This window comes from Martes martes (genome assembly GCF_963455335.1).
Source record: "Martes martes genome assembly, chromosome: 6".
Classification (NCBI taxonomy): Eukaryota; Metazoa; Chordata; class Mammalia; order Carnivora; family Mustelidae; genus Martes; species Martes martes.
In genome coordinates, this window is record NC_137893.1 from 100,062,452 (window position 1) to 100,350,809 (window position 288,358).

At 35.6% G+C, this 288,358-nt stretch overlaps 2 protein-coding genes across 2 annotated transcripts; both read left to right on the plus strand.

Annotated features, from left to right (window-relative positions):
* Positions 1 to 68,860: 68,860 nt before the first annotated feature.
* Positions 68,861 to 177,898, plus strand: HCRTR2 (hypocretin receptor 2; the record flags this gene model as incomplete). The annotated part of the gene is made up of 8 exons (XM_080807046.1): positions 68,861 to 69,083; positions 138,885 to 139,063; positions 146,830 to 147,073; positions 154,451 to 154,566; positions 169,776 to 169,996; positions 173,089 to 173,210; positions 175,309 to 175,534; positions 177,844 to 177,898. The coding sequence occupies 8 exons, from the start codon at positions 68,861 to 68,863 to the stop codon at positions 177,896 to 177,898; spliced, it is 1,386 nt and encodes a 461-aa protein (XP_080663172.1).
* A 19,584-nt stretch (positions 177,899 to 197,482) lies between these two features.
* GFRAL (GDNF family receptor alpha like) lies at positions 197,483 to 254,676 on the plus strand (the record flags this gene model as incomplete). The annotated part of the gene is made up of 10 exons (XM_080805922.1): positions 197,483 to 197,495; positions 198,966 to 199,178; positions 203,716 to 203,850; positions 205,958 to 206,110; positions 217,470 to 217,526; positions 218,334 to 218,664; positions 221,512 to 221,762; positions 251,591 to 251,686; positions 251,771 to 251,843; positions 254,607 to 254,676. The coding sequence occupies 10 exons, from the start codon at positions 197,483 to 197,485 to the stop codon at positions 254,674 to 254,676; spliced, it is 1,392 nt and encodes a 463-aa protein (XP_080662048.1).
* Between the last annotated feature and the right edge of the window lie 33,682 nt (positions 254,677 to 288,358).

The window sequence follows — 288,358 nt, forward strand, 5'->3', positions numbered from 1 at the left end:
AGTTGATCATTCAAATGTATTAAAGCCTGAGATAGTACTTTAGTCCACCTAGCCAAGGTAGTTTTATCTGTTAATAACTTATTCTAGTGTCTTCATCCTCCATTTTTCCTTTCTACCAGCCCTGCTGTTTGCCTGCTGTAGGGGAGATGAGACCTAGCTTCAATGTCATGTTCTTTTGGCCAGTCTTGCACATCATGACCTTTGAGATGTGACCTCTGTTCACTGTCTATTCAACAAGGGTATCTGTCATGGTATTTAGTTTCTCTAAATCCCAGAGGGTGGCAGCCTGGTTTACATGATGACAGGGCAAAGCTTGGGTTAGGCCAAATGCAATGTCCATATAAAACAAGGCATTTTTAGAAGCTTCCCTCAAAGGGAGGAGGCCAACAAAATCAACTTTTCAATCCCTCACTGGCTGGAAACTCTTGTGGATAACCCCAGGTTCTTTTTGCCTTGCCTTGGGCATTATTTAGAGCAAATAGGACATGCTATTATTGCATTATCTGTGTCACCGTACTTTAAGGGCAATCATGCTTCTTTGACAATATGTCATCCTATTTGGGCAGAGTGGTGGCCATTATTTTTTTTTCAAGAATTTATTTATTAATTTGACAGAGAGCACAAGCCAGGGAATCATCAGGCTTCCCACTGAGCAAAAAGCCCTACATTGAGCTAGATCCCAGGACCCTGGCATCATGATTGAGCTGAAGTCAGATGCCCAACTGACTGAACCACCCAGATGCCCCAGTGGTCGCCATTCTTTCTATGTGCCCTGTCTTCTGTATCTATTGAAGGGTCTACTAAAACTTGTACCTGAACTAAGGCATCAGTTGTCTGATTGTCAGGGCATGTCAGTGTCTTATGAGCCAATACATGAAAAACAGTTAGATTTGCCTCAGGTTCTTTCCAACAAACTCAAATGTCTTTCTTTCCATATGTATGCTGTCCTCACAAGGGCTTATTCATCATCCAGCCCTCAGCTTCCCATCGTCTGAGACATAGGGTGAATCCCTTTAGAATAGCTCAACTGGTAGTGCAAAGGGTTAATGGCCAGGGCTCCTGAGTAACCATCACCCAGACTACTCTGAGCTCAGCTCCACTGGCTGTTGCACTGGCTCTTATGTGATGTTTTACCTGAAAGACTGCTGTATACACTATTAGGAGCTATCGCTCCATGGAAATGTATCAGATTTCTGCTCTCTTCCAGAGCAAGGGCCGAAATCCTAGGGACACTCTGCCCTTTCATTAACTTTGCCACAGTGCCTAACTCATAACCTTCCAAAGTCACAACACATCTAGCTCAGATGGTAGCCTGCTTAGAAAATGCCCAGTGCTTTAATCTACTTCACTAGTACTTTTCTTTCCCAGAGATGGCTTGTGGCTCTGATTTGCAGTGTCACATGTGTCTTTTTTTTGTCGGGCAGTATAAGGGATTGGGTAGGGCGCTGAACCAGGTGAGCATTAAAGGTCATCCAAAACCCCCAAATCCCTACAAAGGCTTGCACTTCCTTCACAGTCTTAGGGGTTGGAGAGATTGCACCTTATCAATTATGGCATTTGAGACAACATGAGTCTTACCTAACCAGACAACTCCCATAGCTTTGCAACAATGCCAAGGCCTCAAATTTCTGTGGGTTCACTGCCTATCCTCCACATCACAGATGTTCCTGTGGCAGAGGCAAATCTTCACATGTTAACATTATATCATCAGTACAATGGGCCTATTTTACTGACATGAAGAAAAGAAAAGAGGGACAGGTCTCAGGCTACTACTTCATGACATATTGTGGGGCTATGCAGGTAGCCTTGGGAAAGTACTTGGAAGATTTATTAGTATCCCTCCCACATGAAGGCAAATTGATCTTAATGATCAGAAACCTGTACTTGTCAGCCTTCCATTAACTCCTTGAAGATGCAAATTTTTGTAGAAACTTTTTGCCTAAGCATCAGAGTAAAACAGTAGCTCTCTGCAAATGACCTAAAAACGGCCATGGTGAAGGATCTGATGAGACTTTATTGCAGCAATTGCCAAGAGAATTTGGTTATTTCCTTGACATACATTTTCAAATGATGACTGACACCAGGATACCGGGGCATATCAGGTTTAGGAATTTCATAGAAATATACTCTAGAGAAAATTTAGCATCTTTTCTTATTTGACAATGCTTCCCCATGAAATTTAACATAAATGAAAAGTCACACAGTTGTAAAACACCTGGCTTTTTTAATAGCAAAGAGTCAGTTCCTTAAGTAATCAAAGATCTGATAAAAACACAGAATCTTTGTTTCATAGGCAGCTTATATTAAAGGTAAAGAAAAGCCTTTGTTTACACTTCCTTATAAGAACAGATCAATGATCTAAGAAAACAGAAAACTAAATTTTAACAGAGAGAAAACTAAATTCTAATTGTGCACCACTGTGTGCTTGATAATAAAACTCTTCTTTTCTTTTTAATTTACAAAAATCCATTCCAATCTTAGCTTGATGACACACAAAATTCCTTCCTTGATATTCCTTTTCTACACACCTTCTGCAGCCTCGGCTCTTCTAACGTTCTAATTTGAGCTTCAGCCTCTACTTGGGCATCAGTGTCCAGGTGAACGGCCCATAGTAAAGGCCAGCCTGCCGCAGCCTGTGCTTCTCTTCTCTGCTGAAGTGCACTGTGGGCAGTTCCCCCAACAAGTGCATTAGACTGGCTGGCATTTTCAGCTGTCCTCATATCCTCAAGATGGTCCACAATATCTCACACAGGGGCCACCTCTCCCTACAGAGAAGGTAGTGGCCAATTTGGGATTTCCTCTGTAAATGCCTCTTTCCCAAGGCCAAATTTTATAGTCTCCTGGCTGGCTCACCAATTATTGGTTTAGAATCCTCCCAGAAGCTTGCTGGGTATAGGGTCCTCTATACTTAGTGGACCGGGAGAGATGGAAGAAAAAGGCCACTCCGGGTTGGTAGATGGCAGTTTTAATAAGCAAAGGAAACTTATATACAAGATTTAGGGTGGCTGCAAGATGAATGCGTTCTTGTCTCGCCTGCCAAATCTTTAAAGTTTATAAAGAGGTCTTCACTGGATTCAGTCACATATACTGTGCAGGTGTTGTCAACACCACCTCATTGTCTCCCTGGGAAAGCCTCTGGGAGCAGGAATGGCAGCAGGCACCCACATTTTGAGGACAGTGGAGGGAAGGAAGAGCCCTTGAGTGCCTGGGTCCAGCTCATAGGTCAACCAGCAGTCATGTCTTTTCAGTAATCTTCCCTGACCCTCACCCTAAATCCAGAATAATTTCATTCCATTATCCTTAACTTAATTAGATCTCCAAAGGCCTATTTCCAAATAAGGTCTCATTCACAGATATCAAGGTAAGGATTTGTGCATATATTTTGGGGGAACACTGTGCAATTCACTACACACATGTAAATCATTATTATTATTACTATTATTATTATTAAATTATTTTATCCCCATAGGTCAGTACTAATTCAAAACATGTCTCAGTCATTAGTCTATATTGGATTTTCTTGGTACATAATGCAATATCAGACTGCATATGCAGATTCTGCCTTTAATTCAGAAAAACATTGCTCTATTATGTCCTTAATATTTTTCTCTTATATCTGACTTATTTTTCATAAAAAGTGACAGTTATGTATTTGTTATGTATCTTCTCTTTTTTCTACTGTTTTTGCTCCTGTCCTCCCTTGTATTGACTTTATCATCAGCTGTGTATTTTATGTGTTTAGCTACTCCTAATGATGTTTTGTTTTTCATTTAAATTTACTGACACATCATTGCATACATTAAAATGAACACATTTTATATTTTGTTTCACAAATATATACACCTATATAACCACCACAATCAAGATACAGGATTTCCAACAACAAAAGTTTCCCTTTTGCTCCTTGCTAATCCATCCCCATCCTTCAAGACCCATTCTTTCCCCCCAGATAAATACTGGTTTACTTTCTATTGCTCTAAATTAGATTTATCTCTTCTAGAATTTCATGTAAGTTGAATCATATAAAATCATAATGTTTTGACTCAGCATTATGTTATTGTGTTCATCTGTGTTGTCCATCAGAAGTTTATTCTTTGATACTGGTGAATATATCCCATCACATTGTTATGCTAAATTAAAAAAATCCAGTCCAGTTTTTGGCTATTATGAATAAAGCTTTTATAAACATTTTTGTTCACGTTTTTGGGTGAACATTGTTTCACATTTCTTTTGAGTAAAAATCTAGAAGTGAAATTGCTGGGTCATGTGTGAAGTAAAATTTTCATTTTATAAGGTTTTGCCTACAATGAAGTTGCAAAGATATCTATGTTTCCTTTAAAAAATATTTTTTTCAGTTATAGCATATAAGTTTATAATTCATTTGTTATAATTTGGGCATATAGCATGAGGTAAGTGTTATGGTTCCATATTTTTCATTTGGAAATCCAGTTATTCCAGCATCATTTGTTGAAGGCTATCATTTTACATAGAATTGCCTTTGCATCTTTGTTGAAAATTAATTGACCATATATGTGTGGGTGCATTTCTGAACTCTTGTCTTTTCATTGTTTTCTTATGTCTATTCCTATGCTAATTTATATTGTCTTGATTACTGTAGCATTGTAATAAATCTTGAAATCAAGTAGTTCAAGTCTTCCAAATTGATTCTTTTTTTAAAGTGTTTTGGCTCTTCTAGTTCCCTTCCATTTCTATATGCATTTTATAATCAGCTTATCCACCAGGGGGAAAAAACTCCTAGCATTTGGATGGGCTTACCTTGAAGCTACAGAGATTTAACATCTTAGCTGTTTGAATCTTCTGACCCATGATCATTCATTTAGGTCTTCTTAATTTTTCTCAGCAGTGTTCTCTCACTTTCCGTGGGTAATAATTGCATCAATCTTATTAAAATTTTCCTAAATTTAAATTCAATTTTAAACAGCTATTACTAGTATGTATATGATGTTGCACATTTCCTTTGGATTGTGTGACATTTTAAACCTATGTTAATTGTAACACCTTTTTAAAAGATTACTTAGGATTTTCTACACACATAGTCATGTCTTCTTTGAACAAAGAAGTTCTGTCTTTTCAAGTTATATGTTTCATGTCTTTTTCTTGCCTTACTTTACTGGCAAGATCCTCTAACACAATTTTGGATCAAAATAAGGAGAGTTTACATCTCTATGCTTTGTCCACAGTCTTAAGGGAAAACAAATTCAGTGTTTCATTAATGTTTTTTCTTGTAATGTCTTTGCCTGATTTTGTTGTCAGGATAATACTGGCGTAGTAAAAGGTGTTGAGAAGTGTTTCTTTCCCTTTGTTACTGAAAGAGCTTTAGAAGGTCAGCATGATTTATTTCTTAAATATTCGAAAGAATTCTCCAATGGAGCATTTCATTGTAGAAAGATGTAGAAAGATGTTTCATTATGAATTGAATTACTTTTATTGATGTAGAGATATATAGATTTTCTTTTTTCTTGAACTGATTCTGATAGTTTGCATCTTTCATATAATTCATCCATTTCATATTAGTAGTAAAATTTATTGGCATAAAGTTCAATGTATTCTTTATTAGCCTTTCAATATCTTTAAAATGTGTGGCAATACATTGGTAATTTCTTTCTTTCATTATTTTTGTCATTTGTGCGTCTGTTTTTCTTTTTTAATAGGCAGTCTAGCTAAGAGCTCATCAATTTTATCAATCTTTTCTAAAGATTAGTTTTTAGTTTCATTTGTTTTCTCCAGTATTTTTTGTTTTCCATTTCATTGATTTCTACTCTTTATTATTTACTTCCTTATGTGTATTTTGTGTTTAGTTTGCTCTTCATTTTCTAGCTTTTTAACACTGAAGTTGAAGGCATTGATGTTCTTTTTAAATATAATTATTTAAAACTGTAAATTTCCCTTTAAACACTGCTTTAGCTGTATACCACAATTTTTGATATAGATTTCCTTTATAAAGTATTTTCTGATTTTCCTTATGATTCCTTTTTAACCCAGTTGCTATTTTATAGTGTACTTTTTAATGTCTACATATTTTGGGTTTTTTCCATAGATATTTTATGCTATTCATTTCTAATTTAGTTTCATTTTAGTGGCAAACATATTCAGTATGATTGCAATTGTTATTAAATTTACTAAGACCTGAGTTATGGCCTTGGATATGGTATTTCTTGGTGAATGTTAGTATGAACTAGAGCACAGTGTGCAGTCTGCTGCTTTCCTGGACTTGCCTATAAATATCCTCACGGTTGAGTTGGATGGAGGAGAGTACTAAGGTCTTTTATATCCTTGCTGAATTTCTGTCTACTTGTTTACTAAATTACTGAGAGGGGAGGAATGTGTCCAAATAACTTTGTGTGTTTATATATTTTTCTTTCAGCTCTGTCGGTTCTTGCTTTATGTATACTGAAGCTCTATTTTTTGAATGCATACACACTCAGTTTAGTTCTTTTTAATAAATTGACATTCAATGATTGTGAAATCTTTCTTATTTTTGGTAATATTTTTGATTTTGAAATCTATTTTGTTGATATCATAAAGTCATTCTATCCTTCTTAGTATTAGTGTTTGCATGTTGCATGTTTTTTCTTTCACTCAACTTCTGTCATTATGATTAGAGAACTTATAGACAGCATACAGTTTTGTATCTGTGAGTTTATGAATTGTATCAAATTTGAAAAGTATTTGACTTGCTTTTTCAAATATTTTTTCTACTCAAATCCTACTTTTTAAAAAATATTTTATCTATTTATTTGACAGAGAGATCACAAGTAGAGAGGCAGGCAGAGGGGTGGGGGGGAAGCAGGATCCCCGCTGAGCAGAGAGCCTGATGAGGGGCTCGATCCCAGGATCCTGGGATCAGGACCTGAGCTGAAGGCAGAGGCTTTAACCCACTGAGCCACCTAGGCGTCCCTCAAATCCTACTTTTTGATCTCCAATTCTAAACATGTTAGGTCACTTGAGACTGTTTCATAAGTCACTATTATTATTTTTTTAAATCATTTTTTTCTCGTGTTTTATTTTTAATAGTTTATATTGCTGTTTTCAAGTTCACTGACCTTTCCCCCATTGATGTCCTATCTGTTGTTAATCTTAGTGAATTTTTATTTCATAATTTGATGACAAATTATATTTGTCATCCTAGAAGTGATGCTTTTTATCTTTTGTATCTCATGTTTGTCTTCCCTACGTTCATGCTCTCTTTTCCATACTTAAATACAGTTAAAATAGCTGTCCTAACATCCCTTTAAGTTAATTTCATCACTTTTATTATTTCCAAGTCTGTTTTTATTAGATAAGTTTTCTCATGTGTATGGATCACATTTTCATGCTTGTTGATATGCACATTAGTTTTGATTGGATGCTTGGCATTACCAATTTTATGCTATTGAATATCTGGCTTTGTGGTCTTATTTCCAGAGAGTTGGCCTATTATCTGGTTGATTACCTGCTCTTCAGTTTGAACTTTTTAGATCCTATTTTTAAATTTTGTTTAGAGTACGTCTGGACTAGATTTTTGCATTACGGGTAGATTAGGTGCTCTAAGAGGTATTCTCTGAGTGATCCAGAGAATCTTTTTAATTTAGCTGATGGGAATGCAAATGAATTCTGGTTCTGTGTGAGCTGTAAGGATTATTCACCTTAAAGATCACTAGTAGTCCATTGTCCAACCTTATAGAGTTGAACCCACAGATGTATATCTTTTGATACAACAAGAATTCTATGTGACTTCATGAAGATTTCTGGAGTTCATTTTTTTGTCTAACTCCCTCCAGTCTGGAAGTTAGTTCTACAACTTCCAGCTGCCTCAGGCTTCCTGAAATCTGATCTGTGTCCTCTCTATTCATTGAGATCAACATTCTCTGCAGTGTGAAATTTGCTTTCAGGCAGAGAATTGGAGTGCGTATAGGTTTTTCTTTATTTTCCTTCTTTTAGAGATTACATTTCTGCATTGGTTTTCATCCAACAAATAAAAACTGTGACTTTATTAATTTTGTCTAGTTTTCTGACAAAGATGAGACAGAAAATTAATTTCTTGTTATCTCATAATGACTGGAGGTAGAAGACCCTAGTGTCTCATTGCTTATTACCAACTTTTATCTCTTTTTTAAATTTTTACTGTATATTTTTCAAATCCTATAGCTATTTAATTGTATCTTCTTTTACCTTTGAGTTTGTTTTCAACTTCGTTGAACTTCTGTTTTCTTTAGAAAATCTTTCACTAAAATACATTTTTCTGTCTATTTTCTTGTTATTTCTTCCTATTTTTTTGTAAGAAAGAAGGCAGATGGAGTAGTATTTAAGCTTTTATTTTGTATCAGATATGTCTGCTTATAATTAATGGAAGATAAAAGAGATTCTATTTGGAACTTCTATTTTTTTTTAATCCAGAATTGTATAATGATGATCAGAGGTACAACTTGGGATAGCAGTGAACTTGGTCATTTACTCTTGAAACAGCTTTCTTATTAACTTTGTGATGTTCTCTGGTTTGGGGTTTACTTTTTGCTTCATGTTGCCACATTTCACTTTATGTGTCCAGCAGATCTTGCAAATGGTAGGTTTACAGTGAAACTTGTGTTTTGCAAGTTATGGGTATTCAGTTTGTATTTTATTCATTTCTGTTCAGTTCATGTTGGCCATCGGTTGCAAAGCTAATTTCCTCTCATTTTGGTTCCCCACACAATTCACAGCCATCCAGTATATCTGATTTACATGTCCAGGTTGAAAAACATATTCAATGAAATGATAAGCTAAATACTTCACCTCTTTTTCCTGTCTTCCTTTATTCCTACCTGCTACAGATTCTTCAGTCAGGCAACTTATGTATTTTTCCCATGGATTACTTGTTATATATCCTTTCATTCTGTATTAAGAGATTATTGACTGAATTTCTCAATAATTCCTTCTTCAATAAAAGCTAAATCTTACTGAGATTTGAGAGGTAAATACAAATTTTTTGTCTTTTCTTATTTTATTCACAGTTGGAAGATTTTCATTTTTGTGACCTGTGATGATAGATAGATAGATGGATGCTAGATAAATAGGGAAGATACATATCTTGATATAATTCTGAAGGATGTGTGTGTGTATGATTGTGTATATACATATAATCTATAGATATATAATTATATGTTTATAATTATTACAGTTATAGATAAAGTTATATATTTATAGATAAATAATTTTTGAATTTTTGTCTGCTTGCTTCTTTGGATTATATCTCCTAATCTCTGACATGTCCAACTGTTCCATGTTAGGACAAATGTGAGGTCATATTTTTGCACCACAAACTAGGGTGTATATAACAGATGAGAAAAATCAAGCTAAACATAGAGTATCTTTAAATGTGATTTATTTGGGGCACCTGGGTGGCTCAGTGAGTTAAGCCTCTGCCTTCGGCTCAGGTCATGATCTCAGGGTCTTGGGATCGAGTCCCGCATCGGGCTCTTTGCTCAGCAGGGAGCCTGCTTCCGCCCTCTCTCTCTCTGCCTGCCTCTCTGCCTACTTGTGATCTCTGCCTGTCAAATAAATAAACAAAATCTTAAAAAAAAAAAGAATGGATATATATTTCTAAAAAAATTTTTTTTAAATATGATTTATTTTACTTTTACACATAAAATTGGTAGACACTGACAGAAAGTGAAGTTAATTGCTTTTCTTGATTTTGAGATGCTATCATAACAAGATTAAAGCCATATTTTTAAATGAATACTCTCTTTGTGTGTGCACATATAAGAAATGTGGGATAGAAATCGCATCAGTTACATTAGGAAAGATGTCAGTAGAGCTGCCTTTAAGGCCTGTGGTTCTTATTTATAGTATTATCACAGGGTGTGAATCCACTCTTATATGTTCTTTTGAGACATGGTAGAGACATGGTAGAGTCACAGCTGTTGATTACTGCAACTTTAACCTCTTCAGCATTTATTAATCATGCTGCCTCTGGCTAGGAGGACTGAATTCCTTGCACCCTCAACTGTTGGAATCTCTCTTTTTTTAAATTAATTATTTATTTGACAGAGAGAGAGATCACAAGTAGGTAGGCAGAGAGGCAGGCAGAGAGAGAGGAGGAAGCAGGCTCTCCGCTGAGCAGAGAGTCCGATGCGGGGCTCGATCTCAGGACCCTGAGATCATGACCTGAGCTGAAGGCAGAGGCTTAACCCACTGAGCCACCCAGGCACCCCAACTGTTGGACTCTCTTGAAAGAGTACCATGTGAGTCACAGGGTATTTATCTATTAGAATCTTAGGACTATTCCTTATCCAACAGAATATGCCCTCATTGTGGGGATATGTCCCGATCTAGCCTTACTCACTTCCAAGGACCTTTCTCTTTGTTACTTCTGAAAGGCCATGGTCAGCCTCCTTGGTGACCCTATATCATATATCTCAAATCATAAATTACCCAGATTTTTAGAGGAAGTAAGAGAAGCGTCTATTCTTCTATTCCATTTATATCTTTGTTCCCAAGAGAAGCTAGATGGTCCCTAATTGAGGTATCTTCAAATGGAAGTTTTATAATACAAGTTTTTGGGTGAACAAACAGAACCCAGAGAATATCCACTATGCTATGCCTCGCGGTGCACAGCCAGCCTACATTAAGGATCCTGAGCAATGGCTGGGGAAAGCAAATTAGAATGAGTTTTTGCTAGTGTTTGAGCTGCCTCCCAATTTTGCCTCAGCTTTCAGTATATTTATATTTACTATCAAGCCTAGGTTTTGAGTGAACAAAATTTAAATGATCTTTTATTAGTTTTCCACAGTTAGACGCAAGTGATAGATTAACAATTGATGATTTATGTTTGGATGAATAATAGAGTATACATTTTTGCAAATTTGATGATGTAAAGTAGAATATAGAAAGGTTCAAGGGATAAAAGAAGAACAAGAAAGGGAAATGTAGAGACAAGAGTCTCATCTTCTACGGGCAGGTGGAGAAATTATTGATTAAAACTGATGTAACAAAAATAGAGCTATAAGGGGAGCCTGGGTGGCTCAGTCAATTAAGTGTCAGACTCTTAATCTCAGCTCCGGTCTTGATCTCAGGGTTGTGAGATCAAGCCCTGCATTAGGCTTCATGCTGGATGTGGAGCCTACTTAAAAAATAAAAAATGATAAAACATTAAAAAGAGCTTTTTGGAATATAGCTTAAATGTACTTGTAAGAACAGATACATATATATACATATATATATATATGTATTTTTTTAAGATTTTATTTATTCATATGATAGACAGAGATCACAAGTAGGCAGAGAGGCAGACAGAGAGAGAGGGAAGCAGGCTCCCTGCTGAGCAGAAAGCCCGATGCAGGACTTGATCCCAGGACCCCAAGACCATGACCTGAGCCAAAGGCAGAGGCTTAACCCACTGAGCCACCCAGGTGCCCCAATTTTATAAATAGATAATCTCTGTATATCTGGAGAATGATAGATTAGGAATATAGTAAGAGAAATTGCCCATCTTTTCTAACAGAGAATCAATGACCTTTTTTAAAACTGGTGACTCAAGACACAACACACACACACATATTTAAATGATGGGACCAACTATTGAAAGAGCTAAACCAAAAGAAGGGCATGATTTTTGCCTTCAAGAGTGGGATTTTCATAAATTCTGTGATATTTTATTTTTTTACCTTGTTAATATATTATTTTAGTAAAACTTAGAAATTGTGATTTTACATTTTTCAACATTAGTGTGGGCTATTTATAAAGCTGGCATTTTAACTCATATATGAAGATGGAAAAAGATATAATCCCTACTTCTAGGTTAAGTAAGAATACATATTTTACAATATTTGCATCAAAATATTTACCATCAAAGCCATTAAATGTAAAGTGAGAATTGAGGTGATTTTGTCAACATAATTTCACTAGGTACAGGAAACAAATATTTTGAAAAGTTGAAAACAAAGGTAAAAAATTAATTATTGCTGTTGGTATGTTAGATTGCCATTCTGTAAATCCATGCTAAAGGAGTAAGTTAAGTCATTAAGAACTGTTCCCAAGTCTCCAGTGTTTGCTTTATTTTGGAATCTTAAATAGCTCTCTTGTGCTTTTATGAGTGCATTTATTTAAGCACAGGTTAAAGTGCTTAACTTTGGTCTCATAGCTTTTGATGTAAAAGTTAGAAACTATGAGATTAGAATAGATCAACAAAATACATTTGCAGAATTTTATAAACCCAATGGCCACATTAAAAGAGAAAGCATACCATGTAGCACATTGCCTGGAATATGTTTTATTTATTAGGATGTAAGCTTGGTGTTGTAGAAATAGTGTAGACATTGGATTAAACTGATCTGAGTTCAAACGCTAGCTGAAATACTTGGTATAGCTACCTCATGGTGTCATCATCAGGATTAAAGGAGATGTTTCATTTAAATGTCTAGCTCAGTGTCACAAAGAAGCTAGCAATTAATATTACATCTACTCACCCAAATATACAGTAGTACATAGTAAAGGAATCCAGTTGGATGAGAATCTCTCATTTAAATGCAGATAAAAATAAATTGTATAGGCTGCTGGAGATGAACTTTTGCAAAATAGTAGGTGTGTTAATATTTTTGCTGTGATGCAAAAGCAGCTATGAAAAAAGCAAAAACTTAAGTCAAAACGTGGGAGGAAAAAGAGGTGCCCCTTTTTCTCTCTAAAATACAATTCAATATGAATGAGGATAGAATGTCTTTTTGAATATATTTTATAGCTTTTTACGAGAAATTTTATTTAACCACATTTAAGAAAATAAAATATTCAAATATGTTCCTTTTGTTTTTAGTACTCAAAATAAATGATGTTTTGTTTGTGCCTCACTTTACTTGAAGAAACATTATCTAAAGGTACAGTTAGAAAGAAATTTGATTGTTTTACTTTGAGTATGTTGAGTTTAACATGATGGATGGATATATATATTTGCAAGATTTCTTTTTGATAGAAATAGGGAGTTGAACTTACGTCAGGGAGAACGAGAGGTGGGGAGTGAGGTATACACAGCTTTGAATAGAATCTTGGCTCACAGAATCAGAAGGCAAAAAGAAATTGAAAAATGAAGCGTCAACAGCTCAGGAGAATCAGAAAAGCATAGGGTCGTAGAAACTGCAGGAAGGAAATGTTTCTTCAAGTTGTTAGATAAGAGTGAATGTGTGGTTCACGAGTCCAATAGCAAAGAAAAGTCTGCAGTTGCAGGTAATCACAAATCCCTTAGTAAAGTTCTTTCAGAGCTTGGGTAAGTGACAGTGCAGGCAGTGGGACTTAAACCAGTAAACCACACTCTACTAATATGTTGTCTTTCTTAGAAATATCAAACCCTAAAATAAAAGAAAATGTAGGTAGCTTCTACTGGCATGCTTAGGTACAATTTGGTCCATTTCCCATGTTTAGTGGAAATGCGTTAAGCAAATACAGGGTTATTATTGTTGATGAAACTGCCCTAACTTAGGTCCTGGTTATTCAGTCTATTTTGAAATCATTCTGTGTTAAGCAAGACTTCGTGGCAAAGTATCGCAGATATGATGTAGTTTGGACACTGCTAAATAATATAACTTGTTACTACATGAACTCACTGAGTTCATGGTTTTAGAACCAGCAGAGTGATTGCCAAACCCAACAAAAACCAGAGCCATGTAGCAGCCTGCCTCGTGAATGACTATATATAGAATGAATCCAGAAGTGCCACTGGGTTCTGCCACCTGGGTAGCATACTACTTCAGGGCTGTGCTGAGAGACAGAAAAATAGAAAATAAAATTGTGAACGCCATCTGTGCTTTGGAAAGCTAGGGCTAGACATTTTTATATCATGTTTATGATAGAATTTGGTGACAAAATAAATGGATACAAATATTCTACTTTTAATTTCTCATTCTTCATCAGATGAAACTCAACAAACATTGAGTATCTTGCATGTGTAAGTGTTCTTCCATATAGCTAATACATTAAATTCGAGTCTAGCTATTTTTTAGCTAAATGCTAAGAATGACTTTATATTCTTTTTCAATTCAGTTTTATATAGTATATTGTTCTGTCTTTTTCTTTTTTTAATCCCCTCCACCACCATGCTGGTTTCAGGATTTTGTAGTTTTCAGTGACAGAAATCCAAATTACAACTTAGCTCTGCTTTCCACTGGGTTAGCTTTTTAAGCTTGCTCTTTTTGGGCTACAGGAAAGATACCCCAACTCAGATTTATATGATCTTTAGCATCGGCTTTCCCACAAGAAGAAAGATTATCTTTACCTCAGCACCCCTATCAGTTCCTCAAAGAAATCTGATTTGTCATCTTTATTTAATTATATATTGGTATCTAGTTCACTCCAGGGCCAATACAGTGATGAGAAAGGGGGCCAGTTTAGTATTGCACCCCAGGAAAGGAAGAATGGTGTTAGCTTCAAGAACACCATTTAGATTAGCAATGGGAATGGGATATCCCCTAAAGAGATGAAGGATGAAATTAAAAATATACTCACTATACTTGAGTCACCACGGTAGCCTTTATTGTTATTTTTTTCATTACTATGTTCAATTAGCCTTTATACCTATCTCTTCATATCCAGTTTTCCTCCTCTCCAATCATTTTCCAAGAAAAACTATTTTTCAAAGTCATGGTGACTATTATCTCAAAATAAAAACATTGGAAAAAACCCAAAGGCAACAAGAAAAATTAGTATGGCCACATTATTCCCATATTTGAAGTCCTTCAATGGAATCCTGTTATCCTTAACAGTCATATCCCAAATCCTGAATATATTTGTAAGACTTTGATGGTATAGACTTTGCCTCTACCTCTTTAGCTTTTCTGTGTGCAGATCCTCCAGTCCAGGCTTCCATTCAGCCATGCTGGTCTTATTTCTTTGGTCTCATATTCAGCCAAGCATCTTAGTATTCACTTTCAGATACATTCTCCTAAATCCATCTCATTTTTCCACTCCCATGTCTGTTCTTTTCCCTCCACTCCTCTCCCCACTTTGTCCCTTAGCCTGGTCAACACGCATTGATTTTCAGGTCTTAGAATAAAAGTCACTTTCTCAGGGAAGCGATATTAGTCAACATTATCCAAAGAAACAGAACCAATAGACTATGTATGAATATACAAAAAGAAATTTATTATGCGAAGTTGACTCATCACCATTAAGGAGGCTGAACAGTTCCAGCAATATCCATCTGCAAACTAGAAGCCCAGGACAGCTGGTGGTATAGCTCCATTACAAACCTGAAGCCATGAACAGTTTGGGGTACGATTAGTCCCAGGCCCCATCTGAAGTCTTAAAAACCAGGAGCACTGATGTCTGAGGGTAGCAGGAGATGGGTGTCCTGGCTCAAGCAGAGAGAGTCTTCACCCTTCCTCCTCCTTTTTGTTCTATTCAGGCCCTCAGTAGATTGATTGGATGACATCCATCAGCACTGGGGAGAGCAGTCTGTTTTACTGTTTTACTGATTCAAATACTAATCTCTTCTGGAAACACCTTCATAGATATACCCAGAACTAATGTTATATGAGCTATATATATACCTCATATAACTAATGTTATATGAGCATCCCTTAGCTTGATCAAGTTGACCCATAAAATTAACTGTCACAGAAGCCCTTTCCTTCTGTGTTAAATTCTCTGGATATATGCTGTACCGTGGTACTGTGTATTTCTTTTTTATAACACAAATGACATTTGTTATTTTTTCTTCTAAATGTCTGTCTCTATTTCCTTTACCAGATTATTAATCCCATAAGGTTAGGAACTGTGTCTAGTTTTTCTCATTACAGTATCTTCACTGTCTAGCATGGTGCTGGCTGCGGACCAGGACATACAGAACTATTTATTTCATAAATGAGTATGTGAATAAATTGTAATTTATTCTCCTTATGGAAGTTAGTCCACTCTTTCTTGAAGATGTTTTACTTCTTTGCATGTAGAACACAGCTCTGTGATGAGTTCTATTTGAATGACCTTATTTTTATTTTCCTTTCTAAAATACAATTTTAATATTACAAAGTACTTGATGAGTGTCCAATACTATCTATCCCTAGGCGGTGTAAATGGCATGTTAAATGGATAAGTCCGTTTCATTCCTGAGACACTTTTGAGAGGTTGATATGATAGCCTGAATTGTTATTTTCTGCTTATAACTAAGGACTATGGAACGCTGTGCTTGAAGAATTTGATTCTGATCTCACAACAGTTAGGTTGTGGTAGGAATCCAATGTTAGTCTGTCTGAATACCATCAAAACCTAAGTGAATTTCAACACACTCTCTCAACCAGTGTGTTGGTGGTTCCTTCCCCTGTTCCTTACCCTGTTCAAAGATTCTTTATCTTGGCTAAAAATTAGATGATATGAGGTTGGTATTTTGCTTTATAAAATTCAGCTCACTTCATTTAAAAACTATGTTTAATAAAATATCATATACTGCCCACCACATTGCTGAATATGCAGAAGAAAACCTAGTTTGTACCTTGGAAGTGTCTATGTCCTACTAGGACATAGAGAATTAAGGATGGAAAACAGAAGCTAAGAGGAAATAATTAGCATTGTGTCATTATATAATGATAAGATGATAGATAAGATATCATTATCATTAGATAATCAGCACTAAAGGATCTTGGAAAAGAGAGGTCATTGGTCATAGAGGGCAAAGGAAATCCCTAGGTATTCTAAAAGAAATCACTTGGGGGGAGGGGACAAAAATGGTTATCGTTCTAAGGATGAGCTCCAGAATATCCTGACAAGACCAATAAGTATGTATATGTAAGTAGAAAGGTAAACGAATTTAAGAAAATTACTCTGGCTAGTTAAATTTGGGGTTCAGTTTTAGAAGAAAGGATCAGACACTAAGCTAGTAGTCTTCTCAAAGTAATGTAGGCATGAAATCTTCTTTCCTGGATGAGGTCAGTGATAGTATGTCTTTTGGACATGTGGACTCTGTGACTGATTGGAGATGGATAAAGGATAAACACAGAATGGGGGGGGGAGACTGAAAAGTTGTTTGAGCTTATACTATGTAAATGAGTGTGCCATGAACAGAAATGTGGAAATTGGAGATGAAACTTAGGGAAAGGCAAGAGTTGTAAACTCAGATGCTTGTAGGAATCTGACAAAAAGTAGGCAGAAGTAAAGCAGGGTAGGGGAAAGGAGTGAAGAGAGGCAGCTGCTATTCAACGGCAGCCACCAAATGGGGGATCAGAGTTACTCGAAAGAAAATCTGAAATATCAGAAATATCCTCATTTTAAATGTTGATTAATAATTCCATTTTTTTTTAAGGCCGACTCTCTATGGTCTAAATAAGATATTTCCATAGGCTTCATGTGAGCTTTAGGAAACAGTTCATGACATCTGGCATAGAGAATAAATTCTTCTCCTTAAGATTCCATGGTGCTTCTATTAGCTCACTGGTTCTTAGGCATGGCTCCTGATGGGGTTCAGTGTGTTCCTCTTTCACAATTCAAGAAAAGGAGAACAAAGGAAAACAAAAACAAAACCATTTACATGCTTTTTTCTTGTCCTTTGAAGTTCTACAATATGTTGCCGTTTTGAGTATTTTCCAAGCCTTTGTATATAATCTCAAATGGAATATATTATACAACCAAACTTCTGAGATATCTTTTTTTTTCTATTTTTGACACAATTTCAGTAGTGGCTTTGATATGTATGGTTTGTGTTGATCTGCCATATACATTTAGTGTGCTCTAATTATCTCAAAATAATAATCCACAGTGTGAGGAATTTTCCTGTGTTGATGTTTAAGTAGAAACAAATTAGAGCATGTGCTCAGGAAAACGAACTTCTTAACTGAGTAAACATTTCTTTTATAAAGGAGGCTGAAAAGGACATGTGATTTTTGTGTTAAAAGAAATGGCTTATTTTTCTGTAATAATGGTGCATCTGAAAGACACGCATTTGAGGGAAGGTTGGCTTAGTTTCTTCTCATTTTAAGACCATAGTTAGGCATAATAGTATCACTGTATGTGTTTAGTAAATGCTCTTACATATTTAGAAAAAGTTAGGGAGTGAGAGAGCATGAGTGGGGTTGAGGAGGTAGGAGTAGGGGCAGAAGCAGAGGAAGAGAGAGAATTTAAAGCAGACCCCACACACAGCACAGAGCCTGATGTGGGGCTTGATCTCAGGACCTTGAGATCATGACCTGAGCCAAAATCAAGAGTCAGACACCTAACTAACTGAGCCACCTAGGTGCCCTGAAGCACTTACATATTTAGACTACCTTTTTTTTCTTTTTTTTTTTTTTTAAATACTACCTTTTTTGGGAACCTGGGTGGCTCAGTGGGTTAAAGCCTCTGCTTTCAGCTCAGGTCATGATCCCAGCGTCCTTGGATCGAGTCCCGCATCGGGGGGTCTCTGCTCAGCAGGGAGCCTGCTTCCTCCTCTCTCTCTGCCTGCCTCTCTGCCTACTTGTGATCTCTGTCTGTCAAATAAATAAATAAAATCTTTTAAAAAAAAAAGAAAATACTACCTTTTTTTAAAAAAAGGTTTTATTTATTTATTTATTTGAGAGAGGGAGAGAGAGAGACAGAGCACAATCAGAGGGAGCTGCAGGCAAAAGCAGGCTCCCACTGAGCAAGGAGCCCAATATGGGACTTGATCCCAGGATCCTGAGATCATGACCTGAGCCAAAGGCAGATGCTTAACTGACTGAACCACCCAGGCACCCCTAATTCTACCTTAAATGTAGCTGAAACTCTAGGTTCATATGGTAAACTCACTATGACATTATTTTCATATACACCATGAAATTTTATCCATGTTTTGATACCCTCTTCGAAATTTGGGATTGGTCAGAGATAAAGATGCCACACCAGGGGTGTTGATCCAGGTAGAGCAGGAGGTTTTTGCTGTAGCACAGAGTCTTTCTGTTAAGCTAATATGTAATCTTAAACAACCCTATGACCCTGCAATTGCACTACTGGGTATTTACCCCAAAGATACAGATGTAGTGAAAAGAAGGGCCATTTGTACCCCAATGTTTATAGCAGCAATGGCCACGGTCACCAAACTGTGGAAAGAACCAAGATGCCCTTCAATGGACGAATGGATAAGGAAGATGTGGTCCATATACATTATGGAGTATTATGCTTCCATCAGAAAGGATGAATACCCAACTTTTGTAGCAACATGGACGGGACTGGAAGAGATTATGCTGAGTGAAATAACTCAAGCAAAGAGAGTCAATTATCATATGGTTTCACTTATTTGTGGAGCATAACAAATAACATGGAGGACATGGGAAGATGGAGAGGAGAAGGGAGTTGAGGGAAATTGCAAGGGGAGGTGAACTATGAGAGACTATGGACTCTGAAAAACAACCTGAGGGTTTTGAAGGGGCGGGGGGTGGGAGGTTGGGGGAACCAGATGGTGGGTATTAGGGAGGGCACAGATTGCATGGAGCACTGGGTGTGGTGCAGAAACAATGAATACTGTTATGCTGAAAAGAAATTTAAAAATAAATAAATAAATATATAAATAAATAAAACAAAAATAAAAACAAAAAACCACAACTCTATTATTGAAAACCACTCTAGCCAGAAAGCCTAGGGAATTTGTTGTATAGCTATGGCCCTAGCAGTAGATTCAGTGATAGTTGCCAAAGTTAAGGGGCATCATCTTGCCATGCACTGAGAGAAGAACCAAGTAGTAAAAAGGTGAAAGAAATAAAGGCTTAATGTTGGAGATGAAGATCTTGATCCGTGAGATTGAAAGAGCTTCCACCTCAAGATGCCATCTGCTTTTGGGGAGAAACCTTTTTGGTTGCTTGTAATTTTAAATCTCCAGCTGGTAAACCATCCCCAGGGTCTGGATAAGCCATATTTAACTGGGGGATGTGGATCCATGAGTCAACGTCCTGAAGTTTGGCTGCATCTAAGCAGCGAGGAAGACCTGGTGTGGTCCTTTCTAAAGAGGCTCAAGGGCAGCGTTTGTTCTTAGTCATTTAAATCAGGAGAGTGGGAGAAAACTGGCAACATGAGTCTGGAGAGTTGTAGCCAGATATTTGAAGGAAGTAGAATTCAGGATCCAGTTCAGCTTATGGATATTTTATAAAACCACAAAGACAATGAACAGGACTAGAATTAGATAGCCATAAGGTTATATTATAATTTTCTACTGAAACACCCTCATTTCTACCAAAGATAATCACAGTAAGGCTCATTGGTTTGCAAAATAAGTCTAACTTCATTAAACTTGGCCCGAGGACTTATGAAATGTGGTGTGTTCTGACTGGAAAGGGGCTGGTGTTGAGTGAGGGGAATACACTGCAAGGGAGCGGCAGACAGGGCCACCAAGGAGGGACTGTCTGCCTCAAGGTGGTGAAGAGGGGCCTGTAGTTGTAGGGTTGAATGAGGAAGTATGGGGACATATGGAATTTTCTCTTTTTTGGAGATGTTTCTGGTTGTAAGTAGCCCATTGAGCCATTAGAGCCTGTGGCTATTTTGAGGTGAGTCGATTAGTGGACCTGTTGTGTCAGCTCGGTAGTCCCTGTGGGCCCTTTGGCTTTGCTCAGGTTTCCATTGCTCATGCCTGTTGTATAAAAGCAGCCTCTACATAGAAGTGTACCAACAACAGTGACCATATCAATTCCTTTCAGTCTGCTTTGCTACAACCTTTCATAAGAAACCTTAGCTTGAAAACAAACCAAGAACTCACCATCAGACTTCACCTGCCAGTCCATATAGATTTGGGTGAATTTCTCTTTTCTTGAGAGTCACAAGATAACCTGAGGCTTCTGGGCCTGCCAGGAAGTAACCTTCCTACCTTACCTGGTGAGGCTGCTGGGAACGTCTAAAGCAAGGTTCCAGACTGTTTTCTTCCAAAGGGATTTGATTAGCTCTGTGAAATCAATCTTCATTCCTTGAAACTGTCTGGCCATATCTGATTGTACTCAAATTCTCAGATATGGCCAGTCAAAGCCTTGGGAATATAACTAATGTTCCCATTTATGTGCTGTTATAAGGGAATAGATTCTTATTGAACTGATGCAATAACTGTATTGCCATGAAAATAAGAATACTCGATAAGTTTCTGAATTCCAGAGAGATCGGGTGAGGAGAAAAAGTAAGAGACATACTTTATAAAATTATTGGAAGTCACAATAGCTTAACAAAAAAGAGAGGAAAAAGGGTTTCCTTAAATCTGGAGAAATAAAACATTAAGGAACTAGCAATGTTTCAAAGGAAAGGGTAAAAAAATGTTAATCACCTTTGTTAGTTCATTGGATCCATGTTATTAATCCTTGTTCTACTTGAATCTAGTTTTTCCATTAGTTCTGGATATTCCTATCCAGTTCACTTTTATGTTCTTAAAGTTATCAGAAATCCTATGTATTGGTAAGACACAAAATTTTTGCTTTCCAGATAGATTGCCCAAAAGGTAAAACAACCAAACAAACACTTTTCACGATATCTCATCAAAAGAAAACCAGTAGTTCAAGAAATGGTACTTTTAACAGAGAGAAAATGAAATTCTAATTCTGTACCACTGTACTTTAATGAGTCCATTCTTTAAAAACTTATATCCATTCAAATTTTAGACAGCTCAACCATGCATAAAATTTCTTTTCCAAGATTCCATTTCCACACATCTTGTACAACTTTTTTTTTTTTTTAAATATCAGTTCAGGTTTATCCCATGAGAATCACCTCCCTGAAGTTTGCATTTTAAGACATGGCCTTGAGGCCCTAGAGAAGACCAGGTAGAATATCTACATCTCACAAACAGAGAGAAAGAATTTAAGTTTCTCTAGAAGGGCTGTGTTTCCCAAATCCAGATCCTGTACAGTATCTGCATACCTTTTGAGAGGAATAGGGCAGGGTAGGGATTGGCAAAAAGGAAAGGTGGGCTTTGAATTTTTTCTAGAGCCACGCTTCTGTTCTTTCAAAGACTTCATTTGTAAGACATATACAGTTGTTTTAATTTCTCAAAGAACTGAGCTGCAACCTGAATGATAAGGAGATTGACCAAACCATTCAGCTACAGGATTCGTAGTTTGCTTCTTTATATTAGGGATATGGATTTAAGCTAAAATGGAAATCAAAAGATCCCTGTGTTCTAGATTTAGAGCTGTGTATCTTTGACATATTTTAGTACATTCTTCCACAATGGCTTCAGAATGTTTTTTCTTTCCATCTGGGTATACAGTTTTATTTTAGTTTAGAGGAGAAGACCTAAAAAAAAGTTTCTGTCGGGCTCTGAACATCAGCCTCTAAGTTAGCCAACTTCTAACCATAGAGCTGCTCAAGAAAAATCCTTTTACCTATCTTTTTAGGTTTTAGCTAGGCCAAATAGTAAATATTCCTCGTAACACTAAACAACCCCGTGGACATAAGGGGAGTCCTAAAGAGGACGCAAAAGGTGCCACACTTCCAAGATCCAGAGCAAATCCCAAAGATAACCAAAAGAAAGACCTAGACGATTCCCCCGAGAACTGGAAACTGTCAGTAGGACCCTAGCTATAAAAACTGTCAGTAGGACCACCACCCTATCTAGCCATATCTGGCCATAGATGAGAGGCAACCCACAGTTCTGTTGAAGGGGCCGGACATTTTTTTTCCCTTCTTCCCTTCTAAGTTTTTTGGCTAGACTAATAGCTAAATTCATATAGAAAGATTAATAGGAGTTAAATTTTGGGGCACCTGGGTGATTCAGTTGGTTAAGTGACTGCCTTTGGCTCAGGTCATGATCCTGGAGTCCCAGGATCAAGTCCTGCATCTGGCTCCCTCCTTAGCGGGGAGTCTGCTTCTCCCTCTGACCTTCCCCTTCTCATGCTCTCTCTCTCTCTCTCTCTCTCAGATAAATAAATAAATAAATAAATAAATAAAATCTTTTAAAAAAATGTGTAGTACAGGAGTCCCATACAAATATGAGGACCTAGAAGGTAGCCAGGTAACAGGGCTTATATAATATCCAGAGCTAAGGAAAGGTATAGGAGTCTGGGGATACAAAGGGAAGAAAGGCGATTCACTGGAGGGCAAGAGATGTTTAGAAAATCTTTAAGGCAGACAACATTTTAGATAAAAAGATATCCCTGGTAATGGCTTCCTTTCTGCTTAGGTCCCCTTTCCAGTGTAAACTTAGGCAGTTGAAGGTGAGGGAAAGCACTTCTGAATCTGCTGGGTTTTGACTGTTTTTAGCTCCAAGTAATCCTTATGCTAAGGAGACCTATCTTGGGGTGGCAAAGTCTGCTCCCCTTCACTGTCTGGCCATATTTTGAGGGCCTCCAACCTGACAGTTGCCATGCCAAATCTTCAAGACACAAATGAGACAAACAAGAAGGTGATGGCTATTCCTAGGAGAGAGAAAAAAAAAAAATCAATAACCAATGTTTTTTCTTGTCAGTCTGAATTTGCAAAGGGGTGTTGTAAAATTCTGCCTTCCTCTATCAACTAGGCATGGTGGGTAGAAATTTGGATCAGTTGATTTTGTTAAGAATTCTTACCCTTTGCTGGCTTTTCCCAGGGTACTGTCTGCAGGCTCCGCAGTGTGTGGGGTATCCCAGAGGGTCTCACCCTGGTCATGGAAACTGTAGAGGAGGAAAAATAATGTTCCCTTTACCCTTTGTTGTGAGTGCCTAGCTGAGAGGCTTTTTCCCCAGGGCACATTGTAAATGTATAAGCTTATCTAAGATGGTTAAAAGTTCTCTACTGTGGCCACAGAAATTTGAGATTATCTTCGGTAAGGTTAAGGTTAACCTACTTGTTTAGCCTTAAAACAAAATTTTGTTTACCTGATGCCTCACACTAGCCCCTGTCCAGTGTCTATGTTGGACCCTGTCTGACACAGACATGGTTTGGTTTGTAAGTTAGACCCAGGACCTACTAGACACTGGCTAGTTTCTGAATGCAGTCTGGAAAAAGAAATGCTCAAATTAAATCTGAAAGTTCATAACACAAAAGCTGGGGAGCTAAGATCCAGGATCCCACAGCGACTTACATACTACCTCCAGAGGCAGCAAGAGAGCAAGGACCCTAAAGGGACCTTTAATGATGTCTGACTGCTTTGCTGCTCCTGGGGGTTGCTGGGGGCAGGGGCAAAGGGTGGGAGGGTCTCCTTTGGTTCTCTCTTCTGACACCAGAGCTGTTAACAATTAAACCAAGGCATATTTAAAATTTTCCAATTTTTTGGCGGGGGGGGGGGCAAAAATCAATTCCAGTTGGACAGCACCAAGCCCAAAGGGGTCAGGAATGCCCCCAAGGACTTCTTTATTAACAAATTATGGTCTTAAATTATTTACCATCAGAACAAGAGTTTCCTATCCATCTCAAGGTTTACAGAGTTGCAGGGTTTAAAGCGCTTTAGAATATATAGTGAAATTTCCTGGGTTCCAATTTGGCTTTATCACTTACCATTTTGGGCAAGTCACTTACACAATTGGGGATTAAATTCTAGGTCTTGCATGGGGTTGCTTTTACTTATATAACTGGGAGGGAAAGAGCATTTATTGTATAGTAGGGGTTGCTCTGAAGTTTTAATGGAATGCCATATGCAGAATACCGAGTACACTGCCAGCACATTGTTGAACCCCCTTAGGGTCAGGTAATATTTTCATATGCAAATCACTGAGCCTTCATCACAGGTTATATGCTGACTCTTGCAAATTCCTGGTATTGTCTTGTTGACATAGTATTTTAAGAATTCTGATGCATACGTATGGGTTCAAATTCTATTTTCTGCTAACTTATGAGTATATCATAGTAATTACAGCAGAGAAGCGCTCAGAATGGTATGTACCAAAGAATGGGGCAAAGCAATGTTTTTAGTCCACTGTTGAAAATGTCATTAAAAACACACTCCTGAAAAAAAAAAAAAAGAAACACACACACACTCCTGTTGAGAATAGAATCGCATGTATGTCGCAAAATGGTGGAGCAGCCAGTCTTTTCTACTGGCATAGAGAACTCTCAGTCCAAGTATTTTTCTCAGCTAAGTCACATTACTAATTATGCTGTTTTTTAGTGTGGGAACGAAAGCAAATTGCTTATAACACCACAAACAGCACTCCAGATCTGAATCTAAAGTTTCATTTTCATTAGTGTGATCTTGTTAAGTGTAGATTAAAAAGAAGAAAAAAAGAAAAAGAAAATGATTATAGTGCCTTGTAGTGTTGATGGAAATTTAGTACTAAAAACAAATCTGCTGAGTTTGTCAACCGTGGGCCACTCTTCATTCTTAAAATGCATGGAATTCCTAACCCCATATAGCTCTCATCCCCTTTTCACTGGTTTTTTTCCTCCAGGGAGACAGATAATTCAACCTTGAGTTGAAAACTCTTACCGCCACCTTCCCCCAGGAAGGCACAGCAAAGTGAGATTTCAAGGTTACTGTTCATATAATTACAAAAGAGGTCATTAAATATAACAAAGTTACTGTCTAACCATTTCTTTTGACTTACTGAAAAATAGTTAAAAAAAAAAAAACGAGAGGGACACACATTGAAGCAAAATATTCTTAGGAAATGGTACACTATGAACATTCAGGGAATAGATTTATTTTAATTTATTTACTGTAAGTTTGTTAAAAAGTCATTTTACCAAATAATTATTGAACAACTGTTATGTTCTAGAAATTGTTCGAAGAGATATTCTGCTTTCTGAAAGATAACTTATGAACTATTTTTATTTAATATTAATTGTAATTACTTGAATTGTTATTAACTGCCACACATTTTACAAGTTTTTTCTCAGATATCATCAAAGTAGATCAAGTGAGGTCCAACATGACACTAGGTTAAAGTTAATCTACTGTTGCTGCACATGTATCTCTTGCACGTGGCCAGGGGCCCCTTCTGCGAGCAGCACTCATTAAGGCCAGAAGAGTGCCCATGTTCAGGGTGGCTATTAAAAAGACAACCAATTTTTTTTTTTTTCCAATCCTAAACAGATTTGATCCTGTTCACAGGGCAAAGAGTCATGGAAGCCCCTTTTATAGAGCTCATTTTTCCTTCCAAGGTGATTCTGCAAGTGAAAAAAGGCACTTAAAATTATTGATCGTTGGCTTACTTATGTTTGTCATTATCTTGCTTTCAGTACAGATGCTGTGATTGTAGATACCAAAATATTTCTAGTGATTTTTCTTTACAATTTTATGATTTTTTTGTTTATGTGTGTGGTTTTATTTATTATCATTACTGAAATGGATATTAGCATGCTTGCTAGAATGTTTGAACAAGATAGAAGGATATAAGTATGATCGATGCAGGGTCTCCTATCCACCTGACTTGCCTGACAGTTTTCTCTCTAAAGCAACTAGCTTCTTGATTTGTGTTTCAGATAATCTATACATCTATGAACATATAAATATCTTTTTGTTTTGTTACTCTCTTTCCATACCCAAGAGGGATAGATATAAGTAGATAGATACATATGTAAATACATACATATACATATAAAGGCTGCAATGAATATATTTATTACTTCTTTTCTTTTTCAAGGGGTTCCATAGCGTATGTAAAGTATGTTATTTCCCCTTACATTTTTTCACTAGAAATATATCTTAAAAGGCCTAATTTTTAAAATAAATTTATATATTAGTGTTGAAGAGGGATAGTTTTACTTTTTTTTTTTTTTTGCTTTGTTTCAGGTTTCTCTTTTAAGATATTGCATTTTATGTTAATTTGAACTTCACAACAATGAAACCAATATTTCGGATATTCATTTTGGTATGTCCTTGACTTGCTAAATTTACTGTTGATTTTTAACAACCACCTACTCATTGTGGTTAGAAGAATACTTCCATCTTTTTATTATGCACATGGTCAGCCTCTGGAAAAATATGATGGCTGTCGCAACACTTCATGGGTTTCTCTGACTATCCCTCGTGATTTTTGTGCATTTCCATTTATTTTAAATCTGTGCTAAAAATTTCCTTTTTTAAACCATCTATCCATATTTTCAGTTGAAAATATAATTTTAAATAATTTTGCCTACAACATAAATGCTAAGTAACACAAAAACCAAAAAAGAAAAAAATATGAAAAAAAGATTGATGTTTGCATTTGTATTATTATCGAGAAATCCATGATGATGAGAAGTGAAACTAAATGTAGTTGCATTTTTAAAACTAAGATTTGAGCAAAATTGCTATATGAAATCAAACTGCTTTATAGCAGTCAGTAGTTTTATTCTGAGGGCAGCATTTTTTTAATGATTTCAGAAATTGATAAACTTATTTCCTTAAGTTTTTTTTTTTTAATTGTATTTATTTATTTGAGAGAGAAAGTGAGAGAGAGCATGAGAGGGGAAAAGGTCAGAGGGAGAAGCAGACTCCCCATGGAGCTGGGAGCTTAATGCGGGACTCGATCCCGGGACTCCAGGATCATGACCTGAGCCGAAGGCAGATACTTAACCAACTGAGCCACCCAGGTGCTCATATTTCCTTAAGTTTTTTTAAAAGATTTATCTATTAGAGAGAGAGGGAGAGAACGTGAGCATGAGTCAGGGGAGGGGCAGAAGGATAGGATAGAGTGAATCCATAGGCAGACTCTTTGCTGGGTGTGGAGCTGACACAAAATTCGATCCCAGGACCCTGAGATGATGAATTGAGCTGAAGTCAAGAGTCAGACACTTAATGGACTGAACCATCCAGGTTCCCCTTTAAGTTTTTAAACTTTAATTCCAATATAATTAACACACAGTGTTCTACTAGTTTCAGGCAGAGAATATGGTGATTCAACAATTCTGTGCATTACTCAGTGCTCATCATGAGGAGTGCACACTCTAATCTCCATCACCTATTTCACCCATCTCCTCCACCCATGTCCCCTCTGGTAACCATCAGTTCTCTATAGTTAAGAGTCTGTTTCTTGGTTTCTCTCTCTCCTCTCTCTCTTTCTCTCATTTTTCTTCATTCGTTTTGTTTCTTAAATCCCACAGATGAGGGAAATGATACGGTATTTGTCTTTCTCTGACTTATTTCATTTAGCATTATACACTTCGGCTCCTTCCATATTGTTGTAAGTGCTAAGATTTCATTTATTTTTGTGGCTGAATAATATTCCATTGTTTATATGCACCACATCTTTTTTATCCATTCATCTCTCCATGGACACTTGGGCCACGTCTATAATTTGGCTATTGTAAAATAATGCTGCTGTAAACATAGCAGTGCCTATATCCTTTGAGTTTTTGTATTTTGGGGGTGAATACCCAGGAGTGTGATTACTGGATCATAGGGTGGTGCTATTTCTAAATTTTTGAGGAATCCTCATACTGTTCATCACAGTGGCTGCAGCAGTTTACATTCCTACCAACAGTACAAGAGGGTTCCTTCTTCTCCACATCCTTGTCAACACTTGCTGTTTCTTGTATTTTAATTTGAGCCACTTTGACAGGTGTGAGGTAATGTCTCATTGTAGTTTTGACTTGCATTTCCCTGATGATGACTGATACTGAACATATTTTCATGTGTCTCTTGGCCATCTGTTTGTCTTCTTTGGAGAAATATCTGTTCATGTTTTCTGCCTATTGTTTAATTATTTGTTTTTTGGATGTTGAGTTGTATCAGTTCTTCATATGTACTTTCTATACTAACCCTTCGTCGGATATATTCAACTGGAAATATTTCCTCCCATTCCATAGTTGCCCTTTAGTCTTGTGGATTGTTTCCTTCACTGTGTAGAAACTTTTTTATTTTGATGTAGAATAAACTGATTTTTTAATGCAAATCATACCAAAATAGCCATCTATGTGCATTGCAAGGAGTCCCTCACACACTTATAAACCCTTCTTTCCCTCAGGGACTTCATGTTAGTTATGCCTTTTGACACATTAGCAAAGCACTCCCTCCTCAGTTGTGTTCCTGTTCCTTGTGACTTGACTACTGCTCAGCTAACAATGCTTCCACCAAATTCCAAGTTATCCAAACTCTCAGAACCAACCTAATTTTCTTACTTTCTTTATTCACAACATCCCATGCACAGACAAAAAATTGATATGGAAAAGGAAAGTGCTACTGATTTTATTGTGTACAAAATAAAATCTTTAAAATAATTTAAAATTTATTTTCCTAAATCTGTAAATGATGATGGCAAAGTGGCGATGTTATGAGGAACACTCTACATCCTGATAAGGGAGAATTGTTCCCTTCACACTTTGACACATAGGATATGTGTCATATGGGCTGGTAGTTTAATACAGAAACACAGGACCTGCTCTTCAGAGAGTAGAAGATACCTGTCCTACTCAGAGTACAGAGTGTGGGGTCAACTCCAAGCTGATTATCAGTGAGTGGGTGGGTGGGGAACACTAAGCCTTTTGCAACCAAACGGTCCATCCTTTTCAATGACAGTGCTACATTTTCAGAAACCATGCCTTACAAATTAGAAATGTGCATGTCATAGTCTTTGAGCTGTAGCCAAGTGGCAGACGGCAGAACAATGGGTGAGAATTCTCCACTGGTGTCTGCAGAAGTAAGGTTTACTCTATCAGCGTACTGCCTCTTCCCTTCTAGCTCTAACCTTATCATGTAAATATTTCTATGTTGCATTTATCTATATATACTTTATTGTTTTAGTGGCTTATGAATCTGTCACCTACCTGCTCAATTTTTTTTTAATATATTTATTTGACAGAGAGAGCTAGATCACAAGTAGGCAGAGCAGTAGGCAGAGAGAGAGGGGGAAGCAGGCTCCCCGCTGAGCAGAGAGCCTTATGAGGGGCTCAATCCCAGGACCCTGAGATCATGACCTGAGCCAAAGGCAGAGGCTTAACCCACTGAGCCACCCAGGTACCCGCTTACCTGCTCAATTTTGACTGTGAATGGCTTGAGCACATGATCTAGTTGTTCATCATTTCTATATTCTTATCTCCTAGTACAAAGTAGGCACTATTTTTTTGTTTAAAAGAATAACCAGGCCAGTGTTCAAATCCCACTACTGCTGCAGTAGTTATTTAAAATGGAGTGATATAATTAATTTTCTGACCTCAGAGTGGTTACCTGTAGCATAAAGATCATTGTATTGATGAAATTTATGGATGTATATGTGTGTGGGAGGGGGAGGTGCTGGTGAATTGCTTGGCATCATGCTAGATATATTCTCTAAAATGGTAGCTGCCATCTCTGTTAGTATTATTATTATTCAGTAATCTTTAAAATTAGATGGAAAGTAATTGACATGTCAGCCTAGTTTATATGTAAATTTTAGTAGATTTATAGATACTTAAGCTGTTTCTTAATCTGAGATAATAGCTGAACCAAGAGAGCATAAGACATAAATAATAAATAGATATTGATTGCAAATATAACTCTTACTTTGAACTCAAATATTTATATTTTCAATTTCATTTTAGGCCAATATTGATTATTTCTATGAGGGGGGTGTGTGTGTGTGTGTAATGTATTAAATTACCTAAGTGTGTGTTTCCACAGAGCTTCAAAATGTCACAGATACTCAAAAAAATTTTTTAACGTAAGATAATATTTCTTTTTAAAGTGGCATGTATTTTTGTCTCAAGACATATTTCTATTTTTTAACTTTTAAAAAATATTGGCAATATGTTTGTTTTGTGGTAATAAAAATAAACTGATTTTGAAGAGAAATGGAGTACTAGGTAAAGCTTGAGACTTTTTCCTCTTCCAGCATCTATTGTTCAAATGCAGAGGTTTTTTATTTATGTGAAATGGTCAGTGAAACAGATAGAATAGAATATGTAGTTCATTGATACATACGGGACTTAAATTATTTTGTTAATGTAAATTATTTTCCTTTGAAATCTGACTAATTTTAAGTCTGCATAATCTTGAAAGTGCTTTGATGTGTTTAAATTTAATTACAGAGAATAAATATTTTTAATGGTTTATCCTTTATTTAAAAAAGATAAAATAAAAGGGGCTAATGAACTGAAAAAAAAAAGGTGGGGGCTAATGTACCTCTAAAGGGAGAGAGAAAAGAGAAGAAAGAGTTTGGGGGGGGGGGAAGAGGAAAAAAGAGAGTGAGATGAATAAAAAGAAGCATGAGGAACAGAAGAGAAAAAGACAAAGAGAAAGGAAACAGGAGAGGAGAGAGGGGGAAGGGAGAATCTGTGGTTACAATCAAAGTTATTTCTTTTTGAAATACCCAGAATACAACTGATTCAAAAGGAATTCATAGGGCTGTATTCAGTTAGATCTGGACATCTGCTTCCAAATGATTATATCCAAAACAGTAATTATTCCAAATACCACTATAAAGAGGAAAAAAAAAAAAAAAACAAAAAGTCAAGCCCTTCTTTCAGGGGCACTGGTTCAGAAATTCAAAGGTCACAATTACAGAAGGTACTGACAGTCTAAATGATATGAGTTCCAAGTGATTAAGTTGGTTCACAAACCTCTTAGAACCACAATTATGTGGAGAAAAGAGAAGTGTGAAGAAGTCACAGGCCATAAAGAGCAGATTCCCATCATTGCTAAATGGGTTTTCCTTTCTCATGAGATATGGAGCTTTAGATAAAACATCTGACAGACAAAAACTAGGATACTTTATCTACAATTGCCTATAAAGGATCAAGAGAAAGAAAAAAAAACAGCATTTACAGTATGATGTCAGCTGATCAAATAATAATTGCATTAAATATACTGAGATAAGCTAAGTCATGATAATTATTTGAACTTTAACTCTGGATGATGTCTGGAATATGGACCCATATTATAAAAATGCCACAGATGCTAAACTAACAGAAATATAAATCTGCTCAGTAACATATTTAAATATAAATTTATGATCTTTTAAAGCACTTTTGAGTACATTGCTATATTTGATATTTATCACAGTTATGAGACATTAAACAGGAAAGTGTCATGTTAGTCATTTTTTTTTTCACAGAATAACATAATTGCTTAAAGGAGTTGAATCAAACAAAACTTAACTAGTCAAACACAGATGAGAAGTGGGTCTCCTGAATCCCAGATAAAGGCTCTTTTCAATGATCGAACAATTGAACCTGTCATAATCGTTCCCTGCACAGTCATTTCCTGGTTCCTCTTGTAGAAGCTGGAGTTTCTGTTGGGGTTTTAGCCGCCATACTGCTGTGCCACTCTATGACTAGTACCTGCCCAGTGGGATAAAGCCTGAAAAGAAAATGGAAAAGTCACTCCCTTGTCATTTGCTTCTTCAAATATTGACTCCCCCTCACAATCTGCCTGCTTTTATTGTTAAAGTACCTAGGTAGTAGGTGTTTTGACTTTTTAAACAGGTTTTTTAGTTGTAATCTGAAGGCGGGGTAGAATGTGGTGGGTTTACACCAGGATAGCACACTAGAACTCCCTATCATTGATTTAACAGAATAACATCACCATGAAGACATTTGGAAACATTCAAAAAAGACAGGATAAATGCAGGTGTCCCACACACATGCTTTCAAGTCCAATGCTTCTCTTCTGCATCTGACACTCTTGACCTCACATTCCTGAAAACTTTTTTTTTTTTTAATGGTTCTCAACAGCTCTGATTTTTGTTTCATTTTGTTTTTATTTTGTCATCCCTTTGTCAGCCTAAGCCTTAAAATCCATGTTCCCTAATAAATTATCTTTGACTCATGCTTTGTTGATACTGGTTATGCAATTCTGGCTGCAAATTTCTTGCTTTTGAAAACTGCTCATATGCTAATGACTCATAAATATTTCCCTCCAGCCCACATCATGTCCTGAGTTTTCTCACTCAGGTATCATGATGTTGGCTAATTGTTACCCCTCGATCATCCCCTACTCATCTCAAAATCACCATGTCCAAAATGGAAACACCTCTCCACATGGGCCAAGCTCTGTAAATGGTGCTATAACCTGCTTATTGTCAAAACTAGAAGCCTACGAGTCATGCCACGGTGTCTTCCTTTCACTCTCCATACCCTGGCATGCAGTATCATGTTTTATAAATGTTTTTTTTTCAGTCTGTTTTCTCTCTGTTCCAACTGTCCCTTCTTTTAGTACTTTGACTAGATAAATTCAGTAAACACTTCTCAGGTTTTCCTCATACCACTCCCTTTTGCTCTTAAACTCATCCTCTAGGTTCCAGTCAGTGCCCTGCATCTTTCTCAGCCTGTATTCTTCGGCTGTTCCCCTTCTTCTGCAAGATGGCATTCAGACTCCCCTGCAAGTTGTCTTTGTAAGCAAGTTCTCTTTAACTCATTAATCTACTTACCCACATCTAGTTTTACTTTTTTTCCCTCACCTTGTATTTTCATTACACCAACTCACATATATTTTCCTGGATCCATCATGGGGTTCATGCCCAGTGTCTTCATTTGATTAACTCTTACTAATTTTGCAAAACCATTTTAAGTGTCAAACAGAGTTAGACTTAAGTAGGGCTTAATCGTAACCATCAGGATTTAACAAAGTCTAGGTCTTGAAGGAGGAGAGGGAAAAGACTAGTGCTAGGTCAATTGTAAAATGCAAACTAGAATTCCAAGTGGTGAATTTAAGCTGAGGATTCAGAAGGCATGGGGTTACTTGAAGAACCTAGCACCATGCCATTAATCAAAAAGGTTTAAAGGATAGTTTCAAATATATCTAATGGTATGTCAGCATTTTCTGTGCTTAAAAATCTCTACTTTGATTTGGTTAAGAAATTTATACCTTTGGGTGGTCTGTGAGTTATTTTACATATATTATCATTATTGAAAATAAATACATAGTAATTCACCTATTCTAAGGGTCTGAATTTTCAGATATTTTCTGTTATGGGAATTTATTTGGGTAAAGAGAAGAATGGATGTAATTTATTTTTTAAAGAATGTTTATTTTAAAAATTCAGGTTTTGAATACTTCTCAGAAGACCCAAAATGATTCAATTTACTTAAAATTTGTTTTTAACTCTTTCAAAGATACTTCCAAGTTCACATTCTTGTGTGAATATTAAACCTTTATAGCCTCCTACATGAGTATAATTACTTATACAGTTTTAAGTATCGTAACTATTAAATAATAATTTCACAATTTAAACTAATTAGTAACATTAAATCAACTGATTAAAAGAACAAACCCAGGTCAGTTTATGTTATATTTTAACAACCAAAAAAAAGGGGGGGGGATTATTTTAAGGCAAAATATAAATTTGAAAATAGTCATTGCACAGCATTTCCCTGGGATTAGAAAGTTAAAATGTTTTGGAATTGCTAAGAATAGAATTAATCTCATGACCACAGAGTAATATAAGACTATTGGTTATAAAATATCTTATTCATTCAATCAGTTATTTATTCTATAAACATTTGCCACAGCAACACCCTGTGGAAATACTATACAGTGTGCTAACAATACAGAGAGAAGGGAAGCTCTCCTGCTTCCAAGGACCTAGTCAGTGAAACAGGAAAGGAAACAATTACAAAACAATGTGGCAAGTGTTATAATCAAGCTGAGTATAGTGCATTTGGGGATAACATAAAGAAAGTTGCCTTAAATCCATACTCTGATAGTTTCTTTCTGTAGACTAAAAAAGTAGCTTTTTTAGTCATAAAACATAGTCATAAAACATAGCTATATGTGGTTATTTTAAAAATATAGAGATATCTCTTTAATAAAATTAATAATCATAGCATTTTCATTTTTGAGTAAACATGTACACAAGTCAATGCCTATCCATGAGGTTAAGTTTATATAAAATAATTATATATTATTATATATATACACAGATATGTATACATATGTAGTTAATTTAACTTAAAAATACAATAAATTTGAGACCCATCATTATTTTTGTGAATTCTTTTACAATGCATGTATTTTAAATGAGAATGAGTAACCTAGGAGTGGCAAATAGGTTTTAGCCATAATTGACTGCTGAAACTATGTGAAATGCAATGGGGATAGGAATTCTAGAGATGTCTAGACTCAGCAGGAAAGAATGTGGTTATTGATTATATGTGCTGTGGGCACAGAAAAGGGGAACACTGATACATTGTGCATGCCATCCTTACAGTAGGTTAACAACAGAGATCTTAAATGGTTGGCATCAAGAACAAGGAAGAAGAAGGAGTGCAGCATATTCAAATTAAATGTTTTTGGGAAAATTACATGTGAACAGTCATTCGAAGATGAAGTACTCCAGTAGGACACCTATTACAGGCTGGGGCCAGCTGTCAGGTCTGAAGGAAGGAGAAAATGATTGAGGGGCATTGGAAGGGGGCAATGGAGCTCTGATGCAGACCAACTCCATTTTTCTCTCATTTGTGCTCAAACTGCAAATCATGAGGGGAAACAAAAGTGTTTGGAATATATCATTTTATATTTGCTTGAGGTTGATTTTTCAAGAGTCATCCTTTAGGGGGGAGAAAGTTTTTTACCTGGAAACACCCATCTATTGTGATTATAACTTTGAAGGTACAGGAGCCTTTGGGCAACAATAGGGGACAAAATAGTGTGTTGTTCAGTTACATTCATGCAATTCTTTAAAAACTGTCCTGAACAACAATCAGAAATTAAGAGCCTTGAAATGCTAAACTCCACTGAAAAACAAAAGACTTAGCTTGGTAGAATAACAAGCTAGAATTAATCACTCATAGACACAACATATTCCTGTTGAATATAAAATCAAATTAACACCAGTAGGTTAAGTGGTAGGACTTATTTTTAGAGTAAATCTTTTCCCTTGGCATAACCTATCAAGCTTGACATTTCCTGTCTCTTTGCTCCTATATTTTCAGTCCCTTCTCTCATACATTTTTATGTATACAAAATTGAAGCTGACAAGCATATTCCTCCCACTTGTTTGCTTTCCATAAGTGTATGTGTGTGTACTATGGAGGCCCTTATGATATTCAGAAAGGGTATGCATCAAGTCAACTAGCAAATGTCCAAAGTAAAAATATGATATCCATTTCAAAGTTTTCTTAAATTATTGCAAAGTAATCTGAAAGTTTTAATTTCTTATTGGACCTGAACTCATGACCAAATCTGTTTTCATGCTAGCATGGATATCTACTGGTGAAGAATCATTGTACCTTCTAAGAAGGAAGACATTAAAGCATGTATATATGGTTTATATACACACACACACACACACACACACACACGCATATAAATATATATATAAAGTATACATATATATGAAACAATGCCACATTTTATATATATACACATGTGTATGCATGTATATATGTGTGTATGCATGTATATATGTGTGTATGCATGTATGCCCATTCCATTTGTATGTATCATACATAAAGTTGGCCATTACTATTCTAAATTTATATGTGGCTTACCATATTAGGAAAAAAAAAACTACCACTTGGTTATTTTAATGACTTATTCCTTAAATAATTAGTGGTAGAAGTGAACACAAATGGCTATTTTCTTAAGTCTATATCCTTGGAAAGAAATAAAAAAAAAAACAGCTCTTCTATTGACTCTATCAAGGGGGAGGTGAAGCCTACTAGTAGCGGAAGGAACACTGAGGTAGTAGAAGATAAGGGTCTGGATTTGTGAAATGGCAATAGAAAATGAATGGGAAAGACCCTTTGGTGACAATATTTGACAGTTTTGGCCACTGTTTGCATTGATAAGAGAGAGATACAGGTGTAGGATCAAAGGAAAAAACAAAAACCAACCAACCAACCAACCAACCAAACAAACAAAAACAACCAAACAAACCAAAACCCCAAATCACATTGAATTCTCATGTTTGAGTAACCAGAAAAAAGGCCTTTATCAGAAATAAGAAGGGGTAATTTTGTGGCGGATTACACTTCAGTTTAGATACAAACCATAATTAGTTCACTTAAATGTGATGTTCCATAGAAAGAAACACAAACTGGGACCCCAAAAGTTGAAGAGTTCTATAAACCTCTAGTCAATCATGAGGTCATAAAATGTTCATAACAGCATCTTTACTCACCTTCTGTTGCTTGAGCATGGTCATGAAAGTTGCTAAAAAACTCAGTTTTCTCTCTTCCCACCAACTACCGCATCTTTTAGAGCATCTAATTCCTTCACATTGTGTTAGAATAGCTTGGAGTTTGATTACAAGGCAACTGTATTAAGTAAGCCATGCAGTATTCACTAGGTTATGGGCCTTTTTCTAAACACTGCGTATATTAGCTCATTAACTTTTAAAACTACTGTGTAAATTACGTGCTATTACTATATACCCTTTATGGATTAGAAAACTGAGGTATAAAGAAGTTACATGCTCAAAGTAACTTAGTGAGCAGTGAAGCTGGGATTCAATCGGGTTTCAGAGAGCCCACTTTCGGTCACTACCTCAAGGGTCTCTCTAATGACTGCATTGTTTTGTTTACTCAGGGGAGAGATTAGGTGATAACTTGAAGAGTCACACTATGTCCCCATCATCTTTTCTGTGGAGAGGACACAAAACATGGTCAAATTCCATAGCTCAAAATGTATAAAGTTAATTGTATGTTGGTTTCTCTCCTCTGTTGTGTCCATTCAATCAATAAAAGATGTCCAATGAATGCTTACTGGCTTCAATGGTCTTTTTGTTTTGTTGGACTGGGCAATCAGATTAACTTTAGCAGCACATATACTAAAATTGGAATGATACAGAGAAGATGAGCACAGCCCCACGATGACACACAAATTCGTGAAATGTTCCGTATTTTTTCTGCTCAAAAAATATTTTAAAGCATAAAAAAATCTAAGAAATAGTAGAAACTGGTTTGATGCTCTCTGAACACATAGTTTACTTATACTCTACATTGTGCTGAAAGAATTGGAAGAAGGTGTCTTAGTTTTCTGATGCTCAAAGCTAAAGAGGAAACGTATATAGGCAAATTTGATACTGCTGGATGTCATGGAAGTGAACTTGAATCTGAAATACCTGCTTCTAAGAAATCTTGAGTTTAGTTATTAGAGCTATAGTATGCCTATAATAATAGATTAAAACAAACAAAGAGTGGCTCCTCTTCACTCCTACACCCTAACTTTCGTCTTCTTGTCTGCTTTTTCTATGGAGTTGGAAAGTAGGAGATGAAGGAAAGAAATTCCCTTAATCAGAAAATCACAATCTCAAACAAATAAAAAAAATGTCACCACACTTATGAATATAAATTATAGAGTGACTCAACCTACACTATGCAATTTGATCTTTATAGTCACTCTTTCAAGTACATAGAGAATATTTTTATCATCTCTATCTTAGAAAGGAAGCATTTGAAACTCAACAAATTTAAGTGGCTTACCCAAGTTGACAAAGTTATTAAATTGGATGTCATCAAGAACTTCTAAATTCAACTCTTTGCTCTTTTGACGTTTAGGGTATTTAATCAGGATAGGCAGTAACAAAACAGCCTCAAATCTCAGGATCTTACTCCCAAAACTCTCTCTTTCTTGCTTACATGGCTCACATGGTTTGGCAGGGTGTCCTCCACATGGGGACCCTGGCTCTAAAGCTTCCCCGTCTTGCAGCTACACCATCTGGAACTTCATGTCTCCTTAGTTGCTGAGGCAATGGAAAGAGCACTGAAGGGTCTCAGACCAGCAATTAAATACTTCATCATTTCTTCTCACAAACCGTTATCCAAAAAGTCATATGGCAGTAAGTCTCAGGCTTGTGTGAGACCAGAAGGGGAAGAGAATTGGATGTGACTAAGTACTAGAAGTCTTCTGATATGATGATTTTGGATAAGTAATATTCACAGGTAGGAAAATGAGTATTAAAACAATTATGAGGGATGCCTGGGTGGCTTAGTCAGTTAAGCATCTGCCTTCTGCTCAGGTCCTGGAATCGGGTCCCACATCAGGCTCCCTGCACTGAGGGGATCCTGCTTCTCCCTCTGCCTGCTTCCCCCTACTTGTGTGCGCTCGCTCTCTCTCTCTCTCTCTCACACACACACAAATAAATTTTTAAAAAATTATGAAACAATTTCCCATACCAGGGTTCTCTGTAATTTCTCTTTCTATAAATGACAAAGTCAAAAGATAATATCCTTTAAAATTAAACCCAAACACATCATGTATGCTAGCCACGTTTAAAGTGCCAACAGTCTGAAAGGCAGCCAGCGAAAACATTCCTTACACTCTGTGAAAACAACAGCCTGTATTGTCCTGAGATTACTGTCAGTCCTTGTTTAGGAACTGAGATTTTAGGTGGATCCAACTTCATATCAAACAGAGAGAAGGAATAGGTATAGCAACAGATTTGCTTATTAATTAATTTTTTCCTGGTATCACGACATTAAAAACTCCCAAGATCAACTTACTTCAGAGAGGTAGAGCTGTGATTTTTTTTTTTTTTTAAATAGCTAGAAGTCTCTGACAATTATGGGGAAGGATTATCATTCAATATTGCTCTGAACTCAGAAAGCTTGAGAGAATAGCTAGGTAAATGACCAGAGCAATTTTATACCTTAGAAGTCAAAGAAACAGTATGATTTAATGGAAAAAGAATGAGCTGCAGAGTCAAATGTCCTTGCTTTGGTTTTTGATTATACCATTCATTGAGCCTCAAGTTTATTGAGTATAAAAAAGGTATAAATATTAACACCTGCCTTACTGGGTAATTGTGAAGAACCAATGGGACAGTTTGTGTGTGTGTGCGTGTGTGTGAGCAGTCCCTAGACTGTAAAGCACTAAAACCAAACTTAGTTGCTATTGAAAATTTGTTGGGTTGATATGGTGAAAGACCAAATTGTGTGACATGTAAGATCCAGGGTTGGACAATTAAAAATGTGGTGAGGAACTTTTTGTTCTATAGTTTCTTCCTTTCCCAATTCTTTTGGCTGATGATCTAAGCATAGTATACTCTGTTCTTCCTTCCTTTGTGCGGGTACAAGAAACTCAGAGCTCATTTTAGGGTCAGAAACAATGGTCATTTTTAGAACTTTTTTTTCTAAATCCATTTTACATGATCAGTGAAATAGCATGTGTGTAGGAAAAAAAGGAAAACCTTTAAGTATTCATGCATGCTAAAAAGATGAGATTTTTTTTTCCTAAAACATTTGCCTAGAAAGATATTCCATGTGTTCAATAGAATGAGACTTAATCCACTTTAAGGAGGATTACGTATTTGTCTCCAGCAAGTAAGATGTGCTCCTTTAAACAAAATGTATGTGGTGAAATGCTGCAATTTAAACTATAGAGGTGAACTTGATCAAATGAATACTTTCAATAAATGAAGAAACTAATAATTAAAATTGAATTTCTACTGGATAAAATATGTGGCCAGTGTGGCAAAGCAATATGTCTCTGCTACCATGGTGTTAGTATTTTAGTTCAAGCTGGTGGGTTGAGGAACAGATGTTGAAGAACTGTGCTTTTTGGTTATAAACACTACTTCATATGAACTAATTTCTTCTGAACTATAATTTTCATCTTTAAATTTTTTTCAGAACCAGAATTTTAATATGTGCCATTTTATTTATTTTTATTTATTTATTTTTAATATGTGCCATTTTAAATGGCTTAAATAAGCAGAGGGTTAGAAATCTCCTGGAAAGAAAGTGCTTCCAAAGCAGGTAGTTACTCACATCTCCAGTACACTTATATGTATTTCCATATGAACAACCAACCATGGACAAAACCTCAACCTTGCCATATCTCTTCCCTTGCAACTGGATTCATCCACTTATTTATTTATTTTTTCTAACATATATTTGTTGATATTTAGTATTAGTAGGCACTCTTCCAGGTTCTAGGACTATAGATGGCAAGGACATAGATGATGACTGTGGGTGTGGGGTGCTTCTTAGAGATACAGGGTTTCTATCTCTGTCTTGAGAGTAAGCAGAGACCTAAGTCAACCATACAGAATTGGAGGGGCAAATTTAGAAGCATGAATTGTATTTGTGTCTGGAAGGAGAGTATTGCATACAAAAGCCCAAGGTTAAAGTGCCATTGGTGTCTTGGGAAAGAAGCAAATGTGGCTGCGTTGGCATGAGAAATTAAAAGAAACGTCCCTGAAGCTAGATCCTGGGGCACTTCAAAAAGTCAAAATGAAAATTATAGATTCACTTTTAGATATCATGGCAGCTATTGGAGGTTCTGGGGTAGGAGAGAGAGAGACATGATTAAATTTGTATTTTAAGGACTTCCCTGGTCACAGTGTGGAGACTAGGCTACAAAGGATTAGTGTGCAAGCAGGGAGACCCCTTAGGGCATCCGCAGCAATTCAGAAACCCATCTTCAAGTACCAAACACATGTTGTTTAGGGCTCAAGTTCATATACAAAGTTAAAGACTGGAAGTCCAATTCAGATACAACTAAATTTTGTGACTGTTTGGTTACTGGTTTAATACTCCTTGACGAAGCTGACAATTCTGAAATCTTTAAAGTCTCGGTCCCACTTATCAGTAAAATAGAATGATACCTGCCTTCCCCTTCACATGTAATGGGGGCAGGATCAAAGGAGATAATGTATATTAAAAGCACTGAGAAAACCTTAAACTTCAAAGCATGGCACTCTACGAATGCTGGGTATTGTTATGCATAATAATCTATCCTGATTTGACTTCAGCAAAGGACTGTTTGTTTTCTCAAAATTGGTCCAAGAGGAACTGAGCGTCATTCTGAACTGCAACTAAATCTAGTTGTACCCCAGGTAAATTAAGTGGAATCTAAAGGTGATCATTTAGGGTTTTATTATTATTATTATTATTATTATTATTTTATTTTTATTTTTTTTTTTAGAAAGAGAGCTTTTCTTTGAAATTCAGGTGGCATAAAATTGACCAACTTGAAATAGTTAAAGCTGGCAGGGCTACTTTTCAAAAATATCTCTGAGAAATGTCATTGTTATCATGAAACAAAGCCATGGTGGTTTAATTGACTATATTGAAGATTATAGCTGATTCTCAGGACAGTTCAACATCTGCCTGTGCCCAGGGAACCTGGCCTCCTGTTCAGGTAAACCACAAAGCATAATGGAGTGGTGCTTCTGATTTTTATTGAATTTAGTCTCTCTCTGTCTGAGTGGCAGGAGAAGCAACACGACGTTTCCCCCAAAGTCTCCATCCTCTCATCCACATCGCTTGTCTATTCCTCTTTTTCTTTCTCATTATATTGAAAATATTGAGGTCTATAAACAAGTTGACATGCTTGGTTAAGGAGTTCAGGCTTGTTTTTGAAGAGTTTTTATCGATTAGAGTGCCCCCTTGCTCTGTATTCGCCTAATTCCTCCCTCATAATCTGATTCTGTCCTTCCTCAAAACTCCATGCTCAAATCTTCATGGCATGGTTTCCTGCGCCATGACTTCATAATCAAAAACCTTTCTTTTCAGGAAGAAGCAGAGGATAAAGGTGAGGAAGGGACAACAAAGGAAGTCATTTTAAAAAATGTTGCCTTCCTTCTCATCAGGTCTTTTTTGAATAACCACAACACATTATTTGTGATCACAACTCGTATTTATAGAGATCTATATTTGACAGAATGCTTTTTATATATTATGTGTTAAAAAAAAAAAACAAAACATGGACACACACAGATGCACACACTGTGAGAGAACTAGCACCATTTTATGGAGCAGAGACTGAAGCACTAATGCAAAAGCCGTTGTGGAACCAGAGACTTGACCTATGTCTTTTTTAATCTCATTTTTCTTCTATGGACTCAGAGTTGTCTAGAAAAAGAATGTTAATATGGTCTTGCAGATGTATACTCGCAAGGAATGTGCTATTTTATTTATTTATTTTTTTAAGATTTTATTTGTCAGAAAAAGAGAGAAAGAGCTAACAAGTAGGGGGAGAGGTAGGCAGAGGGAGAAGCAGGCTCCCTGCTCAGCAAGGAGATGTGGGATCTACCCCAGGCCCCTGGGATCATGACCTGAGCCGAAGGCAGACACTTAACTGACTGAGCCACCCAGGCATCCTGGAATGTGCTATTTTAAATCAGATACCAGTGGATCTGTCCTGACAGAGATTAGAAGCATAGAGGAAAGGACGGTTCTAGGAGATGGACCCATCTCCTAGGTTGCAATTCTGCCCCTTGCATCACTAGCTGTTTAGTAAGTGCCCATTTATTCAGCAAGTGTTTATTGGTCACTTGTCAAGTGATGGACACGGTGACAGAAATATGAGAAAGCTAGGAAAGAGAAGCAAATGACCTACATTTACAAGGTGAAGGCAAGAGAAGGAAATACTCTCAAACTCAAGTTTAACTCTCTACACATTATATCATACTGTGCTCCAATTGCTAACAAATATACTGATTTTGTTTAAGGCATATGACTTTTGCAAAAACTATCTCTGTAGAACAGATTATTATTTTTTTAAAAGAAGATAAAATTCAAATGGATAAAATAGTTTATGAGATGTTTGGATCAAGCTGTTGGATGTCTTAAAATCTGTAACAACTATTCCTAAACAACCACTAGTAGAAATTAGAGCAATAAGTCAGGAAATAAATAATAATTGTTCTAAGAGATACAAATTAGTGATAACTATTATACATACCTCTTTAGAATGTCACAAATATGAGATGTGTACAAAGAAACTTACAAAAAACAAGAGTAAAAGCTATCAAAAACCATATAAAATATGCAAAAGAATTTTCTTCGTAACTTAAAGGGAACCAAATAAAAAGAAAATATTGTAAACATATTATAAATTATGTCAGTGAAATGTTTCATATTATAATCATCAAAGAAAAGATAGAAAAGTTCAATGTGGTTAATAAAAGAGTAAATTAATATAAAATACATCAAATAAAATTGTGAGATTTATTTTCATTAAATATTAAATAATTTAACAAAGAATTAAAGAATTTTTAAGAGAAATGATGGCATGTTTTAGAGTACATTTCAGTTCACTGAATTTTTTTTTCACTGACATTAATGGCAAATTTATTTTCTTAAACAAAACCTGTGTGTCAAGGACTTGACTTTTCTTTTTTTTTTCTTTTTTTAAAGGACTTTTGAAAACCAGAATATATAAATAGTTGATGGATGGTAAATGTGTCCTTTTTCTTGTTTTTTTTTTTGCAGCAAAGTTATCCAGGTATTTGATTCTGCATTTTTTAAATTAAAGAAGTAACAATGAGCTAAAATGGACACAAGATTTAATAATTATATTTTTCCAGCTGTGTGTATTACCAGACCCATAATTCTGAGTCATCCACATTACTCCTATCCCTGGAAATACCTATGATTCAAGCCCATTAAAAGTGGTCAACAGAGAGAATATTTTGAGGTAAGGAGATGACATTTTGAAATGCATATCTATTCCTACAACATCTTAGAACCTGGGCATAATTTATAAATAAGTAGAGACAGGTGATAGATAGGTAGCCAGGTAGGTAGGTAGGGAGATGAATAAAGAGGTCCTTGCATTAAAACATTTTGTATAAAGACTATTATTTCTAAATAATCTGAAGGAGTTTTATAAAACAAAATGTGCAACTTTAAAATTGCTTGTCAGTAAATAGCAGTTTCCAGTATTTATTAATTACCATCATTTAAAGGATGAGCTAAGTAGTTTGAAAGTTCATCTCTCAAATTCCCTCTTTAAAGAAGAGCTTTATTGAGGTCCTGATATACAAAAACTGTACATACGTATTTAATATGCACAACTTGATGAGTATGGGTTTCTTGACTTCTTGTAGTATGTTGTAGACAATTGATTTTTTTAGTTTAGATTCTCTACCATTTTTATCTACCAAGTCTCCTTTGGCATTTTTCCTTAGAAGGCAGAATAAAATTATCCAATTTCTGTGATTATCTCTGAAGTCACAGACCCAGCATTTGGGCCCTACTATTGACACTGTCATCCCAAATATTTCTGCTTTTCCCAATGCAAGTTAAAAAAAAAATTAGTTCAAAAGGAGGATTTGCCAGAAACTTATTGACTTGCTTAACAAATGCTTTCTATTTCTGTTTCTTCTTCTTCTTCTTCTTTTTTTTTTTTTTTTTTTTTTTTTGTCTTATTTGGAATTGTATGTTTGACTGATATCACCTTGGGAGAGCTTAGCCAAGCTAAAGAACATTTTGTTTATAATAATAGCTAACATTTATTCAATGCATATACTTTGTGCCAGCTCTTTTTAATGTTTGGCGCTTAGCATCTCATTTAATCCACACAATAACTTTATGAGGATGGGAAACAATGACATCCATTTAACATGGGAGAAGGAGACCTACACACAGGGAAGTACCACACCCAGGATCACTTCTGCATACAGGGCGGAGCCAGGCTATGAACCCAGGGAGCCTGGTGCCAGTCATCCTGCCTCACCGCTTCGCTCTAACTGTCCTGTGACATGGTTTAAAGCCAGTACTTAAGCAGTACTGAGTCAGACAGTGACACCTTTTGTTACATCTAGGCACTTTAATTGGTTTTATGTCATTATCAGCCCCTTTGGAAAGGAATAAAACAGTCATGTATCAAGTCTGGGAAAACCGAACAGTAGCAGATCTTGACTGGAACACATTTACTCTCAATTCTCTTATAAAAATTCACTTGTAGGGCACCTAGATGGCTCATTCAGTTAAGCATCTGCCTTGGCTCAGGTCTTGATCTCAGGGGCCTGGGATTGAGTCCTGCATTGGGCTCCCTGCTCAGTGGAGAGTCTACTTCTCCCTTCTCCTCTGCTGCTCCCCTGCTTGCACTCACTCTCTATCTCTGTGTGTGCCAAGTAAGTGAATAAAATCTTTAAAAATAAATAAATAATTTTTTAAAAATTCACTTGTGACATTACTCTGTCCCATTTCTCTCACTTTATCACAGCTTTCTCACAATGTGGTCTGCAGAATCATTTTCTTCCACATGTTCTCCATATATTGATGGTCTATAGGATTTTTGACTCAGGTCTTCTTTCTATCAATTTCTGAGTGATGTGAGGCATTCAGCATCGGTGACCACTTGTGTGTTAATGAGTTCTGAATCCTCTTGACTAGACCATGTTTTTCTGCAGGCTCTGAATTAGTATATACTGTTGTCTCCTTAGTGAGATGGGGGAAATCGGACTGGGAGAAAAACCATGAGAGACTGTGGACTCTGAGAAACAAACTGAAGGTTTTGGAGGGGGTGGGGGTGGCGGGATGGGTGAGCCTGATGGTGGGTATTATGGAGGGCAAGCATTGCATGGAGCACTGGGTGTGGTGCATAAACAATGATTTTTGGAACACTGAAAAGAAATAAAATAAAATGGAAATAATAATAATAATGATAAAAGGATCTATGCCAAGATCTTCCAAAGGGATAAAATGCCAGAATTAAGCTCACCAATGTCTTTCTTCCCCAAATGCCTTTTCCTCCCTATTTTTATCTATTGTAAGCCTCATCATTAGCATATAACTGTAAGGAGAAGTTATTAGTGTACTTTGGTTCATTTCTCATTTCCTCTCCATTTCATATTCTTCTAGTCACTGAGTCTTATAGATTTTACTTCCCAAATGCTGTTTAAATGTACTTCCTCCTTCCCATTCCTTTTATTATTGATGTACTTTAAATTTTTTTATTCATTTATAATCTGGTATAATAACGCCCTTCTTGGTCTTTGTTGATTTTTTCCATATGTTCTATTTTCCACTTTAAAATCCAGTATTCTCCCCAAAACACACTTTCTTGAGGTTGCTTACATGTTACAATCTCTGAATATTCTACACACCTGTGGAAAATTACCTTTTTCATGTGGCATATAAGATCTCATAACAATTTTTCCCACTGTCCCTCCCTACCTCCTCTTCCCTCTCCTTTCACACTATGCTGTAGCTACACCAAACTTCTTTCTTTCCCCAGAACATATCTTTTTCTCATTAAAAAATAAACAAACAACCGGTATTCATTCTCTCTGAGCTCTCTCCCTTGTTTACATAGACCAGAATAATCCTAAACCTTTAATTCATGTTATAAATTACAACCCCTTCATAAAAGAACAGCCATTGGTAGGGAATTCATTCCCTCTTCTTTGTTTGATAATACTCTATTCTAACATCTATTGCAGTTCGCATACTGAATTTTATTTTTCTTAACTTACTGGTTTTCCAACCTAAGTTTCTTTTTTTTCCCTGTATTTATCCGGGATATTAGCCTATAATTTTCTTTTCTTATGGTGTTCTTTTTTTTTTTTTAAGATTTTATTTATTTATTTGGCAGAGAGAGACACAGTGAGAGAGGGAACACAAGCACGGGGAGTGGGAGAGGGAGAAGTAGGGTTCCTGCTCAGTGGGAACCCTGACGCAGGACTCAATCCCAGGACCCTGAGATCATGACCTGAGCCGAAGGCAGAGGCTTAACCCACTGAGCCACCCAGGCATGGTGTTCTTGTCTGGTTTTGGTATCAGGGTAATGCTAGCTTCATGAAATGAATTTAAAGATTTTATTTATTTATTTATTATTTGTCAGAGAGAGAGAGAGAGAGAGAGAATACACAAGCAGGCAGAGTGGCAGGCAGAGGTGGAGAGAGAAGCAGGCTCCCTACTGAGGAAGGAGCCTGATGCCGGACTCGATCCCAGGACGCTGGGATCATGACCTGAGCCAAAGGCAGTGGCTTAACTGACTGAGCCACCCAGGCATTCCTAGCTTCATGAAATGAATTTAGAAGTGCTCCCTCCTCTTTGATATTTTGGGGAAAATTTGGAAGGAATTGGTACTATTTCTTCTTTGAGTGTTTGTTAGAACTTACCAGTGACGCCATCTAGTACTTGTCTTTTGTTTCTTGGGAGGTATTTGATTACTAATTCAATCTTCTTACAAATAATTGGTCTGTTATTGGTCTTGGTAGGTTGCATGTTTCTAGGAATTTATCTATTTCTTCTTAGGTTGTCCGATTTGTTGGCCTATAATTGTTCATAAGATTGTATTTCTTATGATCCTTTGTATTAGTGTACTATCAGTTGGAACATCTCTTCCTTCATTTCTGATTTTATTCATTTCAGTTCTCTGCTTTTTTGGTGTCTTTCTAAAGATTCCTTTGTTTTGATTCTTTTTTTTTTTTAATAGATCTTAGTTTCATTGATCTTTTCTATTCTCTTTATGTCTCTATTTTTATATATTTTTATTCTCATCTTTATTTCTTTCCTTCTACTAACTTTGGGGTTACTTTGTTTTTTCTTGTTCCTTGAGGGGTAAAATTAGGTTGTTCATTTGAGATCTTTCTTGTTTCTTAATGTAGGCATTTATCACTATGAAATTCCCTCTTAAAACTGCTTTTTCTGTATCCCATAAATTTCAGTATATTGTATTTCCATTTTCATTTGTCTCAAGATACTGTTAAACTTATTTTTTAATTTCTTCTTTGACTCATTAGTTGTTCAGTGGTTGTTCAGGGGTATTTAATCTCCATAATTTGTAAAATTTCCAGTTTTCTTATAATTGATTTTTAGTTTCATATTGTGACTAGAAAAGATGCTTGTTATGATTTTAATCTTCTCAAGTTTTTAAGATTTGTTTGTGACCTAACATATAATCTGTCTTGGAGACAGTTCCATGTGTGTTTGAGAATGATGTGTATTTTCCTGCTTTTGGATGGCTTGTCTATAAATGTCTGCCAGGTCCATCTGGTCTAACATGTCATTTAAGTCCAATGCTTCCTTATTGATTTTCTGTCTGGACAATCTATCCATTGATGAAAGTGGAGAGTATTAAAATTCCCTATTATTATTGTATTGCTATCTATTTCTCCTTTTTAGGTCAGTTCATATTTGCTTTATATACACCTAATTTCAAGATGAATAGCATATAGTATTAGTTGTATAGACTTCATAAAAAAACTTTCTGTGAAATGTTTTGGTACATGTAGACAAACAGCAAACATTTCCAAGTTAATAAATGACTGAAGAATAGAGAATAATCACGAAATTTGTTTGGAATTGACATATATTCAACATTTTTTAAAGATTTTATTTATTTATTTGATAGACAAAGATTACAAGTAGGCAGAGAGGCAGGCAGAGAGAGAGGAAGAAGCAGATTCCCTGCTGAGCAGAGAGCCCGATGCAGGGCTCGATCCCAGGATCCTGAGACCATGACCTGAGCCGAAGGCAGAGGCTTTAACCCACTGAGCCACCCAGTGCCCCATATATTCAACATTTATCTCAGAAAGCAACAACACACAACATAAAATATCTAGTGTGAATGTCATAAAAGCTGAAAAAAGGATACTCGCATTAACGTAAAGCAATAATTCATTCACATAATAGCAAAAAGTATCACATTGTTATAAAATTCTTACTACTACACTGAAAAAGACTTGCAGATATTAATTTTTGCAATACATATCTATAACAAAACTGACATTTCAAGGTCAAAAATGCTAATTGAGTCTTGGGCAAATGTAAGATGCCTTATTGGAAAGAAGTTGGAATAATTAATCTTGCAGATAAAGCACCTGACATTTGATTAATAAAATCAGAATACCAAGTTAGGGTAAAGGTTAGTGGGAAAAAAAAATGAAGGCTTTTCTTTTCTCCTGAACATTAATTTACAGACAATTTTGATACCAATATTTTTGCCTAAACTGTTTTCTGCACATATTATTTGCAAAATTTGGAATTTTGTTTAATTTATCTTCTAAATTTCAATCAGTATTTTTCTAACTTCAGCATGCATATGAATCACCTATAGATATTACTAATAATATAGACTCAGATTAAGTAGGTCTGGGGTAAGGCCCATGGTTCTGCATTTCTAGCGAGCTCTTAGGTGATTTTGGTTTACTGGTCTGAGAACTATACTTTGAGTAGGCAGTATATGGGACAGTGTCTCAAAATTTTGTTGCAATTTTGTATTATCAGAGGACCACAAATCATCAGGAAAATGAAAATCAAAACTACAATGAGATCACCTCATATCTGTCAGAATGGCTCAACTCAACAACACAGGAAACCACAGGTAATGGTGAGGATGTGGAGAATGGAGAACTCTTTTGCACTGTTGGTGGGAATGCAAACTGGTACAGCCACTGTGGAAAACAGTATGGAGATTCCTCAAAAAGGTAAAACTAGAACTACCCTATGATCCAGTATTGCACTAAGTATCTACTAAAAGAATACAAAAACACTAATTTAACAGGATACATGCACTCTGATGTTTATAGCAACATTATCTACCATAGATAAATTATGGAAATAGTACAGTCTCTGTTAAATGATAAGTAGATAAAGAAGATGTGGTATATTTATATAATGGAATACTATTCAGCCATAAAAAAGAATGAAATCTTGCCATCTGCAAGAATATGGATGGAGCTAGATAGTATTATGCTAAGTGAAATACATCAGAGAAAGACAAATACCATAAGATTTCACTCATGTGGAATTTAAGAAACAAAACAAATGAGCAAAGAAAAAACAGAAAGACAGGGACACAACTGGATAAACAGACTCTTACTATAGAGAACAAAGTGATGGTTACCAGAGTGGGTGGGAGGATGCATTAAATAGGTGATAAGGATTCATCATAAATATTGAATGATGTTTGGAATTGTTGAATCACTATATTGTATACATGAAGCTAATATTACACTGTTAACAAACTGAAATTTAAATAAAAACCTAAAAAAATTATTGATAGCTAAAACACAAAAGCAAAAATTAATAGGACTATATGAAAACTCAAAAACCGCACAGTATGAGAAAAGATTAATAAAATAATAATAGAGTCCCTGGGTGGCTCAATAAGTTAAGCCTCTGCTTTTAGCTCAGATGGTCCTGGGATCTAGCCCTGCTTTGGGATCCCTGCTCAGCCAGGAGCGTGTTTCTCCCTCTCCCTCTCTTGTTTCTCCTGCTTATGCCCTCTTACTTGCTCTCTCTCTCTCAAATAAATAAATAAATTCTTAAGTAATTAAATAAATATAAGACAATCTACAGATTGGACGAAAGACTATGAAACAATGTATCAGGTAAGGGGTTCATATTCAAAATAAAGGAAGAAATCTTATAACTTAAAAACAACAACAAAAAAAGCAATCTGATTAAAAAGTAGTCAAAAGGACTAAATTGCCACTTTTTCCAGGGGCGCCTGGGTGGCTCAGTGGGTTAAAGCCTCTGCCTTCAGCTCAGGTCATGATCCCAGGGTCCTGGGATCAAGCCCCGCATCGGGCTCTCTGCTCAGCGGGGAGCCTGCTTCCTCCTCTCTCTCTCTCTCTGCCTGCCTCTCTGCCTACTTGTGATCTCTGTCTGTCAAATAAATAAATAAATAATCTTAAAAAAAAAAAAAAAAAAAAAAAAAGTAGTCAAAAGGACTAAATTGCCACTTTTTCCAGGGGCGCCTGGGTGGCTCAGTGGGTTAAAGCCTCTGCCTTCGGCTCAGGTCATGATCTCAGGGTCCTGGGATCGAGCCCCGCATCGGGCTCTCTGCTCAGCGGGGAGCCTGCTTCTCCCTCTCTCTCTGCCTGCCTCTCTGCCTACTTGTGATCTCTGTCTGTCAAATAAATAAATAAAATCTTTAAAAATAAATAAATAAATAAATTGCCACTTTTTCCAAAGGGAACATGAACATGACCAATAGGCATATGAAGGGATACTCAATATCACTTATTATCAGGGAAATGCAAACGATAACTTTAATGAGATATCACCTCATACCTATTAGAATGGTTATCACCAAGAGGATAAGAGATGGTGGTAACTGGTGATGACATGGTGAAAAGGAAATATCGATATGTAGTTGGTGGACATGTGAATTGGTCCAAGCAGTATGGAAAATAATATGGAGTTTCCTTAGAAAATTAAAAATAGATCCACATACAAACCAGCAATTCACCGCCAGCCACAAGCATACATTGTTTTATTGGGCTTCACTTTACTGTGCATTACAAATAATGTGGTTTTATGAATTGAAGGTTTGTGGTGACCTGGAATCAGGCACATCTACCATCACCATTTTCCCAAAAAGCATTTGCTCACTTTGTATCTTTGTGTCACATTTTGGTAATTTTTGCAATATTTCAAACTTTCTCAGCATTGTCATATGTTATGGTGATCTGTGATCAGTGATCTTTGAAGTTACTATCGTAATCATTTTGGGGTGCCACAAACCATACCCATATAAGATAGTAAACTTAATCCATAAGTGTTATGTGTGTTCTGACTACTCTACCAAAGGCCATTCCCTCATCTCTCTCCACTTCCTCAGGCCTCCCTATTATCTGAGAGAGATAATTAGTCCAATTAATAATTCTATAGTGGCTTGTAAGTGTTCAAGTGAAAAGAAAAGTTGCGCGTCTCTCACTTTAAATGAAAACCTAGAAATGATTAAGCTTTGTGAGGAAGACATGTTAAAGCTGAAATAGACTGAAAACTAGGCCTCTTGTGCCAAATAGATAGCCGAGTTGTGAATGGATCCAAAGGAAAAGTTCTTGAAGGAAATTAAAAGTGTTTCTCCAGTGAACACATGAATGATAAGAAAGCAAATAGTCTTATTGCTGATACAAAGAAAGTTTTTGCGGTCTGGCCAGGAGCTCAGACCAGCCACAACATTCTTTAAAACTAAAGCCTAATCCAGAGCAAGGTCCTAACTCTCTTCAGTTCTATGAAGACTGAGTGAGGAAGCTGCAGAAGTTTGAAGCTGGCAGAGGTTGGTCTGTGAGGTTTAAAGAAAGAAGCCATCTCCATGACATAAAAGCACAAGGTGAAACAGCAAATGCTGATGTAGAAGCTGCAGTAGGTTACCCAGAAGATCTAGCGAAGAGGATTATTGAAACTCTAGACTAAATAGCAGATTTTCAATGTAGAGAAAACGTCCATTATTGGAAGGAGATGCCATCTAGGACTTTCATAGCTAGAGAGGAGAAGTCAATGCCTGGCCTCAGCACTTCTAAGAATAGGCTGACTCTCTTGTTAGGAGCTAATGCAGCTGGTGAGTTTAAATTGAAGCCAATGTTCATGTACCGTTTCAAAATTCCTAGGGCCCTTAAGAATTACACTAAATCAATTTTGCTTACGCTCTATAAATAAAACAACAAAACATGGATGACAATATATCTGTTTATAAAATGGTTTACTGCATATATTAAGCCCACTGTTGAGACCTACTGCTAAAAAAAAAAAAAAATCCTTCAAAATATTACCTTTTATTGACAGTGCATGGTCTCCCAAGAACTCTGTTGGAGATGGACAAAGTTAATGTTCTCATGTCTGCTAATACAACATCCATTCTGCGGCCCTTGGATCAAGGAGTAATTTTGACTTCTGAGTCTTATTATGTAAGAAATACATTTCCTTAGGCTATGACTGCCATAAATAGTATTCCTTTGATGGATCTGGATAAAGTAAGTTGAAAAGCTCCTGGACAATATTCACTGTTCTAGGTACCATTCAGAATATCAATGATTCATGGGAAGGAGTCAAAATATCAGCAATAACAAAAGTTAGAGGAAGTTGAATCCAACCCCCCATGGATAATGTTGAGAGGTTCAAGACTTCATAGAGGAAAGACCTGGTGGAAAGAGTGAGAAAACAAGAATTAGAAGTGGAGTCTAAAGATATGACTGAAATGCAACCTTGTCATCAAACTTAAATGAATGAGGAGTTGCTTCTTATGGATGAGCACAGAAAGTGGTTTCTTTTTTTTTTTTTAATATTTTATTTATTTGACAGACAGAGATCACAAGCAGGCAGAGAGGCAGGCAGAGAGAGAGGAGGAAGCAGGCTCCCTGCTGAGCGGAGATCCCGAGGCGGGGCTTGATCCCAGGACCCTGAGATCATGACCTGAGCTGAAAGCAGAGGCTTTAACCCACTGAGCCACCCAGGCACCCCCAGAAAGTGGTTTCTTGAGATGCAGTCTATGCCTGGTGAAGATGCTGGGAAGTTGTTGAAATGACAATGAAAGATTTGGAATATCACATAGCTTAGTTGGGAAAGCAGTGGCAGGGTTTGAGAGCTTTGACTTTATTTTTGAAAGAAGCTCTACTGTGGGTAAAGTGCTACCAAACAGCATTACATGCTTCAAGTTGCTCATGAAAGATAGAATCAATTGGCATAGCAAACCTCAGTGTTGTCTCATTTTAAGAAATTGCCACAGCTACCTCAGCCTTCAGCAGCCACCACCTTGAACAGTCAGCAGCCATCAGCTTCAAGGCAAGACCCTTCACTGGAAAGAAGATGATGCCTCGCTAGAAACTCAGATGGTATTTAGCATTTTTAGCAAATACAGCATTTTTAATTAAAGTATGTGCATTGTTCTTTTTAAGACTTAATGCTTGAGTTTGAGTATACTGTTACCAAACACCTGGTCTTTTAATTACCTACCCATTAAGTTTATATTGTGTCAAGCATCTATTTCACTGATTAAGATTGTTAGAACCTCAAGTAGTGGCTGATGTCTATCTGTGAAAAATATTTTGTTTTTTATTTGATATAGATTGTCTAAAATATGCATCTTCGGCTGTAGTATCCAGAGCCTCGCTCACTGTTATGTGCAACACAAGTTGCAATTTGGAAAACTTGCTGTACTGGAATTCTATCAATACATAGTTCTCTTTTTTTTAATTTATTTTATTTTATTTTATTTCTTTTCAGTGTTCCAGCATTCACTGTTTATACACCACACCCAGTACTCTATACAATATGTGCCCTCCATAATACCCACCACCAGGCTCTCCCAAACCCCCACCTCCCTCCCCTCCAAAACCCTCGGGTTGTTTCTCAGTGTTCGCAGTCTCTCACAGTTTGTCTCCCCCTCCAGTTTCTCCTAGGAAATATACACTTGTAATTTTGTATATTTTGCATATTTAATAAAGAACTAAAATAAATAATCCTCCCTCCAAAATCCCCTAGGAGCATTAGCTCCTAACAAGAGAGTCAGCCTGTTCTTAGAAGTGCTGAGGCCAGGTATTGATTTCTCCTCTCTAGCTATGAAAGTCCTAGATGGCATCTCCTTCCAATAATGGACGTTTTCTCTACATTGAATATCTGCTATTTAGTCTAGAGTTTCAATAATCCTCTTCGCTAGATCTTCTGGGTAACCTACTGCAGCTTCTACATCAGCATTTGCTGCTTCACCTTGTTCTTTTATGTTATGGAGATGGCTTTCTTCTTTAAACCTCCAACTCACTTCTCCTCTTCATCTCCCAATGTCCTCCGTGTTATTCCTTATGCTCCACAATTAAGTTCTTTGAATACTGATGTTCTCTCCCAAACGCTGGTTACTGCAGCAGCATTTTTCATGCACAAAAGAAGAAAGGCCACTAAGGCCAAAGATGTTTAAAAATCACTGTACAGATTCTTATGTTAAACTAAGCTTTGCTGTAATACTCTTTTCTCTTCAATATATGATGGTACAAAACTGTTGCTAAATGAAGGGGGTAGTATTGCAGGCCAGCATTTTAAATTGCAGAAGTAAAAAAAGTTTTAATATTTATAATTTTGATGAGTTTATTTTTATAGGGACAATTTTTCTTCCCTCTAACTATTTCTGGAATGGCAAATTGCTCCCATTATTAAAAGGCAAATTTAGTTTAAAAAAAGAAAGACAATGTTCTTGCACACTTAGGAGACTATAGTATGTAGTGTACTACATATGTACCGGAAATTACATATGTACTGGAAATTACATATGTACTGGAAAACTGAGAAATGCACTTGGCTTGCTTTATTGCAGTAAGTGCTATATTGCAATGGTCTGGAGCCAAATGGACAATATCTCTGAGGTATTCCTGTACCATACTCATTTAGAAAATGAGGGAAAATAATGACATCTTCATTGTGAGGTTATGAGAATTAAAAAAGTTAATAAATGTGGACAGTATGCACTCAATATGTACAGTGTTAGTAATATATTATTTTATCATTATAGTTATATTATTGTTGTTAATGTGGTTATTGAAACACAAACAAATGAATATAACTTATTTTATGGATGCTGTAATGAAAACCAATAGAAATAACCTGTATATAATCCTGGTGAAGGTACATATGTTTCTAATTCTACCCTTCCACTCCTTGCTGTTATTCTTAACTCCTACATCAACACTTCTTGCAATTTGATATAGAGACTATGATTGGCAGTTTACAAGCCACACATAGTAAGATCATTTAACCCTTACAATAATCTGTGTGTAGTTATTTTTCATCCAGAGACGAGGATTCTAAAGCTTTAAGTTGTTGAGTGACTTCCTCAGTTTCAAACAACTAGTAAATAGCAAAAATGAAGACAAAACCAGAATATCTCAGTGAGGCTGGAGCTACTCTGATATCATAGCCAGACAAAAATATTGCAAGAAAGAAAATTACAGACTAATATCTATTATCAATAGAGATACAAGAATCCTCAAGAAAATGTTAGCAAATTGAATTCAGCAATTTATTAAGAGTATAATATACATGGACAATTGAGGTTTATGCCAGGAACACAACACTAGTTAAACTTGATCATCCAGTGCAGTACACCATAGTAATAACATAAGGAAAAACAAAACAAAACAAAACAAAAACACCATACAAGATCATACAAATACATATAGAAAAAAGTTGACAAAATCTAACACATTTTCATGACAAAAAATACTCAGTGATCTAGGAATAGAAGGGAACTTCCACAATTGACAAAGAACATCTTTGAAAACCCACAGCTAACATCATACTTAATGGTGAAAGACTAAAAGCTTTCCCCCTAAGGTCAGGAAAAATACCAGGAGGTACACTGTCACTTATTCTATTCAGCATTGTACAGGGAAGTTCTAGCCAATTAAGCAAAAGAAAAGGCATCTAGATTTGAAGGGAAGAGGCAAAACTATTTTTGTCAGATGAAATGATCTTACATATAGAAAAATGCAAAGATTCCACACATGCAAAACTACCAGAGTTAATAATGAGTTCTCAAAAGTTTGAGGACATAAGTCAATATGCAAAAATCAGTTGTATTTCTATACACTAGCAATGAAATATCTAAAAATGTAATTAAGTGAATTGGGGGAAATCGGAGGGAAAGACAAATTATGAGAGACTGTGGACTCTGGGAAACAAATAGGGTTTTGGAGGGGAAGGAGGTGGGGTGCGAGGTGAGCCTGGTGGTGGTGGGTGGAGGGCATGTATTGCATGGAGCACTGGGTGTGGTGCATAAACAATGAATCTTGGAACACTGAAAAAAATAAAATAAAAAAATAAAAATGTCAACAATTCCACTTATAATAATATCAGAAGGAATAAAATGCTTAGGAATTAACCAATAATTGCAAATTTTATAGGCTCGAAATAAAATATTGTTGAAAGTAACTAAATCTAATTAAATTGAAAAACATCCCATGCTTATAGATTGGAAGACAGTATTGAAATAGCAATACTCTGCCAATTGATCTACAAATTCAGTGCAGTGTCTATTAAAATTACAAAACTGCCTTTTTCTCCTTTTTCTCCCCAAAATGTACAAGTTGATCCCCAGATTAACATGGAACTTCAAGAGCTTCCAAATAGTCAAAATAATCTTACAAAAGAACAGAATTGGTGGACTTAGCCATCTCAATTTCAAAACATACATCAAACCTACAGTAATTGATTACCTACAGTAATCAAAACACTGCTATACTGGTCTAAGTATAGATATAGATCAATGGAAGAGAATTCAGAGTCCAAAAATGAACCCACTAATCTATGTCTAATTGATTTTCAAGAGTACCTAGACCATTCAACGGGGGAAAAAAGAGAGCTTTTTCAACAAATGGTGCTGGGACAATTCAATATCCACATAAAAACGAATGATTTTGGACCTCTTTCTTACATTGCATATGAAAATTAACTCAAAATAGATCAGAGCCTTAAATGTAAATGCTAAAACAATAAAAATATTAAAAGGAAACATGGGTGTAAATCTTTGTGACCTTGGATTAGACAAAAGCTTCTTAAATGTAATACCAAGCAAGAATAATGAAACATAGATAAATTGAACATTAAAATAAAAATCTTTTTTGCATCAAAGAATATATTAAGCATAAAGAGTTATAAATCATGTCTGATAAGTCTCGTAACCACAATATATTTTTTAAAATGCTTACAAGTCAACAAAAAAATACCAAGAAATAATAGGTAAACAATTTGAATAGCTATTTCTCTAAAGAGAATGAACAGTGGCCAAGAAGAATATGAAAGAATGTTCAGCATCATTAGTCATTAGGGGTATAGAAATTAAATATACAGTGAGATACCACTGAATATCCATGAGGACACCTACAATAATAATAAAAAATAGAAATAACAAATATTTGTAAGAATGTGGAGAAGTTGGAAAAATTATACATTGCTAGTGGTAATGTACAAGAGTATAGCCACTGTGGAAAACAGTCTAACAATTCCTTAAAAAATAGAGTTACCAAAAAAAAAAAAAAAAAAAAAAAAAAAAAAAAAAAAAAAATAAAAAAAAAAAAATAGAGTTACCATAATACTACTAGGTATTTAGTTTCTAGAACTGAAGCCATAAGTTCGCACCAAAACTTTTACGTGGGTTTTTAGAACAGCAATATTTATACCGGCCCAAAAGTGCAAACAACCCCCAAATCCATCAACTTCTGAATGGATAAATAAAAGTGATATATCCGTACCATAGAATATTATTCAGCCGTAAGAAAAAAAAAAATACTGGTATGTGCTATAACATGGATAAACCTTGAAAATATTATGCTAAATAAAAGAAGCCAGAAACAAAAGCTCACATATCTTGTGATTCAATTTATAGGAAATTTCCAGAAGAATTAAACCCACATTCCAACATATGGGAGGATAGATGAATGGAGGATATGGGTTTTCTTTGGGGTGATGGAAATATTCCAGAATTAGGTAGTGGTGATGGTTGCCCCTTATAAATATATTTAAAACCACTGGTTTATGTAATGTAAAATTATTAAAAAGGTGACCTTTATGTTACATGAATTTTATCTCTATTAGAAAATAAACAATAACAACAAAAGGAGATTCTCACTCAACGTAAGTTTTCACAGTGGCACTATGCCATACAGTGACTGCATTTTTAGCTGAGTAAAAGCTTGAAGAGTTGCTTTTATCATTAGAATTCAATACTTGGATATCTTTCACCATAATATAGATTATGTACCATGTATATTTGCTGAAATAGAATTTTCTAAAATCTCTTTCAGAGAATAAAAGCAGAAAGAATACTTCCTAACTTATTTTATGAGGCCAGCATTACCCAAATTACAAAACCAGACAAACACATTGCTAGAAAACCAAATGACAGACTAATATTTCTCATGAACTTAGATGCAAAAATACTCAAAAAAATTTAGCAAATTAAATCCCAAAAATATAAAAAAGAATTATATGCTCCAAGTAAGTATGATTTGTCCCAGGTACGCAAGGCTAGTTCAACATTCAAATTGCATGTAATGTAATCCATCACATCAAAAGACTAAAAACAAATCACATGATCATATCAATAGATGCAGAAAAAGCATTTGATAAAATCCAATACCCATTCATGATAAAAACATTCAGTAAACCAGGAATAAAGAGTACTTCAACTTAAAGATTGTCTACCAAAAAACATAACAAGTAAGTAAACAAGAAAAGGGAAAGGAAAGAGAATGTATACAGATTGGGAAGAAATAAAACTGGTATTGTTCACTAATGTTTATAGGTGACTTTGTCTATGGAAAATGCAAAAGAATCAACAAAAACTCCTGGAATTGATAAGCAATTATAGCACAGCTGCAGTGTATGAGTTTAATGTACAAAAGTAATTGCTTTTTTTTTTTCATTCCAGCAATGAACAAATGGAATTTGAAGTTAAAGATATGAGAACATTGGGGTGCCTGAGTGGCTCAGTGGGTTGAGCCTCTGCCTTCGGCTCAGGTCATGATCCCAGGGTCCTGGGATCAGGCCCCACATTGGGCTCTCTGCTCAGCAGGGAACTTGCTTCCACCCCCACTCCCCCACCTGCCTCTCTGCCTACTTGTGATCTCTCTCTGTCAGATAAATAAAATCTTAAAAAAAAAAAAAGATAAAAGAACATTTACTTAAAAATTTAAAATAAAAATTTTAAAAATTTTAAAAATTAAAAAAAAATTATTTAAAAATTTAAATATAAGCCTAACAAAATATATACAAGATATATATATATATATATATATATATATATATATATGGAAAACTACTAAACTCTGATAAATGGCATCAAAGAACTAAATAAATAGACATTCCATGTTCATGGATAGGAAAACCCAATATTACCAGGATGTCAGTTCTACCTGACTTGATCTATAGATTCACTGAAATTCCGATTAAAATCATAGAAAATTATTTTGTGGCTATCAAAATATTATTCTAAAGTTTATATGGAGAGGCATAGGGGAAGTATAGCCAACACAATATTGAATAAAGAACAAAGTTGGAGGGCAGACACTATCTGAGTTCAAGAATTACTCTGAAGTTATTGTAATCAAGACTGTGATTATTGGGGCACCTGGGGTGGCTCAGCTGGTTAGGCGACTGCCTTTGTCTCAGGTCATAATCCTGGAGTCCCAGGATCAAGTCCCACAACTGGCTCCCTGCTCGGCAAGGAGTCTGCTTTTCCCGCTGACCTCTCTCCTCTCATGCTCTCTCTCTCTCTCATTCTCTCTCTCTCTCTCAAATAAATAAAAAATTTTTTAAAAGACTGATTATTACTGAAGTAATGAACAGATAGAGACATGGAAAAAAATAGCCCAGAAACACCCTTGTAAATATAGTCAACTGATTTTGACAAAGGAGCAAAGGTGAAACAAGCAAAGACAGTCTCTTCAACAAATTATGCTGGAACAATTGGACATTCACACATAAAACAAAACAAAAAAATGTATCTAGACATAGGCCTTATACCCTTCACTAAAATTAACTCAGAACTCTATCACAAACTTAAATATAAAATTTAGAACCATAAAACTTCTAGAAGATAACAGCAGGAAATCTAGATGACCTTGGACACGTCTATGATTTTTTGGATGCAGTACCAAAGGCATGAAAGAAATAATTGATAAACTGGATTTTGTTAAAATCAATTACTTCTACTCTGTGAAAGACAGTAACAAAAGAAAGAGAAGAAAAGCCATATACTGGGAAAATATTTGCAAAGGACACATCTGATAAAGGACTATTATCTAAAATATACAAAAAATTCCTAAAACTCAACAAGATATAATAACATTGTATGATGACAGATGATGACTACATTTATTGTAGTGAGCATTGAGTAATGTATAGGATTGTCAAATTACTATGTTGTACACCTGAAACTAATATAACATTAGTCTACCAACTATACTTCAGTAATACAATTTTTAAAAATGAATACCTAAACCTGGGGGATTTGCAAGAAAGAAAAACAAAACAAAATTTAACAAAACAATACAAAACCTGATTAAAAAATAGGCCAAACACATTAGGAAACACCACACCAAAGAAAATATACAGGTGACAAAAAATTCATATGAAAGGATGGTCCACAGCAAATGTTATCAGTGATATGCATATTAAAATAACGAAATACCGCTATATATCCATTAGAATGGCCAAATCCTAGGACACTGATGACACCTAATGCTGGTGAGAGTATGGAATATGAGGAACTCTCATTCTTGTTGGTGGGAATACAAAATGGTACAGTCACTCTGGAACACAGTTTAGTGAGTTCTTATAAAACTAAATATAGCCCTACCATATGATCCATCAATTTTCTTCTTGGTTCTTTCCCAAAGAAGTTGAAAACTTATGTTCAGGTTTTGAGTGATTATGATGTATCAGTGTAGGTCTCTCAATTGTAACTAATGTACCAATCTGTTGGGGGATGTTGATGATGGGACAGGATGTGCATGTGTGAGGGCAGGGAGTATATGGGAAAATCTGTACTTTCCTTTGAATTTTGCTGTGAGGTTGAAACTACCCTCAAAAAAATGAAGTCTTTAAAAATATCTAATAAGATTAACTTTTGTGACATAGAAAAATGAATGATGTATTTTATAATAAAAATCAGATCATGTGCCTTAATGGTTACATGCCAAGTCCACTGCTTACTTAAGAGTAAATTTCCACTATCTCAGCCAAGTATTGTTATTTTCAAGGCAGGGAAGCCCAGTCAAATGAGCCCAAGAAAAGAGTAATATTTGCTGAAAGAACATAGTGGTATCTCAATGAACCCAAGCCCAAGAGCATAGCAGGATCTCGTGCAGTCCAGGGACTGATGTTTGGAAAGGCAGGTCTTGCACTAGTACTCTCCTTCCTGGGAGGCCATCTTTCAGAGTGGCTGAGAGTAATGAGTAGTTCTCAGTGAAGGATACCTAGAATGGGTAAGCACCCCAAAAGTTATAGCCTGCACTTTACTATAGGATTGCTTTGAAACTTATATCTTTCTCTACTCCCTATTTTTCTCCCATTTTAACCATTTGCCATTGTAAAAGGGAAAAAGGACCTTTAGGCTACGGAAAGAGGTGAATTAATAGAGTAGGACAATGGACAAACAGATTAAGTCCTTTCTAAGCTAAATATTTCATAGTAATAGGCAATAATATATTTACATTTTCAGGAATTTCCATGGTTTCCTACGAACCAACATGACAGGTACATACAATTTTTCACAAAAATCACTTTTTGTAAATGAATCTCTTTCTCAATTCAGTTCAGTCCTGATCAACATGTAGTGATTAATGAGTAGCTACATTCAAAGTGTTGTGCTAGGTTCTGGGTGCAAAAAGATGAAATAGACAACATTTATGCCCTTAAGTGTATAGTATGAACAAAACCATTTATACCTAAGAGCACATAGAAGGACATTGATCTTCTCTGGAGAGACCTTACCTTGAAGGGCATAATAATGTCCCCTGAAATCCTGTTCTTCAATGTTACTTAAAATATAACTGGAAATTTTAAAATATATGAAATGTATATAATTTTACAAATGTGTTCTTTAAGAATCAAAATTTTATAGTATTATTACTACTAATAACAGAAACAGCTCACCATACTGCAAAGTTTTTGGTTCTTTACTATAGGAACAGAACAGAGTAATGGCAAAAAAATACACATTTCCTGAATTGGATCATGACCACTCTGGTCGAGGACCCTGCCACTTTCTAGCTGTGTGACCTTGGGAAAGTTACTTCTCCATGTCTCACTTTCTTCATGTATAAAATTAGTGTGATAACTAACAAGACCTACCTCGTAGAGTTGTGAAGATCAATTTAGTTAATAAACGCAATGTGCTTGGCACAGGGCTTAGCTCATGTAAACACTCATCGGAATGCTGACTATTCATGATGTCTCACAAAAGAGTTACTGGCTTCCATTCTGTTACCAACTGTCTCTCCAATCCCTCCCACTGGAGGTTACCACTCTCCATTCTTCAGTTATGAGATTAGGTAACATCTCCAATAGTCATCTTGGCCCCACTCTGACAGAGTAAATGTCTTTTCCTTCACTTTCAGATCTCCTTAGATGTACACATAAGGGCATTTGTTTTACTAAATTAAATTACTGGCTTACTCCTCTATGCTTTTCATGAGACAAAACCTGAATAAAAGCAGAACAGTGTTTATCTGTGCTCAACATAGGATAGGAATAGAGCATGACTTTCATAGATTGTTGAATCAAAGAACCATGAAGGGAACATGTCAGATCTGATCATGCAAGAAGGAACAGAGAGAACCTAGTCTGAAATAAGACACAAGTAAATAAGGGGGGGGGGGAGTAAAAGAAGGATGAGAAGAAAAAGAGACAGAAATGTTTTATGGTACTTTGCAACATGTAATTTTGATTATTAATGTCTCAGTCTTTTTTTTATGTTAGTCACCATACAATATATCATTAGTTTTTGATGTAGTGTTCCAGAATTCATTGTTTGTGTGTAACACCCAGTGTTTCATGCAATACATGCCCTCCTTAATACCCATCACCAGGCTAACCTGCCCCCCCCAATCTTCTCCCTTCTAAAACCCTGTTTGTTTCTTGGAGTCCATAGTCTCTCATGGTTCATCGCTGCCCTGGTTTATCCCCCTTCATTTTCCCCTTCCTTCCTTCTCCTAATATCCTCCATGTTATTCCTAATGTTCCACAAATAAGTGAAATCATATAATAATAAACTTTCTCTGCTTGACTTATTTCACTCAGCATAAGCTCCTCCAGTTCCATCCGTGTTGAAGCAAATGTTGGGTATTCATCCTTTCTGATGGCTGAGTAACATTCCATTGTATATATGGACTACATCATCTTTATCCATTCGTCTGTTGAAGGGCATCTTGTCTCCTTCTACAGTTTGGTTTTTGTGGACATTGCTGCTATGAGCCTTGTCATAGCTAATATAATTTTAAGTTGTAAAAATAACATATATATACATATAAAAATAAAAAATAAAATAATATCTTGTTTTAAATAAATTCATTTTACCTGGAAAAAAAAAAAAGTCTCAGTCTTCTAGGGCATGAAGTTGTTTCATCCTCAGTAACCCACTCAAGAGTTTCTCCTAAGAGGAATAAGTTATCAGAGGTCCCTTTCCCTTATTTTTCTTGAAAAACAGATTGTTAGGCCCTCCCATGGACCAGGGACTTTTCCAGAAAGATTTAGCAAGGCCATATTATAAGAAAATGTGGTGTTTGGAGTCTAGAGATGTCAGATAACTTCCTGCAAAACTAATGCATTTATTTGGGGTATAATATGCAAGCTCAGTACAGTCATTATGGAGAGTGCTCAGACTTGATTTTATTTTCTTTCCAACAGAAAAGAAGGAAGGAAAACATCTTCTTTTCAATCAGGGGACATTTCTCTGTTTCTTTCTTCAATTTATTATTCAAAATACACAGCAAAACAGAGAAATAAACTTCAAACATCCTATTACCATGTAATCAGCCTTCTTCAAGAAAGTAAAACAAGATTGCTGTATTCTGGATGATATCTATTCAAACCATTTTTTTTTTAAATAACACCCATCTCTTCTCAATCTTTAGAACCACTATCTCCCTTGTGACAGGATTATTAAACTACTCTCCTACCTAGTACCCTGTCTTCAGTCTTACCGTCTGTAATCCATTTTCTACATCATTGCCAGAGATGTGGAGAAAGCCTGACCTTGTTCACTTTACCTTGCTTTTGTCTATATGCTCCATGTTTTCTCCTGCTTCTAAGTCTTCAGGAAATCCTGCCCTCCCTGCCTGAACACTTCCCATCCCTAACCAACTAGTAAGCTCTTTCTCTTAAAGGAATCAGCTCAAGAGTGACTTTCCCTGTGGGGGAGCCATCCATTTTGGTTTTCTCCAGGCTGAATTAGGTGTTCTTTTATGTTCTCATGACACTCTCTGCGTCCTTCTACCCTAGAAACTCCCAGAGTGATTCTATAATCATAATATTTCCAATTCTCTGGTGCACTGTAAGATCATTGAGGCTAGACTCTGTCTTACTGATCTTTATGCCTCCAGCTCTTAACTAAACTCCTGGGCACATAGGGAATACTCAGAAATATTTCATGAAATGGGTTCATAAAGTTATAGGCTGTGAAAAGTATAGTCTGGCATCAGGAGTAAGAATATAAAATCTGGGACAATCCTAGTAATCTGAGATCTCTGAACAACCTAACCACTACCACTGAGGGGAAAAAAATCTGACTTTGAGTTTTATTTTCTTTTTCTTTCTCATTTTTAATATATTCAGTTTAGTCAAAGAACTAAAAGCAACAGAAAAAGATATAAGATGGGTAGTTAAACTCAGGCTATTGTGAGCTACATTTCTCTCTCTTTTTTTTTAAATACAAACACTTAGAGGAATTGACATGTAAAGCACATAATATTTACACCTTTTGATTACATAGTTTTAAATTTTATTCAACAAACATTTTCAGATTCCTTCTATATACCAGACACTGTTCTAAAAATAACAATCTTAAGAAGTCATCACAACACAAATTTGGACTTTTTTTTTAATTGTCATGCCATATTGGACTGACTCCTTTTCCATACATCCAAAAGAAATATTTTGAAGTGAAGAAAACAATACCTATAGAATTAATAATTATTTTCAAATGCCTTAAAAGATATCAAGAGATCTAAAGTAGGACATCACATCAAAATGAGTACCGTAATATTTATCTCTCTAACATGTTTACAAAACATAAAATAATAATTTGAAGATTTGGGTGAATTTTTGTATGATAATAGAGTACCATGTATTTAAAATAAAACGCCCAATATATGGACAGAAAGAAATGGAATACTTTTCAAGATCAATCCAGGCTTGTCACAACAAAAAGCAGATATCAGAACAAAATCTTGAGACTATTCTCCTTTCTCCTTATTTATACTTTTAGTAAAGAGTGCTGATTAATTGCAGGTAGAGGACTTAAAAAGAACAGACTTAGTTATAAACAAGTTGAAGGGCCACACACATGATAACCCTAAATGCACTGAGTACAGAAAACAGCATATTGGGTCCATATTTGTGAATTGTCTAGGATAAGAAATTTGAAGATGTTAATGAATATAGATTGCAACTAGAGTAGCCACAACCTTTCCCATTTTTAAACGAATTATACATGGAAGAGGAAAAAAAGACATTAATAAATTAGAGGGACACATTATACCACAGGTTAAAGTTAGCAGATTTGTACCAGTGAACCTGAATGAAGCCACAGAAGGCCTGCTTGTTAAATTTACTGATGACAGGAGGTCTGGTGAAATGGCTAATGCTTTGGATAATAGCAGCAGTATTTAAGATCTCGTTAAACCCCAAATTAACAAAATTAATATATGCATACATCATGTGGGTATCCAATTTAACTGTCACCTCTTCACACAGGCCTTTTTGACCATCTGTTTCTAACATGGCCTTTGGGATGCTCCACTCACCATCACTTCACCCTATTTTGTTTTCATCATAATGTTTATCCCTTTCTATTATTTTCTTATGCATTCATTAGTTGATTTGTTCCCTTTCTAACTTCCCTAGAAAGTAAAGTACATGAGAGTGGTAACCTTGTTTAACTTGTATCACTGAGAGTAGAATAGAAACACTAAGTAAATATTTGTCAAAGAAATCAAATGCCTATTTATTTTCTTCTCTTAAAAAATAACTAATGCTTGGGGTACCTGGGTGGCTCAGTGGGTTAACAGTCTGCCTTTGGCTCGGGTCATGATCTCAGGGTCCTGGGATGGAGCCCCTGCTCAGTGGGGAGCCTGCCTCTCCCCTTTCCTCTGCCCCTCCCCCCATTCAGGTTCTGTTTTTCTTTCTCTCAAACAAATCTTTAATAAAAATGACTAGTGCAGATGGGAAAAATGTAACAATAGTCTTTCTTGTGAAATATGACATCTGTAGAATAATAGAAACACCAACCAGGATCAGAAGAACTGGATGGATGGTCTTGTCACAGATTAGTCACTTGACCTTTGGTAAATCATTTAATTTCTCCAAAACAGTTTCCTCATCTGTAAAACAGGCTAGTCAGGTCAGCCCCTCAGTGGTTTTAAAATAATGTGTATGAAAAAATTTTTCAACTATAAAGTACAAAATAACTGTGAAGAATTACGACTACGGTAGGGCTAGGAGGATTGACTTAACACTCAATATAAACCAGCCGTGTCTTGTGACATTTGAAAAAGATAATTAGATACAGATATTTGTTGCATCAGGGGAAAAGTGGAGGAAAGGGAAGGGGACTGTGATAGTTATTTTAAATATGTGAAGGATTGTCATGTGGAAGACTTAATCCGTGTAGCACCAAGAAGCAAATTAGGTATTGAGGGTAGAAGACTAAGAAAATTAGATGTTGGTTTAAGACATTATTTTAATGGAAGGAAAAGTTTTCTCACCTTCAGAGCAGTCCCATAATGGTGGAAGTCTTATAAATTGAGGTGGTCCATCCAAACTAGTTGGGAAAACGTCAGGAATGTATTAGAAGGCTTCTAATATTAACCAGAGTTCAGGCTTGGTGATGTTAGAGGCCCTTCCCATGTCTAGAATATAATCAAATGCTATATTCCTATTGTGGATATTGAGAATGAAAGGATCCTGGACTCACACTGTGATGAATCCCAAAATATTCTTCTTAGAAACTAAATCAATTACATTAGAGAGTGGCAGGTGACATCAGCCCTGAGTCAGTAAGAAGAAAGACCAGTGGGGTGTGGTATTCACCAGAGAGCATCTCTGCTTACACTACTACAGCATCCTAAGAATCTGTTTAACATGTGGATGTCCCCTTTGCTTGACAACATTAACTATTAGCACATTTATGACCCTTGTGTCCTTCACACATTTATGACCCTTGTGTCCTTCAGTTTTGCTGCTGTGTTTCTTACGACACTTGGTGTTGCAAGTACAAATTCCAGCTAAATATATCCTTCAATTCAAAAAATGGTCTCATTCCCCAGTTTGGACAAGGGAGAGTAGAGGTGATATCTTCAAGATTCAGGAAGTGCTAAGTTGGCAAAGCCAAACAAATGTGAAAATGTTTGCCTGAAATGACTTTTGCACAGTCCTGCTTGAGGGACACAGGGGCTCCTCTTCATTACTTTTATGTTGACATTAAAAAGGCAAATGCATCAACAAATCTATATTAACCATAAGTGAACATGCTTGTTATTTCCATAGACCTACTCATGTCTGTGTATGGGTTATGGAAATTGCACGTGAGAAATGGAAGAGAGAAGTAGAAAAGCGGGAGATTTAACCCACGGAGAAATAGGTTAAAACAATTTTTATGACTCTCGCACCACCCCCCAACCCCCTTCGGATTCCGCTCTCCCTCAGCGCGGGTGGAGGCTGTGAGCTGCGGACTCAGTGCTGGAATGAGCAGTAATTGAGCCTGAGCCGAGCCCGAGGTAGCTTTCTCCTCCCGGTGTCATTGCTGCAGCCTCCAGTGCCCGGTCCCTAGTTCCTCGGCCACCTCTCTTCGCGGTGCAAAATCGTCTGGAAGACAGAGAAGCCGCCGCAGAAGTTGCCCGGCACAAGACTCCGGAGGCATTGGCTCAGTAACTTTTCACGTCATTTTCTGCTCTGGAGCCCCTTCTCGCGTCTCCGCGCCGCCTTTCGCACCGCAAATCACAGTGCTCATGGGGCAGGCGAAGAGCGGCTTGCGGCACTGAGCGGAACCGGACTCGAGCCCGTGATGTCCGGTACCAAATTGGAGGACTCCCCCCCTTGTCGCAACTGGTCATCTGCTTCGGAGCTGAATGAAACTCAAGAGCCCTTTTTGAACCCCACCGACTATGACGACGAGGAATTCCTGCGGTACCTGTGGAGGGAATACCTACACCCGAAAGAATATGAGTGGGTCCTGATTGCCGGGTACATCATCGTGTTCGTGGTGGCTCTTATTGGGAACGTCCTGGGTGAGTCTGGTCCCGGGCAGCCCTCCAGAGGGCTGTCACGTCCCCTCCGCCCCAGGCTGCAAAGGCTCTGAAGACCCCTCCCTCCCCCTGGGATGCAAACAAAGCAGTCGCTGCTCTCCGGGTGGGGTTTTCTATTAAAAAAAAAAAAAAAAAAAGTTTTCTGATTTTCGGAACCAGGACCAAGCCCTGGAATGGTAATTTCTTTTTCTTCAGGGAGAAGAGGGGAAGCGCGTTTCTTTTGCGATCATCTCGGTTATAGGTGGCGAGAGCGGGGTAAGGACAGTGTCTCCAGGTGGATTTTGTTGAGTATAGGGAAATTCGTCATCCTTTTGTGTAACGTACGTAGTCGGGGATTTCGGGGGCTTTCTGGAGAGGTAAAGCTGGCAGAGGGCAAAGCCGTGCTCCTAAGGAGCAAGCTCTCAGTGGCCATTGGAGTCACAAAGGATTTGTGAGCTAGGTAGAGTGCCCTTTGGCGAGGAGGTTAGGCTCTGTCTGGAGGTGGTAATGAAAAGGCAGGGAGCGGAGACAGAGGCGAAGCACGGAGGTGCACTCACGCACTGAAGCTAAATTAAACAGGAACCATGCCAGGAGCCAGCAAGAAGGAGGGGCATCTGAGAAAAGTACCAAAGAGATCTCAATCATTCATCCGCCTATCCATCCATTCATCATTCATCCACTCAGCCACTCCCCCCCACCCCCAAGCATGCTTGTTGCCAGGCTTGGGGAAATTTCGTAATTTATTTATTTTTTATTTATTTATTTATTTATTTATTTATTGTCCAAAGACAAGACCAAGCTAAACGCTAGAATCCCTATTTGTCTCTGAGTTTGTATGCAAAGACAGATTTCCCCATGGGCTTCCGAGCTTGGCACAATTTGAGTGTTGGGGAGGGGGTACAGTGCGGTATGGGGCTGGGATGATGTAGTTTTATTAGGGCAGCTGGGGAATCCACTTAAAAGGAGCTTTGGAAGGGAGGGACGAGTTAACATGAATTGTGAATGGAAGGAGAGTGTACCTTGATGAATGGAGAGTGGGAGGCGTTTCAAATACAGAGGGCAGTGTGGAGGCAATCTGTTAAAAATGACAGGAGGAGACTGGGTTTGGGGGGGAAGCTAGGATAAGATGCTCTTGATTTTCAGTTACAAAAAGGGAAGATGAGTGAGGTGAGATAGGCTGAGTGGCTTTGAAGTCCAAAGCAAAGAATCTGTAGCTGCAATGGAGGATGATAAGGAACTTACCGTTTTCAGCACTAATCTGATTTTTACCTTCTCTCCCCAAATGTGTCAGTCTGGTAGGAAGCATTCAAAGTACTCTCTCACCAATTCAGCAGACAGAGTAGTTGGTAGTATGTGACTGAGAAGCATTCTGGAGAGTTGGTAGAATATTATTTTTTAAAGAGAGATACCAATCCTCTGAAAACTTTTTGCTTCTTTAAATAATACTGTATTATTTTCAGGCTACTTTTATTTTGTTGATGTTTTAAAGGTAAACATAAAGGGAATCTTTGGGTGATGCAAACAAGGTGGAAGAAGGTGAAAATACGCACGCTTAGGGTCGCTTATAACACAAGCTTATAACACGCTTGTTATAAGGGTAATTCTGTTAATAATAATGGTTTCTTGTTTCCCTTCCTGGAATCCATTCTTAGAGTTACAACTATTAAAACACATAGCCGCCAGCATAACGCCAGTGTTATGCCAACACTTAGTGATAAGTAAGTAGTCTAAATTGAGCATTCATTGAGTACCTACCATGTGCCAGACTCCTTTACATATACCTTCATTTAAACCTCAAAATAACCCACAATTGACAGAAGAAGAAACAAGACTTGGAGAAATGAAATGGTTTATTAAAGAACATAATTCAGATTCAACTGCATTTCTTCAGAGCTCAGATCCAGAATTCTCCATTGGTATTCCACTCTAGAGCTAGAAAGCATAGAGAGAATGAATTCTTTGCTCCTTGTTTTCTGCAAGCCTATTAAATGTACTTCCTGTTCTCTCTTGCATCTATGTCCACTGTTAATAAATTACCATGAAGGGTTAATGGCTCTGTCATTGTCTCCAACAAAATTCTATCCAGAGAGGAATGTTATTGCATTGCAGTAAAAATTTGACCTGTTTTGCAGGAATAGCTGCAAATCACAACTATTCCCCTTCCCTAATTTTTATTTCAGGCTTAATCTCTGTGGTGAAATTTGTTTCCCTTTGCTGTTACTTTATTCTGGCCTTATACAGAATATTGATGCCTAGTCTTTATATTCCAACTGCATAGTTTAGAGGTACGTGTTTGCAAGCCTGAGGAGTGTTTTAGTCTCAAGAAGAGAACACCTCTATGTATTTTGTAATGTCAAGGAAAAGAGCACTGTCCACAGCCCCAAGTGCTGAAATGGCCAGTTCCATTCAGCTTAAAAAGAAAAATTTACTCAAAGCACTGGGCTCTCAAGATACTGACAGCTATTTTCTTCAGGACTAAATGACACAGAAATCCTCTCTGGTTGAACTGAAACCCATTCTTTACTGACATATTCCCTGAAAGTTGATGAAGTTTAAGTTTGACATTTAAACAAATGATCAGTGTCTCATTACTCACAGACAACTTCCTGCTCTTTGATATCACTGTCAAATTTGCAAAACGGATTAGATTGAGAATTGCTTTTTTGCCCCTTTGGTAAAAGTAATTTTATGCATAGAGTGGTAGGACAAGGAATCATATTATTCATGCAAGATAAAGAGGCAACTATTAGGTATGAAGGTGAAAGACCACAGTGTAGGCAGCAGATGTAATCCCTGACCCTTCAGGTCTACTCACCATTTGCACTTTCATGTAACTGACTACTTGGAAAATTTCAACCTTGTTGAACTTTCAGATATAATGCGATCAGTTAGAAAGTCATTTCCCCTACAATGTCCTTTTGTAAAATGATGTAACAGGATATGCCCTGAGCAGAATGACAAAGCCTTGATCATCTCCACCTCTTTTTCTTCTTTCCACAGTTCTTTTCTCTCATTATGTCCCTTCTCCCATCTGTATCATGTGTTTCTTCCCAGTGATGAAAAGCATTTTTCTGGAAAAAAAAATGCAACACAAGTCATTCAAAATAAGACAAAAGTTACCCTATATTAAATTTCATGAATATATGCATTCTAATAAAAGACAAATGCATGTCTACTTATAGAATTTTAGGTCACAGGAAAGATGATAGGACAGAGTTCTTTTTGGACACAGTGTTTTTCCAGTATCTTCAAAATTATGCCACATATAACCTGTTCCTAAGTATGTCTTGTACTATAGCCAAATAGATGCATTCAATTATTTGACCAGTACATTTTGAACAATATTATGTTTTTAAAATTAATATGTGTTGGGGGGGAGGGCTCTTGGGGACACTCAGAGGGATGTATTTGATGTTATTCCTACTTATTTTTCCTTGAGTTGAAACTGGATGGAGTGGTGGGTTCTAGTCAATTCAAGCATTAAACAGCTGGAGGAAATGAGCAAGTCTCTACCTATCTTACTTCTGCATTCAAAGATATCATGATTTCTTTTTAACCTGGAATGCTTCTATCTTCTCTGTTGTTGTCTCCATATGAAAAATGAGGAGAACATTCAACGGTCCAGGTGTGCTTCTTGCTTCTTGTATGACCATTTGCATGTTATTGAACTCTCTAAGTCTGTTTTTTCTATTTGAAAATTAAGTTGATATTACGGGCCTTATAGAAATCTTATGTATAATATTACATATACAGAAGTACACAGACGTGTGTGTCTGTATTTTTCTTACACATAGTAGGCACTGAATGCTAATTTCTTTTTTTTTTTTAAGATTTTATTTATTTATTTGACAGACAGAGATCACAAGTAGGCAGAGAGGAGGCAGAGAGAGAGAGAGGAGGAAACAGACTCCGCGCTAAGCAGAGAGCCCAACGCGGGGCTCCATCCCAAGACCCCGGGATCATGACCTGAGCCGAAGGCAGAGGCTTTAACCCACTGAGCCATCCAGGTGCCCCACTGAATGCTAATTTCTATCCCTTCATTCCCACTATTGAAATCTCTCCCTGATGTAATTTGCAGCTGTCTTCTGCCTCTATGATCACTCTGCAGCTCTGTAGGTCTTTATAACCTCTGTTCTGCCTTTTTCTCAATTGAGATGTTTCCTAAAAGCTATTAGTAAAGTGGAGTTGGCACATGTTGCTCTCCTTTTCCATACCAGCTCCACCCACTCATCACCTAATAGGTGTTTAGTGCCTTCATACTAACTGTTAACATTGCCTTCTCAGCTCTCAGTGAAAGTCAGTGCTAAGTATTAGGATAATATTCTCTTTCAGCTTAAATTTGCTTGCACTGGGTCCTATCTACTCAGAGTTATGGGTCGCTGTTGGGCTGTTGTTTGGTCTGTCACTATTAATGTTTTAAATATCATGTGTGCACACACACATACACAGGTAATATGTTGATTTAACTCAGTTGAAGTCCACTGTCTATTAAGGAATTTACCAGATAACATTTAAACTAAATTGGGAGGATGAGATGGGAGGAATATCTGTAATGGGCAGCCTATTACAGAGTTAATCATATGTCCCAGATATGCAACTGACAAGGGTTAAAAGTTTGTACTACTTCTAAGCCTAAGAAACATTTATTTCCTACTTCTTCTAATGACCAGTTCACATCTGTGGGTGTTTTTAAACCCACCCTTTCCTACACAAGAGACAGAAGGAGGTTAGAGATAATACATTACTAATTTCTGCCAAGACCTGATAGAAGTCATGAATGATGGGGGTAAAAGGTAATAGTGGCCATGGAGTTTTAACTTTTGTATTTTTAGTTACATAATGTAAAATATGCTTATCTGAATAAGAATTAAACTGATGCCACCACACTTTGACTAAAAGCATAGCCACTTAGTTTTACTGGGTAAAATAAATCATGTTTTTGATTTATTTTATAACAGAGTGTTATTTTATAACAGAATCTCAGTGATAACTTTTTAAATGGTTACCTCATAGATAACAGCAACATGTATCATTTACAGGCAATAATGACATAATATATGCTACTGAGGTAAATGTAATGGATTCTTCCTATATTTAGAAAAAATGAGGAAAATGAAATAATGAAAATAATACCAATTTTCAAAAAAGGCCAAATCCAACTCTCAAATGCAAATACAGTATTCCAGTGTTCAAAATTTCTTATTGTTTTCATTAGGACATACATATATGTTTTATATTACATACATATATATTATATATATATATACATACATTAATTTTCATCATTTTATATTCAAAATATATTTGCAAATCCATATGTATTGCAGCTATGTTAGCTGGATTCTCAATCAGCTCCCCATATTCAGGAGTATCCACTGCTGAAAAAGACAGAAAAAATAATTTTCTGTCTTTCTTCCTACAGCATTATGACATAACCCAAAGTTATAGGCATGCATGTTCTATTAAGTACTGGCTCACTAAATAGGAGTCAGTCAGTGACCTTTGATAGGGAAACTGAGATTCATCTCTAGTTCCCCTTCTCACTGCAAAGGAAAATGAAGAATATTTATTGAGCACCAAATGCTAAGTCCTGAATGCTAAGCTCCACAATGCATATATGTATTTTATTGATGCCTCATAGCAAACTAAAAGGAGATGAATAGCTTTATTTTACAAATGAGGAAAATGATGTTCAAAAACTATTATAACTTGTTCCAAAGTTTAGTCAGATAGTAAGAAGCAAAACTAAGTTTCAAATATGGATTGATCAGGTCCCATGGCCCAGCTGTGTTCCATTACTTCATCCTGTCTCCCTTGTTTCTCATCTTGACTCAGACAGAAACACAGAAGAAAGAGTGGAAATGATGCTTAGATGTGCCCTCTAGACTATTTACAGAGTTGTTCTGGCATGTTGCCATGCTCTATCTCTGATAGACTACAGTTCTTCAGCTATGAGGATGAGCTCATTTGATAAGCTAATCAAGGTCAGGCTAGGGTTACTTTACAAGAGAAAATCTCAAGGTAAAATAGTTGCTGCCAAAAATGCTTTTGCCTGTTTGGGATGGGGGTGGGTTGACTCATTGGGTAAATGTTAGATAATTGTGGCCAAGGATTATTTTGCTATTGAATGTGCTGTCTTTAAACACAACTTAAGACTGAGAACCTAAACATTTAATATATCAAATAATCCAAAGATATTTCTTTCCTTTATTAGTTTTCAAACCTACTCCTGTATTTTTTTAAATAATTAAAAAATATAACAAGTTCCTATTGATTTGATTGAATAAGTCAATCTTTATGTCACATAATGATACGTTCCTAGAGCATAATTGTGTTATATATGTCCAAAGAGCATTGCCCATCACACCAGACATGAAATGACCTTTAAATGCAGACATTGGAACACTTTGCAACAGTAATGGATGAAATACCTAACATATATGATTTTTGAATTGTCTTTTGAATTGCTGACTCTTTGGGCTGAATTTATTCATTTTACTTTTGTTCCCAATGAGGGATTATCTTTTAACCAAGTAAATAGATATAGGATATATATTTTAAATATACATATTCTTTTTTTTTTCTTATTTTTTTTTAATTTTCAGCGTAACAGTATTCATTGTTTTTGCACCACACCCAGTGCTCCATGCAATACGTGCCCTCCCTAATACCCACCACCTTGTTCCCCCAACCTCCCACCTCCCGCCCCTTCAAAACCCTCAGGTTGTTTTTCGGAGGCCATAGTCTCTCATGGTTCACCTCCCCTTCCAACTTCCCTCAACTCCCTTCTCCTCTCCATCTCCCCATGTCCTCCATGCTATTTGTTATGCTCCACAAATAAGTGAAACCATATGATAATTGACTCTCTCTGCTTGATTTATTTCACTCAGCATAATCTCTTCCAGTCCCGTCCATGTTGCTACAAAAGTTGGGTATTCATCCTTTCTGATGGAGGCATAATACTCCATAGTGTATATGGACCACATCTTCCTTATCCATTCATCCATTGAAGGGCATTAAATATATATATTCTGTTTCCAACAGAATAATTTTCTTATAAACAAAAAACAAATTTTCAGAATAAATATATACTTTATTCTTAAAAAATATTTTGGGATTATCATCATTGACTCTTTTCCAGTAATTTTGTTTCAATATTAAATAGATATGAAGAATGTTTAATAATTATGTAGTATTTTACTCTTCAGAAGACATTGTTACATATATATTGTCTCACATATTCTTCACAATATTATGAGATAGGTCTTATTTAATGAATCAAGTACTTGAAGTAATTTAAAATTACTTAAAAAGTTTGAATAACTGGAGATATCAAAGGGTTATATGTCAGCTTGGGGAAAGCTTGCCAGTTTCTTGTATTCCAAGAGACCAGGTTAAGGGATGCTAACCCCCTTTGGCCTTTAGCTATGATGTCTTTGATACATGATTTTGTCAATGTTCTGAATACAGACACACATTAGCCAAATTCACAAACCTGGCAAAAAAGAAAAGAAGGAAAGAATTCTACTGTTTTGATTTAAAATAATGATTTTATTATTTAAAATTAATTAAATTAATGATTTAAAATGATTCACTTTTATGAATCTTAAAATATTGAAGTCCACCCAATCATCATAGTCTCTTCTGATAGTCATATCTACATGAAGAGCTTCACTGGTTTGAATAGCTAGGTAATGCCATAGTAGCAAGTAAACCCTAAATTTTCATTGGTTTTATATCACAGAAGTTTATTTCTTGTCCGTTTAACATTTAATGTGGGTTGGAGAGTCTGTTTCATAAAATGACAGAAGGTTGAGGAGTCCCTCATGTTTTATGTACCACCTTAACATGTGGCCTCCGTTATAACCAAACTGGTTCTCAATGTTCCTGCATCAACGGATAGTCACACCCTGTGTAGCTCTTTTCACACTGTGCCAGAATCGGCTTGGATGACCAATAATGTACAGCAGAAATGACAGTATGTCACCTTCAAGATAACATTATAAAAGTTATAGCTTTTTAAAAAAATACTATTTTATTTTTCTTTTTTTAACGATTTTATTTATTTGACAGAGAGAGAGGGATCACAAGTAGGCAGAGAGGCAGGCAGATAGAGGGGGGGAAGCAGGGAGCCCCATGCGGGGCTCAATCCCAGGATCCTGAAATCATGACTTGAGCCAAAGGCAGAGGCCAAACCCACTAAGCCACCCAGGCACCCCAAGGTTACAGCTTCTGCCTTGAGTTCCCACTCCCTCTCTCTTGCTCTTGGATATCTTGCTATGGAGAATGTAAGGTGCCTTGTGAGCAACCCACATGGTAAAGAATTGAAATATCCAGGCAACCACCATATAGGAAATGTGGCCTGCTAACAACCGCATGTATGATCATGGAAACAAATCCTTCATCCAGTCTGAGATAACATAACATCATCCTCCCCTCAGCCCCTAGCTTGACTGAAACTTAATGACACACTCTGAGACAGAACTCTTACCAAATTTCTCATAGATACTTTAGAAGTTGTGAGATAATAAATGTATCTTGTTTAAAATTTTTAAGTTCAGGGATAAGTTGCTAGGCAGCCTATAAAGTATCGAACAGCCTCAGGGTAGAAGAGTAAACTGGGAAAAAATACTGCCTCTAAACTACCTTTGCCAAATGTCAACACATGTCAGTCATGCCCATAATCATTTGGCCAAAGCCAGTCATATTTTATCAACCTAACTGCAAACAGGACAGGAAAGTATAAGGGAGCACTGTCTTTGTTACAGAAAGTGTAAGAGAACACTGTCTTTGTTTATGCAATAGGTAAAAGTATTTTGTAACATGCGTGGGTTCAGAACAAGGGGAGTTAGTGGAGTTAAGTACCTAATGGCATAAGCCTAAGAGAAACTGATAAGATACGTCTGCTTCACATTTTGGATCTTTGCCAATGTAAATAACGTAAATATTGGGAGACTTTGTGCCAGTTACTGTGCTAAGAATCTAGGATACAGAGATCATAGAAACCAAGGAGCATACACTTTGGTTGAAGAGGCAGACATATTAAGAGATAATCTCAGTATAATGTGACAAGTGCTCTTGATAGATGGGTTACAGGATGCAGTATAAGCATATAAGAAGGATACTTAGTTCCATTTGGGGGATTAGAGAAAGATTCAGGAGGAGATGATACCCATGCTGAGTATTAATGCACGGATTCAAGTTACACAGGTGAAAAAAACTGGGTAAGGATGTTCTAAGCAGAGGAAACAACATGAGCAAAATCAAAGAGGCGTGAAATAGCGTGGACTATGAAGAGAATGCTAAGCAATTGGGTAATTCCAGTGTAAGTAAGTGCAGATGAGGAGAGTCGAGGGAAGAAGCTGGAGTAGTAGATGAGGATTGGGTTCCGAAAGGCCTTGTGTACCATACCGGAGATCTCGGCTAGCTTTGACGCTGCAGTTTAGAGGGGGGCCTTTGAAGATTAAAGGAGAGTGCCATCATTAGTTTGCATTTCTCATGAGAGCATTGTAGGGATAATGTAAAGAATAAATCTAAAGGGATAAGTGTCTGTGAAGGTTTTCACACCAGGATTTGTGTCCTGTTTGGGGCTTATTTAATCAAGCCCGCTTTAATGAAAACAAAATTTGATAATAAAAGATATAATCAATATTTTCTAAATAATTAACTCTAGGAGGCTAGAAATATCACTTTCGAGATCCATTATAAAACATTACAGCTTCTGCCTTGAGTGACACTCTCCCTCTTACTCTTGGACTACTTGCTATTATGTTGCATTAGGAAGAAAAGAAAAAAACAGAAAGTGAGAAATGGAGAGGAAACAAGTAAAAGGAGGGAAGAGGAAAATGACTAAAATATAGAAAAACTGTTGCTATGTCTGCTTTGTAGACTATTTCAATGTGAGAAGTAATTTCTCATTTTTAAAGCTTTAAAAAAAGATTTATTTATTTTATGAGGGAAGGGGCAGAGGGAGAAGGAGGATCTTAAGCAGACTCCACACTGAGAGTGGAGCCCAACGTGGGCCTTGATCTCACAACACTGAGATCATGACCTAAACAAAAACCAAGAGTTGAACACTCAACCAACTGCACCACCCAGGTACCCCAAGAAGTAATTTCTTCTTAAAGTAATTTTTCATATGTATGTGTGTGTATACATGCAGGATTAAGAATCCTGAAAGAGGTACTTAGAACTCTTACATGCCATGGCTCTATTAACATTTTCTAGTATTCTGTATAATTTTTCACTAAAACGATTTTTGTAATGAATTATTTTTAAGGTTTTGATGGGTTACTATGCTCCTACTTATCCATCTTTTTTGGCTTTTAAGTCATTTTTTACCTCATACTGAAATGCAAAAGATAAAAATTTGAGACCTGATGAAAATTTTTCGTATTTCCAACTAAAGCCCCAAATTTTTACTCCAAATTATTTGTAACTTTCTTAATATGTTCATTTGAAATTTTATCTTAAATGGGAATTTCATCATTCAAATAATTAAAATGATATTATATTGACCCCAGGATGGCCCTTAGGGAATTACAGGGAACATTTCCCCACAAGCTGACATGGTAACACCAGAATTTCTAAAACTGTGGTTAGTTTAAAACACTTAATGTGCTATTTTTTCCTCACAATGAGAATACAGAGGTGATTAAAAATTGCAACATTCTTTTCTAGATTTTCAGAGAGTTTTATTGCTTCTCTGCCTTTTGGCTAAGATCAAGTATAAATTTTCAGAGAGTTTTTATTCCTACTCAGTGACTATAAAATGAATATATAAAACACATGGTTTACAACCATGTAGGACTTTGATTTTATCACTACACTGCTGGAAATGGGGTCAGAAAGCCATTGTCTATAATAATTTATTTTATCAATTTAGAATGAATTTGATGAGTCATCCACTTTGGTAGAGAACCATATGTCTTATAAATATCATTTTGAAGCCAATTTGTCTTTCTTAAAATATGCAGGTTGTGGTGGTCTTTCAGAGACAGAAGTAGAGAGGTATGGTTAAGTGCTTATCAAACAGTTTTGCATTGGGTAAAACTGAGTCAATTTTTGGTTATAAAAGAATGGCTAAAAACTTAATCGCTCCAATGAAAATACTTACTATAAAATTTCCCCCATCTTAGAAATCTCAAAAAGAAATACATTAACAAATTTCACCAGCTGGTGCAGGAAAAAAAGCTTCATAATTATTGGGACATTTATGTGCTTGGACTTGATTTATATTTTAGACACAGGAAAGCCTAGAAAGACCTTGTTCTTTGAAGTCATCAGAGATGGTGATGGTGACTCATAGATTCCTGAAAGTCAATAAGATTACCTAGTTTATAAATCTATGTGTTTTTCCCCCAGGCATGGTGAATTTTGCAACTGGTCAGATGGGAAACAGAACTGTCTCAGTGTTGAAAAGGGGAAAATAAAAATTTAAGAACTTAAAAACACATGCAAATAAAAACACCTGTATACACACAGGTATTTGCATTATATGACTAATATGATTTTAATGCACCCTCGTGTTTTTTGTTTTGGGGTTTTTTGTTGTTGTTGTTGTTGTTTTTCCATCCAGGATTAAGAATCTACCTTCCATACTTGAAAAATTCTAAAAACTCTATATAATCCCTTGACTTTGACAAACTCAAGAGATACTTTCAACTATCCCCTGAGTCAATGAACTGACTTTAAGGATACAAAAGGAATATAGACACTGGAGATGAATAAGTCCCTGAATGAACATGGACGTAAGAAGGAGTATCCACTGGGCGACCCATCCTTGCAGCATCATTTCTTTTTCTTGAACTGACTCCGTGTATTCTTGCTTTAGAGTCTTCACAATTCATAACCCCTTCTGACCCTCTCACAGCTGGCTTCTGCTCAGCTCACCTGTCACACTTTCAGAAAAGGCCTCTAAGAAGGCCTATGCTGGATCCCTCTGAATCCCTTTCCATGTATTAGGATGCCATCCTTTTTTATTCTTGTCATAGAACTTATTACTACGTGAAATTATAATTATTGGTTTGTCAGTTTTTCTGTTGTCTCCCTTGAGTCACGTGTTAAGTTCTATGAGAGCAGTTTCCTTTTTTTTTTCTTTTTTCTTTTTTTCAGATATATCCTCAATGTCTAGGACAGTGTTGGGCATACAACAATTTTTATGTACCAAATGAAATACTGGACTTCTACCAGGAGGAATTCCTTAGGAATAATATTTATTTATTAAACATTGCAGGCTTTAAATTCCTTTTACATAAAAATTAAAAATAAAACCTCAGTAATTTGAGTTTACAAATATCTTAAGGAATATGCACATTAAAATAAATATATAATTATGAGAGTGATGATTATGAGAGACCAATTGTAAAATTTCTCCCAGTACTGAGATGCCCTTGATATTACCATGAAACTATTCTGTTCTTCCCGTGAAAAGAAATGGGATTTATAAACTATGGCAGGTTTCTCCATTTTTTTCTCATGGAATTTGAACCACAATCCTCCCAAATAGCATGACATATTTCTTCAATAGCTGAGAGGAACATGTAATATACAAAATCCTTACTTAAGCTGTGTTTGTTTCAAAGCAAATTTCAGTAGTCTTTTATGTTTTATAAAAGTCTAAGGAAACATTCAACCATTGGTATCTCCAATGAAATAAAAGAGATGAGACTGTATGTTATGGTGATTCTGCACTCCCTGCAATTTAAAGGACCAAAAGTATCCCCCCCTGAGCCCAGGATATTTCAGAAATGCCCACAAAGTCTCAGGTTTAGGAATTCTTTGTCATTCTTCCTCATCATGTGACTTACGTCAATTTTGATACACTACACTGTTCAGACAATTGAAAAAAAAATTCTGCTTTCAGGTAGAGGGCAAGAGCAATGTTGGTAATTACTGGATACTTCTAGACATTTCATTTAATGAGGGGTAAGGGGACAATAAACCCTTTTAACTAACTTCAGTCTTCTAATTCCTGAAATATCCACCAAATTAAAAAATTTTTAAAATTGAAGTACAGTTGTGGGACACTCAGGTGTCTCTGCCCGTTAGGCATCCAACTCTTGATTTTGGCTCAGTTCATGATCTCAGGGTCATGAGATGTAGCCCCACATGGGGCTTAATGCTCAGTGGGCAGTCTGATTGAGATTCTCTCTCTCCCTTTCCCTCTGCCCCTCACCCCACTCATACACATGCTTTCCCTCTCTCTTGAGGAAGAAAAAACTGATGTGCAGTCTTGTACGGGCATCGGAGGTATTGCTAGTTCTAGCAGATCCTTGACCTACTGACCAATTTTATTAATATTTCTTATATTATGAATCATGTGAATTACAGACATGTTAGTTTTTTTGAATTGTTATATTGCTCTAATTACCTAAGTCTTCTACAGAAATGTTTGCCATCCATTGTCTTAGTTAATCCTCCAACAACCTGTGTGATAGGGCTATTATTTGCTCCTTTTTCCCAGGTAGTGAAATTTAGTATTAGAGAGCTGCTATCATGTTAGTTGTTTGAATAACTTTACATATTATCACTTGGCTTCCCCATTTCTGAACAGTAGGTAAATACAGATCTCTGTTCTCCATTTCCATTCTTCCATGGATAGCATAGTTATGCTAGTACGCATAGCAAATTGGAAAATATGATATGCATAATATAAGGAAAATACAAATTCTCATGCACATTTTTTTGGTAAATTCAACTGAAGTTCCAATGTCTAATCACCACTGCCTTGGTGATCTGTAAGTCATCGTCAGTACCCAGCCACAGAAACTAGAAAGGAAGAAGAGCAGTAGCTAGTCAAGCCTAACATAGATTTTCTCTCCTGGTAAACAGGAATTCATTAAGCCTCTCTGAGTTCTGAGTCACCATCAACAACAATGGCAGTATTTACAGATTGTTAGTTTGAGGTCATGCAAATATGTCTTTATGATCTAAATGGAGGTAAAAGCAACAGAGAGAATCAGCAGTCTCAGTCCAAATGTAGCAACAAAAGGCACATACACCAAAAAATAAAGCAGCCTGCACCAATACACTGACTTTCTAGGGCTTATCTAATTTGAAGCTATTTCCTTTTCTTATTTCATTCAGCAAATATTTATTGAACACCCACAACGCGTAACCTATTCTATTACATTCTGTGGAGGAAATAGAGAAGTGAATGAGGCATGGTCCTTACCTACAAGGAATTTCTAATCTTGTAAGAAAGACTAACATGTAAACAATAAGCTATAGTATGAGGGTTACTGAAATGGCATATGTTAAATGTTAGAAACATAAAAGTAGGATCTGATTTGAGGTAGGAGATACTTCACTGCGGAGGTACCATTTGAGGTGTTTTTGATATAAGAGCATGAGACTTTTGAAAAGTTCCAAAGGTTGGAAAGAAATGACACCTATATTGATGAAGTAATAAGAGTAAATGTATGATTGCTTGTAGATGTATAAATAGCTTTGCTGAAACATCATCCAAGGAATTCCATTAAAACTCAGGGTTTCATGAACTTTTCTGGGTGGTTTCAAAAAAATAGGGACTTTAACTCATCTCCCTTAATGCTTTGCTTTACTTCCACGGTCTTCTTTATTTGATGGGTATCTGCTCCAGTCTTACCTGTGGTATTATGTCATGGTGGGCTGGATTTTAAAAGTTTGACATCTCTGGAGTTATTTGGAAATGAGTTTTAATATATCTGAGCTTCCCAAAGAAAAATTAATCTAGGGCAATGGTAAGAGTAGGTTGAAATTATGAGAGGCCAGATACTGGGAAGATAGTTAAAAGTCTGTTGAGACTCTTCAAGAAAGTGATTATGAGAGTAAAACCAAAGCAATAGAATTGAATACAGAAAAAAGGGAAAAAAGTATGAAAGACATTCTGGAGGGAGAAACTAGCAACTCATCAGATATAGGGATTGATAGGAATGGAAAAGAATCTTCTGCATAACAGAAGTTTTTTGTTAAAATACAGTGATTATCTTATTTGTCTTTCTCTTAATGTACAACATAGAGAAAGAACATCAAGTGTCATTAGTAGAGAAGTCATGATGAATTTGGCCAAGACAGGTTTAAGTTTCAATTGCTAGAGGAGTATACATGTAGATCTGTCCAGTAGTAAGGAGGGCTTGCTCCCCCACATGCTATTCATAATTAGTTTGCTACTCAGAGTGATGTTTTTCTTTGTGGCTATGCAAGCAATGTATACAGTTCATGTGAGAATTACTTAGTGTCTTCTAGAATAATTGAAAGCATACACAGGACATACATTTCTTGATGGGTATATCAAGTGGAAAAACATTTTTTGCAATGCCTATTGAAATCACTGGAAAAAATAAATAAAATATGTATTGACAATAGAACCAACAGCATATGCAATATATATGTAATATACATATATATAATATATATTGACAACAAAATCAACAGCATATGCAATTGCTGAGAAATTGTATATGGGTGTGAGAGAAAGAGAGGAGTCAAAATTTTCATATCAGTATTGGTGGTGGTACTGTTTGTTGAGATATGAGACCCTGCAGAAAGGGGCAGATTGGAAGAAGAGAGGAAGAATAAAAAATTTGGTGCCATACTTTTTAAACTTGAGAAAGTAAAGCTAAGTGTATAATGAGCATTTGAATGTGAAGTCAGGAGGTTAAGTAAAAAGTCAAGCCAGGGCATAAAGGAGGGCACTTGATGTAATGAGCACTGGATGTTATGTGCAACTGATGAATCACTAAATTCTATCCCTGAAACTAATAATACATGATATGTTAACTAAATTGAATTTAAATAATTTTTAAATAAAATAAATAAATAAATAGGATTATAGTACATTGAATATGACAATCCTCGCCATAGGAAAAAATGAAGGTAAATCTTCTATTATTTGAGACCTCCTATTTTTGGAAGCCAACTTTCAAAGTCAGGTGGTTGTACATTTGACACAAATTCAACTGTGTCAATAAAGACATATCAGAAGATAGAAGATTAAAAGACCTGATTTGAAATGGGATTAGGCAGAAAAACAAGAAAATGTAGGATGATGGCCAATAGGAGGAGTTAGAGGAGAAAAAGCAAGGGCTAAAAATGTGCCAGTGCTCCCAGTTCTTTCAGTGATAACTTTGAAGTTGTAGGGGTTGAAAAAATTTCCCTTATTCCTAAATTCTTCAACTGGTCTAATAATTAAATTCACATAAAGCAGATTAACAAGAGGAAAAAAAAATTCATAGGTATGAGAGCCCCAAAGATATGTGACCCAAGGCCAAGTTGGTCAACTGAGTTTTGTATGCTATCTTGAACTAAGGAATGGGATAGGAGCCCAGAGCTTCAAAGGGGAAGAGGGTGACTCACAGGACAATAAGAAGACCAGTTGTTTGGTAATTAGATGCTTGTGCGGCATATAGATAGGCCTTTCAAATAAAAATTCATCTCTGGTGATAGATCTCTTTTTGGACCAGGCCCCTTAAAAGAATCCAAGTTCTTTTAAGTAGTTAAGGAAGAGATAAAAATTTTTTTCTTGGTGCATCTAGGTAGCTCAGTTGGTTAAGTGACTGCCTTTAGGATTGAGACCTGCATCAGGCTCCCTGCTCTGTGTTCCCTCTGCCTGCTATTCCCCCTGCTTGTGTCCTCTCTCTGTCAAATAAGTAAATAAAATCTTCTTAAAAGAATTTTTTTTTCTTGAGTCTTCTGCATGTTGACTGTCTTCAGCTCAAAGAAAGCCTCATGATAAGTGGTATATTTTGGGGTCACGTGTTCTGCTCTCTCTCAAAGTAGTATTTAGTTATGTAACATTTTAAGCAGAGATATCCATGGACAGATTGGCTCGATTTATTATTATAGTAGTCAGTACACAATTTTTATCATATGTCTTTTCCAAAAGAGAACATTTCAGAAGTCTGGCATAATAAGCAGAATTTACTGTATGTAGAATTAATAATAAAAAGTTTTAGAAAAAATATAGAAATGAATAGAATTAGTAATGCAAAGATTTTTTTCTATACTTTCCAATTTATGGTTTTCTCTATGAACTCATTGCTTCAGGATTAAAATGAAATTTATTTTCTTTTATTGTGTGTGTCCTTGGATCATTAGACAAAATCTATACAAATATTGCTAAATATAATCAATGTAGTTAATTAATTATGTCATGGAAATGACTGGAGGGTTGTTATGAGAATAAAAGGTGTTTTGCCACACAAAGTCATGTGAAGAACTGTCTCTGATTTAGATCTAGTGGTGCTGATTTATTAAATAATAAATATCAGGAATTGCTGGTCACAAAAGAGATAGTAGGATTATGTGAAATTCTAAAAACATCAAAAAGTTTTTGGCAATAATATTGAAGATATGGAAATATTGGGTAGATGTGGATTAAGACAAGGAATAAAAACTCTCCTCCAAGGACTTGTGTACACTATGATTTTAGAAATGTAATTTTTCACTGAGATATCCTTAATACCCCTGTATGGAGACAAGGAGGAAACAGAAGACTCTAGCAAATTCTATGTAATCCACTGCAGACAGATGATTACCTACCTTTTTCTTCAATATATTCAAGTTTACAAATATTCTACCTCTGAAGAGTAGGTGTTACAAGAATATTGTAAAAAATTTATAAAGCTTGAGACATATTTAGCTATAGTAGGTTAAGGAAGAGACATTTTTATTTTGGATTACATTAACTAATATTTGGATTATGTAAATCTAATTTTTTCATATATATATTGCCTACATACATAAGAACTTATATATACTAACATGTACCTTAAGGTCTTATTAGAGTAATTAGTTACAGATAATTTGATTTTTCCTTTATATTCGGCTCAAGCAACTCAAATGTAAACCTTCTATTTTCATTTCTAGAAAAATATTTAGGTTTTTTTTGTTTTGTTTTGTTTTTACTATCTTGGCCTTTATGAAGAACGATATTTAAAAACAAATAAAGAACAACAACAACAACAAAAACCAAAAAGGAAATAAAGCCATTATCTTCAACTTCCCTGCAACTGGATTCCAAATTGTCATTTTGTGCTTACTTAGAGTATTGATAAATAAAATAAGTATAGATAAAAGAGTTTAAATTCATTCTTTATAAAATTCAGATGCCTTCCTCTTTTGCAGGTAATGCCTAAGTATTATATATTAATCTATATATCCTGAATATAACACAAGAATAGGATATATGTTGTAGTTTTTGTGCCCATTTTTCTATTCAACATTATAATTAAGTGATTAAAGTTCTATTTTTAGCATCGTGTGAGTATAAGAAAACATGATCTGTGATCATGTTTAAGAAGTGAAAAAAATTCACTGAAAGTTTCTGGATAATAATTGCAAGTTCATAGGGACTGATGCCTTTGGAAGGTCATAGGATACCATTTTCTCAAGAGAAAACATCAGTATCCTGCAGCCTAGATACTGATTTTCTCTAGAGATCTAGTCTGGGTGGTATGCTACTGTTGAGTGGTTATAATTAAAGAGGAATAATGAGAAAACCATCATTCATTCATTCATGAAGTAATTATTGAACATGTTTTTATTGCCAGTCATTCTCCTTGATACTAGAATGAACAAAGATAAAAGACATATCATTGTTTTCTTCAAAGAGTTAATGATCTCATGGAAAGGACAGAAATGCAATATATTACACAAAAACACTATGGGAGGGAAACAAAAACACAAAAGATGGGGCAACAGGAAGAAAATGACAGGAGGGACAAAAGATGAAGCAAAAAGTGCTGCAGAGACACAGCACAAACAAGGTAAACTTTAAAAACTTCCAGCTTTTAATTTCCTCAAAAACGTCTTTGTCCTTGAGACTTTTTTCCTCCCTTCCACTCCAAATGGTACATGTTGGGATTTAATCACCTCTCTGGCAAACCACAGTTTATGAAGGAATTCCCACTGCTCCTATCCTATCTTCCTGTTTACCTGTGAGACTTGATTGAAATATTATTATCTTCAAATTTCTCATCGAATGTAGTAGTTCAGTTGTTTTATTATTACCTTTTTTTAAAATCGGTTTTTAAAGAGAAGTCATTCAGAGCTAGCATTGCCAGTTTTATCAATGTAAGACTACAATACTACAAACTTAATTCCTTTAATGGATATGTTAATACCATTTGCTTTCTGACCTCTGCATGTCCTTTCCTTCTCTGCAGCTGTTTTACTGCTGGTTCTCAGCTTGTTATCACCTTAGCAATGGAATAGAAATGAATAAATCTCAAATTCATTGTCTGCCTCTGTAATGCTGGGTAAAGTTTTACTTCGTTCATAACATTTTAAGATAGTGTCCTAAATAAGGTTTTTGTTCATGTGTCTAAATTCCCTTTATTTTTAATGGTCATAGAGAGTTGAGATAAAAGGACCATATCTTCTACATTTGTATTAGTAACTTAATATTATGAAAGGGAAGTAAAATCTCACATATATTAAAATGAGAGTCTCTATAACTAGCTTAAATGCTTGTTTTTCCTTATTTGCAGTAAGTTTAGGAATCATATGATAATATTGGAGACCTTGATCATTTGCAAGTTCATTTAATTAAAGTTCTAATAGGACAAAATATTTTATGTTGATGTTTTAAGTCATTATATGACTTTTCTTTGTAAGAAATTAATGCTTTATTTTTGAACAATGTAATAAAGAAGTAGAATTTATTTTAAACATTATACTTTTATATTCTAACCCATTCTGTTTAAAAAATAACAAGTAGTTATATGGAGACCTGACTCACATAGTGGAATTTTGAAAATAATTCAGTATATAATTAAAAATAGATATTCATTTTCATGCTTCAAATTAGAAAATATATTTAAGATGCTAACTCTAATTATGTGTTATTCTTACTTCACTATCAGTACAATGAATCTTAAAATATTAATATTAGAACCTAATTTTATAATAAGCATGATGAACAAAGTCATAGAAATAAACTTGAGATTTACTTTGGGAGATTCTATTCTGTTCAATGCCCTAATATTCAGTTTCTGCAAGTTTGATATTTAGTTATATGCCTTTGTCACTGAGTAGGCTGGAAATATGACAATTGGGACACCAAAACAATGAGATATTAATGACAGTTCTTTATCATTGAATCTGGGGCTTTTTTTTTTTTTAACAAAAGAGATGTTGGCCTCTTGAATTTCTATAAAACTAAAAATTGTATTGTTTTTAATGAAAATATAATCATTCGGGAAGACAAGATTAGATTAAAAACAAACACGGAGTGATTCATATAAATATTTAAAAATTTAATAATGTAGACAGAGACACATTGTTTCTACCAGTTTTGTTTTCAAGTAAAATTATCACCAGAAGCACTCTGAAAATGATGATTTTGGAAGTCACTAACTTTCAGAATAAAGGACAGGAAGAGAAAAGAATGAATGAAGAAGATACCCAGTAATAGTACAGAACACAAAGGGTAAATGAATAAAAAAAAAATCAATAGGAGGTTGACTTTTTTTTTTTTTTAAAGATAGAAGCATCACAATATAAAACACCTCAGGGAGGAAAACATTAGACACACACACACACACACACACACACACACACACACACCACACAATAGTAAAATGAAAGGGAAAATGTACCAAAAATAATTTGAAGACTAGCTTAGAACTTTTTAAGTGTATTTAGGTAAAGGTATCTTGAGAAAAATATTGTATCACGTTGTTCTAGGTACCCAGTGAAGATGGGTACCAGAGGATATGGCTTAAATTAAAATCAGAGAGATTGGGAGTAGTGGAAACAGACATAGAAAAGAGTATAGAAGTTAAAAAGGAAAGCAATCCTATGCATCTCAACTATGCCTAAAATGGCAACAATTTTAAAGGTCACTATAGCGTAGAGATCTGTATGCCTGCTTTTTGTCTTTCCAATAACCACATTTGTCCTTTTTGGCATAGCATTTTTACCCCTTCCTTCAGAAACTGTCATTTTCATGTAAATGTGGTGAAAGAGAGAAGAAACTGTCAAAATACTAACCCAGGGGCGCCTGGGTGGCTCAGTGGGTTAAGCCTCTACGTTTGGCTCAGGTCATAGTCTCAGGGTCCTGGGATCAAGCCCCGCATCAGGGTCTCTGCTCAGTGGGGAGCCTGCTTCCCCCTTTCCTTCCACCTGCCTCTCTGCCTACTTGTGATCTCTCCCTCTCTCTCAAATAAATTTTAAAAAATCTTAAAAAAAAAAAAAAAAGCATTACCCCACCCTCAAAATCAGAGATAGAAAGGACTAATCACTTCTCATCTCCCACTATAGTGCTTGGCAAAGAGATGATAATTTGATCTAAATGGAAATAATCAGAGTTTGTCTGTTGGATTTTACATGTGATTTATGGGAGATAAATGAACTTTTTTTTTTTTTAACCTAAGATTTTGCTACCTAGTATGATTAGACCTAGAGATGTTAGATCTTTCGTTTTGCCACATAGAAGAAAATCATTTATAGTGGGAAAGTTAGGCCCACTTCCAGACATACAGACCAAGAAATGAAGGGAACCCTAAATGATGTCGGAATTCCTAGGTCTAGTGAGAATACTTCTTCCCAGGTGCGTGATCTTCATTTTATTTATATTCATTAGATTTGGATAATTAGTACTGAAAAGTACTGATTAAAACAAAAACCAAAGGGTACTTGGGTGCTTCAGTCAGTTGGGTGTCTGCCTTCATCCTGGGTGGTGATCCCAGGGTCCTGGGATTGAGCCCTACATCTGGCTCCCTGCTCAGGGGGCAGTCTCCCCCGCCGCCACCTCTCTCCCTCAGCTCATGCTCTCTATCAAGTAAATAAACAAAATATCTAAAAATAAATAAATAAAATAAAACAGGAACCAACCTGCATTATACAGGTAAGTGACAAGATAAAAAATAAAGGATAAAATGAAGAAGTTAAATAAGAAGCTGTGATAACCTTTATTCGCTGACATAGTTATACTCCTCAGAGATTGTCCTCTAAGTTTCTGTGGAAAGACAAAGATGATACATGTACTTGCAGCCTGGGTGGTCCTCCAAGGATCCCTGATTGAATGTGTCAAGGAGTATGTTGTTTCCACAGAAAACTCAAATCTAGCTTTAAGCTAACCATATTATAACACTAACAATTAATCTGATCCTTCCTATATACCTACCTATATCCTAACATTAACAATCCTGCCTCTAAGCATAACCCCAAAACTAACTCTCATTTTTGCCTATAGCCATAACCCCATCCTAACTATAACCCAAAATCCACTTGTAAAACTAAACCCAACCTTACCTCAAAACCTAAACCTAACAATTCTCTCTCTGTACCCAAGCATAAAACTTGTCCCATCATATCATTCAACCAAACCCTAAAAATAACCCCTAATCCTACACCTAATCGTAACCTTAATATTAACCCCAAACCTAACAAAAGCACTAACCCTAACCACAATCCTAACCTCAAGCTTACCTTTAATTCTGATTACAACCCCAACTCCAACCTTACTTATTGGCTCAAGGAACTGTAAAATCCAGGACTGTATTTACAGACAGCTGGATTCAGAGGTCCTGATACTACCATTGGGATCTGGTCTGTCTCCAACTCCAGACTCTTCTCACTTCTCTTTTGGTTTCATTTTTACGTTCCCAATGACAAGATGGCTGCCAACAACTCCAGACCTATAATGTACTAAGTTCAACTACAGTGGGAAAAATGTTTTCCTCTTCTTTTGGTTGCTCAAGCCTAAATTCCAAGTTTGGTTTAGATTGAACCCAGTTGACTTTGCTTGGGTCAGAGTACTATCCTTAACTAATGAGGACTGAATTGAAATGATGCTCTGATTGGCCAGCTCTAAATCACATGTCCACTCCCAGAGAGAGGAACAGAGAGGAGCAAGGCCACTGGATGCACTTATATAAAGAGTGAGAAGCTTGAGGGGTTCCCCCAAAAGAAAAATCAGGTCACAGGAGAACGGGAAATGCATGCTGGATGACAGAAAGCATAAATATCCACTTCAAATTATAAAAAAAAAATTTCCCTTCATTATCATCCAGCCTAACTTTCTAATTTGGGGAATGAGGATATTGTGTGTTTTATCATTTTTTATTGCAACATGTCACAAAGTTAGGGATGGGCCAGCATCCAGAAAACGTAAAGACTACTAACTAAAGACGTTTAAAAAAGGAGGCACTGAATACTTTTAGGAATGTGAACAGTGACCTTCTTTCTTGGGCAGTGTAGGTACTTGCTATGAGAAACTGAGTCGTAACTGTTTTCTTTCTAACTCTTTGATATTAGTTAGTTTCTTTAAGTCTGTAAAGTTATCTCCTCCTAATATATCTACCTCAGGTACACCTATCCAAATTAGTGTATTAGATTTATTTTTCTAGTAATATAGCCATTTAAAAAAAGCCAATAGGAAGAATGCTACAAAATACAGTTAAGCATTTAAGGATAATGGTGTTAAATGTCTCTTATGTGCACTTTAAAATAATTACATTTGTTTTATTTTGAAAAAAATTACCAAGAACATGTAATTTGGGTATAATTTAAAGCTAGGGGAAAAACATTCACTATAATTGATGATGTGAGAAAAATATTATATTAAAATTCCAGGTTTCTTCCATTTGTATGAATGAAATGAAAAATTCATAAGGGAAGGATTTAATCAGTCAGTCAAAAATCTAAAACCATCAAAACATTATTTACTGCATACTCTCAATGTGCTCAGGACTTGAATGAGTACATTTAAAAAATCTACGTCCTGTGTCATGAATGTGAATGAGCACAGCATAGTGGTTAAGGTTGGTCTTTGGTGCCTGACAAACCTGGGCTCTACCACTTACTGCTCCATCTGTCTGATTCTTCCATCTGGAAGATCCACTTTTATTGCAGCAATCAAGATGAAAATGCACATAATTTAAGATACTTTTATAAAGAATTTTAACTTAATCTAGGTGTTTTTTAAAACAGCTTTTAGAGATTTAGTTATTAGAGAGAGAAAGAGAGAGAGAGAAGTACAGGTGTGCATGGAGGAAGCAGCAAGAGAGGAAGAGAATCTAAGCAGACTCCCTGCTGAGCACAGACCGCCCCCCCCCCACCCGCCCTGGACCCATCTCACAACCCTCAGATCATGACCTGAGCCAAAACCTGAGTTAACCAACTGAGCCACCCACCCTAGCACTCGTAGGTGGTTTTTACTATATAGTTTCTCTATACTTAAAAATGTCCTTTCCACCACACCCCAAATTTTACTATATATACTTTCATGCTTATTTATTTTCTTATTTGTTGTTTTTTTTTTAATTTTAGTGATTTTGGGGTGCCTGGGTGGCTCAGTGGGTTAAAGCCTTTCCCTTCGGCTCAGGTCATGATCCCAGAGTCATGGGATCGAGCCCCACATTGGGCTCTCTGCTCAGCAGGGAGCCTGCTTCCTCCTCTCTCTCTCTGCCTGCCTCTCTGCCTACTTGTGATCTCTGTCTGTCAAATAAATAAATAAAATCTTAAAAAAAATAAAAAATAAAAAATAAATTTTAGTGATTTTGAAGTGGGTCTCACAAGCTTTATTCTACAATGGTTGTTTTTAAGTCTATTAATTGTTTCATTAGTAAAAGCATTAACTGCTTTTTTTCCCCTCTTCCCTGATTTTAGTTTTCATGAGTCCATATACTTCTTTATAATTTCCTTGATCCTGTTCTCAAAATTAAAATCCACAGAGTAATTTCTTATTTTTGCCATTTGTGGTAACACATTATGTACAATTTTGACTTTCTTTTTTTTTTTTTAAGATTTTATTTATTTGACAGACAGAGATCACAGTAGGCAGAGAGGCAGGCAGAGAGAGAGAGGAGGAAGCAGGCTGCAGGAACCCTGCAGGAAGCAGGGTTGGTGGGAAGCAGGCTCCCTGCTGAGCAGAGAGCCTGATGCAGGGCTAGATCCCAGGACCCTGAGATCATGACCTGAGTGGAAGGCAGAAGCTTAACCGACTGAGCCACCCACCCCAATTTTGACTTTTCTTATTTGCAATATATTGACTCTTCATGTCTGCTCACTATATTTTATACAATATTAATATATATTCCATATTTCTTATTTTGTACAGTAGTTTTCAGTTTCCTTTGAATTTTGTATACATTTTTTCAAATTATTTGTTATTCTATGACATAATTGGTTTCAATATTCAGCTATAGTTATTCATACTTTGTTTTTTCAGTGTTGATGTCTTGATTTTTATACATGTATCAGTTTTGTGAATACAAATTCTTCTTTCCCTACAGAGTATAATTTCACTAACTTTGCAAATGAACATAGATTGACTGGACATAAAATTCTTCAGCAATAAAATTTTAAAGTCTAATTATGTATACATTTTTTCAAAAGTCTTTGCACATTAGTGTTGTGAAGAAATAATTTTAGTCAAAGCTAATCATTTTGCTTTTTGAGATGTAATATGTTTTCTTCCCTCCCTGGTAATCACTTATACCTGATATTGTATGAATATATTTCATCTGCTTTGAATTTTATATTTAGAAAACATTTGTATTATTTCATATATTCTATATGCTTATTCCTGAATTTTCTTCAATAATACATTTAATTCTTAAACTGTATGTCTATTCTATTTGTTATCTGCTCTTACTAGTATTTCTTTTTCTTCTGAGTTTTGGGATGTTTCTTTGCACAGTATTGGTTCTAGCTTCCAGAACCTCTAGCTTTTAAATTCTTCCATTGAATTTCATGTCTCATTGTACTGTTTTATTTTTAATTCATCTACTTTTTGTTCAGCCCCACTTCATTCATGGGTCCTTACCCTTCTTACAAAGAGGCCACTATACTCTTCCATTTTTGGAAAAACTCAAGCAAAATATTTCTCAAGATTTTCACCTGCTTTTTACATTAATTTTTAACTATACCTTGTTTTGAGTCTTCAGTTCAAATTCTTTTTTTCTTTACTCATATATTTTTCATCCCCCTACCATTATCATTCATTTTTAAATTTAAGGAGTAATACCCAGTTCCCCTAGTGGTAAGCTCCAGAGGAGTGCCACCTCCCCTTCCTGTCCACTTGAGTGCTGGCAGCTTTTCTTTCCCAGATTCAATCTATAGTGTCAAGTTTATGAGCACAGTACCTATCTAAATTTATGAAATAGGTAAGACAGATTGGGGGGGCAAGTATTGAAGTCTTTTCTCTACAATCTATGACATAGTGTAACTCAACTAGAATTAGCTATGTTTTTTTAATTCTTGAGATAAATTTGAGCCTAAAAGATAAAAGATATTAAATCACCAAGCAAACATTGATTCTACCTCACTCTTTTTTGCTCTATACATATTTGCAATTTTTTTTTTTTTGCTTGCATAAATAAGACTCTTACCTGTTTTCTGCTTACTTCCATGTTGTGTGCTTGCATGGGTATAGAAAGAGTTGAGTTGATGAGAATATCAATTAAGATAGATGTGTAATGGGATGCCTATGTGGTTCAGTCAGTTAAGCCTCTGTCTTTGGCTCAGGTCATGATTCCAGGGTCCTGGGATAAAGCCCCATGTTGGCCTCTCTGATGAGCAGAGAGCTTGCTTCTCCCTTTCCCTCTGCCTGCCATTCTGTCTACTTGTGCTCTTTCTCTATCTCTCTGTCAAATAAATAAACAAAATCTTAAAAAAAAAGAGAGAGAGAAAGAAAGATAGATGTGTGGTAAGTTTTCCCAAATTTTAGAGGATGACCATCTTCTTTTTCTTCTTGGTCCTTGAAGAACCTTGTATCTTGGAATTAGGTACAGGCAGAACAGATGTATCAGACTTCTCTGTCTTCCTTGGTGCCATTTGTCCTATTCTGCTTTAGGGAGAGAAGGACAAGCCCAAGAATTTCCATCCAAATGCATCAGTGATGCAATTAGTAAAATTCCATTCAGACTTTTGCTGTTCATTTTACTTTGTTTCTGTTTAGGTCATGCTAATTGTTCTGGAAATCCTGAACAGAAAACTTAGAGAAACTGCATTAAAATACACTTATGTTCATTTCCAAAACACATGTGTGTGAAACTCTGAAAGTAAATTTCAATGATATAATTTTAATTTACAATGGAAAAAAAGCGAGATGATTTTTTGTGAATTTATGAATATATTATTAAATAATAGATATAATGCATAAATTATCCTTTTTCTTTTTTAGCTACACCGATTTATTAGTAGCAAAAAAAAAAGCCATGCAAAACTAATTTTTCAAGAGAATAAGTGAACCCATATATGACACACACAATGCTTAGGAAGAATTTACATAAACTTAAGAGCTACATTCCACCTTATACCTAACTAAAGGTTGAATAGTCTACACTTCAGGAAAATTTGGGGTAGACCTAGTTTTTTCTGGACTATTTAGATCCTCATACCACATGCAAATTTATAACAAGTATTAGAAAATTAAGTCAAAAACATCTACTAACATCTACTTATATTTGTTCAAATTTATGATATGATTACCGTTTTTATTGGTTTCAAATGTCTCTTGACCATAGACCTAAATAATAAATTTATTCAAGAAGCAATTTTAAGAATCAGTATTAGAAAAGAACTTGAGGTAAAGCAATATTAAAAAATTTTTAAAATGTCCCCATACTCACATTAGGTTATATGAAAGTCCATAGGCTCTCAAATTTGGGAAGAAGAATAGAGAAAATTTTTCAAACCAAATTATAAGTAAATTTTAAAGAAAAGTTTTGATAATCTGGATAATTTTATTTCATTTCTATCTTTGCTTTTCAGACAAGAAATGATACCTACTAGATATAAGATATGTTCTTTTCCTTTCTACCACTTATTCTTGTTCATTCCCTTTTGCCCATTCACAAAACTTAATACCATTGGAAATATGTATTAAACACTCATAAACAAGATATCTCCTTTTTGTGGAGGTGATAGACCTCATTAAAGGAACAGTCAAACTGAATCCTAGACTTGATGATCTTTGTCTTATAAATACCTAAATTCAGGAGCTGATCTATTTTCATAAAATGACTTTTTTCTGGATTTGGCCCTGTCAAAAGCATAGCAGGGATAAGTAGTATGGGGGGAGGGGGCAACACTCTCTCTCTCACACACAAACATACATACACACATACACCACTTCAGCCTTAGCAGTTCTCATTTTATCTATGTAGTATTTGGTTCAACATCAAAATTGTTGAAAATATATTTGAATTGCTTTAAAATGTGAAAACAACTGGTTTAGAAGGAACCATTACCTTTTATCATTCAGAGTTCTCCAGATTTTATCAAATGTAAAAATCAGAATTGAGAACAACAGCATAATTAAATCCCACTCTAAAATTGCCTCTATAAAGAGATAAACTGTGTACCCTAAGCTTTATAAAAAGAATATTTATATATGACGATATAAAAAAAAATTTTCTCAAGGATGGATTTTTTCATTTGTCCTATATATAAAAACTTATTTGACAAATAACCTGCAAACCGTGAGCTTGAGAAATATTTTGTTTTTCTTGATTTTTTACTATCTCTCTTATTAAACAGTGATATTTAGTGGCATTCAGTATTGTAACCATTGTTTAGGGTTTTATTGTTTTTGTTTTTGTTTATTTCCCAGTGGGCCTATCATGTGCCCAGTTGTGTTAAAAGTATGGGGAGTAGAAAAATAAACTAGACAGAAATAATGGAACTCATTTCTACTGAGAGTTGAGACGATCAACAAAAATGATAAGTAAAATACGTACATAAAAATTTTTAGATGAGGCTAGGTGCTATGGAAAAAAATAAAATGGGAGAGGGGTTAGGGAATGTCTAGGGAGGTACGAACTTAACTTAATATTGGATGGCCAGAAAAGTTCTCCATGAAAAGTAACATTTGAGCAAAATTTTTTGGAAAGAAGTGAGAACCTGTGAAGATATCCTAGGAAAGAATATTCCCAACAAAGGGAACAGGTGGTATAAAAGCATTGATGTAGAATCATATCTAGATTATATGAGGAAGAGTAAGGAATTAATGGCAGGGAAAGGAGATGTAGTTGAGGAGCAAATGGAATATCTGATAAGAACTTGTAAGTCATTGTAAAGACCTACGATTTTTTTTTCCTCCAGGTGAAATGGGAATCCATTAGGAAGTTTTGAGCAGAAAAGTGAATGTAAATACATTTCACAGAATCACTCTGTGACTGGGTTGAAAATATACTGTGAGGACATATTAGATGCTGTATCAACTCTGCTTTTATCAGCTCAATGCTTAACTCCACAACCTGACTTTCATTTCCTATGACATTTTGCATAAAGCCTTTTTCTATGTTCTCTTATAAGTGCTGTAGGAGCCTAATCTGCCCACATATCCAGCTGATTGAAAGTACCATAGAGCACAGACCAGAAGCACTCTTAACCACTGAGTCAGGGTAGTTAGTAGACAAATACCACTGGTCTCTCTCACTCCTTCGGTGGAATAACTCTAAGTAGTATGTTCTATAATATTACCATGAGGGACTCCTTCTTAAGTAAGCTCAGGTTACTGGGATCTTGCTCCATGACATAATTTTTATTAGTTTTCCTCCTGATCTCACTTCTCTATTTCTCAACAGTGTTTCTGGGGGAACACTTCCCAAATAAACTACATTTGCTTGAATTCTTTTCTTAGAATCTTCTTCTAGGGGAACCTGAGCTATGACTGGGACCAAGAGAAGCAGAGAGTTACCTCATAGACTATTGCAATGATTTGGGAAAGAACATACTAGCTTAGATGAAAGTGGGAGCAATGGAGGTGGAGATAGTGAGCACTATCATACTTTGAACATACTTTGAAAGTATAGCCAACAATATTTATTGACAAATGAATTGTGAAAAGCTATTTAAAAAGAAAAAAAAGAGAGAGAAAGAACTTAAGGATGTTATCAAAGTTGTTGTTCTAAGGAAGCAAAAGCTTGGATTTGGAAGAGTTCAAATAAAAAATACCAAAATTTTATTTTCAGGAATATGAGTTGGAGATGTCTAATAGCTATCCAAGTGGGGAAGCCAAGTAGGCACTTAAATACATGGGAATGGAGTTTGGTAGAGAAGCTGAAGTTGTAGATATTTTTAGGGAAATATCAGCAGGTATTTGGTGGTATTTAAAGTGGTGAACCTAGATGAGATCACTAAGTAGGTGAATATATAGAAAAGAAAATACCTGAAGACTGAGATGTGATATGCTCCAAAAAATGTTAGAAAAACAATGAAACATGAGAAGAGACTGAGAAGAATGATTAGTGAGGAAGAACTCTAAGGGAGCCAAGATATTTAACTGTTTTAAGGAGAGAGTAATCAGCTGTGTCAAGTGCTACTGATAAATCAAGTGAAATGGGAGAAGAGAATGGGCATGAGAGTTAGGACTGTGAGTGTCATTAATGACCTTTGTGAGAATGTTTTTGGTGCATTATGGGGTAGGAAGAGGACAAATAGAGGGGATCTAAGAGGGAATGGAAGAGAAATTCAGAGACACTGATGTAGCAAATTCCTTCAATGAGTTTTACTATTAAAATAAAATAAGAAATAGAAAGTGCTTGGAGGGCAGAATGTGCTCAAGGGTGATTTCTTGAGTTTTTTTGTTTGTTGGTTGGCTCGTATGTTTGATTTTTAGGTAAGAGAAATATCATCATTTATATATTTTTTTTCAAGATTTTATTTACTTATTTGGCAGAGAGAGAGAGAGCAAGCACAAGCAGGGGAAGCCTCAGGCAGAGGGAGAAGCAGGCTCCTCCCAGTGAGCAGGGAGCCTTACGTGAGGCTCAATCCCAGGATGCTGAGATCATGACCAGAGCCCAAGGAAAACACTTAACTGACTAAGCCACCTGGGCACCCTTATCATTTGTACTCTTATCTATGTTTTTAATCCTTATTCTGACAACCTGGTATAAGACATCGCTATGGTTAATCTATTATAATTTACTTAGTCTGAATTTTCTCATATATTTATTATTATATTTGCATTCTCATTTTTTAAAAATATGACTTTTTATTTTTTTAAATAATGTTTCCAAACATTTTCACTTTTTGAAAGCATTTTCTTTTTTTTAAGTCTGAGGCTTAAAAAAATGTTTATTAAAGCTCTGAGAAGCATTTAATAAGACTAAGTGAAGGCCAAGTATTGGTTGAAGCAAATTTCAGATATTTGATAGTAGAATGGAAGAACTAAATTATGGTTCAAACAGTTTTAATATAAGTGTGGGTGTATTTATACAAATTAACAATTTTTATAAGAATTAAAAATTTTATTTGAATTCATAATATTTGAAGCAATTTGAAAATTAGAGAATCACTATGAATGATTATAAAAATGTGAAGTTGCAAGACAACTATACAAAAGAAATGATCTTATGACTAAGATTACACCTGGAAATTTTATTCATCTTCTTTGAAAGAAAAATATTTAATTTCCTATTTATATTTATTTTATGAAACTAGTTATGTATTCAAAAGATGAGCTAAGGTAAAGTGCAAGAAAACATACAGATTTTCTTTCTTTCTTCCATTTTTTTTTTTTTTGAAAAGATAGATTTTCAAACAGAAACTAGAGGTAGTGGAAACTGTGAGGCTATTAAGAATTTAATAAGCATTTGGTTTATTTTAAAGGGAAAATGAATGCAAGGAATATGGTGAAAAAATAACATCTACCTATCAGGATTTGCAAAAGCCACAGATGCTTTTAAAAATAGCAACAAACTGAGAATTAAGTTTCATGTCCTTGGCTCATCCTAATTATATCAAAAATAATAACTGCAAAAATAAGATATGTGACATTTATTGAAAACATGGAAGGTTTTATATGCATTATTATACATCAGAAAGATTTTATCATTTAATTAATTTCAGAAACTTTTAACATGACCTTAAAAAGATCACATCAGAAAAGGCAAAAATAATTGATGATGATTGTAGAATAAATTTTGTACGTGTGAGAATTATCATTGACTTAAAGTAATTCTTCAAATTCAGGATTATCATGCAGTAAGAAAAAAAAATCTGTTGAAAAGACAGGAGACTTCATTATATTCCTGTCTTTACATCTAATGAATGTGTGATCATATGAAATATGCTTAACCTTCTTGGCCGTGATTTGCTTTTCTATAAAATGGGAGAACTGGAAATAACTTCCAAAATATCTCACTAGTCGAAGAACTCTGGCATTTAAATACAGAAATTTGTAGTTCATTGAGATTAAGTCCTTTTACTGTACTTCACAGTAGGATTAAAAATTAATTCTGAATTACTGCCAATTTATAGTCATCAGTAAATAAATGCATTTCACTAACAAGGTAAGAACAGCTTATTTTACAGGTGTCTGTTCTTAGCTTGTAAAATAAAAACACTCAATTATCAAAGCATTTGTTGGCATTCTAAATGAATATGTAATATACAAAACAAAATATTTTCTTTGCATTGTACTCTTTTAAATGCAGAAATTAAGTTAAAGATTTGGATAGTTGACAAATTCAATGATTATTTCTCTTCAAAGTTGTTTGAAATAAACCTAATAGTCCTATTAGATAATGAGATGTAGGAAACAAGGACCAAATTCATACTTTGTTGGTGTTGTATTAGGACAAAAGGGTAGAAACAACAGGGAGAAAACTGTAGCTTACAATAGAGAAGAATGCATAAGAATTAAGTGATAGAATAGGCTGGAATAATGACATCAGCTCCTTAACACTTTAAATGTTTAAACAATTCACTGTAATAGGGCTATTGTACTAAAGATTTTTGCCTTGAGTGGGAGGTCAGACCAGATGACCAGGAAGGTTTCTTCTAAAAGTAAACCAGTACAACTCTCTTTTTTCTATCCTTTAAGCGTATCTAGTTTCAAGAGAAGGCATGCAATAAACTGTTGCTGAATGTCTATCTGTATTCATTTAAAAACTATGCTACAACTCCGGATATTAAAAGAAATGATTTGTAATCTGTGTGATCCTAGAACAAATTTGCCTTTTAAAATCATGCCAACCTTTCTTGTTTTAATGTATCCTTCCTTGTATCCAACTGAGCTTTAATGGCATCATCATGGGGTTTGGCTTGAGATTTATATATGGAAAACCTATGAATGACTATGGATTGCTCCCTTAGTGAGGTGACATTTAATCTTTTTAACAAGAGCTATTTTTTGTTTAACAAAAGAAGCAGAATTCTAAATTTTACCTGGAAACCCCCATTTAAGAATGCATTACTCATAAATTTGCCTCATTGCTGATTAGATCTCATCCTGCAGAGATGTATATTCTGATGGGAACAGGAAGGTTAGTCCAGGGTGTTATCCATGTCATCTATTGATTTCTACTCTGATTCATATGGATGAAGTTGCACCTCACATTTTAAGCCGGTTTCATTCTTGCCATTTTCTGTTGTGATGTGCAGTTCAGAACCTCCAGATTAAATCTCTAATGAAATTCAGCCATGATAAATATGTATAGGTATATTTAGATGGACTCAATGATGAGCTGTGTTTTAATCAACATCAGGCTTAGACGAACTATGTAAATGAAAGAATCATGCATTAAATTGTCATTTGTGCAAAAGCATTACTTACTAGGATTCTCAATGAGCTAAACTGAGTACTTAGAATACAAGGACTAGGTTGAATTATATTGTCATTTTAATCAAGTCTTTTGGGCCTCAACTCGAGGCCCAAATATCGGTACTGCTACTGAAGCATCTTTCAGAAAGATGTGAAGTACTCAAAGATGTTTGAAGTAATTCAAAAATTATTTTGATTTTACTTGTGGTGATTATTTTATCATAGATGTATTTTTGAAGCTAACTCTTTGCATATTAAGTTTTGTGCTATGTTAACACTGTAGTAATGGATATTAGACTATTTTCTAAATCCATTAAAGTAGAAGCCCCTAAGGAAATTCTAAACAATTATATTTTTCCATATGTTATTAGCATGCTTCGTGAGATAACGATTTAATCTCTAGGCTACCTGAATTCATGTATTAATGAGTCAGATAATAAAGGGGGCTTAATCATGTTATTCAAGTGTCAGTGAAAAAGATTTATCAATCAAGAAATTTGGCTTAGAGAAAGCTTGTAGAATACCTCATTGAATGGAACAGTTTTCCCAAAAATGTCCTCTAGTTTATTTTTCAGCATAGCACCATTCAAAATTCACTAACTCAGCATAGCTTCTCTCTCTTTTTTTTTTTTTAGACTTTATTTATTTATTTGAGAGTGACACAGTGCATGAGCAGGAGGGAGGGGTAGAGAAAGAGGGAGAAGCAGACTCCCCACTGAGTAGGGAGTCCAATGCAGGGCTTGATTCCAGGGCTTGATCATGACCTGAGCCAAAGACAGCTGCTTAACCAACTGAGCCATCCAGTCGCCCCAGCATAGCTTCTCTTATTTTAACAAATAAATACATAGATACAGAGGATTATTAGAAATGTGTTATTTCTTAGGCTGGTAAGGTCATAGATATAGTATGCCTATATAATTTGAATTATTAATATCATTACTAAGACAATTATTAGAATAAGAAAAGTCTTTAGTTTGTTAGTGCTGTGATAGAATTTTGGGGTTTTCTCCTAGCTCAAAATGACATCTTTTAGAGGGACCTGTTTTCCAAAACTGTACAACTGGATGTCCAGAGAAACCAACTCTGTAGCCCTGTAGTTCTGATCTTTACTGAGTAGACCACAGGTGGACATCTGTCCTGGGTTCACTCAGATGTTTTCTTCTTAAAATTTATATATGAACTAAGAAGGTGTAGCTCATCTCTGATAGCACTTATATCAGAATGACACAGGTACTCATATTCTACCGTTGCAGGGGGATCTGAGAAACCCAGTCCACAAAGAGAACAAAGAGAAGATTCAAATAGTTAAGCAAGGATAGGACAGAGAACAAGACACAGAAATATATCCCTGATGATTTTCCACTTCCTGACCATAGTCCCTTTCAATGGCCAGCTCTGAACATCTTTGGGCTCTGTAAGGCATGCTTGCATCCTTACAACACATTTCTATTTCTTTTCATATGCTAGAGTTGGTTTCCTTAGCTTGCAACAGAAAGATCTTGACTGGTACAACTTGACTTTGCCACATTCTTCTGGATTTAGAAGCCCTTTTGGACTCAATTGACATTGTTTTTATTTCTTAAGACTATTATCAAGTCTATTATATAGAATTTGACTGCTTCTCTGCCTTTTGGCTGAGATCAAGTGTATTTTATAGAATTTGATCATGAGGTCATAAAAATAAAAATTATAAAGGTATGGTAAATTTCACACTGTGAATGTCCTTCAATTTTACAAGTATTTTGCAAAGGATTTTAAATCATCTCGCTAGGGGCGCCTGGGTGTTTCAGTTGGTTAAGCATCTGTCTTCAGCTTTGGTCATGATCCCAGGGTCCTGGGATCGAGACCTTGTTCTCCTTCTCCCTTTGCCTGCCATTCCTCCTGTTTATGTTTTCATGCCCTCTCTGCCAAATAAATAATAAAATCTTAAAAAAAAAATTCACTGCCAAAATGCTGGCAAGTAATACTGTGGTTCGTTCTGGAAAAGATGTATTGCCTAAATATTGGTAGGAAAAGATAGACCCTTTTTTTCCTATTCCTACAATCTCCATTTTGCTCAGTATTTCATTTAATTCAGACTCAGTGTGTTGTCTGTCCCTTTCTGTTGTAGGTGGGGACAAGTTACAAATGCCTTCGTATTTTCAAAAGCCCTTCCTGACCTAGTCCCATCTTTTATAAGTTTCCTTCCAAACGCTGCCATCCAGCCTTATTAAATTTCCCTGAGATCCTTGAATGCATCATTTTTCCCTGACTTTGAGCTTTTGCACATACAGTGACCTTTTTGTGGAGCTGCTTGGCCAACTCTTACTTCTCCTTTAGGTCTAAAATTGAATATCACTTACTCTGTGAACCTTTTAATAATTCCCAGGATACTGGGATATAGAGTCTCACAGGATGCTGGACCGTTCACAACAACTACCTTATTGTTATTACTTGTTCAATGATACCTCATCAACTGGTCCATGAATACTGTGAGAGTAGAAATCATGGCTATCTTATACCCTGTTTTGCACAAGCTCTCTCTGTAAGTGCTTAATAGTTACTAATGTTAAATTAATCCCCCAGACAGAGAAATGCCTGTGTTTACAGATATCTGTATGCTGAATGTCCAGCGCTTGTTCATATATTCCTATGCCAGTAGTGAGGTTGCAAATGAATATGACGTGTCCTAAGAAGTCCTCCATGATTGTAGTTTTCTATCCTAAGTATGAGGTTTGTTTCTAGTGTGAGTGGAGGAATTTTGATCCCTCAAGGCTATATATCTTTGGAAATGACACTAAGGTGGCATGGGTATATACCTACTCATGACATTCTCATTTTTCCTTACTATAGGCATCCCAACTTTGTTCAAGTAGCAATACGCTAAGCTTCAGTGATGAATCATGATATTTCTAAAGCAACCATATCAATCCTGTTTCCCTTCCCCCAATAATTGATATGGAGGTGGACATGCCAATTAACTTTTAGCAAATTGGATTTAAATTTTGGAGATTCTAATAAAAGTTTTGCTATCTAACAGAAAACAAAAGCAGCACCAGAAGAGCCATTCTTAATACCAATCTATACTGGATATCTTATTCTTCTTTAAAAATAAATAACACCAATCTATATTGGAATATCTTATTTTCCAGAGCCTATTATTAGGCTCTGACTTGGATGCAATTATGAGAAAGTATGATAGCTAGACTTGAGGTAGATATTTTATAATTATCTGATGACTGAGTTTAGGGTAAAAGCCATATGCTAAAATGGCATAGTGGAAGAATAGAAAGAGATTGGGTCTTCTCTGTTTCACAAAGTGTTGACCTACACTTGAAACAGAATTTGTATGGATTGTTGTTAAATGATAAGTGTCCTTATAGTTTAAGCTATTCTCTACTACATCATAACTGATGAAAATATTTCCTTGATCTAATAAAAAATCAATTTACCTGGCAAGGGGTTGCCTAGTTTAAAAGTCCAACTGTTTAGGCATTCTAAATAATGTCAGCGCCTCAAAGAGATACTAGAAAAGAAGAGTGCTCATCTGTTTAATGGGGATAACTTGCTATGCTCTTTCATTGGCATTATAGCTGTGAATCTTAGTTTTCATTCTGGTGTAGATCAGATTATGACTAGCTGACTCTCAGGGAAAAGAAGAGAATTAAAGTACATGCAAGGAAAGAGAGGTAGGAGGGGAGAGGGCAGACAAAAAAAAAAACGAACAAAAGAAAGAAAGAATGAATGAAAGAAAAGGAAAAGAAAGAGAAAAAGAAAAAGAAAAAGAAAAAACAAAACAGTAGAACAAGGTCAAAACTTTGGTAGGAAAAATAAGGTACCAGTACACAGCATAAAGGCCTGAGATATGGAAGAATTTGGGAAGGTAGAATAAAATAAAGGAGAAAGAACATAAAATGGCAACATGCACAGCCTTAGTGGGTACAGAAGGTGCTGGCTGTTTATTAAAGGTCAAGTTTCAATAAGGTGACGATCTTAAGACATCTTAAGATTTTTAACATATAAAGCAAGCAACAGTTACTTAAATTATTTGCCAAGGGTTTTGCCACTTATTAGAAATGTGGGAAGAATTTAAAATGATTGAGTAACAGCATGGTGACATCAGCAAGATATAAAATAGAAAGCCCCAGACCCCCTTCTTCACCCATCAGACATACCAGCTCAACAATGCACGGACCAGTTTCCTTTGTGACAAATTCAGAAATCTGTTAAGAGCCTTCTACATCCCAGACAAACATGCAATGAGCCACATCAAAACTGGTGGGAAAATTTGTGGCACTCACTAACCATAGCCTATCTTCACAGCATGCCACAAACTAATTGGAAAGAAATTTCTCCCCGGAGGAAAAAGAAGACTTAAATGTATGTCTAACATTCAGGCTTCAGGGGCCTGCAAAGGGACTGCCTTGCCTAAATCTCAGCACTGACAGGGAATGGCACCAGGTTGGGGGTCACTGAGAACTGAGGCAATGTTTGGACTAGCACACATTTGCTCATTAGAGTCCCTCTCCCTGATTTAGTGGGGAATGAGCAGGAGAAAATTCCAAACACCCACTTTCTCCCTTCCAGAAGGAAGGAGTTGAAACATATATCTAAAGTTCCAGCTTCTTTGTTGAATGCTAGAGGCACTAGCATTCACCTAGTGCCTCACCTGTCCCAGAGCACTGATGGAATCCCACATATTCTAGATGCCTGGTGAGCCACAGTGAACAAAAGAGAACTTGGCAGCTTGCCACTTCTCCAAAAGACCCACAGTACAATAGACAGTCACCAGATGGAATAAGAGATTACAGTCTCCTGGGGAAAAAAAGGAGGGGATATCTCTAATTGGGAATTTACACACACATCCTGAAGACTCATCCATAGACAAGGTTTGAGAGGTTCCCAGAATCTCTAAATAGGATGACTGATAAAGGCCATTTCCTGTATAGAGCATGTCCAAAAAGATTGAATGAGATTGGTTTTTGTTTGTTTTTGTATTTTGTTTTAACATGTGGATGCCAACACAAAGTTATAAGACACAAGAAGGAACAGGGAGACTTGGCCCAATCAAGGACATTAAATAAATCCTCGTAATTGACCCTAAATAAGCAGAGGTATATGATTTATCAGAGAAAGAATTCAAAATAAACATTACAAAAAATGTTCAATGAGCTCAGGAAAACAAAGCATGAAAAAAAAAGAATATTAAAAAAATAAAATTTTAAAAAGAACAAAACAAATTCTGGAAATGAAGAATACAATAATTTAATTAAAAAGTCATTAGAGGTGTTCAGTAATGAACTTGATCAAGCTGAAAAAAAGTCAGTAAACTTGAAGGCAGGTCATTTGAAGTTATCCAATCAGACAAGCAAAAGGAATGAATGATGAAAAAGAGTAAAGAAAGCTTAAGGGATTTATAGGGCACCATGAAACAGACCAATATATGAAAATGGATGTCCCAGAGGGAGGAGAGAGTGAGAAAGGGGCAGAAAGCTAATTTAAAGAAATTATGGCCCCAAATTTTCCAAATCTGGGGAAGAAAATGAACATCCATATTCTTGATGCCTTAAAGATTCTAAATAGGAGAAATTAAAGAAGACAACAATGAGAAACATTAAATTGCCAAAAGCCAAGGACAAAGAATTTCAAAAGGATCAAGAGAAGAGTAGCTCCTCATGTGCAGGAAAGCCCCCATAAGACTATCAGTGGATTTCTCAGGACCAGAAGAGTGAGCAAAGTATACAAAGAAGGAAACTACCAAGGAAGAATACTACACATGGCAAAATTGTCCTTCAAAGATGAAGATTATAAAAAGACTTTCCCAGAAAAACAAACACTGAAGGAGATCATCACCACTAGACCTGCTTTGCAAGAAATGTTAAGAGAAGTTCTTCAATGAATCTTGGAACTGAAAAAAATTAAATTAAAAAAAAAAAAAAAAGAAGTTCTTCAAGCTGAAACAAAAGCACACTAAACAACACAAAAGTATGTGAAAATATAAAACTCACTAGTAAAGGTAAATAGACAAAAAATGAATAATACAATACTCTAATGGTAGTTTGTAAATCATTTTTAATTCTAAGTTAAAAGCAAAAAAGTATGAAGAATAAATATAACTATAAAATATGTTAATGGATACATAATATAAAAAGATAGAAATTTTAACATCAACAACATATAGTTTCTGTTAAAGAGGAGAAGTAAAAGTGTACAGTTTTTGCATGCAACTGAAGTTAAGTGGTGATTAGCTTCAGATGGACTTTTATAACCATAAACTGTTTTATATAAGCCTCATGGTAATTACAAAGAAAATAAAAGAAGATAAATAAAAGAAGAACAAAAAGGAATCAAAGTATATCACTACAAAATAAAAAATCAACAAATCAAAGAAGAAGTCAGCAAGAGAGAAAAAGAGGGGCAAAACAAACCCTATAAGACAGAAAAATAATCATATTACAAAATAGCAATTATAAGTCCTTCCTTATAGCAATTACTTTAAATATAAGTGGATTAAACTCCCAATAAAAAGACTAGTTAGTAGGATTAAGTAAAAACAAAACAAGATCCACCTGTAAAATGTGTACAAAAGACTCACTTTAGATTCTCAGACACACATAGACTGAAAGTGAAAGTAGAGGAAAAGACATTACATACAAATATTAACCAAGAGAGTCTTACTTACATCAGACGAAAGACTTTAAGTCAAAACTATCACAAGAGACAAAGGACAATTTATAATGATATAAAGGTGAACTCACCAGGAATATATAACAATTATAAATCTATACAGACCCAATATAAGAAACAAACATAGATGAAGCAAACACTAACAGAAATAAAAGGAGAAATAGCAACGTCACAATCAGCTCTTTTACTACCTCACTTTCTTTTTTTTTTTTTTAAGATTTTATTTGTTTATTTGAAAGAGAGAAAGCTCACACAAGAGGGAGAGGGAGAGAGAATGTCAGGCACATTCCTCACTGAGTGCAGAGCCTCATGCAGGGCTCAATTCCACAACCATGAGATCACAACCTGAGCTGAAACCAAGAGTTGGATGTTTAACCAACTGAACCACCCACGGGCCCCAGTATGTGACTTTCAATAATGAATAGAAAATCCATACAGAACATCAAATAATGAAACAGAAGACTTGAATGACACTATAGACCAAATGCACCTGACAGACATATGCAAAACATTTCACTCACCATAGCAGAACACATATTCCTCTCAAGCACAACTTGGAACATTCTCTAGGAGAGAGCACATGTTAGATCACAAAACATGTCTTAATAAATTTGAGCTTAAAATCATACTAAGTATATTTTCTGACCATGGTAGAATAAAGCACAAGATCTAGAGGAGACATTTGCACTCCCATGTTTACTGCAGGATTATTCTCAATATTCTCAGCATTATTCTCAATAGCCAAGAGGTGGGAAACCACCTAGGTGTCCATCGATGGACATATGGATAAGGAAAATGTAAATTATGCATACATTCATTCATTCAACGATGTTCAAGTATCTGGTAATTTCAACACAGTATAATTCCATGTGCGCATACTTATATTTTTCATATGAATGAAGAAAGATCTTATAATTAATAAACTGTAAGTGTATTTAAACATTTTATTATAATTAAATTAAAATTATAACTATTTTCTTAACAGAAACTAAAACATAATTTCTATTAAATATAATAACTTCTTTTTAAGTATTAATACTATTAAATGCTTTTGGCATTCTTTGCCTTACATAAGGGTCTTTGTACTTAAAATACTTGGTAAGCCCTTCTTCATATGCTTATCATTGACAAAACATTTGCATTCCATGCTTATGACACTGAGAGGCAGGCCAGGCTGTTTTGTCCTTACTTCACTGGGCATCAATGTGTAATGAGAGGGGTAAATAAGATGAGTTTAAGTTCAGGGACATTGGGTTATGGAATCCATGGGATATTTAAAAGAGCAGTAGTTATCAAATATCACCATACATATTATCTTTAGAGAGTGTGCTGATCCTTATGCCTCCTCCATTGTACTCAGTTTTCTCCTTTCTCATCCTCCTCCTTTTTCTTTTTTCCTCTGTGGTTTCATAAGCTTCATTAAACCCATATTACAATATAAGGTGAATTATTATTTTTTAATATAATATGAATTAAAGTGCTCTAAAGTGCTTTCTACTTGTTCAGGATGGAGTCAGAAAGAAAAAAATATCAATATGCATAAGGGAAGTTCAAGGACACCGAAATCCATTGTACTTATGTTCAATCTCTGAGCTCCATGAGCTTGTGGAGTGATGTCAAATCCCAGAAGATTGTTTACAGTATCAAAGATCTGATGAAAACAGGACATAGATATTACGGAAGCATTTTTTCATTAAAAGAGCTGTTCTCATTTCAAATATAATGCATCTACTTTATGAAAGTGATAGAATTTAAATTTTAAATATGGGTGAAGTGAAACAAAGAAAGATTATCATAATCTAATATTAATCATAATTGATGTTTATTGAGTATTTCTTTTACATGCCAGGCATTGTTCTGTTACTTGGATTTCTTCACTTAGCCCTAAGACATTCTATGAGGTCAGTACTATTTTTATCCCAGGGCTGCCTTTATGGCTTAAGAGATTTAAGTGACTTAGCTAAGGTTATACACTAGTAGTGACACCCATTATAACTGACAGCCACCCAGTAGGCAAATATTCATTGGATGTTTACCGGGAGTCAGACATAGAGATGTCAGTTTGTGTTCTTTCTGTTCATTTTTAAATTAATTACATGTGGCTCTGATTAGTGTCCCCATTAGTTTTAGGTCACTGAAATACATTGACCAAAGTCATAGAACTATTATGTGTTAGAACCTGAATTGGATATCAGTTCTGTCTGATACCAGTTTCTCTCCAGTTTCTTGAATGTGTGTGTGTGTTTATGTGCTCATATAAAACCCATCCTAATTTTCTGTAACATAAAAATTATTAATGTTCTAAGATGTGTATTTGGAGGGGGAATTTGGTACAGCATGAAAAGCTATTCTTGTACAAGATATCTAGCCAGTCACACGGAATTGAGTATTTGAATATCAGTTGTCTTTGGATGTCCTTAAAATTGTTTTCTATTCCTATGGAAACTGGATTATTCTGAGTACAGGCACTACATCATATGCCTCTCAAGTTTCCCCGGGATGCAAAGTACCTGATTCAAAGTAGATGCTCTTAGTTATACTTGGTGACAGAAATGGAAGGAATTAAAAATGAAGAGTCTATTTCTATTGTGAACAAGGAAAGGACAAAAAGGAAAGATAATCCTGATTAAAACGCTTCAAAGTATAGGGATAGAGGGAACATTCCTGAACTTCATAAAATCTATCTATGAAAAACCCACAGCAAATATCATCCTCAATGGGAAAAAGCTTGCAGCCTTCCCATTGAGATCAGGAACACGACAAGGATGCCCACTCTTGCCACTCTTGTTCAACATAGTATTTAAAGTCCTAGCAACAGCAATCAGACAACAAAGAGAAATAAAAGGTATTCAAATTGGCAAAGAAGAAGTCAAACTCTCTCTTTGCAGATGACATGATACTTTATATGGAAAACCCAAAAGACTCCACCCCCAAACTACTAGAACTCATACAGCAATTCAGTAATGTTGCAGGATACAAAATCAATGTACAGAGATCAGTTGCTTTCTTATACACTAACAATGAAAATACAGAAAGGAAAATGAGAGAATTGATTCCATTTACTATAGCACCAAGAACCATAAGATACCTGGGAATAAACCTAACCAAAGAGGTAAAGGATCTGTACTCGAGGAACTACAGAACACTCATGAAAGAAATTGAAGACACAAAAAGATGGAAGACCATCCCATGCTCTTGGATCGGAAGAATAAACATTGTCAAAATGTCTATACTGCCTAGAGCAATCTATACTTTTAATGCCATTCCGATCAAAATTCCACCAGCATTTTTCAAAGAGCTGGGGCAAATAATCCTAAAATTTGAATGGAATCAGAAGAGACCCCAAATCACTAAGGAAATGTTGAAAAACAAAAATAAAACTGGTGACATCATGTTACCTGATTTCAAGCTTTACTACAAAGCTGTGATCACCAAGACAGCATGGTACTTGCATAAAAACAGAATTAAACTTAAAATGAAATTGAGTTTTAGGAGTATAGATAAATCTATATAATGAAGATATCAATGTCATGGTACAAAGAGTTCAGAGAAAACATATAAAGGTGGACATAAAAATTATTATTTATCCAAACAAGTAATAATTTGATGGTTGGAAAACAAGACATTATTTAGGCACTGGTTGGAGTCTGAAAGATGTTTTAGTAGGTTAGTTTGTTTGGGCCTGAGGCACTGTGGTACAAGCAGACAGTGAGGGAGGAGTCAGTTAAGATTCAGAACAAATGCAGAAGTCATGGTTGAAGTAGTGAGAGGATTACCCAGACAGTGATGAATAACAGAATCATAGCAGAAAGAGCATGTGGACATATAGCATAACGTGAATGATAGAGCAGGGCAAGATCAGACAAGCAGAATGTGGGCAAATCCAAGGGTTGAAATTTGTGTATATGAGTTCAAGGAAGTTAAAACCTGGTGAACAAGATTTTTTTGTTTCCAATTTGGAAAAAAATAGAGAGTTTAATTATAAAAATCAAAATGTGAAAGTTAGACATGCTATTGTAGGGTTTGGCCACCCTTAGCTTATGAATTCAGTTTGTGATGCATCACTAGCTTGACATGTAGACTGAAAAGTAGGGCTTCCCACAATGTATGGTCTGTGACTATTGAGGAGTCAAGACATAACATTGATTACATCCATTATTTTTCATTAAACCCACAAAGATTTCTCCAGTAAACTACTAGTTGCAATGTTGATAGACATTATAAGTAAACCAAACATTTTTCTAATAACATGTCAAAATATTTTTCAGCAAACAAATAGCCCCTGATATTTCATCTACATTCCACTTATCTGCTGAGGTCTCATTCAACTTACTGTATCAAGTGAAAACTTCTTACACACAAAGTTCACTCGTATTCTTAAATCTTTTTAAACAATTGGATTTCTTTATCTTTATTCTAAAATGACACCTTTAACAACAAAATAGCTGAGTCTTTTTCATGATCTCTGCATCCCATTTTAAATTCTCTATCAATCTAGATATAACAATGACTCAGATTTGACCAATGACCATAGAATTCATAAAGTTTTTTTTTTTATGGGTACTATTTGCACTGGTATCTCTAGTAATAATAACAGCAGCAACAACTAGAAAGAGTTTGAGAAGACAGGAACTTAGAGTTTCATTACTCAAATTGTAATTCATAGACCAGTAGCAGTCATGACTTAATTCAGAAAGTTCAAGAATTTTTTCAGGGGCACCTGGGTGGCTCAGTGGGTTAAAGAATTTTTTCAAAATGTATAAAATGGATTAAAGAAGAGTTTATGCATTAATTGAAAGGGAATCCATTTAAATGAACTAAAATGAATTTAACACATACATTGTGATTTACAGAGATGAGTTAGGGAAATTATTTCTCCTGAATTGTTCTATCCCAGCATGTGCAGGGAGAAGTATTGAGGGAATGACATCAGAACATTTTTCACCATCACCCAACATAATGACTGGTATATATTAGTTACTATATAAATTTCCACTTAATATGAATGGATACACAAATACTTGAAAATGGATTAAAATAATTCAAGCCACAGTACATGGTTTTGTATTTTGCACAAAATGATCATATGGGAAAACATGTGTAAGTTATTTTTGCAAACTAAAATATTATCTTTAATAAATACGTGTTGAAATAATGAATTAATGAATAATAATCCATGCAAAAACTCAAGTGTGGCTCAGTCTTCTGAATGTTACTACCCAGGTAAACAGTTCAAAGGCTTCCTTTCTAGTTCATTTCTAGTCAACAAGACCAAGGCCCATACTGCATATTGGCTTCTGTATCATTCCCTGATTCAGAGCCAGTTCCCCTTCACCACCCCCCACACACACCCCAACCAATCTCTGGAATGGCAGAGAATTTTCTGCAGTTCTATACAAATCCTGTATTGGGGGCTGTGAGTTAGTGAGAAAGATCAGATAATTTATTCTTTTCATGATTAGTGCAGGTAATTGCTACTTCCCATAACAATCATGCCCCTGGGTTCTTTCCCATGCCACTTCCAGACTACAGTGTCCTTCTGAGATGTGGTATGGGTAAGCACTGAGAAAAAGACACAATTTTGTTGAAAAATATAGTCCCATCAATATTCTACTTACACTAGCATTATACACATTTCAGTAAGCAAAAGTCTATGAAAATTGTAAATAGCACTCACTTATAATAATAGGCATAGACTTAGTTCTGTTCTTGTAAGAGTACTTTTTAATCTTTGACCATCAACGATTTTCATTTTTTCATTTTTTAAAGTTATGGTAACAAAATTAAACATATGGAGAGAATAATACTCTTTTAGAAAGAAGCAAGAACAAAATATCCATATGAAATTATAGTGGATCATTCTCTCTGTTTTAATGGAGAACAGAATTGAAAGGAACACCCACTTTAACAAATAAAAGTGTTGAGGTTGTTGATTTGTCATTCAAACCAAGGCATATTTTTTTAAGTAAAGGAAGCAGGAATTTGTACCAACAAATGTCTGTGTCATGTCTTTTCAAATTAGAAATGTATGAACCTAATACACAGGTTCTTCAGTTATTATAAAGTATTATTTGGCCAAAAAAAAAAAAAAAAGAAGAAGAAGAAGAAGAAAGGAAAAGAAGAAAATGCAATAAACTCATCCATTAAAGGAAAGAGATTGCCAAGACTTGCAAAATTCTGAGATAAGACATCGTGGGCTTATTTTGACAAGGCTACCTTTAATCAATGCTGTATCATCCTAGGTGAGTCTTTCTTCAGTCATACATCTTTTTGTTTGTTGTTGCTCTAAATTTAACTACACCACAGCATATTTCTTGATGGAGATGCCTTAAGCACATCAAATTTAACATTTTCAAAATGAAATTCATAAGCTTCTTACCTCCACCCTGCTTCTCCTACTGTGATTACTTTCTCGATCTTTGTTAATTGTCCACCATCTTATATAGAACAGATGTGTCCTAACCTGTTTTCCTAAACATATTTTTTATGTATCAAATTATTTCCTTTTTTTAATTTCAAAGATCTATTCTGACAGAAACATTTAGTTTCAGCATATAATTAAAAACTTAACAATACTAATAGTTGTTCCAAAGAGCATTCTCTCTTTGTCAATGTGCAACTATTTACATTAATTTGCATGTAATTCACTTTCATATCCATTCACTGGGGTATGAATATTACTTAGTCAAATGGACAATTAATTAATACAATCTTTACATATTCATTCATTAAAATGCACCACACAATTCCTATTTTCTTGGGAGTTCTCACTGAATCCATTGGATGTGAGTTTTGAACAGCTGCAGCCTTTTATGCCATTGCTCTTGTCTAGAGGAGCCAGGTGGACAGTCTTTTTTTTTTTCTCTTGCATCGAGTTAAAATAAAAAATCACTTTCTCTGACATGCTATCTGAAAGGATATCATCTTACCTTACCCAGTGCGAGCTCTAAAATTAGGAGATGTTTATTGATCACTGATTATTGGTCAAGTGACCTATAATTTTATAATTCTAATTCTAATTCTAATTCTATAATTAGAATCTCCAGTGAAATTTTAATTTATTTTTTAAAGATTTTATTTGAGAAAGAGAGAGCACAAGCTGGGGTGAGGGGAGGTAGAAGGAGAGGGAGAATCAGACTACCTGCTGAGTAGGGAGCCCAACAGGGACTTGATCCCAGGACCCCAACATCATTTCCTGAGCCCAAGACAGATGCTTCACTGACTAAGCCACCCAGGCAACACTCCAGTGAAATTTAAAATATATATATATATATATATATATATATATATCTCCAGTGCTAGAAGTCTTTGTTTTTGGATGACAGCGATAACTGGGGGACAATTTTATTAAGCTTCACTCTGTTGAAAACCATATAATTTTTAGTGGATATCTATTGTGCATTTATGTTGTAAGCTTTGTGCCTAGTATCTTAATGTTCATTAAAACAATCCAATGAGACAGATACAAGTATCTCAATCTTATACATGTTAAAACTGAAGCAGAGTAATGTTAAGTAACTTCACAAGGGTAAAAAGACACTGAAACTGGCATTTGAATTTGGTTTTTTTAAATACTAAAATGTGTGACCTTTACCTCCATAGCATCTATTATTTTTGAAGAGAAAAATTTCAATACAAGTAGATTGATGATTTAAAAACTAGACTTTCTTTCAGAAAACAATATTTTTATTTTGCACCAGACTCTTAGCAGTGATTTGGAGAAATAAATGTTTTAAGATCTGAGAAAAGTAAGATACATTTTGCATAGCCAAGTGGGAGACAAAGATATTGAATATTAATGAATCTGTTTTTAAAGGGTTGTTATACAATATTATCAAACTTCGTATGAATGTCAGAATCCAGGAAAAACCTGAAATTAGTAATGCGTGGGAAAGATGCAAATAGTCCCTCTTTCCACTTCTTTACTCAGTTATTGTGAATATATTCAGTGGTGGCAAGTGAAATATGGTTTTAAATTATTTAGTAAGTTAAGCATGTAGTAATAAGTAGCAGATCTACTCATGTCCATTAAACAAAAATCACTATAAATTACAAATCAGTATGTTTTATAGAAGAGACTGGACTTTTTATAATTTTAATGTACTTACACCCCAACAGAAAAGTTTTCCTGCAGTCTCTGGGTCAGGCGAAAACACATTTAAAGTGGTCTGCCTTATTATCCAAAAGGCCATTCTATAGTTTTCAGTCTTCATCAAAGACACCTTCAGATGCAAACTCTTCCAGGGATTTATATGAGCAAAGTGATATAAATAGTGCCAAGGTCTAAGTAGGTACTATGATTTTGAATTCTTTTTCTTAGTTTTCTCTTCCATTTTCAAATAGCCACTATACCAAAAATTTTTTTAAAAGTGTTAAATTTGACCAAGTAGAATACCTAACATGAGAAAAAACTGATAGTACCAGGTGTTGGCAGAAATATAAAGCAACTGAGACACTCACACCTGCTGGTATGAGTAAAAACAGGTAATGCAACAAACATTTTGGAAAACTCTTTGACAGTTATGTGGTAATGACACTCATATGCATACTCTGTGATAGCAATTAGATATGTAACTGACAGAAACTGATACATATGTCTGTCAAAAGGCAAACACAAGAATGTTAATAGAAGCCTTGTTTACAGTAGTCCTGAATTAGAACCAATCAAAATGTCCATTGATAGTAGAGCAAATAAATAATAATCTAATTTATCATTGGAATACCATGCAGTAATAAAAATTATGTAACTTTAACTACCCATATAACGTGAATGAACTTGCAAACATAAAATGAGTGAAAGTCAGACCAAATATAACACATGTATCTTGATTCCATCTAAATAAAGTTAAAAACAGGTAAAAATTAGTTGTGGTGTTGCAAATAAGATTCTTTTGGTTGCAGGGGCATACTGGTGTAGAGGAAATGTGAATAGAGTTGGGATTTTGGCCATATTTTTTTTCTTGGTGTGGGTTGTAGTTACAGGGGCGAGTACACTTTGTCTAGTGACATATTTATGGTTTTGTTCATTTGTACATATTTCTCCATTGTGATACTTAGATAAAACATATATTAAAAGCAACAGCAAAAACAGAAGCAAAAACAAAACCCATTAACATCAAAAGATAATTATACAAATTGACCTGTACAAATAAGTGCATTGGAAACATCTGCTCTCACTTTGTGGCATGCATTTTTATGCATTTTTTTTAAAGATTTTATTTATTTATTTGACAGAGAGAGAGGGAACACAAGCAGGGAAGGGGGGGGGGAGAAGCAGGCTTCCCGTGGAGCAGGGAGCCTGATGTGGGTCTCCATCCCAGGACCCTGGGATCATGACCTGAGCCGAAGGCAGCCTCTTAATGACTGAGCCACCCAGGCACCCATTTTTATGCACTTTTGATGCAGCTTAACTTTAGGGCTGGTTAGTTGATCAAAGTTTTCCTTTGTTTAATATCTTTAAGGAAATCTTTTCAAGAAATGCTTAAGGGAAATCTTCTCAAGAAATGCTTGTCTATCCCAAGGTCACAATGATGGGAGATTTGTCACTCTTCACTGAAAAAAGTGCTGAGATTTTGATTAGGATTACATTGAATCTCTTTAAGTTTAGAGAAAATTGATACTCTTACAATAGTTCTATGAATATGGCTTTATTCCTCCATTTATTTAAGTTGTTTTTCAGTGCTCATGATATTTTTTTCTTTTTTTTTCAAGATTTTTATTAAATTATTTGTCAGTGAGAGAGAAAGAAAGAGAGAAAGAGAGAGAGAGAGAGAAGCAGGCAGAGGGAAGGGCAAGCTCCCTGCTGAGTAATGAACCCGATGTGCGATGGGCAATGTGCGATTCAGTCCCAGGACCCTGGTATCATGACCTGAGCTAAAGGCAGACACTTAACCAACTGAGCCACTGAGGCATCCCTATTTTATAATTTTCTGTGTAGAAGTTGGATGCATCTCTCACTAAATCTTTCCTAGATATTCAATATTTTTATGACATTATGAATGTCATCTTTTTAAATTGCATTTTCTAGCTGTGGGTAGTTTATAGAAACAAAATTAATTTCCTCTATATTATACCTTTTATATATTGATTTAGTGTATTTTATATATTACTTCATATCCAAGTGTGATAAATTCATTTAGTAAAATTAATAGGTTATCTGCTGATTCTTCTATACTTATACTTGCAAAATTATTCCCTCTGTGGATAATGGGTTTTATTGCATCCTTTCTAAATGTTATGTCTTTTATTTCTTTTTGTTACTTTATTGTACAAGCTCCAGCACAATGCTGAATTGATATGGCCATTGGGAAGAATCATTTACTTATTCCTGATCTTTGGGGGAAAGCTGATGAGAATTAGCAAATTTTGTCATTGTTGTTGACAGTGTTTTTCAGATTGAGGAAAAGCCTTTCTATTCCTACAGTGCTAAGAATTTATTAGTGGATGCTGAGTTACAACAAATTGTCTTCCTGCATTTATTGAAAGATCTTATAAATCTTATACATTTTTTCTATTGATATTATGAATTACATTGAGTGACTTTCTCACATTAAGCAAATTTACATTCCTAAAGAAATCTCCTAACTGGTAGTAATGGAATATTCTTATTACACATATCACTAGATTTGTTTTGCTATTTCATTCACAATTTTAAAATTTATTTTCAGAAGAGTTCATGAGTTCATGACTTTCTGCCCTTGAAATATCTTTTCCAAGTCTTTAATACCAAGATTTTTATTGGCCTCATAAAAGATTGGGAAATGTTCTCTCTGCTTCAATTTTGAAAAATGTAATTTATACCTTTAATGTTTAGAAAACTTCATCAGTAAAGTTATAGGGATTTGGAGTTTTCTTTATGGAAAGTTTCTTTTTTCCAATTATAGATTCAATTTTTCAAATTGATATGTCACCTCAGATTTCCTATTTCTTCTTCTGTCAATTGTGATGAACTATATTTTTAGGGAAATTGTCTAATTCATCTAAACTTTGAAATTTAATAACATATTTTCTTATATTTTTCTATGCTTTAATGTACATAAGATTTATAATAGTGTCGCATTTTAAAAATTCTGATTTTAATATTTCTGACTTCTTCCTTTGTTTTTTATTCACCTCGTTATGAAGTTAATCATCTTGACAGTTTTCAACTTTTGGCTTTTGATTCTAGTTCTTGTATATTTATTCCATAATTGATTATTTCAATTCTTTTTTTTCTACTGTCTTTGGTTTTAGTTTTCTGTTATCCTTTTACCATTTTGAAATGAATATCTACATCATTGACTTTCAGCTATTATTTTCTAATAGATTCACTTACAGCTATTAATATATTTTCGAGCATAGCTTATTCATGTCATGAATTTTGGTAGTTTGTACTTTATTATCAGTTCAAAATATTTTAATTTTTATTTTGTTTTAGCTTATGTCTCATGAGTTATATAGAAGTGCGTTATCTAAAATTCAAACATCTATAAATTTTTTCAATTTTTTTATTGTTGAATGTTAGCTTACTTTTACTAAGTTCAAATAAGATATCTATTATGATTTTCATTCTTTGAATTGTGTTGAGACTTACTTTATAGCCCCAAATATGGCAAATTTTGGTTCAAATACAATGCATACTCTAAAATGATGTACATTCTTCAGTTTTGGGATACAGTGTTCCCGACAGATTGAGGTTGAGATTGAAATTTATAGAAATAATAAGTCAAGTTTGCTATTTAAATCCATCTGAAATGGATTTTGTTGTGTTTATTCTACCAGTTACTTAGAAAGATATTTTATAATGTCCCTCCATGAGTCCCACTTTGGCTGTATTATCATTAGCTTTGTAGATATCTTTGAGGCTATGATATTGGACTTGTTCTATCTTCCTGGGGGATTGATACTTTCATCATTAAAAAATTTCCCTACTTATCTTGAGTAATTCTTCTTCCCTTAAAATCTAGTTTGTTCAAAATTGATTAAGCTACATCATCATTCTTTAAATTAATATTTGATTAGGCAAATCTCCCTACTATTGCATTTTTAATTTCATTGTTTCTCTTTATTAAAAGTGTGCTCCTTATAAGCAGCATATGGTTCAGTTTTGTTTTTTTTTTTATTCCATCTAATAATCCTTGGCTTTTAATTAGAGTTTCAGATACCTTTATACTTAGCATAATTACTGGTATTTTGGGGTTTAAATCTACCATCCTACTCTCTCTTTTCTCTTTGTCCCTTTTGTTTAATTTGTTTTCTTGACTTTAACACTTGAAAAAATATTTTTCTCCTCTTTAGCTTGTTAGTTATATATTCACTTATTATTTATATATTTATGTATTTATTTATTTATGGAGGGAGAAAGAGGTGGAAGAGGGTTCAAGGGAGAGGGAGAGAGAGACTCTTAAGCAGGCTCCATGCCAACACAGGGCTCAGTCTCACAATTCTGAGATCATGATCTGAGCCAAAATAAAAAGTCAGAAGCTTAACCGACTAAATCACTCAGGCACCCTTTATTATTCTTTTAGATATTTCCCTGAATATGACAACTCTGTCATGAGAATACATTTCAATATAAATTTGTGTGTTTAACATTTATTAAACACTGCAATAAATTTGGGACACTCATCTAACTTCACTTAACCCTGTTTCCTTTTTCCCTGTTGTTATTAAAACATCACAAAACATGATGATAATGAGATGATGATGATATGATGTTTATCATTATTTTATATAGTCAATGATAATTTATTTTTATCCACATACTTATCATTTCCATTAGTTTAATTACTTTTTATGCTTTGTACTACACCTGAGATGATTTTCTTTCTGTCTAACTACCTTTAGTTTTTCCTTTGGTTCAGGAATGTAGTTGATGAATTCTTTTAGCTTTTGTTTGTCTGAAAACAACTTTCTTTCACCTTCATTTATCAATGAACACTGTACACTGTACACTGACTGTACAATTTTAGATGTTTGCTATTTTCAACATGCTGATGAGAACATTTTATTGTCCTTTAGTTTCTTATTTATTTTCTTTTCAGAATTTAGCTGTCAGTGTCATTATAATGCACTGATAATGATGCATTTTTCCCTTGAATTGAGATTTTTCCCTTTGTAACTGGTTTTCAGCGGTTTTGCTATAATATAACTTTGTGTAGTTTTATATTTCCCCTGGGTTGAGCTTTGTAGCTCTTCTGATACCTGTTGATAGATGTCTTTGGTCTTTTTTTTTTTCTTTTATGGTAAAATATAGTGTACCTAAAATGGATTTTTGAACTTAAGTGCAGGACTACATTTATTTCCATAATAGCTCATATTAAGTTTCCCCCATTGCTCTACCCTAACAAGAACTTTTGAATGATGTGGAATCCAAAATATTGTCTCTCCCAGCTTTGTGCCATCTTCAAGTTTAACAAACATGCCCTTTTATTATATCTTTTAATAATTGCTAAAAATTTTGAAGAATAAGATAATATATTGATTAATTACTAATTTAATCTGAAATGAGATTTCCAAAGATGTGTCCCAGAACTCTACCTTTGGCTTTTAGTTTTTCTTTCTTTTTCTTTAAAGATTTATTTATTTATTTTTAGAGAGTAATAGAGAGTAGAGGCAGAGGGAGAGGAAGAGATAGAGTCCCAAGCAGACTCCCTGCAGAGTGGAGAGCCCAATGTGGAGCTCTCATGACCCTGAGATGATGACTTGAGATGAAATCAAGAGCTGGAAACTTAACCGACTGAGCCACCTAGGCACCCCAGCTATTAATTAGTTTTTGAAGTTTAAAAAAGAATTATTAGATAATAGTTTTCCTGGCTACTACCTTTTTAAATGCTTTACTCTGTTGCTTCTCACATATTGAGAACCCAATTACATGTATTTTAGAATTTGCACCATGAATTACTCATATTCTTTCCTGCATTTTCATTTTTCTCTATTTTTTAGTTTAGATATTTTAATATAAGATTTAGTTTGGGTAGTCCTATTAGATAGTTCTATATAATCTACTAAAACCATTATCATGTTTCCACTTAACACATTTTTAAGTTCTGCAGGTTCCCTTTGAATATTTTCCCAATTCTTTATTAACATTCTACATAATACATAATTTATTATTTATACATAATTATTACATATTTATACATAATTATTATTTATTACTTATTTAAATTCTTTTAAAGTTTCTGAAAACTTTATTCTTTTTTATTATTTTGCTATGGACTTTGGTCACATGGTACTGACTTTTTGTATCCCTGATGATTTTTTTGTTGACTGGGTAACATTTCATATGAAAAGTGTAAAAATTATTTGATGTTATAGGTGATCTTATCTTCTTATATAGAAAATTTGCTGTTGTTTTGGCAAGCTGTTAGTGTTGGAACAGAAAACTTCTATCCAATCAGTAAATGGAGACATTAGGAGCTAAGTGTCATTCTTTAGGAGAGCTTCTTTCCTTCAGGTTCATCCTTACTAGAGTTTGCTCTTTGGTGTTGTGGCTGAAAGCCAGAGTTGTGTACCTAGTTGGCAGACTTTGAGCTCCAATGTGGCCCTCTGTTCAGTAAAACTACTCAATTTCCTGCTCAGATTCTCATATTATTGGCTACCGCTTTTTCCTCTGTGCTTAACTAGTGCTTGCAAATCTCCAAAAGCTTTGAGAAGAAAAGTGTTAAATTTCAGGTGAACATCTTCCCTCTTTTCCTTTCTTCAGAATACTGTCCCTTCAACTCATTGCAAAGGTGGTGTTCCAAGGTTTTAACCAGATGCTGGTTTATATGTGAGGTTTGGTCTGCAGCATGGTTATCTGCCACTACTAGAAACGGAAACTATTTTGTAATAGTAAAACCAATGTTTCCTTCAGTAATATAATTAGTACTTCAGGGGAAAATTGACACTACTTGGATATTTGCCGTCCAAGAATATGTGGCTAAAATCGCGAAGTTCTCTAGGTATGGTGTGGGTCCTTCCCTTTTTACTCTAGTTCTATCCTTGGTTGATCTTATTTACTCAGTTGGCTTTAATTGCTATCTCTATCCTGATTAATCTCAAATATTTACCTATAACTAAAATAGATCTCATGAAATATAGACCCATATATCCAAATGCAAAATGAATATTGACAGTGAGATGGTTCACAGATGTTTCCAACTCACATATGAAAAAGGGAATTCTTCATCTTTTACCTCTATTTCCAGATGAATCCACCTTATTTTCCTTTATTTCATAGTCCAGTGAGCAACATGATTTTGTCCCTACATCCAAGCAAAATACTGCTTATCTTCCTGTTTTTTGAACTCCCTTATCCTCATATCTAATCCCTCACCAAGGCCTTATATTTCAACCTCATTATTATTTTTTGACTTTATTAATTTTCCTCCATTCTTTCATTGCCAACTTATTTCCTTAGAATTCTAAAACAGTCTCAAATTTGGTCCCCCTGTTTCTAGTTTAAGGGCATGTATAATTTCTACATTCTCGCTAAGTCTTTTGAGAAAGGTGGGATCTGGTTACCACCTTCCTTAAAATCCTTCAGTAATTCTCCATAATCTGCAGGATAATGCACAAATGCTTTAACATGATTTATATACATTTTTATAATCCATGAGTCGAATGTGAAGTAAAGATGGAAAAACTAGAAGATAAAAACATTATAGTTAGAAACTCTAATATGAAAAGCAAAAGAGAGCCAAGAACTAGAGTTATAACTTTGGGAACTGGTCTCCTAGAAATGAGAATGAAACTTGTGAAAGTAAGTAATGACAAAGTCTAAAGAATATGGGAGAAAAAGACAAAAGCATTTAAGATATATACATGATGTACAAGGAAAATATTTCTACAAACAAGACCCAAAAGGTAAGCTCACTGTAGGCATTAAGATAAACAGAAGTCAAATATCCAGGAAAGGAAAAGTCGCTTGTGTGTTAAGTAGTACGAAGGGACTGAAGACAAGGTCTGACTCTATGTCTCTGAACTGCTCTGATGATGAGGTAGAGATCCAGATGCCTGCACTGGGGAGAGGAACTTATGGTGATTTATCTGTAAAAAATAATAAGACCTGGATAACCATAAAGTTGATATATCCCCCCAAAGAAATTCCACTAAAGTCAAGTTACAGCTACCAAATATAGTCATTAATAAAACTGCAGATGCTAAGATCATGTTGTCTTCCACCCTCCTAACCTACCTATAGGTCAGCCGTAAAGGCTTAGCAATACCTATTAGTAGCACCATGGTTTTGGTCTCTGGAAGCTCCCATACAAAGTATTGGTGTCAGTTTGTGGTTCACCTGAAAGAAAACATGCCATTCGCAGACAGCCGGAAAGTCAAATCTAGCTTCCCACTTTTCTCACTGTATTTTTAACTCTCTGAAGAATTTCCTTTGGACTTAATTCCTGTAAATTATTATCTCCTTTGTCTTTCTGTTTTATAACATTCTTCTGTGTACAGTTCCTCCCTGCACATTTGTGTTTGTGATGATACTGTCTAAATCTCTTCCCAATTTATAAACTGTGGTTTCTTAATTATTCCCCTACACTACCTCTCTGGTATCAACACCACAGTGACATCATTAGTCTCCATGAGAATTCCCCTGCCTGCATTAGCATAATAAACAGGTACCAGTGAGAATGTATTTGTCAAATTATAGACTTCTATATTTTCTTGAGGAAACAAAAACAGAGATGTATTTTAAATATATTGTTATATTTGCATTTATAGTCATGTTTTTTGTTTGTTTGTTTGTTTGTTTGCTCTCTGTTAATATTAAATATCCTTTTGGGTGGCACATTTCACAAATAATGCCTCTTGGCAGTGTCCCCTCTGTCAGACTTGCAGAAAAAGAAGTGGCACATTTGCTTACTGTTCTTTTGAGCACAGACAGAGAGATTTATAGACAACATTGCCAAGGTGTGGAGTTGGAGAATGGGAGATTGAGCCAGGTATATTGGCCTACTGGCCCAGGAAGAGAAAAAGGCAAAACTAACAGTAGGAAGAGGGGCCAATACCAGAGTTGTGAAGTGCACTAAAGGTGAAAAAAAGGAAAACGCCTCAGGATTTCATGCAATTTGTTTTACCCTTTTAGGGCTAGACCAGAAATGAACTTTCTTGCTTCTTAAATTTATACTCTTTAATGATTCTAGATGCCCCATTCCATGACCTGCTTTCACGATAGATTTCTTGCAGAAGTTAAATATAGACTATCTTCCATGTGTATTCAATTCCTTTTATTGTTGTTGTTTCCATTTAGAAAAATGGTTTTATTTCAGCTAATTCATTTATTTATATGTAGTTTAAAAGATGTGGGCCATTGTATCCTGTCTTAGAAATTGTTTTTGGTCTAGAAAATCCTAATTGAAACAAATATATTTATACCTACATTATAATGAATTTTGCAGATCAGGAGCAGAGCATTTGACTGCATGAAGAATTTTGTAGACAATTTAATGTTTAAAATAACCTTAAAGAACAGGGTAAGCAGTTTCTAAGGCTTTCACTGACACTTTGTGGCAAAGGGTGGAACTACACTTTTTTTTTTAAAGTTTTCTGACATGTTTAACCATCTTAATATGTAATATAATCAAAGAATTACCATCTTATATACCCGTATACATATGTGTAAATAAACAACCAATAAATTAACAATATTTCATTAAGATATATCTAAATTATAATATTACAACATACTAATAAATAATACCTTGGTTTTACAAATAATAAAAAATGTATATAGAATCATGTTATTGTCATCTTAAAACTGCCATTAATACATTAGAAGTATAATATTTGTGAATAATTGCATTTCTCTATTCAGCTATTCATTTAAAAAACTTATGAAATGTGTAATTAAGATCGTCCCCTGGCATTTTCAATCTGTGTTTAAGATTTTTGAGGCACGTAGGTGGCTCAGTTGGTTAAGTGTCTGACTTTTGATCAGCTCTGGTCTTGATCACAGGATCTCAGGTCATGAGTTCAAGACCCACATTTAAAAAAAAAAGATTTTTGAGGGACATCATTATGGTTCAAAAATTTATTTTCCATTTTACGGTCCTTTTATCATGGGAATTTTTTAAATTATGGTAAAATATACATGACTTAAAATTTACCATTTTAACCATTTTATCGTTGAGTGGCGCTGAGTATATTCACATTGGGCAACCATCACCATCATCTCCAGAACTTTTCTGTCCTACAAAACTGAAACTCTCTTCCCCTTAAAAATAACACCTTATTTTCCCCTCTTCCCAGCTTCTGGCAACTACCATTCTACTCTGTCTCAATGAATTTGATTACTCTAAATACTTCACATTAAGTGGAATCATGCAATTACTAGCCTTTGTGTATGACTTAATTCTGTTAGCATAATGTTTATACCTTATTTTAACATTACAAAAATTAAATAGATTTGAAAATGCTTAAAATGAAATTGGTATATGTAACACAGATCTTTTCAAGGTGCTCAGTGACACGCTAATTACTATCACACCTGGTCATCTCTTAATACCAATACTTTTAGTATCCAGAGTTAGGAAATAGCCAGTTTATGTTGGGTTAAGACCCCTAATTTGTAGTACTTTGTTACAGGAGCCCTAGAAACAAATACAGGTAAAATGTAAGAAAAAATGGATACGGTTTATTCCTTGAGTTCCAGAAAAGAATTAAGAAGCCATGGAAATTACACAAAAGCTGATATCAACTTAACATGAACAAGAACTTCCTATAGCTAAAACCACCACAAAAAGAACTCAAGGGCTCTAGCAAGTTGTGATTTCCTCAATATTAAAAATATTCAAATGGAATGGATCAGGAATGTTGCAGAGATGATTTATACATCAGATGTCGATTTAGACTGAATGATCTCCAACTCCCAAGTTCTATGGACCTATATTAAAGGGCTGTCAAACAGTGATATGACAGCTTCCTTTTCAACTTCTATTTCAGAGATGTATTAAGATGGTTGATTCCATAGTTTGGGTATGGTGAATAATGCTATAATAAACACAGGGGTGTATATATCTTTTTGAGTTAGTATTTTCATTTTATGTGAGTAAATACCCAATAGTGGAATTTCATCAGATCATATGGTATTTCTATTTTTAGTTTTTTGAGGAACCTCCATACTTTTTAAAATTTTTTAAATTTTTAAAATTGTGGCTTTTAATATTGTACCAAATTATATTTCACCAATAGTGCATGAGAGTTCCTTTTTCTCTGCATCCTTGCCAATACTGGTTTAATACTTGTTTCTTGTTTTCTTGTTTTTTTTTTTCCTGGCCTTTTTATTTTTTCTTTAATTCCACTTAGTTAATTTATAGTGTTATATTAGTTTCAAGTGTGCAATATAGTGATTTAACATTTCCATACATCACCCAGTGCTCATCACAAGTTCATTCCTAGTCTCCATCACCTATTTCACCTGTGCCTCCAACCACTCCCCTCCGTTCTCTATAATTAAGAGTCTGCTTCTTGATTTGTCTCTGTCCTTTTTTGCCCCGTTGCTCATTTGTTTTGTTTCTTGAATTCCACAGGTGAGTGAAATCACATGGTATTTTTCTTACTCTGACTGATTTATTTCACTTAGCATTACATACTCTAGGTCCAGCCACGTCATTGCAAATGGCACGATTTCATTCTTTTCATGGCTGAATAATATTTCATTGTATATATGTACCACATCTCCTTTATTCATTTGTCAATTAGTGTACACTTGGGCTGCTGCTGTAGTTTGGCTATTGTAAAAAATGATGATCCTATAAACATAGGGTGCATGTATTCCTTTGAATTAGTGTTTTTGTATTCTTGGGGAAATACCCAGTAGTGTGATTGCTGGATAATAGGGTGTTTTTATTTTTAACTTTTTATGGAGCACTAGGGTGGCTTAGTCAGTTAAGTGTCTGCCTTTGGCTCAGGTCATGATTTCAGGGTCTTGGGATCGAACCCCACATCACGCTTTCTGCTTCACAGAGCATCTGCTTCTTCTTCTGTCTGCCACTCCCCTGCTTATGTGCTGTCTCCTCCTTTCTCTCTCACTCTCTCTCTGTCAAATAAATAAATAAATATTAAACAAAACTTTTTGAGGAAAATCTATATGATTTTCCACAGTGGCTACACCAGTTTGCATTCACAGCAACAGTGGGAATGTGTGAGTAATCCTTTTCTCCACATTCTCACCAATACCTGTTTCTTTTGTTGATTTTAGCCATTCTGACAGATGTGAAGTAACATCTCATTGTGGTTTTGATTTGCATTCCCTGAAGGTAATTGATGATGAACATCTTTTCATGTGTCTGTTTGCCATTTGTATGTCTTCTTTGGAGAAATGTCTGTTCATGTCCATTTATTATTTGGATTATTTGGTTTTGAGTTTTATAAGTTCTTTACAAATTTGGGATACTAACCTTTTGTTAGACATTCATTTGCATATATCTACTCCTATTCTGTAAGTTGCCTTTTAGTTTTGTTGATTGTTTCCTTCACTTTGCATAAGCTTTTGATTTTGATATAGTCCCAATAGTTTATTTTTGCTTTTGTTTCCCTTGCTTCAGGAGACATACCTAGAAAAAAGTTGCTACAGTCGATGTCAAAGAAGTTACAGCCTATGTTCCCTTTGAGGACTTTTATGTTGGAATTTTGATAAGGATTGCATTAAATGTATAGATTGCTTTGTGTAGACATTTTAACAATATTTGCTCTTCCAGTCCGTGAAAGGTCTTTCCATTTCTTTGTGTTGTCTTACAGTTTTTTCATCAGTGTTTTATAGTTTTCAGAGTACAGATCTTTTACCTCTTTGGTTAGGTTTATTCCTCAGTATCTTGTTATTTTGTGTGCAATTTCAAATGAAATTATCTTCTTAATTTTTCTTTCAGCTGTTTCATTATGAGTGTATAGAAATGCAACAGATTTCTGTACATTGATTTTGTATCCTGCAACTTACTGAGTTCGTTTATTAGTTCTTACAGTTTTTTAGTGGTGTCTTTGTTTTCTATATATAGCATCATGTCATCTGCAAGTAGTGAAAGTTTTACCTCTTCCTTGCTGATCTGGATACCTTTTATTTATTTTTATTGTGTGACTACTGAGGCTAGGATTTTCAGTACTATGCTGAATAAGATTTATGAGAGTGAACATCCTTGTCTTGTTGTGGCCGTACAGGAAAGGCTCTCAGGTTTTCCCCATTGAGGATGATGTTAACTGTGGGTTTTTCATATATGGCCTTTATTATGTTGAGGTATGTTACCTCTAAACCTATTTTGTGGAGGGTTCTTATCATGGGTGGATGTTGTACTCTGTCAAAAGGTCTTTCCAAATCTACTGAAATGATAATATGGTTCTTATCCTTTCTCTTATTGATGTGGTATATCATGTTGATTGATTTGCGAATATTGAACCACCCTTGCATCCCAGGAACAAATCCCATTTGATCATGGTGAATGATTTTTTTTTAATGTATTGCTGATTCAGTTTGCTAGTGTTTTATTAATGATACTTGCATCTATGTTTATCAGGGATACTGGCTGGTAGTTCTCTTTATTAGTGGTCTTTATCTGGTTTTGGTATCAGAATAATGCTGACCTCATAGAATGAATTTGGAAGTTTTCCTTTCTTTTCTATTTTTTGGGATAACTTGAGAAGAATAGGTATTGACTCTTCTATAAATGCTTGATAGAATTCGCCTGTAAAACCGTCTGGTCCTGTACTTTTGTTTGTTGGAAATTTTTTTGGTTACTGATTTAATTTCTTTGCTAGTAATTGATCTGTTCAAATTTTCTACTTCTTCCTGTTTTGGTTTTGGTAGTTTATATGTTTCTAGGAATTTATCCATTTCTTTTCCTTGTCCAATTTGTCAGTATATAGTTTTTCATAGTATTCTCTTATAATTGTGTTTCAGTGGTGTGGATTGCTATTTCTCTTCTCTCATTTGTGATTTTATTTATTTGAGTTCTTTCCCTTTTTTTTTCCTCATTAGGTCTGGGTAGAGGTTTATTAGTTTTATTGTTTTTTTTTTTTTTTCAAAGAACCAGCTCCTGATTTCATTAATCGGTTCTATTTTTTTTTAAGTTTATATATATCATTTATTTCTGCTCTAATCTTTATTATTTTTGTTTTCCTTCTGAAGGTTTTATGTTTTTTGTTGTTCTTTTTCTCGCTCCTTTAGATGTAAGGTTATGTTGTTTAGTTGAGATTTTTCTTGCTTCTTGAAGTAGGGCTGTATTGCTATAAACTTCCCATTTAGAAACAATTTTGCTGCATCCCAAAGGTTTTGGACCATTGTCTTTTTATTTTCATTTGTTTCCATGTACTTTTTTATTTCTTTTATTTCCTGGTTGACTCATTCATTGTTTAATAGCATGTTTTTTAACCTCCATCTATTTGTGGTCTTTTCAGATTTTTTTCTTGTGATTGATTTTTAGTTTTATAGCATTGTGGTCAGAAAAGATAAATTGTATTACTTCAGTCTTTTTGAATTTATTGAGGCTTGTTTTGTGGACTACTATGTGATCATTTTGGAGAATGTTACGTGTGCTCTTGAAGAGAATGTGTATTCTGCTGTTTAGGATGGAATGTTCTGAATATATCTGTTGCATCCATTTAGCCTAGTCACTCAAAGCCATTGTTTTCTTGTTGATCCTCTGTTTAGATGACTTGTTTTTTTGATGTAACTGGGGTGTTAAAGTCCCTTACTATTACTGTATTATTACTGGTTAGATCCTTTGTGTTTATTATTAACTGTTTAATGTATTTGGGTGCTCTTATGTTGGGTACGTGAATATTCCCAATTGTTATAGCTTCTTATTGTATTATCCCCTTTATTATTACCTAGTGTCCTTTGTCTCTTATTACAATGTTTATTTTAAAGTCTATTTTGTCTGATATAAGTATTGCTAGTCTGACTTTTTTTATAACCATTTGCATGATAGGTATTTCTCCATCCTCTCACTTTCTCTTTTTAAGATTTTATTGACTTATTTGAGAGAAATGATAGCAATAGAGAGAGCACAAGTGGGGAGGAGAGGGAGAAGCAGGTCCCCCACTGAAGAGGAAGCCCAACAAGGGGCTCAGTCCCAGGATCCTGGGATCATGACCTGAGCCGAAGGCAGATGCTTAACCATCTGAACTACCCAGGCATCCCCATCTATCCTTTCACTTTCAACCTGCAAGTGTCTTTATGTCTGAAATGAGTCTCTTATAGGTAGCATATAGATGAGCCTTGTTTTTTTTATCCATTTTGTCACCTCAATCCTTTTTGATTGAAGCTTTAGTCCATTTATAGTTAAAGTAATTATTGATAGCTATGTATTGTCTTTTTATTACTTGTTTTGTAGTTATTTTTGAAGATTTTCTCTGATTCTTTTTTATCTTTCTCTCTTTCATGGTTTGTTGATTTTCTTCAGTGATACACTTGGATTTCTTTCTCTCTATTCTCTGTATGTTTATTAGTGTTTTTGATATGGATTATCATTAAGTTTGTAAAAAACCTCTTCTGCATATAGCAGTCTATATTAAGTTGATGGTCTTTTAAGTTTGAACACATTCTTACTCCTGTCCTCTTCACATTTTAGGTATATATTGTTATGTTTTACATTCTTTTATTTTGTGAGTTCTTTGATTTTTTATAGAAATATTCATTTTACTGATTTTGTGTTCGTGTTTCCTACCTTTATACTACCATTCTTGTTCTCTTCTTTACTCTCAAAGAGTACCCTTTAATATTTATTACAGGGCTGGTTTGTTGTCATGAATTCCTTTAATTTTTGTTTGTCTGGAAAACTCTTTATTTTTCCTTCTATTCTGGATGATAACCTTGGTGGATAGACTATTCTTGGCTGCATACTTTTTCCCATTCAGTACTTATAATACATCATGCTATTCCCCTCTGGCTTAGATAGTTTCTGCTGAAAATTCTTTGCTAGCTTTATGAGTTTTCTATTATAAGTTACCTCTTTTAAGTTTTTTTCTTTGTTACTCTATTTTGCCAGTTTAGTTACAGTATATCTTGGATGGATCAGCTTTTATTGATTTTGATGGAAGTTCTCTGTGCCTTCTGGATCTGGATATCTGTTCCTTTCCCAGGTTTGGGGAGTTTTCAGCTATTATTTCTTCAAATAAATTATCTGCCCCCTTTTCTCTCTCCTTCTTCTTCTGGAACTCCTGTAATCTGAATGTTATTATATTTGATGGAGTCAACAAGTTCTCAAAGTCTATTCTCATTTTGCAAAAATCTTTTTTTTTTCTCCCTTTTGTTCAGCTTGAGTACTTTCCATTACTCTATCTTCTAGGTCATTAAATCATTCTTCTACCTCTTCCAGCCTAGTGTTCATTCCATCAAGCATGTTTCTCATTTTGTTTATTGAGCCTTTTCTCTCTGCTATGTTATTTCTTTTCTGTGTTAAAGATCTCATTCATGTTTTTTACTCTTTTCTCAAGTCCATGGAGTATCCTTGTGATCATTACTTTAAATTCTCTATTGGATATGTTACTTACATCTGTTTTTGCTTAGATCTCCTCCTGTGGCCTTGTTCTATTCTTTCTTTTGGAATAACTTTCGCCATCTTCCTCATTTTGTCTAAATCACTGTGACTTTTTCTATGTGTTAAGAAAGTTAGTTACATCTCCTATTCTTGAAGGTAATGGCCTTATGAAAAAGAGGTTGTATAGTGCCTTGCTGTATAGTGTCCCATGTTCTCCAGGGCCTGGTGCTTCCAGGAGTGTCTCCATGTGTGCTGTGTATGCTCTGCTATTTTGTCCTTGTTGCTTTGTCCTTCAGGTCAGTCATCTCCAGAGGCTTTCATTGCCCATTGTGGGCAGTGTTTGGTCCCTGGCTAGAATGTAACATATTTTAACCAGGTGTGCTCTGGTCTGTTTATGAAATAAGTTCTGTCACTGTGGCTTCAAGAAGTGAGATTCTCCAAAACTCCTGCATTGGGAAACACAGTGTGAGCAAGGGATTGGGCCACTTTTTCTGGGGATGGGGGAGGCATTGTGCTGAGACTGAGAAGAGCAAGATTGGGAGGAGCAGCTCCACTGGAGTTTGATGTGGGTCTTGATGTAAGCAAGTTAGGTAGCCAGTGTGGACATTGTGCTATTTCCCACAGGTAGCCATGTACTTATGCTAAGGGATGGGGGAGGGAAATGGTGTTGCCCAATTCCTTTGTTCCTGGAAGTGTCTCCCCTTGAATGCTGCCTCTTTGGAACATGCTTTGAGATGAATGAATAATCTCCCCACTGTGTGCCCCAAGTACACTTCAGATTTCTGTTTCCATGCTTTATGGCTTCAGACTATTTGCCCTTCCTTTTCTCTAAGAGCAGCCCCAGTGTTCTTCAGGCTCTGTTCCAGCAAAGCCCACTGAATATAAAATTCCAGGCTTTAAGCCCTGCTGTTTGGAAGAACTCACAAAATCCAGCCCCTCTTGCTTTCCAACATAATTGCTATGGAGATTTGTTTTCCCTGTGTACTCCCTTGTGTGCTAGTCTATCTCTAGCTCTTCTTTCTTATGTGATAGGTTTGCAACTGTGGCTACCTCCCCACCACATTGACCATGATCTCTTTCTCTCACAAATTCCATCTCTGCATTTCCTACTCTCTTTTTGTGGCCTCTTCTCTACCTTTAATTGTGGAGTTAGTTCTCCAGTCTTCAAGTCAATTTCTGGGGTACCTAGGATGATTTGATAGTTACCTAATTGTCTTTGTGGGATGAGATGAGCCTAGGTTCCTCCTATTCCACTGCCATCTTCCAACCTCTTTCTCTCTCTTTTTTTTTTTTTATTTTAGCCATTCTAACAGGTATGAGATGATATCTCATTATGTCATTTATTTGTATTTCCCTTTTTCTTAATTTTATGTGTGTGTGTGTGTGTGTGTGTGTTCCAAAATTTATTGTTTATGCACCACATCCAGTACTCCATGCAATACATATCCTCCTTAACACCCAACACCAGGCTCACCTTTCCACCTATCCCCCTACCCCCCAAAACCCTCAGTTTGTTTCTCAGAGTCCACAGTCTCTCATGGTTTGTCTCACCTTCTGATTTTCCCCAACTCACTTCTCCTCCCCATCTCCCAATGTCCTCCATGTTATTCCTTATGCTCCATAAGTAAGTGAAACCATATGATACTTGACTCTCTGTGCTTGACTTATTTCACTCAGCATAATCTCTTCCAGTCCCATCTGTAATGATATGAAAGTTGGGTATTCATCCTTTCTGATGGAAGCATAATACTCCATTGTATATATGGACCATATCTTCTTTATCCATTAGTTTGTTGAAGGGCATCCTGGTTCTTTCCACAGTTTGGTGACTGTGGCCATTGCTGCTATGAATATTGGGGTACAGATGGCCCTTCTTTTCACTACATTTGTATCTTTGGGGTAAATAACCAGTAGTGCAGTTGCAATAGGGTAGCTCTATTTTTAATTTCTTAAGGAATCTCCATACTGTTTTCCAAAGTGGCTGTACCAACTTGCATTCCCACCAACAGTGTAAGAGGGCTTCCCTTTCTCCACATCCTCTCTAACACTTGTTGTTTACTGTTTTGTTGATTTTGGCCATTCTAACTGGTGTGAGGTGGTATCTCAATGTGGTTTTGATTTGAATCTCCCTGATGGCTAATGATGAACATTTTTTCATGTGTCTGTTAGCCATTTGTATGTCTTCTTTGGAGAACTGTTTGTTCATGCCTCCTGCCCATTTTTTGACATGATTATCTGTTTTGTGTGTGTTGAATTTGAGGAATTCTTCATAGATCTTGGATATCAGCCTGTATTTCCTTGACAATTAGTGATGTTGAGCATATTTTCACATGTCAGTTGGCCATCTGTATACCTTCTTTGGAAAAATGACTATTCAGGGCCTCTGCCTATTTTTAAATCAGATTGTTTGTTGTTTTGGGGTTGAGTTGTATAAGTTCTTTATATATTTTGGATATTAACCCCTCGTCAGATGTAACAGGCCTCCAGCTATGGAAGGAGTGAATCATTGAAATAAAAGGCAGAGCCTAACAAATTCACTCAATGATACTGTAATAATAATATAGCAAGATAGATGGTATAGCCATATTTGTGGTGAACGTAGCATGATATATAAACTTGACAAATCACTAAGTGGTATACCTGAAAATAATGTAACATTGTGTGTCAACTATAAAAAAAATATATATTAGGATGGCATAGCACAGTAGATAAGATTTAAATCTAAGCTCTAGCACTTATAAACTATTTGTCCTTAGGTAGTTTCCTTAATCTCTCTAGCCTCAGTTTCACAACTGTTAAGCAGGGATAGTAATAGTAATCACTTAAAATGTAATGAGAATTTAACTATTTAATAATTCATACTGTTTAGAACAGGGCATGACACATAGTAAATAGTAAATAGTATAATAGTATAATAAATAGTAAATAGTATAGAAATATTTCCTAAAAATATACTTTTCTCATATTGGCTAGTCATAATGCATTAACACTGTCTTTCCATCATTGTCTCATTTCCAAAATATGGGGGATTGAGAGTCAATCTAGAACTGCTTGTATTTTTTAAGTCTTATTTTCTTTCCTAAATCCAAAATTGTATCATTTGGACCATTTGTTGACTAAATATCAGTGGTACAATGCATATATTAATTTTCTCATAATAAGCCATGGTAATGTGTTAGTCAACTGCTAGTATGCCTGTGTATGTGTTTGTGTGTGTCTGTGTCTTCAAGTGCTTCTAGGACGTAAATCATTCAGCAGTATCACTTTCAAATAATAAAGACTATGGTTTACCCTAACAAAGTTCATCTGAGTTTTTGGGTATTAATGTTCTGGAATTAGAGAAAGATGTGAAGTTTTCAAAATTAAATCCTCAGGAATTCAGAGATTTTATTAAGTTAGCATCTGTTGGTGATGAAGATAATTTCAGTTTCTTCAGCATATGAAACTTTTATAAAGTGGACATAATTGTCAAAAACAAATCTACTTAGTGACATAAATTTAACAAAATGTGCTTTTATTTCTCCGCTCTGTAAGGTTGCTAATCACTGCATCATTTGGGTGCGTAGGTGACAGCTCTGACAGGTTGATGGTACCCAAGGCAAATTCACAGTTATTGCCATTGAAGCAACCCATCAACAGATGTGGGTAGCAGTGTTTACACCTATATAATTCTTGAGGCAGTGATTATGTAACCTTTGGATACACCAGGCAGAGGAAGACAGAGAATTGAGGAACTGGATGTTCTTTCCATAAAGAGCAACTGAATAAGATAGAACAGCTTTTAAAAATGAGGATAAACTGAGAGGCAACGAGGAAGACTTGACTCTGAAAGTATTTAAAAATGTGTTTGTTTTGAGGTGATGTTTAGAGGTCAAGAGAAACAGAGAGGAAAGAGGATTGAGTCTCTAGAGTTTATATGTGCTTTGTTCTAACTAGTTCACACACACCCCCCCCAACAAAAATATAACCCATTACTTGGTGTTTAATCCCAGTTGTAGCTGTAGTTCTGTGCTTTATGAGCCATTTGTCCCTAGCCAAGCTCCACAAATTCCCTGTGTCTCAATTACTGCATGTATGAAATGATGGTAACAATGTCTTCCCTTGGGATTATCAAGATTAAATGACCTAAGAATATGAACCATATAGATCAGTGTTTGCCAATAATAGGAGCTGAAAAATTGTTGGCTTTTATCTTTTAAACCTCTTCATCAGTTAAAAGTTCCAAATGCAGAGTTTGGGACAGATGGGGTAAACATCATGGTTGAGGCAAACATTGCAGTTCATTGAAAATAGCTAGCTCCTAATTCATCTCACTTCAGTAAATATTTCTTATGTGTCTACTACATGCTGAGCACTGAGGGAATAGAAAAAAGGATCAAAGATCATTCTTAAACTTCTGGGAATTGCAATTCCCAGAATGAATGCAGTATTATGATCCATTGAGAAATGTCTTGTAAGGTAAATGAACTGATGTCAAGCATGGATTTGACATTCACACAGACTGATTCAATGAAAACAGTTTTACATCATCTTCCTTTTTCAACAGTTATTTGTGCTCTTTACAGGATCAGTAACTATTTTCTTTGTATAGTTACTGTCTTGGTCTATTTGGGCTGCTATATCAGAATACCATATACTAGGTGGCTTATAAGCCCCATGAATTTAATTCTTATAATTCTGGAATCTGAGAAGTCCAAGATCAAGGATGTAGCAGATTCAGTGTCTGGTGAGGGTCAATTTCCTGGTTCATAGCCAACAGTTTTTTCACTTTGTCCTCAAGTGGTGGGAGAGTCAGAGGATCTCTCTGGAGTCCCTTTTATAAGGACATTAATCCCATTCTTTTTTTTTTTTAAGATTTTATTTTTTATTTTATTTTATTTATTTGACAGAGAGAGAGAGATCACAAGTAGGCAGAGAGGCAGGCAGAGAGAGAGGGGGAAGCAGGCTCCCTGCTGAGCAAAGAGCCTGATGTAGGGCTTGATCCCAGGCCCCTGAGATAATGACCTGAGCTGAAGGCAGAGGCTTAACTCACTGAGCCACTCAGGCGCCCCACTAATCCCATTCTTGAGGGCTCTACCACCATGATCTATTCACCTCCTAAAACCCACCTCTTAATACCATCATACTGGGTGTTAGGATTTCAACATATGAATTTTGTGAGGATATGAATATTTAGTCCTTAATAGTAACTATTCTTTTTTCCCCCCAAATTAGTTTGTGTGGCAGTGTGGAAGAACCACCACATGAGGACGGTAACCAACTACTTCATAGTCAACCTTTCTCTGGCTGATGTGCTCGTGACAATTACCTGCCTCCCAGCCACATTGGTGGTAGACATCACTGAGACCTGGTTCTTTGGACAGTCCCTCTGTAAAGTTATTCCATATTTACAGGTAATTGTTTTTCACACTTCTTTTTATCCAAACACAGAAGTTACTGAAAAAAGTATTTTCTGTTAAATATTGAAAAGTATTTTCACTTGTAATCATCTTTTAGGTTAACTAGTGAGCTAAGAGACAAATATACTTGCTTACAGAATTAGCAAAGTTGAGAAAAGTAATACTTGATATTTTGGGGTAAATAAGTTAAGTTCTGGGTAAAGAAAAGATAAAGCAACAGAATCCTCAAGTCATTAGATGCTGAACAACCCTTTTAATTCTTTGATGTCTAATTTTTCCATTGTAAAAAGAGGAAATTGAACAAATGAATGATTGAGGCTCTTCTCTTTCAAATAAGCAAGTTCTGTCTATTTTTATAAGTGGTTTTGTTTCACACTGAGAAATTAAAGCTATGTGATCAAAGCAAATACACTAAACAGATTTTACTGTTGGGTCTGAATCATACTATCAGGTTTGGAATCTCTGTTCTGCTTTATTGAATGTATGCCATCGAGACAAATACGTAAGTTTTTTGTGATTCAATTATTAGAGAAGGATAATAATGAATCGTACCATAAAAAATTTGAGAACAAATACTTTCAGAGAATAATTTTGTGATGGATATTCTGATAGTTCTAAACATTTTTGAAAGTGAAATGTTTTCAAACTAGTGAACATGGTCACATCCCTCAACGAGCTGGATTCTCTTTAGCAACCAGACAGTGAATGAGATTATGCCATTCTCTGCTAGTCTTCTTGTAACCATCCTCCACCCCTCATTCCCTATTCCATCCAGTCCCCAGATGGTGATCACAGTATTTGGAAGGGATGAAAATATGCTGCCAATAATGAAAAATTGGCAGGTAGAACAATTGGACATGCAAAAAAAAAAAAAAATCAGATACAGACCTTACATTCTTCACAAAAATTAACTCAGAATGGATTGTAGACCTGAGTACAAGCTGTAAAACTATAAAACTCCTATAAGATAACAAAGAAGAAAACCTAGATGATTTTTGTTATATTGATGACTTTTTAGATACGATACCAAAGGCATGTTCCTTGAAAGAAATAATTGATAAGCCAACTTCACTAAAATTAAAAACTACTCTGTGAAAGACAAGAGAATGCGAAGACAGAGACCCAGAAAAAAATATTTTCAAAAGATACATATAATAAAGGACTGACATCCAAAACATACAAAGAATGCTTAAAACTCAACAATAAGGAAAAAAATAACCCAATTTTTTAAAAAAATGGCCCTTAAGACCTTAACAGGACTTCATCAAATAAGATATACAGATGGCAAAGAAGCATATGAAAAGATGTTCCTCATCATACCTCATCAGCAAAATGCAAATTAAAACAACAAAGAAATACCACTATATGCTGATTAGAATGGCCAGATTTTAGAACTCTGACAACACCAAATGCTCATGAGAATGTGGAGCACTAGGAGCTCTCATTTATTGCTGATAGTACAGCCACTTGGATACACACTCTGGGAGTTTCCCATAAAACTATACATACTCTCTTCATATGATCCAATGGTTGCATTCCTTGGTATTAACCCAAAGGAGTTGAAAACTTACATCTACACAAAAACTTGCATACAAATGTTTATAGCAGTTTTATTCACAATCACCAAAACTTGGATGCAACCAAGATGTCCTTCAGTAGGTGCATGGATAAATTATGTGTTGTACATCCAGACATCCAGGTAGAATATTATTCAGCACCAAAATGAACTGTCCAGCCATGAAAAGACATGCGGGAATTTAAATGCATATTACCAAGTAAAAGAAGCTTAACCTGAGAAGGCTACATGTTATATGATTTCAATAATATGACATTCTGGAAAAGGCAAAACTAGAGAGAGTAAAAAGATAAACGGTTGCAAGAGATGAGCACAGAAGATTGTGATATGATAGTGTAATTGTGGATACATGCCATTATACATTTTTCTAAATGCATAGAATGTACACCACTAAGAGTGAACCAAAATATAAACTATGGGCGTCTTGTGATGATGGTGTGTCAGTGTTGGTTCATCAGTTGTAACAGATGTACCACTCTGGTGGAGGGATGTTGATAATGGGACAGATAGGGAATGTATAGGAAATATCTGTACCTTCTCCTCAGTTTTGCTGTGATCTTAAATGTACCCCCAAAATAAAGTTTCAATTAAAAACAAAAGTTGGGGGAAACATAAATAGCCCATTGCTAGAAATTATGTTGATTAGGGGCGCCTGGGTGGCTCAGTGAGTTAAGCCTCTGCCTTCAGCTCAGGTCATGATCTCAGGGTCCTGGGATCGAGTGCCGCATCAGGCTCTCTGCTGGGCAGGGAGCCTGCTTCCTCCTCTCTCTCTCTCTGCCTGCCTCTCTGCCTACTTGTGCTCTCTCTCTGTCAAATAAATAAATAAAATCTTTTAAAAAAAAAAGAAATTATGTTGATTAAGCTTTTGGATCTGAAGTGGTTTTTTTTTCAAGTTTTTAAAAATTTTTTTAAGTTTTTTATTTTTTATAATTTTTTATTTTTTATTAACATATAATATATTATTAGACCCAGGGGTACAGGTCTGTGAATCGCCAGGTTTACACACTTCACAGCACTCACCATAGCACATACCTTCCCCTATGTCCATAACCCAACCACCCTCTCCCTACCCCCCCCACCCAGCAACCCTCAGTTTGTTTTGTGAGATTAAGAGTCTCTTATGGTTTCTCTCCCTCCCGATCCCATTTTGTTTCATTTATGCCTTTGGATCTGAAGTGTTTTGAAGAGATCTTTAGCTCAATAGTTTTTCAATAACCTCATAAGGAAAAGTGATAATCTTTTAGATAGGTTTAGACATCATTGACAGAATAGCAAGTGTAAAATGCCACGGACATTGTAAGCTTTATTGCAAACATTAGCTAGAAGGTTAGTTTGTGTCAATCAGATGAAAACCATGAGTGTGTTACAAAAATAAAATTCAGTAACTTTTTCTGTTTTGAGATAAGTAATACATTGAGCAACAGAGAAAAGTATCCTTATTTTTAAAAAATCAGTAACAAATTAGTCTTACAGTTTTGCATGGAGACATAGGAGACATTACAAAAAACCCAGAATTCTAATATTTTACCATCTCTTGGTTTTAATAACCACCCAGGGGAAAATTTGAGGGATCCTCTTAAGTTTCAGGATACCTGCTGTTGTTCGGACTCTTCTACTTGCCGAGCAAGAATACTTTATGCTCTCTCTACAAACTAGAAGATTCCCCAATGAATATGGGTTGATGAGGGAGGAGTGGATCTTCCTGTAGTAGGTACAGTCCTACTGTAATGTACATGATAACTTCTTATAGACCAGGTGTTCCAGACTCTTCTGTGAACACTCAAGGACAGTCTGGATGTAGTGTGTATCCAGTGAGTGATGCAGGGCATGGGTCCCTCTTAAAATTATTGATAGTACTATTTCATTTAGCACAACTTGTTAACAAGTCCTAGAGTGATGAAACATCTTCTTTTCCTGAGAGATTTTGTTAGCTTCTCTATAGATAGTGTCCTGTCTAGTGAAGACCTCAACTGATTCTCTCCTCCATAGGCCAAGGAAAACTACAGAGTAACCACAAGATGTAAGTCAAGTGAAAAAGACTAGATCCATTCATTACCTCATTCAGCATTACTTCTTGATGAAAAATTATATATGCACAAAAACTTGGTGCCCTGATAAAAGTAGTATCTTCAAATTCTCTCAACATTTATTACCCATTTTCCATAGAATTTCCCGAAATGGAATGAACAGCATCAATGGGCAATAAGCTGTTCATTCGAATTTGAATAGTTGTTTTCCCTTAGTTGTGATATTATGAAACTGATGTTTCAGTTTCATATCAGTCCCTGATATGAAAGTTATGTCCCACTGAATGTTTAAAAACATATCACAAAAGTGCTTATCCAGCCAGATTTTAAGGTTATTCTGTTATGTTTGATATTCTTAGGACATGTATTAATTTTCTATGACTTATATTTCCTTTTTTTTCTAAATACAATATAAAGAAACCTTTAGGTTTATGACTGATATATAATAACACTTAAAATGCTCAAAAATCTTAAAAATCTCACAAGTGTAATAAAGCTTCGGTGAATAATTCAAATGACGCTTTTGTATCTTTAATAACTCCGTAAATCTAAGACTATTAACATTAACTGGGCTATGTATCAAATAATTAACATAAATTTCTTAGAAAATTAAGACATGTTTCATTTTTCTTCTCACACTTATAGGAGCAGTTGGCTACTTTTTCAGAGTGACTTTTTTTTTTTTCAACTGCAGAAGAAGCTCTGCATAGGCAATGTCAGGAAAAGAAGAACAAAAATCCACCTGAGATGGAGATGGTGGGTGATAGGTGGTGAAATAGGGCTCCTTCACTCTCAGTAACACTTTTCCACCTTCCAGTCTATCAGTCCCTCTATCCAGATCTGTGATATCACCAAATGTGTTTCTTTTCTTTTTTCTTTCTCTCTCTCTCTCTCTCTCTCTCTTTTTTTCTTTAGTTTAAAAAATTTTTAATGTAATCTCTATACCCAATGTGGGGCTCAAACTCACAACCCAGAGATCAAGAGTCTCATGCTATACTGACTGAGTCAGCCAGATGCCCCTGAATTTCCATTTCTACTTGCCATAGATCTTTGAGGTCTTTTGTCATAGCTATATGCTAGCATAGAACAGACTCATCATTTACTGGAACAAGTCTCCAGCATTCCCCAGACCACAGGGTGCCCATAGTATGGATAAAAGGTCAAGCATCGACAGAGACTTTCACATCATCTTATCCCCCCTAATTTATAACATTCATACTCTCCGCTGGATTCATTCTCAAATGATTTGGTACCCGGTTGATTTAAGCTAATATCAAATTCTAAGTGAAAAAAGCACGCAGAAGTACATTCCCAGAAGTGAAAGCAGTAAGAAACTAATTTGTAATCACTTGGGAAAAGATGTAACTTTATATACCCCCCCAAGAAAATGTCATTAATTGGCTGCTAGTATGTATTATGCACCAGCAAATACAGTAGTCAAACAGTGAATATTAAATCATCAATTGCCAAGGGTCCATTCAATGGATCCTACTGTTAGATTAACAGCATATTCTCTCATGTAACAGATGACTGTTCTGTGGTTGACTGGATGGCAGTCTTTCAAGTGAACTATTTTTTTAATTAATTATCACTATTTAGTAGTAAAGGAAAATACTAGAAATGATTTTTTAACTTGAGCCATGCTATTTCTATCCCATTCACTTATGTTGATTAGAATTCATGAATGATAGGGGCACCTGGGTGGCTCAGTGGGTTGAGCCTCTGCCTTCGGCTCAGGTCATGATCTCAGGGTCCTGGGATCGAGCCCCACATCGGGCTCTCTGCTCGGCAGGGAGCCTGCTTCCTCCTCTCTCTCTCTCTGCCTGCCTCTCTGCCTCCTTGTGATCTCTGTCTGTCAAATACATAAATAAAATCTTATTTAAAAAAAAAAGAATTCATAAATGATAAATCACTAAGCATTATTGAGCATTTTACATTCTGATAGCTAAATTGGATAAGTATAGCCCTGGCCCAGAGATTATGAAAGGTCAGCCATGCAGATCTAAAGTACCACAGATTCTATTCCCAAGTTACCAATAGTATTGGGGCCCCTGGGTGCTTGGCATATTTGCAAGGAAAAAAATGGGAGTTGGGAGGCAAAGTGGTTGGTTTGAGAAGGACACTTGAATTAGCTCTAACGTGGACCAAATAATTCTCAGGAGTCACCAACCAATCTAAACTTTCTCTGATAGAGTTCAGCCTTTAAAGTTACATTTAAAATGCAATTAAACCTTCAATAATGTAATCTAGTTTAGGCTTTTACTTATAATTTCTGTGATTTTTTTTCTCACTAAAAAGCAGCCTGTTCCAATTAAAAGCTAGACTGCTAAGCTTGAGAATGGAAGAGAAAACTAATAGTATAATCACTATAATCATTGCCATAATCATAATAAGTGATAACTACCACTTACACAACATTTATGGGACAGACCAGGGCTAGGCATTTCACATCTCAACTGACTCTCCCTGTAATTCCATGGTTGGGCACTATTATCATTCAGTTTTACAGATGAGAAAACTATAGTATAGAAAGGTTAAGGAACTTGGCCAAGATCACACATTTGTCAAGTGAGATTGGATTCATACTTAGGAAACCTGGTTGCAGAATTGATTTCAACTATACTGCCTTTTCCAGAAAGAATCAAAAGAATCAGAGTAACAAGAATTGTATCCTGTAAGTTTCACTCACTTAACAGAAAAAAATAACAACACATGTGCTTTTGGCTTACAACTGTAAAATGGGTGGGGTGCCTGGGAAGCTCAGTCGGTTAAGTGCCCAACTCGTGATTTCTGTTCAGGTCATGATCTCATGGGTTATGAGATTGAGCCCCATGTCAGACTCTGGGCTCAGCGAGGAGTCTGCTTGAGATTCTCTCCCTCTGCCTCCTGCCCGTTGCACGCACATGTGTGCTCTTTCTCTCTCTCTCAAATAAATAAATAAATCTTAAAAAAAAAAAAAAACGGTAAAATGGGTAATCCAATACTGCACAACTAGATGGTGGAAGAGGGAAGACAGATTGGCCATCCTGACTATTAGCCGAGAGACTTTTCTCCTGTACTGCCCAGGCTCTGAGATCCTTTTCAGTCATATGCACTGAAAGTCAATGCATCCACAAAGAAGGTCCTGAGGTAAGAAATAGAGATGGCTTACCTTCCACACAGGATGGGATCAATACAACCAGGACAGAAATATGAGAAAGAGGACCAGACCACATTTATTACTTTAGATTGAGGCTTATAACTATTCCTTAAGTAAAAAAAAAAAAAAATTAAGCACATCAAACATTGTGCAGGTAGGTACTGGAGACATGGTTGTGAAAATAAACAAAAACAATAGCAGTTCTTCCTGCCACAGAGTTTTGTTCCAATAGAGAAGACAGACAATAAATTAATTAAATGAAAATAACTGTAGTATATCACATAATACTTATTGTAAGCACTGAGAAGAAAAGAAAAGGGAATGAGGTTTCTTTTTAGAGATGGGATTTTGAGAGCGATACCGGAATCAGTGGTCCATCCATTTAGGAGTGTATATTACATATAATTACATAAACTTATCATGTGGGTGTAGGCATGCTTAACATGTTGTCTTTACCAATTCCTTAAAGCTCCAAGTTAAAGTACCCCTTATAATGGCGTTAGTTATGGAAATCTGGACTAGATGAACCTATTTGAGTTTTAGAGGAGAGTTGCTTACACCAACAATAAGCAAACTCTGGTGAGGAGATCCGTACAGAATTTGCTTCTAACATAATACTTGCTTGTGGGTACAACATGCTGGAAATGAACCAATGTACAAATAACTTTTGTTATTTGAAAATGTAGACTGAGGTATCCATAATTTTTAAAAAATGCTAATTAAATGCACTGCAATCAAATTTCTATATGATATTTTAAAAGCAAGACATGTCATATAACACATTTAGCATAAAATGATTACAATGTTTTCATAGCACCTTTATCATGTTTAATAAGAAATCTGTTTTACCTAATATATTTTTAATATTATTATTTATTAAAAATCCTTACATGAAATATGTTCTCACAACTTTGAACCTGATTATCTGTGTGACCCTTTCTCTACTATGGTAAGTATATTAAGAATGATCCATTTAACACCAAGGGCTTCTCTTGTTCTATGTTCTTTTCCTCTCTAGACTGTGTCAGTGTCAGTGTCTGTCCTCACACTGAGCTGCATTGCCTTGGATCGATGGTATGCAATCTGTCATCCCTTGATGTTTAAGAGCACAGCCAAGAGGGCAAGGAACAGCATTGTCATCATCTGGATCGTCTCCTGCATTATAATGATTCCTCAGGCCATCGTCATGGAGTGCAGCACCATGCTTCCCGGATTGGCCAATAAAACCACTCTCTTTACAGTGTGTGATGAGCGCTGGGGTGGTGAGTACATTATGGTCCATAAGCTGACAAAAGTGCAACTAAAAGTATTATTTGCATAGCCATTATAAAGCTGGCCTTGTGCATTTTATTAACACCTGTTAATATCATTTTGCAAAAGCATGAAAACCAAAACAGTTTTACAGATTAGGTCTGCCTACTAGGTCCTTTGGAAATACTATATAGTTAGGTGGTTTTCATATTTTTCAAATAGGGAATGAAAGGAAGGGTTTTTCCTATAATTCAGATTTGATTATGTCAGCTTTTCTTAAATTCTCTAAAACAAAACAAAAGCTCCTTTATATGATCCAAATATGTATTCTGGAATAATTAACATTTACAAGATAGGAATAGTGTCAATTTCCTTAATGGGCTTCAGATACAACTGGGAATTTTCATTTTAAACCCATGTCCTGCCTGGGAACCTGACTGGAGTTGAGTATGTGGACCTGTGCTTGTCTCTGGGTCAGATTATCTCCATATGATATGTTTATTTGTAACATATTAAGATAATAAGCTATATCACTGACATAATTGTTTTCTGATTTAAGAATTATATTATGAATCTTTTTTGCTTCCCAGTCTGTTATGTGTGGTAATTAAATTTAAACAAGCAAAAGTTTGGAGGTCTTATGTTCCTTTGGTTCAAAACTCTCAGTGACAGCCTTTGAGGTTTTTCTGTAACAGTGGAAACACTTCTATCAATGCCTAATGATGGCACAAACCTGGACACAGCTAAGAATGACAGGAAATCAACTAACCCTGCATTTGACTTTGTCATGTACTAGTTACAAAATTATTACATTAAATTTGAGGAAAATGGTATGTCTTCATCTGGATAAGTATATCTCAATGGCTCATAGAGAATTTAGACATTAGGAAAGAATTTTTTATTTGCCAGATGCACATTTATGCTTATTAAAAAATGTATTAACAGGGACGCCTGGGTGGCTCAGTTGGTTAAGCAACTGCCTTCGGCTCAGGTCATGATCCCAGGGTCCTGGGATCGAGTCCCGCATCGGGCTCCTTGCTCAGCGGGGAGCCTGCTTCTCTCGCTGCCTCTGCCTGCCTCTCTGCCTGCTTGTGTATACTCTCTCTCTGACAAATAAATAAATAAATAAAATCTTTAAAAAAAAAAATAAATAAAATAAAATAAATAAATAAAAATAAAAAATGTATTAACAAAAGCAGTATGCCCCAGGGATTGATTATAGATCTGGTATTTTTGAGTATTTGACTCTTTGAATTGATATGAACTCCTACATTGATACTTTGATTTGAAACAATGAAAAACAAAAAGGCACAAACTGAAAAATTAGGCATATGCTTTGACTACAGCAAGATAAAATTTAAAAGACCCTGGGATTATTTTTCATATATTATCCTAAGTCTTACATTAACTAAAATGTCACAATTTACTGTGTCTCTTATCCCAAAAACTAATTAGCAATTCACTTGCTGTATTTTCTCTGGATCATCTTCATCTTTTCCCCATTTTCCCCATTAGCAGTGTAGAAAAAAAAAAAAAAACAAATGGAAAATTCCAAAATGGTAAGAGTGTTTCTTAAGAGTCTTAAGTCCCATTTATTTAATGTTCAAAAAACATCTTGAGCACTTAGGATATGCCAGGATTTATGCCAACCTGGAAAGAAATAGATTCTGCCTAGGGGAACACATTCCATGTAGTGAGACTGAAAGGCAAATAAACAAATGTTTATGGTGTGATTAGTATTTTAATATACTGGTGTACAAAGTTTTTTTAACTTAGTACAAAGTACTGGTGTACAAAGTATTTTAATATACTGGTGTACAAAGTTTTAACATATTTAATAATGTATTTTAATATACTGGTGTACAAAGTGCTAGGAACACAAATGTGAGAACAAACTCAGTCCTGGGCATTTGAACAAAAGTTTACAAAGAAGCTGCTAACATTTCAACAAAGAATTAAAGATGAGAAGAAATTCTCCAGATGGGGAAGAAAGGAAAGGGTGTCCAGGAAGCAAGAAAACCCATACGATGAGCACTATTTCTTGAAGAAGAAAAGAGGGTCCAAACCTCTAATTTCTGTCATGTAGGGATATGTAGCCTAACGAACTGTGTTTGGAAAGAAGGTTGTTTGGGGACCAATTGTGACATGTCTTATGCAAGTCTTATACAATGAGTTCTGTCTGAAAAACAGCCTAAAGATCTCTTGATCAAAACGTGTTAGTTAATTGATGATGAAATTAAGCCATAAATTATTTACAGATTATGAAGCAAAGAAGTATATTTAAAATTAAGCTTCCAACTCAAAAGTTGGATCCTTTAAGTTTATGAAAATGATAGATTAAAACATCCACCTATGATTTAACCAGTGTCAGCAGTATTTTCTCTGAAATATTTTGGTAATTAGTTGATAAGTTTGTGGACTGTTTTTATAACCTTTTCTTTTTTCTTTGCTTTCTTGCTTGTTTCCTTCCTTCCTTCCTTCTTCCTTTTTCTTTCTTCTTTCCTTCTTCCCTCTTTCTTTCTTTCTTTCTTTCTTTCTTTCTTTCTTTCTTTCTTTCTTTTCTTTCTTTCTTTCCTTCTATGTTGCCCTGAATAATCAAGTAGCATTCACCTTCATTACCAAAAATGATTGCAGAGCTAGGGAATCCTGTTGTCAGTCATTCTGATTAAATCAATAACCATATCATTTTCTAATTACTTTGAGCAAAAATATAAATATCTAAAACTCATTTCAATGTTTAGCATTTTATTACCTAGCTCTAACAATGACATTTTCTTTAAAAAGCCAGAAACTACTATTATTTATTTGTTTGTTGGTTGGTTTGTTTGTTAAAAATTTTGTGTATTCTATTTATTTGGTGACAGAGAGGCAGAGGGAGAGAGAGAGCACAAGCAGGGGCGGGGGCAGAGGGAGAAGAAAGACTCGCAAGCAGCTCCGTGCTGAGCACAGAGCTGGATAGGGGACTCAAACAGGTGTTTGTCACTTAACTTAGTGAGCCACCCAGAAGCACCTACTGTTGAATATTTAAAAATCTAAACCCTGCCTTCAGAAGTTATTGAGGAAAACTATTTGAAAATGATTTTATACTAGCCCACAATTACTTAACATGATTATAAAGACTTAAATTAAGCAATACAAAATTGAGTTTATCATCCACAAAATCAAACAAAGAAATTTATGAAATTAACTTTTGAATATTAAATGAAATTGTTAATCACTTAATGTTTTCAAGAAGAATATGAAAGAATTAAAGCAGGTTCTTCCCATTTTGATCATTAGACTGTTTATTATAATGATTTTTACATAGTATAAACTTTGTTTATATAGAGTATTTAGAAATTCATGTTCAGTTTAAAACTTTTAAATTTGGACATGTGTGTGATAGTCACAACCTAAAAAATCCATAGGAAATTACCTTTTACAGTGTTGGCTCTCGGAGTTCAAACATCTTTCCAGTCAAAAACACGTAGCCCGATTTTTAAAAATTTGTTGTGAAATATGTTCTATGTGAGATTAATTCATGAATTATATTTCTTATTTTTATCCTAAGTTAAATCAGTAACATAGTTATAGAAGCAGATGGTGATATCGTAATTGTCCTGGAGGCAATATATTCCAGCATGGATGTAGTCAATGAATAATTTGGTCATTTGATCCATATCCATCAAAATACTTTTAGGAAAGCCTTGCAAATGCTATCTCGCTCATGGTACAAAATAACTAAGAACTCTTTCTTAGTTTTACTGAAAATATTACCAGAAATATTTGATATTTTGTGAATAAATTATTTCTTCAACTCATTATATTTATTATTCCCTATGGCTTATTAAAAAAAAAAATGCCACAAACCCCAAGTTCCAGCAGACACACTTGATAACTCAAAAACAAATTAATGTGTTAATATTTATTTTAATGATCTTTAAAGTATGTCTTGGTATATGTTATATTAATTCTCACTTCCAAAATATTAAAATTATTCCAGAATTATAGCCATAGTTCTTTGATTACTTGATTTGCAAATGCATAGTTTTACAGAATAGTTCCTATTGGAAGGAAAGTAACTTTGTTTTTGCACTAAAGATATAATTGTCTTACCAGTCATCCAATGTTTAATGAGCATACACTGTTAGCCAAATATTTTTCTAGACACTGGAGATTCATAATCTCTCTTCTTGGAGCTTACTGCTGAATTGTTCTTTGGCGGTCTGAAAGAAATAGTAATGGAGCCCTTCTTTAGAGTCAAACTGATTATAGCATCTGGCCTAGAATAAGATTTTGAAATATATACACATTTGTGGAAAACATTTATTAGAGAGAAGATAGTAAAATATATTAAAGATTCAGGTAAACTTTAATGGATCTATAAACTTTGAAAAGACAGTTTACATTGAATATTTGGGAAATTAATTTACTCAGCCATTGAGTCCCTAATGTATGTAACATGAAAGAGAAAATGTTTGTGGTTTTTTAGATAATGAGATTAACAAGTTGTTTCAATAATGGACCTAACTTGTCTGAGATTAATTCTTCTCTTATTAATATACGATATTATTCTTTACTCTCTGACTTCGGTGACTAAATAAAGATCCACATTTTCTCCTTATTTATTGGTTTGATATATATGCAAGAATTTATTAGATTGTGTCTATTTATCAGTTGAGTAGAGACACCAACTTTGAATGATTGTCAATCTTTAAGATGTGGTTTTATAGTATGAATGCTTAAGTAGAACAAATTTCCTGTCACTAAATTCTAGGTTATATATAAATGTCTTAAATATATTCAAGACATTGTTCATCAAGTGCAGAGAGACTGCAAAGATCGCTTCAAAACATATAACTTAAAATTCCAATGACATTTCTGGTTTTTCAATTAGCTTAGACTGTAAGCATGAAATGAAGAATGTTAAGACTATCGTGTTTCCCCAATTATCTCTTTATTAAAACATTCAATCCCAGCCTGCAAGTGTAATTTCACTTGATCAACTTTTCTGTGTGGGTGCTCATTATCATAATACGCATTTGCCAGCCAATTACATATTTTACCGACTGTTTATAAATATACTGAGAGCAGAATGAGCTTTCTCTCCCAGCTGTTTAAAACCCAAACTGTTACCACAGTGAAGGTATCCATAATTACAATTAAAAAAGAAGAGTATGACCTCTCAAACTTACCAAATCTACCCCCCTCTACTCTCTCAGTTTAGTCTGAGGTAGCGACATCAGGGCTTCACAGGTATGTCAGCTTCAAAGCTGTATTTTTATGTGGGGATGTCATGGAACGCCTTCTTCAAAACGAAAACAACCTGAGGGTTTTGAAGGGGCGGGGGGTGGGAGGTTGGGGGAACCAGGTGGTGGGTATTAAGGAGGGCACGTACTGCATGGAGCACTGGGTGTGGTGCAAAAACAGTGAATACTGTTACACTGAGAAGAAATTAAAAAAACAAACAAACAAACAAACCAACAAAACCAAAGGCCACTCAGGTGCCTGGGAAGTGCTGAGGTCATCCCCCAGCTCCTTGGAAATGGGGTTATGGAAGGCTGCTCAGGCTGCAGCACTTAAAGGGAAGGCTGTCATTCCTCCCTTCAGGCTGCTTAGATTCTATCGCTTTTTTTGTGACTGGCCTGTTTTACAGGATAAACGTGAAAGGAAGTTAGAAACTGAAGAGTTAGGCGTGGGCCATTAAAACTGACGCTCCAAATCCATCTCTTAGACCTCCCAGCTAGCACAGGCACCCTGCTGGCCCCTCTGGAGATAACAGTGAAGAAAAATATTTACCAGATAAAGAAGACAACAGGGTTTTAGAAGGAACAATAAGGAGAATGTTAAAATCAACCAATTCAACTAAACTTAACTAAGCAGGATAAGGTTATGAACTCAAGATTGTGAAGGATATCCAACTCATAGATATACTTAAAATACACCGATAAAATTATCGATTATTGTGGTCATCTTCATAGTTATTATTGGTTAATCCTGACTATAAATTGCCCTTACCACATTTGATCACATAACTGAGTCTTTATGGTTCTATATGCCCTTTCTGAAGCAGTGAAAAAAATAAAATGCATAGAGCTGATAGCGTGATACCTCAGTAATCCTATGGAACTAACCTAATTGCCAACATCAAAGTCAAACTCGGTTGCTTAATTCTTAGAAGTAGGAAAAAAAAAAAAAAAAGACTTTGTTTTGTTAGCAATTAGAATGATATCAAATTATGGCCTTTAATATCCATGAAATCCATGTAGGATTTATTCTGTTTCCTGTTTTGCATTTAAGTAAAAGTAGCTGGATCACTGTGATATATTCAAATACTAGTATAGGAAAAATATCCCTGAAAGCATTTAAAATGTCAGTAGGGGGACCTGGCCGGCTCAGTCAGTGGAGCATGTGACTCTTGATCTTAGGGTTGTGAATTTGAGCCCCACGTTGGGTGTAGAGGTTACTTAAAAATAAAATCTTTAAAATAATGATTAAAAATAATTAAAAGTCAGTAACAAATAAGTTTTAAAAATCCAAAACATTTATATTAAGCCACAATGTTATTACTTAATTGAATGATTGACTCTTGAATAAATAGCTAATCTATGATATCTATCACCTGCGTACATAGATTTAATGATAAGAAATCACCACAATCCTGAGGTGCTTATGACTAAGTAAATGAGATGAGTATTTAAAAAAGAATAATTGTTTAAAAATTAACTTTAAAAAACCCTAAAAATAACATTTTTTATTAAAAGTACATGCATACATATACATGTATACACACAACATACTGAAAGAGAAATTTTATATTGTTACAGTAATCAACAAAAAAAACCATTAAATGTTCACTGTGTTTATTTTTCCAAAATTTTTCCACACTTGCATATGGAGGTACAACTGGGAATAGCGTCACATTTCTCAGGAAACTTATATTCTAATAAGGAAATCAACTCAGTTTACATTCTTTTCCCAAAAGCATTAACAATTAGGTTAGATTGTCTTGTTTCTTATTGCAATTTCAAGTGTAGCACAATCCAAATTAATTTTTAGTAATTAGCCAGAGATAATCAGACAGAAAAATTCTTTTTGATAAATGAAAGCTTGACTTTAGATAGCCTATGTTAGCACAAATTAAGAAATGGCTAATTGTTATTCTTCTCTGAGTACATTAAATAAAATTAAGACTTCACATTTAGTGTGCATGTGTATACTAAGTGTAAGCCGTTAATATGATATTACAGTATTTGTGTATAATATGCCAGTGAAATCATACATATCACATATCATATCATATAATCATAAGTTAAATGTATACTTTAAGGCAAAACATGGACAGACATACCTTTAAAAAAATCTGTGAGTTATAAAATAAGATTTTATTATTTTGGCTTTCATTCCAGGTGAAATTTACCCCAAGATGTATCACATTTGTTTCTTTCTGGTGACATACATGGCACCACTGTGTCTTATGGTGTTGGCCTACTTGCAAATATTTCGTAAACTCTGGTGTCGCCAGGTATGTATTTTCAAATAATTTCCTTGTGTTTTCTATTAGATGCACTTAAAAATAAAACTTAAGAGGAGTGCATGGGTGACTCAGTTGGTTGGGTGGCTGGCTCTTGAATTTGGCTCAGGTCATGATCTCAGGGTCCTGATGTCATCTGCTCCATGCTCAGTGGAGAGTCTACTTGAAGATTCTCTGCCTCTGCTCTCACAACACATACTCTCTCTAAAATAAACAAATACATCTTTAAAAAAATAAATAAAATTTAAGAGTAGACAGAACCAACATAACATGCTTACCAAATAATTGTGTATTCTTCTAAAATAATGAGGCCCAAGTCATGGAAATATGTCTAGGCATTTTTTAGGGTGATATTTTGGGAGTATATTTATGAACTGCCTTAATTACTTTAAATTGTAATGTTCTGTGATTAATTGACTTGATTTTTTGTCTAGGACTAATATTATAAATTTTACTTTGTATGAGAAATAACAAAAATTTCTTTAACACTTCCTGAGACTGTATGTAAAGAATGTTGTCTTTTATATCAGATTTATGTAGTACACTTTTATTATGTGTTGAGTCTTCAACTCCAAAGATCTGATTTTTTTTTTTTTTTAGCACAGTAGAGAATCAGGCAGAATTTTGACTTTTAGAAACAGTTTATCATGCTGATTTGGGAGTATTGTAGTTTATTAGATAACCTTGCTACATCAACAAGTATATTCATTCTCTGTTATTCATTTATCAAAGATTTATCGTATTTCTTTTGCATGTGTATCTGATAAAAAGCTAAAAGCTCCTGTCAAATTCATTGATGAATTCAGACTAGAGGAGGGAAAGAGTCAGATGCAGAGTGAAAATCATCTTAATAAATATAAGCTGGGGATCAGAGGAAGGTGTGGTAGAGGAGTACCTAATTGCAAGCAGGAAACATTTAAGCTGAACATTGATGATTCCAAGTAAATCATCAAGTTTAGACAAAGAATATAACTCATCCTCTTGTACTTACAAATTGTATCTTAAAATGCCACATATCTTGGAAATGTATCTCTTTCTTTCTCTAAACTTACTGCCAGTACTTAGAGCTTATCAGGCTCATGGAAAGCCATGCCCTTAATCTGTTTGTTCTGATATATTTTATCCAACTGATGGAATTTACTGGGACACCTCAATTCATTAAAAAGACTTCACTAACCTTTTATCTAGTCTTTGTTTGAGGAAGAGTCTTAATTTGGGTCTCCTTCAATGTTTCTTATTCAAAGCAATTTTCAAGATATCTTTTACTGGTTGAATACAGGCAATAGTTGCATTTTTCAACCTTGTATATCTTATAATTCCAAATTGTTTCTATTCCTTTATTTTTACAAAACAACAATTACTTTTATAACCTTAAAAATGTAGTCAGTACCAATACTTACTATCATTCTAACCCCCAGTCTTTTCAACTAAGGTAACAAATGTGTGCCACTGTAGAACACGAGTTGTATTTTCCCAATCCCGGTGATAATTTCTTCAGTGCTGTTCCCCTGGCCACGATATCACATATTTTAGGGTGTTTGTTACTATCGCACTTACTTCTTGGTAAGTTTTATTATACTAGTCAGTTTTTGGTAGGTTATTCTGCTCTTAAAAAACAACAAAAACAATGCATGTGGCTTGCAGCAACAGTGTGTCTCACTCATGTTCCATTGTCAGTAGTGAGGATGGGCTGTGACTGTGTTCTACTTACTATCTTATTTCAGAACTCAGGCTAAGGGAACAGTATTCTCTGGGACATGCCATTCTGTGACTGAGGGAAAAGGCAAGGAAGTGGGAAGAAATATACAACATCTCTTGGATCTTTGCTTTGAACTTCCATAATGTTAAGTCTCTTCATTCTTCTTTGACCAAAACAAGCCATGTGGTTTAGCCTGACCATGACCAAGGAAAGAATCCTTCCCTCACAGAAAGATGCTACAAGTCATAGGGCAATAGAAATCTTCTTACAAGCTGAGGAGTGAATAATCAGAAATGATATAGTTCAGAGAAGTCAGAAACAAGACTCAAGGTCCAGATTGCATGAGTTTCTATCCTGACTCTACAACTTAACAGATGCATGAGTTTTGTCAATTTCTTAAATTTCTCTGCCTTTCTTTCATTATTTTAAAGTAAGGTTGAGGTAGATATCTCATAGAATTATTACACTTATTTGATGAATTAATTCAAGTGCCTAGAGCAGAGAAAGTGCTCATTGATTAAAAATACCTTAACAATATATGCTGTTATTGGTTCTTTCAACTAATTCTGCCGATAGATGTAAAATAACAAGTATGTGTTGAATCCATGTATGTGACTACTTTCTTAAATAGATCTCTTTCATAGTACTTTTTAAAAATATTTTATTCATTTATTGAAAGAGAGGGAGAGAATGCAAACGGAGGAAGGAACAGAGGGAAAGGGAAAGCGAGAATCTTAAGCAGACTCCTTGCCAAACATGGGGCTTGACATGGGGCTCAGTCTCATAACCCTGAGATCATGACCTGAGCTTAAATCAAGAGTTGGACATTTAACTGACTGAGCCATTCAGGTGCCCCATTTTCAAAGTACTTTTCAGTAACATTATAATAACCTTTTGTATTTGTCTATCTGCTCTACTCTAAAACTGAAGACAGTACACTCTAGCCTTCATCTTGTATCCCTCCAATTTGTATCTGCTTAGAACATACCAGTTGCTCAATAAATACTTTATAAGAAAAAAGCAAGTAGAAGAATAAGAGAAAGTTCTGGGAACACTTTGATAGAAGAGAACATCGGGAAATCCTTTTCCCAGTTACTCAGAGAAGTATTCATAGAAAAATTGGAATTTGAAAAATTTCTTGAAAGAGAAAAAGCATTGAATGAGCATAGAGGAATGAAGATGTTTTAGATTGAGTTTGAGATTTTGACCAGGAATGTTCAGTGTTAAGACTATTCCCTACTTCCATATTTTTTACTAGTAAGTGTATACTACATATAATAGATGTTTTTATTTGTTTATTCATTTATGTACAGATTGACATAACTTTAAAACTCTTTGGAGGTACCTAAATCTGTCTTGTTCATCATTGAATCCCCAACACTTAACATGGTGTCTTGCACTAAGAAAGTATTCCAAAAAAATGTTGAGTAGATAACTGCTAAACTCCACCCAGTTATTTCTCCATTATTTAAGCTTATGGTTCTTCATGTCTCAAACTCTAAAGAAAGTTCAAAATTGTATTGCAGGTTTAGAAATAACCCATATTCTTTTGATGAATTGTTCTGGTTAGCATAAACCATATGATCCAAAAGATTTTCAGTAAAATGCTTGGGCTGTAAAACTAAAAACATTTACAAAACAGACTGGAATGGAAAATGACAAGTTCAGCTGAGCTCGCTTTAGCAGCCACTATAAAGTAAATTAACCCCAAATGGGTGATTATGTAGAATTCTGCCTGAGCAACTCTCAATTTCCAACTGTTAATGTCTATAAACAGAGTTCCAAAGCCTTATGTGTGCCATTGGCTAAATCAAGTGAGCCATCAAATGGAGGGCCTATCCTATTTGCTTAAAATTACAGATGCATGGAATCTGTTATATACTTTGGAATTGTAAGTGTAAGATTATTAGTGAGCAAAGTGTGTGACCTTGTCTGACTTTCTAAAGAACTTTCAGCTTTATTAAAAGACTTAACCAGTGCTTTGCTATAATTAATAAATTCATTTTTGACAATGTGACTCAAGGAATTTAGTCATTCTGGAAATTCTACAGACTCTTCTCTAAAAGTCTTCTTTTTTAGACCCACTTAATTTTAGTTTATGTGACTATAACAATGTTCTTTCCAGTTCTAGACCTCAAATAATTCAGCATTTAAATTTTAATCATCATGTGAACTCATGTTAACTCATTCCAAAAACATTTGGTAAGCACCTACTATTGTCTGTACTGTTGGAGGAACTGGGGATGAACCATAAACCATAACTGATATTTGAGTCTGAACTAAACTTCAACTTACTAGGGAGTATAAATTTGAAAACTTTTCCTGTCCCAATTTTTCTCACAGTCTTTTCTACTGTTCTTTATTCTTCAACATTCTTCTGAGAAAACTTAAAATAATTAATGGTAGGTGATGACAAGTCAGTCTAGTGTGAGGGAATAGACAGCAAACTGGAATTGCAGAGGCAGAAACAAAAGCTGGTAACTCAAGTTCACACAGAGAAATAAATAACACTAGTAAAAGTAACTACACAGGTAAATACGAAAGAGAGTATAAATGTATTTTTCTTTGTAATACTTTTGTTCTCCCATTTGACTTAAGAGATAACAGCATAAAGCAAGAATTATAAAACTGTAAAGATTCAGCTTATAATGTAAAGATGTGATATAAAGGAAGGAGATGAGAATGAAGCTAATTTGAAGCAAAATTTTTATATGCTATTAAAATTAAATTACCATTAATCCAAATATTATTTAGGCTGCTAATTGTAACTCTCAGGGCAACCATCAAGAAAATACTTAAGAAACTATAATGGAAGAAAAAAAAAAAGAATATGAAAATGGTATACTAGAAAATACTTATTTGGGGCACCAGGGTGGCTCAGTGGGTTAAGCCTCTGCTTTCAGCTCAGGTCATGATCCCAGGGACCTGGGATCCAGTTGCATCAGGCTCTCTGCTCTGCGGGGAGCCTGCTTCCCCCTCTCTCTGCCTGCCTCTCTGCCTACTTGTGATCTCTCTCTCTGTCAAATAAATAAATAAAATCTCTTTTAAAAATATTTATTTAACACAAAATAAAGCAGCAATGGGGGAATAGAGGAACAAAATAGACATAATATATAAAAACAAAGTAAAGTGACATATGTAAATTATTCCTTTTTAATAATCAAATTAATGATTAAATAATCCAATTCAATAATTAAATGTAAGTGAATTAAGCACTCCAGAGATTGGCAGAATAGATCAAAGAAACATAAAATGATCTAATTCCATGCTATCTACAAAAGACATATCTCATATTCAAAGACACAAGTAGATTAAATGTAAAATAGTAGGGGAAAATGTTCACTATGCAAACACTAACAAAAGAAAGCTGAGGTAGCTGTAGTAATATTAAAAGAAAGTTAACCAAAACTGTGAGTGTCAGGATGTCTGGCTAGCTCAGTCTGTGGAGCACACAACTCTTGATCTCTGGGTTGTGAGTTTGAGCCCCATGTTGGGTGTAGAGATTACTTAAAAATAAAATTTTGGCAGGGTGTCTGGCTGGCTCAGACGATTAAGAGACTAACTTTTGGTTTCTTTGTTTGTTTGTTTTTAAAGATTTTATTTATTTATTTATTTGACAGACAGAGGTCACAAGTAGGCAGAGAGGCAGGCAGAGAGAGAGGAGGAAGCAGGCTCCCCACAGAGCAGAGAGCCCGATGCGGGGCTCGATCCCAGGACCCCAGGATCATGAACTGAGCTGAAGGCAGTGGCTTTAACTCACTAAGCCATCCAGACGGCCCTAACTCTTGGTTTTGGCGCAGTTTGTGATCTCAGGCTTGTGAGATTGAGCCCCATATCAGGCTCTAAGCTCAGTGGGGAGTCTGCTTCTCTCTCTCTCTCTCTCTCTCGCCGCTCCTACATTCTTGCACACACTGCCTCTAAAATTAATAAATAATTTTTTAAAAAAAATCAGTAGATAAAAGTCAGTGAAACTGAAAGTTGGTTCTTTGAAAAGATAAGAGATAATTACAAGAAAAAAGAGAAAAGATTCAGATCACTAAAATCAGAAGTAAAAGAGGGACATCACCACAGATGTTACAGAAATAGAAAGAGTAAGGGAATACTATGAATAACTATATGCCAACAAAGTAGATAGCATAGAGCAAATGGACAAATGCGTAGAAAGTCACAAACTACTAAAACTGTCTAAAGGAGAATTAGAAAATTTGAATAGACCTATTATAAGTGAAGAGGTTAAATTAGTAATAAAGAAATTTCCCAAAGAAAAAGCACAAGTGGCTTCTCTGTTGAATTTTACCAAATATTTAAAGGATAATTGACACCAAAACTTCACAAACTCTTTGAAAAAACAGAATAGGAGAGAATACTCCTTACCTCATTCCATAAGTAATAGTAGTATGCTACTATTAAACCTACACAAAGATATCATGAGAAAACTATAAACTAATATACTTATGAATATAGGGTATTATACTCAACAAAATGCTAGCAAACGAAACCCAATATGTAAAAAAAAGGTTATACATAATGGCCAAGTGTGATTTAGCTCACCAATGCAATGTGGGTTTAACATATGAAAACCAAGAAGAGTCATACAATATTAAAAGATAAAAGACAAAACCCAAGTGACATGATCATCTCAATAAATGCAGCTAAAGCGTTTGACAAAATACAACACCCTTTCAAGATAAAAACACTTAACCAAATAAGAATTAAAGAGACCTCTTCAATTTGATAATAAAATCTACAAAACCCCACAGCTAACATCATATTTAATAGTGAAAGACTGAATATTCCCCTGCTAGGATCAGGAACAAGATAGGGATGTTTGATCTTACCAGTACTGTTTAAAATTGAAGAGAACTAGCTACTATCCAGGTCAGTTATTCAAGAAATAATATTAAGAATAATAACAAAATGCATCAAGATTGACAAATAAAAAGTAAACTAACTCTATTTGTAGATTACATGATACTGTATATAAAAAATCCTAAAGAATCCACATGCAAAAAAATTAAAAACAAGTTTAGCCAGTTTTGAAAATAGTAGATCAATAGATAAAAATTAACTTCATTTCTATAAACTGTCAAAGAACAATTCAGAGATGGAATTAACAAAACAGTTCCATTTCAAACATCTCTAAAAAGAGTAAAACATTTAGCAATAAGTCTAATAGAAGAAATATATAACATATACAATCACATAACATCATTTAAAAATTAAAGAAGGACTACATAAATGAAATGATATTTCATGTTCATGGATTGGAAGACCTAATATTGTCAAGATAGAAAAATTCCTCAAATTGATGTATGGATTCATCACAATCCCTATCAAACACCCAGCTTTCTTGTTTGTTTGTCTGTTTTTGAACAAATTGGCAAATAGTACTAAAATCAATATGCATATGCAAAGAATCAGGAATGGCCAAAATGATCTTCAGAAAGATGAACAAAGTTGGGAAACTCACTTATCAATGTCAAAATTTATTACAAAACTAGAGTAATCAAGATAGTATAGTATTTGCAAACAGATAGTCATATAGATTAATGAAGTAGAATTCAAAGTCTTGAAATAAACCCTTACATTTATGGTTAATTGATTTTTGACAAAACTGTCATCCCAATTCAATGGGAAAAATCATGGTCTTGTCATCAAATGGGGCTGGGACATCTCTATATACTCAAAAGAATGGAATTGGACATCATACACCATATATAAAATTTAACTCAGAATTGGTTGTAGACTTAAATGTAAGAATTAATACTCAACTTACAGTGACATTATATCCCAATTGACCCATCATAAATTGAAAATAATGTAAGTCAAAAATGCATTTAATACACCTAACCTGTATAGAACATCATAGCTTAGCCTAAACTACTTTAATGTGTTCAGAAAATTTAAATTAGCCTACATTTGGGCAAAATCATCTAACACAAAACCTATCTTATAATAAAGTATTGAACATATTACATGATTTATTAAGTACTATACTGAAGGTAAAAAACAGAATGGTTGTAAATGTATCAATTGTTTACCTTCATGAGTTCCTGTCTGATGGGCAGCTGCAACTCACTGCCAGTGCCCAGAATCATCAGAGAGTGTCATACCACAATAACTAGCCTAGGAAGAGATCAAAATTCAAAATTCAAAGTGCAATTTCTGAATGTATATTACTTTTGTACCATCATAAATTTAAAAAATCATAGATCAGACCATAGTAAGCCAGAGGCCATCTGTGGTATGAAACTCTTAGAAGAAAACATATTCATTATATGCCTGTGGTCAGACATCATTATGATTTGGTTTAGGATAATGGTTCAAATGACACCAAAAACACAAGCAAAAAAAAAAAAAATTAAAAGTAGATAAATTGGATGCTATTGAAATAAAAACATTTGTACTTCAAAGGTTACCATGAGGAAAGTGAAAAGGCAACTCACAGAATGAAAGAAAATATTTGCAAATCACATATATGATAAAAGACATATCTAAAATATATAAAGATTCTTCTGATTCAACAACAAAAAGAAATAACCCATTAAAAGTAAGCATAGATTTGAATAAACTTTTCTCCAAAGAAGATGAACAAGTGGTCAATATACACATGACAAGAAATAATTATTAGGAAAATGGAAATTAAACATACAGTGAGATATCTTTTCACATACAACAGGATGGCCGAAATAATTTTTTTAAAAAAGATAATTACTTATCTTGGTGAGAATGTGGAGAAATTAGTACTCTCATTATATGGTTGGTGAGAATGTGGAGAATTGTAGAGAGAGAATGTGGAGAGAATATGGAGAAATTAGTACTCTCATTATATGGCTCGAAAGTGGAAAAAATGAAAGTAGAAAATGGAAAAAATGAAAGTAGAAAATGATGCTGCTACTTTGGAAAATGGTTTGGCCATTCCTCATAATCTTTAAGGATTACCCTATGACCTACCAGTTTAATCATTAGGTACATACCCAAGAGAACTGAAAATGTGTCCACGTAAAAACTTACACATTATTGTTCACAGCAACATTATACATAGTAGCCAAAAAGTGGGAATAAACCAAATGTCCACTAATGGATGAATGAATGTAGTATATGCACACAGTGGAATATTATTTAGCTATGAAAAGTAATGAACTATTGATACATATTACAACATGGATGAATCTTGAAATTATTCTTAAGTGAAAGTAGACACAAAAGGCCAGGTATTTTATGATTCTGTTCACATGAAATGTAGAGAATAGGCTAGAAACAGAAAGATTTATAGTTACAGAGGGTAGTAGGATAGAGTGATGGGAAGTGACTGATTATAGACTTGGAGTTTAATTTCCAGGTGATGAAAATATTCTGGAATTAGGCAGTGATAGTGTGATAACTGTGATTAACTTTGCTAATACACTAAAACCTACCTAACTGTATCCCTTAAAAGGTGAATTAATGGCATATAAGTATGTTTCAATAAATCTGTTTTTTTTTTAAAGAGAACAAAAAATGATCGGTATTTTAAAATAAGAAAAACATTAAAGATGGAGGCGATTCTTTTACAAAATTCTCCTGCTCAAACTCAGGGGAAGGAAAAAAAGGGTAAACACAATCCGACCTGTTGATGCAATGAGAATATATAAGGGGAACTGTCCAAAGGTTGGTTATAATTAAAGATTTTAAGGTCCATAGAAATACAGAAGCATGAGAGGATCTAATCAGTAAAAACCATCTGTTGGATCCCAGGAAGGAAAGGGGGAAACCAGTTTCTACAAAGAAGAGCTGATTGTGTGATGGAGTAATGTTGAGAGACAGCACATTCTGGGGATGGACAAAGGACAAGAGCCTTGAGTTTGGGGATTGGGTGAGCGGATCATGGATGGCAGTTGTAGTCCGTTGTAGTCCATAAGGGTTGTCTATAGAACCTGAAAGTAGAGCTTTCTATTTTGAGAATGAAGTCAAAAGATGGGACAGATAAAACAGTCGTGATCCTCATCTTGTGGACTGAGCAGGCTCATCTAAATTCTAAAAGGGCTTGCCAGGGTTAAAAAAAAAAAGTCAAGAGGTCATAGAGTTAAACAGAAAAAAAAAAAAAAGTCACTGGGTCTTGGAGCTCCATCATTCTCAAATGGTAGTATAAGGAATTAGAAAAAAGTCCCATTTTTCCTGCCAGACAGAGAAAGGTAGAGATTATCGGTTCATATGAGATAGCACCTTCCAAGTATCAGTTGTACTCTATTATGGTAAAATAGGTAATGAGCTAAAGAACAGAAGAAAGATAAAGAAGATCTGTCCTCCTGGGGTAGGAACTTTTAAGTCCTAAGAAAAAACATCTTCCTAACTCTTCCAGTTACTAACTTAACTCTTGGCTCTTCCTCCTCCTTCTAGCTAAAATTCATGGTATTTCCCTTTGTTGGCTCCTTTTCTCACCACCTACCACCCTCACTGATTTCTCAGCCCACTTCATTCTTACTCAAATCCTATCACTACACTGAAACAGTTCCTACTTAAACTCATCAATGATTTCCAAAAAATGTTTCCCTAAGGATTTCTTGCCTAGTCATTTGCTAGCATTGAATAATGTCGTTCAGGTTTCACTGTTTACATACTATTTTCCCATAGCCCTTGTATCTGTCTTTCTTCTTCTCTTTGCTTTGACTATTTATAATCCCTTCCTTGGCTGTTAAGTGACTTTTTACTGGTTCCTTCATAACTGCACAGAATTTTTTTAGGTGATGTATTTTCCAAGCATTTTTTTTAATGAGTTGATTTCCAGAATTGTATTTATCAGACTGATCCTCTCCTTTTTTTCCAAGATACACAGAATTCCATACATGTACATAAATATTATGTATATGACTTTACTGTAAATCTCAAAATGTGATGATATGAGTTTATTAAAGGATATGTTAAAGGTTATGAATCGACAGCCAGATAAAGAGATACACAGGTCAAGGAGATTCCATGGCCTCTCCAGGTATGCCATTCACTATACATCTCCATATGTTCACCAACTTAGAGACTCTCTGAAACCCATGTCCTTGTGGATTTTTATAGAGGCTTCATTATATCATGATTGACGAAGTCTTTGGCTGTTAGCTGATTCAACTCCAGCTCCTTTCTTCTTCCCAGAGGTCAGGGGTGGGACTGAAAGTTACCATCCTTTAATGGTTAGTCCTCCTGGCAACTAGTTCCTGATCTTAAGTTACTTTCATTAACAAGACACCCATTTCACCTTTTATGTTTTTGAAGCATGTTTAGGAACTATAGATGAAGACCAGATATATCTGGGAAATATATTTTGGTCATCTGAACCATGAAACATATGTCGTAAATCATTTTATCACAGAAATATACGGGATTGTCTCTTGATTTGGGGTCCTGCATATTTCTAAATTCAGGGATAAGTTCTAGTAGAGTTTTGGAAATTCCTTAGGATTTACTTTGTAAGCAATAATGTCTCCCCAATAAAATCATTCTATGTACCTTTTATCTATTTTTCTGTTCTTCTTGTACTGGCTAATGTTGAGTAGAAACTCATATTTTAATGTTGAGAAAAGACTTTGTTGTTTTGTTCTCAGTCTTAAAAGAAAGTGTTCATCTTTTCCCATTAGGTAGGATGATAGTTGAAGGCTTTTTTATAGATGCCCTTTACCAGGTGGGTAAAGTTTCCTCATGTTACTAATTTACTAGTTTACTGAAATTTTTATCATGGAAAGGTGTTGAATTTTTGAAATGCTTCTCCTTTATTTATTGAGATGGTCATATTTTTGTCTCTTATTCTGCTAATATGATAAATTACATTGATTAATTTTTGAATGTTAAATCAACACTGCATTGCTGGAATAAATCAAATTGATTTATTGAGTGAATTTTATTACCCTTTTTGCATATTGCTAATTGATTTGATAATATATTTTAAGGAATTTTTCATCTCTGTGTTTTCTTTTGTTGTCATGTCTTTGATTATTAGGATATCTGTAGTATTACAAAATTATTCAGAAAGTATTATTGTTTCTTTGAATTTCAGAAAGAGTCTGCATAAGATCGATATTATTTACTTTGTACTATTTGACGGAATTCATTAATGAACCTATCTGGACCTGGAGTTTTTGTGTAACAAGGTTTGGAATCATAGTGCCAATTTTGGTAATCTTTAGTGTCAGTTTTGGTAATCTTTGTTTTTCAAGGTATTTATCCATCTCATTTAAGTTTGCAAATTTATTCATTATTCACAATAACCTCTATTCTTCTTTTAATGTATGCAGCATGTTTCCCTTTTCTTATAAGTCAATCCTAGTCACAAACACAGCTTAAGAAAGGGCAGGTTTCAAGGTCCATCGTTTATAAGATATTTCCAATTCATGATTGTGGCAAGACCTCTTCCAAGATGTATTTTCGTATCCAAGATTGTTTTAAAGTTTATTTACAATAGTGGAATAAAAGTGAAGTGTGTCTGTGTGTGTGTGTGTGCATGTGCACATGTGTGCACACACAAGCTTTACACAGTTGGATTGTTGAGCCCTTCCTGAGATGACAGGGGAAGACCTTTCTAGATGGACAGCTTCCCAGGCTGGATTTCTCAATGCCCTTTAGTATGATTATTATTTCGTGTAACTAGGCACATATTTAAAGATTTACGGTCTTCCATAACACATTGTGTGGAAGTTTATAAATGGAAACCTTACATCAGAAGGGGAAAAGATGAGCTCTGCAGTCAGAGCTAATTCTGCCTCGTTAGATGTCGACATGGATATTTTAACTTTCTTAATGTCGGCTTGATCACGTATAAATAGGGTTTATAATAACCTACCGTTAGGAATGCATTAATAATTACTCAAGATTATGCAGAGTTCCTGGTGCTCAGTTACTATCAGCGATTTCTGTTATCATTAGGTTGACCTTCTCTAGACATATACAACTTATCAATGGGGATATTTGTGGGTTTCCTCAAGATGAATTCAGATTAAACATCTTCCATCCTTATTTAGATCATCATCTAAAAGAGGATGTTATCACTAGTTTTATTTGTTTGTGTTTAATTCTCATTGCATGCTCCCTGTGGCAGTTTCTCTTTATGGGACTTTGTTTCTGAGGGTTGAGGAAGTAATTAGATGCAGGATATTGTTTCGTTCCTTCAGGGGAGCACTGAATAAGAGAATTTCTAAAGTTTAAATGATCTCTCAGAGATCATTTAGAAAACAGTTCAAGATCATTTAGCAGACATTTATAGGGTTACTCATGCTACAGTTTTTCTGGAACTTTCTAGCATCCATTGCAGTTTCTCCTCAATTATTTTAAAAATGACTATTTAAAAAGAGACTCACAGAGGAGAAAGCATTCTCAGTGCCCCCTCAGCCCCCAACCAGTAACACAAAGAAGAAAAATGGTAGAGGACCACCACTATGTGAAAAATTCAGTCTACATAAAAGAACACAAAGAGCCAGAAGAGAGATAATTTGTCATATGTTATTCTACATAAGGGCAGGTTTTCATTAACTTCATTTGTTTCTTTTTGAGAGAGAATAGTTATGGTAAAAAGAGGCTCCATATTAATATGTGTAGAAATCAAAGTAAAATTCTGCTTGCAAAGATTATCTAACACACCTGGATCTTGTGATGTATAAAGCAACAGAGTCCATCCAACGTGTGTTCTGAGAGAGCACAGGAACACATGGGTCTCTCCTGGCTAGCAGCACGGAGATAAAAGCAACAACTGAATAGTCTCAACAAAGAGGACCATGGAGTCTTTCTTAGTTAGAACCAACACAGGGCTATGGTGTGCTTGTTGGCACATTTTCCTCTTAAAAAATTACGCATGCTGAATTTTATTGTTTTGCTCACTAAACTCTATCAATCTTCATGAGCTTATAATTAAGAAAATATTACACTTGGAAGGACTCCCTGTTATTATCAAATAACTTTGAAAAGAAATGGAGAAGTACAAGTTGTTTAACTGTTGTTACAAATTCCAGCCATATGAAATGTTAATGTAAGACCACAAGGGATTCTCACTGTGTTTGTATGCATTTTATTTTTTTTAAATTTATTTTAAAGATTTTATTTATTTGAGAGAAAGAGAAAGAGTGAGTGTGAGCTCCAGTGGGGGGAGGGGTTTAGGGGAGAAGGAGAAGCAGACTCCCCACTGAGTAAGCCTAAGGGGATGGGGGTTGAGGGGTGGGGCTGGATCCCAGGACTCAGATCAGGACCGGAGCTGAAGGCAGAGGCTTAACTGATGGAGCCACACTGGGCACCCCTGTTCATATGCATTTTAAAAGGCCAGACTGGAACACAAAATGGGTTTCAAGCAATTTCATAACAATAAATAGCAAGAATCAGAGAATATTTTATTTATTTTTTTATTTGCTTCACTCAAGGTTTCCACTGACCAAACCTGGGAAACAAAATCTAATAAAAAGCGCTAGGTAGCTAAGTCCTATCTGTCCCTCTGGCAGCAGATGGCAGTATTGATGCATGAAAAAAATCTTTTCAGGTTACTTTTGCAATTACCTGTTAACGTTTCCCCTCTCTAAAGTAAGGTATCTGAGCTGAACCAGAATTCCTAATCAGATTATATGGTGGTTGTCCTGTTACAGCTCTTCTTTGCCAGCTTTTATTTCTCTCTCCTTTTAAGTAAGAGCTGACTTTTGTTGTTAGTTTGCTTGTTTTGTTTTGTTGTTAGGAGCAGTTTTAAGTTCACAGCAAAATGGAGCGGAAGATACAGAGGTTTCCCAAATGTCTCCTACCTCCACTTATGAAGTGCTGCCCCATTATCCATATCCCTCACCAAAGTCATACATTTGTTACAAATGATGAACCTACATGGACACAGAATCATCCAAAGTCTATAGTTTACCTAAGGGTTCACTCTTAATGTACATTCTATGGATTTAGACAATGTTTCCAAATGCATCATATAATGTATGATGACATGTATCCATCATTATGGCATCATACAGAGTATTTTCACTGCCCCAAGAATCCTCTGTGCTTTGCCCATTAGCCTCCCAACACACACCCCCACTACCTCCAGGCAATCATTGACCTTTCTACTATCTCTCTTATTTTACTTTTTCTAAGATGTCATATTGTTGTAGCCTTTATGGTATGTAGTCTTCTCAGTCTGGCTTCTTTTACTTAATAATATGCATTTAAGTTAACTATTTTTCATGGCTTCATATCTCATTTCTCTCTTTGACACTGAATAATATTCCACTGTCTGGATGTATAACTTCTCTTTCATAAAGAGATATCTTTTCCATTTGTAGCTCTCTATAGACCTTGACAAAAATGGGATTTCAACTTCTTTCCCCCCCAAACTCCTTTTCAGTACTCAACTGTATTACTCTAGAACATACTCCACTCAGCAGACATTCTTGGGGAAACAGGCTCTCAAGCCTCCCCAGACCACAGGCGTTCGGAACACTCTCCTTCCTGTATCTTCTAGTTGCTTCTCCAAAGTGGAACGTCCCTGAGTCAGGTGGCAATAAAGAGTCTCTGCTCCCTTTAGATCCCTGGAACATCATCTGTAGTTCAGAGAAAGTGGAAGCCCCTGCAGCCTGCTTCACAGCCTCGAGGGCCAGGACAGCAGACCAAGTCCAGGATTAGCGCTGTGGCCGCTGAAATAAAGCAGATCCGAGCCAGACGGAAAACAGCCCGGATGCTAATGGTTGTGCTTTTGGTGTTTGCAATTTGCTATCTACCAATTAGCATCCTCAACGTGCTCAAGAGGTAAAGTTCATCTATTATTTGAAAATAAAGTGGCTGTCATTTCTTGGTTCTTAGTGAAGAAGTTTTTATGTTTTGTTTTGTTTTTTCATTTTTTATTCTTTTTTTTCTTTTTCCTTCTTAAGCCAGAGAAAAATCTTAGCCCTTTGCCTAGATAGTGTCAGGCCAGATAACTCATTGTGTTGTTGTTCCTAACAGGTAACTGGGACAGCCTTTTAGAGTGCGCAGACCCTACATGCTCTTGTCCGTGGAAGTTCTCGGTTGAATGGCAGACACAGAACAGATGTTCCCCTGACCTCTTCAAGCTAATTGCTGAGCCTTAGATGGAGGAAAAAGTTCTAATGCAAAAATAAATAAATAAATAAATAAACAAACAAAAACAAACAAACAAAAACCCAGAAGCCAAAAGCAAAACAAAACAAAAGAAAAAAAACCTCATTTAGAGCTTGGAGTTCTGTTTTGATCAGAACAAATGGGGTTTTCCAAAACTTTGTTCTCATACATAGGGAATTATGACACAACTCTATCTAAAAGATAAAAAAAGATAGAGATCTTTTTTTTAGCATTCTAGTTACACTAATTAGTATATTAATTATACTAACTATATTTAAAAGGGTATTTTTTCAGAAGGAAAATAAATGTATAGAAGAAGTGGGGGGAAAAGGGCATTTGTGAGTGCACACACATGCACACACACACAAATGGAATCAGGGCTCATACTGCGTTTTGAATCTTTAAATAGAAAGAACAAAGCCATTTCCTCAAGTCACTGAATCAAGAGCTCAGGATGACTATTAATAAAAATTAGCATGCAACTTTTCAGTGAGAGAAAATGTGTTATTTGTTAGGCTGCAGATACACTATTAAGTTAAAACAATGGACCGACAGAACAGCCAATACAGAGGCTGTGGTGCACATGAACTTCACAGCCAGCCAACTTTATTGGGAATTATCATAACTGTTGCAAACAGACTGGCCCCAAGGTAATAGTAATTTTGTTTATAATAGGCTTCGAACTTCAACTAGGATTGCTCCTCTCACTTTTCCCTGATTCAGAGTCAATATCATATTCCTCACAGCTGGAGACTCTGGAGAGCAGCAGCTTTGGCTGGAGTCACACACTAAAGGTGGTATATCCAGCTGCAAAGATTTCTCATTCTTCTTGGCCCTTGTTTCTGATTGCTTAGTAACTCTTCCAATGGAAAATGAACTTTTGTTTAGTAATATTATTTAGTACAGATGCAGTCTTAAAGGCATGAGATTTTCAGCAGCATGGGGCTTTGAGATAGGTACTGGCTCACAAGAAACTATAAGCTACTTTGCCCTCCATAGCTCTTCATAATTTCAGTCTTATTTTTCTTGATTACAGAAATCCCATACGAATTTATTCTGGTCTTGGGCTAGATGCTGTTTTCTATTCTTTTTTATTATTATTTTTATTATTTTTTATTTTTTTATTTATTTGAGAGAGAGAGAGAGCATGAGAGGGGAGAAGGTCAGAGGGAGAAGCAGACTCTCCATGGAGCTGGGAGCCTGAAGCAGGGCTGGATCCCCGGACTCCAGGATCATGACCTGAACCAAAGCCGGTCGCTTAACCAACTGAGCCATCCAGGCACCCCCTGTTTTCTATTCTTAAAAACCTTTAAACATGCTATGATACTGAATGATTTTCTCCTTTTCTTTTTTTTAACTTTTTGTACTTTTATGGTACTCAGTCTAAATTCAACAAAAGTCAGTTTTACTGCTCTCTGGACTGCTCATTGCGATTCCCTGCATCTCGCCACTTGGACGGGTCCTTTAGCTAGTTCCAAATATCTACTTGTCCGTAATAGTTCTCTTCTTTTTAAGTTAAAGACCTCCCTTTCCAATGAAAATAAATGGCTAGGAAGAAAGTCTGCATTAAAATATTTTCAATTTTTTGAACATTCTGCTCTCTTCCACAAGACTTGAGAAAAATTTGAGAAAAACACTCCTTTTCTTCAAATGCTTACCTCTGTGTTTGCCCTTGTAGGTTATGCTTGTATTTCCTTTCTCTTACCAAGACATTCCTAAACTCTTCCTTAAAACAATTTTTTGCCTGACTAGTTAAAACCAGCTTCTTTGAAGCAATTCTGGTTTGTCTAGGATTTCAAGGATATATTATGCTAGAGGGTCAGAACATACCATTAATTCCATTTGTCCAGGTTATTCCACTCCATATCATATTTTTGTAAAACTCCAGTACTCCACAGAGGATCACTTGATTCCAGAAATGCATTTCTATCATGGGCACCGTCATGTAATCAAATTACACAATCAATGATGCAGGATCCTGCAGGAAATGCGTTATCAGCTTCAGCCTATAAAATCTATTGAGTAGTTAGTTACCAGCTACCTGATATTGGCTAGTGGATTGAATTTGAAAGATGAGATATTTCTGAGTGTGGAACAAATCTTAAAAATAATGTTTAGGGGTAAAATAATGAAATATTTTTCAGAGTTTAAAATAATAAATAAAAATACTAAAACTCATGTATTTTAAGAAGTTACCAGAGTTTTGCCTACAGAAAACTAGTTTCCCTCTGACTGTAACAAAGTCCCAGAATTCAAATTTCAAGAAGTCTGGGAAGATGGTAGTTGAAAAAAAATGTGATACTATGATCAGTGCACAAAGGCAGGTAGGAAGAAAGACTCAAAGACTGCAGTTTAGGAGGCTTTTTAAATGACACACAAAATGGAGTAGTAACAAACATTGTTCAATGTATTTAGAAACAAAACAAAAGAAAGGACATAGATATATATTTGACTTCTGTTCTCTTACTCACCAGAAATAGTATTGCGTTTCTTGTTTAAAGGAAAGAGAGATCATTCTTGGCTTGATTTGGCCTTTGACTTGCTAATTGTGCCATGGAGACTTTGTTCAGGTACTGACATTTTTCAAAACCCAATATGGCGCCATAAACCAGTGCCTGCTGCCGAGGAGGACGGGAGTTAATTAGGCAGCTTCCAACAAGGGCTGCATTCAGCCAGGAATTTCATTATTTGAAATGTACTTTTCAAAAATCACACTGGATTTCCAGTGATTGTTTTTTTGTTTTGTTTTGTTTTTCCTACAGAGTATTTGGGATGTTTACCCACACAGAAGACAGAGAGACTGTATATGCCTGGTTTACATTTTCACATTGGCTTGTATATGCCAATAGTGCTGCGAACCCAATTATTTATAATTTTCTCAGTGGTGAGTTTTCAACTGTTCCTTCCAACTCTTCCTTCCAATCCTTACCAAGGATGAGGGATCAATGACCAAAAGGTTTTGAACACTCTTGAAATGTGTGAAGAGCTTAATTGCTCTACAATGAGATTTTTTTTCCCCCCAGATCTAATTTGACTTGAGGTTTTGCCCTTATGAGAGGGAGCACATGTTACCTAACTCATCAGAGAAAATCATCTAAGGCATTTTCCCACAAAATTTAAAAGAAATGTTGAGTAGGAGGAAAGTGAAAATTGTGAGAATTGAAGAACACAGAATCCTGCTTGCCATAGATTAAACTTATGATTTACCAACACGTAAAATAATTTTGTCTGAAAGTAGAACAGACTTTCTATATTATTTCCTTTGCCAACACTGAGATTGCCTCACTGAGATTGAATTGGAACCCTTCCACTTTTGGGTATTTTTCTACATTTACATTTCTCGTGTGAGTAACATCTCTTGGGGTTATCTCAAGATTTCTCACTGACCACAAAAAATGACTTTACTTCTGAATAACATACAAGCTAATTGACACACACAGACATACATCTGTAACTGATTTAATCTTTCTCAGTGTATGAAACCAATGTAATTGTAAAAATCGTTTAACTAGTTGTTTTATTTACAAACATTTTGCCTGACTAACCTTTAGAATTGTGTTTTAATTAGCTACATCTGTGCACTGTCTTCTTCTCTAACCAGCTGGCTATTTGTTTCATTGCTATCTCCAAATATATGATAATTTTAGCAATTCATTTTACTGTGTACTTAATAAAGTATGTGTATTTTCCAACTTCGTCTTTGGCCTTGTAGGTTATATGGTTTATTTAAAAAAAAAAGGAAGAAGAAGAAGAAGACAAATGACCAGTTAATTAGATTTTTTTAAACAATTTTCATTGTTATTTCCTCAATCATGGCGTATATACCCTATATATAAATATGTATAAACCTGCTTTATTTCACCTTTCAGAGACTCAGGTGATATATATGTGGGGTTTGTTTTGTATTGAATTGCCCCTTTTCTTGCCTTCCCCTGACACACCCAGCCCCTGTCTCCAGAACAAAGACGGCATTAGATCGGAGATAACCAGAAACAACTCACTGCTCATGTGCTAGCTTTGAGGGGTCAAGGGGCCATGTGGAACTGTGGCTTTGGAAACAATGAAGAAGCTGTTGCCTCGGGATTAGAGATGACTAAAGCCCTGAGCCTTGCACTAAGCAGATCAAACCTAGAAAGTTAAAGGGAGAAGTGTTTGAAGTCCAAGTGCGCTTGTGGGGTGGATTAAGGCAGGGAAGGTGGCTGGAACCCGTGGAGACCTGGGATGTGCCTGCAATTGTCCAAGTCCCTTAAACATTCACTTCTCATGTAATCACTCAATCACCTGCTTTGGTGATGGAAGCTCAGAGAAGAGAAATGATGATTCCCCATCCTGTCCATTTATCCTTAAAAAGGTGACAGTTTCATTTTCATACTTCTGCAGTTTCATGTCAGTGATTTAAAGTGATTAAAGGCAAGAAAGAACTTCTAAAGTAGGTAATTTTTTCTTCTGTTTTTTGTTCTGCCTCATGCAGATATATGTAACATATATGGAAAATTAATAAATTTTCCATATATTTTTTTTTCTAGATTCTTTGTTGAACTGAGTGTGTCAGTAGACCAGTTTCTTCAGAGTCCACTGTGGGGGTAATTTCTGTACTGTCATGACTATATACAACACAGGTTTCATCATTTTTGAAATTATTAAATATCTCTGGACATCCTACTAATGATCACTTTCTTTACAGCTATCTGTAAAGACCCACAATCACAAATGTAGAAGGTTTGACTCTAAAGGAAAGAAACCAACTCCAAACATCACACATGAAAAGCAGTTACATTATTTTATGGAAATACCTTATTGTTTCAAGAGTCTACCAAACTTCCAGTAACCCAATTTCCTCTTCCTATTTCCCCCTTTTTGCAAAATGTTGTACCTCATTGTTGGTTTGGCTCAAGGGAGCTACTGGGTTATATCCTTTTCATGATTTGTTGAACTCTATTTATGTGTAATTCTTTTTCCTTTCATTCTCCCTGGTTTGCCAGGAAAGTTTCGAGAGGAATTTAAAGCTGCATTTTCTTGCTGTTGCCTTGGAGTTCATCATCGCCAGGAGGACCGGCTCACCCGGGGCCGAACGAGCACAGAGAGCCGGAAGTCTCTGACCACCCAGATCAGCAACTTTGACAACATATCAAAACTCTCAGAGCAAGTTGTGCTCACCAGCATAAGCACACTCCCAGCAGCCAATGGAGCAGGGCCACTTCAAAGCTGGTAGAATTTTCATTCATAGGACAGGGATATCTGGGTAAAACTATTCTTTTTTTAAAAATCTCTGTACACACAAACTTTACTATCCTAATGATTTGAAGCTAAAATTACTTTGTGGAAATTTTTTTAAAAAATTTCTTTCTCTCTCTCTCTTTCTTTCCTTCTTTCTCTTTTTAATCTATTACTCTTTGGAAATAAAAAGAAAAGTCAGTTTAAAATAATTTCTCAACTTTTGATTTAAACGTGTTAGACGTTTGACTTTCAACTGAATTTTAGGCTATTCACTTTTAGCTTCATGTATTATAATTTGTGTCAATTAAATGTTTGAATATTTTTAATTCTAATTGTTATTTTACTCTCTCACTTTCAGCTTGGTTGCAAAAAATTACCAAGAGTAATCCAATGATTTTCTTTTAAAAGAAGTAGCAATTACTAACTCTGAATTAGCAACAGACATGTTAGCTGACTTCATAGTTTAAAAAAATTACAAAAGACTGTCATTATGATGTAACATCTGAGAGAATATTTATATACAAAATAGCATATTATATTAGATAATCAAAAGCTATCTTTCAAAACTATTCAAAAATATATACTATTAAACTTTAATTTCCATTCATTTGATCACCCATTTACACAATTTTCTCAGGTTTGTAACCTTACCGTTGCACACATTTCTCATCTCAACATATGGCCAGTAAGACTGTATTAACATAACAATTTTGGAGTAACTACAAATACTAACAATCTCCATCTCTAAGAAAAGACTTCGATATTTGAGACAATGGTAGAATTCTTTTATGGGTAGAACCCATAAAAATGTCACCGTTGGCCTTGCTGGATTAAATTAAGAATGCAATTTACAAAGAAAAGAAGTAGTGGACTACCACATCACATATGGGGACAGTTACTACTGTCATGGAGATGTGACGATAAATATTTGCATTTATTTGAACTTCATAAACATTGATCAAATACAAGCACCCACTGTGCTAGGTGCTGGAGAATGAGGTAGGGACGGATGTACACGTGCCTTCACAAGAGCTCTCGATTACTGAGGGACACATGTTGATAGAGTTTACAGGACAGCAAAGCATTCTGGGGGACAGATTCAAACGTGGGTGGAGCAGTGAAGCAACCAACACGGGATATGAGCGGTAAAGTTGGACTGTTTTGTTTCTGCTTCATTACAGTGACATGGTTGATGTCAGCAAATTCCGTGCAGGCCTGAAGGTGGTTAGGAGGGAAGTGCTGGCTCCTGACTCCCACACGAAGGACTAGCCACTTGGCATACTTTGTACAAGTGTGAGAGCTGTGACCCAAAGCACTGAGCATTTCCACCTTGAACCTCCTCAAAATGCTTCTAATTCAAATATTCACTTGAAAACTGAATTAAAATTGAATTAAAAGTAAGAGATGTTCATGAAAGTTGTTCTTCTTCTCACAGGACAGCAACAGGTATCCTTATTTTTGTTGAAACAAAAGATGTGGAGCATAATATTTAAGGAAGATTTTTATAGACGCTAAAAATTATCTCATTCATTGCCTGCTATTTTCCAACCCATCACTTTCCAAAAGAAAACACAAGCAAATTGTCCACAAGTCATTTTCCTATTTTACAGTGGGGGCTACCTTGTGCTTTTTTTCCTACTCAAAGCAAAAAACAACCCTCACAGACAAGGTTTATTGAAATTATATTGCTAATTATCAGAAAGATAATGACAAAAGCAAAGTATTATAACTCTCTCCTCCTTTCCCTTTGCACATTTGAGAACTTTCTTGTTTATGCTGCATGAGAGGAGTGTTGTAATATTCAGATTGTGAGGGGAGCTAACATCTTAAACAGTTTGAGGATCCCTTAACTAATATTGATAATATGCCTCAATGCCTAAGTAGTATCAGAGAATAAGAGCTGAATTATAGACTGTAATATGGTCTAGTTCTTTACTGTTTAAGGAGAGAGATTGAGACAGAAAGAAAGAAAAAGAGGCTCAGAGAGGCAGCCATTGTATGACTGCCTGTTAAGAACAGACTCAGAAATCAAGATGCCTTTGCTCTGAATCAGTGATTGTCAAAATGCAGTTTCTGAACCATCAACATCAGCGTCACCTAAGAGCTTACTAGACATGCAAATTTCCACCCAATCTCAGATCTGCTGAATCAGAAACTTTGGGGGTGGCACCCAGGACTCTGTGTCTTAACAAACCGTACAGGTTTTCCCAAAACACCTGGAAATTTGAGAACCCCTGCTCCAAATAACCACCTGGCGCCTGCTAATTAGCCCATGCAAAATTAAGTATTTTATTGCACAGGTATCTGCCACAGGGACCATTGTCATCACTCCTGTCAACCTGGTTGGACGTCTGAAAGAAGAGTATGAATGTGGAACATCACTCAGTGTCATCTTATTCAAAGAGATAGTGGTTTATGAACCAGTTGTTCTGCATGACCAGCACAGTGTGAGAGAAGACTGGTTTTAAAGCACTTGTGTACTTTTACAGGTACCTGGATGACTTGAGTTTCTAACTAAAACTTTTAAAACTCCAATTTTACTTTCACTGACTAAAGGCTAAGTCTTGTGGGAGCAGATAGCTTCTAAGAATGATCATTGCCTGGAAGGAAAACAAACACACACCAGTCCTTGCAAGAAACCGTGTTGATGGAATAGCAGACTGTACACATTGCTTTCAACATGTTAATTCTGGAACTCTTCTGAGAGGTCTGGATGGAGTATGGTTACCTTCCTAGGCCAAGTGGTAAAGAAAGAGTTGTCTCCAAAGCCTGCCAATCTTATGGAGCAAAGCGTCAACTTCTCACCTCATTATGTGTTAATAACACAAATGAGAGACTTCTTATGAAAAGAATGTGTTGCAACTGTTTTATTCTCTACATAGAATATGCATCTGTCTGTTTTGCTATATTTTAAAGATTTAATGTAAAATGTCACTAGCGTTACTGAAATTTTGTTATCAATAAGGATGAGATCATTTTTTTGAGTAGAGAATCCATTTGAACTTCATTATTTCTGAATTTCTCCAAACCCATGAACACTTTGATATTCTAATTCATTCATTCTTGGCAAAAGATGACTCCTAGTTTTTGAGGAAAATGACTTAAATGTTCCAAGGCTTGGATCATTTCCTTGATATCAAATAACTGTTACAAATCATTGATGAATTAATTGCAAAAGTGTTAGGCATAGTGATACTGAATTTCACTCCCAGTGTGCATTGTTTTATTAAAGACAGAGGTAAATATGCTTGTAAAATGTGGTCTGAATGTACATAAACCTGAAATATCAGAATGACAAATACCCAAACATGTTTATGGACACAAATTTTGAGGAGGGCTATTACTGTTTTAATACAGTATAATAATAATAGAATCTCTCATGCTTGATATAAATCATAATAGTAATCAACCGCATTGCAAAAAAAATCTGGTTAGTCATTACAACTTAGAAAGTTTTTCAATCCCAATTAATTTTACAACAGACAACTTTTCTACTCTCTACAAGTTACAAATCAAAAAAAAGTAAATTCCATTAGGTTATTATGTACAATTAGTTTTCAAATGGCATGAAGCAAAATATTGATTTTTTAGAGATAATATGTAAACAAAAAATATTGTCAATTTAAGTCTATTATACTACTTTATGTACCTCAGAAAATGAAGAGCAAAGGCATGGAAAACATTGTTATCTCCCCAAATTCAAAGAGGATTGTTTTCTAGAATACTGCTGCAATTAAAGAGGGAGCAAAACAGTCCCTCTCATTTGCCACGTATTTCTATTCTCTTAAATTTGTTTTATACTGTCTGGGGTTAGAATATCTTTTAAGTTTTTTCCGAAATGTATTTCTATAATTGTTGTATCCCATGTGTGTAATATCATGTCATTTGTTTAACAGTTATCTTATACATTTCAGTTCTTTACGCCTGATTTCCTGTGTGTTCATGAAGAAATTTCTTATCAAATCCAATGGGACTACACACCAACTACTATGAAGGACGCTCGTTATGTACTTTTTCAGTAAAAACCATACTGAGAATTCTATAATCTCATTCACACTGCCCTCTCTATTGTATGAAAAATCTTGCTGTTGTTGATTTGAGACATTGGATATTCAGTCATAACTAGTGTCAGATCTTTGCAGTAAAGGATTAAATTAAGCCCTCTGGTGCGGTACTTAATGATCAAAATATTTTTCCCAATAAGTTTATATAACCAAGGATAATCATGATGTAAAAGGTTTTTAATGTTGTTTTTAAGAGCAGGTACTAAACTAAGGATGGTTAAGATTAACACAGAAATATTTCATAAAAAATATGGTAAGCCACTGATATGTATCATTAAATTTTGGAATTTTTATCAGAGTCAAGAGATTGTATCTTATTTGGACTTAAAGAAAATGATGACCTTGTGATTTTCCATTTATTATTAGACTAATAAGTATGGCATTTCCATAATTATGCAAATTTTTCTTGGTCATTGTATGTAAAACTTTTCGGGCTCTTTTTAGTTAGTGATAAATTTTAAAATGTATATTTTCTGCTTTTCAAATGATTCTGATAAATGACAGCATCAAATGCCAAGGATTTTTCTTTAAAAGTCTGCTTTTATTCACCACTGTTTATTCTAACTTGTATCAAAAAGGGAGCCAAATAACTGGACAAGGTAAATACTTGACTCCATCTAGAGAAACGTGATTTGATTATGGGATGGTTTCTAAGGATGGGGCAGAAACTCTCCGAGTAAAATCCCAAGACTGGCTATTTCATGGCTGAAGGTGTTTTGCTTTGAGAAATCCATCATCGTAGACTAGGGACTTGGCTGCTTCTGCTCCCGGAGTTAGCCCCAAAGAGAGGAAACTCATCCATGCTTTCATCTAGGCCAGTGGCCATGAATGGGAAATGGTAATGAGGAAAGTTTCTGGAAGCACTTCTTTGGCCTTGTGCTGCTTTCACTACTTCCTCGCTCTCCAGCTGTAGTCCCAAGCTAAGCATGAGCAGACCTCCCCCTGACGGCCCTCCTTGCCCTACGGAGTTCCCTGACCTTCTTTCAGACTAGCCCCAGACAATAGGGGTGATTCAGTGCCTCGGGTTCTTGTTAGCTCTAGAGGTGGACCATGGCAACTGGTTAATTTGAGAACAAATGAAGCAAAGCCCAAGGAAAAAGGGAAAATATTTGCATTTTTATATCCAAAAATTATAATTTTATGCCTCCCCAACACAAGCTATTTATTTTCTTTCCAGAATATCTATGTTTATCAGTGGCATTTTGGATCTGTGTCAGCTCCCAATCCAAGCCCTAGCTAAGCTTGCTGCCTCAACTTGGAAGGGATCCCAACTTTGAGACTCTTAGGCCAAGGGCATGGCAGGTCACTAGGGATTTAAGGTCTGAGGAGGTGGTTGCTTGGGTCATCTTTGGAAACAGAACATCTATTCCATCCATCACTTTTCATAAGTCCAGCCCCTATGTGACAGCAGAAATATAATACTCATATAAAAAAATCTATTGTTGATTACGTAATCAATTTCTAATTAATTTCACACTACTTGAGTTAGGCTGATAATTTCCAAAGAGAGAAGGGTACAAACAAAATGTTTGTGGGACTGGGAAATCCTTAATAGTATATGACAACATGAAGTTTAATTTGTTGCAAGCGTGATAAAAGATCACGTCCAGAAGGAAATGACCTTCTCTCTCACAGGGACACAGATTGAAGACTTCTCTTTATATGGTACAGGTAGATGAAGGGGAGAACTTGCTTACAAAGCCATGTCTAACCATGCAGAATATTCACTAAGGAATGGGAAAAACTGTCATTTTAGACTTTTACCAAACATACATACACATGTAAGTATGTGTATGTCTAACATATATATAAAACTGAGATGGGGTGCCTGGTTGGAGCAGTTGGTTAAGAGGCCAGCTCTTTTTTTTTTTTTTACTTTTTTTTATTTTTTCAGTGTTCCAAGATTCATTGTTTTATGCACCACACCCTGTGCTCCATGCAATAGGTGCCCTCCTTAATACCCACCACGAGGTTCACCCCACCCCCTACCGCCACCCCCTCCAAAACCCTCAGTTTGTTTCTCAGAGTCCACAGTCTCATGGTTTGTCTCCTCTTGATTTGGGCTCAGGTCATGATCTCAGGGACCTGAGATTCAGCACTGCATGGGACTCCTCACTCCACAGGGAGTCTGCTTGAGGATTCTCTCCTCCTTTGTCTCCTCCCTACCCCTCACATTCTCTCTCCTTCACTCTAAAATAAACAAACAAATCTTTAAAAAACCTGAGATAGATATTATTTAGTCTGAGAAAATTCCCCAATGTGTGCTAATTTCACACGCCAGAATTTTGAAGTTGTCCCTTCTTCATTTGGTTAACTCCTCTCTTCAATTATATCTTTTAGTTTGGTGGCTAGTTTTCCTCTCCTACACAAATATCTAGGTTTCATATTTCTGCTATTCTAGACAGATTTTTCTCTAAAAACAAAACCATTTCCTTCTTTCTCCCTTCCTTCCTCCTTCATTCCCTCCCTTTCTTCTATCTTTTCTTTTCATTTTTCTTTCTTCTCCTTCCTTCCTTCCTTCATCTCTCTTTTTCTCTCTTTCTTTCTCTCCCTTTCTTTCTTTTTAGCTTTCTTTTTCTTTGTCTATTTATTAGACTGGTGTTCATATGGCTATAATAATTTGGGACAAGTGAAGAAAAGAAGTCTATAAACTGCCTCTCTCCTCCAAAATTCTGTATAAATAATCAATAAGAATCTAAGATTCTTGATGCCACTGACCTTCTCTGTGTTGTTTACTGCTATATTCCTGGGTCCTAGAATGATGCCTGGCATACAGAAGTCACTTGATAAATAACCTTTTGATTTACTGAATTACTAATAATCACATGGCAATTCTTTCCCCAACTCATCTTTTCGCTTTATTTTTTCCCAATTCTTTCCATGTGCTCTTTGAAACCACTTTTTCACTAGAACAAAATGCCCTATACTCCCAGAATCTACACTGCTTAGACCATCTTTTTTTTTCTTTTTTTTTTTTTAAACAAAATTAAACCATACGTTGAGAACACTAATTCCCATTCTCCAGTCCATGGAATTGGGATTCTCCCTGTCACCCATCCTAGGCCCAGATGACTGTTTTTCCCATTCATCAGTAAAACTTGGCCCTTCTGAGGGCTTTATCCTCATTGACCTCTCTCTTTTGCCGGCAGAGTCAGCCTCTTGCTCTCTTCTCCCCTCATTCACATACATTAGCTCCTGGATTGAAGTCACACTCTCCAGCCAGGGATCCATGTGCATGATGAATCTAGTACCAAGCCCTACACTCCTTTGTTGTTGTTGTCCTTAATGTGTAAAACTTTGACTTCCACTATTCTTCACCAAACCATTCATAGTTATGCTTAGTGCAGTTCGTAGGCTGCACTTTGTGTCTTATTATCTCTATGGCAACACACCCTCCTCTGAAGTGCAAAACCCCATTCATTTATTCTAAGCCAACAATTTATTATCCTTTACTCTCACACTTGTGTTCCCACTATAATGTCCCTCAAACCCAAAGGGACTACTGGATTCCTTACCCTTTCTTTTTAGTTCCAGTTTTTCAGTCACATCTTGGATTGACCTTCTTCCCCATCCAGAACAAAAGGAGATCATCAGGTAGTACTACACTCATTACCTGACATTATTTACTTTGAAAAAATTCTTACTTTTTGCTTTAATGAAAATCATGACAATTCCTGTACAACAGAGTGCCTGCTTTCAGATAGTGTCAAAAATAAATTCAAGCCAGGCATAAAACCTTACTGAATTTAATTGTCCAGCCATGAGAGCCAGCCACTCTTCTCTTTTTTTGGAATTGCATGCCAGAGACTCACTTCTCCAGATGGAGAGTTGGCCTTGGCATGAACCACATTACTTACTTTGCCCTCTTTCTGCCAACGGGGGCCCTTCTAGTTTTTGATCCTGCAGAAGTTGTTCTCAAAAATTATTATTATTTACAAATTATTCCTAAGACCATATGAATTTGCTTAATTTGATCTTGTAAATCCTCTACAACTCTTCCTATTGTCCAATCTCTACTTTTAACTGTGTATGTTTGAGGGCAGGAGTAGGTCATCCTGCCTTTTTTCTTAGTGAGCTATTAATAATTTCCTTAGTGATTCATCTTTTAAAAATAGCAAATTATCCATTTTTAATACCTCTGCAGATGAGGCTTTTTTTTTTAAATAAATATGGCTTTATTCCCTCTGTTGAGAGCTATTATAGTAGTAGAACTTACCCCATTCTGGTACCATGAAAAAGCAGCAGTGTTCCCTTTCTTGGATTCTAAAACTAATCATACTGCATTTTTCCTACTCTGAGAGAAGGATTCCTTTTCTGTCAAACATTTTGGCTCTTAAGGATTGATTTAACAACTTTAAATATTATTAGAAAGGTGTACCTTTTTCTTTACAAAGTATGTATCCTCCCTTTTATCTATATTTTATAATTATATTTTATAATTATTTTTAAATGTCAAATCTGTTTAAATCCTTTCCCAGCTGATGGGTTTCAAATCCCAATGAACATTTCAGTTATGATTTTCTTAAGACTGAAAAGGTAAACATTTTCAAAGAAGTATAAACAACTGTCCTCTCAGAATTTGTTAATTCAGTAATATACCAGAAATCCTTTCAGAGTCCAATTATTTTCTCTCCTTTCAGTACCAGTTATTTTCTCAATGAGTTTATTATTGAGATATTAATATTTCTCAATAAATTAGATTTGGATCTTCTGATTTAGGCATTTTCTCCCCCAGTTGCACATAAATTATATGAAAGCAGGAACTAGGCTCTATTTATAAGATTTGTGTGTCAGCCCCTGGGCCTCACACAGTGTGAGGAACAGTATGAGGCATTGTTCATCAAGAACAAAAGCTGTGTGTTTACAACTCACCTGAACACTATACTGAGAAGGGTTATACAGCTGAAAAGACTCAATCCCCGCCCACATGAAGCTGACCCTTTTGTAAGGAGGCATGTAAACAAAGAGAAAAAAAATCAGTTGTTAGGTACTAGATATCAGACAGGATGACATTTTGGCTCTGCCTAAAGAAATGTAGCTGTAGAAGCAAGGGCTTTGCTGGAATTTGAAGGCAGAGATGAGGAAGGCGTTCTGAGCAGAAGGGACAGAGCCACAATGCAATAAGCATGAGCCACAGCATGACCCCTTCAGGATTTGCACACAATTTGAAGGGACAACAGGGGCCAGTGATAAAAAAAGGAAAAAAAAAAAAAAAAGACGTTGGTGGGAGGGGGTAGATGGTAAGAAGGTTTTTTTTACAATATTTAAGGAAATTTAAAACTTGTGTTACGTAATGGAGAACAACTTAGGAATTCTACCCAGAGGAGTGATGTGATTAGGTTTGGGTTCTGGAGAGTATATTAATGGCCCTGTAGTTGGTGAATGTGAGAGTTGGACATTGTAAGTTTAGATCTCAGATAAGTTTTTATGGAACTATTCATCCTTGAGAATAACGACTGGGTCTCAGCCAAGGCAGTGGCAATAGCGTTGGAAAATAAACATTAGATTTAATATCTAGATGAAGATTTGGGGACTAAGTGAAGTCACATTACTGTTTAATTCTATTTACAGTGGATCTCAGCCACCATCCACTTTAACAGAGGGAGTGCTGTTCTGTCGCTGACGTGCTTTAAATACATCTGTGAACTTGTCTTCCTCTTGTTAACATGCTTTTTTTTCCTGACTCTATGTGTTTATGGGAGAGGGAAAGTTGGGTAGATATTCACCCTGTGAGCTGTCCTCTTTCTTTTTCACTCTAAACCAATGATGCCTGCCCCCTCCTTCTGGCATATGTTGCCCCAGGCACCTAAATACTGTTGCCAATTTGCTAGTCTTAGAGCCAAAAATCTGCCACCACCTTGAACACCACAACTTGCTCTGTTAGCTGCTCCCTGCTTATGGTGGCCTTCACGTCCAGGTGTGGGTATTGAGGATTCTCTCTTCTCCCCTTCTGTCTTTGAGTGTGGGGTTCTGAGATGTGTTTGTGAGTGTAGGTGTGTCTACTCTAAATAGAAGAGAGCAAACTACATTTTCTCCTCTTTTGTTATAAATATCTAAGGGAGCTTCACATCAAAATCTGCCCCAGGTCCACATCTTAGACGTTGTTTAGTGAGGTAGCATACACGTGGGCTGCTATTCCTCAAGGGGCCACCTGCTGTCAAATGAAATTGAAAATCCCATTTTAGGGTCCCCAGCCTATAGTCCTCAGACCTTCTTGAATTATTCGCCTAGGCAGGAGCAGAAGTCAGCCAATATCATAGTCAATGACAAAAGGTTGAAAACTTTTCCTCTGAGATCAAGAACAAGACAAGAGTGTCTACTCTCACCACTCTTATTCAACATAGTACAGGAAGTCCTAGGTAGAGTCATCAGTCAAGACAACAAAATAAAAGGATTCCAAATTAAAATGGAGAAGTACCATTATTGTTTTTTGCAGATGATACAATCTTCCATATAGAAAATCTTAAAGCTCAACAAAAAAATATTGAAACTAATCAATGAATTCAGTAAAGTTGCAGAAAATAAAATTAATAAACAGAAATCAGTTGCATTTCTATTAGTAACAATGAAACATCTGAAAAAGAAATAAAGAAAACTATCCCATTCAGAATAGCATCAAAAATTAAAATATTAAGACTAGATTTAACCAAAAATGAGAGATCTGTACCATGAAAACTATGAGACTTTAATGAAAGACATTGAAGAAGACACAAATAAATGAGAAGATATATCATGTTCATGGATCAGAATTACTGTTAAAATGTCTATACTTACTCAAATGGCATTACATTACATTTAATGTAATCCTTATCAATGTTCCATTGGCAATGTTCAGGAACACTGAAACCAATGTTCCAATTTTCAAATTCTGTGAAGATGTGAAAAATGTACCATTTTTCACAGAAATAGAAAAAAAAGAGTCCTAAAGTTTGTATGGAACTACAAAAGACCTTGCATAGCCAAGGAAGTCCTGAGCAAGAAGAAAAAAGCTGGAGGCCTCACATTTCCTGATTTCACACTATATTAACATGGGGTACCTTGGTGGCTCAGTCAGTTAAGCAGCTGCCTTCAGCTCAGGTCATGATCTCAAGGTCCTGGGATCCCACATCAGGGTCCCTGCTCAGCAGGGAGTCTACTTCTCCCTCCCCTTCTGCCTGCTGCTCCCACTGCTTGTACTCTCTCTGTGTGTCAGATAAATATATAATTTTTTTAAAAAACACTATATTAAAATGCTGTAGTAATCAAAATAGTATGATACTGGCACAAAACCAGGCACATAGATCATCATCAGAACAAAATAGCGAGTCCAGAAATAAACCTACACATGTATGGCCAACTAATATTTGACCAGGAAGCCAAGAATACTTAATGGAAAATGTATAGTTTCTTCAACAAGTGGTGTTGGGAAAACTGGATAACCACATGCAGAAAAATGAAATGATAGTTTTTTCTTACACCACTCACAAAAATTAACTTGAAGTGAATTAAAAACTTAAATATAAGACCTAATACTATAAAACCCCTAGAAGAAAATTGGAAAAGAATCTCCTTGTCCTTGTTCTTGGCAATGATTTTTTTGGATGTGACACCAAAGCATAAGCAACAAGAGCAAAAAATCAACAAGTGGGACTACATCACACTAAAAAACTTCTGCACAACAAAAGAAACAATAAAAAAATATAAAAAGAAAACCTATGGAATAGGAGAAAATATTTACACACCATATACTGGATAAGGGATTAATATCCAAACTACATGAGGAAAACTCACAATGCAATAACAAAAAAACAAGCACCTGGATTTAAAAGGGGGGGGGGGTGAGGCAGAAGAACTGAATGGCATTTTTTAAAACAAGATACCCAAATAGCCACTAATCATCAGGGAAATGTAAATCAAACCTCACGTCTGTTAAAATGGCTATCATCAAGAAGACTAAAGACAAGTCCTGGTGAGGATGTGGAAAAAAGGAACATTTGTGCACTACTGGTAGGAATGTAAATTGGTGCAGTCACTATGGAAAACAATATGGAAGTCCTTCAAAAAATTAAAAATAGAACTAGCATATGATCCAGAAATTCCACTGCTTGGTATATATCCAAAGAAAATGAAAACAGGATATTAAACAGATACCTGCACTCCCATGTTTATTGAAACATTACTCACATAAGCAAGATATGAAAACAACCTAAACGTCCACCAAAAAATGAATAGAAAAGAAGATGTGGTACATACACATATACAATGGAATATTATTCATCCATGAGAAAGAAAGAAAGAAAACCTGCTATTTACAACAACCTGGTTGGGTCTTGAAGGCATTATGCTAAGTGAAATAAATCAGAGAGAAAAAGACAAATAACTGTAGGATGTCACTTATTTGTGGAATCTAAATAAGCCAAACTCTTAGAGCAGAATGGTGGTTACCAGGGGCTGGGAGGTGGGGCAATTGGGAAAATATTGGTCAAAGTGTACAAACTTGTAAATAGAAAATGAGTGACTTCTGAAGATCTAATGTACAGCACAATGATTATAGTTGACAATACTGTATTATATACTTCAAAGTTTGTAAAAGGCTAGAAATTTAAAGTTCTCACCATAAACAAAATGACGATTATGTGAGATAATAGAGGTGTTAGCTAATGTTATAGTGGTAATCATATTACTATATATAAATGTGTCAAATCAACACATTGTACACCATAAATTTATATAACATTTTATGACAATAAATTTTAAAATATAATTGAGCAAAATACAGACAGTGTAAAAAACTTGATAAAGTTAAGATTATCAGGCAATATTAATATTTTTATTGCAGAAAGTAATATATCAAACAAAAATAAAAATATATGTGAGTATATATATTTAAATCTTACATCTGAATACTACGCTATATCCTGAAGAGTACCAATATAAATTATCTTCAGAGATTGGAACATTTGAAATAATTGAAAATGTGTTTGGCCCTCAGAAAATCTTAACAAAGACAAGAACATAGAGATATCACAAGCTGATTTAATAATAATGTGAATATATTAAGCATTAATAGAAGGAGTGTTATGTAGTGGTTGTGAACATAAACTGGACAGTTAGTCTACTCTTGTAGTAGAAAACTTGGAAATTTACGTATCTTCTCTTTACCTCAGTGTAATGATCATAATGTCAGGATCATAACAGTTTCTGCAATTTCGGGTTCTTGTGAGGATCAGATGAGTCACCATATATAAATAAAACACTTAGAACCATTACTGGCATGTGACATGTGCTAAATATATATTAGCTTAAAAAGTTAAGAAACATGCTCTGAAATAATATTTGATTTAACATAAAATTAAAGCTTAAAATATGTTATTATTCAAAAAATAGAGAATACTTCAAAAACAATAGATGTGAAGCAGATATAACTATAAAAACGAAAAATAAAACACATGTTATTTTATTAAAGACAATGAAAATAAATGAACTAATTTTCTATTTTTAGAAATTAAATGTTGAGGTATTAAAACAGAAGATAAGAGAAATTTTTATTAGAAAAAGACTAAAATTTCTGGCAAGAGTTGTGAAAAGGTACATTTTATAAATGTGATAAATGTTGGCAATACCCATCTTTGAGAATGGGAAATATTTTTAACTACTTGACCAAGTGCTGTTTGCCATTGTCAAATACTTTAGTTGAGGACAGAAAGTAATAGTAATAATGATGATGATGATGTTGCCACCAAAAACATGGTCATACAGTTTTCCCCAATAAGAGTCAGAAGTGCAGATGCAGAGCTCATTCGATTTAAGGATGGACAGCTGTGGTGTATTTAAGGCTCATAAGTAGAAACATCTGAGAGTACTAGCATGTGAAGAAATTTCTTAACAAGCTTCAGGATGGGAGGCAAGGAAGTGAAACCAGGAGAGTAACGAGAGAATAAAAAAATGAAGTGGCAAAACCGATGATTATGTTGAAGTATAAGAACATAATCTTGTTGGAAAAGAAATAAGATTTGAAAAGAAAACAGATCTATGTAATTGAGACGAGTGCAGATTGCAATCTTTCAAAGATGGCCACCGCACCCGTGTATATCCAATCCCACATGCTACCTTTACAACGCCAGCTTAGTATTCCTTCATTAGGAGGTGAAGGTTCTATTTCTCCTTGAAACTTAGGAGAACTTTGCAATTGCCTGGGCCAATAGTGTGCAGTGGAAGTGATGCTGCATAAACTGAGAAGCTAACTCACAAAAGGCAATAACGGTTTCCATCTGGCTTTCTCTGGAGACAAACCCTGTGGGAGCCCTGAACTGACATGTAAGAAGCTCAGCTATCCTGAAGTTCCCATCTAGAGTGACCACGTGGAGAAAGTACATAAAGATAGGGATATGCCCAAGGAGTCCCAGGTGTTCAAGCTTCCCAGTGCAGGAACCAGTCAAGTTCTGAAGATGCTTTCGAGATCTTCCTTCTGAAATAACTCCTGAGCCACAACTGGCAAACCTCTCCCAAAGTCCAGACCCACAGAAATAGTGAGTGAAGGTAAGTAATTATTATTGTTGTAAGACACTGATTATGGGATAATTTTTACATAGCATAGATTTAAAAAAAAAAACCCCTGATGCATTGGAAATGTGGAGAAATAAAGAGGAAAAATAATACTCGGCAGGAAATGCTAATTGAATGACTCAAAAGGAAAATTTGTTCTGAGTATCTCAGCGAAGAAACACTCAGATTACGTGGAAAGCTTCAGATTCAGATACGATTAATCTCAGGCCCTATTTATAGCAATTCACCTATTAGGAAAATATGAGTTTTGGAAATGAGCTTTACATCAACAGAGAAGTTGAATTTATTTAGAAATCTATAATGAGATGGAACAAATAAAAGCTGTTGGAAATGATTTTACGATAATTTCATTAAGTAGACAAAGTCCTTTCCAGGAAAGAATTAAAGGAAAGTAAACATATGATAATCTGCTTAAAATGATATAACATATTAACAGTTCCAGTGAGGCAGCACACAGACATAGAATACAGAGAGGGAAAAACAAGCAATAACACCCCAGCAGGGGAAGAAAAAGCTGACTTCAGGTAGGTGCTTCCAGTTGAGAGAACAAAGAGCTAGAGGGAAGAGCCAGGATTATATTACAGACATGACTCAAGCCTCATTTGATTTTATTTGCCTTCAGGAAACGTGTTTAAGGTGTAGACTAAATATAATCTAATATCTCCTATATCTTCCTTGATCACACATCCTTCTCTGCTTCTCTTTATAGGAAATTTCCTTGTAAGAGGAAATAACGAATTACCAGAATTTTTTTACTTCCATTTTATCCTGAGTGAACCCTGTCTAAGTTTTTGCTCCCAAATCTCATAAATACTTCTCTTATTATCATCGCCAATAATCTCCACATTGCTAAATTAATATTCTGTCTTAATTTTACTAGAACTATTAGTAGTGGATTACTCCCTTCTCCTGGAAACATTTCTCCTTGGCGTCAAGGATGCCCTGTTCTCATGGATTTCCTTTCACTCAATTCATCATTTCTTCCTAGTTCCTTATCATCATCCCAAACTCATAGTTCAGTACACCCAGGACACAGAACTAGCCTCCCAAATAGGCTTTCTGCTATCACCTTAACTCCCCATATGTTATTCTCCACAGCAGCAGTTGGGATCCTTTTAAACAAAGCAAAGAAATCTGCTCAATACTCTCTAATGGCTCCTTATTTTATTCAAATTAAAAAAAAAAAATCAAAGTCCATACAAGTCCCACCATCTGTCTGACCCGACGTCATATGACTCTCCTCCTTGCTCACTCTGCCCCAGCCACAGTGGCCTAATAGCTCATCTGTGAACATATCCAGTATCTCTCTCTGCCTGGGATCTCTCTCCACTTTTTCTGTTGTGTGTCTAGTCCCTTCACTTACTTATCCTATATAAAACAGTAACTCTTTTCTCTATAACTCTGGCATTTTGTGTCTCCTTTTTCCTGCCTTATTTTTCTTCTTAGATTTACAGGTACCTAAGATAGATGGTATTTAATTTTGATTTGTTTATTCTTATATTCCTCAACTAGAATATAAACTCCATGAAGACAAAATCTATGTCTCTTTAATTAGCTAGCTGTAAAACACGAGTTGTACCTGGAATGTAGTACATGTAAAGTAAATATTTGTTGAATAAATGAAAGAATATTAGACTCAATAAAGTTTAAAGAATAGAATACTACCTAGACATAAATCAGACAGTGTTGATATTTATATATGGACATGGAAAGGTGTTCATGATGCATTGTTAATGGAACAAGCCAATTTATACAACAGTATGTAGCATATAATCTTAAATTATATATGGCGAATACTTATAATTATGCCTGGCAAATTTTTGAAAGTTGCACATCAAATCTCAACATAATTTATCTCTGGGAATGAAATTATACATTATTTTCATTTTCTTAGAATTTTCTATATTTTCTGAATTTTTACCAATGACTGTAAGTTTACTTGCATAATTACCAAAAACAGCTGAGTAGTTGCCACATGCAAAAAAAAAAAAAAAAATGCATTACATGGACAAAGCATTTATTTTATGGGTTAGTCACAGAATTTTACTTATTTGGATTTCTATCTTAAAATTTACGGTTTGAAAAACCTGATTTTCTAAAAAAGATTTCCTTATTTATCTGAAAGGGACAGAGAGAGAAAGAAAGTCACTGCATGCTAGGATGGGGAGAAGGGGAGAGACTCTTTTAAGCAGACACCTCATTAACTGCCAGAGCCCAGTGTAGAGCTAAAATCCATGACCCTGAGATCATGACCTGAACTAAAACCAAGAGTCAGAGGCTTAACTGACTGTGCCATCCAGGAGCCCCCAAAAGTCTTATTTTAAAAAAAAATTTTTCTTTAAATCCAAGAAGTGAATGTAGTTTTAATGGAAATAGCTGAAAATTTAAAATGGATACTTTCACCATATTTTTTCATATTATTACCATCTAGAACTTAATATTTCTGTGCTATGTATGCTTTGAAAAATGATATGTAGGGTACATATGGATACATGTATATATGTAAAAAGACCTAGGAAATATAACCAAATACTCACATTAGTTACTCATCAGTGATAAATTCATTGATTTTTCTTGACCTTTGCGATGACAAAAAAAATTAAAAAGATGCTATTAACATTTTATTGTACAAATGTATATATAAATCTAACAACGATGCTTTACAAAAGAAAGCAAAACAAAGAAAATACACCAAAAGGTAAACAGTAAATATCTCTTGGTAGCCTAAATATAAATATTTTCATTTGTTATTTTTCAAATGCTATACATAAGCACCAAATATTTTACAGTGGAAAAAAAATTACCTTGAGAAGAAAAAGAAGATAATTTAAACAATATAAATCTGTTTCCAGCAGACTTAAAACGATATTGAAAATAATATGTCCTTATATATTATTGTAAGACATCTCTCCCATGGGATGTCCAGAGCCTCTCTTCAATACTTCCCTGGGAGAATTAGTCTTACAAAAATCGTCCAGTCTATAATCCAGCAAAAAGCATCCATCCACTACCCCCAATCATTCATGTCTCTGGAGGACAATGACTGCATTGTGGATGACCTCATTTCAAAGGCTACTATATCCTATAACAAAAGGAAAAACTATGTTAAATTTAAAAATAAATCTATAGGGCTTTGAGATGATCTGGTAGTAAGTGGTTCCCTCTCCATTAATAATAAATTTGCCAAATCAGAAGGCACATAACATCTTCCCACCACGATGGTAAGAATGTACAACAGACTCTAATATTACTATGAAACGGGAAACAGAGAGCAGATGCAAAGGTAGGAAAAGAAAATTTTCTACAGTTGGTCTTGATTATGTTTTTAAAAGTGTCACTAATTCCTGAAAATCTGACCCCACTAATAGAAGTTATACAACAGTTCAAAGCCAGATATAGAACTATTTTCAGTTAGCCATATTAGCTGCTTCACAGACAAAACCTTCTATAGCATACCTTTGACCCTTATGATTAGCCCAATTATATGTGATGTTCTAGTATAAAATTTAATTATTTGTGTCAAAGGATATTATTACATTAGAGTTGGAATGTTTTCTTGGAATTTGAAAGAAATTATCTACCAAAACCTAAACTATAAAATCAATAAAACACAACCATGGAAAGAAAACTGTCTAGTTTCACTGAAAAAGTTATCACTGTGTCCAGATTCGGCTGCCATGATTAAATAGATTAATTTACCCAAGGAAGGCAAGAATATAATCTCCTTAACCCAAACCCTTCATCTACTAACTTTTCGCTATTGGCATGCCTCCATGAAGTAAATATACTGGTTACGAGCTAGGTTTCTTTTTATAAATAAATAAATTGGCAGTATGATTAATGGTTCTATGATCTTTTTTTATGTTAGTGAACTCCTAAAGGATGAATCCACTCTTGATCCAATTAGATTGAGAGCCAGACCGTGTACAGCAGGAATTCCCCAAGGTAACACTGTCTTGCAGAGCTGTCTTGGATACAGCAAGCTCTTTTCCAGTGACATATAGACCATAGGAACTCTTGCTTCATCCTAATGTTTAACTTCTTCAATGATAGAGTTATATAGAATATATAGAGCATATACTTACGAGACGAGTGTCTCAGTAAGTGGCTTCTCCCGGATTTTTCCTTCTCTCCGTCCCCTCTTTCATCTCAAAGGGTCACCAGATCTCATAAATTTCAAATTGTTCAATATTTTGGATCTACCATCTCCTCTTCATTGTCGGTACTTTTTAGTTTATCCATGTCTCTCCTGAACTACTGAAATAACCTCAAAACTGGCAATCATCCTTGTTTCCAAACTATCCTCCATAGCACTTCTCAAGCACTTCTTAAAAACATCAACCTGGTTGCTTCCTGTTTCAAATTCACCCACACCTTCCATTTTCTTTTTGGATAAACTCTAGTCTCGTTGGTAAGGCATAAAAGGCTGCCCGTAATCTGGTCATTTCTCTTTTCCTCTCCACCCACCATGAGTTTCAAAGATAATAGTTCATCTTAGTCCCCCAAACATACCTCAAGGTTGTCTCTATGCTGTTTCTCAGTTTCTTCTCCCAATCCTGGCTGCCCTGTCCCCTGAATCATGGCCATCTCCCATCAGTTTGTTAGTGAGGAGACCAATGAGCAGTTCATGGCAAGGTGATTAAGTACATCATCATGCTGACTTAATTTTTCTTTTCTGGTGAAGATCTCCAGTAAAAGACAGTGAGTCTCTTATCCAACCCCCTCATTTGCTGCATAATGTTTTTCTTTATTACTAAGCATCTTAGAGCCTTATTTATAGGCCTTATAATCAAGGAACTCATCACTATATATATATATATATATATGTGTGTGTGTGTGTGTGTGTGTGTGTATGTATATATATACACACATATATATGTATATGTATGACATATATATGTGTGTGTATGTGTTTTTTATATATATATATATATTTTTTTTTTTCTTTCCAGAGCTGTCAATTTTAGATTGACTCTAAATCTGAGGCTGATCAGATTTTATTTCTCTCTTCCAGATATAAGCATAACATTAAGTGGACAAAATATTGAAACAATGCAGGAGTTGTTGGGGGTAAGTCAAATTTCATTAAGCAGAAAGTAGTTGCCTTATGTTCCAAAAACAATGTCTTCTAATAAATGTCTAATATGTAGAAGTTTAAATGACTTATTATATTTTTATTTTTTCAACAATTTTGTGCTCACTTCAACAGCACATATATTTTTCAACAATTTTTTTCTTTCTTTTTTATACTTAGTCTCATCTGTACCTTATTTTACCTAAATGACACTAGGGACCATTCCTTATTTTTGGTTTTGCACAGAACTCTGGATATAGTAGTCTTTTAGTCAATGTTTATTGAATACAAATCCTGGTATCTTTTGCCCAGTGACAAGGTACAAGGCTGAGTGCATTTCATTTCATTGTTATGAAATGAGATCAATGAATTTTGAATAAGAGTTCTGGAATCTTTTGATATCTCAATGACAGCTGTGAATGGTGATGGCAAAAGCCAATTAACAGAGCTTGGGCCTTCCTACCCAAATTCAACCAGAGCAACTCTCCTTTCTTTTTCATTTATTTATCAATAGCATTTTATTTAAAACATAAGACACTTTTTAAAATCTCACACCATTATTGTAAACTACTGAAACTGATGATTTTATCATTTACTTTCACCTATAAAATGTTCTGGTTCAGTAGCCAGTTTCCAAGCAATTAATGGATTTGCAATACCCATGTTGGTGTATGTTTGTTTGTTTGTTATATTTCATTAAGGTTTATTAATCTGGAGTGTCTATAAATTTGCTTGGGACAAAGCCATATTCCATTTTTACTAAACTCTAATTGAAATTCAGTACTTCTTGTGCTGTCTTTATCACCAGTAGAAATGACAGATTGTTTTATATGACATTGCATTTATAGAAAATATCTCAAGTTAGCATTTATGGTCGTCAGTAAACTGAAATTATAGTATTATTAGAAACAACCCCCACGAATTTTTGTATTTACTATGTTAAAAAAATTTTGCTTTCTTATAAATTTGTGTGTGTGTTTTTAAAGATTTATTTATTTGTCTTAGAGAACAAGTTCGTACAGGTGAGCAAACACCTGAGCAGAAGGAGGGGCAGAGAGAGAGGAGAAGGAGAGAAGAAGATTTCCCACTGAGCATGGAGGTAGAGACAGAGCTTGATCCCAAGACCCTGAGATCATGACCCAAGGGGAAACCAGGAGTTGGTCACCCAAAAGACTGAGCCACCCTGGCACCCCTCTCACAAATTTGTTTTAAAATATATTTTGGTGAATATATTTCAATATGATTACTTTCTTTTGTAATCCTTTAAAACAAAATGTGTACCTGTAAAAATATTCTAAGGAGAGAGTTCTATGGAGGAAGGGAACTAATGACAAAAAGAAATGCTTAAAACCTCTGCTTCAGGTTATGACACAGCTGATTCTTACTATGGGATGAGTAGGTATATTGGCACAGATGTTTTCTCTACCCGTAAGCATTAGACCTCAAGATTAGCATCATTCACTGTGTATCTTAACATTCAGCTTTTGTGTATCCTTGCATTCTAGAAGTCATAACTGAATCACCTTCCTTGAGCAAGAAATTGTGTTTTGGTATTCTTTTCCTTTATTTCATTAGTTTATTTTTTCTTGTGGTTGCCCTGCTTTAATTCAGAATTTAGATGCTTTGATGAGATTTTTTTTTTTCCTGCCCAGATCCCTTCACTTGACTTCTAATACCTTGACTTCCCTTGGTGATGCACCCCTCTCCTACCATCAGTTTCTGTGGCTGGAATAGGACCAGTCCCAACTGTATCTGTGATGCTGGATACTCGGTACAGTTCCACTTGTTGAGACGGATGGGCATGAGACTGATGTGATGCAAATCTAGAATTTTACTATGAAAAGAGTCACACTGCCAGCTCTGGCTTTGAAGAGAGAAGGATGTATGCTAAGGGCTTGATGGTCCTCTTCCCTTTGAGGGGAAAGAAGCTGCCTGAGAATGGAGTGGACACAGAAGGAAACAGCAAAGAAACATGGCAGGGTTGGGGGAAACACTCAGGCCCTAAAACAAGGTTAAAACATGCCCCAAGTCAATTCTAGCCCTAGACTCTTCAACTATGGGAGCCTGTTAAAGGAGGTCATTGAGAGGACATGACCTCCAATTGACCAAAGAGATCTGAAACTAGGCAATAGGAAGCTCCTCACCCCTCCCTGTCCTTGGAATGCAGTTTACATTTACCACTCCCACCACGGGAGATGTTTCAAGGATGCAGCGCTGAGAGAGAACTGTGCTCTTGAGATCCTCTGAACCACAGACATGACGAATCCAGGTAAGAGTTCCATGTGAACATGAGATTCTAGCAGGCGATGCTGAGATCTACTCATCTTGCGGCTTCTGGAGAAAAGCCTCATGTGTAAGTTTCCTTGCTTATTAAACCTGCCGCCTACCAGTCTGCAGTGCCCTGTCTCTTTCTTGGGCTCTCCTTGCACTCCCTGTTGGGTGTGGGGAAGGCAGTTTGTGAACCAACAGAGCCACTGAATCTCTCTCTAGCTTTAGCCAGCTTTAGGTGACCTACATCGAAAAGAACAATAATCTCAGTAAAGTTTATAATACAAGTTTAGAAAGTCAGTATCTTTAAAAGATTGCATTTATTTATTTGAGAGATGGATTGAGCAAGAGGGAGAGAGAGAAAATGCATGAGCAGGAGAGGGAGTGGGAGAACCAGGCACCCCACTGAGCACGGAGCCAGATGTGGGGCTTGGTCCCAGGACCCTGGGATCATGACCTGAGCCTAGGGCAGATGCTTAACCAACCAGGCCACTCAGGTGTCCATAATTCAGTATCTTTACAAGGAAATAATTAAGTAATTGTATGGTATAATTCTTTTGTTAAATAATTAAGTCACTGGCTGTAGTATAACAGGCATTTGTTGGTTGCTGATGTAAGTCCCATATGCATACTTAATGTATGTGGCAACCATGGATACAATCAGAACATTCTACAGAGGAGTAAGTAAATAGAAACACCTTCCAGGACAAAGTTGTTTACATTTAGAGAGAAAAACAAATTTCAACTTGTTGGACTCCCTAGTCTGTCTTTCCATTATGCATTCTGAGACCAAAATATGTTATAACTTCTCTCTAGTGAAAAAGAAACACGAGCAGTTGGAAACAACACTTCTTCTATTGTGTCACTGTGGACACAAAATGCTTCTGTCTCATCTCGAGATAGTAGCTTATCCACACCTGTGTTTTCCTGATTTCTTGCCGAAACAGCGTTGTATATTTCCAAGGATCCATAACAGAAATGTCTCAGGTGTTTTAAAAGTGGAAGCCTCATGATGGTCCAGTGGAGCTGACATGTTCTAGGGTCTTGTGAGGAAGATACAATGAAATACAAGGTAAATCCAATCCATCCACGCTACTATAACAGAAATCGATAGTCTGGTAGCTTATAAACCACAGAAATCTATTTCTCACAGATCTGGAGCCCAGAAGTCCAACATCAAGATGCCAGCATGGTTACATCCTCACGAGGACCCTCTTCTTAGGTTCTAACTGGTGTCCTCCAGCTGGGCCCCCACAGGGGGAAGGAACAAAGGGATCTCTCTGCAGCCTCTTTTATAAGACTTTATTATCTTTTATAATCTCACTCAGGAGGATTCCACCCTGACATCTTAAGCACCTCCCAAAGGCTCTGCCTGTGCATATAATCATTTTATTGGGTCAGATATTTAACCTAAGAACTTGTGCGGAGACATAAATATTCAGAACATAACAATGTCTCTCATTGAGGCTAGGAGAAACACCGTTTTCAAGTGATGAACACCAGTGGATGCTTACCTTTCCAGGGGAGCCAGGAATTTCTGCATCGTTACAAGGAGTACTTTCTTACACTGTCACTGTCTCTGGAGGGTTTGGGGAATTGCAGCTGAAGCAGTACAACTTGAAAGCATACTGGAGTGTGTGGCACATGGAGAGAAATTTTCTTGTTTGGGAAGATGAAGCACACCGTTTGATTGCAGTGGAACTTGAATTCCCCAAATATCTACCTCGCTGCTTATCACTTTTTTCCTTTTCCATATACTCAGAGGACATAAAATTGCTGTAATGAGGCTAATTAATGAAGTAGAAACTGAGGATACTTAAGCATCTACGAAGTTTTTGGGGTACAGCTGGGAGCCTTTTACACAGTTTAGCATTCTAGTTAAAGGGAAAATAAAATGATTCTCATAAATGTGCTGAGCATGTATCATTTCTTAGTATCTGGCTTGTGGGCTTTCTTGGAAGCCTAATATCCGACATTAGTATGCTCAGAAGAAAATAATTGAATTTGGACATAATTAGGAAAGTTCACAGCTCAGGAAAGATTGGTGAGGAGATGGTGACAAAGGGAGCTGACTTGAATCAGTAATGCTCTCAGGAAGCAAGAGCAGAAGCTGAAGCCTTATCTGGACAGTCACTGTTAAGAAGTGGTTGGAGTAAACACATCTGCCTTTCTTCCAGGTGAATATCCCCAAGTTGTCCAGCATGATGGTCTTCATTTTCTTTGGTAAGTGAATCATTCTTCTAGTTTACCTGGATGTATAACACCAATTCTTCATGAACTGAAAGCTATCTTATCTGACTTATCTGTTGATTAAACTAATGGGCTTATAGTAAGAAGTATCAATTACAAATGTATACTTTAAGGTGGTTTATAACTGTTTCAAAAATGCACACTTATTATTGTAGAAAACACGTAATGCAGGAATCACATTAATCTCTTAGGTTGTTTCTATCTTATTGTGTAAGATAATCCAGTTACTTGGAGTTATTTATTAGGATTTATGGAATTCACATATATACTAGAGCCTTTGAGAAATGAAACCTTCCAGTATCTATTTATAAGTTATAAGATGACAAATTTCAAATTATCTATTTTTCTTTGAAATTAAATTAAAATGAGATTAATTTTAAAGTGTTAATATTTACAAAGTAGAAGTCTGTTCGTAGGATAAAACAACATCGCATCGAATGCTTCACATTTCAGTCAATTTTGTGAGCTAGAGATAAGGTCTGGATTTATCCCTCTTGTGTTGGATAGTGTGAATGTATTGTAAGATGCTGATAGAAAATAATTCATTTATACTCAAAGTAGAATCCACAAAGTTCTACTTACTACATGTGTTATCGGGGAAGCTACCATATTTTCTTCAGAATTTAGTAGAATCTATAAAATGAATTCAGGAAAAGAGATAAGTTATGATTATAGCTGAATATTAATATTCCATTCATTAAAACAAAGCCAGTATAGTTTTTGCTTACTCTACACTAATAGATATTGATGAATAAAAACAATCATGGGCATGAAAATGAAGAAGGTTATTTCAAATTATGTTGAACATAAAAGGAGAGTCAAAATAAATTAAGTGAAAAAAATTAAGGGAAGAAGGAATAGAATCTTTTATATATCTTCAGGTTTTTTTTCTTTAGTTTAAATAATATTCATTAGCCCAAAATTTTGCTTCTTGTATTTATTTTAATATTTCCTTATTTCTATTCTTAAGTATAAAGGCAAATCTAAGAAACTTTAACTTGTGTAGGTAAGGCAACAATAAAACGGAACACACAAAATACATTACAACCTCATTATGGCCCCAGTTGAAAAAGCAAGGATGGCCGCTTGTTTTCAAGTTTAACTTCTAAATTAACCTTGGCATTAGGTTGCATGATGGAAGGAAATGACTTCTAATATTGTTAGGGCCAAAATTGTACTATTTGGTAGGTTTGACCAGTATTTCTCATACTTGTTTAACATCATCTAAGTAGGTCTTGTGATGTGGGAAAGTTTTATAGCCAAAGAAATGTGGGACGTAGTGAATTTTTAAAATAGAACATGTATTATCATGATAAGCCTTAAGAGGGTGATATTATGTACAGTATTCTTCATCTTATTATTTTAAAACAGAACTTGTTTTTCACTGAGCATTTCAAGAGAATCCTTGAAAATTCCTGGATTAAATATGTGACTACAAATCATAGTAAGGAATGACTAAAATTTTGGAAAGCTAAAGTTATTTTCATTCTTTTGGGCCAGATCACTGAGATGGTTTTCCTAGTAGATTCAGTATTTCATCCAAATGGAAGGTGTGGAAAATCATGTAAAATAAACAATCAAGTGGAACTTAAATTTTTAAATATGGAAGAAAATGAAATAAATTTGGGAAAGATAATATGTAGACTACATTAACCATCACTAAGACTGAGGTACTGGTAATGTTTTGATGGTATATTCAGAACACTATCACCTATAAGTTTTCTGAGGGAACTATTCACAAAATGTAATGATCGATGTCAAATGAAATTCTGGTTTCTTATGAGTTGAGTTTCTGACACAACATACCAGAGGGTCTTTCATAGCTGGATTCAAACAAATGACTTTGGGCCAAAATCGAAGGGGCTCTCTTTCTCTTTCTTTAGGCTTGCTAACCTAGGACAGGATTTTGGTTAGGTGAGGTTATCCATGAACACATGAAAAACCAGAAGGCTGACATGTCAATTTCCACTGTAGCCCTCAACAAGGAAAAACTGTGACTGAACCAAAACCTTGGGCCTAATCTCCAAATGCAGTGACCCAGCAAATAGTACATATGATCCTATGAGTTGTCTTAGATTCTCCTTAGGAGAAGAGGTTTGGAAGAGATAAGATAAAGACAAGATTATAGGTTTTACTTGAAGCCTATAAAACTCTGCATTATTACAGGTGATTCATAATTAACATCATCTTTTTAAAAATCCAAATTATTTGTCTCTGAAACACATTAAGGTCTCTTGAATATAGTTAATATATTATCTCTATAACTCAATTGCAGTTCCCATATTTTTCTATGGATTGATTAAGCAAGTGTCAGTTTGTATGCTTGCAGAATCAATTCAGGTAATTTGAACAATATACTAAATTAGCATTGCTACTTTCTGAAAAACTGACTGGAAACTTCTCCTCTACCCAAAATAACTTGTAAATATCTGGAAGGTGTTATTTTTATTATAGTGTCAATTACTTATTTCTAACTCATTCTTAACTTTTAAAGTTCGTTTAAGTCAATATACATAGATAATGTGTTGTGTTTGATGATGAGGATACGATTATGAACTATGTCTAATACCTATCTAATAAAACCCTAGAACCCAGTGGTGGAGACAAGCATGTAAATACATACTTTCATTGCAGAGCAGTAGAGCTATGGTTGGGGAAATCCTGAGATGATAGTGAAACAAATGAGGCGTGTTAAATCAATTTGGATATAGGAACAGAGAGTATTGAAGTCAGGGAAGTGTTCCATAAAACAGGTGATCATTGTGTTGAGTGTTAACAGACCAAAAAAAAAAAAAAAAAACTATTCCAGAAGAAAAAGAAATGGAGTGCCTACTAATAATCATGGACTAAATACTCAGAGGTACAAGACAACATGGAGCATTTGGGAAACTATAAATGTTCAAGGACTCCCCATAGTGCATGTGATAAGGAATATGAGAATCATGCTATGAGGAACCATCCAAAGGGTGAAGCAGAGAAATGGCAGGACTAGAATGGTACAGTAGGCAGGTTAGGGGGTATAAAGAACCTATGTGAGTGAAGTGAAACTGGAGGCACTTTGAATAATTTGTGAGTTGGTCAGATATTCCACATAAGAATCAGGGAACTATGCAAAAATGAACATAGGAGAGTGAAGTTGGGGATAAAAAAGGACTCTGTCATGAATCCAAGGTTTCTAGTGCAGGTACTTACAAAAATGCTGAAATTGTTGGAGCAGGGTGGTCTACCAGGGAGTGGTGATGATAGAAAGACAGTGTACTCTGGAAATGTGTCTGGAACGTTTAGGTGGAGATATCAAAAAACATAACTGGAAGACTGAAAAATAATGGGATTGGGGGATGCTTTTTAGAATCATCAATCTAGAGGTTTCAGTTAAAATTATGATGGTATATGAAATTGCCCACAGAGAATGTATGAAATGAGAATGGGAAAAATCTGAGGACGGACATTAAGCTAAAAATAGAGTTTACCAGAAAAAGACAAGGACCCTGGGAAGAATTCTAACTATGGACAGAAAATACCAAATGACTAAGTATCAAGAGAACTAGAAGAGGGGGTTGACAAAGGAAGAGAGAGCTTCACGATGCAAATGGTAATGGCCACAAAACGCTCAGTGATGAAAGTAGACGAAGTCTTGAAACTATTAAGCTTGACGTTTTGGAGATGACTAGAGAAGTTTAAGGAGATGTTTTAATAGAGCAAGTCATAAATATAGAAATTGAGGAACGATGAGGCATCAAATAAGAGCACAAGTGTAAACTCTTCGTTGAAGAATCTTCTATAGGAGAAACACAGATCTATAGCTAGAAGTAAAGCTAAGAGCCATTCCACCCTTGTAATGATTTCATTAGATTGTATTTTCATTAACTCTGCTCTTTATCATCAATAACTTAGTTCTGAGGTAAACAAGTGTCATGCTGCAATATTGCCAAGGTGCTGCTGCTGTTGTTGTTCTGTTACTGTTATTTCAGCTGTGGCGCTGTGCTTGGAAAATGAATCCACTCCCCAAACGACTGATTGCAGGTATTTAAAAGAGCAATGCCTAAGTGATGCAAATGGGTGTAAATATGCATGGAGAATAATGGAAGATTCTTGCAATGTTTCAGGTAAAATATTATTGAAAACATACTCAAATGACTTCCTTTTGCTGAGATAAAAATAGGTTTGGATATTTTCTGTCACTATCCTGGGAACTGAGTTAGCTTTGCTCTATAAACACCTTACTCAAACTTGATATTCCAATGATTCACCTTCACTTGCTTATTAATGAATGTGGCTACAAAAACTCAAGAGTCCTACTGTACTGTGGGTAGCTTTATGGAAGACTTCAGTTTTTGTTTTTTGTTTTTTTTACTTATGTCACCACATGCAATGTTATAATTATATGCATGCTTGTCAGAAGTATCACAAAATTTTTGCAAATATCTTTTTGCTTACAAGTTAATATCTCAATGATAAAATAGGAAAAATAACATTTGTGATGATCAAAAGCATTGTTACTTGTTTGTAAGTGTGTAATACCTGTTGTAATTCACATTTTATTTTCTTGCAGCAGTTATGCTGCCTTCCTTTCCAACTGTGTCAAGAACAATTTAAAATATATTTTTATTTTTAACTTGTCCTACATTCCAAATATTTGCGGAGAGTCCCAAAGTGTTGAGAATATGAAGATTAGAGTTAGTTACTTGTTTAAAAGAAAAAAAAAAAGCCAAACTGAATATACCAATTAGTTGGATAAATATTGAATGGAGCATCATAGTAGAACTCCATTTGTTAAAAATAAAATAAAAATAAAATATAATAAATAATAAAAATAAAAATCATCAGTTTATGATATAGTGAGACATTCCTCTAATACTATTATTCACAAAACATTACGAAAAATTGTATTCTAATAATTTATGATCTCGTATAATGGATTTTATAATACCATAAAAAAGTAATAAACTTTCTGGAATATTCAATGAGAAAAATAGAAAAGGGAAACAACAATAGTTTCTTCCATATCTCACTTTCTCTATTAATTTCGTGACGATTGAATTTTGTACTGTTCATGACTCTTGCCTATCTGCAATGTGCTTCCTCTACTTCCCAAAAGATGTAGAAGGGAGTGTGTTGGGTTAAAAGGCAGTAACGTATAGTTCTGATGGCCAGCATTTACAATCTCCATCATCCAAACCTCTGCCTATCCATAGGACTTAAAGGAATTACATGGGATACAGAGAAAGGGAAAAAGATTCCCTTCTCTTTCCTGACCTTGAAAGGAGTAGATGGAATGTTCGAACTCCAAAGACAGTTATAGCTGTCTAACCCAACATTCTTATTACAGTTCAGGAAAAGAATTTTAAAGGCATAATTTGCTCAAAGTAACGCAGTAGCTTTAAGATGAGACTAGAAGACAATGACAAAAAAAAATCTCCTCTTGGTTTTGATGATGAAGCTCCTTGTTATATTTTATAGGGCAATTTAAAATACTGCGTTCAATGTGTCATGAATTATAACATTTACTTCAGTATACAAATAGCAAGTCATTTTCAGTGAATTGCAGTAATATTTGCATAATTATCCCGTGCATGAAGCTGAAATAGAAATATTTTCAAATACAGAGATGAAATGAATTCAAGTAGTTTTATTCAGAAAAATGAGTAAAGAAAATTGTTGGGTAGATAAATATGGCTTTGTAAATTAAAGCAGAAAATGAAATACTGGTAATTATGAAAGATTCATTATTCAATAATATTTACTGAGTGCTTACTAAGTGTCAGGACCACTTCATTTCTCATGGTAAATTCTGAGCCACCTGCATGTCTCTTATTATAATCTCAGAATGACATATAAAATAAAATAGAAGATTGTGACAAATGGCTAATAAAATAGCTAAACTGACAAAGTAGTGAAGATTATAGATCATTCTGATCACCTCATATAAGGACAGCCTTGATTACTATTGAAGAGTAAAAATTGGCATTCTAAGTGGGGACAAAGTCATTTTAAAATACAGCAAGCTTTAATCTATTTTAGAAAGTAAATGCTGGGGAGAAAGTCAGTAAAAAGAGATTTTGTGCTTAAAAAGTCGCTTCTGTGGACATCTTGCAACAACCCCAGAAAATTTATGATAATAATGAATTACTCAGATTAATACATTAAAAGCATTTGGGGTAGGAGAATATTCAGATTAATATCAGGAATATTATATGTTTGACTAAAACCCAGGTAACCGCTGCAAGATGAAGGACTCATCAAACTGTAAGCTGAGTATCCAGTCCTTGGTGGAAAGCAATTTCCAATTTGAAGATTGTCTCTGCACTGATAACCTCTATTGTACTATTAACAAATTGCTTGGGGAACCATGCATCAATGAATCAGGTAACAATAAATTGTTATATAGAATACTTACAGTCATGAAAAAGAAAAGTACAGTTTCAAAATTAATGCCATCTATGTAATTTAATTAATTCTTCTTTCTTGGTAATTTGATCAATTCTCTGTGTAATTTAAGGTTCAGTGAGCTTTGGATCTCAGTAAGTGCCTAACATATTTCTGAAGTTGCTAACCATAATTGCAAGCTTCATTCAATTATAATTCATTAGGATTATAGATTCACTTGCTCAATTCATGTATTTGTGGGGTTTGCTATGGCTTTGCACAAGATCTAAATGATAGAAGACAATTAAGATATTAGAGAAAGTCCAAAATATAACCATGTATCTAGGATTATACTTGCCTTTCGATAGGATCATTTAATCATTTAATATACATTTATTTGTTCGAAGACCCAGGCCGACACTGAGGTAGTGGTCATCAAAGTACTCTTCACGTGTCCTTAAGGGTTCATAAAGATTTTCAAAGGGATATGTGGGGTAAAATAGTTCTAAAGTGATCAGTGTTTGGATCCTCAATGTTCCTCTGCACTTTCTGAAAAGTGGTCAGCTTGGGAATGCACATGCTGTCATGGGGTCCTTGCCTCTTCTTTCACAGTCAACTTCTCATTTTATAAGAAATATACCATTTCTTCCAATATCCCATTTACCTCTCATCTATCATGCATGGCCTCATTGTTCCACCTCTCAAATCATTCATGGAGCTCACTGGACAATTTTCTGTTCCATGGTTTTGCTTTTTCCAGAATTTCACATAAATGGAATTATATAACATGTAGCCTTTGAGCCTGATTTTTTTTTAACATAATGCATTTGAGGTTCACCAACGTTTCATGTACAAGTTTGTTATCTTTTATGAGTACTAGTCCGTTGTATACCACACATTGGTTATCCATTCATCATTGAAAGTGATTTGCATTGTTTCCAGATTTTTAGGAATTATAAATATTCACATACAAGATTTTTACAAATAGAAGTTTTTGTTTCTCTTGGGTAAGAAATTGTTGGTTTATATGGTAAAGTGTATGTTTGACTTTATGGAGAGCTTCCGTACTATATTCCAAATTTGATGTAAGCATCAATGTATAAAAGTTTCAGTCATTCCACATTCCCAGTGGCACTTGATTTTGTTTTTTACTTGTTTTTGTTTGGGGGCCATTCTAATATGTATTTAATAGTGTCATATTATAGGTTTAATTTCCACTTAAATAATAGTAATGTTGAACATATTTTCATGTGCTTACATGTCATCTCTACACATTATTTAGTAAAACATCTCTTCAAAATTTTGCTCATTTTAAATTTGAGTTTTGGCTTTTTTACTGGGTTTTAAGAGTTGCTTCTCTGTATCGAATAGGATTTATCAGAACACGTGTTCTGGAAACAATATTTTCCCCTCTATGTCTTTTTATTTTTTTCCTTAGGAATATCTTCCCCAAAAAAGAAGTCTGTTGCTTTTTAAACTTTAATGATAACCAGGTTTTTTTTCTTTTTTTTCTTTTATTTTTTTTTCACATGCAAGATGCCAACTTTTTTTCTTGAATAATACCTGTGATGTTGCATCTAAGAAATCTTTATCCAACCCCAAATCATAGAAATATTTCTCATATGGTCTAGAAATTAATGTAGTTTAGGTTTTGAGTTAATTTTTTATTTTGGTACCAACAATGGGTCAGATTCCTTTTTTTTTTTTCCTGTAAGGATAAACAACTGTTCTACCCCATTTGCTAAAGAGACTATGAGTTTCGCCTTCAAAACTCATTTGGGCGGTGTATTAGTGGCTCTATTTCTAGAGTTCTTATCCTGTTTCAATAATCTGTATTTCTGTACTTTTGCCAATACTCTATAGTCTTACTTATTTTAACTTTATGGAGTGTCTTATAATCAAGTAGTATAATTCCTTTAACTTTGTTCTTTTTAAAAATTGTTTTGGCTATTTTTTTACTTCCCATATAAATGTTACAATCAGATTGTCAGTTCTATAAAAAAAATTAGCATTTTGGGGTGCTTACATTGAAACTATATATCAGTTTGGGTAGAACTGACACATGATATGTCTGCCCATTCATTTAAGATCTCTTTGATTTCTTTTATCATATTTTGTAGTTTTCAGTGTATAATTCTTACATTGTGTTGATATATGCAAATATGCTTCATTTTTTGATGCTGTTGTAAATAGTAACTTATTTTATATTTAAATTTCCAATTGAGTATAGATAACTTATCAAAATAAAATTGATATATTATCTGGACCTTATATCCTGTAGCTTGCTCAGCTCACTGATTAGTTCTTATGCATCTTTTATATGGTAAAATCTATAGGACTGTCCATATAGATCTAAATCTTCATAACTGTGAATAGACAGAATTTTATTTCTCCCTTCCCAATCTGTAGGCCTTTATTTCTTTTCTTTGCTCTATGGTTCTTGGTGGAACCTCCAAGATGATGTTAAATAGGATCCTTGGGAGTGGCCATCCTTGTTTTTTTATCTGTCTTCAGAGAAATGCGTTAGGTTTGCACCATAAAGAATGGTTTTTGCAGTAGGTCCTTTGCAGGTTCCCTTTATCAAGGCTGAAGAAATCCTTCTTATATCCCCGTTTGCTTTGAGATTTTATCATGAATGGATAAACAAATGTTAAATTTTGCAAATACTTTTCCTGCCTCCATCGAAATGATCATGTTTTACTTTTCTTTTATATGGTGAATTTTATTGTTGATTTGTGAATGTTTGTTCTCACCCTTTATTCTGAGGCTATATACTACTCAGTGATGATGTATAATTCATTTTATATATTATTTGATTCAATCTGCTAATATTTTATTAAGGGTTTTTAATCTATGTTCATGAGGAATATTGGAATATTGTTCTCTTGTAGTGTATTTCTCTGATTTTATTGTCTGAATAATGCTGGTTTCTTAATGCGTTGGGAAATTTTTCTTCCTATTCTTTATTCTAGAACAGAATACAAAGAATTAGTATTATTTCTTCCTTAAATGTTTGATTTAATTCACCAGTGCAGATATCTGGGCTATTCTTCATTGGAAGGTTTTAAAATATTCAATGTGTTTAGTTGTTATAGGACTGTTTTACTTACCTATTCCTTATTGAGTGAGTTTGGTAGTTCGTGTCTTTCAGTGTATGTTCCCATTTGTTAGATTTGTGTTGAATTTTTGTTTTTAGAGTTTCCATTTTATTTATTTATTTTTTACCTTTTTCTATCTCTCTGCTAAGTTCTTCTTATTATCCCCAAATTGTCCTTTAAGTGTCTATAGGCGTTACAGTGATGTCTTCTCTTTCCTTCAGACACTGGTGAACTTGTGTATTCCTCTCTCTTTGTCTCTCTCTGTCTCGCAGTTTTGCTCATTATTTTTGGTTATTGTGTTTGATTTGACTTGAAGTTGCTCCTCATTGTCTGGTTTCTTAAGATAAAGGCTTATATCATTGACTTGAGATTTTTGTCTTCCCTCCTATAATCATTTCATTATATAAATCTTCCCAAGTACTGTTTTAGTCACGTCCACAAATCTTAATATGTTCTATTTTCATTTTTATTCAGTTCAAAATGTTTTCTCATTTCCCTTGTGACTTCTTCTTTGATTCATGGTTTATTTATAATACTGTTGTTTAATTTCCAAATGTTTGAGGATTTCCAAGATACCTTTGTTATTTACTTTTAGTTCAATTCTTAATTAAAATGGTAAGTGCTGAATATCACCTGTTCAATGTGATACATGCTAGATCACACACACTCTCTCTCTCTCTTTCTCTCTCTCTCACAAAGTACTTGAAGTTATAGAGGAGTAAAGAACGGTGACTCAGAAGGTTTCACAGAAGAAATGACAGACTTGGGATTTTAGGGTGAATTTGGTTCATTAGACAACATGGATGTTCTATACAGAGGAAATAGAATGAAGCAGAGCACATTTGAGGAGAAACAAATCCTCTGTGAAGCTGATCTGTAGAACAGAGCAGTATTAGGAAATGATGCTGGAAAGAAACCAGATGTTCTAAGAAGGAGGAAAGCTGAACTTAGAGATCTTCCTAAAGGGATTAGACTTCAAACTGTTATTGCAAGGAGCTCTAAATGCATTTTAAACAGAAGAATGCAGAATCAGCTTTTCAAAGGGTATCACTGGCAGGAGTGCAAAGGACAGAATGAAGGGGAGGGAAAAATGCAGCCCAGGGATGTCAATTAAAAGGCCATCAAAATCATTTGGGAGAGAGGTGATGCATGCCTAAACTAACACATTGGTGCTGAGGACTATAAGGAGAAAGTCAAAGTAAGTTATGTTTATGAATTATAATTGATAGGCATTGGAGACAGTTGGATATGAGGAGTATGAAATGTATGAAGTATATTCTACAAGTTGCTGGCTTGGGACAGGATACCATGATACACTGAGATAGGGAAGAAGCAATAAAGTACAGGATTGGAGACAGAGGTGATGAGTAATATTTTGGAGACATTGCATCTGTAGAGTGCTTTGGAACATTCCTGTTAGGAATGTTAGCATTTTGTTTTAAGTTTTACATGATACAAATAATTTCAAAAAAGAAGTGAAGGAATGTGTGTCATGTAGTTTGCATATGGAAACATGGATCTTGCACTGAAGAGAGTTAATCTAAAATAGACACACACACAAAAAGATAAAATTAAATAGACATACAGGTTTTAGAGTTATAGGTTTATAAGAAGCAGATAAAACCATAAGAAGGAAGATAGGATTGGTCTATAAAGGCTATAAAGTGACAATGTAAAGATTTTGATAATGACATTCATGATCTAGTTGAAGAGAAAAAAGAAGATTTCAAAGACATGGAAAGAAACTACAGAAAGAGTTTTTGAAGCCAATGAAAGGGACACAGAGAAAATAATCAACAGTTACAAATGCTGAGATGGCATAAAAAATGATAGGTCCCAAAATGAGATTAGTTAGCTAATTAATAGGTCTTTACTAGTTTTTAATTGAAATAGGCTGAAATGAAAACATATTGAAATACTAAAATATTTATTGACTTATGTTTCACAATGACAAGACAACTTAATTTTTATCTCTCTAGCCACTTTTAATCATACCAGGTTTTAAAAAAATATAGTTACCAATCAATAGGTACATACAAAGTTAAATCAGTTAAACTGAAATCAGTCCCCCCCATTTCCCACACACACACAATAGACACTTTATTAAAGACAACTATGTGACAATATTGATAAGCCAGGAATATAAAAACATTGTAGAAGAAAACACTGACATAGTCTCACAAATGCACTTCATGATGGATAAGACCTAGTTGTTATGGATACAGGAAGCATTAGCTGATTGCTTTTCATTGAGCTTAGAGTGAGAAAGGAAATGATTAAAATCTTATCATTCATCCTATCTTAATTATGGCACCCTCTCAGACTCTTTGATCATCAGTCCAGCAAGCCATGATCGATCTCTCTTTCTCTCTCTCCCACTCTTTGTCTCTTCCCACCCCCACCGTTGTTCCCCTTCCCACTCTTCTTCCTTCTCTCCCCACTTTAGACTCTCAAAACATTCCCCAACATATATAGGCAGGTATTTTTCTATTCTTTATTGATATCTTGTAAACTTTTTGAGCAAATCAGCTTTAGCATTTCTTTCCTTTTTTCTTAATATAATAAAGTACCTAGTGTAGTACCTGATACCTGATACTTAGTAAATGACCAATGAATATCGTGTAAGTACTTTAAATTTGTTAAACATATTTTTGAGACCCTAAATCATGTGTCTGTCTGTATTTATTATTTAGTTCATATGTGTGGACATTTTATAAATGCTGAAGGATAGATATAAAGCTGAATAAAACATGGGACACCTAGGCGGCTCAGTTGGTTAAGTTTCTGACCCTTGATTTCAGCTCAGGTCATGCTTTCAGGATTGTGAGATGAGCCCTGCACATTGGGCTGTGCATTCACTGGAGAGCCTGCTCGAAATTCTCTCCTTCACCCCCTACCTCTCCCCACCTGCTACCTCTCACTCTCTCTGTCTCAAATAAATAAAATCTTAAAAAAAAAAAAAAAAAGTGACTAAAACAGTCCCAGTTCTTGATAGCTGAAAACATACTAGAGTAAAATTGACATTTAGCCATATTATTTCATTTAGCCCAGCTAATTAAATATATAAATAGAAAGATATTTAGATAGACAGTTTAATCGAACATATAGACAGGTTTATAGATTATTTCAAAATATATAATTACCAATATAATAGAACTAATTATATGAGGACAGCATTCAATCAGATGTATCTTATGGATGCAAGCATGCTAACCAAAAGGAATAGAAGAGACAGCCTCTATTCTAGTAAAGGAGCCTGATTTATATAATTAAAACAATCCATCTTGAGCTTTTATTTGAGAAATGTGCAAAATGCTATAGTAGTGTATGTTTTCAAACACATGCAGTATTACAGAGGCTAGACTTAGACTAGTGCTTATAAGGATGCCCTAGCAGTTATTAAATAAACATTTTCATATCATGAAATTGATTATGTTATCCTTGTCTTATATAAGGATGTCTTGTAGAAACTAAGATAAAAGAAAACTAATTTAATAAAACAAAGTTAAACCTTTTTTTTTTAAATAAAAATTAAACTATTTTTTTTATTTTTTAAGATCATATACTCCAGGAAAAAAAAAATGACTTTTGGAAGAATGGTAGGGTCAAGGAATTTTTTATTGTGGATATCTTTTTTGAAGTACCTCAGAAGATAAGATAAGTTTTAGAAGTAGACAGTATACATCATAAAGCCTATGCTAAGCTGACTTGGAGTCTCATGTTGAAGTTGTTTTTCTCATCTTTTTTTCTATAAAGTTCATAGAATTATGGGTTTGTTGGAACTATCTAGTAGAACATGTGTTCTCAATGAGGAATAAAACCTCCAAGGGATGAAAATTGGTACATGGGGTTGGACAAAAAATCTTTTACTCTTTATTTTACTCTTTATTATATTTATATTATATTTAAAGCAGAGATATGCATCCAGTTCCCAAACAGATATACAGTGTATGTGTGGAATTGAAATTTTACAAGGAGGTTAGTGACTTAGAAAAATAAACATCTAAAAAGGCTTGTTAAGGGGAAAATAATTTTTTTAAAAGGTGGAGAAACAGTTTGAGTACATTTCTAGTAGAAAAGAGAAATCCATAAAAATTTATACAAGGGAAATAATCTATTATTTTATAAGTATCTTAAGTTACACATGATTTCTATTAGTCATCATCAAAACATAATGAAACTGTGGACAAAAGTAAATGATAAGAACCAAATGTCATCCAAAGCAATTGAGCATTACCATTATGTGGTTAAAGAAACTGTCAATAATCAGTGTTTTTCTTTTAATTTTTAGAAATTCAGGATCATTTGTTATAGCCCTCTTGAAAAATTTTTAATGGTTTTTGAAAGACAATAGATTAGCTTAGGGGCACATGGGTGGCTCAGTCAGTTGAGTGCTGGACTCTTGATTTCGGCTCAAGTCATGATCTCAGGGTCCTGGAATTGAGCCGCAGGTAGGACTCTGTGCTTAGCGGGGAGTCTGCTTGAGAATTCTCTCTCTCCCTTTCCCTCTGCCCCTCCCTTCGCTCACTCTGTCTCCATCTCTGTCTCTAAAATAAATAATCTTCCTTTAAAAATAAGTTTATATACTTCATCTAAAACATTAAAATATCACAAGTAAATGAACTTATTTAATTTTTTGTCAATTTTTAAAATTTTAATTAAAGAAGAATCAGCTCTGTCTTTACATTTGGCTGGACAGTCAAATACCACACAATGGCTGCATCAGAAAGACACATCAGTAATGGATGGAAAAGAGAGTGACTGTGTCACAGCAGCACATATTTGCCAAGAATCAGAACATTGCACTCTGTTGTATGAAAATTTTAAGAGAACCTGCGGGAGGGAATCAGAACAATGCAAGACCCTTGATGGAGGCTACCTGTGTGCCGCATTAAGAGAAAGCCTGAAAGAAACGATATTGTGGAATTGTCATTGCAATGACCCTTCAAAAGCAGAGTGCACTGAGATTTGGAAAAGTTTGTTTGAAGACATTTGTATACACAATGCTCAGATGAATCAAGTTTCAGCTTTCAGTGACAACTATGAAGATGGATTCAAACAGGACTTTTTTTCAGGTTGGTGTTCTAAAGAAGAACTTAGGGACGTATATTAACTAAAGAATGTTTAACTTCTGATTCCTGCTTTGTCATTTCTGCCTGTTTCTCTTAGAGAATTAAAAATAAAAAATGAATGCCATGACTTTGTCCAAAATGGATTATTAAGAGGCAAGTGAGGCAAATGCTAAAAGGTTTTAGCATAATGTTAATTGTATTCATTCATTCATTCATTTGAAAAATACTTATGAGACATTTAAATGTGCTAGGTATTATACAGCATGATTAAAAACAAAACAAAACAAAACACAATAACAAAACAAACACCTGGCCTTCATTCAAGAAGCTTATTGTTTGTTAGGAGATTTCAAAAATTAAAGAAATAGATAAAATGTGGTTACATGCCCTTATTTATTTATTTAATAGATCTTTCTTTTGAGTCCCTACCACGTCTTAGCCCATGTGCTCAGACGTGGAGGAAAAGCAAACAAAACAAACAACTTGTTGCCCTCTAGGAGTTTACACTCTACCTTGAGGAGCATCTTGAATCATCTTCCCAGGCAACAGACTCTGAGACAGAGGTTTGCACACAAAAGATGTGTTTGAGTTGAGGGTTTAGGAACGGAAGCTAGAAGGAACTGAAGAAAACAGGATTAGGTGGAGGGAGAAGCTGAAATACAGAGCAGCTGCCTCAACCAATATAGTTTATTCCACAGGAAGTTTGGGCATGGAATGACCGTTGACGAAAGGGACCTGATCCTTGTACTTCTTCTCTGGGCTAGTCCTTATGGATGAACTGTCCCCTGGGAAAGTCTGTCACCTTGTCTGTGGCAACTTTCTTCAAATGATGGCAATGCCTAGAAAGGAACTGGTATGTGCCATCACCCAACCAAACTTTCTGCAGTCAAGGAAATGAAAGCCTGGGGGGTGTCTTAGTACTGGGCCACAGAATCCAGTATGGGGACAAAGAGAAAAATTAGAAGGATTAATGACATAAGATGGATATATATTTTTTAAAGATTTTATTTATTTATTTGAGAGAGAGAGAGCAGGAGAAAGGGAGGGTCAGAGGAAGAAGCAGACTCCCTGCTGAGCAGAAAGCCTGATGCGGGTCTCCATCCCAGGACCCCAGGATCTTGACCTGAGCTTAAGGCAATCACTTAACCAGCTGAGCCACCCAGGCACCCATAAGATGGATATTTTAAACAACATGAATGCTAAGGAGAAAACTGAAGCAGAGGGGGAAAAAGAGTTCTGAGTGGGTGATTTGTAATTTTAAGAGGATAGGCAGGCAGTTGCACTCTTAAGTGATGTTTGAGCAAAAACTAAAAGAGGTAAGGGAATGAACCTTGTGGATATTTGGGAAAAGAGCAGTTAAGGCAGGAGAAATGGGGAGTTAAAGGCCTTCAACCGGACATGTGTCTGGAGGTTTGAGGAAGAGCTAAGGGGAGACACATAGGTAGATGAAAGAATATGGGAGAGGGGTGTGGGAGGTGAGATCAGAAATAAAACAGGGACAAGATCAGGTAGGACTTTCTAGGTCATTGGCTCTTTCCCTCAGGGATACAGAAAATTACTGAAGAATTTTCATTAAGAGATTGTCATGATCTGGTTCCTATTTTTAAAAGGATAATCCTGATTTTTTTTTAATTGATCGTTGACTGGAAGACAAGCAAAGGCTCAAGTAGGAAGACCAGTTAGGAAGCGCTTATAATGACAGAGAAAAATTGATAGATGATGGACCACTGTGAGAAGTTGTCGGTTCTGGATATATTTTGCTAGTAGTAAACCATGTGAGGATGCAAGGGAAAAAAAAAAAAAGGAAATGGAGGCTGAGTCCAAGGTTTTTGTCCTGAGTTACTAGAAGGATGCGGCTGCCATTATTTTCATTAACTACAAGAACAACCACAGGAGGAAGAATCCTCAGTAAGGGACAGAGAAGTCAGAGGTCAGTTTGGGACATGTTAAGTCTAAAATGATTATTAGATACCCAAGTAAATATATCAAATTTAGCAGCCCCACATATGGAATTGCTGTCTAAATTCTGTGTATGACACAATGAAATGGGATCTGTCGAATAGGTGTAAGTATAAGGGAGGTGGTCATTCACGTATAGATGATAAATAAGCCCACGGCCTAGGTGAGGTCAACAGAGAAATGCATGCTATCTTGGGCCAATGTGGTAGCAAAGTGAGAAAATAGCAGATTCTGGACCCAGTTGGGGGTAAAAAAGAATTTTCTTGTGCTTGTACCTTCTTTTTATGGGCAGCGGATGGGCAGGCAGGGAAGCTGGGCAGGCAGCTCAAGGAGGGACAAATTGAATCATGAAGTCATAATAGAAGTCACTATCCTAATAGCCAATGGCAACAATTCAATTTTATTTTAAAATGCAAATCTGATCATACTATTCCCCTATCACTTTATGCACATGTCTATCCACACTCCTTATATTTTGTTTGGATTTTTTTTTTTTAATTGGATCTCTATATTCTGTGCCAGGCTGTGGATGCTCCAGGACAGGGACTACAGATCTGTGTCTTCAGTCTGACACCAGTTACATAGTAGGGACTCAGCCAGTTCTTCTTGAAAGAAAGATTTGGAAGTAGCTGACCACAGAGTTCCCTCCATCAGCACAGTTCTCTAGTTCTCAATTTAATGAAGACCCTACTGGGAAGGATTTTTTTTTCTTTTGATTCAGACAATATTGCTTCTGTAATTTCTCCCCAGATTCTTTGTTTACTTCAGTGCACATGGTCTGATTGTTAGCATTTGTTTAAATCTTCAAGTAACTAAATCCTCAGAGCAGGACTGTTTAACTCACTTGATATTAGGGTGTGTGTGGGGGGGGGTTCTTTAACTAATTTTGTGTATCAAGGGCTAAATAAGTGTAACATGAGCTCAAATGGATTATTTCCTGATTATTCATTTAAAAATGTAACCCACAAGGGCGCCTGGGTGGCTCAGTGGGTTAAAGCCTCTGCCTTCGGCTCGGGTCATGATCCCAGGGTCCTGGGATCAAGCCCTACATCAGGCTCTCTGTTCAGCAGGGAACCTGCTTCCCCCCACCCCCACACTTGTGATCTCTGCCTGTCAAATAAATAAATAAAATCTTTAAAAAATTAAAATAAAATAAAAATGTAACCCACATTCTTCTATTAAATTTAAAAATTGTTCACTAATGAATTAGTTTCTTTGTTTTCTTTCTAGGTAACATGGAAGAGGATAATCTATCCAAGTGGAATCTAACTACTCTTCCCCATCAGGGTAATACTTATACATTGTATTTTTTAATCTACATTATAAATACTAGACAGTATAATTTAAAACGGTTACTAGCTTTCTTAAAGATATGCCAATATGAAATTAATTCTGTGGCTTTTTACTAGTCTAATATTGCAACAAAATTACCATATTTCTTCCATTCATGTATCTAAGCAACTGTTTCGCCCATCCATCCTCTCTTTACAATTATGCTGAGGAATACATTATAATTAAAACCAAAGACTAGATCTTGGTTAAATTTCACAGGTATTTTGATCACATAAGTTAATTGTCTGAGGCTGTTTTTGTGTATATATGTTTGGGGAGGCACTCATGTAGTTGTGTCTTCCAGAATATCAACATCTTTATGTGCTAGAATAAATACGTAACTCTGTGGAGACTTTAGTCAAGATTTTAGCCCAAAATAAAAAGTGTAACAGAACAAAAATCATTTTGATTTGAGCCCATGAACTCACCATAAGCTATATACCTCAAATGCAATTTCTGAGGATTTATTGTTTGTATTTGAGAAACTTGGACTCAAGATTTTTTTTCCACTCAGTTTTAGCCCTACACACTCCCCATGGTTTCTAGATCACAATATGTACCCAGTATAAATGAAAGATGATTCAAATAGCCCACTGCTAATTTATACTAACTCTTGTGGGGGGCAGAGAAAGTAATGTTGGCCCCAAATAGCACATTGGTACATCATTGTGTTTTGCTCATAGACTTCTCAGTGTTTTTCAGATTCTGTATGTACAGCTTTGTGTTTACTTTTCCATGACCCGGACATATCCTTGCTTTCAGGAATCAAAGGAATCCAGTCCTGTTTGGAAGTGGCAGAGGCGTGTGTAGGGGATATGGTCTGTAACACACAGTTGGCCCCTTACCTTAAAGCTTGCTCAGCAAATGGAAATCTGTGTGATGTGAAACACTGCCAAGCAGCCATACGGTTCTTCTATCAGAATATGCCTTTTAACATTGCCCAGATGTTGGCTTTTTGTGACTGTGCTCAATCTGATATCCCTTGTCAGCAGTCCAAAGAAGCTCTTCACAGCAAGCCATGTGCAGTGAACATAGTTCCACCCCCTACTTGCCTCGATGTAATTCACAGCTGCCGAAATGATGAATTATGCAGGTGAGTAAAAACACGCATACCTTACTTTCTTATTTCGGCACCTTATTTGTTACAGTCCAGTCCTAACACTTGATCTCATTACATTAGCTAGAGTTCCCACCCTCATCCAACATGATGTAAACAAAGCCAGACGACTCATATTTTTCAATCTGGGGTACATGTGTAGTGTCCTTTTTGAAATTCAAATGCAGAACATGTTTTTGGAATAAGTGAATTCAGTGTGTCAGGATCTGGTAGCCATGAAATAGCATTATTAAAATTATATATCCAAGTGAGACTAATGAATTAGTAAATAGACCTGACTGGGATGTCAGTTTAATTTGGTCTTTGGTATGATGACTCAAGGTCATTAAATGCCATAGAGTTTTGACATGGTGCCTCTTCAAACCTCAAAATGAATCTTTCTTAGGCTAGAGATCCAGGAGGAGAAGGTAGCTTGACTCCAGTTTGGACATCCCCAGCACATATGTATGCCATGATGTCAGAAATGTACCCATTCTCCTCTTCCCAACCTCACACCCTTGATTTTCCAGGGGAGTAATGTCAGTCATTTATTTGTTTGTTTAAATAAATAATTATCAAGCACCTACTACGATTCAGGCATCGGTGCACACAAGGGCAAAATGCTTGCCCTGGTGGGGGGGTACTTGTATTCTAGTAGGGGGAGAAGGATAATAAGTAAGTCAAAAGGTATATTCTAAGGTAATGAGTGTTGTAGAGATTAACAGGCAAAGGGAGAGGACAGAATGAGTGCCACTGTGAATGGGCAGAAAAAGCTGCAGTGTGAACAGTGAGGTCCCAGTAGGGAGCATTTTACCAGATTTGAAGATGTGGGAAAGTGAGCCTCTCTCAGTAAGCATCTGAAAAAAGAGATACCAAACAGATCAGCGAGTGTTGAGGAAAAAATACAGCATGTTCAAAAAGCAATGAAGGTCGAGCCTACATGGGGGAGAGCAGTAGGAGATGCAGTTAGACATTAAACTGGAATGGGGGGGCAGGCAGGCCTGGATCACATAGGGCTTAAGGGGACACTAAGGACTTGGTTTTTGCGCCCAGGGAAAGGGAGGGGTTCTGGAGGATTTTGAGCAGAAGTATGAATGAGCTGGCTCACTTTTTAAAACTTCCACTCCTGCTGCTCGTTGAGACTAGACGGAACCTTTGCAGGTAATTACTCTTGGGAGCCATAAATCTAATTCAACACTGGCTTTTTCTTTCCCTCACTGCAGTCTTCATTAACACATTTCCTTGTATATTCAAGATGAATTTATCTTTTGTGTGGTAAGAAATTCACAGTGAAGTGGGCCTCTTTGGACGAGTAAGAAAATGCAGCAAAGAAAGTCCTGAATAAATCTGATGAATCAAAATGATTTGTAACATTGATGTTACCAGGTCAAGGAGCTTTATTTAAACAACCAACATTAAATTATATAATTTAATATATGGATTCATCTTTCACTTCTCTTCAGAAAAAATTCTTCATATTAGTTTTCCCAGTGTCTTGAATCAGGGACTGTTTAATTTCATTTAAGTAAATGAAACTTCATAAATAGCAAAATCACTTAAAGATCAAAATAAACACTTAATGTGGAAGAGTAGTCTAGTGTGTGATAGCTCAGAGCAAGAAGGGTCACATTTGTCACATTTGCATTTTTTTCCGAATTTCACAGCTAATTTTGTGAATGAAATAACTTCTATGAGTAGATAAGTCACACGACTTAACTATAGCAAAACACATATTTAAAAATGAGTAAATGACTCCTAGGTACAAATCTACTCTCTATCAACTCATAAATGATAAACCATACTGTCAACACTTAGATTTACATGATATTTTCCATAAAACCTTTAACTGCATTAAATTGTTCTTCTGGCTCAAAACTTCTGTAGGAATTTCTTAAATATAAACTTTAATAGACACTGATTATTTTTTTCCATTACATTAAAAAACTGATTCCTTTAAAGTTACTTAAAATATGAAATTATTAAAAATAATATTTCTGGATTTAAGCAGAGTAGCACCATGTGGACAAGTAAGCTCAAGATAAATGTCTATATACTCAGAGGGTTTTCATACTTGTTTGACAGTGATCTGTTCAAGAAAGGGTAAGAAGTAATTTTAGGTGATATATATTAAGTAGGCAGATTAATATCCTTGGTTTCACTGAGAATATTTTCTTTCTGTGAAAGTTTTAAAAATGAAATTATTGTACATTATCCAGACTTTTCATTCAAATCTAGTATAGCACGAATCAAATATGCAGTCAGAAAAGTTATGAATTGATGTCATTCTAATGGATTATCTCAGTCATTAATAAACTCCTAATTCTTGCTTTAAATTAGCTCTTGCTGCCAGAGAAGCTCAAAGTTTTTATAAATTTTCATTAGTCTGCTCAGAAATATTGAGAAAAAGGTACAGTATCTTCCATTCTGTGTGAGAACTGGCTGGAAAGGTCAAGAGACTTATATGAAATCACCTGGTGTGAGACAGTGGCCAAATGCTAGCCACAAAAGTACATTCTGCTTCAAAAATCCTGCTAATAATTCCACCAAGTAGTTTATACTGCAAAGCATCACCCATTGAAATAAAATTAGTAGTGAAGGATGATTCATCCAAGGAATCCTAAACTTAGCCTCTGTCTTTCATCACAAAAGGAAAATAATTCACAAGGTTTCTCTTCTTTGACAGTCTCTGTTAGGATGCTTGTATGTACTAGCTCTGTGTTCAGCTATGTACTGGGGTTTAGAAGGTCTTTTTTTTGTGTCCAGTCTTTCATTAGCTGAGGCAGCACCACATGCTATTGCAAGATAATATTATTCAGAGGAATTGCATTTCTTGATTCTTTCTAGGAGGCGCTATAGAACATTTCAGTCCAAATGCTGGCAGCGAGTGACTAGAAAGTGCCATGAAGATGAGCTCTGCATCAGTACCTTAAGCCAGCAGGACCTCATTTGCTCAGGAAGCGATGACTGCAAAGCAGCTTACATTGGTACCTTTGGGACAGTCCTTCAAGTACAGTGCACCTGTAGGACCATTACACAAAGTGAAGAATCTCTGTGTAAGATTTTCCAACACATGCTTCATAGAAGATCATGTTTCGGTAAGTTATATATATTCAGTAAATCATACTTTTTTTTTTTTTGTCTATACAGCACAAAGTAATAATCCAGCATAGAAAATTTCACAAAGACAAACTTATGTTTGCTATTCCATTTTATCTTTTTAAAAAAATTTTTTTAAAGATTTTATTTATTTGAAAGAGAGAGAGACAGAGGGAAAGCAATCACAAGCCAGTGGGGTGGGGGGACACAGGTTGAGGAGGCGGAGGGAGAAGCAGACTCCCTGCTGAGCAGGAAGCCTGATGTGAGGGTCGAGCCTAGGACCATGGGATCATGACCTGAGCTGAAGACAGACACCCAACCGACTAAGCCGCACTGGTGCACCTGCTATTCCATTTTAAAATGTATTTTCTGATTATGTTTTGTGTATTTGTTATTTTACTCATTTATATGTAAGTGGTATATGTGTTTTAATGTATATGGTTGGCCACTCCTAGGTATCATTTACTGATTTCAATATCAACAGCATGCAGGATTTATCCTATAAGATTACTGACTATGTCAGTTATCTACCATGAATAACAACCCCAAAATGTAGTAGCATAAAATAACCACTTATTGGCTCATAATTCTGGACAATGGGCTTAGCTTAGTTGTGTGGTTCTTCTGATGGTCTTGGTGGGGGCCACTCAAATAGCTACTGTCATCAAGGGACTCAGCTGAGGCTGGATGGTCCAAGATGGTATCCAGCAAGCACTACTGACTGGGATGCATGATCCTCCTCGTGTGTCCTCTTTAGCAGTTGACTCTGGACTCTTACATAGGTGACATCAGCATTCCCAGCAGGTAAGCCCCGATCTGCATGTACTTACCAATTATCTGCATCTGTCACATTTGCTAATGTCTTGTTGGACAGAGAAAGTCCCATAACCAAATCCAGAATTACTATGAGAGGAAACTGTACAAGGATATATATTTTTAAGGTTGGATTCTTTGGGTGATCATTAATCATTTAATACTGCTGTTCCAACTTCTGTAAAACATTGACTCTTGGATTTAGTTTTTCTGCTCTTGGTCTTTAACATGTCTGCTGATCTACTTGTAATGAGAGGATGGAAACATATTCTTTAAAGGTATTATTTACTCAATTTTACGAATTAAAAAACTGAGATTTAGGAATTTTACTAATTTGCCCAGAGCCTCAGAATAAGCAAGTGGTTGACAGGGATATGTGTAGGCGTCTTATAGAAAAAAAAAATCTAGGAATGTGATCACATATTAATTCAAGACATCTCTATCATCCATCTTCAAGTGTTTGCCCTTACAACTATCCGTGTCTTAAAATATCCCCAGGCCCACTGGCTCTTCATTGTAACCATGGAACCTGTAAATACCATTCCCAGGAGAAAATCATAGTTGTTTACTGTTTTATTGCAAACCAGATCTTTATATTTACACATAAATTTGACAGATATAGTTATGAATATATCTATACCATGCCCATTTAACTATATATAGATACACACATTTTAAATGTTTTCTTTTTTCTTAGATACTAAAGAGATACACATTAACTAATGTGATCAAAATTGTGATTTGTTGTGTATTAGATAATAGATACACAACTCACAGTGTATGGTTTTAATTCCAACAGAGGTCTCTGTGGAATTTTTACAATTTCTATAATTAGCACCATTTCAAATCAAATTTCATATTCAGTTGAAATCATGATACAGAGTGGAAAATTGTAACATTACATGTGTTGAGCCATATTCCATAAATAATGGAATATTAGGTGGATAATTCTGTTAGAACTAAAGGTACTTATAAGGAATGGTTCATAGCATTATAGAAGGAAATACCAAATAAAATAATTTAAACCAGCAGAAATAAATACAGTTATATAACCATGGTAATTTATAAGTGGGTTTTTCCATATTAAATGATATCCAGGAAAAAAAAAAAAAAGGAAGATCCTACATGTCAGCGGTAAATCAGTTCCTAAAAATGCCAGTCCCGACAACCTAATTCCAGTTCCGAGTTTGATTTTCTCCCATGTGTTTTTCATCATTATTATACTTTATGTGCATTGTGTTTAGCTGCTGTAACCTGTACACAGCCAAAAACATTTGTAGAAAAATAGCAGAAATGGACATTTAAAAAGCCATAAACATCGAAGTACTATGTAATGTTTTGGACAAATGAAAATTCAAAACTCTTTCACTTTCTTTACTCACTTAGACTAAAATTTGTGAGATTTTCTTTTAAACATCACTTACTAAAAGTAGGAGTTTCAAGTGATATCTTTGAAGAATTAAAGGAATGTTCAAGGCCTTCTGTCATAGTTCTTGAATTAATAGGAAACGTTTCAAAACAAAGCAAGAACTAACCTTCAGCCTGGCTAGTTCTTACAAACCCTTATCCCCTGTTCCAGGTACTTGAGAAGAAGCATAATGACAGTTTTGAAGGAACCATTTCCCTAACATGTTTCCATCCTGACTACTCACATCACTGTGCCTGCTCATGCATCATCAAAATGATTCATCCACGTAGATCCTTTCCAAAGCACTTGGGCTTTGGCTCACTCTTCTTGAAAGGAGCTGAATGGAGTAGGGCTGAGAGGGTAGTTTTGGAAGATTTTCAGTTTGCCACCTTTGTTTGGCTTAGAAGCATTATTCTTCAAATTCATTTGACCCCAGATGGCAGAAGGCAAGGCATGTTACATTAGCTTTTGATGTGCAATGTCTTCTATTCCATTAATCGTTCCATTAACTGTCCATTAATTACAATGCTGACTACTCCCACTAAAATGACTTCATGACTAGCTAATCTGTTGTTGCCTGAAGTTTGAAAAACACTTGCTTGGAGCATAAATTCATCTGGAAATAATCTGCATGGATGTCTCCAAGCCAGTCTTATAATAATTACAAATAATTATAGAGTAGTTAGCATTTATTGAATGCTTATTTTTCAGTTACATTTTCTCATCTAGTCTTAACGTTGCAGTGAGTTAGATACTATTATTTTCTCCATTTCATATATGAGGAAAAGGAATCTAAGGGATAAAATGGCTTGCTCAGGGTTCTACACCCAGGAGCAGGCAGCAGCCTCAGGATCAAACCCAGGCTGGCTGACTTGGAGCCTTCTATGGAGGCTGCTATGTTCTCCTTCCTGCCCGTGAAATGGTAAAGACAAGCTCGAATCTGCGCACGTTCCAAAGCCCTCTCCGTGGGAACCTCTTAGTTCTGCTGGCTTTGAAAACACGCAGAAGAACCCACCTCCATTCCTGCGTGCAGGACTGGATTTAGGCAAATTAGCTTTTTCCTGAATAAATTGTGTATTTGGCCGCTAACTTCCTCTTAACTCCACACTTGTGGATCCATACAGACTTCCTTTTCCCTATATCTTGCAGCACAGAGCAAGTTTATGACAGGTGGAGCTCAGAGAGAGGTGGATAAAATGGAAGAGAGAGGAACTGGTTGAGACAGAGAGGCTTCCAGAAGTGGAAGGAACAGAAAGAGCACTGCTGTGTATCCTTGTTCCCTTGAAGGACTCAGTCTGCAGATGTGAGGGTACCTGGCACTGACAGGAATGTTCTATTCTGCCTTGCTCAACATTGTCTTTTTTTTTTTTTTTTTAAGATTTTATTTATTTATTTGACAGAGATCACAAATAGGCAGAGAGGCAGGCAGAGAGAGAGGAGGAAGCAGGCTCCCTGCTAAGCAGAGAGCCCGATGCCGTTGCCGGGCTCGATCCCAGGACCCTAAGATCATGATCTGAGCCGAAGGCAGAGGCTTAACCCACTGAGCCACCCAGGTGCCCCAACATTGTCTTTTTTAATGTCAACTGTAGTCAAAGAGATTTGGACACATCCCTTTTCTGCCTCTAAAGACTCAGTTTTTTTCTTTTCTTTTTGAAGAATGATTTTTAAAGAATAAAAATAAAGAGAGACTACCTTTCTCTATTAAATCCTATGGGGAATGGAAAGCATATCAATACAGATATAATAGAAGTTTAAACAAAATGTAAAGAAAACAGAAATAAAAAATTATTCCCCTAATCCCATTCTTTAAAAAGAGCCAAGGTTAACAAAGTTGATACACATTATTTTGAAACTTTTTTCTTGTAATACATACATAATTTGAAAACCTTGTATGCATGTAAACAGCTGCCCCCCTCACACTGATGCACACATATACACATATTTTTTAATGGAATAAAACTATACATAATTCTTTATACTTTGCTTTTTGTTTTGTTTTTGTTTTTGTTTATATTTTTTAAATTTCTTTTCAGTGTTCCAGAATTCATTGTACAATTTGCTTTTTAACTTGAAAATATATGGTGGGACATTTGTAATACATACATATTTGATGACTTTATTTTTTTTTAAAGTTGCATAACATCCCATGGTATATGTGCACACACACATGCATACACATGTGTATACCATAATTTTTTAATCTATAACTAATAATGTGGACATTTAGGTTGAAAGTGATTGTTTATTATGATAGGCATTGTTACAATAAATGTCATTGCACATTTTAGTTGGCATTTCAATAGACTATATTTCAAACAGTGAGATTAGTAGACCATTGGATTTTTATATTTTTAAATTTGGTAAAAACTAGGGAAAAAAAAGCTTGTTCCAATTACATTCTTAGAAAAATCTTAATGTTTTAATTGACATTTTTATTATAAGTGATGCTGAACATTTGTTCAGTGGTTTGTTGAAAATGTTCTGTCTTTGACTTACTCATATTCTTTGCCTGAAACATCTGCCTTTTTTAGTAATGGTAAGTGGAATTTTTGTTACCTGTATCAGAAATTTGTATTGATATGTGAGAATTCACTAATCTGCACACCTCTTACAATAATCTTAATTTCATAGTCTCTTAGGGAGAAGCGATGATCTGTTATATTTGGGCTTTTGCTCTTGACCTGCTATGTGTTATCTGGGTTAGGTAAATAGGAAGTTTTAAAATCATTTCTTGAATAGTCAACCATTCTTCAACTGGGTAATCTCCACTTCCTTTAATAGTTACCAAAGAAAAAGTAGAATACAACACCAAAAACAGACTCTTAAACCATAGATGACAAACTGGTGGTTGCCAGAGAGGAGGTGGGTGGGTGAAATAGGCAAAGGGGATTGAGAGTGTACTTATGCTGATGAGCACTGAGTAATGTATAGAATTGTGAATCATTACATTGTATTCCTGAAACTAGCATAACACAATGTTACCTATACCTGAAAAAAGCATAATTTGGGAACGATTTTTTTTTTTTTTAATACATGTAAGGGGACACTGGGTAGTTCAGTGGGTTAAAGCCTCTGCCTTCGGCTCAGGTCACGATTTCAGGGTCCTAGGATTGAGCCCAGCATCGGGCTCTCTGCTCAGCAGGGAGCCTGCTGCGCCTCCCCTCCTACCCGCCCCCCCCCCCCCGCCCCGGCTTCTCTGCCTGCTTGTGATCTCTGTCAAATAAATAAATAAAATCTTTAAAAAAAAGACATGTATAGAAAATAATGTATCTACCATTCAATTTAAGATATAGAACATTACCATTATTTTTTTGTTTTTTTAAGAAAGATTTTATTTATTTATTTGAGAGAGAGGTATGTGAGTGAGTTCCTGGAGGAGCTGAGGGAGAGGGACAAGCAGACTCCTGCTGAGCACAGAGTCCCACGCACGATTCCATCCCAAAAACCTGAGATCATGACCTGAGCCAAAATCAAGAGTCAGATGTTTAAGCCACTGAACCACCCAGGTCCCCCTATTTTTTAAGTTTTTTTTTTAAGTTTTTCTTCATATCCCATCCTTTCTCCCCAAATTCAGAGGTAAACAACTATACAGCAGTACGCATATGCATGATACATAACAGAAATACGCATGCATGATATTGTCTAGGACAGTAATTCTCAATCTTTACTGCATATGAGAATCACCAAGAGATTAAAAATTCTGAGGCCCAGTAAACCAACAAAATTCCACTATGTGAAAGCAAGACATGGGTGTCAGGAGGGCTAGTCTCATGAGCATATGGTTAGCATAGTCACACAGACTATGTGCTCAGAAGGGCCCTGAGCTTGGGCCTTCATGTTCTTGAAGTTTTTAATAATTGCATCACTGAATGTGTGTTTTGTAAATAGATTCCAACGGAGCATAAGTGCAGTGCTTGGAGCCTTAGCTCATATATGCTCCTGCCTCCTGCCACTTCCTGGGGACTACAGGTTCTCAACTGCCTGCCCACCCCTTGGCGTCCTGGGTACCGCTCAACACTCCTTCTCTCCCCACTCTTTACTTGCCACCAGACATTTGTTTTTGTATATTTTTAATGATATTGAGCCTTCCAGTACATGTATGTAGATTTTCCTTGATGACTTTCAATAAGTTTTTATTTTGTCAATAAAAATAACTTCTCAATAATAATTTTCTTATATAACTTTGGCTATAATTATTTCTAGATATTACTAAATATTACAATTGCTGCTGTAAATCAAATCTTCCAAATCAAATCTATTCTATTTTCAAACTATAGTTGAATAATAGAAATTGATTGATTTTCATACATATATTTGTATGCAGCAACTTTTTTTAAATTTAATTTTTCCAGTGTTCCAAAATTCATTGTTTATGCACCACACCCAGTGCTCCATGCAATACATGCCCTCCTTAATACCCACCACCAGGCTCACCCAACCCCCCACACTCCTCCCCTCCAAAACCCTCAGTTTGTTTCTCAGAGTCCACAGTCTCTCATGGTTTGTCTCCCCCTCTGATTTCCCCCAACTCACTTCTCCACTCCATCTCTCAATGTCCTCTGTGTTATTCCTTATGCTCCACAAGTAAGTGAAACCATATGATGATTGACTCTCTTTGCTTGACTTATTTCAGTCAGCATAATCTCTTCTAGTCCCATCCGTGTTGATACAAAAGTTCGGTATTCATCCTTTCTGATGGAGGCATAATCTCCATTGTATATATGGAACCATATCTTCTTATCCATTAGTTTGTTGAAGAACATCTTGGTTCTTTCCACAGTTTGGTGACTGTGGCCATTGCTGCTATGAACATTGGGGTACAGATGGCCCTTCTTTTCACTACATCTGTATCTTTGGGGTAAATACCCAGTAGTGCAATTGCAATAGGGTAGCTCTATTTTTAATTTCTTAAGGAATCTCCACACTATTTTCCAAAGTGGCTGCATCAACTTGTATTCCCACACACAGTGTAAGAGGTCTCCCCTTTCTCCACATCCTTATCAACACTTATTGTTTACTGTCTTGTTGATTTTGGCCATTCTAACTGGTATAAGGTGGTATCTCAATGTGGTTTTGATTTGAATCTCCCTGATGGCTAGTGATGATGAATATTTTTTCATGTGTCTGTTAGCCATTTGTATGTCTTCTTTGGAGAAGAGTCTGTTCATGTCTTCTGCCCATTTTTTTGACATGATTATCTGTTTTGTGTGTGTTGAGTTTGAGGAGTTCTTTATAGATCTTAGGTATCAGCCCTCTGTCTGTAGTGTCATTTGTGAATATCTTCTAACAGTCTGTGGGTTGCCTCTTTGTTTTGTTAACTGCTCCAACACAAACACCAAACACCACACACACCCAAATGTGTGTATGTGTGTGTGTGTACTACATATATACAGTAACAGGCATAGCATATAATGGGGATCACATAACCTCAATAAAAGTTTCCATTCCAAGTAAGGGAAAATGAGGGAATAATAGCACACAGTAATGAAATCCTGCTTAATAGGGATTGTGAAGTTTCTCTTGCAGTGTGGATTTCCTTTGTTAACTGGGAAGGACTACATTCTCTGGTTCCCATTTTCCCTTCTGGAAGGTTCTTTCTTATCCATCTTCCTCCATAGCCATATCTGAAGGAGGTTTGAGGGAAAATACCCTCCTCGGGGGATATGGAGGTCTCAGAGACTGTATCCAGTTCATAGTTTAAGGCATTAAAAGTTTAGTGGTCACAGACTTTTTGCAAATGGACTGGTGGCTCCTTTGGCAATATAATCTCTTAAAAAATGTGTTATGTTTCTAATTTTTTTTTTTACTTTTATTCAGCTATATGTGCCAGTATCCACAATTTAAAAAAAAAAAAAGTGTTTTTTTGACTTGGGTACTTGGGTTCCAAGTCTGCCATATTTCCTTGATTCCTCACCCCTATGCCCCTCTCTCTCATGTAACGATTAATCTAAACAATAGACTAAAGTGAAAGTGTAAGTGAAAATGTAATACCTTTAATTTGATTTTTGCTGCATAGTTGAGTCAATTTGTTTAACTCAGAATGCTGGGTCTTTTATGATTGGAGATGTTTTTTTCAATCTTACCTCTTACTATTTGGAATCCAGAGGCAGTTAGCTTTCAATGTTGGGTAGTCCTCATTTTTAGCTGATCTCTGCTTGAAGAACCAACCATTTTTCTACCTAGTCATATCTTTATTGTAAAACTCTGCATAGTGCCATCAAGAGTCATCAATTCACACTATCACTCTAGCTCTTTCAAGTTGTCTTGCTCCTTTGGGGACGTTTCAAGGTGCTTGGAGAGATGTATCATAGAACTGTCTTCATGGTAGAAGAAAGGGGAAAACCTTGATCCTTTGGATCCTGTCTTACATTTCTGAGGAGTGGTCCCATGAGCCTTGATTCTCTGGAAATTGTGAATAGTGTATCGGTGAATGCGGAGTGGAGCCCAAAGTACACTTCACGCTGCAGTGACAGAAAATCACTGAAGAGTAAAGAAGAAAGTGTATGGTGCAAAGGCCAAGGTAAACAGTGTCATGTTGCATCTGCACAAAGACAGATTAGGCATTTGGGGAAGCATTTTTATGGTAAGGAACAAAGACAAATCCATACGCATCCATATGCATCGTTGCCTCCTTTAGAGTGAAAGGATACTGGTATCATCAATCTGCCACCCACCTGCCAGACTGTGGGCACAGTGTAGGTCTCTGTTGTTGCTAGGAGGTGTGGTATTCATTACTAGCAAAGATGGATTTGCCTTAGAGAGAGACAATCTATTCTGTGGGGCCCATGCATAACCACTGTCTTTGTCACCACAGCTGCTCTCTCTTCACACTCATTGCACAGGTCTTGGGTGGCTGAATAGGAGGTATGATTTGCTTCCACAAGGTAGATCATCAGTTTACCTTGTTGTTGAGGGCCTACTCTGTAGTAGATACTGTGCAAGGAATTAACCCAAGATAAAAAGATCTGTCTTCTTAGTACCACTATCATGGGTGTCTCCATATGTCTCTTTCCCTCATTTGCCTCACCATGTCTACAATCATCCAGGTTTGCTCTTTTCATCTCTCTAATCAAGAAATTTATTACTTCAGTCTTAACTTCTATCCACCTCCTTCTCTACAAAGTGGACAATCAGATGTACTGCTCATGCTTGGCCGGTGGGGAAGAGTTCCCTTCACTACTATCCTCTAAGGCCACTTCTAAGTGGATCTGTGGTGTGGCAGGTGTCCATTTACAGTTAGCACTGATATACAATGTTCTTCTTTCTGGGAACCAATGATTTAATGGATCTTATAATACTCAGTAGACTATTAAGAGCTATGTTTCAAATAGCAAATGGTCTTCCACTGCAGGTGGCATAACCTTGTTCCAGAGCATGAGGGATCTGAGCTGGAACCCTCTTATTAGGGATTGCCAGAAATTCTATATTTATCTAGAGAGTAAATGAGATTAAGTGGAAAAAGTGCCCTTGACACAGCAAATATTCTGTACGTTTTAACTGTCCAGCCCATAAAAAAACATTGTTTTTGGTCCCAGATCCAGGACTGAAGCATTGAGTGTCTTTCCCTAATGTTTTACAGAGACTACGCACGTTGTTAGGAATTTCTATATTAATGTTTCACTAAAGCCAGCTGGTTCCCCAATTCTGTTAGGAACAATCTTTCCAATGTTAATGAAGAGCCTGATGATCACAAAGGCAACCCCAAAGTATTGAGAAGATGGACATTAAATTATTAGTTCTCAAACCTGTTAATTATCAGAAATATATAGAGAATGTGTTTAAAATACATTTTATCTAACCCAGTTATTCTACTTCAGTGGGCCTGGAGTGGAGCTCAAAACTCTATATTAAAAAAAAAAAAAAATGACCCAGGTGGTTGTGATTTTTAACCAAGTTTGGGAACCACTGCTCTAATCCACATGTGGGAAAAACCTGGTCACCGGCCATAGGTCCCAAAGCCTCTTTTCGCTCACACCTCTCAGAGAATGAGAAACGTCTGTGTTCAGAAAGTCAAGACTAATATCACGCAGCTTTCAAGGTGGTCTGCTTTACCCCAAGTGCCTAAAAACACAGTTGGCATACATTAGCCACTCAATAAATAGCTAATGAATGAATGAACACATGAATGAATGAATGAACCAATGTATACTGTCAGCACTGTCTTCTGAATAATGTTGTTTTTCTTTCCCTGATTAGAACACTTCTAATAATACAGCTTCCTTATTAACAGCCATACTCATTTATGTTTCTACTTAAGCTGGAATTTTCAATTCAAACATTTGACCAAAAGAATCAGGAATTAACAAGACTGGGCTACTACTGTTCACTTGAATAAAAGCATTTCAAGCCCCTTCTGTTTCCCAACACTTTTCTTCTTTATAGACCTATTTTCAAAAAGTCTGAGTAGTAGGAAACTATTTTACAGTTGATCCTGAGATGGTGTCAACACTGTAAATAAGCAATTGATCCTGACACAGTTTTCTTCTTAAATGTGTGTATTTTTTAACAAACTCTATGATATGGTTAGCTCTAGTAACAAAAAGTTGAAAAAAAGTTTATCTCCCAAAGATTTGCAAAAATAGCTGGCTTTTTTGATATATTAATAAAGAAACTCCTAAAAATGTGTATAGCCTTTTGAGACAATTAAGAAAAGAGCCCTTCTAATTTGTACCTTTTCTACCACTTAATTTCCTTTGTGTAGCACTTCTTTCCACCCATCTCTCTATTGACACCTCATCTTAGATATCAAGATTGCTAGTAAGACCCTTTTATTCATTTTTTTCTGCATTCAATGTATAGATTTGACTGCATTTCCTCTTGCCTTACAACATGTCTGTTCCCAGTGAAGTTCTCTATCTAAAAATAACATTCCATTAGTGAGCATTTTACTAGAAAGTCCATTAAACACAACCATATATGTGTAAATGTGCATAATACATAGTTATCTTACATAAAATTTTACACTTATTTTTAGCAAAGTCATTTAAAGATTGTGCAGTGTGGATTCATGAAGGCTCAAACTCATTTTTACATATTCTTAATTTTATTGTCATCTGATCACTGTCTATCTGAGAAAGGAAGAATATAGACTATAAATAAAACAGTAAGCTAAGTGAATTTTGGAAGACATTTCCATTGCAAAAATATTCCCAGCCCTCTCCCACTCTGTGTCTCTCACATGTGGACACACATACACACACATCTTCTCTTATGGCCAATTCACATAGGTTAGTATTCCAGGAGCTTTATGTTAAGTTTTGGCTTTAAATAAATCACTTCACCTAGCCAAAACCACTGACTATTTTTTGGTTTCTATACAAAACTCTAATTTAGGTCCAGTTTCCTTCAAATTCAGTCCAGGTGCTAAAAAAAAGTCTCTTGGTTTTCCAAGGAACACTCAACAGAATTTCTCTCCTCTGTATTCATATTTATAACATAACCTCTAAATAGTCTAGTATTTTGTATTTTCTGGATTAAAGTGGCTCCATAGTGAATTTGTAGTCCGTCAAATTCATAGAGACTCATTTGTAAGTGTATATTTTTCCTCTTGGAAATTAATGATTATTCCTTTAGGATCTTGTTTTTCATTAGTAGCAAACTCTTAAGTTCTTTAGAGAACAGGCATGTATGTTACAAGTTAGCAACGAAAAGAAAAAAAATAAATAAACCAGTTCTTTAGAATGACATAGTTACCATCCAGTGTAAAAATTTAGAGTCATGGTAAATTCTGTAACTTTGGCTTTTATGCTATTTAATTTGTAGTCCTAGAATTCTGGATATTTCTTTGGGGTTGGGGGCCTCAAGGTTAAATCAAGATATTTAACTTTTATTAAATTTCAAACCTAAAATATAAAGGGACTCTTCTACCTTGTTCTTCCTCAGCCCTATGATTTTTGGTTAAAAATCATGATCAGCAGCAATGCCTCTAATAATCAGGTGATATGTTTGGAAATGCTAATATACCTTATTAGAGTACACAGCCATACGGAGACAATATGGCACCAGCATGTGAGGGTTCAAATAATTTCTCTACCATTTGTAAGACAGATAACTGAAAAAAATACTCTCTTTTTGCCACAATTTATTTCCTGTGAAATAGAAAATATAATCAATTCTAACCCAAAGTGTTGGTGCAAAGGTTATATCAGTTAATTTGTGTAATGAAATATCCAGAACATAGTGAAATTCAATAAAATTAACTCTTACAGTAGATTTTGATGGATTTAGAAAATGATATGATGTCACATAGGTGGTATGGGAGACAATTATTTCTAGATTATTTAAAGTATCATGTTTTCTCAAGATAAGTGTCATCCTATCTTTGGATAATTTTAGGACAGATAATGAATTCAGACAATTGGTCTCAAACTTTATATTACAACCACATGTTTTCTAGTTACAATGCAGATTCTGACTCAGTAGGTGAGGGTGGGGTCTGAGATCTGCATTTCTTTTTTTTTTTTTTTTAAGATTTTGTTTATTTATTTGACAGATCACAAGTAGGCAGAGAGGCAGGCAGAGAGAGAGGAGGAAGCAGGTTCCCTGCCGAGCAGAGAGCCCGATGCAGGGCTCGATCCCATGACCCTGAGATCATGACCTGAGCTGAAGGCAGAGGCTTTAACCCACTGAGCCACCCAGGTGCCCCTGAGATCTGCATTTCTAACAAGCTCCCAGGTGATCCTAATGTTTGGACTAGGGATTACACTTTGAGTAGCATGACTTAAACAACCTCTTAAGAATCTTTTAAGAAAAAAAAAAAACCCTAATTTTATGTGTGTTTGTGTGTGTGTGCATGTGCACATGCTCACGTGTATGTGTGTAAAATACTTTATGTGTCTCATATATAACAACCTGTCTACTACTGAGAAATAGACTAACTTAATCGACCTGATACATTTTGTTAATGTAGTAGTCTCTTTTTCATGGACACTATGAATCTTAGTGTCATGAAAGAGTTTAAGTAGATGTTCTTATAATTTCTAAAACTCTTCTTGAATAGTAGCTTAGAACAGTGGTTTTCAAACTTCAGCTTCATGTCAATTACCTGAAGTCTTGTTATTATTGGGTCTTCACCAGAGTTTCTGATTCAATAGGTCTGGGATGGAACTTGGGCATCCGCATTTCCAACAAGTTTTCAGGTGTTGCACAGACTGCTTGTCCAGGTACCACACTTTAAGAACCACTGGCTTAGAATACTCATTGGTTCTTCCTGAAGTCAGCCAGAGTCTAGCAATATTCTCTTGAGTCATCACTATAAGCATACACTTCTGTACTTCTATTGGAGGCATTTCAACATTGGTTGTTTTGAAATACTGTGATATTGTGATTTATAATAAAAAATATATATTTCCTGTTCCTGGCATAGAGTTCCTAAAACACTTGGAATTTCCTGTGACAATAATGATAAAGGTGTCCTTTGTTAATCAGGTGACTCTTGGAAAACCTAAGGATGGAGTGCTGGTTGCCAGGGGAATCAAACAAGTAAGTGGTTAGAGGGTTGGAACTTTCAATATCCACTCCCAGCTTCAACTCTGGAGAAGGGAGAGGGACTGGAGTTTGGATCAATAGGCAATGGCTAGTGAATTCATCAGTCATATCTGTGTAATAAAGCCTCCATAAAAACCCAAAAGGACAGAGTTTGGAAAGCTTCCAGGTTGGAGAACACGTGGAAATTCTGGGAGAGTAGTGCACCTGGAGAGAACATGGACGCTCTGGATTCATTCCCCATGCCTTCCCATATGCGCTTCTTCCATCTGGCTGTTCCTAAATTATATATCCTTTTATAATAAACCAGGGATCCAGGAAGCAAAACATTTCTCCGAGTTCTGTTGGATAGTCTAGCAAATTAATTGAACCCAAAGAGGAGGTCATGGGAACCTGTAATTTATAACCAGTTATTCCGAAGTATAGCTAACAACCTGGACTTGGAACTAGCATCTTAAGTGGGGATAGGAGGAAGGTGTCTTATAGGGCTGAGACCTTAACCTGTGGAATCCGACACTATCTCAGAGTAGTGGTATCAGAATTGAGTTGAATTAAAGGACACCTAGCTGATGCCTTGGGAATTGTTTGTTGATGTGGGGAAACTCTCCCCTGCCACATTGGATTTGGTCTCGGAACAGCAAAAAAAGATACCATCTTAAGAATCATGATTCTTAAATGTTTCAATTTCCTTACCAAGTTAGTGAAGCAGAAGATCTCATCACCTCCCATTTATCCCCCACACAATAAAACATCCCCAGAGTCAATAGCAAAAGAGGCACTGGTTTTGATTAAAGAATAGTGAAATGATGTCTGTTTTTTATTAAGTATGAATAAATTATTAATATATCCCAGATGTATTTAGTGCCAAGACTGTCATGTTATAAATATGAAAAAGTAAACATGGATCACTAGAAGAATGCTCATTGGCCCCCAAATTCCATTGTCCACGTGAAAACCATTGATCTGATGGATAAAAGTCATGAGTCAAAAAAAAAAAAAAACATCAGAATAGTGTCATCAGTTGAGTTTTAGCATACAATATATGGTTTTGAGAAAAAACATGGTATAGAATGGGTGCTCCACACTGAGTGAAATTAGGTTTGGAGATAAAGAGAAGTCAAAGGATTAGGGTGGCAGGGGAGGGGGTGGAATAGAACCCACTAGATAAAGTTACTTGTTTGAACCCTGAATATGAAACCTTAATGTATTTGAGTAAGTCATATTTCCCATATTAACTCTTGTAATTCTAAAGAACACTTTGAATAAAAACAAGCACACACTTTGTCTTGGTAGTTGGAATCTGCATCTGAACTCCTCCACACATAGAATAACCTCAGGACCTATCAGTTCACCCTAGATTTACCTAACCTCTCAAGGATAGCTTTGAGAAAGTTAGACTCTGTTATCAGGTTAGACTAGTGAAATGCTCTAACCTCTTTGATGGTGTACTCGGGGCTATTCTGGAAGGCACCAATCTTTGGTATAGAGAAGAAGAGTCTATAGATTAGCTTCTCCCATGCCCTTAGCTTCGCAGCTGACTTCACTTATAATGGAAAGCAGTGACTATTAGCTGTTGGTGCTTCTAGAAAATTGTCACCTGCCTCAAAGAGACTGCAAAAAGAGTGAAGGTCTAATTGCCAGGAGAAGATCTTTAAAATGCTGTATTAATATTAATGATATTAGGATCTGGACAAACTCATGAAATTAATCCTACTTTTTGACAAACTGCAATGAACATTTTTAATAGATCTGCTTGCACACTCATCTCAACATTGTAAAATGATAACACGGCAGAAACTGAAGCTATAATAGATATAATATCCTTAAAATGAAGGTTTAATAAACATCTAAAGATATTGCTTCCCAGTTTAAAGCTGTACCGTGGCTATGAACACTAGCTTACTTGTTTTTTGCTTACTCAGGGTCCTACAGCCTGAGTATTTACTAAGTGAGAGACATTATTCTATTCATTTTATGTGTCCTGGTTAATTTCCACAAGCAATACATGAAGTAGAGGCTTCTCCTTTTACCCTAGAGGAAACTGGAACACCTAGATGTTAGTAACTTGCCCAAGGTCACACAGAAGACAATAAGTGCAGAATTTAAATGAGGAAATTTTGGGCACCAGAAACTTTGATGTTAAAAACTGTAATACATTATTTATATCTAATGATGGGAAATTTAGAATTGTCAACTGATGCCTTATAACGAAATGATTTTCAGAAAAAAAAACTGGATTTGATGGGAGGCAGTATGTTGTAATATAAAGAACAAGAATTAGGAAACAAGTTCGAGCCCTAACTACACATGGTGGTATTGAGGAAGTCAGTTATCCTCTCCCTAGACCTCTCAGATTTGTTGCATATTAAATTTTGGTAATAGTTTAACAGAAATAGATGACCTCTGATATTAGATGCAGTTATTATTCTCGGATTAGATATCTGAAGATATTTTTGAGGCCAGTGCATTTTCAGCAGACTTCTATGCTGTCTATAAAAGAACGGATCTGAAGTGATTTATATTTCCTATGCCCAAGACTGCCAAGAACTTTTTCTTCCTATGATTACACTAAAATTTTAAGAAAGGGTGTATCATTTATTTCTTTTTGACCTTGAAAAATACTAATTCTCCTCAAGATCTAAATTGAGATTTGTAATAAAAATGGCTTTGTCTAATGTTGGATTATTTTCTATTGTTTCATTGCCCAAATTCTAATTAACTTCATAAATTACATATTCCAGTTTCACTATCCAGTCTTAATAGGGCATGTATCTTTGCTTCTATTTATATATTTAAATCCATACAATTGCATTATTTTAGCAAGGAACATGGTAATTATCACTTAGGGCACATTCAGAATATGGTTTGGTATTTTGCTGTGTACAAATCCAGTAAGTTTGTCATTATTTGCTACTTTGATAGGCACATATGGTGTGTATTGCAGGGTGGGGGGGGGAGGATTTTTGTTTTGATGAATATATGTGTGTAGAGAATCATTGGCTATTTTAATTGAGGTAATTTAAAATCAGATCACAGAAAGAGACCAAGCTTCCTCTCATCTCTCTGAAGATTTGACTATGAAGGCATCAAATCTGGTTGCGCCTTCCACTTTTCATTGGCTAAGATTTCATTCAGGTACTCTGAGGAATAATCTGGAAAGTTTCTCTTAGGACCTTTCAAAATTCAAAACTATCTCAAGGGAAGAGACATGGAGAGGATAGCCCCTAAAGATGTAGCCCACTCCAGTGGAGACAAACACTGGCTCTAATTTCACCACTACGTTTACTTGCATGCAAAAGTTCCCAATAAAATCCAGCTGGTTTAAATTTTGTCTGCAGACCTGAAACCCAGCAAATTTGGCTTGGCTTCCTATTTTGCAGAAAATGCTTCACACGGCTTTAATCTGGAAACACTGAAGTATACGAACCCTCAACAGAAACAACAGAACAGCTGTCTCCTACCTTCACTTTCTCCCACCTCTACCCTTAAAGCCTTGGGTGCTTTTAAAGGAGGGGGAAAAGTCTGCCTCTGAGCGTGAACGATGGTATGAATCACCCATGACTACCTTTGTTGTTTGCTCTAAGCCAGAAAAGAAAGATTAAAGAGTTGCCATTGATGAGTGAGACAACTCAACTTTTGGCATCACTAGAGAAGGAAGGAGCATTTAAGATCGTGGAGGGAAATAAAACAACAATACTGTTACAATTTGAACAATAACAGGTTTCAGTATGTGAAAGCATGGTGTTATCTTTTCCATTTTCCACTCTTGTGCTTTCATTGGCTTCATACAATCCCCTTGTTGCCTATAATTGGGGATGGAGTTAGTGCCAAAGCTGCATAAAATAAGCAATCTTTCCTTTATACTTTCTGTGCATCATGATTGTGTATGTGAAGTCATAAAAATAATTTATTATGAGCATGTGTATTCCTGGCTTAAAGAGCCAACTATTCTTGTGACAACAGTATAATAGCATCACATGTATTCCCATAAAACACCATATGTGGGCACTTAATAGTTATTGCCCTGGCACCTATATACTGGGATATCATCTTAAAGGGAGACCCCTTATATTAAAGAACGCTTGGTACTTAGACAAATAAAATCCTATAGATAAGATAGGTGAGCAAGGAGTAGAGAGTTATTAAGAATTCATTGATAATAACAATCATTCATCTTCCATTAGTATATCAGATTGTCTCAAACCACTTTCTAAAGTTTTTTCGTGGCTTCAGGAAAACCTTTTGCAGATTGCAAACATCAGCAAATATTCTCAGTCTCAAATTTGCAAGAATGCTCTAACATCACACAGATATCTAGTAAACTGAAGAATGGGTACAACATAATTTTTCTTCTTCTCACTCATTACTCTTTGGAAAGCATTTATTTGGGCCATGTGGAACAAGTCACAGTAAACAAATTGGTTTTCAAACTAGATAATAAAGTGCAAAGAATGCCGAAACCTTCTTTGTGGCCCAGTGTGGGTGCTTGATGTTATGAAAGTGTGCCTCTGAAACAGAGACCGTTGTCCATTGTCCCTTTCTTTCCTGCTGGCTTCCAGCTTAGGGCGAAATGGCTTCCTTTGATTAGCACTGAGGATGGAGAGTGGCTTTCCCAGTTCTGATACGCTTTGAGTGTGTCAGAACTCTGGGACTGGTTCTTAACGATTACGAATCAGGTGTCCAGACTCTCACTGTAGGCATATGATAGGGACTTTCAGAATAATTCAACTGAAGAAAAAGGCTAGAGCCCACTAGTTCCAGATTATATGTCTACTTTAGTTGAGAGTCAAGGTGATCTGCAAGGAGGGAAGGCGTATAAATCAGATTGTGGGATTTTCTTCAAAGGGCAGCTTATCTTAGTGACAGACTGCTATGTGTCATTGGGGTCTGTGTAGGAAGATGCCCCTGTTGATGTCTTAAGTTTCTTGAAAAACCATGATTCAATACCTGCATCTCTCTTCACTCACTCTTCTTAGTATAACAGCCTGAAACTCACAATGGTATTTTGTTTAAAGTACATATGGTAGTTATTACATGGAAAATGTACACTAAGCATATGTCTACAACCCTAATAGCTCCTTCCAACACGTCTACGTGGCTGCTTCCACCCAGTCAATTTCTCTCACTGTTCTTTGGCCCAAACTTCCATTCCAGCACCCCTCCTCCTCTACAATGGAAATATTGTTGCTTTGAATTGTTTTGTTCTTTTTTTAAAGTTTTAATTTTAATTCCAGTTAGTTAACATACAGTGTTCTATTGGTTTCAGGTGTACGATATAGTAATCCAACATTGATTGTTTTGTTCTTTTAATACTGATGGGTAGCTGAAAGAGAACTTCTGAGGTATAACATCTCTTATTGATCCAAATAGGTATTTTGTTGTTGTTGTTATTAGTAAAACTGGCTTAGCAGTTACTATCCCTATATCTTGTTATTCTCTACCAACTGCTGGGTTTTTCAAAGGCCTTTACCTTATTAAACATAAGTACCTGGGGGCTCCTGGGTGGTTCAGTTGGTTAAGCCGCTGCCTTCAGCTCGGGTCGTGATTCCAGGGTCCTGGGATTTGGCCCCACATTGGGCTCTTTGCTCGGCAGGGAGCCTGCTTCTCTCTCTCTCTCTCTCTCTCCCTCTGCTTGCCACTCTGCTTACTTGTGCTTTCTATTTCTCATCAAATAAATAAATAAAATCTAAAATAAATAAATAAATAAATAAGTCCCTGACCTCTTCTCTCTTTCTCATTAAGAACTTCTTTCCACTAGCCTATGATAATGTGATTTAGAATTTTATTTCCTTCCTGTCCACTTCCAAAATCATGTGTTTTCAATTCACTATCAATGATTCTCCACCCTGAGCATTCATTTTATCTTCATCATTGGATTAGAAGATATCTAAGAGCAAAGAATTTTGAGAATTTCTCTAAGCTTCCATCACACATTTGTGAAGTGAAACTAGAATACCCCGTTCACAAGATTTTTTTTCAGAATGAAAACATTTAAACTAATATTAGTATCAATGGGGTTTTTGGAGATTTCCATGAGAAAGTGCAATTGTAGGGAGGAATAGAAGGGAAAGCAACGGTAAGAGAAGAAACGAGGATAAGAGAAGAACCAATGGTGGTTCTTTTTCTCTACCCCTTCCTGCTCCTCTTCCTTCCTTTCCTTGGAAAGATCTTCTTGGGCCAATTCACTGAAGTATTCTAAAACATCATGTCGTCTGAGGAACCTAAAAGTCACTTTTCTTTTTTTTTTTTTAAGATTTTATTTATTTATTTGACAGACAGAGATCACAAATAGGCAGAGAGGCAGGCAGAGAGAGAGGGGAAAACAGACTCCCCGCTGAGCAGAGAGCCCCATGCAGGGCTCGATCCCAGGACCCTGGAATCATGACCTGAGCTGAAGGCAAAGGCTTTAACCCACTGAGCCACCCAGGCACCCCTAAAAGTCACTTTTTATTTAGTCCTCTGCATTTTCAATGCCAAACAAAACTCTAAATTATATCATATTTAATAAGGATGTAATTTATTGAGTGAGTACTTTATGCTCTTTTCATATCATCTGGTTTGACTTTTAACAATAAGCATTGTGGTAGGCATCATCCCATTTTAAAGATTAAGGAACAGAGTCTCAGTAAATTTGCCTAAAATGACAGAGCTGAGGTGAGGCAGAGCCAGTTTTGATCCATACCTAATTATAATGCTACTATGTTCTGCACCATTCTGCTTTCCAACAAAAATCTCTTTGTTTTAAATATACCCATCCACTGTCTCTTTTCTCTACAATAGATTCTACTACCTTTTTTTAGTTTTCATCTTCTCACATCTGATTTTTTTCATAGTTAGTCTCCTCACTAAACCAGCTGATTCGCTGACTAGACTAATTGTCCAACTGTGTCTTGATTGCATTATTTCTGTCTGCAAAAGACACCTGTTGCTCTCCATTGCTCCTGCTTTCATCCTTCCCACATGTAAACTCCATCTGATTCCCAAGAACACCCAGAATGCAAATCAGGTCCTACTTCTCACCATTCCTCAAATGCATACCTTTCCCTTAGCTGTCCCTTGTTGATTCCCACCTCACTTTATTTAAATTATTTCCCTTACCTGAAAGCAGATTGAGGACTTCATAAGAGCAAAGTCATGTATCATCTTACCAATATATCCCCATGTTGACTGCCATGGTGCTAGCTCTGAAGTAGGAAGTAATTACTTATTTGGAAAACCTTTACTTGGGTCCAAATCTGGTGGTTTCTGCCACATGGTCCTGTGGACATTCATAGGTGACTAGCTGTAAATGATCCGTGAACTCCTTCTCGTTCTGCTGGAATGGGTCTTGTAAGTAGAGGGCAGATTCTAAATTCTCCATATCTCGTGAGGACAAATGAGAAATTGACTTATGGCAGATTAACTGGCAGCAAATGTGGAATTAATGTTGCATCACACCAACCTCTCTAAGGGGTAATAGGAGTAGCATTTGGGGGTCAGGCATCTCCCAAGCCACAGGCTAAAAAATTTGTTTAACTCCAAGGAATGGAGAACAAGAGAAATTGTGGTATCACTTGCTTGTATATATGTATGCCTAGTAGAGGAAAGGATTATAAATAATGCCTGCATTCAGGAACACAAAATACTGTTAGTCTGATTTTTCTGACTTTCCACTGACTATACAAAAATAGGAAGCTGCAATAAACAGTTTGTGCCTACCCTAAATATATAAATATTTGTCTATCAATCAGATATAGCCATGTTTTCCAAGGGTTTGGTTTGGTTTTGTTTTCCTTTTTTTTTAATGGATTCCTAGATGTATTCCATGGAGAAAATAAATTTAGGTAAAGTTTCCCTTCTACTATAGAAAACAAAACAAAAAAAACACTAGAAAACACTTGCAGCCAGGACATAATTTATTTTGTCTAATCTAAAATTTTCCAAAGTAATTTGTTTATGAGATCTTTAATTTGCCTCACACATAAATGGGTTCTATAGAACTAGCATTTCATAAGAAACATTTAGACAATTCTGCCTCTTCTAACAAACTTTGAATTTACTGTGTCGACTTCAAGTCAGATTTCTGAAATAAGAAATGCCAGAAGATTCTACTTCAGTGAATTGACTCAAGAAGATCTTTCCAAGGAAAGGAAAGAAGAGAAGGAGGATATAAAGGGAAAGAGGTAAAGAGAAAGAACCATCAAAGGAATTGCTTCTCTTATCCTTGCTTTCCCTTCCATTCCTCCCTATAGTTGTACATTCTTTCTCACAGACGTCTCCAAAAACCCTATTTATACTAATATCAGTTTTAATATTTTCATTCTCAAAAAATTCTTGTGAACCTAGGTATTCTAGTTTCATTTTACAAATGAAAGAACTGAAGCTTAGAGAAATTCTCAAAATTCTTTGTTCTCAGATATCTCCTAATCCAATGATCAAGATACTTATTCTTTGTCTATCAGTAAACAAACCTGATTGTTAGAATTAATTACTAGGCAAATAGTTTCTTAACACATTACTGTTGATCAGTAACAATATACATTCATTGATGATTTTTCATTTTTATTTATTTCTTTATTTTTTAAAGACTGGCTTATTTATTTGAGAGAGAGAGAGAGAGAGAGAGAAAACACAAGTAAGGGGAGGGACAGAGGAAAAGAGGAAGAGAGAGATTCCTCAAGCAGACTCCCTTGAGCACAGAGCTCTATCCCAGGATTCTAAGATCATGACCTGAGTCAAAATCAAGAGTCAGACACTCAACTGACTAAACCAACTAGGTGTCCTTGAATTTTCATTAAAAATGATAATGATATGTGAAAAATATGTGATTTATCTAATGACCCTTTGTCAATGTCAAAGATAAGAAAAAACTAAACATTATATAATCACACACTATACATGATGATACTACACATTGACAGATGTGCTATATCAAAGGTAAAATTGCTAATATACACTTTTTGGCCATTAGATAATTGCATAGGCATGGCATTATGATAGCCATATTACATTGTAAATTAGATAAATCTGGTGTCTAATTTTAAGAAGTTTGCTATCTAAGGAAAGCTAACTACATATATCATACTTTTATATTTGGCTTTCTCCCCCAAATTTGTAAGTTTATGTCCAGGGAAGAGATACTGCAATTATATACCTTTTTTCCTTTTTAAAACTCAGTAATTTATGAAACTTTCTGAATTATCTCGTCATTCCAAATGTCTATGAAGACTTTCCAAAATGTATCCCTTTTCTTCATTTTTTTTTCCTAGCTCTCTTATCCCTGGTGTTTTCAATCAGCCTATGAAAAATTGTGTAAGCTAGCCAGGTGAAGCCTTACACATTTTCAAAACAGTAGACATTAGGGAATCATTCAGTTCCAAGTAGAGATATCAGTAGATATCAAGTAGACAATTAATGTATTGCCACATATACTTTTTCATAAAAAAATTCTATAAGAAACCTCCATATAGGAAAACAAAAACTTATGAAGTTGTAAAGTATTCCCATTCTTATCTTACATTTGTCTCATTACAATCTCTCGTAGTGCTTGTAAAATATAATTCAAGGTAAAAATTACTCTTCAATTTTGGGAACACATTTTTTTCCAATAAATTCATTCCAGATAGAGGTACTTTTTAGACAGTGGGGTTATTTTATATTTTTATCTGACTCAGGTTGTATCAATGTAGACATAGATTTTAGCAACCAAAGAAATAGCCAAGTCTGATTTTAAACTGTTACAACTGATCTTTTGTGCATTATTCTTTGTGTGCCCTTTGCCTGCTGAATATGCTGGAAAGCTTTATGTATAGTCTTAACTCTACATCTGTAAAAACAGAAAATGCTCATACTGATAACATAGTCTAAGATAATTGCTCTGAAGATTGCAGCATTTCTTTAATATTTCTGTAAAATGTCAAAGTTAAAGTGGTTGATTTATTTCATTACATTGAAAATGATGAACATATTTCAGTAGGGTTTGCAAGTTGAAACATCATACAGATGTATGTGAGTCATTTCAGAAGCTTTATTTAGGTGTGAGTCACCTCTTCTTTTGTAGATTTCAGCAGCAGAAACATATGTGATCGTGAACATTTGCAAGCAAGTACTACTATGAAATATTTCTCATTGTGCAACACTATCAAATACAACTTGTCCCTATTACTTTCCAAAATTTATCACTTAATCCAGATGGCTGCCACATTGGAAAACACTGAAAATGCTTTTGCATAATTTTTGTGACCTCCACAGGGTAGATTTTACATATAAATTGTAGAAGATTTTGCTATGGATTGTATCTTCACTATTTACCAACTCTGACCTTGGATAAGACAACTATTCTGAGTCTGAGTTTCTTAATCAAGTTGAGCTAGTAATTCCTATTTGGTAGATGTTGTGAAGTTTAGCAGTGTTTGTCAAAATGCCTTTTAAAGTATTAAGCACCATATATATAGAAGTAAAGCATTTTGTTTATTCTATGAGTATGCGCATGTATTTTTCCTTGTGTGTGTCTGTGTTTATACACTGTATATACTGTATATACTCTATACACACACAGGCACACACAGAAAATATATGTCCTGCTAGCAGCATCAACATCAACTGGAAAGTTATAAGAAATTCAGAATTTCTGCCTCATCCCAGACTTACTAAGTCAGAATTGGCATTTTAAGGTAAACCAAGAGCGATGTTAAAGTTTGGAAAGCATTGTTCCGTGTAATCTACTTACAGTCTGATCTTTCTCTCTTTCCACCAACACACACATATATATGTAGCAGCCAGAGGGCTAGGCTAAGAAGGTGGATTTATCATCATGAGTTGCTAAAAGAGAAGTCTAGGAAAGTACTTTATATTTTAACTAGAACTGACCATCAATAATAGTGGAAAGATAAAAGATATTAAGTGGCTCATTCCTGGAATAGTGTTTACTGCTGTCAATAATGAGGCAGAATGGATCATTGCATTTAAAGTTTGAATTGGATAATCTAAGACATCTCATCAATTTTGTGATTCTACTATACATGCATACTTATATATTTATTGATATATATTCTAAACATGAATATTTAATTCCTATCTCCAATCTGTATCTTTAGATCTGTTTTGTATGAGCCCATAGGTGACAGATATTTTTAATTTCAAGATTTAAAATTGCTGCCTCCTAAAACAATCATAGTATATTTATGCATATTTATCATATATAAATCATAGAGTGTTTATCTAATCTAGTGTTGGCTATTATGTAGCAATGCATAATTTGCATTCTAATTGCTTCCTCACTTGCTATTTCATTATTTGGGGAAACTATTGAGGAAAATGTGAACAGCTGAGACTCATTATAATCTCTAAGCAGTCTACTAGATGTGTGGGTAACACTGTTACTCAACCAAGGGCCAAAGAACTTGACATGCCAGACTTGTCAATACAGTCAGTTACTAACACAGAGCTTTTGGTTCATGACAAAAGATCAAGGCAAATCTTCTCTGGTGCATACTTATTCAAATATGTGTTTTTTGCTTTTGTTTTTGTTGACATACAGAAAGCTGTATATATGTAATGGATAGAGCTAGATGAGTTTGAAGATAAATATACATGATGAAACTCACATCACCACAGTCTATACCATAAGTATTGTCTATTACCTCTATGAGTTTCTTCCTATCCCCTATTTATTACTATTCTGCATGTGTGGTAGGAACATTCAACTTAATAGCTGCCCTCTCAGAAAATGTTTGAGTGTAAAATATAGCATTATTAACAATAGTCTCCATGGTGTACAATAGTTCTCTAGGACTTACTCATTTTGCATAACTGAAATTTCGTACCCTTTGACTATGTTGGAAGAGGCTATCCAGAGGACATTACTGCTGGTTAATCTGTGAATTGTACCAGGGAGACTGGAGGCTTCTTGCTCCCTCCCTTGTTCTTGGAGTTTACATTCTACTCACTGTTCCCATAGCCAGAGCTGTTTCAAGGATGCAGTCTTGAACAATGTATTGTTGTTGAGACCATATGGACTATAGATGCGACTGAACCCCATTTAAGACCTCTGTATAAACTTTTAAAATTCTAGTGGGTGAGTGCCAAGATCTACTATCTTGTGACTGCCCAAGTCAAGTCTCATATATAAGTTCCCTTGCTTATTAAAACAACCACCTAACAATCTGGAGGGGCCTGCCTCTTTCTTCAGTCTTTCCTTTTCCTCTGTGTATGGAGAACCAGTTAACAGATTTCATTTAGGGAACTCCTGAGGTTTGCAAACCAACAGGCTAATACTGCTAAGTTTCCCTTTCCCCCTAGCACCTGACAAACGTGTTTAGCCATACATAGTGCAAGAAAAATCCAAGACAACGTCTCGTCTTCTTTGAATTTGTCAACTAAATGAATGAAGACGCTGCATGTTATTATTTAGGGAAAGCATGTTATTTGGTCAATTTACTCTTTACAACATACGTTTTAGCAGCGATGTTATACTGTCATCGTATGGGTTTAATACCTTGGTTTATCATGTTATTAATGTGTTGTTTTTTCAAACTTAAAGATGTTTATATATTTTTCTTTCTCCCCAGCTGCAATGCTTCTTAGATCCATTTTGGAAGGAGATTTTTATACACTAATGATAGAAAGGTCCATGATACATGGAATCTCACTACTGATCATTAAGTGAAAAAATTCAAAACTCGTTTCCAATTTGGGAATTGAAATATCTTCAGATGACCATATGGAAATATTGATCAAATTAGAAATAGCTCCAACCCTTGGATATGCAAGAAGGTCATCCTTGCATTTTCATTCTCACTGGAATTTTGTCGTGGTATTGGCAGTCTTTTATTTAAAAATGGAAAGAAGCCAATAACATTTAACTACGCTATGTGACATGTTAGCAATTTTTAAAAAGCTATAAAACACATTTAATTATTCTATGAAAATGTTCACTTTGTCAAGATTTTTCTTCCATGCAGACTTGTATATGTAAATAGAATTGTAATCAAAGATTTACAAAGTTGCGCTACATGATATATTTAATTTCTATTTCAACTATTCTGACATTTCTTTTAAAATCATTATTTTGTATCTGATCTATCGTATCTTTATTTATGCATTTACCATTTCATAAGAATTATAAAATGTAAAGTTTTAGATCCCATCAGCTCTCAGCCACTGCTGCACAAGGATTTGGAAGAAAAAGAAAAAAAAAAAAGAAATGATCACATCTCTGTAGTCATTTGAGGAGAACACTATTTAAATTTGTTCTTAACATAGGGCTGAAATTAATCTTGATTTCCCGTCAAATGTACAGGGATTTTACAATATAGTTCATAATAGTATTTAACTCCTCTAGGGTATGAGTTAAGATAAACAAGTCACTGACAGTGTTTATCTATAAATATAGCAGATGGTGTGGGACTGAGGTTGGTTATTAACTCTGCCGACTTTAATTTCATGGTTATAAAACACTGTAAACCTCACTGTTTATAAAAGGCAGGGAAGAATCTCCAATGGGCTTCAGTAGCCAAGAAACCCTCTGTAACATTAATCTCTCTAACTGATACTCGGTATCCTCCTAGGGTGCAATATTTAAGATTGTGGAGTGATTGCTAGACACATTAAAATTTTCACTGGGATCATTAACTAACATTTCTGTCATTGATCTATTATAACTTTGTTAATGAGTTCCATGTGAGTGAAATTTAGTGAATGAGACGATTCTTTCTAAACTTTGGTAGGTGAATGTTTAACAATTACCTTAGGCAGATATATTTAAGAGGCAGCCTAATTTGTCAGAATAGTAACATTTTTTCGTATGTAAAGATGAATCATGGTACTTAACTAGACCAAATGTACTTAGGGATAGAATTTCATAAAGGAATACTATAGCATCATTCAAATAATTAGCCAATGTACATTATAGACATCTACATGTAAGCCATGGATCTGCCTCAAAATGCCATAGAATTTTTAATTTAAAAGAATTAAAACATAGCAGAATGCCATAGAATTTTTTTAAAAGCAAAACTATCCTTCATATTCTGAAGTGATTTGAATATAAAATTTTAATATAATTTGCTTCACCAAAATCTGTAAGATCAACTTGATTAAAATTAATTCTTCCCCAAAAAAGGAACCACTAGTATAAAAGTGATATTATTTGAAATAGCTCAGTTTTCCCATTCCAACTTTATAGTGAATAACAAAATGTATTTTATGACCACAAAATTGAAAAAAAAAAATTCACACACTCTACCTCTATTACTTTTGCTTTTAGAAGAGATTGATTTTTCAGTTTCTAAGAAAGTCAGACTTCTATAAATATGATAACCCAGTATGTAAGTCTGGAAATAAAAAAATTTTTAGTTTAAAAAAATCTTAAACTAAAACATGTTCACTGTATTAGAGAGTTCAGACTCCTTGAAAATGGGTTTTCTAATAACAAAATCTTCCCTTTTCTACCTCTTATGTTGGCTTCTTCTCTTGGACCCATACTGAGAGCTTTGTTATGATCTGAAGTCTGTCTCCTCTGCTTTCTGCTGATTATTCCTCACTTAGACCTCAAATCTTGGCTTTGAAGCAGCTGGCTTGTGTACAGCAGCAACTCTTGGTGGAGAAAGGACTAGATGGGACTATTGGTAATATGTCTTTCCATCCCCCTTCCTACTCGGAGCCTCTTGTCACTAATTGTCATCAGATGTATGATTCCACTATTTGATGCACTCATTTCTACAAACAACAGTCTACTCAGACTTTCAGGTCTCAAAGGACATTAAACAGAGTGGACAGTCAGTCTCTCAAGGGGAAACTTTATCTTATTTCCCCCACCCTTTTTTAAAGATTCAAATCCTACCTGAATCTTCATCATCAAAGAAATTGGTTATTGGACTATTGGTATATTTAACATTCATATCTGTGTTGAACTGAATCAAAACTAGGGGTGAGTTCACTTCAAAGTTATCAATGAATGTCACTAAAAATGAGTCCATTAATTAGTTTTAAGGATCCCATCTTTTTGTCTTGTGAGTTGTGAAGTGAGATAGAAATGTGTTTAGCAAAATGTTGCCACAAAAACTAGGACCATAGAGTGGCTTTTCCATAAGTGCGACCCTTTCCCATAAGTGTGACAAAAGCTAGTTGACAACAATAGAGAGGGAAGGGATTTACAAGAGACAGAGTAGGGAAATAAGGAAAGTTGGATGTTGAAGTCTGAGGGTGAACAGAGTGATTGTTTTAGGGACTTGATAAGAATTTATAAATACAGGGGTGCCTGGGTGGCTCAGTCAGTTAAACATCTGCCTTCAGCTCAGGTCATGACCTCAGGATCCTGGGATGGAGCCCCACCTCAGGCTCTCTGCTCAGTGGGGAGTCTGATTCTCCCTCTCATTCTCCCTCTGTGCTCTCCCTCTCTTTCTCTTTCTCAAATAAATAAATAAATAAAGTTTTGTTTGTTTGTTTTAAGATTCATAAATACAAAGTGTTTTAGGGAAATGAGTTATCCTTAAAAGCACATTGGAACAAGGGTAGATGGAGAGGAGAAGGGAGTTGAGGGAAATTGGAAGGGGAGGTGAACCATGAGAGACTATGGACTCTGAAAAACAACCTGAGGGTTTTGAAGGGGCAGGGTGGGAGGGTGGGGGAAGCAGGTGGTGGGTATTAGGGAGGGCACAGATTGCATGGAGCACTGGGTGTGGTGAAAAAACAATGAATACTGTTATGCTGAAAATAAATAAAAAATTTAATTAAAAAAAAAAGCACATTGGAACAATCACTCCTGTAAAACAAACAAACAGGAAACTTTTTAATATCACAATGGGTAGCTACAAGTTGCTGATTTTTAGCCCTGGTCTATATATAAGGTACAGTGAACTGTCATAAAGTATAATGTACTTCCCTAATTATGGTTTTGGAAAACCAAAAAAACCAGCAATCTCTGTAAAGAAATTATCTGATTAAAAGGTGGAAAAAAAAAAAACCCTGTTAAAATGTAAGGAACATGCTCCTGCTTTCATCCTCATCTATCAGATTTTATTAAGAGAGCATCAGAAATAAATTGCTACTTTGTAATATAATATAAAACAAATTACAACCCTTAGAAAAAAGTTATGTATGACTTTTAAATACTCTAATTTAATTTTCATTATTTTCTTTCAGATTATCTGAATCTGTCTAATGTCAAAGGCATGGCATTGCATAAAAGAAAACCTGCAAAGGAGATAACTCTGAGTGGATTTCATTCCCCTTTCAATGGTCAGTTAAAAATCCATCGTCTATTTTTACTATTTATTCTCTCTCAAAAATTCAGTAATTGTTTTTTTAATCTTTCGTTTCTAGGAGAAGTAATCTATGCTGTCATGTGCATGACCGTCACCTGTGGAATCCTTCTCCTGGTTATGCTCAAGCTGAGGTAACTGGAGACAACTCAGAAGGGAAGGGCTGGAACAGAATCGGCCTGGTTACAGCACATTTCACAATGGCAGACCCTACAAAGGGCCTGAGAATGAAAGCTTCTCCGTTAAGACTTACTAAATCATTTTTTAATGTGGGATAGGTCCATGGAAACATTACTCTAAGTCTTCAGATGCAAGAGAAATGTGATCAGGGATTCTTTTTTCTTTAGTGTTGCATTTTAGCAGCACATGTGCATCGTTCCCCCCAATTAAACTGTTATCAATCTTTCCCCTGGTTTTCCTACAAATTCCAAGTTGAACTTTGCTGCATTCCTCATTCAAATCATTTGCAGGATTGATCAGCTTACCTAACGGAGCTGTTGTGGACTTTGTTCGGTTTGTATTTATCTGAATATTTATCTGAAGATGTCCTCTTTAGTTTCTTATATGCTAATAAACTGTATTCATGTTTTAATATACAGTTATTAAAAGAAGCATTTAATGAGACTTCACAGGGTACCCTTAGAAACACTTATTACTATTTCCTCACATTAATTCACTCTTTCCAAATCTTTTTCCTTGGCTGTCCTCTTTTCTGGAATGCGGTAATGCTCCAGCAAACATGTGAGACTTACATTAGAGATGTATCAGTGTCTATATTTCTAGATGTCCAGGGTCTAAAATTTTTCCACTTATTTAATATTGACCAGTAGACATAAAATGGTGTATATTTGCTTACCTTTCTTTAAAAAAAAACCCTCATATTTATAAATCAGTGATGTTCATTTTCTTTTTTCTTTTTTTTTAAGATTTTTATTTATTTGACAGAAAGAGAGAGTACAAGCAGGGGGAGCAACAGAGGCAGAGGGAGAAGCAGACTCCCCGCTGAGCAAGGAGCCTGATGTGGGACTTGATCTCAGGACACTGAGATCATGACCTGAGCTGAAGGCAGCCGCTTAACCAACTGAGCCACCCAGAAGCCCCTGATGTTCGTTTACTTGTTCATTATACATGAGTGTGTATGTGTGTCTCATTTGAGTATCGTGCAATGAAGAAATATATATGTTTGTGTATATACATTTATATCATGTATAGGCACACACACATAGAATATATTTATCAGTAAGATTAGGTCTAGAGAAGAGCAATGAAAATAGACCTTTCTCTTATGGCAGTCACAGAGGAGAACTCAGTACACTACTCAATGCTTGTATACTGATGGCTCCTCCAGAAATCTCTCACTTTAAGACCTTGACAAGCAGGCAGATAAAATGAAATACTTAAGTGGGGAGGTATATGGCAATGCCAACAGGTCAGGCACTTGATGAGTTTACACTCTGCCTAAATATATTCCAGTGAATTTTTAAATGCAGTGTCTACTTATCTACTCGTTGGATCCCACCCCATGGAGCATTTAATTTGGTGCTCACCAACACAAGTATCCAAACTGCTTTTCTCCAAGGCCTTAAAATTGTATGTGTATGAGATGTTCCTTGGGTCCCAAGATACAGTTTAAAGGCTAAATAGCTCTAGTTTCTAAGGGGGTTAATAGCATTGGAATTTATTAAACTTGACTTTGTTTGGTTTAAAATACTTGAGAGCACTGTCAGTTCCAGACCTGCCTACCTATCCCATTATAGACATATCATTTCAGAGAGACACAGATGGTTTTCTTGTTTAGCCAAAATCTTATTTTAATGGTTCTGAATCTTTATTTCTTAGACACACAAGGTATATAAAGTTCATATCTGCCACATTGCGTTTTTATAGATTACTGTTGTACCGCAGATAAATAAGCTGTTGTCTTTCAAAATCCCCTGTGTAAGTTCACCTCCTTTCTCATCTGCCTATCCCTTTACTGGATGACAGTGTGGGTGTTTTCAACAAAAATCTTGAATTTACTCTAATGCGCATTTTAAGGCAAATCATTCCTACTATTAAGTACACCACATGTAGTTACAAATTATTTTCCATACAATTTAAAATGAATCTTTACCCATAATCTGAAAGATCCAGAAAGTAAATGATCATTAAGTAATTGACAAAATTAAATGACAAAATTACAAGTAATGTAAGTAAATGACAAAATTACAAGCCATATGGAAAGAACAAACAAACAGAATCATCAGTAACAACAAAACCCATGTTACACTAGGGATGACCAGCACCTTTTAATGAAAGAAGGCTGGGAATACCTTTCTGCAACACAAGCTAACATTTTTACATTTGTTTCATGTTATGCGAAATTAAAACAACCCTAAATCTTCGGAGGAATTTGTAGAGAAGCCAATAATTTAAAACTTAAATATTGAGGCACCAGGACACCTGGGTGGCTCAGTCAGTTAAGCATCTGCACTTGATTTTGGCTTAGGTCATGATCTCAGGTCCTTGAGATCAAGCCCCACTTGGGTTCTGTGCTCCGTGGGGAGTCTGTTTCTCTCCTTCACCCTCCCCTTTGGTCCCTCACCCCTTCTCTTTCTAAAATAAATAAGTTAAATAAATAATAAATAAATCTTAAATATGAAGTAAGTCTTAAATAATTTAAAACTTATATGTAATTTAAAAGACTCTTAAAATAATGATTCCTTGGAAATCACAGTTAAATGCATACTTCTTAGAAAGACCATAGAATATTCGACTATTGAGACTTTACATTCAGGAACTTGATTATATTTTTCTCTCTGGGGATAAAATCCATCCAGAAATATAAGCACATAGAAACTCATTTGTAAAATCATTAAAATGGCATGTTGTTAACTTTAACTTTTACTTTTATATAGAACTTCCAGGATATCAAGTCAAACAAGAGATCATTCACCAATCCAAATACCTGGAGGACTGATTCTTTAAGAGTCACGGATCATTAACAACCACTTTCTTTATAGGAAGTCTTTGTAGTCAGTCAACAGAATATCCCAGCTGTCATCAATAAGGAAAATGTGAAGATCAATCTAATGATATTGGATCGTTAAGGATAATAATGTAAGAAATAGTAATAATGGCATGATGTTAGATTTATTTTTTTTAAGAAAGTATTCAAGTAAAAATGTGTGGTGGTAACTTTTATGACACTGGTAGAAAATTAAAGTCTTCCTTGAAGGCAAAATATGTTACCCCAAGTTACAGTCTGCATGATTTGTTTCATAATAAATTTGAATCTATATAATAGTAATTAGTTACATCAAAATATGATATATTATGGTTAGCAGGGTTTATTTTTCCTGATCAATCTTATAAGTTCCCATTGACTTGCCAAAAGGAAAATGCTAATGGAGATATCCAGTATAATTTGTTATTTGTGTAGTCTTATCCATTTTCAAATCATTAGCTACATCATTAGCATTGACTTTACGTTCCTATGTATATTTGTCTAGATGATTGGTCTTAAATATCAGAAATGAGATCTTTGATTTTTGTAACTTAAATACTGTTGAATTTCACTTCTTTAACTTGATGTCTTTACTTCATACCTATAAAAATGTAGAGCAACACATTGCCTGAAAAACTCAATGTGCATTTTAATAATGACATACTCGTGAGTTTAATTTCTGCAATAATAAATACTCTAATTATTATAGTCTGTATTGTTTCCATATGTTACTTTTGCCCTGATTTGACACCAGAGTACAACTGTGACTAGAAAATTATGAAAAAGATGTTTGTTAGTTTAGTTTTTGATACATATGTGCTTTTCACCTGTCTACAATCATATTAGTACCACTGCTAAGAATACATATGAGGCTTTATTATCTACAGTGGCACAGGAACACAAATATTCAATAAACTGAGCATACTAATAAATAGTTATATATTTACATTTAAAGGTCAAATATTTCCTGTCTGGTCTCCTATCTATTGCTGTTTACCATGTTTCAGATTAAATCACTATATTAAATTAAATTTGAAGTTACCATTTGACTATGTTTACTGAAAAAAACCATCTTTTAAAACAGGGAAGAATGATTTGGGAAGTCAGAAAGCTCTCTCAAGAAGTTCTATATATTCCAGTGTCTGTTAGCTCCCTAAATTATATGAAGAGAATGTAACATTTCTATTTCCAAATCCATGCTATTTAATATGAACTTGCTAATGTCCAGGAAAAACAGACTGTCTCTGGAAAACTGAGGAAAGAAGTCAAGTTGCTTTTAGAAATATGTCCATGTTGAGCAGGGAAGGGAAGGACAGAGTGGGAAACAGAGTATGCCCTTTAAAAACAGAATCTTACCTCTTAGGCCAGCAAGAATGAATAGGTCCTTCTGGGCAGAATTTCAGAAGTAGAGATCCACATGCAGCATTTAGAGAACTTTAAAGAATCAGCTGTCCCTGGACAGGGAGTCTAAATTGAGAAAATATGGGACTGGGACATAAAACTGACAAACATCAGGACTGAGACACGAAAGGTCCTTAACCATGTAGCTAAGGAGTCAAGATCCTATAAATGTAGTTTTCAAGCCCCTTCAGAACATGGTTGCCATCCCACCCCCATCTTTCACTCTTCCTCATCCCGGCCTCTAGAAAGCCTTTCCTCACAGCCTTGTCCTGCTCTAGAGTTAGGAACGCCTGCTCAATGCTCCCCCCCCCCATCTTAGACTACCTTATTGTGATTTATTTTTCATTATTGTTTTTTGTAGTAAATTGTAAACCATCTAATTGAATCTGTTGATTGATCTCTAATTTCCCTTCCTTTATACATGGTCAATAAAAGCTGTTTAATGAGTGAATTTCCTCATTTGGAAAGCTATAAAGTGCCATTAAATAATTCCAAACAGGGGAGTGACTTCCAATTTATGAATGAGAAGATGCATGTAGGCAGAAATGTAAATGGTGGACTGAAGATGGCTAACACTAATGTCACAGAGTCTACTAAAAATGCACTATAATGTGGAGCCAATAAATATTAAGGGTTTGCATGAATTCATGTGTTCAACATATATTTATTGAATATATGCTATGTACCAGCCACTCTACTAGGCACTGGAAACAGAGTTCTGAACACTGGAGACAGAGTTCCAAATTTCTCTTGGAAATTTGGAGTACATACAAGTAAAGACCGTAATTTGTGAAAGTGATAGATGATACTAAGAAATGATAGGTTGGAGATTAAGAGTGATGTAAAGTAAGAGTGACAGGAGAGAATAGCATGGACATAAATATTTCATAAATAGAATGGATAAGGATTTGATATTAGATATTTGCAGAGAACAATATCATGAAGATCATGGCAAGAACAGACATTAAGTGTAGGTAAACCACAGCGCTACCTAGAAAACTGGCTCAGAGGAGAGGAGGAACTTGGAATGGGAAAAGACTGTCTGCCACTTAGCTTCAGATCTGTTACCAGTTTTCTCTGCCTTGTATACACCCCAGGAGGCTGACCTGTATGAATACAGGTTCTCCTGTCCTCTGGCTTCCAGTTGGGTTTAGCCAATAGTGAAAAGATGGGGGGACATATTCCTCTGGATCCCTCCATGAGAGCCCAACTTGAGCTGGCTGTTTCCCTGGACAGAATATCACTGTTTCTATCAGTGTGGCTTTTTCTACATGAATCTCTCCTTCTGAATTCCAGAAACATTTCCCTTTCCCTTCAGGACTAGCAGTATTAATGACTCAGCTGTTACTATTCTTGAGTTCCTGAGTTACTGGTTTACTCCTTATGGTTATCCAACAACTACCTACACCTGTGTAAAGACTCCCTAAATCAAACTCTTACAGTCATCGAGTTTTAGATAACTTGGACTTTATACTAATTTGAGTATACTATTTGTTTCCTTTTGGGTCCCAGACTAATGATCTTAGTAATTATTTCAGGTTTGGACCATTCACTGGAATACCAGTGGGATATCCATGTGGAGTTTTCTAGTGGCCAACCAGAAAAATATGGTTATGGCATTGCTGATTGGGACCTAAACTAGATCCACTGAATTTGGAACTTTACAAGATTTTCCTTATCTCTCCCTCCACAAGAGGAGAAAGCAAGTTTACCACCAGAGGTTGCTGGTGATTTCTGGGGAAAAAAACATTGGGAAAATGGTTGCTAGACGACAGACTTCTCAGAAGAATTCGAACATTGATGAAATTCCCTCCAGAGGAGTACCTGGATGGCTCAGTCAGTTACGCATTTGCCTAAGGCTCAGGTCATAATCACAGGGCCCTGAGATCTGGCTTGCTGCTCAGCAGGGCATCTGCTTCTCACTCTGCTTCTCTCCCACCCCAGCTTGTGCTCCCTCTCATGCTCACTCTCTCTAATAAATAAAGAAAATCTTTATTGAAAAAAGAAAGAAAGAAATTCCCTCAATTATAAGGTTTTGTTCCTCTAGCTTCATCTACATATTTACCTACAGCCACTTTTTCTCCCTAGAATTGTTTACATAAAACCCCACAGGTGCTCCTTGGCAGGAGTCAGTAGAGTGGTACCAGCTGAGATTCAGCAAGATGAATCAGAAAGGCTTCTTGGGAAGGAATTTAAGGGAGAAGGAAAACAGGGACTTTGTTGTTACTCTAAAGGCAGGGCTCCCAACTAGTCTTACTTTTGAATTCCCTGTGGGCCTTCTGAGAACATATTTTTGGGACTTACAGAAACCTTCATCCCTTTCGTTGCCGTGTACAGTGAAATGAAGATGAACAACTTAAGGAGTAAGTGAAGGGTTTCTTTTTTAACCTTTTTGAGGGAACTGGAGGAGATTATGCTGAGTGAAATTAGTCAAGCAGAGAAAGTCAATTATCATGTGGTTTCACTTACTTGTGGAGCATAAAGAATAACATGGAGGACATTAGGAGAAGGAAAGGAGAAGTGAAGGGGGGAAATCGGAGGAGGAGTTGAACTATAAGAGACTGTGGACTCTGAGAAACAAACAGGGTTTTGGCAAAGAGGGGGGTGGGGCTGTTGGGAGAGCCTGGTGGTTGGTATTAAGGAGGGAATGTATTGCATGGAGCACTGGGTATGGTGCATAAACAATGAATCTTGGAACACTGAAAAAATTAAATTTAATTTAAAAAAAACATCAAATTAGAGAGTTCTACAACCAAAGAAATAAAATCTAAGGAATTGTTGGTCAAAATGATGGCATCACTGCCTTAAAGGCATGCCACGTTAGCGTGTGTATTTGGCGCATCCCCGCTGATATTTTTACATGTGCTTGCTCGTCTATTCTTTCACACATTGCTTCTCAAGACTTTAAGAGGAGTATCAGGCTGCAATCACTCACTGCACTCCAGTATCTCAATTTGTTCCCTCCATACTGCTTTGGGACTTGAGTGTCCATTCAGACCATACTGGTTACATCCAGAAACTTATTCTGGGAAAGGGTGTTTCCAAAGCTTTTCTGCATAGTCAAGTCAGTTTCAATAAATGTATCTTCTTTAATCAGGGATTTATCACACAGGTATCTGTTATCTTGGCTGTAAAAAGAGAAGGAAAATAGGCCTTTAAAACAGTGATTTAGTCAGACATAATTTTAGATAAAGTCATAAAACTTCATAGAACTAGAATTTCTCCATCTACTGCGTATAATTATGTTAATCTGCCTATTAATATGTCTATGAAATATGTAATTACTCATTTCGAGTGTAATGGACTATTGGATATCTGCATGTGAGTTGAATTTGTACTAGAGAGAACTGTGACAATTAAGGTAAAATATTTTCTGAATCTTTTATGCTTAGGTAAAATACAACTACAAACATAAAACAGCCATCTTTCAAGAAAAAATCTTCATTTGCAAGCCCAGAGTTTGCTTTGGTTCTATGTTTACTCATTAAGGAGTTAATTTTTGTTTTAATATCATGTGTGTGCTCATGAAATTATTTTCTGTTTTCTCCAGAATATTGATTTCCTTTATGTGGTGGTTTAAAATTTTTAACATAAATATTACTATTTTATTTCCTCTGGATAGAAGTTCTTTAAAAAGGCTTAAGGAGGATGTATTTCCATGAAAAAACCTAATTTACATAAAATAATACTGGAAAAAAGAATATGTATTTAAGATGGCTAAGTAAATAATTTGAGACTTTACTGAAATATCTATCATGTTGCATAACTGTTTTTGCAGAAATACTTTCATAAGGTGAGTTTTTACTGAATGCTTACATTTATTATACTCCTTTAATATTTTGCAGTAAGTGTAACTACTGCTCTTCTGTCTGAAAATCCTAATTTAGTGAATCACTGAAAGTAATGAGCCTCCTAAGAAGAGCAGATGGTATTAGGGCAATGTAAACATAAGAAAGAAGTAGCCGTAAATACAAAAGTGGAATAAGTCCTCTAGAAAGTATTCACAAACATCAAATATCTATGATGGACAAGTAATTTAATTTTGGCGTTGGCAGAAATATAAGTCCTTGAGATCTGGAGCAGATATTACTGACTTGGTAGACACAAAAGCCCAGTAACGGTGGAGGAAAGACAGATAGGTGAGAAAATGTAAACCATGAATATAAGCAAGTGTTAAGAGTTTTGCTTCTATGAACAGCATTGCACACGGGATGTGTCTGGAATTTCTGTGAATGTGAGATCATCAACTGATAACTGAGAGGAAAGATAGAAGGAAGAGAGATTGTGGAATGATTATTTTGGGGAATTCGTTAAGTATACTTATTAGGGAAGTATTGTAACAGCAACATTCCTAAGCTTATCTTTGTTCAAATCCTTGAATCCTTGTTGGTTCCTTGTTCTGTGGTTTGGGACAAAATACTTAAATTCTGAGCTTTGGTTCCCTCAACTTTGAAATAAGGTTAATAGCATTTATCTTAAGCTTTTGAGAGAAATTTTTAATATCTTTTTTAAGTCCATTATAACTGTTTTGGCCTATGGTAATATTAATTATTCGAATCATCTGGCATGATATTTGTGCTTGTAAAATACATATGTCAAAGATGTGGGTTTTTTTTTTTTTTTTGGTTGATTTTTGTTTCGTTTTATTTTTGCCATCAACTAACCAGATATAAAGGTTGAATTTTGACATAGTTGAATTTTTGAAGATAAGTTCAATGGAGGGAAGAAGAGGGAGATGGATTGATTTAAAAACTGGTTGAGTCATTTTGGCAATGATTAGAAAGATGGTAAATGGGTCATAGACAAGGTCAAAGCTTTGGGGTCTCAGTGGAGATCAGGGATTGTTGGGTGGGAATTCCAGTACAAGAGAGGTAGAAAAATGGGACCTGAATCAATTGCACAGTTATAGTTAATAGGACCATGAGGGTGCTAGACTGATTTGAAGAGGACATTGAGGAAAAGGTATTACAAATGAGACTAGTAAGGAATAAAGGTCAGGTGTTTGGTAGTTAACAGATGACTGAAAGGATATTGATATCACCAAGGAATAGCAGTAGAGGGGAAAACAAACAACAAAACTGGCAAGCCAGGCAGCAGAATTTTCATGAAAGGGAATTAAGAGAATAATAAATGGTCCCCCCCCCCCAAAAAAAATCAATATGGTACCTGAAAGAATCAGGTAATGGATAACTAAATTTGATGATATTCTCTTCAAAGATATGGGATGTTTTGAAGCAGCAACAGGGAGAAACATTTTGGACGTAGAAAGGGATTGAAGAAGAATGTAAAACCCAACCTCTGGGTCCAGAAATAAGTGAGTTATGGCAGGAAACTGCCTAAAATTGGAAGGATAGAGTTCACAATCAGTAGTCACATTGGCCCTATGCTATGGTTCCTAAACTTAGTCCTCATCATGGAAGGTTTCTTAAACACAGCTTTCTGGGCCCCATCTCTGAGTCTCTGTGTATTTGGGGTGATCTGAGAATTTGCATTCCTAACACGTTCCCTGGTGATGCTGCCGCTGGGGGTCTGGAGGTTACACTTTGAGAACAATTGACCTAGTGGCTCTCAACCCCGTATACTCCTCACCTGGGAAATTTTAGACTTAATAAACGTGTAGGACTCTTCCTCCTGGATTTAACTGATGTGACATAGTCCAGAGCATTAGCACAACTCTTCTGTGAAGATTCTAATATCCACCCCATGAGATAGAATTGAATGAAAGCAAAGGGAAAGTAACATGAAGAGGTTAAGGATACAAGATGAGTTGGTTGATGACCAATTGTGAATTCCTAAAGCCCAGTGCAAGGATATGGAAGGCCAGGAAGTAATGAAAGATGGGATTCTACTAGGAAATAAGCAGACTGAAGGAACAAGCAAGCACAAAATGGATGGTCTGGACATCTGGGACTTACATAGTACGTGAGATGGTCCTGGATTTCTCCTCGAAATCACCGAGCACAAAGAGAATGAAGAGTATGTAGTGATATCAAGCAGGCTTGAAATGTGGCCGTCAGCAAAACTCAGGGTGATTATTCTTGCTTCTAGCTTGGGAGATTGGTAGATATAAAATGTTTTTTTCCCAGTGTTGAGAAAAGTTACCAAACAACAGGAGGAATAGGCAGTGTCCCGGCCCCTGAAAACTGTGACCTTGTGTGTGCTGAGCAATTACTTGCCCATTTATTATTTTTAGCACTAAGAGGGAATCAAGAAAATAGAGAAATGGTGATCTGATTCCCTGTTGTCCTATGATTAGATAAAATGAATTTGTTCACTTGAAAACAAGCAATTGAAAGACAAGGTATTTATATGCTTGCTTCACTGAGCATTTCTAAAATATGTAACTACAGGGGCGCCTGGGTGGCTCAGTGGGTTAAAGCCTCTGCCTTTGGCTCCAGTCATGATCTCAGGGTCCTGGGATGGAGCCCCGCATCCGGCTCTCTGCTCAGCGGGGAGCCTGCTTAACCCCCCTCCCCTCCCTCTGCCTGCCTCTCTGCCTACTTGTGATCTCTGTCAAATAAATAAAATCTTTAAAAAATACTATGTAACTACAGGGGAAAACTTGTTCTTCTGATCTGGTGATAAGTACTTCTGTACATAAGAAATGTTAAAATTTTAGTTAAAATAGAAACTTCTGTCTTTCACAATCTCTTGTTGATGTTAACATAGTAACCCTTCCTTTTCTCCTATGCATGCTTGACTCTCCTATCTGTCCATGTTACCCCTACCTCTCCCTTTATTACTTAAAGGTCTAATCTTCTCATAGCTTTTAGACGACAGGTTAATTTCTTAACCCAGCCCTAAAACAATAATTTCTACAACTTCGCAATGGAAAGGATAGTCCCCACAGCAAGACTCCATGGTATGGAAACTCCTCATCCTATACTGATTAAGTCCGTGAGTTTAGGAAAGTTACTTAAATTCTCCATGCCTCCATTGCTTATTAATTATTTAAGGAACGGTAAGTACCTCTTAAAGTTGTCAAGATTGAATTATTTGATACACATAAATTACACAGGACAGTGTTGGGAAGTAGCAGGAGCTCAATTACTGTTAGGGATTGGCAGTAATAGTAATAGCTGTATGATGACCCCTGCCTACCTCCCCTGGCCCAACCTCTTATGGAGCTTCCAACTCATTTACACTCTGTGTTCCAGCCACGATTGTTTTGTTTTCATCCCTTAAAATCCAGAAGCTCTTTCTTACCACCAGACATTCATATTAACTCTGCCTTTTATCCTTCTCCCCTCCCCACCAAGGTAAATCCCATGCTATGTAGATTTTAGATGATTGTTTCCTCGGGGAAGTTATCACTGGCCTCTTGGACTAGCTTGACAGACCCTTTGATAATACTGTGTACCTCTCCTGTGAAGGAATTGCTGTATGTGTGACCACCTATTTGTGTGGTAATTTGATGAGATCTCTCCCTTTCTGTGGCTTCTAGCTGCTTGAGGCCAGAGGCTAGTTTCTTTACTCACCAGTGTATCAGCAATATGTTGTACAGTTCCTGCTACCTAGGTAAATGCATTTTTTTGAAAGAATAAGAAAAGAGGACATTTAGAAATGGACAATTCCTAAAATTGAGTAAAATTTTTAACTAATAATAAAGACTTTTGCTAAGAAATAATCTTGGTATCCTAAAAACAACCAAAGTATATCAAATTAAGAAGCTTCTGAAAGCAAAATGAATCATAAACAAAAAGTAGTAGATAAAATTGGAGAAAACATTTGCAAATCATGTCTGATAAGGGTTAATACTAAAAATGTATAAGGAACTCAATAACAAAAAATCTATTTTTCCCATGTTTTATGTTTGTTTTTTTTTTTCATCTCTGGCCAACAGAGACATGAAAAGACGTTCAGCATTACTGTAAATCAGGGAAATGCAATTTGAAACTACAATGGGCTATCCCCTCATATCTCTTAGAATGACCATTAGCAAAAATAACAAGAGAAATCTTGGCAAGAAAGTAGAGAAAAGGGAACATTTGAGAATATAGACTGGTGTAGCCACTATTGAAAACAGTATGCAGTTGACTCAAAAAATTGAAAACAAACTACCCTGTGATGCAGAAATCCCACTTCTGGGTATATATCCAAAGGAAATAAAATCAGGATCTCCAAGGTCTATCTGCACTCGCATGTTCATTGCAGCACAACAGCCAAGTTATGGAAACAGTCTAAGTGTCCATCTATGAATTATTGGATAAAGAAGATATCCATCCATCCATCCATACACACATAGTGGCGTATTCAGCCATGAGAAGGAAGGAAATCCCACCATTTGTAACATCATGGGTGGAATTGAGGGCATGATAAGTGAAATAAGGAAAGACAAACTCTGCATGATATTACTTATATGTGGAATCTAAAAAAGCTGGACTCCTAGAAACACTAGAATGGTGGTTGCCAGAGACTGCAGTCTAGGGGGAAATGGAAAGAGGTTGGTCAAAGAATAAAAACCTCCTTTTCTGGGCTCCCGGGTGCCTTGGTCTGTTAAGCATCTGTCTTCAGCTCAGGTCATGACCCCAGTGTCCTCTGATCTAGTCCTGCATCAGGCTTTCTGCTCCGTGGGGAGCCTGCTTCTCCCTCTGCCTCTGCCTGCCTCTATCTCTTTTTCTCTCTCTCTCTCTCTGATGAATAAAGAAAGTCTTAAAAAAAAAAAAACTTCCTTTTATAAGATGAAAGAGTTGTGGAGATACAATGTACAGCATGGTGACTATTGTCATCAATACTGTATTTTTAATTGAAATATAATTGACCTGTAATTTCAGATGTACAACATAGTGATTCAACAATTATGTATTGTAAAATGTTCACCAGAGAGCAACTTCTGAATTGCTCAGTCAGTTAAGTTTAGGTCATTATCTCAGGGTCCTAAGATTGAGCTCTACGTCAGGCTCCTCCTCCTCCTTCTCTCCCTTTGTCCCTTCCCTGCCTCATGCTTGGGCTCTGTCTCTCTCCCTTGTATGTGCGCCCACATGGTCTCTAATAAGTAAAATATTTTTAAAAATGTTCACCACAGAAAGCATATTTACATTCTGCCACCATACAAAGTACAGTATTATTGACTGTATCCCTTATGTTGTAATTTTCATTTCTGTAAAGTTTGTGCCTCTTAACCCCTTCATCTGTATTCTTACCCCACCCCCTTAGAGGCCACTAATTTTTTCCTCTGTATTTGAGTCTGTTTCTTGTCCAATTATTTTTTAGATTACATATAGAAGTGAAGTCATATGGTATTTGTCTTGTTCTGTCTAATTTCACTTATCATATACCCTCTAGATGCATCCATGTGTTTACAAAAGGCAAGATTTCATTTTTTTATTAATACTCCAGTGTGTATATATATATACATATATATACCACATCTTCTTTATTCATCTAGACATGTCTATGGTTTCCATATCTGGGCTACTATAAATTTATGAAGGAATAAACCTAAGGACACCTATATTTAACGTGTTCATTTTCTTTGGGTAAATATACAGAGGTGGAATTACTTGGTCATACAGTAGCTCTATCTTTAATTTTCTGAGGAACCTCCATACTGTTTTCCACTGTGGTAGCACCAATTTATATTCATAGTGCACGAGCATTTCCGTTGCTCCACATGTTCACCAACATTTGTTATTTCTTATCTTTTTGATACTAGTCATTCTGACTGGTATGAGATGATCTCCTTGTAGATTTGAATTTTGTTGGCCTGAGGATTAGTGATGTTCATCTCTTCATGTGTCTGTTGGCCATCTGTGTGTTCTCTCTGGAAAAAAAAAAAAGTCTCTTTAGCTCTTCTGCCCATTTTTTTTGTTTCTGGGGAGCAGAGTTGTGTAAGTTCTTCACATGTTATAGATATTAACCTCTTAGTGGATGTATCGTTTGCAATTACATTCTCCCACTCAATAGGTTGCCTTAAGGTTTTGTGGATGGTTTCCTTTGCTATCTAAAAGCTTTGTAGTTTGATATACTCCCAGTTGTTTATTTTTGCTTTTGTTACCCCTGCCTAGGAAGATCTATCCAGAAAAATACTGTTAAGGCTGATGTCCAAGACATTACTGCCAATGTTTTCTTCTGGGACTTCTATGGTTTCATCTCTTAAATTTAGGTCTTTAATCCATTTTGAGTTTGTTTGTGGATGATGTAAGAAAGGGGTCCATTTTCATTATTCATCCTATAACTGTCCAGTTTTCACAACATCATTTATTGAAGACTCACTTTTCTCTATTGTATATTCTAGCCTCTTTTCTTGAGCTTAATTGCTCTTAGACGCATGGGTTAATTTCTAGGTTCTCTATTCTGTTCCACTGAACTATGTGACTATTTTTGTTTCTATTTTGTGTTGTTTTGATTACCATAGATTTGTAGTATAGCCTGAAATCAAGAATTGTGGTATCTCCAGGATTGATCTAAACATTCCTTTGACTCTTCCGGGTCTTTCATGGTTCCATACAAATTTTAGTTATAGGAAAAATACTACTGGTATTTTGATAGAGATTGTGTTGACTCACTAAATTGTTGTGGGTAGTATGGCCATTTTAACAATTTTCTTCCCATCCATGATCATGATCTATCTTTCTATTGATTTCATCTTCAGTTCTTTCATCAGTGTCTTAGGGTTTTCAGATGACAGATCTTTCACCTTTTTTGGTTAAATTTAATCCTTGATATCTTATTCTTCTTCATGTGATTGTAAATAGGATTGTTTTCTTAATTTCTCTTTCCAGTAGTTTATTAGTGTTTAGAAACACAACAGACTTTTGTATATTGGCTGCTATATCCTGTAATTTTACTGAATTCATTAACTAGTTTTAATAGTTTCTGGTAGTCCTTAGGGTTTTCTACATATATTGTCATCCGCAAATAGTGACAGTTTTATTTACCAATTTGGATGCAGTGAATTTCTGTGTTCAATTGCTAAGGCAGGACTATGTTAAATAAAATGGGTAAGAGTGGGCATCCTTGTACTGTTTCTGATCTTAAAGGGAAAATTTTCAACTTTTCACCATTGAGTATATACCATAGCTGTGGGTTTGCCATATATTGCCTTTATTATGTTGGGGTATGCTTCCTTATACTCACTTTGAGAGTTTTTATCATGAATAGATGTCCAACTTTGTCAAATGCTTTTTCTGCATCATTGAGATAATCATATGGTTTTTCACTCTCATTTTGTTAATGTGGTATATCATGTTGATTGATTTGCAGATGTTGATCTGTCTTGCATCCTCTGCATAAATCCCATTTGATTGTGGTGAATAATCCTCTTAATGTGTTGTTGAATGTGGTTTGCTAATATTTTGTTGAGGATTCTTGTATGTATGTTAATCAGTGATATTGGCCTATGATTATGTGTTTGTATGTGTCTTTATCTGGTTTTGGTTTGGTATTCAGTTAATGCTGATCTTATAAAATGAATTTAGAAACTTTCTTTCCTCTTTGATTTTTTGGAATAGTTTGAGAAGGATATATACTAACTTTTTTAAATGCTGCAAAATTCGCTTGTGAAGCTGCCTGGTCCTGGACTTTTATTTTTATGGGAGTTTGGTGATTACTGAATCAATTTTGTGACTACTAATAGATGTATTCTGACTTTCTTTCTGATTCAGTCTTGGAAGATTGTAGGCTTCTGGGTTTTGATTTCTTCTAGGTTGACCAATTTCTTGGCATATAATTTTTCTGTAGCTTTTTAGAATCTTTTCTTTTTCTTTGGTGTCAGTTGTGATTTCTCTTTCCTAATTTTGAGTACTCTTTTCTTTAAGTCTAAAGGTTTATCAGTGTCCTTCATGTTTTCAAAGAACCAGATCTTAGTTTCATTGATCTTTTCTAATATTGTTTTGTCTCTTTTTCATCTTTCTGCTCTAATCTTTATTTCCTCCCTTCTGACTTTGGGCTGTTTGTGTTCTTCTAGCTCCTTTGTGTATAAGGTTAGGTTGTTTAAGATTTTTTTTTCTTTCTTGAGGTAGGCCTGTATCATTATAAACTCCATCTTAGCACTGCCTTTGCTGTAGAAAGATTTCTTAATTGTTGTTTCCCTCTTTGCATCCAGGTACTTTTTTTATTTCCTCTTTAGTTTTTTCATTGACCCATGGTTAGTTAGAAACCTATTGTTTTGCCTCCACATGTTTGAGGGTTTTTTCCAGTTTCCTTTTTATAATTGATTGCTAGTTTCATGCCATTGTAGTCAGAAAAGATGCCTGATATGATAACTTTAATCTTTCTGTTGAGACTTGTTTCGTGACTTAACATGTAATCTATCTTAGAGAATGTTCCGTGTGTACTTGAACAGTGTATATTTTGTTTTTGGCTGAAATATTCTGTATATATCTGTTAAGATCATCTGATGTGTCATTCAAAACTGCTACAATCTTCTAATTTCTGTCTGGATGATCTATCCATTGCTATAAATAGTATTATTGTATTACTTAATATCGCCCTTTATGTCAATCTTTGCTTTACATATTTAGGTGCTCTTAATTTGGGTAAACAGATATTTAAAATGGTTACATACTTTTTTTTTTTTTTTTTGATGGATCCTTTCATCATTACATAATATTCTTCTTTGGCTTTTGTTACGGTCTTCATTTTAAAGTCCATTTTGTCTGATAACGGGTATTACTAACCTGACCCCCCCCCCCGCCCATTTCCATGTTCCCATAGAATATTTTGTTTCCATTCCTTCCGTTTCCATCTATATTTGTCTTTAGGTCTGAGGGATTCTCTTGTAGGCAGCATATAGATGGGTCTTTTTGTTTTGTTTCGTTTTGTTTTAATTCCATTTTGTTCCATTCTGTCAGTTTTGTTTTGTTTTTGTTTTTGTTTTTTTTTTGAGCACATAGCCCATTTACATTTAATTATTGATCAGTATGTAATTACTGCCATTTTGTTGTTATCTGGTTGTTTTTGTAGTTCTCTGTCCTTTCTCCTTCTTTTGTTCTCCTCTCTTGTGGTTTGATGGCTTTCCTTAGTGTTATGCTTGGATTCCTGTCTCTACTTCTCATAGATCTACAACAGGCTTTTGGTTTGTGGTTACCAAAAGGTTCATATGTAATACCCCATGTATAGCAGTCTATATTAAGTTTCTGGTCACTTAAAATACAGTACATTCTAAAAGCTCTCTCTGCATTTTATGCATATAGATGTCATATCTTACATCGTATTTTGTCTTGAACTAATTTTTGTAGTTATAATTGATTTTTACTATTTGTCTTTTAATCTTCATACCCACTTTATAAATGATCTATTACCTGTACTATATGCTGTTTTTTACCAGTGAAATTTTTTCTTTTCATAATTTTCTGACTTCAAGTTATGGCCTTTTCACTTGAGTTGTCCTTAATATTTCTTAAAAGACCAATTTAGTGATGACAAACTCCTTTAACTTTCATTTGGGACATTCTTTATCTCTCCTTATATTTTGATGGATAACCTTGCCAAGTAGAGTACTCCTGGTTGTTTTTTGTTTTGTTTTTGTCTTTTTTCCTTTTTAGCACTTTGAACATTGTGTCACATTCTTCTGGTCTGCAAAGTTTCTGCTGAAAATCTACCTGATAGCCTGATAGGGTTTCCTCACATGTAACTGTTTGCTTTGCTTTGGTTATGTGTGTGTGTGTGTGTGTGTGTGTGTGTGTGTGAATTTAATTGGGTCCATCTTATTCAGCTCTGTGTGTTTTCTGTATCTGATGTCTGGTTTTTTTCCCAGGGTAGGGAAATTTTCAACTATTTGCTAAACAAGTGTTCTATCCCTTTTGGTATCTCTTCTCTTTCTGGGACTCCTATAACACAAATATTTGCATGCATGTTGTTGTCACTGAGGTCCCTGAAACTGTCCTCACTTTTTTTTTTTTTCTTTTTGTTGTTGAGCTTGGGTGCTTTCTACTATCCTGTCTTACATATCATTAATCCATTCTTCAATTTCTAATCTGTTGTTGACTCCCTCTAGTATATCTTTCATTTCAGATAGTGCATTCTTCAACTTTGTGGGGTTTTTTTCATATTTTCTATCTCTGTTGAAGTTCTCCCTGAGTTTATTCTCTCTCTTCTCTCAAGATTGGTGAGCATCTTTAGAACTATTACTTTAAACTCTATCAAGTGCATCACTCATCTCCATCACTCATCTCCATTTCAGTTAGATTTTTTCCTGGTGTTTTATTTTGTTCTTTTGTTGGATCATATTCCTTTCTCTCCTAATGTTGTTTGCTTCTGTGTTCATTACTATGCATGAGGTAGTTCAACTGCATCTCCTTGTCTTGAAAGTAATAGTCTTATGTAGAAGGCATTATGTGGGGCCCAGTAATGCAATCCTCCTTGGTCACAAGAGCCAGGTGCTCCAGTGGTAGCCCCTTTAGGGGCTGCATGCTCCCTCTTGTGGTGAGGTTCTGACTACTATGGGTGGTCTAGTAGGAGGGTTTGGCCCTCAGCCTAGAACGCTGCAAAGACCAGCCATGACTGCAATCAGTGCATTGCTGAGAAGGGCTTGCCTGGCTGCAGCCTTTGTGAGTGTGCTGTTTAGGGGCTAGCTCCTTCTCCCACCTCCACTGGGCAGAAATAGCCATGGGGGGCGGTGGTGATACTCGTCCTAGTGGTTGCTGCTTGCCAAGTGTGGATGGGCAGTAGTAGGTCTAGGGCATGCTGGCCTCAATTGACTTAATCTGCTGGGTGTGGCAGAGTGGGAGCTGCTTTAGAGGGTTACTTTCTGGCATGCAAGTTGGGCAGAGTGAGTCCTCAGAAGAACACCCGGGCTGGGCAAGTAATACTACCAACATAGATGGTGGTCAGAACTGATTGTCATAAGTGTCAGGTTAGGTAGGCTAAAAGAGAGCAATAAACATTGCACCTGACAGCATCTCCATTCCCAGAGAAAGCTCCTGGAGATCCCTGACCCTTTGATACACATCTCAAAATTGTCAATGAATCTTCGTAGATAACTCAAGCACTTTTCAGACTGCTGCTTCTGTGCTCCGGTCTCAGGCCAAATGATTTATCACACTGCCCTTTAAGAACCTGGTTTCCTGCAGCCTTCTGGCTTTCCTAGAGCTAAGTCCACTGATTTTTTTTTTTTTTTTTTCCCAAAGCCATAGGTTGATAGTTTGTCTTCCCAGTGAAGATAAACAGTTGCTATTGCCTGACTGAGGGCTTGCTTGACTTGATTATCTTGGAATGCCTCGATGCCTGTGATGCTCTGGTGTGGCAGTGACCCACAGGTGGGAGAGGTTTAGCACCCTATTTTACCTCTTCCCCTTATACTCTTTGATGTGGCTTTGTGGCTTTTTCTTTACACCTTTTAGATATTGAAAGTCTGCTCTGCCAATCTTAAGACATTTTTATAGTGAGTTAGATTACATGTAGTTATTTCTTCAGTGTTTCCACGGAGATGAGCTCAGGATCTTCCTACTCCATCATCTTCTTCTCTCTCTCTGAAAGTCTGAACAATACTGCATTTTATATGCCCTTGAAAATTCCTAGTAGAGTAGTTAAATGTTTGCACTATTAAAAGATGGTAATTATGCAAGATGATGCATAGCATAGCATAATTCTACAAAAACGATTTCTCAATAAGCAAGTGTATCAGGTCATCACATCATTTGCCTTAAACTCACCAATGTTAAATACATCTTGATAAAGCTGGGGGGAAAAGAATTTTGATTTACAATCCTATCCAAAAATAGATTCTATATGTTCAAATCTTTGAATTTTTTAGGAGGAAAGAAGAGGTAACTATTAAATAATTCCTCTATCTGTGTATAAATATTCATAAAATTGATAAAGATAACCAGATTTTGGTTATGACTCCTCCAAACATAGGAACTAAGCATTAAGGTATGGGAACATTATTAATCTGACCGCTTAATGTGAAGCACACCTGGACAGGCAGCTTTCTTATTTGAAGGTTGCGCCCGTTCTGGGTCCCTAGAAAGGGTCTCAGCCTCCTTGCATTCTTCTGAGGGTCAAAATGGTTCTCTACTCTCTCTGCACATTGTTGTATTATGCAGTGTTTTGTTGGAATTAACTTCAAATCCCTCCTTCATTCATGGCTTCCTTCCTGCTTGAGTTCCACTGACCTGCGGATTTGGCAGTATAATTAACGCATGCCTTTGCTGAGAGAAAAGCAGTAGATCTTTTACACTGGCATTTCCCACAAACTTACGTGGATGTTAACATTGTTTGTCATTTCTGTCCTGGTACCAAGCCCATGGTATGTTACACTGTGGATGGGGTGGGACAGTGATTGGGAGTCAGGGGAAGTAGTGGTTAAGAATGGGTCAGGACCGAGTGCCAAAGTTGAACCTCCTGCTTCTGCTTCTTCTCTTTCCTTCATCTCTCCAGGACTGAAAGTTTCCTATCAAATGTGGACTTTTCTTTCAGCATATTCCCCAGATTGCTTATACTATAACTTTCAGTGCAGCCCTACCACTCAAATCTACCAGAATTGGATCATGATATATACAGGGAAGTTAATAAAATTTAGAAAATATTCTCAACAAAGCCTGGCTTTCAATGCTATTGTTTCCTCATGTCCTTTTAAGATTTTGAGCTCAAGCTAAACAGTGATTTCCTTGGTCTAATACTGTACCCAAATTTAGGAGTAATGAATACTGTTGCTTCATTAGTTTTGGAGCTGCAGAGAATCACAATTCAAGGAAAATGATAGGAAATTTTTTGATGGCTTAAGAATTTCCATTATGTTCCTATTACATGCAGCATGTCAACTAAAAGCCAGAATTAATAGAGGGAAGAGGAAATAAGAACAAGGGAAATAAGAAGAAAAGAGTAAATGAGAGCAGGTGAGAGGAGAGAAAAGGTGGGGGCAGGACTACACACTCTGCTGCCATCTCTTTCCATTTCTTATACTATTGTACTGCTACTGGGTACCCCAAATTTAAAGCTGTAAATTGGCGTTTTTGTAGATTCATTCAGATTAGATTCAGATTAGGACTTTGGTGGTTGTAGTTGCCTCACTGTTTTGCAAGTAACTATAATGATTGCCACAGGTCAGAGAAGACTGAAAATCCTACAATTTCCCCACACTGGATTTAATTGGCTAGTCAAATATATACTTATATATGTACATTTTTTTGTGAAGATCCGTGGGACATAGTTAATATTTCTGATCTAGAAGTACTTTTGATAACAGCTTTGGAAAGTCGGTGAGGTCTGGAGTCGACTGCCAAGAAAGAATTCTTGAGACCTCCTTGGAGGAAAAGGTGATTTTATTAAAGCACAGGGACAGGGCCTGGGGGCAGAAAGAGCTGCTGCACTGCCATTATGAGGAATGGCTGATTATATACTTGGGAGATGTTAACAAAGGGAGGTGTCCAAAAGGACTTTCATATGCTAAAGAAAACCCCCAGGATACTGGAGGCCTTGCTATGGTCAAGTTAAGGTGGTTTTTCCCTCTAGCAAAGCATTAACTTTAAGACAGTTGGGGGTTTCCTGGAGGAATGTCCTAAATATCCCACCCAGTAGTGGGAGGGGTAGTTTGCAGGGTGTCAGCTCATGCTTTGTTCTCAGCTTGCCTTCTGCTCCCTCATCAGTTTGATTGCCCTTAGTAGCCCATTTACTGTTACATAATGGACACTGAGTCTAATATCTAATAATCTAAGTGTTTGCCTTTATGAAGTAACTAAAAGTTGAGTTTAATTTGCATCTGACATCGACGGAGTATACCTGACTATACAGACTTTTATAACTTTCATTATCTATTTGCATTTGTCTTCATTATTTACCTTGTTTCTATTACTAGTGATAAGTGCATCAAAGTAGGCTGGGTTATTTTATAGGAACGAGCTGTCACAAAATGTCAGTGGATCCCAATAACAAAGGTTTATTTCCTGCTCACACTACAAGCTGATTTACAGCTAAGTTCTGACTGTGCCCTGTTGCTTTCCCTGGGAGGTCCAGGCTGATCAAGCTGCTTCTCCCTATAATACTACTAAAAGGAAATTAAAAATCATGACAAAGTACACTTTGGGTCTTAAAACTTTAATCTGGGAATAAAACATGTCCTTTCTGCTCATTTTTCATTGGCCAAAGCAAATCATAAGGCTCTCTGAATCAGTGAGGTAGGGAAATATATTGTTGTTACAGGGAAGCCCAGGAGATATTTGGGGATAACAAGATAAGTCCATCAAAAAGAGATAGCATTTAAATAATTATTATGAACTCTGTATTCTTGTAAGACTGACATATTTAATACTCATCAGAGTCCTTGTCGGGTATACATGAAGTTTTTCTTATCAATGAGCAAAAATGAGTTTAGAGAGTAAGAAATTAGCTTAGGTTTACAAAATTGATAGTGGGCTAAGATGGGATCAGAACTGGATTTTTTTTCTGTCTCCAAATGCAGTCTCTACTTAAGCTTATTGTATTGCATATGTTTTCATAAGCTCTCTGGGATAAGGAGGGGGTTGAATATTTAAGCAGAAGCTGATAAGAAGCTGAATGATCCACATTACCACTCCGATATTAGGAAAATTCCATTTGATGGTAGTGAGTTTTCCTCTACCCTTGTTTAAGGAACCAACTGCCCATAAGCCAAAGTAGCTGCAAATGAGCCAATGATTTTCTCTCACTGGTAATTAATTAACCTGGGGGCACTTGTCCATTGGTGTTGAAAACCAGTAAATGAGGGGTCAGCTAGACTAGCTGAACAGGTCAAACCAGATTTGTGAAATACAAAAATTTTGTATGTGATAATAAATTACATGTATGTGTGACAACCAAAGAGGTGTTACAGTCAAATCTATATATCCTCTTTGTATTTTCTAAGGTACCAGGTATTTTATATATATGAATAATAGAATTTCAGTAAGCCATGGGCTTCTTAATCTAAGCGATCACTGACCACAATAGTTAAAACCATTTTGGGTTGTTGGATAGGCAGCTTTAGCTTTCTGGATGCCATTTCCTTTCACATACAAAATCACTCTTGCTTCCCACTGTTACACTCCAGTGTAACTTCTTAAGGCACCACTGAGTGTATACTAAGGCAACATAGAGAAGGAATCCTGAAACACAATTATATACCTGTGCTTGTGGTGAACCTGGATGTTAAAAAAAAAAAAAAAAAAAGAAGAAGAAAAAGAAAAAAAAAATCTGACCTCTTGGAGCTGAAAGTCAACTGCAGTGACTAATTTGCAAAGGTATTTGTGTAATTAATATCAATCATGGCAACATTAAAGCATTTTAACAATACATCCCATTTGTAATCTTTACCTGCAATCCTGATTTTGACAGGAAAGTAACATGCAAATTCAATCTCTTCAACTTCAGTATTAAGTTGTGGACTGGATTGTTGTATTTCTCCTGAAATTCATATGTTAAGATCCTACCCCCCCCCCCCATGTAATGGTATTAGGAGGTGGGCCTTGGGAAGGTAACTTATGTTACAAGGGTGGAGTCCTCATGAATGGGATTGGTATTCTCCTCAGAGAGACCCAGAGAGTTCTCTAGCTTTCTTTTCCCCATGTGAGAATAACACAAGCAGTCAGCATTTGTAGCCTGGAAGAGGGCTCTCATCAAAACCTAACCATCCCAGAACTCTGGTCTCACTTTCAGCCTCCCAAACTGAGAAATAAATTTCCTTATGTGGTACTTTGTTATAGCAGCCCAAACTAAGATGTACTATGATTTAACTTATACTACATTGAAGGTAGATATTTGTTAGTCTTGATAATTACCTATGCCTTGACAATTATATACCAGGGATTTAGAAATATATGTATCAGAATTAAAAACAGGTATTTAAGCTTATTTTTGAAGGCTTCAAATTTCCTCATGAAGTTAAAATTACATTTAATACTTAATTTTTGAATGCTGCCGAAAATTTTCAAATGTAGTTATAAGTAAACATAAATGTTGGAAAGTATCTTTTGTTAATTAAAACTTTGATTTGTCATGAGAACTGAAAACTATGTTACTAATAGACCTCTTTTAAAGTTCGTGAAAATGGTACTATGTATTTAACTCTATCATAATAAAAAGATCTGCATTTTCTGGTTTCTAGAATATATGACCGTATATTCTCATCCTTGAATATCTTGAAGCATACTGTGGAGCTTAGCATAAAAGTAACAGGCCCCTCAAGCAGGTGGATAACATAATTTTCATTTTCCTAATGTATAACAGAATCTAAACTGCATTTTGCCTTCATTTGAACCCCAACCATTTGGTTATGGTAAACTCTTGATGGGAAGTTTATCTTAAGACTTATGTAATCTTTGCCCCTTGTGTATCATGATATTTGGGGAATATATTTTCTGGGGATAACATATGGTGGAACAATCTTTCAGGTTACCTGTTGTGACCCTGAGTTTGCATTATGGGGAGAAATATGCTTCCAATTAAAATTGTCTTATGGGGATGCTATTCTTTATGAATTCAGGGTGAAGAATAGCTAAGGAGTCTGGTCTGTGTCTGACAGCTGGTGCAAAGCACCTTGAATCAATAAAACTCTTATTAATTCCATGCTAAGTACTTGCTATTGGTTCACATGAACATGATTCTACAAAGAACTGTAGATTTGAAAACTCTAATACAGGTTATCGTTCAGAACAATGCCAATATTCCTGAGAAAGGCCTGCACACTGACAAAAAGGACATCAAGTAAATACCTATCCGTTAGCAATTTGTGGTCAGTGTTTTAAAGTGCTTTGAGGGTTACAAAGAAGTTTAAAGACCCAATTATTTCCTTAAATGGTATTTCTGGAAAAAAAAGACCTAGAACTTTAAGGCTACATAGACTATGGTTTATGGACATTCCTCTTACAACACGAACTCACTTTCTGTTGAAAATGATCCAGACGTTCACAAATGATCTCCTAGGTTGCACCCTGTATAATGCTAAAACTATTAAACATTCTGCAGAATCAAGTAAAATTTTAATTATAGGAGGATTTATTTTTCCTTACTGTTCTCCAAACTTTCAGGTTTTTCCATATTCAGTTTTTGTTGTTGTTTTGTTTTAATCCAGGGCAAAATAGGACAACACTAAGTCATGTTTCTTCCCTTTTACTCTTAATTACGTATCTCTAGTTTACTGGTATATTCCATTGGTTTTCTGGAACATACTCTACTATTTTATTGTATAATTCAAATCTAAGTATCCAGATTCAAAGAAACTGTTTTCTCTTGATATTACTACAGCCTCTCACCTTCATTAGAAAATCAACTTATTGGCCAAGAAGAAGTTGACCATTTATTCCTTTTTTCCTCATTACAAGAATCTCAAGGTATTTATTTTTTTAAAGATCTACTTCTCATTACTAATATTCCCTAATAGCCAGTCAATAAGACAAAAGATCTATATTGCTTTTTCATATCTGCTTAGTCATAAGGATTTGGGTGTTGTTTGAGAACCATTTCTTGAAATGACATTACATGACAAAACTTATTCTTAAGTAATTTAGTCACTTTAAAATTTCAGTCTTTTACTGAAAAAATACATAGGTACAAAGTGATTGCTGTGTCTTAAACACTGAGCACATGGCTGTAGAAGAACTTTGAAGCTACAATTCCCAAGCATCTGCCCACCTAAAATCTTTGTGTATTATTTGAGCACTCTTTTAACCAACTTGTATATCTGCATCTATATTCCTCCATTTTTCCCTGTGTTTCTTTGAGTTTCCCAGATGCCTTGTACCCCTTCCATGCAAAGGATCTTTCCTTTCACATGAAATGCTCTTTCCTCTCTCTTATGTAGCACCTTAATTTTTTTAGACTTCACCTCATAAATCATGTCCTATGGATAGAACCCCTTGGCAAGGTGGGTCATACCTTCTACTATACACAGAAGAAAAATGTTTCTTCTTTATAGCACTTATTACAAGTATAATTGTCACTTGATGATGATTTTTATTTCCCCCTCTTAGATAGTTCTATAAGGAACTGCGAGTGGTTTTACTCATAGTTACATCTCTAGCACATCATACAACCTGGCCTGTATTTGGGCTGGTTGACAGTTGCTTTCTTGGGATCCAGTCTCACTTCTGTACATAGAATTATGATTTTATTTAGGGTAGCAATATGCTCAAATGAAATGCTTGAGTTCCCTGACTCTTTAACAACTAAGTATAGTGATGACACATTCTGGCTAATGACAATAGGAAGACTATAATTTTCCTGAAAAAGAGACAAGTGTAGCAAGACTGCTGTTGCCCTCACTTCTGACCTAGAATGTGAATGTAGAGCCTGGAACTATAGGAGCTATTTTGAGACCAGAAGAAACCAGCAAAAAGCTGAAAAATAACATACTTCCATCATGGTGAAGCAGAAATAGAGCATTACAGTCTCGTGATCACTTACAGGGATAGGACAGGCCTCCACCCAAAATTGGTTCAAATAGTGAAACTGGTGATGCTTCTACCTATACCAAAATGTGAAGAGATGTATTCTTCACATAGTGAATCTTTTTGAGAAGATCAGAGAAGATAGACAAGCAGATATAAAAATGGCTTGTGCAAAGGAAGGGGATGGTTGGACTGGATTTTATTGTGGCTAGGATGTAGAGCCAACGTTCCGATTTCTGCACAGTTTGAACTTACTTGCTGGTGACTGCATGGTTTGAGCTTCCTCACCAGCACCAACGGAAGGAGCAACTGGGCTTTCCTTTTGAGCGGGTCCAGATGCGGCAGGGAGGGGGGAGGGGTAGAGAAGTGTGGGGAAGATATAAAAGCTGTCAGTGGTTAAACGCCAAAAGGGAGTCAGGCATTTTATTACATAGATCATTAGGATAGTAACTGCAGCCATGTATCTCTGTATTCTTGTCACTAGCAGGCAATCCTAACTATATAATAGGTACTGTTATACCTGATAGGTACCTAGCTATATAATAAGTACTGAAAGAATACTATGCATTTGTCTTTGAGGTATAATTGAGTTATAACATATTCTAAGTATATAACATAATGATTCAATATTCTATATAATAGAATTATCAAATCAAGTTAACATCTATCACTATACATAATTACAAAATAATTTTCCTTGTGATGAGGACTTTTAAGACTTACCCTATTCGCAACTTTGACATATGTAATACAGGATTAACTATAGACGCAATGCTGTACTGCATCTCTGACTTATTTTATAACTAAAAATTTGTACATTTTGACCCCTTTCACCTATTTTGCCCACCTACTTACCCCCTCTACCCCGGCTTCTGGCAACCACCAATGTATTCTCTATATCTAAGAGCTAGTCTTTGTTTTTTAATTTTTTCAAGATTCCACATATGAGGTCCTATGAATGTCTTTCTCCATCTGACTTAGTTCATTTAGCATAATGCCCTCAAGGGACATCCTTGTTTCAAATGGCAAGATTTCATTCTGTTTTATGGCTGAATGACATTTCATCATATATACACCTGCATACATGCATCTTGTATGCACATATGTGCAAGTATGTTTCTCCATCACATCCACACAACCACATCATCTTTATCCACTCATGTGTCAGTAGACACTTAGGTTGTTTCCCTTTCTGGGCTATTGTAAAGAATGTTGTGATAAACATGGGGGTGCCTGTATCTTTTTAAGATAGTTTTTTTTGTTGTTGTTTTTGTTTTTTTAAGATTTTATTTATTTACTTGACAAAGACAGCAAAAGAGGGAACACAAGCAGGGGGAGTGTAAGAGGGAGAAGGCTTCCTGCTGAGCAGGGAGCCTGATGAGGGGCTTCATCCCAGGACCCCTGAGGCCTAAGGCAGACAGTTAACAACTGAGCCATCCAGGCACCCCCTAGTTACTGTTTCCTTCAGATAAATACTCAAAGTAGAATTGTTTAATCATATGGTAGCTCTCTTTTTAATTTGTTGAGGAATCTCCATACTGTTTACCATAGTGACTGTACCCGTTTACATTCCCATTGATGCATAATCGTTCCTTTTTCTCCACATTCTCACCAATGCTGGTCTTTTTGATGATCACCATTTTAACAGGTGGCAGGTGATACCTCCTTGTGGTTTTGATTCATGCTTCCCTTATGTTTAGTGATACTGAGCATCTTTTCACGTACCTATTTGCCATTTGTATGTTTTCTTTGGGAAAATATCTATTCAGATCTTTCCCTATTTTGAAATTGGATTGTGTGGGTTTTGCTACTGAGTCATAGGAATTCTTGAAATATTTTGAATATTAATCCTTATCAGATACATGACTTGGGAATATTTTCTAATTCATTAAGTTGTTCTTTCATTTTGTTGATGATTTTCTTAGCTGTGCAGAAGCTTTCTATTTTGATGTAGTCCCACTTGTTCTTTAGTTGTTGTTGCTTTGCTTTTGCAATAAAATCTAAAAAATCATCACCCAAAGAATTTACTGCCTAGGTTTTTTTCCTAGGAATTTTGTGGTTTCTGTTCTTATATTTGGGGTTTTAACCCATTTTGATTTTTTTTTTTATGGTATACGAAAGTAGTCCAGTTTCATTCTTTTACGTGTTAACTGCTCCAGATTTCCCCAACACCATTTATTGAACAGACAGTCTCCCTTTACTGTATATTTTGGCCTCCTTTGCTGTGTATTAATTGACCATATAAATGTGGGTTTATTTGGGGGCTTTCTAGTCTGTTACATTGATTGATGTGTCTGTGCCAGTACTACACTGTTTTGATTATTATAGCTTTATAGTATAGCTAACAATCTTGAATTCTGATACTTCTAGCTTTGTTCTTTCAAGATTGTTTTGACTATACAGGGCCTTTTGTGGTTCCACATAAATCATATTACTGTAGTTCTGTAAAAAATGCCATTGGAACTGATGGGAACTGCACTGAATCTGCACATCACTTTGAGTAGTATGGGTGCTTTAACATTGTTCTTTCCATCCATGGTCATAAACATCTTCCCATTTATTTGTCTTTAATTTCTCATCAGTGTCTTAAGTTATCATTGTATGTCTTTTACCTCCTTGGTTAAATTTATTTCTAAGTATTAGTTTAACTTAAATTTTACTTAACATATAGCATAATATTAGTTTCAGGAGTAGAATTTAGTGATTCATCACTTAAATATAATACCCAGTGCTCATTACAACAGTATTTTTGGATGCAATTTTAAGTGGAATTATTGTTTTTTTCTCATACCTTGTTACTAATGTAGAGAAATGCAAAAGATTTTTATATACAGATTTTATATCCTGCAACTTTACCATATTTTTTTCTTATCGGTTCCAACAGTTGTTTTTTTGTTTGTTTTTGTTTTTGGTGGAAGCTTTAGAATTTCCTATGTATATCATGTTATATGTAAATAGTAATTTACTTCCTCCTTTTCAATTTAGCTTTTTTTCTTTTTCTCACCTAATTGCTCTTCCTAGGCCTCCTAATATTATGTTGGATAAAAGATGAGAGTGAGCATCCTTGTCTCCTTAGTTATCTTGGAGGAAAATCTTTCAGCTTTTTCACTATTTGAGTATGATGTTAGTCATGAGTTTAAAATATATGGCCACTATTAAATCAGAATATGTTCCTTTAATACCCAATGTGTTGAGAGATTTTTTATTGCAAATGTATATGGAATTTTGTCAAGTGTTTTTCCTGCACATATTGAGGTGACTATAAGATATTTAACCTTCATTTTGTTAATGTAGCATGGTGATTGACTTGCAGATGAAACACCATCTTTGCATCCCTGAAATCATACCTGATCATGGTATGTTCCTTTTAATATACTGTTGAATTTGATTTACTAATATTTATTAAGGATATTGGCATCTATGTTCATTAGGAATTTTGGTATGTAATTTGTTGTGGTGTTCTTTTCTGGTTTTGGTATCAAGGTAATGCTGGCCTTGTAAAATGAGTTTGAAATTATCCCCTTTTCTTTTTTTTTTTTTTTTTGAAGGGTTTGAGAAGTTTGTTTTTTTTTTTTTTTTTTTTTTTTTTTTTTTTTTTTGAATGTTTGGTAAAATTCATTGATGAAGCTGTCTGGTCCTGGACTTCTCTTTGTTGGGGAGTTTTTAATTGTTGCTCAATCTCCCTATCTGTAATTAATCTATTCAGATTTCCTATTTACTCATGATTCAGTCTCATAAAGTTGGATCTCTAGGGATTTAACCATATCTTCTGTGCCCTTCAATTTGTTGGTATTTATTTACTTATTTATACTATTCTCTAATAATGCTTTGCATTGCTCTTGTATCAGTTGTAATGTCTCTTTGTTTCTGATTTCCTTGAGCCTTCTTTTTTCAGGTGAGTCTAACTAAAGGTGTGTCCATTGTTCTTTTCAAAAAACCAGCTCCTAGTTTCGTTATTTTTTGTCTTTTTGTTCACTATTTAATAAATATTTATTAAATGATGAATAAATGAATATAAGTTTATAAGGTATACAAAGCCCTAGACTTTCAGAGTTGCAATTTTTATCTTTTTCTGTATATACTATGCCCTTTCACTTGGGCATTATAACAAAGAACAGAGGACCAGTAATAAGTAAATTCACACAACGGTACATTGTTATCTACATATGCTAGAATTTGAGGCCAGGTAGTGAGTCAGAACCAACTGAAGTAATATGGAGGTATTATGACTGAGGAAGATAAAGTTTGGCATAAAAGCAGACAAGTACACAGAAGTATATAGTGGGCCTAAAATTGAGACAAAGTCTTCCCGGATTTTTTCTCTTGTTTTCTAATTTCATAGTATGTGATTGGAAAAGATGCATGCTAGGACTTCAGTCTCTGACTTTGTTGAGCCTTGTTTTGTGGCCTAATACATTTTCTATTCTGAAGAATGTTCTCTATTCTGGAGAATGTTTTCTATTCTGGAAAATGTGCACCTGAGAAGAATGTGTATTCTTTGCTTTAAGATGGAATGTTCTGAAGATGTCTGTTAAATCCATCTGGTTCATTGTGTCATTCAAAGTCACTGTTTCCTTGTTTCTGTTGAGATGATCTGTTCATCAATGTAAGTGGGGTGTTAAAGTCCCCTACTATCACTGTATTACTATCAACTCATTCCTTTATGTTTGTTATTAAGTGTTTTGTGTATCTGGATCTTCCCTTGTGGGTGTGTATATATTTACAACTGTCATATCTTCTTGGTGGATTGTCCCCTTTATTATTACATTGTATCCTTCTTTGTCTCTTGTTATAATCTTTGTTTTAAAGCCTGTTTTGTCTGATGTGAGTGTTGCTACTCCAGCTTTCTTTTGACCTCCATTTCCTTGATAAATATTACTCCATACTTTCACTTTGAATCTGCAGGTGTCTTTACGTCTGAAATCAATCTCTTCTAGGCAGCAAATATATGGTTCTAGCTTTTTTAATCTACTTCATCACCCTGTGTTTTGATGAGAGAACTTAGTCCATTTACATTCAAAGTCATTGCTGACAGATGGTTATTTATTGATATTTTGTTACTTGTTTTGAGGTGGGTTTTGTAGTTTTTCTCTGCTCTGTCTTCTCTTTCTCTCTTTCATAGTTTGTTGGTTTCTTCAGTGATATACTCGGGTTCCTTACTCTTTATTTTCTGCATATCTCTTATTGTTCTTTGATTTGTGGTTCCCATTCAGTTTATAGATAACATCTCTTGGATGTATCAGTTTATATTTAGCTTAATTTTGAACTCATTCTTTGCTCCTCCCCCCTGTGTGTTTAAGATATTTGGTAACAAGTTTTACATCATTCACTTTGTGCTTTCTGTTTCTCTTACTTATGATGTTTGTTTTCCACTCATAGTCCCCTTAATAATTTTTTATAGGTCGGGTTTAGTGGTTATAGATTCTTTTCACTTTAGTTTTTCTGGGGAAATTTCTCTTGTTCTATTCTTAATGATAGCTTTGCTGTGCAAAGTATTCCTTGCTACAGATTTTTCACTTTAAGCACTTTGAATACATCATGCCACTTTCTTCTGAACTGTAGAGTTTCTGCTGAAAAGTCAGCTGATAGCCTTATGGGGTTTCCTTTGTGTCTTCTCTCTGGCAAGCTTTTGAAATCCTTTATCACTTTTTTTTTTTTTTTTTTTTTTTTTTGCCATTTTAATTACAATGTGTGTTGGTGTGGACCATCTTGGGTTGAACTTGTTAGGGGATCACTGTGTTTCCTAAATCTGGATCTCTGCTTCCCTGCCCAGATTTGCAATGTTTTTGGCTATTTCTCCAAATACATTTTCTGTCCCCTTTTATCTTCTCCTTCTAGGATCCCTATAATGCAAATATTACTAAGCTTGGTGGAATGACTGAGTTTTCTAAGTCTATTCTCAATGTACAATATTTCTCTCCCCTGTTCAGCATGATTGTTTTCCATTACTCCATCCTCCAGGTCACTAATACACTCCTCTGCTTCCTGTATTCTATTCTATTCTTAATTATTTCTTTAGACCAAGAATGCATTTGGAGAGGGGGGAGGTAGGGAGAAAGAGAGAGAAAATCCCAAACAAGCTCCATATCAACCCCAAAGCCTAATGAAGGACTTGATCCCACAGCCTTGAGATCATCACCTTAGCCAAAATCAAGAGTCAGCTGGTTAACTGACTGAGCTACCCAGGGCTGTGTGTGTGTGTGTGTGTGTGTGTGTGTATGTGTAACCCATAAGACAACCTATAATTTTCATTAATACCATACTAACTTGTATGTGAGGCATTTGTAGAAAAAGTGGTTCATACATCAAATGTATCTTGGATATGAACTGAGATTCTGCTGAGCTTCTCCATCTTTAGGGATTTTTAAATAGTAGGCAAAATAGAATATGCCAAGAGGTGACTTAAGAGTGAGAGCTCTTTAAAATTAGGAAGATAAAGTCATAGTTTCCCAAAAGAACACAGTCTTAGTGTACTGAGGGCAGGGCTTACATTTTGCCCTGTACATTTCAGTAATAACTGAGATTGCTAACTAATGAACTAAAAGACTAAAAGAAAAAAAATGAATAAAGTTAATAATCCCCATATTATTAAGATAAAAGTATGTCAATTCATTTATTCATGCAACATCTACTCATGAGATCCTACAATTTGTTAGATATTGTGAGAGCCACTGGTGATAAGTACATATGATGCAGACTGAATTTCAGAAGTTCACAGTCCAATCAAATGGGTACATAGCAAATAATCACACTGAACAGCTATCGAGTATTAACAAATTCCAGTGGGAATATGCTGGAGAAATAGTAGCTACCCAAGGGAGAAGTTATCAGAAGCCAAGACATGAGCATGAGGAGAGGCAGAACATTGAGGTATAGTATTTGACTTTGAGGGTGTTTGAACAGAGGCTGTGGAGGGTAGGAAGTAGAATATAACAAGGGTAAACCTGAATGATAGATGAAATCCATATTGGGAATGGCCTTGTGTGTTGTGAGGAGTTCTTAAAACTGGAGAATAGGGTATCTGGGTGGCTCAGTTGGTTAAGCGACTGCCTTCAGCTCAGGTCATGATCCTGGAGTCTAAGGATCAAGTCCTGCATCAGGATCTGAGCTTCATGGGGAGTCTGCTTCTCTCTCTGACCTTCTCTTCTCTCATGCTCTCTCTCATTCCTCTCTCTCTTTCAAATAAATAAAAATATTTTAAAAAAAGAAATAAAACTGGAGAATAAATTCCTGACCATGGCAATAATACTTCCTACAGAAATGTTGATTCTTTAGATAGTTGTGATGTAAAGTGGAAATTTTCACTCAACTTGAAAAATCCTGCATCTTTAGCAGCTCATCCCTAATTCATATAGATAAGTGGTACTGTATACAAGGTGTGAGATATAAAAATATTTTTTAAACAAACAACTTAAAGATAGAAGTCAATGAAATCCCTTCAAAACTGCTGACCTGAAACTCTAGGCACCTATTCAGACATTCTGCCAGTTATGTTAATGTGTTTATTTATGGTTCAGTAAAATTGTTTTAGAAAAATTATCACATTCTTTTGAATTATTTAGAAAGTTGAAAATACCTCTTGCATCAAGTTTTAGAAATAACTGAATATCATTTGGATAGAGACTTAGTTAATAATGTAGATAGTTGAATTGGTTAGTATTATGTTAACTACTAATAAAAGGTAAAAATAAAATATAGATACTATCTTTGTTAACAATATCAGCGCAACCTTTCTTGCACATACAAAATATTTAATGATGGTGGCATACTGTTAGAGTCCAATGAGTCCAGGGAATAGAGTCTCCTCATCAGGAGGCAGAAGCAGACTAAGAGCATGGCAGTGTCTGTGTTGGCCACCATCCTTTACCTGTGTAAACCCCTTACAGAAACACATCTACTTCCACACATTTCTAACATTTTTCATCACATAATTCTCCCTTCTTATTGCTCATAATTCTAATCTGAATGTCTCTGATCTTCAACATGCATGAAGACCTTAAGAGATGACAAACCCAAGATGTACTGTTTTTTGCTTAAAGACAGGTCCATATATAGGCTTTTCTTTACATAGATGTGACAGGTATCTGAGTGTACAGACTTCTGTAAAAAAGAGCCAGACGTTGTATCCCTAGAACTTAGTCATCTTATAACTAGAACTTTGTACTCTTTGGCCAAAATTTATCCACTTTCTTCAACCCTAGTCCCATTAAACACCATTCTAGTATGACTATAGTTAATAATACTGTGTAATATACTTGACAATTGCTAAGAAAGCAAATGATAAATATTATCACCACTATAAAGTATTGGTAATTATATAACGTGGTGAATGTGTTAGCTAACTATTGTGCTAGTAATCACTTCGCAGTATGTAAGGATATTAAATCAACATATGTGTACCTTAAACTTATACAATGTTTGTCAGTTATATCTCACCAGTGCTGGAGGAAGGGAAGAAAGCAAAAAGTCAAATGAATCTAAATAGAAGTAAATTGGGGACTATGTTTATAAAACCATGACCTAGGTTTTAAATCCCATCTTCCAATTTTTAGAAAAAGTTTTATTGAGATTCAGTAAAATATTGTTGCTTTCCTAATGTTTATCAGTTATTCTTGTATACTTATCAGAATAAATAAGATTTTTAGGTTTTTAACAAATGCATTTCAAAAAGAAAACTATTGAGATTTTTTAGACGAACTAAAATAGTCACTTTCCAATATTCTAAAATGAGAATATAGAAAGTTTTTATGGAGGACATACACTGTTTTCTCACAACAAAATCTAACAATCTAAATATTTTCAAATTAACTATTCTCAAAAAACTTTTCTGGTATTTCAATTTCAATTCTTCCCCTCTCCTTTGGTGTATACACACATTCAGAATATTGATTTTTATCAGCTGACTCCCACATGATCCAGTGGTACCTAGATGAAGCTCCTAGGAACAGTAAACAGTGTTTTCTTACAGTGCTGCTGGCCTTGTAGAATGCTTTCTGATTGTCTGCCCAACAACCCGATGCATTTTCGTTCACATACAGATGCAGAGGTCACTGAGAAATCCTGATTGGGAAGCAGCTTTTCAGAATTCAGATGCTTCAGGATAATGGTCTGGCTACTTGTGATATGTTGGTCAACTTTATCAATGACAGGGCCCTTAAAGAACTAGCTGGAGAAAGGCATGTTCAGGTGAGAGTTCTCAGAAGTTCTGAGGTATTTCTTCTCATTTCTTCTCAATTCTTAGAAGAGTATAATCCTTTCCATATGCGATGTAAGCTTGATACTATGGTTCAGGACAGAAGATAGTTGACTCCCATGGAAGCAGAGAAGAGCTCTCTTCAACAACAAAGCTTCCTAAAGGAAGCATGTAGAATAGTATTCTACAGAACAAGAAGAAAGCAATGCCTGCCTAGCTAGATAGCCCACCAGATGAATACTGGCAACTCATGTAGCAGTGAACATCAAATCTACGTGCTCTCATGTCCAACTGCCAAAAGAATAGGACAAATTGCTAATTTTCATGAAATTCTTGCCTTTAGGTGATGTCTGACATGGAGACTGAGCCTACTGTGATATTCTTCAAACAGATTTACTCAGTAAAATGGTTTACTCTGTAAAAATTTCATAATAAGTTCTTACTAAAATTATAGTTACAGGAAATGCAGAAAGCAATTATTTCAGAATGCATAACTCAATGATGTAACATAATGGGTAAAGCATAAGACTTTATCGATTTAAGATTATATGGTTCTGGGGTTTGATGGTGGTCTCTTCTGGGATCATGAAAAGCTCTCCAAGACAATGCACACTTTACATGGAACAGGATGAAGGGTGATCTTTTTATAAGAGCCTGAGAGCTAAACAACTCATAATGGAATTCAACTGTAAGGCACTTCCATAGAAACGGATAATAAAAATAATAATAGTTAACATTTACTGACCGCTTACTAAGTGTCCAGTACTTTTACAAACACTTGTAAGT